Source organism: Phocoena phocoena, chromosome 6, assembly GCF_963924675.1.
Source record: "Phocoena phocoena chromosome 6, mPhoPho1.1, whole genome shotgun sequence".
In the NCBI taxonomy this organism is placed as follows: domain Eukaryota; kingdom Metazoa; phylum Chordata; class Mammalia; order Artiodactyla; family Phocoenidae; genus Phocoena; species Phocoena phocoena.
The window spans coordinates 107174953-107458703 of NC_089224.1; the positions used below are offsets into that span (position 1 = coordinate 107174953).

Below are 283751 nucleotides of genomic sequence, written 5' to 3' on the forward strand. Positions count from 1 at the left end.
TAGTGGGTTCAAATGTAATTGGTAATATCTTTCAAGAGGTTCAGATGGCTCTTAAGATATACTTTTCCTTCTCTCCTTCAGCTTTTCCTCAGATTAGGCCACCCCTTCTTGTTAAAAAGCTGGGGCAGTGACACACAAAGAACAAACAGCTTCTGCCCCAGTGCTGCCCATGCTTCCAGGCCTCAGCCCTCCAGATCGGGCACTGTCGGCCTTTAGGACATTCTTGCCCATTTCCCTCACGTTATATAAACTAGATAGACCTTGATGTTCGCTTTCAGTCTGTCCACGATTAAATGTATACAGCAGATCTTCAGAATTATAGCATGGAGTTTGGTCATTCTCTTGTTTCAGTGAGTTTTCTTCTATGTATTGGGCTATTTTTTCTTATTTCCATGGGTTCCAAGGAGTTATGCAAATGAGCACTTCCTCTGCCATTCTCCAAGAAGTTCTTCCTCTGCTGAATATTTTAAATAGTGAGACAAGAAAGATAAAATATGTCAGAAGATTAAGAGGAATGTACATTTTTTAAATTAGAAAGTTAAGACTAGAAAAGATAATAGAAATGAGGAAAATGATTAAAATTAACGGTGATGAGACAGCATCTGAACAGTTAGAAAATGAAGCTAAAGAATTAGATGAAAGTATAAAAAAAGAACTCAGAAACTCTAAGGGTAGAGATATGGCAAAAAGACAAAATTAAATGGTGGGAAAGGTTTAAAGGAACTAGCATTTAAGTGTTTCTAAACAAATTTTAAAGATGAAAGGGCTAGACAGTAACACACTAAAACAATGAAATAATCTTAGTATTTAAAGATTAAAAAAATGTAAGCAGCATATGAAGTTATCCCATTCTGTAATGTTCCATGTTAAGATGTACCTTATTTACTGATTTACAGAGATGTCTAAGACTGTGCTTTAGGGAGAATTGCATGTCACAGAGCGTTATATATTCTCCTTATGTGTGTCACATAAAGGTTGCAAATACGTAGAGAGAGGAGTGATGGGAATAATACCAAACCGTTAACTGGGAGAGGAAAGGGACTGGAGATGGGGATGTCGTGCCTGCCATCGGGTCCCCTCACCATTTCTGGAATCTTCTCCCCTCCCCTCTTCAGTGCACTTTTTCTCCAATACCCACACCTGGGTGGTGACTCTTCCTAGGTGGGCTGACCTTGCTCACCGCAGCTGCTTTGCCCACCTGTGCAGAGAGTGCCAAGTACCCGGGGACTTTACAGCCCTCACCCTGACCCGGGGCTCTCAGTTCCTCTTCGCAGGTGGGACAGCTCTGAGGTGTAACCAACCTCGAGCAGATTGTAAAGCAAGCTATGTATGTGATTTTACGTTTTCTAGTAGCCACATTAAAATCAATTCTAATACACTTTATCTTCAACATGTAATCAACATAAAAATTATTGAGACGTTCTGCATCCTTTGTTATTTGTACTAAGTCTTCCAAGTCCAGTGTGTGTTTTACACATGCACGTCTTGCTTTGCCTGCCCCCATTTCCTTGCTCAGTAGTCACAGGTGGCGCATGGCTGCCGTGTGGGACAGCCCAGCTCCACTCAAGTTGAAGCTGGACCTTCACAGGACTTTGCCTGAAAATGAAACCTCACCTCCCTGTCCTGCTTATTGGTTTCTTTTAGGAGCAGTTTCTTTCCTTTTCTTTTAACTTGCATGATTAAGAAAGGAACATTTTCTTAATAAATGTTTTGCATACAAGTGTTATTTTTGTAATTTAAAAACAATCTAGAGGGTTCAAAGAAAAAAATATGTCTTTCATCCAGAAGCCCTGCTTTGTTATTTATTTGTTTGTTTGTTGCTAAGGCAGCCATAAACTCTAGTGACACTGGGTTGCAGAAGACTTGAGGTTCCAGTGAGTAGAGAACAACTGACATCATAGCAGAACCTTCCCTTCTTGCCATTTGTCGTACGTGGAAGGCTTGAGCCTTTCATGTCTATAGAGTTTCTGCCAAGATAAGTGGCCTGAAGCCAGCTTAGAGTAAGATTATCCAGCAGTCTGGGCCAGATATGCAGCCTGTGGCTTCTCAGGCCCAGGTAAGGTGATGGGGGAGGATGGGTCATCACTTATAAAGGAGGAATACCAGGGGGACCTGGCAAGAGTGGCCTTTTTTTCTTTTGCAACATGCCTGCAGCCTATAATTGGTACTACTGTAGCAGCTTGGGAGTGGGCAGTGCCCATCTGGCTCCAAATACCCAGGCTGTATGGAGTCACTTCTCTTGGCATCCAAACCCTGCAGCAGGCTGGTGGCTCCCTGTGCAGATGCCTCTTCCTCACTAATAAGACCACTAGGTCTTTTGTCTTTTGCCTTGTCACAGCGTTTTATTAAGAAGACAATATAAAGAGTCCCTTTTGACATAAGTGTTATCTAAGATTGCTTTTTATTTTTATTTTCCCATTTCCAAGTATTTGGATTTTCTTTGTTATTTGTGTGTCACCTGAGGTAGAGGTGGGGGAAGAACACTCCTGATTGGCTCAGAAAGTAATTCCAATCAGAAAAAGCAGGGATGCCTACATTTCCCTAACAAAGCCACCCTTCTTCATCCCAGAATCACCTTACCTCCTTCCTCGCTGTGTCATCAGAGAAAGAAGCAGGCATGTTTCAGCAGTGCATTTCCCAATTTATTCCCATTTGGTAATTCAGCAAGCGTTTACTGCTTACCTCCTCTATGCTATTACTCTTTTTTTTTTTTTTTTTTTTTATGCTATTACTCTTGAACGTGGGTTTGGTCCTTCTGTCTACAGTGTTGTTGCCGGTGTAGGTTCTTTTTACGGCTTTTCTTGGCTATTTTAAATGGAAATTGGGTGATAAACCAGGCACTCCTGGAGCAAACACCAGTGGCTGTGAGGTCCATCTTCTGAAAGTACTCCAGACAGAGCTTCCCTTCCGCAGGGAATGTTGCCTTTTTCTAAACAAGTTTGTGATGGTTCACATGCTCACTTTCCTCCTTTTACCTTCGACCCCGCTGACTTGAGAGTGTGGAGGACTCCACTCATTGCTGAGGGATGGGATAGGATTTGGACGGTTCCAGGGCCACGAGGCCACAGTGTGCAGGAAGGGCGTGATGCTGTCTTAGTGGGGCACCTGGGTCTTGGGAGGGCCTTGGCTTTACCCCCTCCTCATTACTGATGGGCTGGCCCCTGTGGAGGAGTGGCCAGAATGGGCCAGCGATGGGCCCTTGTTCTTCTCTGTTCTCAGTGCCTTTCCCAACTCTTTCTGTTTCAGTACAGCACTGCAGCCTCCAGGCCCACTGATGGATCCGCTGACAAAAGGGTCCAGTGGGAGTCAGATGGCACAGACCCTTCTATGGAAAGCCAAGTCGTCTCTCTCCTTTGGCATCCAGCCCCTGCAGACGTGGACAACAAAAGACCCTGAAGTAGAGGCCCAGGTCAACCTGTAAGTAAGTAAGAGAAGCATCATCTCAGTTGGGGCTCACGCTCACTCTAACTTGAAATCCCTTAATGCTCAGGAAGAAAATTATCTTTGTGGGGAAGAATAATGAGAGAGAGAGGAATGGATATTTGGTTGGGAGATTTCATTTCTGTTCTTAATGGTGCCTTATGTGTATTTATTTATTTACTTAGCAATGTTCATTGAGCACCTGCTCTGACCAGGCCTTGTCTCAGGCACGGCAGGCAAAAGAGATTCAGTTCCTGTCCTCAGGGGATTTACAGCTCATGGAACAGATAGCCGTTAATCAAATAATCATACAAATAAATACGAATTGTGACAAGTACGAAATAATCATACAAATCATACAAATAAATACGAATCATACAAATAAATACAAATTGTGACAAGTGCTATGAAATGTGGTACCTTGATTCAGTAAACATTTACAGAATGCCCTCAATGTGCCAGTAACATACTGGGGATATAAGAGAATATGACATCTCCTCACCCGTGAATATCAAATAGTATCTAGAAGGGGGAAAAATTCCAATTATTATTCAGAAGAAATGATAATAACTATGCTATAACTAATATATTAATAGATTCCAGGTCCCATAGGGTGGTAACTATGTTTTCCTATTTACTCCTGAATCCCCAGGGCTTTGTTATGTTGTACAATATTTGTTGGATGAATGAATAAGTAATGAATGAAGACGATACTACAACACAGGGGTGCTTAGCTTTCCAGGGGAATCAAAGGCAACTAGGTGCAACGATCTAATTGCCTTAAAAGCAAATGAGATGCTTCCTCAGTTCAATGCAACAAATATTACTGATGCTTACTGTACCTAAGGCCAACCCCAGAGATTCTGATTCAGCGGCTCTGGAGTGGGTGAAAGAGGACTCTTCAGGGACAGCCTTTCCAGGGAGGCAGACAAGTAACCAAATAACTCCAGCGCTGTTAGAAAAGAAGCATGTATAATGTGCTATAGGAGGAGGGGATCTGTGGGAGGGCCGGGAGGAAAACGGGGAGCAGTTGCTTTTAGCCAGGCAGGATGACCATCGCGCCAGGCAGGAAAGGGGAAGAAAGCCACTTTAAACAGAGGAAAGTGCAGAGCAAAGGCTCAGATCCATGAAAGTGGGTCCCAGCAGTGCTGACAGGCATTAAAGCAGTGATTCTCAACCCTGGCTGCACAGGAGAATCCTCCCGGGAGCTTTAACACATATGAAAGCCTGCACCATCCGCCCGAGAGTCCCAGGTCTAGGGTGGGACACAAATACCAATATTTTATAACGCTCCCCAGTGGATTCTCTTGTGCAGCAAATGAGAAATGCTGCTTTTAAAAATGTAACCACACAAAAATAAATACAAAATAGTTCTGAAGTACCTTATACGCCTAGCTAAGGGGTAAGAATTTTTATATCTCGAGCAATGAGGAGCCATTGATAGCTTGCCTGATTTTAAACGATAATACAATTTGAAATAGACAAGGTTCACAGGGTCTGGATAAATTCACGACTGCTGGTTCTGCAGTGGGTTCTTCTGGGAAGCTAGAGAAGTCTGGAGCCACCGCTGCCTTTTCAGAGCTGCCACCATACCCCCCACCGTGGCGCGGTAGGTCCACTTATGAGAATATGGGAATTGAATGTCTCCTTGATCTGAAACTGAAATCTAAAATTTCAGTGAATGCTGAATTATCTGGGCGAAATGCTCCTGTTTCTTGGGGGCCGCTGGTAACCCGCGTGTGGGCAGCTCCAGCTCTTTAGAAAGGAGGGCAGGGAAGCCTGGGCTTTATCTACCAAAGGTGGAGCGGGGGTGGAGGGTGGGGTGTGGGGGGGTGGGGAGTGGAGGTAGGTGGGGGTGGGGTGGGGGGAAGGGCCACTCTTCCTTCCTCTGAAGCTCCAGGCGGGACTCTCAGCGCTGCTTCTTTCTAGACTACAAGCCCCACAGTGCGCCGCGCGGATGACGTAGTCAAAGGGGCGGGCAGGACTGCCGGGAAGCCTATGAGACGCAGCGGAAGCAGCCCGAGGTGGCGCCTTCCGGGTCCTATTGGTGAATCTGGTTAGGAGTGGGACCAGGCCCTGGTGATTGGCGGCCGCAGGGCTAGCGAAGCTGCCGTGAGAACAGGGCGGGCGGCGTCCGGCCAAGCGCTGCACCCCAGACTCAGGGCCGGACTTGAAACTGATTCCACCGGGAACCAGATGTTGGGTTTTCTGGAAAACAGACTAGAAAGATGCGTCTTTTAAGAACCAATGCCATTCTGCGGGCTGCTCATTCATTAACTCATTCATTCAGCAAACTTAATTGATTACCTGTGTACCAGGCACTTGTGCAAACATCCCAAATGCGTTTTCTCTTTTAGTCCTCACAAAAAAACAGATAACTACTGCAGGCTCCATCTTACAGATGACGAGGCTGAGGTCCAGAAGAGTTAAGAGACTTGTTCAGGTCACACAGCTTGTAAGTGACAGAGCAGGGATTTGAACCTACATCAGTCTAGCGCCAGTGCGCATCTCCTAATCTCAATGTGCTCAGCGGTGCCATCAGGAGCAAAGTGTTTATGGGATGTCAGTGTCCACAGGGTGACTTGGTATTGTCGGGTGAAGATTATAGCAGGACCGGAGTGGACACCAATAAAGTTGACCAAGCCCAAAGTTGGACCTTGTGCGAGGTCCCTTGGTCATACAAGGCCTGCTCTCACCAGAAAAGGTTTTTGGTATCTATGAAAGAACCTACTGAGCACCTGTGTGCTGTGCTGGGCCCTGTGCTAAGCACTGGTATGCAAACGAAGCATCTCCTTCCAGATTAAGCGAGGCTTATGGAGGTGCCGTTACCTAGGGCAATCCAAGGAGATTCCTCAGCGGAGAGACTACTTGAAGTGTGGGAACTTTATCAGGCAGATGTGAAGGAGGCCTCCCCAGACAGAGGAGACTGTCTGTGCAAAGGTCAGCAGCGTTAAAGCATTCTGGATTTGAGGGGAACCACAAACAGTCTGGTCCAGCTGGAGCTTCTTGGGGAGTGGTGAGCCTGGGATGGCAGACAGAAGCCAAGTCACTGGGGAGTGGGAGGGCTTAACCTGCCTGCTAGGAAGTTTGGTCTTAACTCTCTCAGCCAGAGCACAGCATGATCAGATTTGCATACTGGAAAGATAACTGGTGTCAGTGGGCAGCTAGATTGCAGGAGGATAAGGCTGGTGGCAGGGAGACCTATCAGAGTGGCCAGATAGGAGATATTAAGTGTTCTGATGAGTGGCAGGAGCAATGGGATTGAGTTAAGAAATATTTAAGAGGAAGGTTAGAGTGGACCTGGTAAATGCATGGGTGGTGGGGTGAGGAATAGGACAGAGATCATTAGATACTGCTGTGGGGGCTGAAGAGGGGTACAGTTACATCTTTGGAGGAAGGAAGTTCTTAGAAAAGTCTTCTTAGAGAGAGTAATGTGAAGTGGATCTTGAAAAAGGAGGAAGAACGTTCGTTCCTTCTTTTCTTTTTCTTGAGTAGATTTTAATTTGCAGAGGTGGGGAGGACGGTATTCTGGATGGCCGGATCCTGGTTTGCCACTTGTATGGTGAAGTAGGAGGAAGTTTGGAAGGTCAAATTGGGGGACATATCATGAAATGTGTTGTACTTAATGCCAGGACATTGGGAGTCTGAGTGGCTTTTGAGACAGACAAGTGATGGTTTGAGCTCTGAGTTTTAAGAGTTAATTTCACTGATATGTACAGTGAGGAGGCCAGGAAGCCAATTAAGAGATGGACTAGGGAAGGGCTCTTGGGTTGTAAGTAACAGCAACCCAACTCAAAATAGTTTAGGCGAAAAAGGAGAGTGTATAGGTTAATGTAACCAAACTACAGGAAGGGACAGATCTCGCTCGCTTCAGGGAGTGACTGGATCCAGGGACTCTACTGCCAACAGTCAGTCCATTCTTCTCTTACACCCTCAACCTCCACCCCTTAGCCCTGCTTCTCTCTGCCTGCTGACCTCACTGTCTCCTACCATCCATGAGTTTTCACCATGCAGCTGTGGGTGTGATCTCAGGCAGCATGGGGTATGTTCTCACAGACTTGCAAGTTGAGAGGAAAAATCTTCCCCATCAGTTAGAAGAACCCTGGGGAAGGACTATAGTTGCCCAGCCTGGGTCACATGTCCATTCCTGGTTCTGTGGGGGAGTGTCTGTTACCAGGGGGAGAGGGGGTAATTCTGCTTGCCCTGGCAAACAGAGCAGGGGTGGTCAGGAGGTAGGAGAACAGAATTCAAAGGGGTCAGAGAAGCCAGTGGAGGAGTTTCAAGAAGGGCAGTGCTCTCTGACCGGTCACAAAAATAACTTAGGAAGTTTGTTCAAAAATATAGATCATGGAACCTATTTAATTAGAACCCTTAGTGGTGGGACCCAGGGATCTGGCTGAAGGTGTCAAATATAACAGAAAGTTTGAAGATCGAAACTAAAATCTTCCATTGAATTTGATGATTCGGAAGCCACGGGGCTCCTCTGAAAACGCCGTTTCACTTGGGAAGGGAGGGCAGAAGGCAGATGGCGAGTCTCTCTGCATCCTCACGTCTCCTCATTCATAACCTCCTTTCAGGGCCATGTCCGACCCTACAAGAGGCAAAGTTTCCTCATTAGTTCAGTACATTAGGAAAAGACAAAGGAAAGCTACTGGAAAGATGGTTATTTGAGGGGTGTTCTGCCTTAAACGGATGTCAGCCAGGAACAGAAGGAAGAAAGTTTGAAAAGTTTTTATTTCCATCTGAATTACCTGCCCATTCTTTTTTCCCATCAGTCCTTCCTGTGATTAATTACAATATACTACCAATAAGTTGGATTTCTTAAAAAGTATAATTCAGACTTAATTTCCCTCACTCGGCTGAATTAGCAGTGGTTTGCTTTTTAATCTTTTGGAGAAAGTTGCCACGTATTTGAAAGAGTTTATCATCAAGGTGTGATACAAATATCAGGCAATTTCGTATTTAGACATTTTAAAGTAGCTTCCAAAAGCCTCAAAAGACCTAGTTTGCTCCTGAGTAAAGAACTATTTGATTTTAAAACACAAAGCTGGAGAGAAAGCCTTTGGGTTTACTGTTGGGGAAATTCTATTGTTTCCAGGAAGAAACTTCTCCTCCAGTTCCATGGAGGAAAGAGGCTGGACAGCTAACTTGCCCCTTCCTCTTTTCCTCTCTTACCTTTGCGATCTGGTTGCCCACTGAGCTTGTGCGTTAGCTCTTCTCCTGTTTCCACATGGAAAAACACACCTGCGTCTTCTAGAGACAGGTGTGGAGGCCCACCTGCCTCGGTATCCCCTGTTGGAGCTCGACAGTCATGAGACAGTGATTCCTCGGCAACCATTCAGGCGAGTAGCTGCCTCTCTGCAGACCAGGCTCTCCCCCAAGTGGGCTGCTCCAGGTCTAAACTTGGGGGAAGTAGTAGGAAGTCTATGTGGCTGTCGGGCTCAGCCACATTTGTCAATGAAACTCTGACAGTGAGGAAACTGATGTCTTGATTTCCATTTGCCTGACTCCTGTCTCTAATTCTCAACCGGTTCCAAACACAGAGAAGAGAGCAGCTTGATTTATTAAAAAGCTCCCAAAGCTCAGATAATTGTGAGACAGGCTAGGATCTGTGTGGGTCTGGTTAGGAGGGGGTTTGTTTTGTTCTGTTTGTTTTTAGTCTCTTGTTCTTCCCTGTCGTAGCAGAGTATGTGGCACATAGAAAGTGCTCACTAAATACTTGTTGGGTAAGTTAAAGATAATAGAGCAGAGATGCCTGTTAGGGAGGCTCCTGCAACGATGCAGGTCTGAGCTAAAGCAGAGAACGTGAAAATGGAAAGGGGAGAAGTGGCGAGGGACTAAAAGACATGGTGGAATTCTAGAAATATCCTGACATGCAAAATGGCGTATACAAGGTTATGCATTTTAGTTTATTAGTAGTAGCGAAAGGTTGAAAACCATTTCCCTAGGAAACTGGTTAAATAAAATACAGTACATCTACTCAGTGGAATAGTATGTAGCCATAAGAAAGAATATGGAGGTCTTTTGGTACTGATTTGGAAAGATCTCCAAGATACATTAAATAGAAAAACAACAAAAACAAGGAGTGGAGTTGTGTATGGTATGCTACCATTTACCAAAGGCAAAAGGGAATATGTATTTCTCTTTCTTTGTAAATGCATACAGCATCTCTGGCAGACACACAATAAACAATAGAGGCTGCTGGTGAAGAGAGGAAATGAGGGGCCGAGGAGGGAGGAGAGGACAGACTTACCCCTGTATGGCCTTTTGGACTCTTGTGAGTTTTGAAGCAAGTGAGTTTTACCTCTTCAAAGAGTGAAATACAGATACAAACATACAACAATCAAAAGCAACACTGTGTGGGGCCTGTACCGGGGCCTGAAGACTGATTAAGATGTTGTATGTGAGAGAAGACCTGGGCGATGACTCTGAACTTGCACCTCGAGTGACTGGGAAGAAGATGGCAGCTCTGCTGACTGAGATGTGAGTGAGGAGTGGGAGTGAGGGTGACTCAGGGCATGTTATGTTTTAGCGGCCCCCGAGGGTGTCTGCAGAACCATGTCCGACAGCTGTAAGTCTGAACTTGCAGTTGGAGAGAAAGATTGAGTTGGAGATTTGGTCTGGGGAGTTGTTAGCATAGAGGTAGTATTTGAAGGTGCCGGAGCAGTGAGGTCCCCAGGGAGGTGAGTGGCCTGAATGGAAGGGAGAGGAATGTGGATCTTCACTGCTCAAGGGTGGCGTAGGGTTCAACACTGAGTTGCTGCTCTGTGTGGTCTAAGTCAGGGAGGAGTATGGCATCACTCTGCCAGGACATCCTGGTCCTTTTCTGGGAACAGAAGCTGCACCACTGACCTGCACATCCCCTGGAGGAATAATCACTAACAGCAATCATTCTTCCTCAAGGAGGTTATGCCATTACTAAGAACTCTATTCCTTTGACTATTCGCGTTGTCTATGGTTCCAAATTTTATAGTCCTCAAGGGCCAGTAACCCATTTTTGGTGCTCACCTCATCTCAAAGTACCGTGCAGAACACCATAAGGACACACTATAAATAGTGACTACAGAGTATGACTCTTTTTTTTTTTTTGCGGTACGCGGACCGCTCACTGTTGTGGTCTCTCCCGTTGCGGAGCACAGGCTCCGGACGTGCAGGCTCAGCGGCCATTGCTCACGGGCCCAGCCGCTCCACGGCATGTGGGATCTTCCCGGATCGAGGCACGAACCCGTGTCCCCTGCATCGGCAGGCGGACTCTCAACCACTGTGCCACCAGGGAAGCCCCAAGAGTATGACTCTTTTTAGTCATTGCTTTTAGGAGGCAAAAGGAAATAGTTTAGGCTGCCCTGCCCTAAATTCACCGAAGCCAACACTCATTTTTATAAATCGCATTTGGCTTTGAATGCAGGCTGGTTGCTTTCCTGTCATCTTCTATAGTAAGAAGTGTTCTTAGTTAAAATGCTTTTGCCTCCTATACTTCTGTGAGTTTGGTTGATCTAGTCTTTTGCTTTCTTTGAAGAATGTTCTCCACCTCCCTCAACACTCTCCCTCATCCTTGGTCTCAAAGCCTCATTTTTGTAGACTGTCTCAGGATCAGACTACCTTGGTGAAATAAACATTTTAGAAAATCTTTCACAAATATACTTTGACCTTAAAAGCACAGAGTAAGCTGCTTTTCTTCCACTACGTGGTCTGAATGTACCTGGAGAAAAACAGGACACAGAGAAGTGGATCTAAATTGGTCCAGAAAATTAGAATATAATACAGAGGCCATTTAAAAAGCAGCCAGGGCCTTCCCCCCGCTCCTAGGTTACCTCAAGACATAATTCATTCAGTTCCACAGCATTTATATACTTTTATGCTTAAGACTAAGAATTTTTCACATACTGGTATTGGCTATAAAGGGGATCAAAATATACCACCCCAAAATATGCCACTTTGACATAAGGATTATTTTGAGCTGAAGGCAATTGAGGAAAAGCAGACACAGGAAGAACTCTCTGCCCTCCCCGATCTGCCTAAAAGCAGGGCATAAACTTCTCTTTGTAAAAGTGCCCCCTCCCCTCTCTCTACCAAGAGGAGGAGAACAGTCCTTATCACCAGAGACAGAGAAGGCACCAAGATGAGTCTACATAAAAAAACCTTACTAAGTAACCCTATCTACCATTGCTTTCCCCCATATATCTACCTTCCCGTGATTTACCACTCCTAGAAGCCCCAAATCCCTTTTCTTTTGTCTTGTGACTTCTCCACAATTTATTGCCCTTTGTTAAAATAGTATATAAACCTCTGAGTCTAACTGCTACTTTGGGTTTTCTTTTTTGTGCAGGCCTTGTGCATGTAAAGTTAGAAATAAAATTTGTATGCCTTTTCTCCTGTTAATCTGTCTTTTGTCAGCTTAATTCACAGGTACCAGTTACAGAACATAAGAGGGTAAAGGGAAAGTTTTTCCTCCCTAACAGCTACTTCCTAAAGTGAGTGCATTTTAGATTACAGGAGAATCTAGCTTATCTCTAGATTTCCACAAAGAGACTTTTTCTTCTTTGTGGTGTTCTCCACGTGCACACACCTTCCCAATGATGCATAACCTCTGTTTCTTCAAATAGTAACTGTGCTCAGACTTCACCTGCCAAGTGCTTCATATGTATTTTCTCACTAAATGCAACAGCCCTATGAGGATTGTCCCGTGGTTATCAGTATTGGTCATTAATCAAGCCCCATTTTACAGTTGTAGAACTGAGAGCCCACGAAAGGCTGTTTCTTGCCTAAAATCAGGCCGTGAATTAGTGCTGGGTTAGACAGAGTTGAGTAAATATCAGGCAACACTTATGTACGTGTAATTTCTCTATACATATAGATGTTAGTTTATTTAAGTTTAGGATCAGAGTTTGTTTTTTTCTGTATGACATTCTAAAGTAAATTTTTATTGTACTATAATTTATAGGCAATAAAATGCAGGAATCTTAAGTTCACAGTTGGATGAGTTTGACACTTGCAGATGGTTCACTTTTTAATGTTACAGTGTTGGTCCATTGCACTTAATTGTATTGCCTATTTATTGAAAGGTGCCAATCTCTAGACATAGGGAATGCCAGCCTCATCATGAGCTAATGGCTGGTGAATGGTGTCACAATGTGTTTCATTGTGATGGCCCCCACAGCATTTTCTTTGTTTGCTCACGTTAGTGGCATTGTATTAACCTCTGAAGTGAATGTTTTGAGATTAACCTGATGCAACATTTATAGTATTTTCATGTCTGACTCAAAAACAAATTTCATGAATATGCTGTGTAATGCAGTTCACTTCCAGCAGCAGCTGACAGTGGACTTGTGAGCACCTGGGGGTGTCTCTCCAGGCCTGATCCTAGAGAAAGTTATGAAGTGGTCCCTGTGTTTGCCCTGCCCCTTCTCTAGGTACCCATCTAGTATGGCTGGCCTCACCCTCCTGTGTCACTCCTGGCCCCTGGTAAAGAAGAAAAGCCCTAGGGGACATGGTGGCTCTCCTCAGACATTTGAAGGGCTTTCCTATAGAGGTGATCTTGTTTTATATGGTCCCAAAGAGTTGGCTGGCTTGCTTTCATCCATTCATTCATTCACTCATTATTAAATAAAACCCCACTAAGAGCTAACTCTGTACCAGGTATTATGTTACAAGCTAAGGATTTTGCATTAAACAAAACCAACAGAGAACCTGCCACTGTGAAGCTTATATTTTAGTAGGGGAGGCAGATGTTAATCCAATACCCTCTTTGTAATTTCTAATCTGGGGGTGGAGGTGGGGTCAGGAAGAAGGAGTTTGGAGAGCTCATTCCAGGTCCTAAGACGAGAAGATGCTCAGCAAGTTGAAGGAAATGAAGAAGGGCACTGTGGCTGGAGTGCTGAGACAGGGCGAGTGGGCCAGACAGGACAGCTGGCTGGGGGTGTGGAAGTGATGGTAAGGAAATTCAGAAGAAGTGAAACGGTGAAGATGTAGGACCAGCTGGTGGAAATTAAAGTGTGATGGATTTCAGTTCAATGTAGAAAAAAACTGTTTGACAGGAAGAATGGAGTGCTCTGCGGCATACTGTTTCTTTATCACTAATAGTTTGTAAGTAGAGACTTGCTGGCTATATTTCAAGTATCTGGTAAAGAATACACTATCACAGGGCTTCCCTGGTGGCGCAGTGGTTGAGAGTCCGCCTGCCGATGCAGGGGACGCGGGTTCGTGCCCCGGTCCGGGAGGATCCCACATGCCGCGGAGCGGCTGGGCCCGTGAGCCATGGCCTCTGAGCCTGCGCGTCCGGAGCCTGTGCTCCGCAACGGGAGAGGCCACAACAGTGAGAGGCCCGCGTACCGCAAAAAAAAAAAAAAAGAATACACTATCACAGATACCAGATTGGACACCAAATGACCCTTAAGTCTCTGGACCTGGAAGTCTCTGGACATCTCTGGAAGTCTCTTCTACCCTAAGATCCTATGCTGAGCTGGCAGGAAGACTGACCAGGCTATTGTAGGGATCTGGGTATCAAATAGTGAGGACCCGTGAGATGAAGGACTAAGCTGGCTAAGTATGGGAGATGATCACTGAGGAAATGTCCAACCATGGGGGAATGGAGAAGCAGTGGGATAGTGATATAGCAGGGGACACACAGCACTGTCAGTGATACAGGTATCAATGTGTACAAGTCTCAAACGCCAATTGTTCAGAGAAGCTAGTTGCAGGGAGATAGTCACGGTATGGTATACATTTGTGTAAAATTTAAGATCATGCTAAACAGTACTGCATATGGTTTATGACTACATAGTACAAATATAAAAAATAAGCAGGGAGTGTGAACCAAATTATTTAGTGATTGTTTCAAGGGAGAGAGAGATGAAAATGAGATCAAGGAGAGGTACACAGGGGTTTCAACTGTATCTGTAATGTTCATTATATTATTCTTTATTTTTCTGCATCTTGAAGAAATAAGACAAATTAGAGAAGAAATCCAGGTGATTCTTACATATAGCTAGGTTTTGAGAACCAGAGTCAGTGCTTCTCAAAGTTCAGTGTGCGTTTGAATCCTCAGGGGATCTTGTTAAAATGCTGATTCTGTCTCATTAGGTCTGGGGTGGGGCCTGAGGGTCTGCATTTCTAATCAGCTCAGGGAAAAGGACCACTCTGAGTAGCGAGGGTCGGAATGACCTTGGTGTTCTCTAGGATTCTCCCTGCCGACAGGACTGTTCGGAAGTGCCCACTCTGGACAGCATGCCTCCCTTCAGGGTCTGGGTACAGTTGGGGGCAGTCTGGGAATCTCAGGAGAGAAGCTTTGAGAACTTGGGAAGGCACACTTTGGAGAGATTTCTCCAAAGAAGTTAAATCGACAGGCGATCCAGGGAGGTACGCAGCAACATATGTTGTCTGCTGATTTTTTTCCTTAAATACGTTTCTGTTTAACACTTTGTGGTCATGCATGTGCAGGTATCCTGTGGAGCAGTGTTTCCCAAACCAAATGTACTCTGAGCCAGAAATCCCTTCAGTCTTGACATTATAGGAAAGGAGAGGCCAAGGTCGCTAAAGATTAGGGAGGGAGGGAGCAGATGTGCTGACAGTACACTTTGTAGGAATCATTTTCTAGGTAGCAGCTCCCAGGTTTCTGGATGGTGGGTCTTGAACTGAGCAGAGTGACAGCCCTCTCATATCCCAAGATGGCATCTGCTACTCAAGAAGGAGACAAAAGAGGCTGTTGTACAGTTTACCAAATTTGCTATACACAGGTGTGATGTGCTTGCACAAAGTTTTTGTTCCTGTGAAGTCCGATGTCCTTTATATTTTCCCACCGCGCCATAAGTGCTATGACAGCAGGGAGCACACGTCTCAGGTTTAGCACCTGGCCCAGCACCTGGGACCTCACAGGTGCTCAGGAACTGTTTATGGAATGAGTGAATGAATTTCAACTCAGATACAGGTTTTTTTTTAAATTAACCTTTTTGTTTTGAGAGCATAATAGATTCATATGCAGTTAGAAGAAGTAACACAGAGAGATCCCAGGTACCCTTTACCCAGTTTCCCCCAATGGTAACATCTGGCATAACTATAGTAAAGTATCAGTCACAGCCAGGAAATTGTCAGTGATACAATCCATTGGCCTTAGATTTCCCCAGCGTCACATGCAACCTTATCATATGTGTAGGTTCATTTCTCCACCACCACAGATAAGACACAGACATGGCTCCATCACCACAGAGTCCCTTATGCTGCCCTTTTATAACCACACCTACCTCGCTCTGTAATTTTGTCATTTCAAGAATGTTGTGTAATAGAATCACACAGTAAGTAATCTTTTATGGTTGGCCTTTTCCACTCCACACGATTCCCTGGACATTCATCCAAGTTGTTGTATCTGTCAGTAGTGTGTTCCTTTTCCTGGCTGAGGGATATTCCGTGGTGGGCATGCACCACAGTTCGTTTATCCATTCACCCTTCCAAAGACTTCTAGGCTTTTTCTAGCTTGGGGCTATTATTAATAAAGCTGATATGAACATTTGTGTATAGGTATTTGTGAATATATCTTTTCATTTTTCTGGGATAAATGCCCAAGAGTGCAATGCTGGGTCATATGGTAACTGCATATTTAATTTTATAAGAAACTGCCAACTGGTTTCCAAAGAGGCTTGGCTTACCTTGCACATTCCCACCCACAGTCTATATATATATATATATTTTTTAAAATAAATTTATTTATTTTATTTATTTTTATTTTTGGCTGTATTGGGTCTTCGTTGCTGCGCGCAGGCTTTCTCTAGTTGTGGCGAGCGGGGGCTACTCTTCGTTGTGGTGCGCAGGCTTCTCATTGCAGTGGCTTCTCTTGTTGCAGAGCACGGGCTCTGGGCGCGCGGGCTTCAGTAGTTGTGGCGCGTGGGCTCAGTAGTTGTGGCTCGCGGGCTCTAGAGCACAGGCTCAGTAGTTGTGGCGCATGGGCTTAGTTGCTCCGTGGCATGTGGGATCTTCCTGGACCAGGGCTCGAACCCGTGTCCCCTGCATTGGCAGGCGGATTCTTAACCACGGCACCACTGGGGAAGCCCCCACCCACAGTCTATAAGTGGTCCAGTTGCTCCGTGTCTTCGCCAAAGTTTGGTATGGTTGCTGTTTTTTATTTAGAGATAGAATTCCAAGGGCACTGGTACAGATCATTATTGAAAGGAGCCTTGCAATGAATTACCACAAGACTTTAGTAATAGCAGAGAACCTGGTAAGTTCCAGGGACACCTGTCTTTGTCCAGAAACTTAGTAGATACATAAGTACTGTAGGAGGAATGCATTCTAGAATGTTAGAGAAGTGAGGATTAGAATGAGAAAGATGACTGACTAATGGTGGGAGGTAACATCAAATATACCCAAAGATATGTCAGAATATCTAACGGCAGATAGGGGGTGGAGGAGGGAAAGGAGAAAAGGGGGCAGGAACCCACCTGCGTTCAAGTAGAGCAAAGGCCAGCAGAGGTTATCATTAATTCATGACTCATTAATTCAACAAATATTCATGGAGCAGCCTGCTATGAGCCAGGCATTCTGAGACACATGGGACATGGTCATGACCGAGGTCAGTAAGGTCCCTGACAGAATAACCAGCATTTATTTGTGTCAGGTGTTGTGTTAAGCGCCTATGATATCTTTTAATCCTCCCACAGAGACAGATGTTATTTTAAGCCCATGTTACAGATGAGGAAACAAGCTCAGAGAGGATAAGTAACTTGCCTGGGGCCACAGAGCTAGAGTGCCATGGAGCTGACATTCAAATCCAGGCATGTCTGACCACCTTATGGTTGGTGGAACTTGCTAAGGGATGGTAAACTTAAGATCCTGGTACAGGGGCACCTGGTACTGTGACCCCAGAAGCACAGTTGGGGAACAAGATGCTGTCTGGAGCCAGAATCCAGGGGCTCGGATTTCCTGGGACCCTTACACTCTAGAAATCCTCTTGCTTACTTCCTACTTCCTAGTGTCTGAAATCTCTTCAAAAGAGGACAGGATTCTTCCATTTCGTCATTAGAAGTTAATGTATAATTGCAGCTCTGCTTTTTTGTGTCACTTATCTTCAGAAGGAGAGACAACTGCTCCCTTATGTGCAATAAGCTATTCTCGTACCTGTTGTTAGGAGGCCCGGGGCTACTTCCAAGCCTAAATCTGTAGTCTGGCACATTTTTCAGCTTCTCTGTCCCTCAAATAGGGGGATCCCTTCCATCTGTCTATTACAAACTGCTTATCAAGGGGGCGGAGGTGTTGTCCTGGCGCTCCTGACATTGAGCTCTGCTGTCGGTAAGCCTGTTGCTTTGCACAAATTCTCTCTGCTGATCCAGGAGGAGTCCCGTTCTTCCATTGGCTTTAACTCTTCCAGCAGGGCTGGAGTTGACTGAGGCCTGGAATAGTGGGGTCTGGCCAGTAGTTAGGGTCAGTCACTAATCTCTGGGCCACTTGAGTAAGGACCTGTATCACTGAGTTTCAGCTTCCTTTTTTTCCCCTTTTTCAGTTTCCATAACTTCGACTCTTTGGAGGGGGTTGTCCTGCTTTCCGGGTCCCTGACTTACATAATGGTAATTTATCTAGCCTGTGTGTGGAGCTGGAAATCTTTGCTCTCATCCAGGCCTTCTTTAGAGATTTACCATGATGGTCCTCAGCTCTGTTCATGCTCGCAAAGCGTGATCCAGCATCCTCTCACGTTAATTTACTAAAACAGAAAGAGTTTCTATTTAGAGCCTAGACCACACTCCCTGTGAGGAACTTGAACCCTCTGATTCTTTTTTGCACCTGCCTTGTTCTGGTGACATGCTGTTGGGTCCCAAGTATTTTCTAGGTGAGGTCACACCGCCAACACTTTTAGGGAGGGGATGTCGTGCTGAGCTGTGATGCTGCCCTCAGCCCCGCCCTGGGAGGCTGCTTGGCCCCAGGTCTCCCTTTCCACCACAGGGGAAAAAAAGGCATCTTACATTTGGTAGTCTATATGAGTCCATGCCACTCTCTCACTTTGTCCCAGCTTACCCTTCCCCCTCCCCATGTCCTCAAGTCCATTCTCTATGTCTGCATTGTAAAGCAATTATACTCCAATAAAGATGTTTTTTTTTTAAAAAAGGCATCTTATTTAAAATTCTTTAAAAAGTTGGTAATCATGTATGCTGCACGCCCCTTCCCAGGGCTCTAACAACCGGAGAGGAATTCATACTAATAAAAAGAGCGATAATGATAGCTAACATTTATTGAGTAGTTTTCATGTAATAGATGTTATGCTTAGAATAAATTTTTATCTGCTCTTTTTAGTTTATTCTATATAACCCTATTAAGTAGGTGATACTATCAACCACATTTTATACATGTGGGAACTAATGCCCAGGGAGATTAAGAACCCACATCTGTGACTGAAGCACTTGCCCTTAGGGACTATATGACACCTCCTCCTATTCATGGAAAACTTGATCAAGGCCTTGTCCCTCCTTATAAAAGTGCCGCAGAATGGCTAACAGGTTTCCCAGGGATTCCAGAGTCATCTGGAAGAGCACTATTTTTCAAAACATTGTCTGTGAACCCCGTGCATCAGAATTCCCACCACTGCTTATTAAAATCGCAGTCAGGCTGAATCACAACCTCTGCGAATAGGGCCAGGGAATCTGCATTTTTAGAAAGCTCCCCCACCCCCCACCCCCGGGGATTCTGATGGACTCTAATAAACACTGCTATTTTCATTGGCATACTAATAATCACAGCTTACGGGTAGGCCTGAAACCAGAAAAAAGGATTGGTGAGGCTCTAGGGCAGGGGTTAGGCAGTCTTTTTATAAAGGGCCAGAGAGTATATAGTTTGGGCTTTGCAGGCCCTACAGGTCTCTGTTGCAACTCCTTGACTCTACCATTGAAACCCAAAAGCAGCCACAGACAGCCTATCACCAAAGCGCGTGGCTGTATCCCAATAAAACTTAGTATTCAAAAACAGGCAGTGAGAGGCCAGAGCTTGCTGACCCCCATAGTCATCCTGGCCCACCAGCCCTCTGACAGCCCCTTTTTTGTGGGGCTTATTCTTACACTACTTTCTGTTACCTACAGAGAGCTGTACCCATGAAATTAAAATCACCTGTTGTAACAGGTAAACCTTGAATCTTAGTGGCTTCAAGCAATAAAAGTTCTTTCTCATCTCACAGTCCAGTGAGGGTGTGCCTACTTAGGGTATTCTCTGTGGTCATTTAGGGACCAGGACTCCTTCGTGGTGCGGCTTCACCCCTCTTGGTCCTCACAGCCAGCGGATGAGGAAAGAGAGCAAGGATTATTCATGGGAAATTTGTATGGGCGTCGTCTGGAAGAGGTACCCATCATTTCTACCCACATTTCACTGGCCAGAATTCTTATTGTTTGGGGTCCAGAAACAGTGATTTCTCAAGCCTGTGAGGCCCTTGGTCTCGAGACTCTCTCTAGTCCCTTCTGTCTTTGCTTGAAATCCATCCAGTTCTAGCCCGGGCTCATCTCTTCCTTGAAAAAACCTTGCTAAGGTCAGCCAGTAGGAGCCAGCCCACGGGTTCACTCTGACCTGTCCAGCCACGTTCCTTGGAGCTGCAGGCTCAGAAGGCACAGGTCCACCTCCTCAGTTACTGTAGGTGCAAGTTTTATCACCAGTTTGCTCCTCTACAACCTAGATCTCTGTCTCTCCAGCCTCTGAGATGCATTTCCTCCCTGGCTGCTGCCTGCCTGTGAAGCCTGTGCCACGTATTTTAGGTTGTTGCCATGGTAGTAGCACCCCACTGCAAGATACCGACTTCTGTGCTAGTTCAGGTAGCACAGCGGCTTTCACAGGTAAACCGAAACTACGTGATTAACACAACTAAATGTTTATTTCTTGCTCACAGCATATTCTAATACAGATGTTCTTAAAGGTATGACCTTCCACTTGGGTTTTTCCTTCTTGGAGCTCTGCCTTCCTCTGGGTCCTCATGGTCCTCTCCACCCTGCTGGCCGCAGGGAAGGAGGGCAGGCACTTCCCATGGCATCCCACAGGCACATCACTTTGGTCTGTATTCTCTTGGCCAGAAATCAGTCATATGGTCACAGTCACTGCAAGAGGGGCTAGGAAATGTAGTCTAGTGACAAGCCCCAGAGGAACAGGAAGTAGGTTTTGGTGTGCACGTAGGCATATCTGCCTCTAGGGCCAGGACTGTCTGGACTGATGGAGTACCGTCCGGGGGCTTATCAGGAAGAAGGTCAACAGGTGGCCTGCCTAGGTGCTCACGAGGGACGTTATCAGGCAGCAGCTAGTGAGATCTGAAAGATGTGTAAATATCTTCACAGACGCAACAAACGTTCACTGCATGTCCACCCTGTGCCCAGCAGTGGGCCAGACTCTGGGGACCTGGAGGAGAACAAAACTCCCCTTGGAGCTCGGGGTGACCCCGCTAAACACGACCCTTGTGCTGCTGGGTGCCAAGGGGCCAGAGAGCCTGGGGACAGGAGGGGAGTGGGGCAGGTTTTTTAACATGGCTGGTTTGAGTGCCTCCTGCCACCCTAGAAATGCATCCTGTATAGTTCAGCCTGCCAGTCACCATTAGCAAATGCTGTCTCTGCAGTGTATTGGATGAAATGTAATTAGGGGGGAAGAGGGCAGCCGATGGCTGATGTTCTGTTTATCTCTCTCTTGGTTGTTTTCCTAGGACATGGTTTCCCCTCTATGAGGCTTCTAAGGAGGTGGCTGCTCCAGGATGTAGGGTCGTCACCTTTTTTTGTGTTTGTTTCTGGCTGTTGGCAAAGTTAGGGAGCTGGCACTGTGTCTTGGACCCCCCTCTGTGGTGCTGAGGACGGCACAGGGAGGGACCCAGAGCCCGGCATCCTTGCTTTTTTCATGTTGTTGGCCATTTGGGTTAGAAGCCAGTGCTGCTGCGGTTGGTGACTGTGTCATGGGCCTGGCTTAACTGATGAGGTGGGCTGAGGCCTGGGCAGACAGCGCTCAGTCAACAGCCATTGAGCATCGGCTCTGTGCCCGACCTCTGTCCAAGCCCGTGGACACTTCCCTCCCCGGAGCCCACTCCCTCTCGGTAACTCAGGGCGCTGGGGAAGGATCTTGAAACTGTTATGTAAGGCAATGGAAGTATTCTCCAGGAGCGTTTTCAAAAAGGGCTAAGAAAATGGACATAGAGGACATAGCTAACACTGGAGCAGGCCACGGAGGGAAGTTTTTACATCTCTTTCAGAGATTTTTCGGTAGAAAATCATGTCACTAGAAGCAGGAAGGTAGCCTGGGTAAATATCTAGGACACCCTTCCAAGCTGCATTCATTAATTTGTCACATGGTTTCAGCTAAGGCAGTGAGGACTACAAAAGGTTAAATCTCTCCAATACGATGAACTCAGCCATCCCTGTGAAATGGAGGAAGCGGAATACCATTAGACTCTCTAATCTCATTTCTCCCTTGCTGTCCTTCTTGGAGCCTATCAAATAGTGACCTGGCAGAGAGTCAGTTCTGTGGACGTGAAACATCAGAATCAGTCTCTTTCTGAACGTGCCAACAGGGCTGTAATTTAGAAAATGTAGCCTACCTTTTAAGGAAGGATGAAAAGGTACTAAATGCACCTTTCTTTGCATGTTAGATCCCAAATATTTGGGATATATTAAACATGTAATTCCTGGGGAATTTTATTTTCTGTTTTATTAGAGTATTTGCATGACATATTAGAACGAACTTATTAAAACTGTTTGTATTTGTGGATCTCCGGTGGTTTCATGAGTACTGCTTGAGGTCCTATATATGCCAACTATTCAATAAGATGTGTCTTTTGAGTGTGTAACTATGCATTCAAGATGCAAATGCAGTAACAATTTTGCCCTTGTTTTAATTACTCTTCCTCAACAATGCATGTGATTTTTCTTATCTGATTTAAGCCTTTTCTGAGGGGAGGGGGCAGGAAAGTATTAGCTACTTCCATGTAAAAAAAACTAAATATACTTGGAAGTTGGAATTTTACATTTTTCTGTTAGTCCTAGTCTGTTTCCATATTGTCATGTTGTCATAAATTAAAGGGGAGGGCGTGGGGCCTACCAGGATTTTGAAGTTTTTTTTTTCCTCCTATTTAAAGTTTATGTCTCCTGTATAGCATCCCATAATGCTGGTTATTTTTATGCTGAATATTTGGGACAAAGAGCCTCTCTTAAATGAAAGATAATTGCAAGCTTTGTCCCTTGCCTCAAGTTTACTGCAGGTTTTCTCTCCTCGTTGGTTATACAAAATGAAATTATAAACCACCAGTAGCCTGGGAGATGTCAATCGATTCCAAATGACTAAGTATTTAATTCAATCATTGCCTATACTTCCAGGGATGACTCGGGTGTTTTTCTTCTTACTGAGGGCTCCATGAACGCCCGGCTCTGCAATGGCTGCTGAGGACTGTGTCTGTTGCAAGGAGGCTCCCCTGCAGTGAGGAGCTGGGCAAGCCTGTTCCATAGCAGCCCTTTTTGCAAATGGTAGTGGATTTTTGCAGAAGGTTTGTGGCCAGATCGCTATGTATAATACTGATGAAGCATTTTTGTTCCAGCTCTGTCTCGGAAGACCTAGGCTGTAGACGTGGGGATTTCAGTAGGAAACATTATGGATCTGTGGAGCTGGTAAGTTTACACTGTCTGTTCAGTGGTAGAACATTGATTTTGATTTAGAGAGGATCGCCAAGCTCTTCAGATCTTTTGTTGTATATTTACTGTTAGACCATGTGAGTACAGTATAAGGACTGGATGGGAATGAATGACTATTGAAGGGCTATAATAATTTGATCATCTTTATCTGTGTGTTTTTACTGTTACGTACTTTTAATCTGTGTCTTTCAGTGTGTTAAAACATGTGGCTTGGTATTTTTCTCTGTTAATGGTGTTATATAATTAAATAAAATCATTTATGAATTAAGAAAGGTAGCATCTGTTTTTATGTTATCTTGTTCCTAAAAGTTTCTAAATCTAGTTTTTGTGGTTTAAATATTATTGTAATACATATTCTGATTTTTCTGTACCTTTGCTCTCTGGGTATGTGATAGGATTTAGAATATTTATGAGCTCTTTTTTTTCCTGTTAAAAGTATATGTGTTGGGCTAGATAAATGACTGTGATAGGTAATAGATATCTGGAATGAAAATATCCATATTTTCTTTAATGAGAGAGATTGGGGATTGTGTTATGATTTTTTTAAATTGTATGCTTTCATTTTAAAAGAGGCATAATGAAGGCATATCATAGCCTCAGTTTTTTAAAAGACAGAATTGTGAGTTCTTTTCCCACAAGAAAAGAACAAACTGCATGGAAATTTGAACAGATTTTCAGGAAAATGTGCTTATAAGATTCTCTTGGCTATTAAAACATTAAATTTATTATTTCTGTCTATTTACAAAAACTGAGTTGATGGGATCCATTTGTATAGTACCCAGTTATCCCCGATTAATATAAGCTGCATTCTTGCAGGGTTTAAAAAGTAAAAAAAAATATGCCAGAATCATGTACCAGTAGCATTCTACTTGAATTCAAGCATATATTACAGGTTTGACTGTGTACCTGCCCCACGTATATTCTTGAAAATATGCATTAAGTAAAAGATTTGGTCCTTGTTCTTAGGGAGCTTACTGTCCTCCAGCTGGGCAGATAAGATATACATAATATATCTAAAGAATGAATTTGGTCACGTAAAAGATGCACTGGTTGATTCAATCAATGCCTGTTCTGTGTGAGTCACTGGTGACACCGTGCCAACTCAGACCACCACCTCTCCTGAAAGAGCGTGTGCATAACTGTAATTCAGAGTGGGAATTGGTAAATATTGTGAGAAGCACACAGATAGGGCCTGGTGGGGGTTGGGAAAAGGAGGGAGCAACCCATTCTAGCCAGGCATCTCGGGGAAGCAGCCTGGAAGGCCTTATGGGGGCTGTGGGATGTGGGTTGGTGGCAAGGAAGACAGACAGTAGATATTTGCACACAGCAAGATTCTTGGCAGTGATGATTCGAAGGGCAGCAAGCAAATGGTCCTGCCCAGCAGAGAGTGTAGGGCAGCAGAGCATAGTGGTTACACAACAGCTAGGCTTTGGACTCAGGCAGGCCTGCATTCACATACCAGTTCCATCAGTTAGTATCTTTGTAAACATCTCGGAACCCCAGGGGTGCCTAAGAGCTTGTGCTCTGAATTCATTCTTGTTTCATCATTTACTAGTTGTATGATCTGGAACTTCTTTGAGCCTCAGTTTTCTCATCTATGAAATGGGGTTTATTCATATTATCTACCTTATAGGGTTACCGGGAGGATTAAATGAGATGATGCACGTAAGCACAGTCCCTGTTAACTAGCTATAGCAGCAAAGATGAAATTTGGTAGCAAAAGTAGGACCTTGACTCTTAGGTAAAGACTTGAACGTGATCTAATGAGTATGGAGCTCTGTAAACAATGAGAGTGGTGTCTGGGGGAGACAACGTAGGTGTGTAGGATGAACCCTTTATAGACTTACGGAAATCACAGAATATCAGACTGGGAACGTACTTCAGAGCAGCAATTTCAAGCTTGAACAGGCATCAGAATCACCTGGAGAGTTTATTAAAACAAATTGCTGGATCCCACCCCCAGAGTTTCAAGTTCAGTAGGTCGGGGTTAACCCAGATTTTGCACGTTCTAACAAGCTCCCAGATGATGTTGATGCTGCTGGTGGCAGGACCACCCTTGAAGAAACCCTGCCTTACTGAATCCTAGACTAGGCATCAGTTATCCCCAGCCTCATGAGGCAGCTCATTGAGCAAAAGTTCTTCAATCCATCTGTTCAGGTTTTTACTCTAGAGCCATGATCTTGTGTGTGTGTGTGTGTGGGTGGGTGTATGTGTGTTTATAACTTTTTAAATATTATAAAGTAACTTTTAAATACATTTTAAAATTCCATGTGTAATTTCACCACCTTGAATCAAGTATTTTCATCTCCTTTGGTACCTTCCAATTTTTATAGCTCCAAAGCCATTTCTACATGGCTGTAATCAAATTATACATTTACTTTCGCATTCCTCTTTTTTCATTTAACTGTATTTTGTAACTGTCTTCTTGTCATGTAGTCTTTGAAGTTACCATTTTAATCGGTGCATGATAGCCCAACAAGGTGATAAACAATTATCTGTGGAACAGTTTCCTTCCTTTTGTAAAATTAGGTTGTTTCTAGTTTCCCCGCGTTAGAAATGACATGCGCTAGAGGCTGCAATGGTTGGGAAAGATGCAATGAGCAAGTTCCAGTTTTGCCATCAGAGGATCTCTTGAAATTCTGACTCCAGTGTTTTAGAGAGGAGACATTTTCTCTCGCCTATGAACAGCAGAGTATTATTAAATTAAAAACCATTTTATCGGGGCTTCCCTGGTGGCGCAGTGGTGGAGGGTCCGCCTGCCGTTGTGGGGTACGTGGGTTCGTGCCCTGGTCCGGGAGGATCCCGCATGCCGCGGGGCGGCTGGGCCCGTGAGCCATGGCCGCTGAGCCTGCGCGTCCGGAGCCTGTGCTCTGCAGCGGGAGAGGCCGCAGCGGTGAGAGGCCCGCGTACCGCAAAAAAAAAAAAAAAAAATTTTATGCGTCCTAAGTTCATGAGAAAGCGAGTTTAATTTTTCTTACACCTGGTTTGATGGATATTGTTGGGAACCCAATCGATCTTGGGTGTCCTGGAACTCAGACTTTGTAGAGAGGTCCTTAGGATTCTGTAAAATTGAAATTTTAGCATAAACTTCTTCTGACCTTCAGGAAATTAGGTAGAAGTCCTTGTGAAGAAGGATATCGGCCATTCAAATCAGCAATGAGGGCAGATGCAGGGGCTTGGTTCCTAGGTTTCAATTGGGTATACATTTGGTGGGAGACTGTGGAGCTCAGATCTCTACTGACTCACAGGAGAGTTTCTCAGCCCTGATTCAACAGCTGTGTGTTGAAGTCTCCCGCCATGGGGCAGGCACGGTGCCGGGCACTGCGGGAGAAGGAAAAAACCAGTTGTTCTGCTCTCCTGGAGCTGGAGATAGTCTACCTTTAGAAACCAACGGCCTCAAACTTTGAGTCTCCAGGCCATGTGTGTCTTAGCTGCCCCAGCTGTGTTCCCTGCCTTAATCAGGGATGGTTTCCTTGCAAAGAAGGGAGATCCACTGGGTCCAGCTCAGGTATAAAGTAATGCATGGAAAGGGTGTGGGTGAATCTCCCCAGAATGCAGTGCAGGAAGCACAGCTGGGCCCCATGTGACTGGGAAGCCATCAAGCAGCTATTCTCATTTCTCTCCAGTCCCTGTGATTTCTCAGCTTCACTCTTCTCTGCGTGTCGTTACCAATCTCCTCTCTGCACGCCAGCTTCCCCGAAAACACAGTTGCCTCTCTCCAGTCCATTTTTCCCCAGCAGCGGTGGGTTTTTTTTAATACTTCTTTTTATCATGGTAAAAATATACACAACATAAAATTTACCATTTTTAAGTGTACAATTCAGGGCCATTATGTACATCCACAGGGTTATGCAACCATCACCACTATCCACTTTCAGAACATTTTTCATCATCCCAGATAGACACCGTACCCATTAAACAATGACTCCCATTCCCCCCGCTCCCCAGCCCCTCGCAACCTCTGTTCTATCTTCTGTCTCTCTGAATTTGCCTGTTCTACATATACATGTAAGTGGAATTATGCAATTTTTGTCCTTTTGTGTATGATTTATTTCACTTGGTGTCAGATTTTCAAGGTTCATCCATGTTGTAGCATGTATCAGAATTTCGTTCCTTTTTATGGCTGAATAATGTTTCATCATGTGTATATACCGCATTTTGTTTATTCACCTATTGACGGATGCTTGGGTTGTTTCTACTTTTTAGCTATCGTGGATAATGTTATTGTGAACATTGTTACACAAGTATGTGCTTGAGTCCCTGCTTTTAATTCTTTTGGGTATGTTAACTAGGAGTGGAATTGCTGGATCTTATGGTGATTCTATTTTTAACTTTCTGAGGCACTCTCAAACTAGTCTCAGAGCGGCTGCACCACTTTACATCATTCCCACAGCAGTGCCCCAGGGCTTCAGTTCCTCCACGTTCTCACCAACACTTGTTATTTTCCTTTTTTTTTTTTTTTTAATAGCCATCCTAACAGGTATGAAGTAGTATCTCATTGTTGTTCTGATTTGCCTTTCACTAATGATTAATAATGTTGAGCATCTTTTCATGTGCTTATTGGCCATTTGTATATCTTCTTTGGAGAAATGGTATTCAAGTCCTTTGCCCATTTTTAAATTGGGTTGTTTGTTTTGTTGTTGTCGCGTTTCAGGAGTTCTTAATATATTCTGGATATTAATCCTTTATCAGATATATATGATTTGCAAATATTTTCACCTATTATGTGGGCTGTACTTTTATTCTGTTGACAATGCCCTTGGATGCACAAAAGTTTTTAAATTTTCATGAAGTCCAGTTTATCTGTTTGTTTCTCTTGTGGCCTGTGCTTTTGGTGTTTGTATCCAAGAAATCATTGCCAAATCCAATGTCATGAAGATTCCCCCTATGTTTTTTTCTAGGAGTTTTATAGTTGCAACTTTTACATTTATGTCTTTGATCCACTTTGAGTTAATTTTTGTATATGGTATAAGGTAAGGGTCCAACTTCATTCTTTTGCATGTGGATGTTCAGTTTTCCCGGCATTATTTGTTGAAAGGACTGTCCTTTTCCCAGTGAATGGTCTTGGCATCCTTGTCGAAAATCAATTGATTATGTATGCAAGGGTTAATTTCTAGGATTTCTCTTCTGTTTCATTGATTTATATGTCTGTCCTTATGCCAGAGTGATGTTTTAAAATGTTGACAATACAATGTCTTTTCTTTCTTAAATCCCTTCTGTGGCCCATTGCACTGCAAGCCCAGACCTTTTACAAAGCCCTACAAGATCCTGCGTGATCCCTGTTCTACCTTCCTCTCCCACCGTCTCTCATGCTACTCACTGTGCTTCAGTGGCCTGATTTTGGTCTCTAGAACAATTTGAGTTCCTCCCTGTCCTTTGCACTTACTATTCTCTCTTCGAGCTGTTCTCTAACTCAGCATCCTCTTTATTTTCTCAATGGTGTTTATCACAATTGATTTTTAAAAAATATTTATTTGGCTGTACCGGGTCTCAGTTGTGCCACGCGGAATCTTTGTTGCGGCATGTGGGATTTTTTTTAGTTACGGCATGTGGGACCTTTAGTTACTGCCTGTGGGATCTAGTTCCCTGACCAGGGATCAAACCTGGGCCCCCTGCATTGGAAGAGCGGAGTCTTAACCACTGGACCACCAGGGAATTCCCACAATTGATATTTATTTGTTTACTAACTACTCTCTCATCCACTAGAGGTGAGGGTGAACCTTGTTCATTGTTGGATTTCTAGGCCCTGGCACATACAAAGTTCTCATTCACTGTTTTTTATTACTAAATTGATTTCTAGTCCCCCAATCCCCTGGTCTTGCAGCCCTTTCGCCCCTTATAGTCATAGGGTGAAGGGTTCATTCTTGGACCCTAATTTCTTGGATTCAGGTATCTATCCCTGATTCAAACAGTTGAGTTCAGGGTAGTGGGATCATGTGGTATAAATGCGGCCTCCTAGACCCTCAGCAGAGTTTGTGGATAGGGCAGATTCTCTCTGAAAAGGATATAGAGAAAAATCAGTTTCAAAGAGCATAAGCTGGGAAGGAGGCCTCACATGTATCTGCAATATTTCCTCTTCTAGTAGATGATTTAAAAGCTCAAACTAAAAGCACCTGGCTAAAATGTCATCCTCTGCCAGTGGACTATTATCCCTGACACTTTTTTTAATCCCATAAACAATGATATGGATTATAAACTCTCTAAAAATAGGAATCATGGCTCTTTATTTACCACTGTGTCCCTCATACCAACAACAATGCTTAGCATTAGTAACTTAGTAAATATTAATTGAATGAATGAATGGTTCAATTTGGTTGGAATTAGAGAGTAGCCTAACCCGTCAAAAATAAAGAGGGAAAAACGAGCTTCTTTGATTCCCCCTCCCCAGTATAGACTCATCAGCTTGCAGTGCATTCCATCTGAAACATACGCCGTTTTTTCTTCTTGATGAATTGAAAGTCTGGTCTGTCGTGGCAGCATTCTAAGCAAGGCACAGCTATTACCCCATCGACCACTCTTCTTTACTTTATATCGAAATCTGTCAGGATAAGATTGTTTGTAGTTTTTACTGATCTTTCCTTGGCCTTTGACTCATTGGGTAAGAAACTGCTATGGGCGCCATATGGACCTCTCCGCTGCCCAGCCCAGCTGCTGAGAGCCTTATATAACCCCACATCTGGATACTTCTGGGGAAGGTCTGGATGAAACAGGGTGGTATATTGTCCATTCCTTTTAAAACTTGTACCCTAATGACTCAAGCCTGCATTTGGATCAGCTGCATGTTCCCCTGGTATATCAGGGAGACACATATAAATGCGACTCTGTGAGGATAGCATGGGTTTGTTGTTATGAACTCGGGGTGGCCTCAAAGGACGTCTGGCTGTACTGAGCACAGCCAAAAGAGAGATTTATCATGAACTTGGTTGGCATCTGCAGATTTTAACATTTGAGGTTTTGACTATGTGAAGATCTTTGAAGTCTGATACGTAGTAATTTGTATTTTTGCTCAGGCACAAACTTGAATTACGCCTGTGGGACTATTGTGCAGAAACACGACTCTTGGCTAATGAGTGATTTAGCTAGCTGCCTGCCCAGCATCCCTAATACTCTACAGGGTTGAGTAGGCTTTTTGTTTTCAGAGGCATTTTATGGCAGAATTATATTCTATGTAGTATCACTAAATTGAGAGATGAGTGAAGGTACCAGCATACTTCCCTTAGGAACATCAAAACATCAAGACTTCTACATTCTACAACTAGAATCATAATTTTGGCAGATGTTCTCTGATATTTAACTGTCTTATATTTAAGGCTTTGATAGCTGGTTGACTCATGTAGGTACTGCAAGGTATAACATTCATCTGGAGTTATCGGTGAGTTAACGTGGTTAAAAACTCTGGTGCTCTTTTTAACATTTTTGATGCCTTTGTGGATGATCAGTAATGCCGGCATGGAACATTTTCCAGGCTAAAATTATTGCAACCATTTTCCGTAATGTAGAACTTTAAGACCTCACTCAGATAATTATTTATGCATGCGAATGGAACCAGAAATCTTTTATTATGATTATTATTTTATTATTATTATTAGTTTTGCTGTTTACTGAATGCTTACTGTGTACCAGTGACTGGGCTAAATACTTTAGACGCATTTACCTATGTAATCCTCCCAAACGACTATGGGCAGTAGATGTTATTTGATTGCACCACACACTGTGGATGCTCAGAAGACATTTGTGGACATTGAATGGATTCCCGTTTATCAGACGATCTCAGAGAGATCCCACAGCTAGTGAGTGTAGAGGTGACACTTAAGCCCAGGTCTGTCTGACTCCAAGAGCCCCTGTGCTTAATCTCTCAGTCTACGAGCCTGTGCTGTCATAGCTCTGCCATGTATAGGCTGTTTCCTAAGGCAATTGGATTGATTGTTAGAGCAAACATCTCTGCCCTTAATCAACAGCATAGAGTAGCTCTGCTTGAGGTTTTAGCTCAAATACATAATTTCGAACTCTCTTAGGTCCAAATCTTAACAAAAGCTTGATTTTAAGAAGAATGTTCATAAAGAATTATCTAAGAGATGTCCATGCCATAAATGGTTTAAATTTAATTTCTGGATTAGGCCCAACCATAAGGTAGCTGCAAACACTTGGCGTGCCTTTCTTGGCCCCTCTTAGTCTTGCTTTTCTTGATCTGTGCCTTGGTGTTACGCCTTTAACTTGCACTGATGGACAGAGCAGGAAAGAGCCATATGGATCTGGATGGTGCGTCTCTTGCAGGAAGGTCTTAAGGATTTTTCTCAAGGATTTTTCACTGTCTGTCACACAGTGTCTCCTTTAAGAGGGCCTATGAGAAAAGTTTTCCCGGGACCAAAAAGCAGCTTTGTTGTTAACCTTATAGGCAGTAGGAATCCTCTAAATGGCTGGCTGGGTTTTTTCCTCTTTGCATTGGCCTCTAGGAAGCTCAGGACCCTATTTATGGCTTGCTTCTAACAGCCTTAAAGGACTTTATAACATGCAGCCTAAACTTATTCTCTTGTTTTCAGGTTATTTACCCACACCTAATTTTCCCTTGTTCTGAATTTGTTCTGTATCTAATTTTCCCCTTTGAGTGAGATACATTTCAGTAAGCTGCTTTAAACCTCTTCTAAAGAATAAGGTAGAGCATAAATTAAAAAAAAAAAATCTGTATTCAGCTTCTAGCCCTTAACAGCATATCCTCTGTCCCCCATTGATGGTAGCTTAGTTTATAGAATGGTTTTGACCCTTGTCTCCTCCCTACCCTACTTTTTGATTAGTGCTTTCATGAACTATTTTCCTAGGATCAACAACACCTGGGGAGAATTAGCATCACCTGCCCAGCCGTTTGGTGACCACCTAGAGCACTGAGCCCTGTGTTAATGGTCTGGATAATTGGGGTCCAAAAGTCTTCCAAATCAACTAGCTAAACACACACTGTAATCAGAATACCAGACAAGTCCTCCAACTTTTCCAGGCAAAATCAACCCTGGAAACAGCCATTTCAACGATATTTGGCACCAGCATGCTCTCTAGTTTCAAAACTAGGACTGCAGACGCTCCACTTCCTCCTGGGTAGCGGCGGGCCTGGGTAGCTCACGCTGGGTTCCTCGTGGCCGCACAAGTCTCCCGTTCCTGTGTGGCCCCACGTCCTCCTCCGGGTGACCCTCTCTGCTGCCGCGGCGCCCTCAGCTCAGCTCATGACCACTGGCTCCTACACCTGCTGCTGGAACCCTGGGGTCTTTGTTCTGTGACTCCAGTGGTCTTCACCTGGTGGGATATAGTACTCTGCTGGACTATAAAAATACTTTCAAATTTTGGGCTTCCCTGGTGGCGCAGTGGTTGACAGTCCGCCTGCCGATGCAGGGACACGGGTTCGTGCCCCGGTCCGGGAAAATCCCACGTGCCGCGGAGCGGCTGGGCCCGTGAGCAATGGCCGCTGAGCCTGCACGTCCGGAGCCTGTGCTCCACAATGGGAGAGGCCACAACAGTGAGAGGCCCGCGTACGACAAAACAAACAAATATATATATATATATATATATATATATATATATATATATATATATATATATATATATATATATATATATATATATATATATATATATATATATATATATATATATATATATATATATATATATAGTGTTGGGACTTCCCTAGTGGCACAGTGGTTAAGAATCCGCCTGCCAATGCTGGGGACACGGGTTCGAGCCCTCGTCCGGGAAGATCCCACGCGCCGCGGAGCAACTAAGCCCGTGTGCCACAGCTACTGAGCCTGCATGCCACAACTACCAAAGCCCGCATGCCTAGAGCCCATGCTCTGCAACAAGAGAAGCCATCACAACGAGAAGCCTGCACACCACCATGAAGAGTAGCCCCCGCTCTCCGCAACTAGAGGAAGCCTGCGTGCAGCAACAAAGACCCAATGCAGCCATAAATAAATAAATAAATTTATTTATTTTTAACATTATATATATATATAATGTTATATACCCTTGTATACTGCTCTTATGAATACAAAATATTTTCAGTTTTCTGAAAGGTATTTTTAAGAACCTGTGTTTACTTCTGAATTCAGGCAGGCCTACCATCAAAAATGTAGTACTTGACAGCCATGAACACAGACCCAAGAATTTGAAAAACACCCTTTTAGTGCTGTTACCTTGAAAATGAATCTTACTTTTTTGCCAACCTTTCACCATATGGGCCCTGAACAGTCATAGCTCTTTGTTAGACCCTCAGAACCAAGTCTAATGCTTTTAACTTATTAGCTGCCCTCTGGTAGGCAACTTGGGACAAATTTCCCCGGGGGTATGGGACCCAGAGCATTTGAGGCTTCTTTCGGGTCTGTCTCAGCACCCCTAAGCTGAGACCCTTGTCTTCGGCTTTCTCCTGTCTTGGGGCAAGTCCCTATTTTGTTGGGGTACACATCCATTCCTTGGGTTGGAGCAGCTTCACTCTCTTTGTAGGAGAGGAGAATATCTGTGGTTTTAAAATTTGCTCCCCTTTTTTCCCCCACTGGGTGAAGTTAGGGAAAGTCATGCCCAAATCCAGTGTAGCCTCTGCCATGACTGACTTACCAAAAAGGGCTCCCAGTTTCATGCTACAACGAATATTCTTATTTTTATATTGAACTATTTTACATATTTAATTAAAGCAGTTACTTTGGGTTCCTTTATGTGTAAGAAAAGGATTGTATGCTTTTTGGCCTCAGCTTTTTAATTGGTCTTTCGCGGTTTTCACTGTGTTGCAGTCTTTTAAAATACAATCTCAGGCTGTGTTTGCTTAATAGATGTGAAGACTTTTTAATTACGTTGGGAGTACATTTCAGCCACTCTAAATTCTCCTTTTGATCCCCGCGATAGTTCCACAAATTCCCTTGCAAATTCGCCTTTGGATGCTTCCCCTTCTTGTTCCCACTGAGCCTGCTCTTGCCAAAGTCACCAGAGACCTTTCTGCTACCAAATCCAGGTGACGCGTTTAGTCTTTAGCTCACAGGCCCACTCTGCACATGTGCCCTCTTAAAACTTTCCCCTCCCTTGGCGTCTGCGCCTCTGCTCTCCCGTACTTCTCTTTCTACCTCCCTACGGCACCGTCTCAGCTTCTTTTAGGGAGCTCTTCTCGTCTGCCTGGCCCTTGAATTTGGTTGCTCCTCAGGGTTCTCTTCTCACTCTGTCTGCTCTCCCTCATCATCTTTCCTATCCCCATGGCTTCAGGTACTGTCTTTAGGCTGGTGACCCACAGATCCATATATTCTTCCCAGGTCTCTGTCCACAGCATATAGGACCACCTGCCCAAATGTCCACTGGACATTGCCATGGGCAGTTGAACCTTAAAACGCCCACTACAGAACTCACCGTCGTTGCTCTTTGCCCACCCACACCACTGGGTAAATGGCTCTACCTTTCCTTCCGTTGCTAATATCAGAAACCAGGAGCTCACCCATAGCCCACATCCAGTCTCTTACCAAATCCTGTTGGTTATATGTTCTCAACAGATTTCATGGGTAAGTTGCTTTTATTCACATGGATGTGCACTCACAATGCCAGACAGTCTTTTGAGGAGATGATAGATAGATAGATAGGTAGATAGACATATATACGTATATATATGTATGCATGGAAATATATATTATGTATATGTACTAATATAAATTTCACAACTACCTGATGGGGTATAGATACTTTTGTTACCCTCATTTTATAGATGAGGTAACTGAAGTTCAAAGAGATTAACTTGTCCAAAGTCACACAACTAGTAAGTTGCAGAGCTTGTTCCCCTGTCTTATGCACAGAAGGTTGTAGTTATTTAAAAGTTCTGTGATCTCCCCATTGTTATAGGCTGCACTCCAATGCCCCTCATACCTTACGGCACATAAAAATCACTTGAGGAATTTGTTTAACATTCAGGCTCTGATTTGACATGTCTGGAGTGAACCAAATAGTGTGCATTTTTTTTACAAGCTTCCATTGTGAAAGTGACTTTTAATTCCTTATATGTTTCTCATTTGATCTCTTAAGGAGATAGGAATAGGAAAAGGACAGGCGTGTTTGCTTCTATGAACTCCCTTTTTGGAGTGACATTTGTGTCATTTCCTCCTTCTCTGAGCTTCCGGCAGTTTTTCTTGGTCTCCCTGACTTCTCAAAGATTCCATTCAACAAGTTTTGATAAGAACATCCAGTTTGTCAGAATTCTCAGCTGTAGTTAACCTGATTCTGGGGGATGATTTCCTTAATGCTACAAAGAGTACTTTCCCAAATGTCCCACTCTGTCAGCATCATACTTATGCTTTCAAACAAATAACAACAACAACAAAACAACAGCAAAAAGCCAAAGCCTTCACATCTCTCCTTTGCTTATGGAATAGAGCTTTTAGCTTTCCAAAAATGCCTCCAACCAATCTTTGGAGCCTTCACGCCTCTGGCCCATGATCCAGCCAAATAGGCCTTTACTCACCGTCACCCAGGCCTCTGGGGCTTTTTTATGCCTCTCAGTCCTTCTAAAATGCCTTCTTGAAATACGCCTCTACCAGGGCTGTTTTCCATGTAGCCTTACCTGATTCCCCTATGGGAAAATCATCTTTCACTCTTTAGAACCCTGCAATTCTTTGCATTTCTCTATGGCACCTGTCATATTTTACACTGAAATTATTTGTGTGCATTTCTTATACCTTTTCAGTGGGCAGAACTCATGGTTCTTTTTAGTTGTATCCCCAGTGGCATCTAGCTCACTGCCAAATGTCTATGTATTAGCTAAAAGGTCAATTTTGCTAGACATCTGGTGTCTGATCAATTTTTTTCTTTTCTTAAATTTTTATATTACTTTCCAGCCTCTGTGTGTGTATGTGCACATGCATGCCGATATACTTTTAAACAGACTTTTCTGATTATAAAAGGAATACATGCTCATTATAGAAAATTTGAAATATAGTGAAAAAGCACTGGAAAATTAAATTAGTCTGTAATCCTACCACCTATGGATAATCACTATTAAGATTTAGTGTGTCCCTTTAGTAATTAAATTTATATACAAAACAGTTTTATATTTTTTTTTTCAGTTTTATATTTTCTTTGTGCTTCTTTACTTAAAAACAAAGTAGTCTCTTTTTGAAGACATAGATACTCTTCCGCAAACAACTTTGTCTTCTTCCATCTAAATCTCTTATTTCTTCTGTATGTCTGATTGGCTACGCACTGGCTAGGACTCCAGAACCATAGTAAATATCATGGTTGCAGGCATCCTTCTCCTGCAATTCCAGGTAAGTTTTTTAGGCAGTATGTGAGGGTTATCTTTTCCCAATCATTGTGTGTCTGAGAACGTCTTGAGCTATGCCTTCCATAAGAGCAGCTTGGTTGGTTTTTAAATTTCTGAGTCATCACCTTTCTCTCTTAAAAATTCACATGTTGGGGACTTCCCTGGTGGCACAGTGGTTACGAATCCACCTGCCAATGCAGGGGGCACAGGTTCGATCCCTGGTCCGGGAAGATCCCACATGCCGTGGAGCAACTAAACCCACGTCCCACAATTACTGAGCCTGTGCTGTAGAGCCTGAAAGCCACATCTACTGAGCCTGCGTGCCACAACTACTGAAGCCCATGCGCCTAGAGCCCGTGCTCCGCAACAAGAGAAGCCAGTGCAATGAGAAGCCCGCGCACCACGACGAAGAGTAGCCCCCACTCGCCACAACTAGAGAAAGCCCGTGTGCAGCAACGAAGACCCAATGCAGCCGAAAATAAATAAATAAATTTATTTTTCAAAAAAATTCACAAATTTTGATCTGTTACTGTATTGTTTTCCTAGGCCTGCCGTAACAAATTACCACAAACTGAATGGCTTAAAGCAACAGAAATTATTCTCTCGTAGTTCTGGAGGCTAGAAGTCTGAAGTCAAGATGTTGGCAGGGCCACACTCCCTCTGAAGGTTCGAGGGAGAAATCCTCCCTTGCCTCTTCCAGCTTCCATGGTTACCAGCAATCCCTGACATCCTTTGGCTTGTAGCTGCATCACTCCAATCTCTGCTTCCCATGGCCTCCTGACCTGCATTTCTGTAACTGTGTCTCCCTCTTTTCTCTTATAAAGACACCAGCCATTGGACTTAGGTCCCACCCTAATTAGTGACCTCATCTTAACTTATTTAATTACATCTACAAAGGCCCTCTTTGCAAATAAGAGCGCATTCTGAGGTTCCAGGTGGATGTAAAGTGGCAGCAGGGGGCGGGGAACACCATTCAAGACAGTACAGTTACTTTCTGCCCTTTAGTGTTCAGAAAGAAGCCTGAGACAGTTTAGTTTATTTTCTTTCTCGGAAACCTTTTCTGCCTGAATCTGTCTCAAACCTTCTTCTTTATTCTTTTATTTTAAAAATGTTTCCCATAGTTTCTCTGTGTCTTTCTCTTCTCACCAATTTTTCCCAAAATATTGCATCTTTGCAAATCTTGGACCCAGGTCTTACGTCACAGATGAATATTTTCTTCAGATATATCTTTGATTATTGCTCATTTTTTCCCCTTGAAACGATAAGGAAGATCTTTTTTCTGTCCTCTGTAGCTGTCTTTTCTTTCTCATTATTTTCATTTTGTTTTGTGCCTTTTCATTTTGGAAAGGCATCTCAAATGATAAACATCCTACTGTCTCTGTTTTCTACAGTAAATGTTTTGCTTTCCTCCTCCAATGAGGATTTTAATCCTACATTTGCATATTTTGTCCTCTTTTATCTTGCCCGCTTCCACAAGCTTTATACGCTTGTTGCAAAAATTGTCTTCTGTCTTATTGAGGACAACAACTGCTTTTCTAAACTTTTATTTTGGTTTCATAGTAAAAAACGATGAGCTTCCTTTTTTAGTTTTCAGGATCATATGTAGCTTTTTTTTTTTTCATAACTCCCATGTTGGTGATTTTTTTTTTCCTTTTTACAGAATCTTCAAACAAAAACAAAGAGCTATTCAGACCTTGTATTTTCAACAGACAGAATGTACAATGGCCTGAGCCCTCATTGTCCTTTTGGGTACTGCAGCTTCTCTGAACCAAACATCTGGATGGCCAGTGGTTGTGCAAAGCTCCCTGATCAATATCCAGAATCTAGCTGGCATTTATCTTGTAAAGCTCTGCTGGAATGAGCTAGGACGTTCTCTGTGCTTGGCTTTTTGCTGCTCTGAATGAGTAGCTCTAGAATTTATACATATAGTCAGGACTTAGGGGGCTCCAGGTAGCAGTCTGCTTGGAAGAGGAGTATTAAAATAATGTTTGCTTAGCTCTTTACATAAGCTTGAGAAAATACCATCTGTGTAGATTAAAGAACAGGATGGAGATTAAGAAGGTTATATCTCCCCCCATCCCAACCACACTTTGGTGTGCCCGGCAGCTTGGCATATTGACAAAACCATGTTCCCCAGGGTGCTCTGCTACCAGGACCCTTCCGGTCTGTCTCCCTACCTATGGCACATTGTTTATGAAGACTGCATTTTCTAACGTGGACTTTGTCTCCCTCCCTCCCCACATCTTGCCCAATGTGTTCCTGGAGAGAAGAAAAGGTGCTGGAATGGTTGGGACTACCTTAAAATGCAGTACCTGTGCAGTAAAAGGATGATGCCCGATGTTTTATTGTTATTCTTCATATAGACCCAGTGTTTCTTAGCCCAAAGGAGGTGGTGAAGAGAAAAATAAACTGCCATCCAGCTTTCTGTAATGACCACAGATTTGCTCTGTTTTGGGCAACAAAGTCAGTGACCAAATATGTTTCCCAGTTCTTTTCTCCATTGGCCATACAGTAGGTAGAAAATGTCCTGATATTTTGGCCATTGGGTGGACAGTCAGTCTTCAGACTCATGAATTGTCATCTTTTGTGCTGAATCTTCACAAATATTTTACTGGGAATTTGAGTATCAGGGACTAGTCAGATATTATTTTAATGAAGAAACCAAGATGGATAGCATTTGAGATGGAGGGTTAGATGTCAGTACTCATCCTGACTTGCCTCAGATCTCTCAGTAGAATAGGTGGAGAAGTCATTGCTTGGAAGAAAAGGTGTTTCCGGAGTGGCGATTTGGTGATTGACAAGTCAGGGCCAAGATGGGAGATGTAATGGGAAGTGAAAAAGGAATGGATAAAAGAACTGGGGAGTGGTAGTGAAGATCTAGCCATGGTCAAGAAGCATGAGCTTGGCGTAGGCCTAGTCATATGGAAACATGTCTCTTTGAACACAGAAGGGAAGCATGAGAGTTTACTTGGTAGGAGGTGATTGAAAACTGGGACTTGACTTGGTGGGCTTGAGTAGAACTCAGCAGTACGAAGGTCTATGTGTTAGTAAATGCAGTGTTGGTGTGATTAACCACAGATCCCCAGCTAGAATGTGTACCGGAAAGATCCAGAGTGGATTATAAGTCAGGTACTGTGATGACAAATCTATACCAGTGTGGGTGAGAGCAGGTTTGGGGTCTTAGTAGTGGATGACAAAGCCATGGAGTTAAGTGAGGTCATTAGATTTGAGACAGCTGAAGGACGTGAGCTCAAGACATCAGATAAATCATTGTGATGGACGTTGAGTTTGCTGAGGATGTTGGCCAGAGATGTGGATGATAAGTCTGAGCCCAGATCCGAGGCCTTGGTTGTTCTTCAGCCAACAATTATCTTCCTAGCTGGAGAATCTTCTAACCAATTCAGGTTCTCTGACATGTGCCCTGGCGCTCAGCACTCCAGCTGCCCAACCTCCCAAATCTTTGCTCCACCCCATGGCACAGGGAGAAGAGGATGTAGGTGAAGAGTGGGAGGAAGAAAACATCTCCTCTGGTCCCCGTCTCCACTCCCTTGCCTCTCGCTGCAGACAGCGGAAGTGAACCAGACTGACCGGGAGAAGTGAACCAGGGGCCCGGGAGCAGTACTTGCCAGTCAGGGGATGGCTTATTCCACCCATGTTCAGGCCTTATCTCCCCACCTTTTTTTGATGGAAACATTTTAACTTTCTTTCTTCCTTTCTGAGCCATACTTTCTAAGTCAGGGGTATGGATGTGTGTCAGGGTGTCTACATGTCTGTGATTTGCATATGCAAATGGTCTCCTTGACCAGTATTTGTAGTTTTAAAAATCTACTTATGTTGGAAATCATTTCTCAAAGGTCCTGTACATCTTCCAGAATAAATTGCATTATAGCGACAAAAGCTTCGCTCCCCAAGGCAGAGTTGTCCCTCCAGCCTCTGACCGCCCCCAGTGCCCCATCCTTACTTCTGTGCTGTGGCATTTAACCAGGTTATGTGTGATTTATCTGTTTACATGTGTGTGTCTCTCTCTCCCAGTAGGCTCTGTGCTCCTCCAGGGTAGGGATCATGTTGCATTTGTCTTTTTAATTCCAGCAGTTAGTACAGACCCTGAGAAATTAGTTCTCAATAATATCGGAAGAGTGACAAATGTTTAAACAGACCTTCCAAGAGTGTAAATGCAGCACTGAAATGGTTTAATCATACTAACAATAGTCATGGCATTTTATATTAATCATTATCATATTATTATTAAAATACATATTGTTATAACATGATTGAGCACTTCCTATGTCCAGAAACTATTCTAGGCTCATTCCATGTTTTATATTATTTTATCACTTTTTTTTTTTTGCGGTACGCGGGCCTCTCACTGCTGTGGCCTCTCCCGTTGCGGAGCACAGGCTCTGGACGCGCAGGCTCAGCGGCCATGGCTCATGGGCCCAGCCGCTCCGCGGCATGTGGGATCTTCCCGGACCGGGGCACGAACCCGTGTCCCCTGCATCGGCAGGCGGACTCTCAACCACTGCGCCACCAGGGAAGCCCTTGTTTTATATTACTGAATCCTCTCCACAAGGCTAAAAGTGGCTACAATCATTTTCCTCATTTTAGAGATAGGGAAAATGAAATTTAGAGAGGAAAAATTAAGTGATTTGCCCAAGGTCACATAGCTAGTAAGTGTGGAACTGAGATTTGAACCTGATCAGTTGAGTGCCAAAACCCACACTTGTAACCACTCATTTTAAAGAGAGGAGACAGGGGCGGAGGATGGAAATCTGAAATATTATTTTTAAAGATATAATTTACACAAATTTTAAAAGATTTTTTTCCTAAGTTAAAATACTGTTTCTGTGACTTATATATACCTGAATGCCAAGTACCCAGTGCATGATAAGCAGAGATCGCAGGGATCCTAGTGCTGCTTAAGGTGTGGAAACAGACACCAGCCCAAAGAAACAAAGCAATTCAGCAGAGAGGAAAGAGCCTTTTGTTTTTGAAATTTTATGTATTTGTATTAATTTAGGAAATATTCTCATCTAATTGCCTCTAATATTAAACTAATAATACTTTTATTTACAGTAGTTAATGAATAACACTTTATTCTTCCTTTTTAAATTTTTTCTTTTACATTAATTTGTTAAATCATACAGATGGATATTGTTGCTTAGATATTACTTTTTCCCAGAAATAAAACATCTAAGGCATTGAACACTGTTTAGTGTTAAACGAATCAGTTACAGTTTGGCTGAAATTAGAAAGCCTCTACTCCAGATATTAAATTACATGAATTTCCACCGTTTTTAGTGTATTTAACTAACTGAAGGTGTTTCAGCCTGAGAAACTTAATGGATCTTGGTCACACAGAGTTGCATCAAGGTCCAGCATGTGACAGTCCTGTCCAGTAGAACTTTCCGTGACTGTGGAAATTCGTCATTTGCTCTGTCCAGTGTAGCCATCACCTGTGGCTACTGAACACTTACAATACAGACAGCGCAACAGAGGAACTGAGTGTTTTTTATTTTATCTCAATTAATTTAAAATTATATTTAAATGGGGCTAGTGGCTCCAGTATTGACCAATGCAGGAACTCTAAAGGAATTCCTCACAGGACCAGGCAGATCCTAACCAAGTGATGATTTGATTTGCTTTTTCCCTTTTCTCTCTTGGGCGCAGTCCTCCTCAGTACCGATCCTTTGGCGTATGACCAGGTTAGAAACGTTAGACAAAATAAAATGACGTAAAAATCATGTCCTTTTTTCTTAGCATTACTGATGTTAAATATATGTTAATTCCCTTCCCCTGAACTTCTGCACCAAAACAAACTCAGAAGAATTCTGCTATTTGTATCTTCTGTAGGGAAACTCTCCCCTGTGTTCCTGGTGAGTGAGGGTGTGGCTGGCAGGTGGAAATGGGGCCCTTCCCCTCCTTGAAGACCCTCTGAGCCAGGACTGCCTCTGTGGGGTGTTGTTCTGACAACCTCTCCAGTTCTACAGTTATTGGTGTATTCAGGTTTCTTCTTCTCCTTAAAATAATCTTCATTATGTATATTTTCCTAGAAAATTTCCATTTCACTGAAGTTTTTGGTAATAGTCGCATCGTCTCACATGGTGTTCTCTCACACTTTTAAAAATCTCTTTTCTTCTTAGCAACTATATTTTCTTTATTATCACTCTGTGTATTTGCGTTTGTCTTTGATTTTTATTTATTTCTTTATTTTATAGAAATATAGTTTATTTACATTATTGTGTTAGTTTCAGGTGTACAGCAAAGTGATTCAGTTATATATATGTGTATATGTACACATTTATGTATATACAGGTATATATATATTTTTTCAGATTCTTTTTCATTATAAGTTACTACGAGATATTGAATATAGTTCCCTGTGCTATACAGTAAGTCCTTGTTGTTTATCTGTTTTATACATGGTAGTGTGTATCTGTTAATCCCAAACTCCTAATTTATAAAAATATGGAATGCTTCACAAATTTGCATGTCATCCTTGCTTAGGGGCCACGCTAATCTTCTCTGAATCGTTCTAATTTTAGTATACATGCTGCCAAAGCGAGCACTCTTTGCTTTTTAGAATCAGACTTGCTGGCCATCTCTTGGATGTCAATTCTACTGCCTTTCTAAATCTGTAATTTCTGCTCTGATCTTTTATTGATTCCTCCCCGCTGCTTTCCTTGGGTGTATTTCATTGTTCTTTTTGTACCTTCTAGCAGTTAATGCTTTAGTTCATTGTTTTTATTCTTTCTTATTTAATGACGAAATCATTTAAGGATATGAATTTTCCTGTAAATACAGCATCTATTGCATTATCTGTTTTGATAGGTACTGTTCTTGTTGATGTCTGGATAGTGTCCAATTTTAGTTTTCCTACTTGACCCAAGAGTTTTTTCAGATGTATATTTTAAAATTTCCCACTTTTTTACCCTTTTGACCCTAATTTCTCATTCAGTTGCACTATACTAAAAAAATCATCTGTACAGTTTCTGTTTTGCAGAATTTATTCATGCTTGCTTTTATCCGATATTTGATCAGCTTTTTAAACTTTAATAGATTTTCTTAAAAGGTATGTATTCTCTGTTTGTACCTTGATAAATTCAGTGTATGTCTATTAAATCATGCTTATTAATTTTATTATTTGATTCCTCTATAATTCCTTACTATTTCTTGCCTTGACCTATCAGAGAAAAATATACTAAAATCCCCCATTATAATTATAATTTTAGAAACTCCATCTATTTATAAGAGTTTTGTTTTATAATGAGTGCCTATAATTATTATATTTTGGGAGTGAGTAGATCTATCTATCCATGTACCATAACTTTTTTTTTTTTTTTTTTTTTTGGTGGTATGCGGGCCTCTCACTGTTGTGGCCTCTCCCGTTGCGGAGCACAGGCTCCGGATGCGCAGGGTCAGTGGCCATGGCTCACGGGCCCAGCCGCTCCGTGGCATGTGGGATCCTCCCGAACCGGGGCACGAACCCGTGTCCCCTGCATCGGCAGGCGGACTCTCAACCACTGCGCCACCAGGGAAGCCCCTGTAACTTTTTTAGTGATATTTTTTTCCTAAGTTCTACATCTGATTTTATTATTCCCTCACCATTTTCTCCCCAACTTACCATGAATATTTTTTACTTTGCCTTTCTTTTTCAGGATTATCTTATTGTATTGTTTATTTTATTATCTCTTGCAGCTAGTTGGATTTCATTTGTATTTCCAATCCTTGAGTCTTTCTTCCTTTAATAGAGGAGTGTAGCCCATTGATATTTATTGTAATTATCTGTGCTGTTCTCTCCAATGACCTCTAGGAGGTGTTCCAGACTCCCCATTATCCACTTCCTCATTTTACCCCTCTCCCTCACTCCATCCTTTAGGAGTACAGATCTGGACTGATCAGATAAAAAATATCTTACTGATCACTGAACTCCTGGGTAGGCAGAGCACTTGCAAAGTTCAGAGCACATGTGGGAATGTCCTTTTTGGACATTTCTCCTGAAGAATAACAAAGGGCCAGGTATACTCCTGTGTGAGTAGACTGCCTGACTCCCTCCTCTCTGCTGGCTTTGGAGGGGTGAGATCTCAGATTGCCTTGCTCTCTACTTTGTTTCTAAACCTTTCGGGCTGGTCTGCAGTAAATAAAGGCATTCTCTAGTTGTGGTCTAGCTCATTAGTAGGGGACTTTACCAGAGGGTAGTTGGTCTATGGAATGATTTGGTTGGCCTTGGGTTCTCTGCCCAATGACCATCTTAACACCCTAGTCCATTATTCCTTGCATTTTTCTCAGGTAAGTTCTCTGTGTTTTAGATAATCATTTTCCTTATTTATCTCAAACTGATATTCTAATCTACTCTTTTGGGGGTATTTTCTTCTCACTGTCTAATTTTGAATTCATTATGGTCACTGTGAAATGTAGTCTACATTTCAAAATTCAGAAACCATGCTTTTACATCAGAAAGCTGATCACAGATTGTTCCATATTCATAGATCAAGTATCCTCCCAAATTATTACAATTAATGATGGCCTAAAATTTCCTTGTGCTTTTTGTAGTAAATTATATTTCCTAGAACATTTGCTCATATACCTCAAGTCAGTTTCCACATTTTAAATTATGGACTTGTCATAGGTTTAATGATTTTTTCTTTGTTCTTCCTCGTAGGGTATGTTATAGGGTATATAGTTGGCTTAGAACATCAAAATGCAGTTAAAAACAAGTGTATTTCTCTGTCACATTGAGCCAAGCATTTTAAGTTGTTGGGTGGCTGTGCCCCACACATTCAGGCTTGGGATGAACCCACTGTCTTCAATATGGACTTCGAGGTCTCTCTGGTCATTGAGGTTTAACCAGTGGAGGGAAAGAGCACGTGTGGGGGCACCTCCCCTCTCTAAAGGGCTGGGATCCCTGCATGCCCCTGGGACTTTGACCCACCTGCAAGTGGCGAGATGAAGTCAAATGGCCACCTTGAGGGAACTGTGGTCTAGCCATGTGTCCGGCTACAATTCCATTACCGTGGAAGATGGTGAGGATGGATTTTGGCGGCAACCAGAACTCTGTACCACATGGAAAGAGTCGGAGGAGAGGGCTTCTTGGTTGTGCAGTACTGGACATTTAGATGGGTTCTGGTAGACATTGTGTCATTCCTGAGTCAAATCTCCTTCCAACAAAGGGAAGAGTTTATAGATTTTTAATAGTTTTAATTAGCCAGATCAAAGGCTTATGAGGAATAATAGAAAGAAAACTACTGATAGAAACAGCTTCTCTGCTGTGTTAAAAGGATATTTTCTTCCTGGAGTGTTATTTTTTTCAGCCCCTCATTCGCTGGAGCACTGTCCCCTTTCACATCAGGTGGTGAACCAGTCCTCATCAGCACCAGCCTCCACGGCACCCTCTGGTTTATTTAGCCAGCTGCCCGAGCCAGCTGGGGGTTGGGGGGGTGCGGGGCAGGGGAGCTCTGGGGCTGCCATTCCACTTGCCAGCGAGAGTCACTTCCCCAGTGTGACTGGTAGGTCTCTTTCCCACCTACTGCCCGAATACCCACCTTCACCTCAGACAGGCCCTGCCAGCATGAGCTCAGCAGTGTTAGTTTGACCTTAGTTGGACTAAGTTACTACTCAGGCTGCCTTTCCCTTGCAAATGGTGATTCAAGTGATTTGGTCCGTCCTTTACCTTGGTCTTTCTTTCATCATAGACCTGGTAGAATCTCTTTGAAATTTCTTGGGTGAGTAATGAACCTTCTTGGTTTCTGGAGCTAGAGTAGATCTTTCCCCCAGTCTTGTATCCCTTTGGTCATTTCCACAGGGATTTGGCATTCATCTGTTCATGGATTTCTTGTGTAATAAATATTTAGTGAGTATCAATACTATGTCAGGCAGTGAGCATAGCTCTGGGGATGCAGTGGTGAGAAAACCATTATCTTCCTGGAGCTTCTCAGTGAGAGTGGAGGGGGTGCATGAGGAGAGACAGGCATGAATCAGGTGATGGCACAAAGGAATGGCAATCAGGACACTGAGGCCCTCTCTGAGACTTGCAGTGGGAGCTTTTCCCAGGCAGTGAGGTCAAGGAAGGTGTCTGAGCAATGGCGGCTGTGGTGAAATTGAATGATAAGGAGTTCACGAGGGGAAGCGGGGAGAGGAAGACCTTCCAGGTGAGGGGGTCCCGTGCGTGCATGTCCTCTGGTGGGAAGGAGAGGGATGCCAGGATAGAGATGGGATCGTGGGACAATCAGATTCGCAGTTGCCAAAATCCCGTGCGCTTTGATGTGAAGAGTGGTTTGGAGAGAAGCGATGGTGGGTGGATGCACAGGCCAGTTAAGAGATGGTTGCAGTCACCCAGGGGAGAGATGACAGTGACTTGATGGAGATGGTGGTGGTGGCGATGGTGATGGTGATAGAGTCAAACATGTTAGACTAAGGCAGGAGGTCAGGGTCTTCATGGATTTTGTGATTATAGTTCAGAGGGAGCTAGATTCTTTCTAACCATCAAATCATTAAACATGTCCTTCCTTTCTTCTTCTTGAACCTTTCAATCAAGATAAGCGATAAGCTTCTTGTTCTAATCTCAGCAAAGGAAAATGGAATCATAGCCGGTGCCTAGCAGTGTCTGGAATATAGTCCACCACTATTTGTACTTGTTATGTGAATGAATGACTGAATCAGTGAATGATGGTCAGCTCTTCTCCCGAGCCTTTAAGTCCTGGATGAGACTGGCTATAGTGAGGACTATATTTACCAACCTCTAATACAGGGATGTGTGTGTCACCCTCTCTCTTTATACGCCTATGGCAGACATTAGTAATTGATTGCGGCTCCTGGCAACAACGTGTGACAGTACACACGGAGTATTGCCAACCAGGGAAACCCTTCTCAGTCTTGGTGTCCAGAGGTAGATCTGATACCGTGTGACCCAGAGCACCCACCATACTCTGCTATGTGGCTCAAAGTCCCCAAGCAAACAGACACTCATGCAGGACATTCCCGGGGCTTAGAGATCACCTAGCAGGAGCTGAGAGCAAAGGTCAGACCTCTCTTTGGGCAAATTAAATTCTTTGCTCTGTAGCCTCTATTGCCCATCTTCAGTCTATCAACAGTGTAATGATCTGATGATATAAAAGCTAAACACATACATAAAAATCTTCTTCGTAATTGTTTTTAGAAATTATTTTGCAGGATATAGGTTAGGTATACATATAAGTTAGGACCTTATCATGGACATTCCATGGAGGAGGGTTAAGTAGGGTAGTGGTCAGATGAGGATAACAGGCTTCTGGAGCCTGACTGCCTGTGTTCACATCCCAGGCCCACCACTGACTTAGATGTAACCTTGCCTAGTTATTTTAACCTTTCTCTGCCTCAGTTTCCTCACTCATAAATGAGAATAACGATAGTACCTACTTTGTGTTGTTTTTATGAGAATTAAATGAGATAACACATGTTAAGGCCAGAGGAGTACATGGCATGTAGAAGCTCTCGATAAATATTAGATACTATTATTTTTGTATTTATCACGGGAAAAGTTTATCAATCTTTTTCAAACAATTTTCCTTAGGAAAAGTTGTAGAGTTTTTCCCTGAAATTTTTCCATTTATTTTCACACTTTCATATCTCTGAAACACGAGTAAAAATACGAGATAATCATTCTTAAGTAATTGTGTATCATTTTATTGGGTAAGACTTGAGAAGTGCCCCTGTGGGCAAGTGTGTTCTAATGGGATTTCTGGGATATGGAAATTGTTGGCAGATCTTTGCTGCAAATTTGTGGGCTGAGAAATCTAGAAGATTTAGGAGAAAGTAAGTTAAATCTTGAGTCAGTGATTTTAGGATGCACCAAGCACTGATTTCTTTTTAACTCATCTCTTTTTAGCACCGAGCTCCTTGAATGGAGACTGCCTATTTGCAAGCATCGCATCGCTGGAGCTAAAATACAGTCTGGCAGCCTTGGAAGGGACTAATTGGCCTTTTGGAAACTGTTTGAAACTGAATGAAGTACAGGAGCTTTCTGTGATGTTAGTAGAGCCTTGAGTTTCTGCCAGCCATTAATTGTGTTTTAGGCTTTCCTGTGAAGGCAGCTGAACTTGAGACTCGGCTTTCGGTGTTGCCATCTGTGAGCTACGCTTGTCCGCGTGTGACGTGGGTTAAGCTTGTAGGGAGCATCACCTCAATGCTTCAGTATTGGAATAAGTTCAAATTTAGATTTGATGCTCTTGTTTTCCACTCTTACGGGTTAGGTGTTCCTCACCCTTCAGCTTCCTAAAGACTGTGGGGCCCACCTGTACGAGGGCGTGGCTGATAGAGCTTCCAAGACTGTTAGCTCTAGGCTGGGCCCTCCAGCTCTCACTGGATTTGACTTACTCGTAGGCAGATACGGACAGATGGAAGGGGCGTTGCAAATGGTGACCCAGCTTCCTAACTGAGTGCTCTTTTGTCCCCCAGCTTATCTCTAGTGATGCCGATGGAGCCATCCAAAGGGCTGGAAGGTTCAGAGTGGAAAACGGCTCTTCAGATGAGGTAAGGAAGTCTGTGTCAGCACCAAGCCCACAATCACGGTGCCTGTGATACAGCCGTGAGCAGCTTGTGACCCTCTTTCCCACAGAAGACCTGCCTAAGTGGAGCCCAGGAAGGGGTCAGAGGGGCTCTTCAGAGTTTTGCTTGAAGCAAACAGGAAGGGAAAGTGCCATCATTCTTTGTATGGAAGGTGCTATTAATAGAGTGACACGTACCCTTTGAAAGATCTGTAATAAAGCCAGGTAGACACATGAAGGTGGTCTGCCAGCAATGGGACCGAAGACAAATTCACAGCCACAGCACCCTTTGTGAATGGCCCCTGGAACCCTAGCTCTTACCCTTTGCCAGGCTTGTAGGCTTGGAACTGCCGTGTGAGCAATGTCAGGGTCCAGGAGAGAGATGCAAAAATTTACTTTGATTATAAAATGTCGTCTTTATTCAGAGAAGACACCAAGAAAGGAGGCCATTCCTGTCTGCCACTGCTTGGGCCCAAGCCCTCTTTCTGGGCTCTGCTGGTCATCCTCGCCATAGGCCACAGGGACTCGCCTTGCTGGCCTTTCTTTGTTAAAACTTCCACTGCCCGCTCCATCCCTTGGAGTCTACCCCCAGAACTGCTGAGTGCTATCTAAGCCCCCCCAGTTTTTTCTTCTTTGCTGCTTCTCTGAGAGGCAGCCCATTGCAGTGCTTCAGCACCCCCAGCTTTGGCATCAGGCAAGCCTGGGTTCAAGTTCCAGCTCCCCCACCTCCTAGCTGTGTGACCCTCGGCAAGTAATCAGCCTTTCTGAAGCCCAGGTTCTTCATCTGTAAGGAGGAAACGGTCTTGGGATTATCGAGAGGATTCAGTGAGCTAAGCTTTTAAAGCTATTAGCGCTCTGCCCGGTGTATAGTGAGAGTTCAGTGAGCGAGAGCTGTAATAGTAATAATGGTTGTTGTTGTTCCCATAAGTGGTGCTGTATGGCCAGCCTTGCCCTCCTGACCACTTCCTTCATCACGTTCTTGGTGATGGGCTATGGATTTAACTTGAAAGCCACAGCATTCAGGAAGTTGTTCTTCATCTTCACCTTTGCCTTAACTTAGCAAAGCCCTTCACCCAGACGTGGTACCGTCACCATTGCTGTGAGGCAAAGGGGGCAGTCCCACCTTGGGCTGGGCCCCCGAATAGGTGCCCACATACTTCTTATCCAGAATGATGTCAACTGACCTTCATAGAAGAAAGAACTCCCAGGGAAATTTGCTTCTGAAGCTTAGAAACAGCCCTCCCCAAATGGTCCTGCTCCTGAGACAAGACAGTCTTATCCTCTCAGACTCAAGCAGCCAAGGGTGTCCCAGGAGCTAAGTCAGGAGCAGAAGCATCTAGTCCTCATTCTCCAGTGCTCAGAAAGCTAGCAGCCGCCAGGCCGAGTATCTACTTTGAGCACCTAAGTACCGAAGATACCAGAGGTTGCTGTACCTCAACACATCTTCCTGCTACCAAAATTTTACAGAACTTCAGCCCAGCCCGAAATGAACAAACTGTACTGGCTTTCCCCACCCCACATAAGCACAGCTCTGGCCCCTGCCAAGACCAGTGTCTAGAGGAAATCCACAGCTCCCCAGAAAAACATAAATGGAGCCTTCATGCAGTCCTAGGATCACCACGTACTTTGGTTATCAAACACTCCTGCCTGGCCCTGTCACCTGGCCATACCACGTGCCAGAGGACAAGGTCAGGGACTAGAAATCACCTGTGGCGGATCATGGGCAACAGTGGCTCCAGAGTCAGGCTGCTGGGGTTCAAATCATGGCCCCACAACTCACCAACAGTGTGGCCATGGGCGGTTCCCTTAACACCTTTAGAACCATTTGGTGGAGTTACTGATTTAACAAATCCTTGTGGTCTGTTGCATTCAAAACACAGTCCTGTCTCAGATTGCTTCTGTGGGCTCAAATACTGTTTTAAATTTTGTTTCCACCAAAGCCACCGAGCATGAGTGCTCCATAGGAGCACCTCGGCTGGGTTTTATATCCATGGTCTTCAGTTAAAAGCTCTGGCCAGTGCCAGCGCCCAGCCTGGTGTAAGACGGTGGAGGAACAGGAGACTCAGAGGAAAAAAGCCTGGCTTGCGCTGAGTTTGTTAAAGCAGTTAGTGCATTAGAAGGCTCAACACGCATTTGAAGTTTTTCAAACCCATGAACAAATTGCAAAGCAATTTCATCACTGAGTTATTTTTCCTTTTATCGTTGCATTGATACAGTATGGATACTAGACCCTTATCAGATATATGATTTGCCAAAATTTTCTCCATTCCTTAGGTTGTGTTCTCACTTTCTTGATTGTGTCCCTTGAAGCATAAAAGTGTCTTAATTTGCTAATATCTAGTTCATCTATCTTGTCTTCTGTTACTTGTGCTTCTAGCGTATCTAAGAAAACATTGCCTAACCCAGGGTTGCTTGGTCACTTTTTAGAGTTTACTCTTCCCTTCGGATAATGTCAAATTTGTCTTTTATTTCTTTAAACATAGTCAGTGTAATGGTTTTATTCTCTGTGACTGATAATTCCAATATGTGAGGGTTTTTGTGGCCCTCTCTGTTAGCTTTTTCTCCTGCATATTCTCATGGTGTACTCTGCTCCTCTGTGTGCTTGGCTGCCTGATTGTGTGCTGTTTGTTGTTCTTGAAGATGACTTTTTTAGGAATAATATAAGGCTTAGGATGCGTTGCCTTTTGGTACAGAGTGTGATCCTGTGATTTATAATAAGAAATACATATTTGGTCTTCGTACCTCTTCCTGGCACAGAGCTCCTAAAACCCTCGGAATTTTCTAAGTAATGAGAGTGATCATGGTGTCTTTTGTTATGTTAATAAGTGACTTCTGGAAAGCCCCTAAGTTTCCTAAGGATGGGGGCTGGTCACCAGAGGAACCAACCACGTGATTAGAGGGTTAGCGCTTCAGTCCAGCCCCAGCCTCCTGGGAGGGGAGAGGGGCTGGAGAGTGAGTTCAATCCCCAAAGGCCAATGATTTAATCAGTCGTGCCTATGGGATACAGCCTCCATAAGAACTTGAGAGGGCAGCGTTTAGAGAGCTTACAGACGGGTGAACACCTGGAGATTCCAGAAGAGTGGCCGGCTCGGGAGAGCATGGGCGCTCCACACCCCCTCCCACGTCCACGTACCTTGCCCCATGCATCTCTTCCATCTGGCTGTTCCTGAGTTATATCCTTTTATAATAAACTAGTAATCTAAGTAGTCAAGTGTTTCTCTGAGGTCTGTGCTCTAGCAAATTAATCAAACCCAAGGAGAGGGTGATGGGAACCTTCAATCTATAGCCAGTTGATCAGAAGCACAGGTAATCACCAGGATTTGCAGTTTGCAGCGGAAGTTGCAGACGTCAGAAGCAGGCTTGTAGGACTGAGCCCTTAACCTGTGGGATCCGACACTGTCTCCAGGTAGACAGTGTCAGAATTGAGTTGAATTACAGGACACCCAGCGGGTGTCGGAGAATTGCTTGGTGGTGTGGGGGGAAACCACATATTAGAATTGGTGTCAGAATCAGAGGGAGGGTTTGCATTTGCTTTTGCCAGACACCTTTAAACTAAAGTTCCAGCTTGAAACTTTTTAAACCCTTTAAGCCAAGATACAGGATGGAGCTGCAACTTTACGTGAGACTGGCTTGTGGTCACAGCACCTCAGAGACACTCCTCCACTCAGCACTGTGGCAGGCTTCCTTGGAGTCTTTGGGGTAGAGGTGTTTTCTTCCGGTTCACTCTTTTCTTGAATGTGTAACCCTTTGGGGTCCCAGCTTAATGTGGGATGGGTCTCCTATAGACCTACCTACTTCAGTGGATCCTGGGGGTTTGATTCTTTGCCCTCTTGCCTCTTGAGGTCACCAAAACCCAAGAGTAATTTTGCCAGGATCGATAGATATCTTCAAGCTAAAGAGAATTTCCATGCTCCACTTACCTCTCCGGGTTCCCACTTGCCTTTGTTTTGACTGGTAATTCCTTACTACCTTGTAAGCTCTCCAGTGCTTTTAAGGAGATGACTTTAATATTTGTCTAATGCTTTTAGTTTCTTCAGTGGGAGGTTTGGTCGAATAACCTAGCTCACCATTACCAAAAACATAAGTTATATCAGGAGCGCTATTCCTATAATACATCAAGTCATTCATTCAGCCCACACGCAGGATCACTTCTCGGTGCCAGACAGGCTGAGCGCTGGTGATGCGGGAATGAATAAGACTGCTGACTGCTAAGGTCCCTGCCCCCGTGGGCTCACAGACGGGCAGGAGAGTGGCCAATAAATAACACAGGTACATAGGATGATTGCAAATTCTGGTAACTCCTGTGGAGAAAACACACAGGGGGCGTGTCTTAAGGACGTCACGGTGAGGCCCAGGCTCCGAGCAGTGCTTCTCAGACTGTGTGTGGTGAAGGGCCTGCTTTTTTATTTCCAGTCTGTTGCAGGACTCTCTGTGGTCCTACTATGTATGACCGGTTTGCAGCACCCCCTCATACAACTCACTACCAAAATCAGTAACAACTGGATTGGTCTGGGTTCTGTTTAGGGAAGCTAATCCCCTAAGACTTGCTCTCCACTGCTGTCTACTTCATCACAGACTGTTGGCAGATCAGCACCCATCTGTGGACCACACCTTCCTGCCGTAGAGTTCATCTAGGCCCATCCTCCATCCATGGACCACACCTTCCTGCCGTAGAGTTCATCTAGGCCCATCCTCCACCCAAGGCATGAACCCCTGCAACAACTTTGCCAACAGTTAGCTCCTCTGTCCCTGCCTGAATATATCTCCAGTGAAGGGAAACTTGCTCCCCCCCTTGATAGGTTTTTTCCTCGGGACACCAACCAGTTCCATCACCAACTAAGTCCCCTACAATTCCGTTCAATCCTGACCTTAACCACCTGGAGCTAGCGTCAGACTCCACTGGTTTCAGGCTCAGTTCCACATGCTGCCCTCACTTCAGACACCGGTGGCAAGTGTCAGGTCCCCAGGGTACCCACACATCTGTCTAACTGGGCTACAAAGTTAGGGGTTCCCATAACCCCCCTCCTCGGGTTCAGTAATTCATTGAAATGACTCACAGAACTCTGGAAAGCACTTTACTTACCATACCCATTTATTACAAAGGATACAACTTGGGAACAGCCAAATGGAAGAGATGCAGAGGGCAAGGGATGGGGGATGGGGGCACAGAGCTCCCCTGCTCTCTTTGGGTGTACCACCCTCCCAGCACCTTGATATAGTCGCCAACCCAGAAGCTCACATGGGTATGGTTGATTAATTCATTCAATCTCCAGCCCCTCTCCCCTCCCGAAAGGTTGCAGGGTGGGGTTGAAAGTGCCAAGCTTCTAATCAAGCTTGGTCTTTCTAGCTACCGGCCCCATCCTGAAGCTAGCTAGGGGCCCACCAAGCGTTGCCTCATTGGAGCAAAAGATGTTCCTGTCACCCTTATGTCTCAGGAAATGCCAAGGGTTTTAGGAGTTCTGTGCCAGGAGCCAGGGACAAAGCTGAAATATAAATTTCCCATTATACCACAGCCCTAAAGTTACTTCCATTTTTCGGCATCTCTCATTGCTAGAAAGTTCTTTTTATTGAACAGAACTCATCTGTCTATATTTTCCACTCAGAGTTTCTATTTATGGTTTCTGGAGCCCATAGTGTAAGGCTGAGCCTTCTTCAGCATGGTAGGCCTTTAAGCATTCCAAGACATCTGCTGTTTTTCTCCTAAGACATGGACTCAGTTCCACTTATCATCACACTCCCTGCTGCTCCTTAGACACATGTGAGGTGGTTAATGGACCTTTTAGGTGGAAGTGCTCGGAAGTGAACACCTGGCTCCAGGTGCGCCTCACGGCCACAGAGTGAGGCCGGCTCATCCCCTTCCTTGCTGTGCACACGCTCCTCTTTTCATGAAGCCCGAGGACTCATTACGAACCCACGATGTGCTACCCCCAACTCCAGTCTTTTTCACATGTGCTGTTATTTAGCTGTGAGACAACATCATGGTATAGTGGAGACAGTTTTGGAGTCAAGCAAACCTGGGTTCAGACCTCAGCTCTACCACTTACCAGTTTATGACTCAATGTCACGGAGCCTCAATCTCCTACTGGGTAAAAAAGAGAGAATTCCTACTTTGTAGCACCTGGCCTTCTCCACCCTTTACTTGTACAATTCGTATTTGTACCTAAATGTAGGATTCTGCAGTGTCCACACTAGATTTAATCTCGTTAGAGTGTCCTGTAATTGCTAATTGTCAAGAGGTTTTTTTGACATCTTGATTCTGTCACCTGTCCTATTAGCTAACCCAGTGAGAATCTTTCTATTACCTTCAGATGTGCTTATCCTGCCATCTGTGTGCTCATTCAGATTATTAATTAAAATGACTGTGACCCTCGGGTAGATCCCTGGAAACCTCCCTTACAGCTTACTGGTATGTATCAATTAGTATATGGTGGAGCAGAGGGGACGATCTTTCAGCTTTTTATAGATCTCTTCCTTAGCATGGGGAGGGTTCTCTTACACACTGTTGGGGGACATGTAAATGAGTTTGGGGAAGGCAATTAGCAATCATTAAAAATGTGTATACCATTTGGCCAGCAGTTCTACTGCTGGGATGTGTATTGTAGCGTTATTTTAAAATAAAAAAATAAAAACACTTGGAAACAACATCAGTTTCTATCAGTAGAGGAATGATTTTGAAAATTATGATTTAGACGCTGGAATGCTTAGTAGCTGTTAGGAAGAACGAGGTACAGGTAAATGTAATACCATAGAAAAACATTTACTATACAGTGCTAGACATAAAAGCAAGTTCCAGAATGATTCGTATGACATCATCCCATTTCCTTAAAAACAACAAAAAAGATAAACTTGCTGGTCAATATTAAAGAAAATTTCCAAAAGGTTACCTAAGAATTTAATAGTAATTGCTTCTGGAGTGGAAATGGGAGGTCAGGAAAGAAGTTAGAGGACCTTAACTTTCTACCCTTTTATGTTTACATATTTTACACATCTATACTCAACTGAAGTGCTTAGTTTTTTTAAAAAACTATGTAGTTGTTAAAAGGAACAAGGTAGATCTGTAAGTACTAATAGAAATATTTCTAAGATTTCTTTTTTTAGTGAAAAAATAAGTTTCAGTGTAATACCTATAAAACTATCCCATTTATGAAAACAGATTATGTGTGTATATATACATATGTATGTAAATATACGTATATGTATGTGAATGTGTATACATATGTATAGACACATTTTTGTAAATGCATAAAAAGACCTGGGACTATCCAAACCAATCTAGTAACATGGTTATTATATGGCAAGGAAGTAGATTAGGACATGGGGGTTGGGGGGAAAAAAAGCATTTTAATTTTTATATGATTTAACTTTTTTCAACCAGCTTATATTTATATTTGCAATTCAAAATTTTTTAGTTTTTTTTTTTTTTTTGAATCCATCTTCTTTATTGTCAGTGTTCTTTCAGCAATTTAACCTAGAAAGTGAAGGAAAGTCAGTTTAAAAGCATTCATTCATTCATTAAACTCACTCTGGAAGAGACTCTGAAAAATCACAAGCATTATATAAAACTATGGATCTCGTTTGTAGCCTGAGTGCTTGTGTTGTGTGGACTCCCTGCTTAAAGTCAAATATTAGAGAACATTCAGATAAAATGGGGGTGTTATACATGGATTTTGATTAAATTCTCTTCGCAATATCCTGGCCATACAGTCTTCATCCTTCACATCCCACAAGTATAAATGTGGTTAAACAAAACAAAACAAGGAAAGCAACAAGGAGCTTTTGTGGGCTTTGGAATTTGATGCAGAAATGATTCAGGATTTCTCAGTCTCAAGACTCATTCAACCCTGTGGGCGTGTTCAGGTACATCTGCAGCATAGAAGAATTTGAGTTCATTACTGCATAATACCTTTGAGCAGATGATTACCTAAAAGGGATAAAATTAGTGTGGGTGTCTGCAATGTTAAACTTCGATTGTCTGGAAAATGTGCTCATCAGAATATTTCCTCCTAACATTCTTGCTGATGTCAAGTAAATACTGTGTTCCTGTGTAACTGTCACCTTAAAATGCTATAGGAAGTTTCTGTGTCTTTGAAATCCTCTGTAAAGTAGGCCATACTTAAAATGGTTGGGATTTATGGCGGTTATGTAAGAAGATACTTATTCTTGGGAAATACACATTGAAGTATTTAGGAATAAAGGGCTATTATTTATGCAATTTAGTCTTAAATGATTCGGGAAAAAGTGTGTGTGTGTGTGTGTGTGTGTGTGTGTGTGTAGAGGGATAGAGAGTAGTGAACAAGTGAATAATGGGATAAAATGTTAGCAGTAGGTGAATCTGGTAAAGGGCATACAGATGCTTTTTGCACTCCTCTTATTCTTGCAACTTTTATGTAAGTTTAAAATCACTGCCAAATAAAAATTTATATAAATGGGTGTGGGTGTGTAGGGATATATATATATATATATATATATATATATATCTCGCTGATTTTTTTAAAGTCAAGAAAATTCAATAAAGCCACAATAATACTAAGAATTTTAACCTACTTTTTACCCCTTGATAGATTAAAAAGGCATAACATTAAATAAAAGACTCAGAAGATGATGTAAGGTTAAGATTTTAAAAAAGAAAAAAAACACTCTGACATTGGAACTGATTTGTTTTAGCTCCACTGCTTATTATTTCTGCAACCTTAGGCAACATACTTAAATTATCTAAGCATCAATTTCCTCATCTGAAAGTAAGGGGATAAAATCGACTCTATCTCATGAGTTGGTGGAGATACTATGGAGATAATTCATGTAGAGTGTGCGGCCTAATACTTGGCACTTAGAGCTCTTTCCGTGAACGTCATTATTTCCAGAGCAATGAGAAAGACAGAAAGCATCTTAATTCACTTTATAAAGTAATATAACCCTGAAAGCATGACAGAAATATATACTGAAAAGAAACCTACAGATTCATCTCACCAACAAATATGATACATAAGTCATTTTTTTAAATCCAGCAATACAGTATATCAACAGAATACCTATAAGGGTGTCTTCCAGAAATCTAAGAACCATTCAGTATAAGAAGAGCCAATGGTATAATTTATTACATGACTATGATTTTCACCATTTAACCTATTCGCTAAATAGTTGCCAAAAAAAAGCTTTCAGTAAAATTCAATATTCATTTCTGAGAAAACTGCTTTATAAACTTGGAATTGAAGGGAACTTCTTCAACATGATACAGAAACTGACCACAGGCATCCAGTAAATCACTAGAGGCATGTCAGAATGAGAAAAGAATGTTCCAGCAGTCTGTCTTACACACAGGGCACAATGTAGATGTCAATGGAGTTTCAAACTGTATATTCAGTAAGATTCCATTTTGGTAAGAAAAGTACATATGTACATGTAGGGGAAAATTTTGAGGAAACCATATCAAATCATGAATAATGATTATATCTTTGGATAGAGGATTCGGATTATTCGTTATGTTTATCCACGTTTTCCACATTAATTGAGTTACAGTAAATTTTTAAAATTCTACAAAGAATATGAACTCAAATAAGATGCTGCCGAGATGTGTTCCAGGTGAAATGTGCCTGTTACAGGGTAACAAACAGAAGGGCGTGTCTCTGCGGGCACCAACTCCCAAATGTTGTGGAAGCTTCAGCCCAGAACGGAGAAAAACTTTAAACTCAAGTTACACTCAAGTTAGAAATCGCTTAACTTACTGGTTCACCTGGTGCTTCTTCCTACACCCCAAGGACCTTCAGAATGTTTCTATGATGTGGATTTAGACAGGTATCTTTTCTAATGAGAACATGTGGTTACAGCCCTGTTTGTACACTTTTAACAGTGACATTTCTGGTTCTTTGGCATCCGGTTCATTGCTACCTTGTTTACTTTCTAAATAAGCCTCTTAATGGCATAACTTTGTTCCATTACAGAATGCAACTGCTCTGCCAGGCACTTGGCGAAGGACAGACGTGCACTTAGAGAACCCAGAATACCATACCAGATGGTATTTCAAGTATTTTTTAGGACAAGGTAATTATGTCATTACAGTGGTTGGGAAGAAAGGATATTCAGAATGAAAATTAGTGTTGGTATAATTTCTGGTACCCTATATGTGTGAAACTTATCAGTTTAGGGACACTGAGGTCAGGGCATTTCATTTCAAGGTCAGTTGTAAACTTTGTAGATTTGTAAGCTTTGAAGATTCAGCCCTAGTAGGTTTTCCTCCGTTTTAAATTTGTTATTTATATTTTATTTTTATCTTAAAATTTTTTATTTAGTTAGTTTTTGCTAGTTGTTTTTGTCCCTGGGGAGTTAAAGAGGATTAGATAGTATGAATGAGTGATTTGCAAGATGAGAAGAATTTGCAGGGCACAAAACAATTTTAGACTTAACAAGGCATGTACCCGGTCTGTAGTGGGCCTTGAACACTTAGTTCAAGGCAGTGAGGGGGAGAAACGATTCCCTGAGCTCCAGGGCCAATGCAGAACAGAGAGGCATTACGCTGTAGACTCTGGTGACCAGGATTTGTTTATCACTTACCATGTGCCAGGCAATGTGCTCTTGCAAAGGCAGCTGTGATCCCTGCCCTCGTGGAGACTATAGACTGTTTGGACCCTGGTTCTGCTGTTATCAACATAGGACCTTAACACTAGTCACTCCCACTTCTCTGAGTCTTAATTCCTTATCTGTAAAGTGGGGGCATTACTAGTACATACCTAGGAGGTTTGAACAGAAGTTTCAGTGAGGCACATTAAGCCTGGTGCCTGGTACATACCAAGAGCTCTGTCATGAATCGTGATGTACATTTGAAGTGAAGGGCTCATGTGAAAATATATGGAAAGGCGGGAAACAGGAGCGTGGCTAGCGACAGAAGGCAATGGGAATGGAGATATAATCACTATGGCAGGGTTAGAGACGGGTTAGATAAATTGCTTATCAGGCCAACGCGTTTCTTTATTTGTAGAAGATGCGGTACTTGAGCTATAAAATGAGAGTGAGCAGACCCAAATGTTGTCTTTTTAAATATCGGATACTGTATCATTCCAAGAAGTTCACTTATTTGGCAAGACATATCTCTTTATAAAGAAAGAAATTGGGGGGCTTCCCTGGTGGTGCAGTGGCTGAGAGTCCATCTGCCGATGCAGGGGACACGGGTTCGTGCCCTGATCCGGGAAGATCCCACATGCCGTGGAACGGCTGGGCCCGTGAGCCGTGGCCGCTGAGCCTGAGCGTCCAGAGCCTGTGCTCCGCAACGGGAGAGGCCACAACAGTGAGAGGCCCGCGTACCACAAAAAAAAAAAAAAAAAAATTGGGGGAAAGTTGCTATCTTCCCAAATGCTTGAAAGCATAGTGCCTGGAGTACTTATGACTTCAGAAAAAAGTGGTGCCGTCAGTTTGGATGCCTTCAGCTGCCTCAACGGGCTTAAACAATAAGGGAGACAACAAGAGACCCAGAGGTAGGGCAAGCTCTAGGGTTGGTGGAGTCAGAGGCTTGGTGATATCATCCATGCTGGCCTTCCTCAGGGTCACAAGATGGTTGCAGCAATTCCAGGCATCACTTCTAGACACCACCGTGTCCAGGGGAAAAGAAGGCCATCTTCAGGAATGAGGAGGCCCTTCCAGAAACCCCTTGACACACTTTTCCTCCTGTCTCATTGGCCAGAATTGGGTCACATGTTCATTCCTGAGCCCATCCCTGGCAAGGGGAACAGGAGAGCATGATTAGGATAGAGTCACCAGGTTCTGTCCTGAGCTGGGCTGGAGATTACTGTTCCCTGATCCTGTGGGAAGGGCTGGCTGCCACCTGCCGTGCACACTGCTCCCAGTGCCTGGAGGAGCCGGCTGCATCTTCACTGTTCTGAACCTGCCTCTTTTCCAGTCCATCAGAACTACATTGGAAATGATGCGGAGAAGAGCCCCTTCTTCCTGTCGGTGACCCTCTCTGACCAAAACAATCAGCGTGTCCCTCAATACCGTGCAATCCTTTGGAGGAAAACAGTGAGTATCAGACCTGCACCTGGAGTTTCAGCACCACTCCAGAGTTTAATCAGTGTCATTGTCAGCCTTTTTCTACAAGGGTTTTTGAGTTTGGCCACTGAGGATTATCCTGTTCACAGGGGAAACCTTCACACTCTGAGTTTAAGAGCAATTTTTCCTATATAAGCCACTAAGTAGACATGTTAATTCCCCTCAATCTCTGCCCTCTTGGTATACACGACTATGTTATTATCGCTGTTACTGATACTGAAAGTGATGAGCTGGCACACCTTCAACCAAAAGAAACAAGATTTAGTGGAGGAATATAATACTGTTACATGGGCACGGCCCCTGGGGGCTCCTGTTTCCATGAGTCAGTTGGTCAACTGCTGAATCAGCTGTGCTTCTAGGATTTCTTTGAGGCTTAGCTCCTTTCATCAGTTTCATGGTGTAGAAAAGCAACCCTAGATCTAACAAGTACCTCCTGCCCACAGTGGGCCCTGGACACTGAGCTGGGGACAGCGGGCTGAAAGCAAACCCTTTCAACTCCAGGACGCAGGTCTTTCTTTAGCTCAGGAAAGTTTTTTTATGTTCATTGGTGTTGCTTCTTTTCCTGTTCTGAATTTTTTCTATTAATTCTTATATTCGACCTCTGTCTTTCATCTTTTACCTTTTCTCATTATCTTCTTCTCTTGTTTCTTTTTTACTTTGCTTCTTAGAGAATTTTTTAGAGACCATATCAACACTAGAAAGAGCAAAGGGTTTGGAGTTAAGCAAACTAGGGTCAAATCACCTCAATAACAAGCTCATTTTGTGTGAATTTGAGAAATTTGCTCATGCTGTCTGAGCCTCCATTTTCTTCTTTGTAAAATGGGGAAAGTTCTGGGCTGTGGCTCACAGGGTGATGAGCACTAACAAGACTGCCTGAAGTGAGATCTTGCTTGAAAATTTACCCAGTGTCCCAAATCGTCAAATCTTAAAACTGGTTAGGTGCCTAAAGGATAAAACATCTTATTCTTGAATTGGTGAGTATGGTGTATAATTTAAAAAGCGATAAAATAAACCACACTTAGAAAATGTTAGTTCTATTATTTAGTGGTCCCACCTGATGGGTACATTTGTTGAAATCCAGTATTTAAATAATTGCATGCTGATTTATATATATATATATATATATATATATATATATATATATATATATATACACACACACAGCAGGTTCTTATTAGTCATCAATTTTATACACATCAGTGTATACATGTCAATCCCAATCTCCCAATTCATCACACCACCACCACCACCACCCCTGCCACTTTCCCCACTTGGTGTCCATACGTTTGTTCTCTACATCTGTGTCTCAATTTCTGCCCTGCAAACCGGTTCATCTGTACCATTTTTCTAGGTTCCACCTATATGCGTTAATATATGATAATTGTTTTTCTCTTTCTGACTTACTTCACTCTGTATGACAGTCTCTAGATCCATCCACGTCTAAACAAATGACCCAATTTCGTTCCTTTTTATGGCTGAGTAATATTCCATTGTATATATGTGCCACATCTTCTTTATCCATTCATCTGTCGATGGGCATTTAGGTTGCTTCCGTGACCTGGCTATTGTAAACAGTGCTGCAATGAACATTGGGGTACATGACTCTTTTTGAATTATGGTTTTCTCAGGGTATATGCCCAGTAGTGAGATTGCTGGATCGTATGGTAATTCTATTTCTAGTTTTTTAAGGAACCTCCATACTGTTCTCCATAGTGGCTGTATCAATTTACATTCCCACCAACAGTGCAAGAGGGTTCCCTTTTCTCCACACCCTCTTCAGCATTTGTTGTTTGTAGATTTTCTGATGATGCCCATTCTAACTGGTGTGAGATGATACCTCATTGTAGTATTGATTTGCATTTCTCTAATAATTAGTGATGTTGAGCAGCTTTTCATGTGCTTCTTGGCCATCTGTATGTCTTCTTTGGAGAAATGTCTATTTAAGTCTTCTGCCCATTTTTGGATTGGGTTGTTTATTTTTTTAATATTGAGCTGCATGAGCTGTTTATATATTTTAGAGATTAATCCTTTGTCCGTTGATTCCTTTGCAAATATTTTCTCCCATTCTGAGGGTTGTTTATGGTTTTCTTTGCTGTGCAAAAGCTTTGAAGTTTCATTAGGTCCCATTTTTCATTTTCATTTCATTATTTTTGTTTTTATTTACATTACTCTAGGAGATGGATCAAAAAAGATCTTGCTGTGATTTATGTCAAAGAGTGTTCTTCCTATGTTTTCCTCTAAGAGTTTTATAGTGTCTGGTCTTACATTTAGGTCTGTAATCCATTTTGAGTTTATTTTTGTGTATGGTGTTAGGGAGTGTTCTAATTTCATTCTTTTACATGTAGCTGTCCAGTTTTCCCAGCACCACTTATTGAAGAGACTGTCTTTTCTCCATGGTATATCCTTGCCTCCTTGGTCATAGATTAGTTGACCATAGGTGCGTGGGTTTATCTCTGGGCTTTCTATCTTGTTCCACTGATCTATGTTTCTCTTTTTGTGCCAGTACCATATTGTCTTGATTACTGTAGCTTTGTAATATAGTCTGAAGTCAGGGAGTCTGATTCCTCCAGCTCCGTTTTTTTCCCTCAAGACTGCTTTGGCTATTCGGGGTCTTTTGTTTCTCCATACAAATTTTAAGATTTTCTGTTCTAGTTCCATAAAAAAATGCCATTGGTAATTTGATAGGGATTGCACTGAATCTGTAGATTGCTTTGGGTAGTATAGTCATTTTCACAATATTGATTCTTCCAATCCAAGAACATGGTATATCTCTCCATCTGTTGGTATCATCTTTAATTTCTTTCACCCGTGTCTTATAGTTTTCTTCATACAGGTCTTTTGTCTCCCTAGGTAGGTTTATTCCTAGATATTTTATTCTTTTCATTGCAATGGTAACTGGGAGTGTTTCCTTAATTTCTCTTTCAGATTTTTCATCATTAGTGTATAGGAATGCAAGAGATTTCTGTGCATTAATTCTGTATCCTGCAACTTTACCAAATTCATTGATTAGCTCTAGTAGTTTTCTGGTGGCATCTTTAGTATTCTCTATGTATAGAATCATGTCATCTCCAAACAGTGAGTTTTACTTCTTCTATTTCAATTTGTATTCCTTTTATTTCTTTTTCTTCTCTGATTGCTGTGGCTAGGACTTCCAAAACTATGTTGAATAATAGTGGTGAGAGTGGACACCTTTGTCTTGTTCCTGATCTTAGAGGAAATGCTTTCAGTTTTTCACCATTGAGAATGATGTTTGCTGTGGGTTTGTCATATATGACCTTTATTATGTTGAGGTAGGTTCCCTCTGTGCCCACTTTCTGGAGAGTTTTTATCATAAATCGGTGTTGAATTTTGTCAAAAGCTCTTTCTGCATATATTTAGCTGATCATACGGTTTTTATTCTTCAATTTGTTAATATGGTGCGTCACATTGATTGATTTGCGTATATTGAAGAATCCTTGCATCCCTGGGATAAATCCCACTTGATCATGGTGTATGATCCTTTTAATGTGTTGTTGCATTCTGTTTGCTAGTATTTTGTTGAGGATTTTTGCATCTATATTCATCAGTAATATTGGTCTGTAATTTTGTTTTTTTGTAGTATCTTTGTCTGATTTTGGTATCAGGGTGATGGTGACCTCATAGAATGAGTTTGGTAGTGTTCTTTCCTCCACAATTTTTTGGAAGAGTTTGAGAAGGATGGGTGTTAGCTCTTCTCTAAATGTTTGATAGAATTCACCTGTGAAGCCACCTGGTCCTGGACTTTTGTTTGTTGGAAGATTTTTAATCACAGTTTCAATTTCATTACTTGTGATTGGTCTGTTCATATTTTCTTTTTCTTCCTGGTTCAGTCTTGGAAGGTTATACCTTTCTAAGAATTTGTCCATTTCTTCCAGGTTGTCCATTTTATTGGCATAGAGTTGCTTGTAGTAGTCTCTTAGGATGCTGTGTATTTCTGCGATGTCTGTTGTAACTTCCCCTTTTTCATTTCTAATTTTATTGATCTGAGTGAGTCTTCTCCCTCTTTTTCTTGATGAGTCTGGCTAATGGTTTATCAGTTTTGTTTATCTTCTCAAAGAACCAGCTTTTAATTTTATTGAATTTTGCTTTGTTTTCTTTGTTTCTATTTCATTTATTTCTACTCTGTTTCTTTGATTTCTTTCCTTCTGCTAACTTTGGGTTTTGTTCTTCTTTCTCTAATTCCTTTAGGTGTAAGGTTAAATTGTTTATTTGAGATTTTTCTTGTTTCTTGAGGTAGGCTTGTATAGCTATAAACTTCCCTCTAAGAACTGCTTTTGCTACATCCCATAGGTTTTGGATCGTCGTGTTTTCATTGTCATTTGTCTCCAGGTATTTTTTGATTTCCTCTTTGATTTCTTCGGTGATCTCTTGGTTACTTAGTAACGTATTGTTTAGCCTCCATGTGTTTGTGTTTTTTACGGTCTTTTTCCCTGTAATTCATTTCTAATCTTATAGTGTTGTGGTCAGAAAAGATGCTTGATATAATTTCAATTTTCTTAAATTTACTGAGGCTTGATTTGTGACCCAAGATGTGATCTATCCTGGAGAATGTTCCGTGTGCACTTGAGAAGAAAGTGTAATCTGCTGTTTTTGGATGGAATGTCCTATAAATATCAATTAAATCTACCTGGTCTATTGTGTCATTTAAAGCTTCTGTTTCCTTATTTATTTCCATTTTGGATGATCTGTCCATTGGTGTAAGTGAGGTGTTAAAGTCCCCCACTATTATTGTGTTACTGTCGATTTCCTCTTTTATAGCTGTTAGCAGTTGCCTTATGTATTGAGGTGCTCCTATGTTGGGTGCATATATATTTATAATTGTTATATCTTCTTCTTGGATTGATCCCTTGATCATTATGTAGTGTGTTCCTTGTCTCTTGTAACATTCTTTATTTTAAAGTCTATTTTATCTGATATGAGTATGGCTACTCCAGCTTTCTTTTGATTTCCATTTGCATGGGATATCTTTTTCCATCCCCTCACTTTCAGTCCTTTCAGTTACATACATGCCCCTAGGTCTGAACTGGGTCTCTTGTAAACAGTATATATATGGGTCTTGTTTTTGTATCCATTCAGCAAGCCTGTGTCTTTTGGTTGGAGCATTTAATCCATTCACGTTTAAGGTAGTTATTGATATGTATGTCCCTGTGACCATTTTCTTAATTGTTTTGGGTTTGTTTTTGTAGGTCCTTTTCTTCTCTTGTGTTTCCCACTTAGATAAGTTCCTTTAGCATTCGTTGTAAAGCTGGTTTTGCGGTGCTGAATTCTCTTAGCTTTTGCTTGTCTGTAAAGCTTTTGATTTTTCCGTCAAATCTGAATGAGATCCTTGCCGGGTAGAGTAATCTTGGTTGTAGGTTCTTCCCTTTCAATACTTTAAGTATATCATGCCACTCCCTTCTGGCTTGTAGAGTTTCTGCTGAGAAATCAGCTGTTAACCTTATGGGAGTTCCCTTGTATGTTATTTGTCATTTTTCCCTTGCTGCTTTCATTAATTTTTCTTTGTCTTTAATTTTTGTCATTTTGATTACTTTGTGTCTTGGCATGTTTCTCCTTGGGTTTATCCTGTATGGGATTTGCTGCACTTCCTGGACTTGGGTGGCTATTTCCTTTCCCATGTTAAGGAAGTTTTTGACTATAATCTCTTCAAATATTTTCTCGGGTCCTTTCTCTCTCTCTTCTCCTTCTGGGACCCCTATAATGTGAATGTTGTTCCGTTTAATGTTGTCCCAGAGGTCTCTTAGGCTGTCTTTGTTTATTTTCATTCTTTTTTCTTTATTCTGTTCCACAGCAGTGAATTCCACCATTCTGTCTTCCAGGTCACTTATGCATTCTTCTGCCTCAGTTATTCTGCTACTGATTCCTTCTAGTGTAGTTTTCATTTCAGTTATTGTATTGTTCATCTCTGTTTGTTTGTTCTTTACTTCTGCTAGGTCTTTGTTAAACATTTCTTGCATCTTCTCGACCTTTGCCTCCTTTCTTTTTCCAAGGTCCTGGATCATCTTCACTATCATTATTCTGAATTCTTTTTCTGGAAGGTTGCCTATCTCCACTTCATTTAGTTGTTTTTCTGGGGTTTTATCTTGTTACTTCATCTGGCACATAGCCCTCTGCCTTTTCATCTTGTCTATCTTTCTGTGAATGTGGTTTTTGTTCCACAGCCTGCAGGATTGTAGTTCTTCTTGCTTCTGCTGTCTGCCCTCTCTGTATGCTGTTTTTCTTTTGTTTTTTTTTTTGCGGCACACGGGCCTCTCACTGCTGTGGCCTCTCCTGTTGAGGAGCACAGGCTCCGGATGTGCAGACTCAGAGGCCATGGCCCACGGGCCCTGCCGCTCCGCGGCACGTGGGATCTTCCCGGACCGGGACATGAACCCATGTCCCCTGCATCGGCAGGTGGACTGTCAACCACTGCGCCACCAGGGAAGCCCTGCATACTGATTTTTATCTCAGCTACACAGTGTATCAAAACTGCTATGTAGGGCTTCCCTGGTGGTGCAGTGGTTGAGAGTCCGCCTGCCGACGCAGGGGACGCGGGTTCGTGCCCCGGTCCGGGAAGATCCCACATGCCGTGGAGCAGCTAGCCCGTGGGCCGTGACTGCTGAGCCTGCACATCTGGAGCCTGTGCTCTGCAACGGGAGAGGCCACAGCAGTGAGAGGCTTGCGTACAGTAAAAAAAAAAAAAAAAAAAAAAAAATTGCTATGTAGCTCTTTTTGGAAAAGAAATTAGCAGAAACTTAAAAGAACAATAATTTAAAAAAATTTTTTTTAACTTTTTTAATTTTAAACATCTTTATTGGAGTATAATTACTTTATAATGGTATGTTAGTTTCTGCTTTATAACAAAGTGAATCAGCTATACATATACATATATCCCCATAAGGAACAGTAATTTTTTATACACACACATTTGCATGCATGCATACCTATATAGCAATAAAGTAGCAACTTCAAAAAGCCCAGAAAGAATTTCCAGGAACCACTACAGAATAAACTGTGGCTAGGAACTTTTTGTGATGATTAAAGCTAGTACTAGTAATAACAATAAAATCTAACATTTATTGAGCACTTACTGTATGCCAGGTAAGTCCTCCAAATGCGTAGGTGTTATTATAGTTTAGGGAACTTAAATGACATGACTGAGGGAGGTGGCAGACCAGGCAGAATCCAGGACTGCATTCTGAGCTGTCACCACTGTACGTAACTAATTCTATATGTACTTCTTTGACTCATGCTTTCATTCTCCCTTTCCTGTGAGCTCCATGAAAGGAGGGGACATAACTGCTTTGTCCTCAGTATCCCCACCAGCAAGCCCAGTGCCTGGGACATAGAAGGAGCTTGATAAATATGTGTTGAATGAATTCATGAAATGATTAATAATTAATGAATTGAAGTCCAACTTAACCAGTGTGCTCTGCTACCTCTATTTATATAAACTTCTGTGTTATATTTCAGAAATTTTTCTTTCTTTAAGCAGGTTTAAGGTAAAGATCTGATCTAAAATAGTTAGGTCTTACTCGTGAATTATTTCCTGCAGACAAGTTTTGGCCTTACCCCTCTCCCCATGCCACTGCAGTTGGGGTCAGTCTTGCCATCAGCATGGCTGTCCTTGAAGTAAGTTTAAGCGTCAGTTTTAGAAGATAACGCTGGAGGACGGGTGCCAGTTTTCCCCAAGTGCATGATCATCTCTTCTCCTTAGTCACCTACTGAGAAGGGCTGGTGCCTTCGTCCAAAGCCTCTTACCTTCTGCACCAGGAAGGCTGTTTTCTGGCCCCCTCCATTTTTTTTTTTACTTATTTTTCTTATGGTTGCCTATTACAGTATTCCAGTCCCTTCTGGCTTAAATATTCTCTTCGGATGATTCTGTCTCTTTTGGACAAATAATCAGCCTTTCCGATTTCAGTTCCCTAGCCCTGTTTCTCCTGAAGTAAATGTTTGGGTATGTGAAGAGAGGGTCTCTGAGGCTTCATGTTGGTGGGAGAGGAGGACCTGGGATCCACACAGGGCCCTCTGGGTTCTTTCTGGTTTCTGCTGTGGAGAAGCAACCACTGAGGTGTAACTGGTCTCCTCCGGCTTTTGGGGGGGTCACTGAAGAGCACCTGTCCCTGAAGTCCGTGTCCCAGCCGTTTGCTCCGTGTAGTGAAGTCACTGCACATGTGAACGCTCTCACCTGATCCCAGGTCTCTGCTGGTTGCCGAGCCTCTCGGAAGTGCTGCACTCTCTCAGCCCTGGGTCAGACAGGAGGAGGCGGGAGCGTCGCCTTAGGCTCGGGTCTCTAATCTTGCTGGCCATCCATGCTGGAAGCTACCGAGTTACTGCCCCTCACTGTGTTCAGACAGGCTCTACCTGGACTTCAGGACTCCTCTGGAAGGCCATGCCTGGGAAGTGAGCCTCTAGTCCAGCTGCCTCCAGGTCTTACCTTGACGTGCTTCCCCACCCCTACCCCTATCAAGGCCTGCCCTCGGAACGGAGGCGTCAAGGGCCCCAGCACCTAACCCCGCAGCTTCCCTGTCTTCCTCTTCTTTCCTTCCACCGAGGCAAGGGTCCGTGTCGCACTTCTGCTACCTCCCTCCAGAAGAGATTTTCTCAGTCCTATCTTCTTCCTTCAGAAAACAGTCACTTCACCTCCTCACCTGGGACAGTTGCCAGGTACTGGGGCAGGAAGAGTGAGGCAAAGGCAAGGGGAAGTTTTACTTATTTTAATTTCCAAAGATATTGTCTGTATCGCGTTATAAATTGTGATGAGCACTCTGAAGGAAACGAAGACAGAGAACGAACAATACGGAGGCCTGCCAAAGTGAGATCGTCCAGGGAACGCTTCCTGAGGAGGTGACATTTATAGAGACCCACAGGATGAAGGGGAACCAGCCACATAGAGAGTAGGGGGAGGGGTGGGGGGACGTTCCAGACAGAAGGAACAGGAAATACAAGAGAAACAGGAGCCTTCTGGGGATGACTCTTGGATGGTGAGAGAAGTCAGGGAGGTGGGATTGAGACCCAGGACCACCGTGGAGGCAGCATGAGGTGGGCAGAAGGAGCATTAATCCCCTTCTTTTGAGAAGTGCCAACGCCCAAATCCAGAGCCTCTTCTCTTGGCCCTAAATTATGTGCAGGGCTGGGTAGGTGTTTGCTGCCCACTGAAGGGCAGTGAGGAGATGAACACATCAAAGCAGAACATCGGCATCAGGGTCAGTCATTGAGCCCCTGTTGGCCCAAAGCCAGCGCTGGAGGCTGTGGGGAATCCAACAATGCAGGTGACTCAGCGCTCCCTCCCTCCTCCCGTGAGCTCACATTCTCTCATTAAACAGAAACACAGCTAAACGTATAAACCCTGCTAGAAACTGTCTTGCACATCTCTGGCTGTGTTCCTTCTAAACCCAAAGAGAAAAAATGACTCACACTTGTAAAAATTCCATCCAGACAATACAGCAAGTGAAAAAGAAGAGGATCAAAAAAAAAAAAAATCTAACTACCCAGTGATAATCACTGCAGTGTCCTCGACATCTGTCCGTAAACACACACACACACACACACACACACACACACACACACACGCGCGCGCGTGCGCTAAATGGGGTAATGTGGACATGCACTTCTGTGCCCTGCTCTGCTCACCTAGTGTTGCCTGATATGCACGTGTACTTGACCCTCCCTGTGCATTTTTTGGTTCCACTGAAAACAGAGAACTGGAAGGTGTTTTTTCTAGAACAGCAACCCTGGAAAGCCACAAAAAAAAAATGACGGGGAGGAAGAGCTTTACCCCTTTATAGTGAAGAAAAATACAGATCCACAATCCCAAGAGCCCTGGGTTTCACATCCATTTCAGCAGCTTGTGACGATGATACCAGCACCCAGGCAGGGCTGATCCTCCCTCGCCCATTCCATACATTCCCCCCAAAGCTGCCCCGGTCTTCTCTTAAAAGCTACCTTTGGTGTGTTTGGTGAGAAGAAAAGGTAGACAAGCAAGAAGGTCAGATTCAAGACCCTGTTCTAGATGGGTTGGCATCCCACACAGGTGACCACAGTATGAGGTAAGCTGGGGCTGGTGAAAAAGCAAGGCCACAGGACTAACTCAGGTTTCAGTGGGTGGGTCATGTGGAATTTGAAAATGCATATTCCTATCATAGTGTTTATATGTAGAAATTTTTTTAAATCTACTTAATGCAAACTACAAAAAAGAAGAAAAAGAAAAAGCTCAACCTAATTTCCTTGGCTAGTAGAGAATCCAAAAGAAGGGCTCTACCTAGTGCAACTTCTGACACATAACTGGGAAGACATACTCATTCCCAGCCTGGAGTAGGGGTGAGAATACCCAGTTCTCCAGGGCCCTGGGTGTGAAAGTTTAGTTTGCCAAAAGAGATCATGGGCTTGAAAAGTTTGGGGAACTCCACTCCGTGCCATTGGTCAGGGCTCGGACACATGAGTTTGCAGATGTGTCCCGAAAACACGAACAAACTTGCCTGATTCCTACAAGGAATGTCCTTTCCCTTCTCTAGCTGTTTGTGCTGCCGATGTTATTATTAGTCATAGTTAGAAAGGGAATTTTATACGTGGACTGTATCATAATCTCTTTTGCTAAATAAGTATGTAGTATAAATGCTTTGTGAATTATAAATCTGTATCGTCTCTTTCTTGGAGATTGTAAAAGAGACTAGCCCTCATCTCTCCTGGGTGCTCAGACGTGGGACTGAGCCATCAGGCAATCCTTCCTTCATTACCTTTCGTTCAGCCAGTATTGATTGAGTACTTCCTATGAGTTGGTCACAAGGGGTACTCATGCAGAGAGGAAGAAACAGACTTTAAATAAGTAAACACAGACAAATATAAAAGTACACATTATGAAAACTTCTCTGAAAGAATCGGGTGATTTCTAGTTTAAAAACTCTTTGACCTGGAGGAATCACATTTGGGTCCCGTTGAATGTGTGGAGACAGTTTTCTTCTTCTGATCTTTGAGGCTGATCCAATTCTTGGCTCAGAGACCAAACCCCCTTCTCCTCCGGTTCAGACGGCTCATCTGCTCATCACAGCACCTGAGACAGCGCGGACCCAGCAGTCCAGATGCTGAAGAGTAATGCTTAAAGCGTAAATGCCGGGACTTCCCTGGTGGCGCAGTGGTTAAGAGTCCGCCTGCCAATGCAGGGGACACGGGTTCGATCCCTGGTCCAGGAAGATCCCACATGCCAAGGAGTAACTAAGCCCGTGTGCCACAACTACTGAGCCTGCATGCCACAACTACTGAAGCCCGCACACCTAGAACCTGTGCTCCATAACAAGAGAAGCCACCGCAATGAGAAGTCTGCACACAGCAACGAAGAGTAGCCCCCGCTCACCGCAACTAGAGAAAAGCCCATGCACAGCAACGAAGACCCAATGGGAAAAAAAAAAAGAAAAGAAAAGCGTAAATGCCAGGTAGGGGGGAATGGTGGAAGATGCTGTCGAACCTCAGTAAGAGTTTTTCTAACATAAAATGTATTTATATATATGAAGAAAAATGAGAAAGGCTGGATATGGGTTTCTTTTAAATGACCAGGTAAGACTCTCTCAGAGCTGGAAATTGCCAGACTTCTCACTGGTTTGCTGTTTTGACTTTCCAGGGTACCCAGAAAATATGCCTTCCCTACAGCCCCACAAAAACGCTCTCTGTGAAGTCCATCTTAAGGTGAGTACGAATGAGCAGAAACCCAACACCTGGCACCCCACAAATGGGTTTTTTCCTGTGATCATTCTGACGTCAGCTTGCTATTTCCTTGGACCTTGGCGTTATACTCAACATTTTGCTAAGCTCTTGACATGCATTACCTCACTGAATCTTCACAGCAGCCCTATAGGACAGATAGTGTTATTGTCCCCATTTTATGGATGAGGAAATAGAGGCCCGGAAGGACAAAGCCAAGATCACACTGCTTGTGTATAGTAGGACTGAGGCGCAAGTCCAGGTCCGGCTGGTTCCGAGCTTTGCTCTCAAGCATTTGTGTTCTGCATGCGTCACCTGCTTCTTTTTTCCGGCACGCATGCAAATATTTTGGTTTCGTAAAGAAAATCAAGAAATTTTTTCCTTTCATTTTTCTGGTTTGAAATAGAACTCAGATGTCAGCAAATGCTTCTCTGAGAAGAACGTGCTTATTCTTCACCAACAGAAAGTTAAATGAATGGAAGGAACCGGTCGCTGCTCGGTGCTCAGCTGCCTCTCGTGCTCCCATCTTTCCACCTCCCTCTCATCTCTCCCCCATGTCGGGTGACAGCCTCCCCTCGGGAATGCCACCACGCAGGTCGGTCGGCCTGTTGCTCTGTCACCAGCTAAGATGCTACATCATAGTAACAGTAGCTTCTGTTTGTTAGGTGCTGTGCTAAATGCTTGACAAGCATTCTCTTGGGGAATCTTTAAATCAGCTCCATAAAGTGGATATATTACTACCACCACTCCGCATAGGAGGAATCGGAGCCTCAGAGAGTTGAGATTTGACAAAGATCTCACAGCTGGTAAACCACAGAGCTGGGAATTAAACCTGGGTTCGTGTGATGCCAGGGCTTGGGCTGTCAATCACTAATGCCATCCTGTGTGAGTCTGAGACCTTATCCTGGTGGCCTGGTGATTTAGTCTTTATTTATCTGCAACTAGGTGGTGGCAGGAGGTGGTGTTTTTGATGTTCCCACCCACGACTCGTACTTGCCAGAATGTCTGTTAGAGTGACAAACTTGACTGTCAGTTAGGGATTACAATTGGCTGATGAAATTCAGGGTCCAAAGATTAAGAAGTAAAACATTTCATATCTCACGTTCAAGCTTGACTTCATCTTCAGATTGCAGACCTTCTCCCCAGGCCCCATGATCTTTCTCCTGGCCAGTCTGAAGCCCAAACTAAGAGGGCATCAGTGCAGAGGTTAACCATTTTCTTGAGCGCAGAAGTATCTTGCTGCTTCTAAATCTTAACTTGCTTTGAGAGCAATAGTTTGAATTATATGGGCTTAAATTTCTGTGAATCCTTTTTTCTTCTTCTTCTTCTAAAATGAAGTTTCTCCAGCTCCTTTCTTCTGTATATTTAAAGACCAGGGATTTCACTGAGTTGTAATTTCATTTAATTGTCTGAGTAGGCCTTCACTTTTCAGTCCTCCACTTATAGCCAGAGCAAGCTGCAGCAAGAGAGTATTTTTAAAGATGCGAAGATTAAAACGTCTACAGTTGCTGCCAATAGAAGAAAAAAAAAAAAACACATATATATATATATATATTTTTTTTTTTTTTTTTTTGGTGGTATGCGGGCCTCTCACTGTTGTGGCCTCTCTTGTTGCGGAACACAGGCTCTGGACGCGTAGGCTCAGCGGCCATGGCTCACAGGCCCAGCTGCTCCGTGGCATGTGGGATCTTCCAGGACTGGGGCACGAACCCGTGTCCCCTGCATCGGCAGGTGGATTCTCAACCACTGCGCCACCAGGGAAGCCCAGAAGAAAATATTTTATCTCTGTTTGTTACAATCATGAACTTGGAAACTGAAAAGGAAATTAAAATATAAAGACTATGGAGTCAGATAAGCCTGAGTTCACATCATGGCTCCACTACTTCACAGCGTTGTTATCCTGGACTATTTCTTTAACTTCTGAGCCTCAATTTACTCATCCTTAAAATGGGGATAAAATAGTACTTGCCTCATAGAGATTAAATGAGATAATCCATGTAAAGCATTTAGCAGGATGCCTGGCATATAGTAAATACTCTGTAAATATTAGCTATTATTTTTACCTTTCATTTACAAATATGAGGATTCTTGCTGAAAGGGGCCTTAGCCAACGTCTAGTCCAATTTCCTTGTTTTACCTCTAGAGGAACTTAGCTCAAGGAAATTCACGTTGCTTGTCCAAAGCAAAACATAAAAGAACAATCCTGCTAAGGACAGCCTTTTGCCCCAAATGGGAGAGGAATTGCCAAAGGAAGAAAGACACGTCAGGTCATCTTAGTTACATTTCATCATTAATCGCTATGTAAATGTCAGTGAATCACTTTTTTAGTAAATAAAAGTAAGAATCATGGAGATTAGTCAAGGTTGCCTGAAACAGATGCTCTCAATTCCCCCCTCCCTCTCTTACTCTGTGAGTGTGCTCAGGGTACAGTCACTGCGGTTGGTTACTCGCATATGTTCCTTCATTGATCACTCCTTGTTGGTTTGTACCTCCTGTGGCCCTTCAGGGAATCCAGCTATGATTTTCTAGGAGATAATACTCAGCTTTCCTGAAGACCTGAGACTGGCTCCACATTATTTAAGTTTCCACCACACTGCGGCTCACTCTGTCCATTCTATTTCAGTGCCATGAATCTGGACAAATTCGAGAAAGGCCCCAGGGAAATTTTTCATCCTGAGATACAAAAGGTAACAGAGAATTTTGTGCTTCATAATTGTATAAATTTGACCACAGTGTTAGAACTGACAAATCATCAGTGATTCTTAGCCTAGGATCCCAACCAGAATCACCAGTGGTTCTCATCATGGAGAACCTCCCACCCGACATTCTGATGCAGTCAGTCTAAGATAGAGGCTGGGAGTCTGTCATTTTCAGAAATTCAGAGGATAGAAGATGTCCCGAAAGCCATCCTAGGACTTACTGTTAAGGGAAAGCAGTCGGCCTTGGGAGAAAAAAAATTTAGAGTCATAAACTAGGTAACAGTCCATCAGAAAAATGTCAGCCAAACTTTTGTCTTGCAGTTGCAACCAATTTCGCTTTGAAATCATCCCCTTGAAACGTATAAACCCAGCCATCACTAATGGTGTGACAGTTGTGTGTTAGAGCTGAGCTTCGAGGAGTTGGCATGCCAGGTGGGGTGACGCAGGAAGAGGCTGGAGAGGCAGGTTGGACTCTATCCAGGAGACAGCGGGGAGCCAGTAGAATCTTTAAGCAAAGCAGCGTCATGCTTAAATCTGCTTTTCAGGGAAATAATTCAGGCAGTATGAGAAGGACGGATGGAAGCGTGAGCGATCTTTGTGTACATACCTTCACGATACAGTCAGCTTTTATAATAAGTTCCTGGCTCTCAACTTAGCTTACCAGAAATGTATAGAATTGTGAATTCCCATGTCTTTTGTTCTAATTTAATTTTTAAAATAGTATTTGTACCCTGACTCAACCCCAGAAGGAACTGAGGCAAAAATGGATGTGTTAGGTTAAACTTTAAGCAACTTTAAGCCATAATGTGCTTAATAGTAGTTCCTTATAGCCACCTTAAAGACAAATTAGAATTATAAATTCAGTACCAGTGTGCCCTTATTACTTAATTTGTACCAGTTATCCTACTCAATCCCTTCCTCCTTGGAGCCTGGACCCCCAGACACTGGCGCCAAAACCCACGAGGCTTTTGGATGCTTCCTTCTGCGTCTTGCTGCTGAGCAGATCCCTCTGCCCAGAGAGGTCACCCCTGCCTGGCCATCCTTATCTGCTTTCTCTCTCCCACAAAATGAGACAGGACAAGAGAACGAGACACAGCAACCTTCTGCCTATTTATATCATAACTCTATGCCTGTCTTTCACCAAACAAAAGACACTTTCACACTCTCCCTTCCATTCATGAGCTTTCCCTCCATCCTCTGTGGGTGTGTGTGTGTCTGTGTGTGTGTCTGTAACTTACCAGCAGGAGTTCCCCTGCTGTCATCAGGTGTCTGTAGATTTCCCTTAGGAAGGCTCGAGCAACAGGCTTCCGGTGTAGGGAAAAGAGTTCTTACAAAACACTGGATCCAAAAGGTAGACAGAAAATAAACCACCTGCACTCTAAAGAAGGCATCTTTCCACCAAAAGTGGGAAGGTGGCTGATGCTGTTTTAAAATATTATTTGTCTGTTTCTGCTGCCCTTCTGTGTAACATTTTTCTCGGGCGAAATCTTCCCAGAAGCGGCATGTGATAAGCTAGCTGGAAGTGGTTACAGAAACCTAGGTATCTGTGTGTTTCTTCCCACTGCTATGCATCATCTTTGTTTCCCGACAGTTGTGGTATAATATGCCTTTCCTAAATGACCAGGTATTGTATAAAAATCTGTAGAGCTAAACTGGAATATTTTAAGCACTTTGAAGGGCAGAAAAGTGGTGTCAATGTCAGTAGACTGAAGCTTGGCTTTCACAGAAAGTCAACAGAAAATGACCACCATTCAGCATGGACATAACTTTTCGAACTTCATTTGACAGGACTTGCTGGTTCTTGAAGAACAAGAGGTAAGTAGTCTCGCGAGATGCCTGGTCGTGCCGCTCCGCCTCCATATTTGTAAATGAGCTTCCCCTTCACCAGGAACACAGCCCTTTATCCCAGGCACACCTCTCTGTGGATTTGCACAGCGAGAATCTCTTATCACTGAAAGACTCCACTGACATGTTTTCTCGGGTGTATTTCAGAATTTTCTATGCAGCTAGCCGTAAAGATAGAAAAACAATCAAGTTGCTTAAATCTGCTTGGAAATATTCGAATGTTAACCTCATGATCAGGGTAAGGAATTAGGTTTTTGTTTTCATTCAGTTAAAGCTAGTGTACTTTATTAGCACACTCGACTTACAGAATGCCATATTATTTGCATGTTTCCATTACCTGTTGTCCCACTTTAAAAAAAAATATGTTGGGTTTTCCAAGTCCATAACTAACATAGAGAAATATCCGAAATATCATCAATAGACAGTTGAGTAAATCAGTGGAGTGTGTGTACACTGTGCCTCTCGGTAAATGGCAGTATCATTCGTCCAGTTGCTCAGGCCAAACTTGGGAACATCCTTGACACCTCTCCTTCTGTCACACGCCCCATCTAATCCATCAGCACATTCCATGGACACGTCTCAATGCCTCCACCACCACCGCTCGAAACCCTCGACACCAGCCCCACCGTCTCCTGCCTGGACTCTGCAGCTCTCCAGCTCTTCTCCCTGCTTCCTCTCTTGCCCTCTCTTCTAGTTTTCACAGAGTATCCAAACATGCCAGGCCAGGTCCTCCCTACGAGGGCCTGCGTGATATGGCTGGTGCCACCTCTCCATCCTCTGCTCTGCACTAACCACACTGACTTCCTTCTTCTTCCACCTCCTCAGGAAGCCTGCTCTTCCCACCACAGGGATGCTCCTCCCACCGCAGGGATGCTCCTCCCAGGTGTCTCATGGGCCACACCCTCACTTGATTAGCATCTCTGCTCAGCAAGGCCTTCCCTGGTCACCCGTTTAAGATAGCACACCCTGCCTCTCACCCACTGCCCTTCTTACTGCTTTGCTTATCTTCTTAACACATGGATTTCATTTATTCAGTTTTTATCTGTTGCCCCCATTAGAATGTAAGCACCATGAGAGCAGGGACTTATTCAATTTTGTTCACTGCTGTATCTTCAGAGCCTAGAACTGTGCAGATAGAGGACACAAAGTAAATATTTGTTGGTTGAATAAGTGAATTATGTATTGATTGAATGAATTATGAAATACTATGATGCCATTAAAAAGAATGAGGTAGACCTCATTACTGGCATGGAAACATTTCCACGACATAGTATTTACTGAGGAAAAAGTAATTCACAGGGCAATACTTACAGTATAATCCCAGTTGTTTTTATAAACACAGATTTCTATGTGTATTCATTCATTCACTCCTCTCCTCCATTCATTGATTCAACAAATGTTTACTGAACTCTGACTGTGGGTGAACCGTGTACTACTTGAGGCATTGGGGATTGCTAAACAAGACAAAGTCCCTTCTTCATGGAGTTTACAATTTGGTGAGCTAAGACCAACTAAGCAAGTAAATAAGCAAACATAAACACGGTAGTGTTGACAGCCCCAATAGCTGTGGGGAAAGTAAACAAGGTAGGTGATGTGGGGTCAGGGGTAGGTTTTATACGTTAACCAAACAGGGAGGGTTTCTCTGAGGTAACGACATCTCAGCTGATTCCTGAACATGGTGATGTAAGTGCAAGGAAGGAAGCTGAGAGGTTTCACCGCCGACTGTTGGCAGGAGTTGCTTTGGGCAGGTTCATGGAAGTGTAAGGTGGGATGAGGCAGAGAGTGGGCAGAAGAAGACATCTACATTTTAATCTACATATTCACCATGTATGAATCATGCTTTTTGCTAAAGAATCCATGAACTCCACGTGTAGTTTGTAAAAGGCAAAAAATAAAAGTCATACACATTTCTGACAAACATTTGAAGAATACAGAAATGCACAAAAGGCATAAAGAAAATATCACCTACAATCACAGAGGAAACTAGTATTGGTATAGTATCACATTTTGATATATGTTTGTTATATTTTATATAAAATTAGGATTATACTATATATAGTTTTTATGTCTCAAAATGACTGTACTCGCTAATTCACAAATATTTATTGAGCGCCCAAGAGTGCATGCACCTGCCCGTTGTGACAAACAGTACAGAAATTTATCAATGGAAAACATGAAAGCTCCCCCACTTCGCCACTTCCACCCTCCCTTGAAGAACCACTGTTTGCTGTTTGGTGTATATCCTCTCACACTTTTCTTTGGATCTCCCAAATTTTGAAAAAGGGGTAGCTGATCTCTTTATTTCTCAATTTTATTTCCTTACTAAGGGGATATTTGCTAGAAGCAACAAGAGCACTCATGACAATGTACCTGAAGAGGTGTGAGCAGTGGCCAGCATCCTTCAGAGCTTCTCTGAGAGCTGTGTGGCCAATGCACTCTTCTCTAATCCTGCCAGCTTCTTGACTTTATCTCAATTCCACCCAATTATAGTGATAATCAGCTGCAAAGATGGGCAGGGAAAAAATTAGTAAACAATACTAGTGATGTTTCTGAAAGGTTAGCTATTTGGTGAAGTGTTGTTTGGTGTCCTGAAACCCAAGTTTTATTCGTCCACTGTGTAGAGAGCGCCCCCTGCCCCCGCCAGGAGAGAACATGGCATCCCAAGTAAACACACGTGGAGAGGGTGACAGATGTGTAGGAACATGTGAATCACAGAAATATGGAGACATTGCCTAAATAAGAGTAACAAGGAACCAGGGGCGTCCAGTTTTGAATCAGGACATCATTTCTTGATTCCAAAAGAGTCTTCTGGAATCAATGGGACGTTAGTCTCCCCTGTATACTTCACTTTCTTCAGAAGAAATATAATTCCTAGCATACTATTAATTCCCAAGGATGTGACTATACGTTGGTTATAATCGTGTTGAGTTTTGTCTCAGGAAATTTAGAACTTAAAAATTTAAAGTCCCGTACAAGTAGGCGTTACAGATATGACCTCATCTCCATGGTGAGTGTCTGGGGAGGACTGAAGTTCCAAGAAAACCAGTTCCCACAGATTCCCTCCACCAGTCACCTCTCTCCAGGGGCCCAGGTGTGGTCTTGGGACTTTGAGCACTCCCTCCCATCCCCCAAGTGGCAGCCAGCCTCATGAAGCACTGATGACGTTAGGCTCCACGCTTCGTTAAAATATGACCCGTGGTGGTCAGAGTGCCCCAAATCAAATGATGCCCTTCTCAAATAGCCCCTCCTAAAAACTTTCTCCTCCAAAAATATAATGCATCTGTTCAGCGATGCCTTGATTTCTGGAGATAGGAGAAATCTCTGTTATTCATTGACATCATTTGGGAAGCCCGGAAAACAAAATTACCAAAATCAGACCCCGTAAGGAATTTCAAGTACTTATCAAGGCCTTGCCACACCAGTCTTTCTGGAGCCTCCCCCTGAAGTGGGTGAGTACCCTCAGCAAGGGTACTGATGCCAGACACAGAGCTGCCCCAACAAAGCTTTTTAAAGCTTCAGCCAGTGATGAGGCAGCAGTGGGTCCCATTTCTGCTTGTAACTGTTAGCTTCGCTCAACTCAAAACCATCCTGAGAAGACCCTGCCACTGCGTTGGAAAGAGCACTGGATCGAAAGTCAGGAGACCCGACTTCCAGCCCCAGTCCTGCCATCCACTTAGTACCAGCCTTGGGCAAGTCTCGTCTTCCCTGGGCTTCAGTTGTCCTTTTTGTAAAATGAAAGCTATGGATTCAGTGGACCAGAGGGTCCCTTCTGGTTCTAACAGGCTATTAATTCATGGCTTACGGCTCATCGCTCTGGTCACTGACCCAGTCTTTCTGCCCTTGGCTTGCTAGCTGTCAGCTCAGCTGGACCTGATCCTGGGCCTCCTGACCGTCTGCTGGTTGGTTCCTCTAGTCCTGTGGTTCTCAAAGTGGGGTCCCTGGGCCAGCAGCATAAATGTCACCTGTGGACTTATCGGAAATACAAATTCTTGGACCCTACCCCAGACCTGTGGAATTGGAGACCCTGGGAACGGGGCCAGCAATCTTTAGTTTAACAAGCCTTCCAGGTGATACTGATGCCTGGTCAAGTTTGCGAACCACTGCTTTAGTCTCTGCACTGTTATTCTAAGAGGGTCATCTGTCAGACCCCAAACTACTGTAGGTGCTTGTTAAGGGACCACTGAGAATGGAAGCGGTGTCAGAGTCTTAGAGACATGTGATTGCTGTCACATTCCCAAAGGAGAGAAAGAAGAGCTACAAAAATCATAGAACCCTGAAGTGGACAGAAATCCTTGACAAAATCCCAGGATATTTACCAAAAACGGGTTTGTGATGAAGAGGTGATCATTTGGAAGCAGCTTGTGAAAAATAAGTTGTATCTGACCACTTGTGTTTCTTTTCTCATTTATTACGCATACAATTATGCCATGAATATTTATTAACCCTCTCCAATATACCCAGCACAGTGGCGGGTCCTGGAGATTCCACGGAAAGTAAGATGTATACCTTCCCTCCTTCACAGGACTTAAGTTCTAGTGGGAGAAACGGACAAATATGCAAGCTCAATAAAAAGAATTACAGAGTGTGAATAGTACTATTAAGAAAATAAATAAGCTGCCGGGACGGAGAATAACAATGCGGGAGTGTGTTGGGAGATCAGGGAAGGCTTCTTTCTCTGGAAATTGACGTTTGAGTTGAGACCTGCATGGTGGGCAAGAGCTTCTGTAGAAGGAGCTGTGGAGGAGCCCCGGGTGGAGGGAACAGCCTGGGAGCCGCCTCCCTCTTCCTCACTCCGTAGAGGAAACCACCAGATAGAAAATTACTACTATGATGGGTATGCATCTGTCCGTCAGGTGTATCGGGGGCAGAAGAATGTTTAGAAGTACAGCCGTGGACCTTTGGATTTTCAGTCTTAATTCTCCCAGATCCAGCTGTCCTGAATTCAGGCATTCTGCCTTGATTCCCCGCTCTGACCCACTGGCAATGTTTTAATCACCTTTGTTCTTTGCCCCTTAACTGACCCCTGAGAATTCCCCCATCAAACAGCCTTGCAAGGGTTGATTCTTTTCCAACCTCAGATTTTTTAAAATTATGAGATACTTCAGGCACACAAAAATGTATAGACAACAATATAATGAAGACCTATAACCCTGTTACCCAATTTAAGAAAAAATATATATATTAAAGATACAGTTGAGCTCCCTGATCCCATTCCTCTCTCTTCCCTGTGGAAGCTTATCTTGCATTTGGTATTTATCATTCCCACAGAGTCTGATTTTAACCCAGCATTTAAAGTTGAGGATAGTAGACTGAACATTTGTACTAACTACTTCTTGATTGCCTTTTTCTCCCCACATCTGTTTTATGACTTCTTGAGATTAAATAGCTTTAGGAATTGGGGCAACTGAGCTTTTAGAATACGTTGCCTACAGTTTCCATTTCTATTTCTAAAGGAGTCCTCGAGATATCAGCCTCAGATTGTTGTGTTAAATTTTGAATTACACTGAGCTCTCCAGGTTCCAGACTGCTGCTGCTGGGCTGATCAGAGGATGGTGCCAGTCCTGTGAGTTCCTGTGGCCTATTTATTTTGAGCACTGTTTTGCTGCAGAATGGACCTGGCATCCTGCAGACGCTATTAGTAGTGAAATTTCAAATGAACTCACAGAAAAGCACAGTTTCTTCTGTAAGCTATGAAAATCAAGGAATGATTGTTGTTAATATTGGTCAGAATTGAGGTGGAGGGGAGGAAGTAATCCACCAAGTAGTCATTCAGGTCCCTGTAGTATTCCTGAATAACGACTAGCACATCTCATAACTGTGTATGCTTTGATGAGAAAATTAAATTCAGCACCTTTTGTTGTCTCATTGTAAGGGCTCTGTGAATTTCAAGTTTGGGGTTCTTTTTGCCAAAGATGGGCAGCTCACAGATGATGACATGTTCAGCAATGGTGAGTGTCTCCTTTCTTCTGACACCCGGCCCCAGCCTCATTGCAATTTAGATGATCCCAGCTGAACTTGCCTGTTGCGTTGGAGTTTTTAATGCAAAGAAACAGCCAGTCGTTTTATGAAGTTGAAGGGTGAATTTTCAGGGTAAATTTTATAGGAAAGAAGTTGCCCAGTTTCCTTCATCTGCCAAATACTTATTGGTCACCAAATTACTGGCACCAGGGATACAGTCTAACTGGAAAATTACATGGGGATTTGAAGAATTTCATTCTACATAATCTCAGGAGCAAAGAGGCGACTTTTCTCTGGGATTTTTATGCTTGAGAGAATTACAGAATGGTCCTATTTCCTGTTATTTCACACTTTTCATATTAAGGACCTGTTTCTTATCAGTGGGAGCAGTAATGATGTTTTCATTTTGCAACACTAGACCCTTGTGACCCCAGTCTGGCAGCGCTCAGTTTGGTTAGTCTAATTCTGTGGTTTTCCTTTCCTCGGATTCTGGGAACTGTGACCCTCCTGTACAGTCTCCGAGAAGAGGGAAGCACGATTTCTCATTCTGTTTGCCTGCTGCACATGTCGGCGGAGCCTGGATCATTTTCAAGTGATTTCACTGCATAGTTAGAAAACGGGGACTTGTGGACACTGTACTTTCTTCACATTTGACCTCTTCTTACAGAAATCGGAAGTGACGCTTTTCAAAAATTTTTAAATCTCCTGGGTGACACAATCACTCTCAAGGGCTGGACAGGCTACCGTGGAGGTCTGGACACCAAAAGTAAGGTTGCCTCCTGATCCATTCTGCTGTGATTTGTATAACTTTTGTTAGTCAGCCTCATCTGAATTTGAATTTGTACCCAAGGTGGGGTACGCTATGTCATAACTGTACAGCATTTCTAGTTTTTTTCCTGTACTTTTACCTCTGTCATTTTATTTGCTCTTCACGGCCAGTCCTTGATGTAAGGCAGGCAGGTGACATGAGGCTCATTTAGCCTAAATTTGATAGGCTTCAAATCAGGTACCCTGACCCTCTGGGGGCCCCATCTCGCCCACGTTGGAGTCGTGTCACAGATTCTGAATACAGAAAGGTGAGGCGATTTGTGAGAGCTGCCCTGTGAGTAACTTAACTGGCAGATGCAGAGATGAAGTATTCGGTCCCAGTCGTCAGACCTCATCTCCCCCCTGCTCCTGCCCCGCTGACGAGCTCTGTGTGCCTGTGGTGACTCCTGGAGTACCTGCAAGTCCATCATCCTCACCGCCCTTCCCCAGTGAGATCTGATAGACATCCCTAGCAGTTAGACACTGTTTTCATCCCCATTTTCAAATTAAGAGACTGAGGCTCAGAGAAGGCAAGGTAACGTGTCAAAAGGAACATAGCTAATGAGAACTCGAACCCAAGTCTAACTCCAAAGCGCATGCTTTGAATCACTATACGATGCTGCCAGGGATATAGTTCCTTTTGTTTTATGGACATGATAGCTGTGTGTATGTCATCTTGTGTTCATTTTGTCCTGAGCACCAGCAGTGCTAGAAGGCAAGGAACTGTAACATACTCTCCTCTCGGGCCCAGACTTCTCGTGATCTCCTCTGCTCCAGGGCAAGGCATGAATCAGACAGCAAGCGGGCTTAGAGGCGGGTGAAGAGGTCCCCCCGTGTGGGCAGGAGCCTTGCATCAGTTGGAGGGGGTTCCATACTGTTGCTTCCACTCAGGCGGATAATCATAGGATCTTTGGGGTGCACTAACTGCTGTATTCCTCTAGTCTGCAAATAAAGACTCTCCTTATGGCCTCAGAATTCTCTGTGCTCACTAAATGTATATTGTATTTTACAGATGACACCACAGGGATTCATTCTGTTTATACCATCTACCAAGGGCATGAGATCATGTTTCATGTTTCCACCATGTTGCCATATTCCAAAGAGAACAAACAGCAGGTACGTGTGAACACGCAAACCATTCAATAGTCAGTGACCTCAGTGTGGAGAAAGCATAGCTATGACTTCATAGAATTAGAGACTATGGATGTTACTACATGAGCTGAACTTCAGGCACCAATTTTGGGGATGTTGTTACAGTCTGTTTATTTGAACTTTCAACAAGCCATAGGAAGAACTACCCTCACTGATCAGGAAATAAAGGATCAGAGGCAGTGGTGCGTGTACACGTCTATGTGGATGTGTGTGTGTGTGTGTGTGTGTGTGTGCGCGCCTTTGTGTGAGTGTGGTTTTCTGCACTCCTGAGGGACTATCTTGCATATACGTGACCTTTTCTCTGTGACTTCTGTCCATGTGCCTTGTGTCTTGTCAGAATGAGATTTTTCCAAGATGTAACACTATGTTTCCTGAGGAATGGTTGCCAAGTGTTTTTTCAGGTTAGTGCAGGAGGTTAACACTGAGCATCTACATGGCCTGTGCCCTATCGGGGAAAAAACTACCTGAGAACATTCCTCACCCACCCCAGAGATTAGCCATTTCCAGGAGAAAACTTGCCAGTTTGATGAAATCTAGATATAACAATGATACATGCTGCTGGTTTTTGAAGGATTTGGGGGGTCCCATTTACCTTTTTATTAGATTCTTGTCCCTTTTTTTACACACTGAAGGCATCTGTATAAGTAAATATCACAAACAGGAATGGACAGTTGTTCAGCAAAGATTTGTGAAAAATACGGACCTAGAGAGGGTATGTGATGGGCTAAAAGGGCTTTTTTCTGAACACTTATAATCCATATTTCAGTAAGACTTCAGTGAGGGGGAAAGACAGTGCAGATCATTGGGCTAAAACATGGCGGTGTTGTCTTGAGACATAGCGGTGCTTTGGGGACATGGTGGGGGGTGAGGGGAGGTCAGGAAGAGCTCGTTCTGTCTGGTGGTTTGGGGCCTGGAGTAAGGAGCTGGTGAATTGTCTTATAGGCAGTGGAGACCCATTGGAGGTTTCAAGCTTGATCTGATTTTAGAAGGCTAACTGGTAAAGGACAGGCAGAAGCAGAAAGTGTCTCAGCCCAGGAAACCTGCTTAAGTGGCTAAGAGTTACTTTCTGCAAGGCGTCTTCCCTCGTGTGGTTGAGGTGACCTATGTTAGTGCTACCAGGCTGTCTCTACCTCTTAGGAGCTGAAGCTCTTAGGATCTTGGGATCACGTGGAGAAGAGAAACCAAGCTGGCCTTCCCAATCGTCATGAATTGTGTTGACCTCTTACATCTCAACAATAATAGCGAAAAACTTCCACTGAAGTATTTTACAACCCTCCTCCTCCCCCAACTCTGTCCGACATTTTCAGCCCTGTACATTCACCAACATTGCCCATGTCCTGTGACAGATAAGGGCATTAGCCAGAGACAGGAGGAAGCAATGTGACAGTTCAACCTTCACCCAACCCAAGTCTTTAATCTTTTTTCTTTTAATTTAATTTGGTTTTGGCTGTGTTGGGTCCTCGTTGCTGTGCACGGGCTTTCTCTAGTTGCGGCGAGCCAGGGCTACTCTTCATTGAGGCGTGTGGGCTTCTCGTTGCGGTGGCTTCTCTTGTTGCGGAGCACAGGCTCTCGGCGCACGAACTTCAGTAGTTGTGGCACGCTGGCTCAGTAGTTGTGGCTCGCAAGCTCTAGAGCGCAGGCTCAGTAGTTGTGGCACATGGGCTTTGTTGCTCCGCAGCATGTGGGATCTTCCCGGGCCAGGGCTCAAACCCGTGTCCCCTGCACTGGCAGGCAGATTCTTAAGCATTGCACCACCAGGGAAGTCCTAAGTCATTAATCTTATCTTTTTGAGGGGGCTGTTAGCATATTAAGATGTAACACGTTTACCAGGAGAACTGAAATATTCCCAGATGGACTCTGGTGTGCTCAACATCCTGGCCAGCTCCATGGGTAGTGCTAGTGCCCTCCACTTGCCCAGCATCAGTAGATATGAAGAAAATCACAAGTAGAAGACTTGTCTCTATTACCAGAAAGATCAAGCAGGTGGGAAGAGTCAAAGAAATGCACAGTGACAGTGAACCTTATTGGTGCCTGATTGTGGGAGAGCAGAGAAGGACCACTAACTGCAAGCCTCCTTCTGAACCTGTCGTGGTTTCTTGGGGGCCTAGGGTAATGGTCAAAAGTCAGAGGCCAGGGCTTCCCTGGTGGCGCAGTGGTTGAGGGTCCGCCTGCCGATGCAGGGGACGCGGGTTCGTGCCCCGGTCCGGGAAGATCCCACATGCCGCGGAGCGGCTGGGCCTGTGAGCCATGGCCGCTGAGCCTGCGCATCTGGAGCCTGTGCTCTGCAATGGGAGAGGCCACAACAGTGAGAGGCCTGCGTACTGCAAAAAAAAAAAAAGTCAAAGGCCAACGTGGCTCATAAAATCTTGGTGGCTTTTTGACCTCCTAGCATCTAGAATGCTAGTGGAACAGTCCAAGTCACATTCCCAAATCTGATGTGAAGAAACAAGCTTTCACAAAGATTTTGTAGGTCCTGGTACTACAATTAACTCCTTCATCTCTCTCCTCCATCACCAGACCAAACCACAGTGGGGGCAGGGGAGGGGGTGTAGTTATTTGGCTCTCTGAGACTCATCTTCTCCCTAACGTCCCGTGATGTCTGCACCCCGAACATCCAGTCTCCCAGCATTCCAGACCCCGACAGCAGCACCTAGGACCAATTGAAAGCACAGGCTCTGTGATCAGCCGGATCTGGGCCAAGCCCTAGCTCTGCCACGAGCTAGCTCTGTGATCTTGGACACCCCGTGTGTGCCGCCAGCCCCAGGGCTCGGTTCTCGGCTCCCTTCTCTTTCTACACTCATTCGTCCCTTTATGATCTCATCCAGTCTTATGGTTCTGAATAGCTTTTATATGCCACTGACACTCAAACTTACAGCTCCAGCCAGCCCTCGTGAGAACTCTAGACCAGATATGCAGCGTTCTCGACACCTTCCCTGGGCTCGACATCTCAGACCTAGTCTTTCCAAAGCTGAACTCCGACTCTCCTCCAGACCTGTTCCTCCTGCAGTCTTTCTTATCTCTGTTGATGGCTATTCTGTTCTTCCAGTTTCTGGGGCAAAATGACTCTGGAGTCATTCTTGACCCCTCTCTGTCTCATCCCATTTTCAATTTGTCAGGAAATCCTGTTGGCTCGACCTTCAGATGACACCTAACCTCTCCTCACAATTCTGTTACCACACAGCTCTGAGCCCCATCACCTCTTGTTGGATTATTGCAGTAGCTTCCTCTCTGGCCTCCCTGCTTTTACCCTGGTGCCCTGATAGACTGTTTCTCAGTCCTCCAGCCAGAGTGATCCTTTAAAATGCACGTCAGTCTCTTCCCAAACAGTGGCTCCTGCTTCACTCAGAGTCAAAGCCAGATCCTTAGAGTGGCCTGCAAGGCCCCACGTGACCTCTGTTCCTTCTCTGGTCCCATCGCCCACTACTCTTCTTGTTTCCTCCCTCCCAGTCATATTGGCTTCCTTTCCTGTTCCCCAGAGTCACCAGATACTGTCCCATGTCATGGTCTTGGCGTTGCCCTTCTTTCTGCCTAGAACTCTCCTAGAACTCTCTCCTACCAGGTATACTCTGGCTGCCTCACTCACTGCCCTCAGATCTACCCAAATGTCAGCTGTTAAACTGAACCCCTGGCTGAACTTAAAGCTGCAACCCACCCTCCCCCAGCGCCCCCAGGCCCCTGTGTGGCTCTCTTTCCTCCACTGCACGTATTACCGCCTAACGTTATGTGTATTATTTAGTACACTTGTTTGTTATATTTACTATGTAATTTCTGTGCCCCCTGCTAGAGTGTACGCCCCATGAGGGCAGGGAGATTTGTCTGCTTTGTTCCTGGCATATACTAGGAGCTCAATAATTACTTTTAAAAAATACATAAAAGCCATGGAAGCAACCTAAATGCCCATTGACAGACTAATGGATAAAGAAGATGTGGTACGTATATTCAATGGAATATTACTCAGCCATGAAAAGGAATGAAATTGGATCATTTGTAGAGATGTGGATGGACCTAGAGACTGTCATACACAGTGAAGTAAGTGAGAAAGAAAAACAAATATTGTATATTAATGCTTATATGTGGAATCTAGAAAAATGGTACAGATGAACCAGTTTGCAAGGCAGAAATAGAGACACAGATGTAGAAAACAAACGCACGGACACCATGGGGAGAAAGCGGGGAAGGCGGGGGGGCGGTGGTGGGATGAATTGCGAGATTGGGATTGACATATATACACTAATATGTATAAAATAGATAACTAATGAGAACCTGCTGTATAAAAATTAATTAATCTAAAAAAAGAAAATATATATGTATAAAAGCTTTATTGAGATATTATTCATATACCATACAATTTGCCCACTTCAGTATGTTCACAAGGTTATTCACCTATCACCAAGATCAATTCTAGAATGTTTTCTTACCCCAAAGAGAAACCCCTCTCTTAGCCAATACTCCCCACTCCACCACTGCCCGGTCTCTGGTAACTACCAGTCTGCTTTCTCTCTTGATTTGCTTATTCTGGACACTTCGTATAAATGAAATAACATAATATGTGGTCTTTTGTAACTAGCATCTTGCACTTAGCATGTTTTCAAGTTTCATCCATGCTGTAGCCTATATCTCATCTCTTTTTATTGCTGAATAATTTCCCATTTTTTAGATACCTACCACATTTTGTTTATCCACTCATCAGTTGATACATCAAAAATTACTTATTTTTATTTTAACGTAAAATTTACAAGTTTAACCGCTTTTAAGTGTACAGTTCAGTACAGTGTTGTGCAGTCATCACCACCGTCCATCTCCAGAACTTTATCATCTTCCCAAACTGAAACTCTGTACCCATTAATCAATAAATCTGCATTTCTCCCTCCCCCAGCCCCTGGCTCCTCTCTGTCTTTATGAATTTGACCATTCTAGGAATCTCATATAAGTGGAATCAAACAACATTTCCCTTTGTGTTTGGCTTATTTCACTGAGCACAATGTCCTCAAGGCTCATCCATGTTGTACTATGTGTCAGAATTTCCTTCCTTTTTAAGGTTGAATAATATGCCATTGTATGTTTATACCACATTTTCTTTATCCGTTCATCCACTGGTGGAAGTTTGGGTTGTTTCCACCTTTTGGCTATTATGAATACTTCCACTAAGAACATTGGTGTACAAATATTTGTTTGAGTCCCTGCTTTCAATTTTTGGAGTATATACCCAGAAGTGGAATTGCTGGATCATATGGTAATTCTATGTTTAGTGTTTTTGAGGAACCACCATAACATTTTCCACAGCAGTGGCTATATTTTACTTTCCTACCAGCAATGCATAAGTTCCAATTTTTCCACATTTGTAACAACACTTGTTATTTTCTTTTTTTTAAATAGCTATCCTAATGGGTGTGAAGTGGTATCTAATTGTGCTTTTGATTTGCACTTCCCTAATAATTGATATACTGAGCATCTTTTTGTATGTTTATTATCCATCTGTATATCTTCTTTAAAGAATTGTGTATTCAAGTACTGTGCCTATTTTTTAATCACATTATTTGTATTTTTGTTGTTGAGTTGTAGGAGCTCTTTATATATGTTATTGGATATATGATTTGCAAATATTTCTCCCATTCTTTGGGCTGCCTTTTCACTTTGTTAATAGCATCCTTTAGTGTACAAAAGTTTTAAATTTTGATGTAGTCGAATTTGTGTATTTTTTTCTTTCATTGGCTGTGCTTTTTGTGTCATATCCAAGAAACAATTGCCAAAAATCTTTTTGAACTGAATTGAATTGAAATTATTAGAACATCTCTAAACCTTAGTTTCCTTATTTGCAAAATGAGAATAATATCTAATATGAATCAGATAGGGATCCTGTTCCTGGGAGCTTACTGTATAGAATAGGGGACACACAAGGGATCCATGGAGCACAGTGAATCATTCTGTTTGGCCGGTTAGGCAAAGGTCTTGGACAGGGGTTGGCAAACTATGGCCCGTGGGCCAGATGCTGTGTACTGCTTGTTAAATAAAGTGTTACTGGAACACAGCCATGCCCACTGATTTATGTATTGTCTATAGCTGCTTTTCTGTCACGACAGCACAGCTACATGGTTGTAAAGAGACAGTATGATCTGCAAACCCAAAAATATTTACTGTCTGGGCCTGTACAGAAAAGATTCACTGACCACAGGTCTAGGAGATCATTTTGGAAAGGTCAGCTGGGATCAGATTAGGTAGGGCCATTGTTCTCGCCAAGTATATGCTTCAGAACTAGCGAAGGCATTTATTTATATTTTTAAATATACATGTTTGAGCCCCATCCCTAGGGAATTCTGATGCAATGCCTCTGGTCTGGGGGCCTTGAATGTCAGACTAAGGAGATGAAGCAGGAGTGAAGGTGAACCCAATCAGAGCAGTAAAGTGGGAGAGAACGGAGGCAAGGAGGCTGTTAAGGAGGCTCCTGAAGGAGGGTAGTCAAGAGGAAATGCAGGCCTGAATTGGGAGAGGAGGGGAGGAGATGACTAGGGAAGCCAGGAGATGGGCTGGTGAAATTTGGGAGGCAAGGAGACAAAGATACTGAAGCTCCGGGCTCTGTGAGCGTTGGGGTTTGTCGTGCCGAGTTAGTGTTTTAACTCTGTGAATGTACCGTGTGTGAGCAAACTTCTCAAGGGACGTGTTGTATGTTTGCGTCCAGGTAGAAAGGAAGCGCCACATTGGAAATGACATCGTCACCATCGTGTTCCAGGAAGGGGAGGAGCCTTCTCCTGCCTTCAAGCCTTCCATGATCCGCTCCCACTTTACACGTATCCTGAGCCTGTGTGAACCCTCCCACTAGCAAGCTGTTGGTCAGCCTCACTGGACTTAAAATGACCCTCAAACCAAATGTTACGGTTGACTGGCATGTTGTGGTTGTTTTGCGTTGCTAGATTCTTAGACCCACTGTGTTGTATTTTTCCCTCTTCTCTCTCCATCCATTGCAGTAATGGATGGATGCATTCTCAGAGAATTCTTGACTTTGGAACTATCTTCCCTTTCCTCAGGCAGTCTATGAAACGAGGGAAACTTCCTACCACCCATTGATAATAAAGGAATTAGAAGAATTATAGTTAGTGAATCCTCTGAGAAATTTGCTTTAGGTATAAAAACTCGCAAGTTAAGATAAAAAGCCAAAATAATGTGTCTTTGTTGACTCTAAGCCCTAGGAATGGCTGCTACATTACCATCTCTTGACATCTGAGATATGATAGAATTAATCCTAGTTTTATTTGCTTTCCCTCTGCTTCCTCTCATCCCTCTTTAGCTCATATTGCTGCCAAAGCCCTGCTGAAGTTCTCGGTAATGTCCAAGCTCAGCTCAGTCACACAGGCCTGGCACATGAGCATGGTCAGCCCAACACATCCCCAGCCTTGGCCCCGTTGTCCTGGGCCGCTGGCCGTGACAGTGAGACCCAGCAGTAGTGCCTACAGGTTGTACATAATAAGTAAAAGGCAACTAATAGGCGTTTTTCAGAATAAATTCTGGTCTAGTTGTTCATGTTCCTTGGAAACTCCAGTGAAAGTGTTGGGAGATAGAACCGTGGTGACTCATTGCATCTGCAAGTAGATTGCTCTGCATCCTTTGACTTGTTCACTGTAGCCTCACAAAACTGCCATGAGGGCAGGGAAGAAAACAGATATGCACGTACACATTAATAATAAGTGATATCTTGCTCTGTTCACTGATGTAGGACTAATATTTCCCTCTTCCTGCAGCGGTTCTTCTTGTAGAACAGAAAGAAAACTTCTCCGGGAGGGGGAGGGAAGTGATCAGAGTGACAGAGAGATCATCATTATTTTTAGAATTTCCTTTTGTTATGAGTTTTAGATTTGAGGCTTGGCATATTTGTTTCTGGAAAGGGACAAGCCGATAATTAATGCAAATTCTTTCCACTAAGTCTAGGAGTGGAAACGCTTTGAGGGACTGAGGATGGTTTTTAGCCCTAGCTAAGGAAAGCCGGGGCTGGGAGATGGTGGGGGAGGAGGAGGAATGGAAGAAGGAAAGAAAAGCTGGTGGAGGTGGTACTATTTCAGACTCAACTCGCCCGATACAAGCAAAGCAGATTCTACTGAGAGGCTGCCGCCAGCTACACTGGTTTGTTTTGGTTTGTTTTGTCTACCAAAGCCAGAAGGAGAGAGAAGGAAGGTATACAGTGGAAACATTTAAATTTCTTTTCTTTTCAAAATGTGTGAGATGAAATATATGACTCATTTCATTTTGGGACTTTGTTTATACTTTCAGGCAAGGGAACTGATCTTTTTGCTTTGTTTTAGTTGCTTAATAGCCTTATTTATATTGCTTTTCTGAAGGATTTGGAGAAGTAGCCCTTTCCCGAAAGGATGAGCACGCAGCGGTTGAACCTGTGTCTTCCCAGGCTGTGTCTTTAACAGAAGTCAAGGTTCCATCTCAGCCTATGGGTGACAGGAGCCCTGACGCCAGGAGTGCAGGTCCAGGATGATTCTGCACACAGGGTTTGCAAAGCACAAGCCGTTGACTGTGTGAATTGGGGTCGTTGCTTAATTTCCTTAACCATCACCACAGATATTTTTGCCTTAGTGAGGTATGATCAGCAAAAGGACAATTACAGGTTGGTAACAACTTTATCTCGATTACTTGTTCTAATTCTCATGTTTACATGTTAATTTGGCATTCATTTTAAGACTTTTTTTTTTTTGGTCACGCCGGGTCTCAGTTGCAGCAAGCGGGCTCCTTAGTTGTGGCTCGCCGGCTCCTTAGTTGTGGCATGTGAACTCTCAGTTGCAGCATGCATGTGAGACCTACTTCCCTGATCAGGGATCGAACCCAGGCCCCCTGCATTGGGAGCTCGGAGTCTTAACCACTGCGCCACCAGGGAAGTCCTGAGACTCTTGACGTACATATTTTTTGATTGATTTGAAAGCCACCGTATCTTCAGGAAAAGCTTGTTGCATATAGTGTTGCTCCATGCAGTAGACCCAAGGGTCAGGGTCAGGCATGTTACTGTGCTCCACAGAGGGCACAAGTGTGATATGTTTGATCTTGACCAGAGTACCCTCCTTCCTAGGCTACATTCTTGCCCGTTTATCCTTCTCAAAAATTAATCCCGTTCTCAAAAATTAATCTGTTAAAAGGTATCGTGATGTTGTGAAAAGAGCATGAACTTTGAGCCAAATAGATCTGGGTTAGAATCCCAGCTCTTATCACTTATTAACTTTGAGGCTTTGAAAAAAAAAGTGTTTATCTTCTTGGAGCCTCAAGCCTCGTCTGTGGAGTGAAGGTAATGATTCTACCCGGACAGGTTGGTGAGAATCAGCTGATGCTATGTCTTAAAATACCAAGTATGCTGCCTGGTGTGCAGTGCGGGCTCAGTGGTGGTCTTTGCTATTGTTCCTGGGGTGCCTGACCTTGCCTGCGGCTTGGTGGGTTGGACCACGAAGGATCCAGTAAGACTTGGTCTTTGCCCTAAAGCACATAGGATTGCTGCATGGTGGCCAAGGCTCTGGCAGCCCAGAGAAGGCCCTCCTCCTATGGAAGGAGCATTCCTAACAAATCACATAGGCAACTGAACAAATTTAAGATCCAAATATCGGTGATCTTCGAAGAAAAACCAAGTAATTCTGCAATGTTCTCTACACAGGCTGAAAATATTTTCAGAGGAAAGCGTACCACTCTTTGGCCCACCCTTGCCCTCCCCACCAGTGTTTACAGACCACCAGGAATTCAGGGACTTTTTGCTAGTGAAATGTAAGTTTCTATTTTGAAATGTTTTTGCAACTTGTTCTACATCAGAATACATTTCTTCCAGTTCTCCCAGGATGCTGTAAAGAAGACATCATTGTTTAAGCATTGATTGCATTCCGTGTTCTGTTAATTCTTCACGAGAAGCGTATTTAGTTTTCTGACAGGGTTGTGAAGGTCTCTCCTGGGTTCTCATCTGTACCTACCATCCTACCCACCAAATAGCTAATATTTATTCAGTTTGATATGCCTAGCTCTGTGTTCTTTTATACGTATTATATGACTTACATTTTACAACAACCCTATAAGGAAATATGGTTATATCCATTTTACAAGCTAGAAAATTGAGACCCCAAGAATCTAAATAATTTGCTTAAAAATGCACAGATAACAGCATAGCTGGGATTCAAACCCATAACTATCTTGACCTCAAGCTCCTAACTGTACTGCACACGTCCTATTCTGTGCTCTTCCACTTTATTGACTCTCGGTGTCTGTTGTCCACTAAACCACCGGCTTTTTCTTCCAGAAGAAACTTTCATTGAGCTAAGAATCCCAGTACTCTGCTTAGGCAATTGTTATTTTTTCTAACAAAATGCAGCAAATATATATTTAATCCCATTGAACGGCATCCTGGTGTTTTGGCCCATGTGTTGGATGGGTGGGTGGGATAGACAGATGGATGGATGGATGGATGGGTGGGTGGGTGGGTGGAATTGTGGATGAGGGCACGTTGGGTGTGTGCTAGGTCTTCAAGTAATTAGATGTACCCTCTGCTCAGGAAGCTTGTAATCCAACAAGAAGGGTAAGATAGACATACCTATGGACTATGGGTTTGTACAGAGAAAATTATAGAGTTTTTAAGCATTCTTCCATGAAAGAAGAGTTATACCAGTATTAGGAAAGTGGGTGGCATTTACTGTGAGGAGTTTCCTTGAGAAGGGCATTCTTCAATAGCCTGTTAATATTTGTAACTCCCTTTATAACTTGATTTATTTTAGTAATTAATGGTGAAAAAGCCACTCTAGAAACCCCAACGTTCGCCCAGAAACGTCGACGAACTCTGGATATGTTGATTCGATCTTTATACCAGGATTTGATGCCAGATTTGCATAAGGTAACCCTGGGTCTGTGGTGTTCTTTCCTTCTCACGGGGTCTGAGTTGAGAACACAAGTCCTAGCGATGAGTCCTGGTTAGAAAAGCATAGAGTCGCCTGATCCAGCTGTCAACACTGGACTGTGGCCTCCAGGGCCTCATGTTCTCTCATGGTTGTCACGGGAAGAAGGGATGTTGAATGTCCATATACAGGGGCGTGATTTTCATAAAGCCAAGGCCTGTGGAAGTCGAGATGCAGGCTGAGGGCATGAATGTCAGTCAGCAATCCCTGGAGCATTTGAGAGTACTTTTGGGGTATCTGTCTTTGGGTGTACTGCTCAGCATTTCCCGTGCCATGGAGCTGATAGACAGGCAAAGTGAGGATTTGGGGGAGAGACTGGGGCCTCTATAAGGTTTTCTGGAGATTTACTGGTGAGCCCCATATTCAGGCACTGAAATAAGCATGTACATTTACTGAAAATCCACTTTGTGCCAGATACGTCCTAGGCTGAAGGTGTATCCACACTGATGGGACCCAGTACCTCCCTGAGGAACCCAGCGCCTCGAGGGGCACCCATGCTTTTTGGAGGCCTCTAGACTCAGTGCGAGATCGCCACATGTCACAGTGGTTAACGAGTGTTAATGCAAAATGAAATCATCGTTGTTTAGAAGCATTTCCCAAACTTAACAAGGAAGCACAGAACAAGGGGGGGGGACTTCCCTAGAATCGGTACAACTACAAACTCCAGCAAAAGGAGTTGCTACTGATGTGTGAACATAAATGCAGTGTCCGGTCTCAGGTGGCTGCCCAGAGAGATGACGAACATCAAAACGAGCTGGTGCTCGTGCAGTCCTTTCCCTTCAGCACAGTGACCACCACCATCTTACAGGTGCCCTTGACTTCTGGCTGGTCGATACACCCTAACTACTCACAGGGATTGGTCCAGACCAACCCCAGGGCCCTAAAGAGCCAGCCATAATTGGCAATCTGTCCATTCCCTTTTTTCCTTAAAGTCAGGAAACAGTGAAGAGAGGGTACCAAGAGGAATATGTGATGTCCTTCAGGTCTCACCGGAAACATCACTGCCTTAGCAGCCTTCCCCAGCCCCCAGCTGAAGCCATGTGCCCCTGTTAAGTGCCTCCACATGCTTTACGGACCTCCCCTTCATAGACATTATCCCATGTGCCAGTCATGTAATCAGCTACTTAATCTGTCTCCCCCGCAGACTCTGCTCCACCAGGACACAGACCATGTGCATCGCATCCCCCAGATCCGGCAGAGCAGTGGATGCTCAGCCAATACTTGCTAATTGCATGCGTGCACCCAGTTCTCGGCAGTTTGGAAGAAAACTAACATTTACTGAGTACGTGCCCAAGCACCTTCCATGCATTTCCTCACTTAGTCCTCGTAACACACCTCAGAGACTGGTATTAGCCACACAGAGACACGGAGACTCAGAAACTAACTCCCTTGCCCGAAGTTACCCAGAAGGCCACAGAGCTGCGCAACTCCAGGGAGTACCGTTCACACAGAATTTTGTATGTCGTGTTCCAGGGGTGCCCCTCTCTGAGAATGGCATCCTTGGAGCTGTGCAGCGTGGTGGCCGACCACGCTGTTAGGCGGTTAGTAGGAGGGGGGATGCTGGTTTGCTTGATTCCAGAGCCCGTGCTCTCAGCCTCCACGGGGTGGGCTCTCCCCCTGTTGCTCCTTAATCCCTCGCGTCTAGCACAGACCTGGCGGGCACTTAAGTGGTGCCTCATCTCATAGATGCTTATTGAGAAAATGAATAGAGAAGGCAGAAGTAGGACCTTTTGGACAAATAGGTTTGTGCACTAAGAGAAGCCAAAGGATGAGATTTGACAACCGTCTTTGGAATTCATAACTTGTCTTTCTTTTTCAGAACATGCTTAATAGACGATCTTTCAGTGATGTCTTACCAGAGTCGCCCAAGTCAGCACGGAAGAAAGAGGAGGCCCGCCAGGCAGAGTTCGTTAGAATAGGGCAGGTGGGTTTTATTCTGACACCTGTTTTATTCTGACATCCAAACCAGATGGCCCGCCTGCAAAGAATGTTATGTTTGCATACTCCTGGAAGAGCTCTGTCACTTCTCTTAGGATTATTGTGGAACCACGAGTGAGAATTTTTTTTAATTTTATTGAAGTATAACTGATTTACAATGTGTTCATTTCTGCTGTACAGCAACGTGATTCAGTTATACATATATATTCTTTTTCATATTCTTTTTCATTATGGTTTATCACAGGATATTGAATGTAGTTCCTTGTGCTATACAGTAGGGCCTTGTTTATACAAAGTTTTTTTTTTTTTTTTTTGGCTGTGTTGGGTCTTCGTTGCTGCACACAGGCTTTCTCTAGTTGTGGCGAGCGGGGGCTACTCTTTGTTGCAGAGCATGGGCTCTAGACGCACAGGCTCAGTAGTTGTGGCTCTCAGGCTCTAGAGCGCAGGCTCAGTAGTTGTGGCGCACAGGCTTAGTTGCTCCGTGGCCTGTGGGATCTTCCCAGACCAGGGCTCGAATCCGTGTCCTCTGCATTGGCAGGCAGATTCTTAACCACCAGGGAAGTCCCTAGACAAAGGAGATTTTTGATAACCATGTAGGCGTAGCTCTCTGCAGGTGTGAGTGAGAGGAAAGCCCTCTGCTGAAGCGGGGTGACACTGGCTGGGAGCAAGAGGCCACAGGGCCCAGGCTGGGCTCCCTCTTGATAAGGGAGCACGTATCATTTGCCTGCCTCCCGGGAATTTTCTGAAGTGTGGGGAGCCAATTTAGGGAAAGCACCTTGAACTCCTCCCTGGCAGGAGTCAGCACATAGGGGGTGTCCTCGCAGGAGACCTGGATTCCCCCTACCGCTTGGAAGTAGTCGTCACAGTGAGGCGGCTCCCAGGCATCACCTTATTCCAGATTTTGGAGGAAGCCATTCCCCCTTTGCCTTGCTCCTACGTGACATTAGTATTTCTCAGTTCTGGAGGTGACACAGCTTTCTGCCTTGGTCCCATGTCACAAGAGGGAGGAGGAGAGCTGCCAGCTGCAGACAAGGTTCTGACCCAAAAGTCGAAGCCAATAGTAAGGCGATCAGGAAAGCTTAACGGCAAAGATAACCTTTTCCCAAAGCAGGTGCACTGTTACTGGGGCCCTCCAACTTTGGTCCATGTTTAAAGATACCCCGACTCGGGACTTCCCTGGTGGTCCAGTGGTTAAGACTCCACGCTCCCAATGCAGGGGGCTCGGGTTCGATCCCTGGTCAGGGAACTAGATCCCACATGCCACAACTAAGACCCGGCACAGCCAAATAAAGAAATATTAAAAAAAACAAAACAAAAGATACCCTGACTCTACTTTCAGAGATTCTGATTCATCAAGTTTGAGGAGGGACCTGGGGATTTTTTCCAATACCATCATTTCCAATGATGGTTTGGAAATCACTGTACTGATATACTGATTAGTTGAAATGACAGAAAACATTTGGAGTCATGAGGACTTCACCAGGTCCAGCTGACTGTGTTCCTTATCTTCAATGATAGGGCAGCATGGGAACCTGAAACTTCAGCCTGAAATTACTCCTGTTTCATTAAAAAAATTTTTTCCAATCATACTTGTTGATCCTGCTGTTGTTTTCCTGCCCGATAAACTGAAAGAGATCTCTGTTCTGTCAGGCGCTAAAACTGAAATCCATCGTGAGAGGGGACGCTCCATCAAGCCTGGTGGCAGCGGGGATCTGTAAAAAAGAGGTGAGTCGATGATGCTTTCAAGTTCAACTGTGAATGTCCTTTGTCCTCAGTGAAGTTATTGAGATTCTTAGAAGGAGGTTTGTGGGGCAGGAGAGGAACAGCTTGTCTACAGCAGAGCCCGCAGGGGAAGCCCCAGTTGAAGCTGGGCAGCATGTAGTGAGAGCCTCCCTGTTTCCGTATCGTGCCTTTGCCTTTGCTTAAAGGAGCAGAGCTGCTAGACTGGACTCAGCAGTGCTCCTCAAGCCCTGTGTGCCTACAGACCACCCGGACTTCCTGACCAAGTGCACGTTCTCATCAACAGCTCTGCGTGGCAGGGCCAAGATGCTACAGTTCTAACAGGATCTCAAGTGGTGCCTGTGCTGCTGACCATGGACACACTAAATGGCAAGGCTCTAGGGCGGTATTTCTCAAGCCTTAGTGTGTGTTAGAATCACCCCCAGAGTTTCTGATTCCATCGGTCTGAGTGGGCCCTGAGAATGTGCATTTCTAACAAGTTGATGCTGATGGTGTTGGTCAGAGGACCACAGCTGAGCAACCACTGCTTCATCTACAGTTCATTCAGCCAAACCAATAATTCTGTGGCCAGAGTATCTACTTCTCATTTCCACTTTCTGTGGAAAAAGAACTAGGTGGTCATCAAGCATACAAGAGAAAACAATGAAAACAAGTCACAGTACAAACTTACTATTTGCATGATTTTGTACTGTAAAGCCCATACGCTACATACTGAAATATGTCTATGTTCAGAATAGGTAACAGGTAGTTAAATGGAACAAATCCACAGACATTGCCTCACTGGAGAAATGGCCATCGTAAAAGCAAAAGAATTACGAATACCTCTACTTTCGCAATAAAGGTATGGATGATCTGTATCTGAACTGCAGAACCTACAAACTTTAAAGTCTGGTTTCAAGAAAATGATGAGCTCAAAATACAACTGATGCGGGAAAACCACAGCCAATTTCAGACAAGACCAATGGCAAAGCATCGTTTCCAAAGGTTCCAAAGATTGCAAAAATTCCCACTATCTGCTTGTTCCTATGAATAGTAGAATTTGCAGTGTTGTCAAGCCCTTTATAGATAACAACTTCCAGTAAGACTTAGTAACCTTCTTAATAAGAAGTTCTTAGGTGTACATAAAAATGAAAGTAACTTGTTCACCGGTAAACGACAAAGTAAGAGCTTCCATGTTTTGGATCAGTGCATGACCTACCAGTGGGCCACGGGCCATCCTTGAAGAAGCACTGCTCGACAGGCCCTCATGGACTGTTGTGCAGTTGGCTCCGCAGAGGCCAGAGTCCCACATACTGTTCCCGAGAGTGCTCTACTTGCAGAGCATGGGCATTGCCAGCCTCCTAGGCATCCATCATTTTGTGAGCTGTGTTAATGTCCTTAGCAGGGAGCCGGTAAAGAGTTCTGGGCTTGGGCAGGAAGGCCCGAAGACCACATCATTGCCCTCAGAATCAGCACCAAGCCCGTCACGTGGCAGTGGGGAGTCCAGCGCAATGATAAATGCCATCAGGCCTCAGACCAGAGCGTCTGTGGGTCTGGGGCTGAGTTCTCATCGCTGACACCTCCTACGTGGTGGCCTCAGACTCTTGCAGTCCCCAGCCACTTTGAGGGCCCGTGAAGCCAGTGGACCCCCATGCCCCCAACACACACACTCCAGCCCATTAAAATTACGAATGGCACCTATACAGCACATTGAACACAGTTTCAGGGCTTCACGGACCTCCCTAAGCCCCCCTGGATCCTTCAGGGCCCCTAGATCTTCTGGGTTAAAAACCCCAGTTCTGCATAAGTGTTCTGATCTTGTGTCCTGCACGCAGAGAACATTCTGTTATTTGGAGTTGGCTTTCCACCTTGGTGTCTAATGCTCTAGCGTCTGTCTGTCACCCAGTTGGCATTTACATTGGCTTTGCTTTTGAATATCCTCCTGCTCTAAGTCACAAACTCAGAATTTCCAGAAATCTTAGGGAACTGCCATTGCAAGTGATGACCTGCACTTGTGCAGCCCTCTTTCAGTTTATAAAATATCTTCACATTCTTTCTGTGATCTTTTCACAACAGCCTGAGCCTCATCTTAGCAATTAGAATACTCATTTTGCGGCTGTTGGGTTTTATAAAGGGAAAGCGTACATCTCTAAGACAGCAATAATGCACACAGTGTTTACACTCATCCCAAATGACACCCTTGCAGGTAACCTCTGAGCCATCGCTTCTACTTTGAGTGTGCAAGCGAGTGCTCACCCGGCCCATGCAAACACACCTACGCATGCACACGGGCTCTTGTACAGCCCCAGGTAAAAGTGAAGACGTGGGACTTCAATTTGTCCCTGAGAATCTCCACAGACTTCCTTGTCCCTTGAGGGCAAGCCACATGCTTTGGAGGGAAATTAATGGTTCGGTTGAGAATGTCCCTGATTCTGGTGTGGCTCAGAAGCCACGAACAGCGCCTGCAGACTCCAGGCATCGGCCACAGCTCCGAGGCAGCAGTGAGGGGGAGCTGACTCTTCCTGCCCGACATGGAATGAAACTAAGCATGCGAGTTCCATGACGTGAATGTGTCACATGGGGGAACACGAGTGGGTTTCATCAACAGCCCTCGCCATATTCCTACAAACAGGTGTTATTTTTTTCTTGAAGATTTGTAGCCTTAAATGGGTCAGTAAGCATTTTCATGTTAAGACGATATCAACTTCTTGCATTGTGTACAGTTTAATAATTTTGCCGAATCAGCAACACAGGAATCTGACTTTGTTTAGAGAGTTGGGTGGGACTTCCTCTTATAATAAAGAGAAACGTTTGCTTAGAAAACGTTACCAATGTTCCGATTGGCCCTGTGGGGTGTCATTACGATATAGACGCTGGTCACGGTGCCAGAAACATGTGACTCCAGCCTTTTCCTATTGCGTGCGTTTCTGGAAAGAGACTTTTCTTCCTAAGGAAGGTAACTGAGTCAGAGCCCTTCTAGCTCCCAGGGTTTGAGGGCATCTGTGTTGCTGTTTTGGGTGGTGGTGTGCTGTGCATTTCCACCTGATGGGCCGGTGTGTTCTTTCTGGTGCACTTACCTTCTGATGCTTGGTTGCCTCGCAGCCTTGGGAGCCCCAGTGTTTCTGCAGTAATTTCCCTCACGAAGCCGTGTGTGCAGATCCCTGGGGCCAGGCCTTGCTGGTTTCCACTGATGCTGGCGTCTTGCTAGTGGATGGTTAGTGAGTAGCTGCTCCTTCAAATGTCTCTCTTTGTATAACTTGTAGTGCTTCTAAGATGGGTGACCACCGATCAGCTCCCTTTAGATAAATGGGTCCTCAGCAGTGTCCTTAGCAGAGCTTTGTTTCCTTAAAAATTACTCCCTTGTTTTCAACAGGCAAGCCAGGGCCATGGGGGGTGGGGGGTGGGCACGGGCATGCATGACAGTTTCATCACTTCCGATTAGTCTGTGGATATCAAATAACCTGCAAGGAAAATCTCCTTTGCGGCAAATACTTATCATGATTCCAAAATTTTACTTTAAATTGACAAGCGCAGGGCTTCCCTGGTGGCGCAGTAATTGAGAGTCCGCCTGCCGATGCAGGGGACATGGGTTCGTGCCCCGGTCCGGGAGGATCCCACATGCTGAGGAGCAGCTGGGCCCGTGAGCCATGGCCGCTGAGCCTGCGCGTCCGGAGCCTGTGCTCCGCAACGGGAGAGGCCACAACAGTGAGAGTCCCACGTACCACAAAAAAAAAAAAAAAAAAAAAAAAAAAATTGACAAGGGCAGGTTGTTATTTAGAGCCGCTGTCTCAGGGATATGCTCTCTCTCTCTCTTTTTTTTTTTTTTTTTTTTTTGCTGTAATTTTTTGCTGTAAGCGGGCCTCTCACTGTTGTGGCCTCTCCCGTTGTGGAGCACAGGCTCCGGACGCGCAGGCTCAGCGGCCATGGCTCACGGGCCCAGCCACTCCGCGGCATGTGGGATCCTCCCGGACCGGGGCACGAACCCATGTCCCCTGCATCGGCAGGCGGACTCTCAACCAGTGCGCCACCAGGGAAGCCCGATATGCTCTCTCTTGAAGCGCTTTCTTTTTTTTCTTTTAAGATTTCTAATTCAAAAAGTATTCAGTATCCAAAACAAACAATAAGAATCTTAGATAACCTGTATTTGGTGGATAGAGAAACAAAGATTTTGACAGGAAGACAGATCTCATCTCAATATAAAACCAAACTTTACACAGCCGGGTGGGTCAGCCTGCCCCCAGGGAGGCGGTCAGCTCCCTGTCACCACAGATCAGTCACCAATCAGACATGACCTTGGCAAGGATGCCGGAGAGGGCATTCAACTTCGAGTGGGGATTTAATTTAGCCTCAAGGACTGTGTGGTCCTTTCCAGCAGGAGGCCCCTTGGATTCTTCCAGACTCCTAATGAATGATAAAGGAGCTAAACACTAGTAGCAAGTCATGTCCTGGGGCTTCAGAGGGAGCTGTAGGTGTAGAGACAGCATCTTCCAAGGGCACATCCTCCGTGCCCAGGAGCAGGCTGCCCGGTCTCTGGTTACCATAGTGATGCTTTATGAGCATCCTGAAGGCCACCTCCTGTGAGAGTAACATAACGGCCTAAAACTGCAGCATCTTCCCATCCTTGGCCTCAACCTTTACTCCCTCCTCAGTCCCTGACTCAGCACTTGTTCCGGCCCCGTGCTAGGTGCCTCCTGTAGGACGATGAGAGGTGGACAAGACTTTATAATGGACTTATTTCTGACCTTATCTGTTATTTGTGCTATATCTTTAAATGTTGTATCCATAACATAATTTTTAAAATTCACATATATACACATATATAATTGTGTATATAACTAATTTACTAAAAGCCAGATAACTTTAAAATTCATAAATTCAGAATTTAAATTAAATTTTTCATTTTAGAAACTTTTATAAAACAATTAGAAAATCTTTGTGATCTTGAAGAAAACCTCTCTGAGCTTCAGGTTTCTCTAAAGTGGGGGTAATTTTTTAAGTAGCTAAAGAATAGTTTATAATAATGGGAAATGATGAACTAAACAAAATAAGGATGATGATCCTAACCGCAAGGGAGGAGATGCGGACGTTACACGAAGTTACTTACTTACCTGTAAGTGCTTAAAGCAGCGTCTGGCACACAGCAGTAACTTACCAAACAGTCGCTATCATCATTACTCTCTCCCTATGAACTTGCCAAAAGGTAACAAAATCTATAGATTTTGCTCAAAGTGCAACCAGATAAAAGAATTTATTAAAAAAAACAAACTTTAGGGGTTTAGTCTAGTCTCTTAGTTTTACAGATGAAGAAACGGAGGCCTAAAGAAATGATGTGACTTGCCCAAGACCATACAGCTGGTTAGTGGCACATCTGGAACCAGAACCCAGAGGTGATTCCTTGTCCAGTGCTCTCTCCACTAAACCAACTACATTTTATTAAAATTAAATTAAACTCTACCAATGTTACTGTCTTTACCTTGAAGCAGATTTCCAAGACTATACTCCTGGGCAAATAATTATGAAAATTTTTGTGATGAAAAGAATGTCAAATTCTACCTGTTTGCCTTTTTAGGAAAGAGAAAGTATGTTTCATAGTGACTATTTGTAAGGCTTGACTAAAAACAGAAAAAAAAATTCTGTTTGAGTTGCTTCTATGTAAATGTAAAATCCAAACCAAGATTACCAAGTCCCTTTCTGCAATTTTCACCTTTATGTATCCAAAATGTAATGGAAGTGTCAGATATAAAAGGATTATTGTGACCGCCAGGAAATTCTTTTCTTTCAAACTTGAGGGACATTGTCTTAACACAGGTGGTAGCCATATACACCCACCACCAGCTTAGATGTATTACTCAGATTATTACTGTCATGTCCTAGTTATGCAGTAATGCGTCCCTGTTTGCCTTTGCTAAAAAGAGAATAACCCTTAAGGCTTTCTTTGTATTCCTTGTTGTGCTTTTAAGCCATAATTCTCTTGTTATTTCTTTGTTTACCTTTTTCTTGTCTACACTTAATTGTATTATGAATTATCTCTGTGAGTGAATCTCTCCATTTCGTTTCAAGCCAAGTTCTACTCTATCCCATTAGCCTCTGCTTAATTTCATTAGACTTACCCCCTTGAGAGTCTGCTCTTTTCAAGGTCACTATTAAACATCAAGATTCTTTGCATTCTAAGTGTAGCAAAACCTACTCTGAAGGGAGACTAAATACTGATTAAATATGCTATCACCATTTGTTTTGGTTTTGCAGTAATAGAAAAGCCAGCTCTAAAAGATTGTTTCTTCGTAAAGAGATTACAAGAAGGAAACCATTTTATGAAATAGTCATTGAATCCATGTCACTTTCTCATATCCTTTCCTTCCCTTCCTTCCTGTGCTGTATATAAACCTGTTTAGCCACCTGAGAAAGACTGGAGAATAAATGCTAATTTACTCTGTACATAGTCAGGCAGCCACACGGTATCCCTCTGTTTTAACTGTAAAATGAAGTGCTTCTGTCACATTAATTCCTTACGGCACAGTTTTCCCGTGCTCACCCCATCAATCCACAGGGATGCAGTGCTGTTTTTAGGCTACAACACTGGCTGAGAGCCCAGACTTTGTCCTTGCACAGACTTGGGTTCCACAAGCTCAAGACGTGAGCTTATACAATTTTCTATCACCTCTGACCCTCAGGTTCCTCATTTGTTAAATGGGATTATTAGAAGTTCTTACCTAGTAGGGTCATTGGGAAATCTACATTAAATGACACATAAAACACTTAGCATTAAGACCTGGCATGTAGGAAGCCCTCAGTGTATGTGAACTGTCATTCACAAAATGAAACAAGCATAGTCGCTTAGTCAAACATAGAGATGGGTACTGGAATGATCATCTCATGGTTTGAAAAATTGAGTCTGCCCCCGCAGAAGCACAAAGAGCCTGAGAATCAATCCCCTTGGGAAGGCCTGGGCTAGAGGAGCAGGAAAGTGTTTGATGGGCTGTCACAGAACTTACAGTAGCCCCGATCATGAAGGGCAACTGGAGCCAAGCCCTCTGTCTAGTAAGAGCCTAGCAGGCTCTGTGCTCTGTCAAAGACAGTGCTCTCACAGGCCTGCAGGAGTGGGATGATACAAGCTCTGCTCCCTCCTGGGCACCATCCAGGGAGGGACGAACTCCCAGACAGGTTTCTGGAAGAGCCAAGATCCTCAGGGCCTCTCACACCTAAATTACAATGAAGGAAACACCCACACCCACAGCCGAACACTTGAAGACCTAAGTGTCTTCGAAGTGCAGGTAAAGAGTAAGCTAGACAGTTCTGCCTAATACGTCTACACCATCCTGGGACATCTTTGCCTTGCCCTGACAGCCTGAATTCTTTTAGCCCTCTTTGTCCAAGGGACCCCCAGGAGCAAAGTAATTGCTGGCAATTTAAGATCCCAGTAAGTAAGCATAAAAACAAATCCTATGTATAATTTGCAGTGTCTTTAATCACCTGTTTACCTGACGTCTTCCCAAATGTTTCCACTAAAATTCGTTTTTTCCTGTTATTTGGGAAATGTAATTGATATTTCTCTCTTCTTTTATTTTTGTCTAAAAAGGAGATTTCATATTCCTATATGGAGAAATACTGAAAATTTATAGGTAAATTACTATTGACACGGACATAGGGCATGTTGCAATAGGAAGTTTGTTTTTATTTTATATACGAAAGGAAATTCTAATTTTGCTTTCTTGAGAAATATGCAAAATAACCTAAGATGTGATGTGATTTCAAACATGACAAAAAGTCAGAAAATGCTCAAGAGAAATGGCTAAGCTTATTAGCATTTTAAAAAACTTGGTATTCAGTTCTTTGGAATAATCCCAGCAAAAACTGGAATCGGGAGATGCTGCTTTTTCTTTGATGAACACTGAGGAGAAGAATACAGCTTAGGGGCCCTGTATGGAGTTGTGAATGCCTTTGGGAAAGAAATGCCAGGCCTTCTCCCTGAGCTAAGAGGAGACTAGTGCTTGAACTTTCTGGGTAGCCCTTATGAAAGCTCTAGAAACTGTCCTCCTTCCTCACCTAGGGAGAACCGGGGTCCAAAACTACCCGCAGGCACGTTTTGTAGGTTCTAGAAAGTGTGGGCTGGGTTGCAGCATCGGGTAACCAGGTTTCCTCTTCCAGATGACCTTCCGTCAGTGCCAGTGTTTGACAAAACTCTGCCCGTGAAGCAGATGCATGTGCTGGAGGCTCTGGACCTTCTGATTTTCAGAGCAGACAAAGGTGGTACTCCTCTCCAGGTGACGTTTTCTGGGAGGAAGGGAAGAGTGTAGCCTGCAGCCGACACAGGGGTCGTGGGGCTCTGGCTGCATCAGTGGTGCCAGCTGTCTCTTCTCCTGGTGCCCAGGGCTCAGGGGCCTTGGTGGCCTATATGTCCTCTGAGGAGGGGATGGTGAGGGAGAGTGGGGGTGGGGGGGCGTCCTTGATTGCATCATTACATAAAGGCGATGCCGGGTTGCTCCTGGATTCTGGAGCACCTCAAATTCTGATTCCTCGAGCAGTGGTTTTCCTATACAATCCACCCTTTCAGTTCTTCCAGGTCGTCTTACTTTTCCATCTGTCTCCTCTGTCTGCTTTATGCCACCAGGGAAAGACGCCCGCCTCTTTGTCTTCAGGCTGAGCGCTGTGCAGAGGGGCATTGAGGGCAAGCAGGCCGTGAAGGGCAAATATGACTGCAGAGAAAACAAGCTGGAGAAAACCAAAGGTGACTCGGTTCTTCATATTTTGGTGGTTTCCGTCCAATTAATCTTTTTCTCAGACTGCCCAGATTTTACTGAAAAGAAAAATGAGTGGGAGTTTGATTTTATTTGTTTTCACTTGGAAACATCACAAAGGTAGCGTCACTGCTTCCCTAAGACAGCTTGAGCGATAGAAAAGCAGGTTGAGGACTCGAGGAAATTCTAGGTCTGGTTTGACAAGTTTGGGAATGAGTTAAGCTCTATGAGCAAACCTGTGAAAAGAGACTTTTAGACTTTGATTCCCGGAACTCTGATCACCCTTCACTTTAGTTCATATCATGTAATGGGTGTGAAGCTAAGTCCACAAACTCTAATAGAGAGGGAACATGACTTCCTTAATTGTCCTATAATTCAACCTAATTTTTATTTCAAGTCCCCACTTTGCCTAGTGGCGGGAACGTTTCTTAGTCATTTCACTGGGTTATGCTTAATTTCCGGGGTTCTTAGGTATTACCAAATTGTCAAAGCTTGGGGGCTTCCCACCTCTTGTAGTGTGTTCAGCATCATTGATTTCTCTTCCCAGGCTGCCACTTGTATGCCATGAACACTCACCATAGCAGAGAGCTGAGGATTGTGGTTGCCATTCGGAATAAACTGCTTCTGGTCACGAGGAAACATAGCAAGCCAAGCGGGGTGACCGGCATGTCACTGTTATCTCCCCTGCCCGAGTCACCTGTTGAAGAATTCCAGTACATCAGGGTAGGTTTTCTCCTCAGATCGCTTGGCTCCTGGCCAAGGTGTCACGAGGCGGATTCCCTCCTTCCACCCAGAGTCTGCCATCCACTGGCGTTCAGGAACTGACTGGGGAAGCCCTCGCCTGTTGCCCTGGCTTCCCCAGAAGACTAAGGTGAACAGGGCTTTTCCGACTCCATCCAGCTCATTCGTACCAGTGAGCACCCAAAGATGCTGCCCTAGTGGAGATCATTTTGAAATGTATAGAAATTTAGAGTCATTATGTTGGGCACCAGAAACTAACACAGTTTTAAAGTCAATTATACTTCAAAAACAAACTCATGGAAAAAGAGACCAGATTCATGGTTGCCAGAGGCAGGGGGTGGGGGGAGGGGGAAGTGGAGGAAGGTGGTCAGAAGGTAAAAACTTCCCATTGTAAGACAAATAAGTACAAGGGGGGTAATGTACAACACGAGAAATATAATAACACTGCTGTATGTTATATATGGAAGTTAAGAGTTCTCATCACAAGGAAATATTCTGTTTTCTTTTTCTTTTATTTCGTATTTATATGAGGTGATGAATACTCACTAAACTACTGTGGTGATCATTTTATGGTGTATGTAAAGTCAAATCATTATTGTACACCTTAAATTTATGCAATGCTGTATGTCAATTATATCTCAATAAAACTGGAAGGAGGAAAAAAAGGATGCTGTTCTAGACCCTGGGGATACAGTAATGAACAACAAGAAAAAAGTATCTTTTCTTGTGAAGATTGCTTTCTAGTTGCAGGACAACAGAAATAGGCCAATAAGTCTATGAGTCCTGAGGATAACAGTAAAGTAGGGTAAGGAAACAGGATCATGAATTGGGGAGGTAGGTGATCTCTTTTAGAAAGGGTATCTCAGAAGCCCTCTCAGAAAAGATTACCTTTGAGGGGAGATCCAGATGAAAGACGGGACCGAGTGATGAGGGTCTCTGGGAAAAGGGTCTCCGGGCAGAAGGGGAGTGGCCAGCGAGGGCCCAGTGGCCCGGCTCAAGGCACAGCCAAGAGGCTGGGCGGCTACAGCCGAGGGGACAGACAGGGGTCAGTGTATGGGGACCAGCTTCTCTTGGGCCCTGAAAGCCATTGCAAGGACGTTGGCTTTGACACCGAGCAAAAGGGGGAGCCATGTGAAGGTCTGAAGCAGAGAAGTGGCAGGTTTTAAAAAGGCCATGCTGGCTACTGGACAGAGGAGAGAGTAGGGGGCCAAGAGTGGAATAAGGAGTCCAGCTAAGAGGCTGATGCAGGGCCCTGGCAGGAGACGAGGTCAGCTTTGGTCCTTGGCAGGTGGAAAGGTGTGGTGGACAAAGCTGCCCCTTTGCCTGAGTCAGTAGGATTTGCTATTGGACTGAGCGTGGAGCCTGTGAGAGAAGCCTCCTGGAGCATCAAGGCCCTTCCCGATCTTACCATTCTAGCTTTTTTAAAAGCTATGGTACAGGGACTTCCCTGGTGGTCCAGTGGTTAAGACTCCATGCTCCCAATGGAGGGGGCCTGGGTTCGATTCCCAGTCAGGGAACTAGATGCCACATGCCACAACTAAAGATCCCGCATGCCGCAATGAAGATCCCGCGTGCCACAACTAAGACCCAGAGCAGCCAAATAAGTAAAACATATTTAAAAAAAATAATAAAAACCATGGTACATTAAGGTGTCAAATATGTCAACCATTGGCCACTAAGGCGGAGTAGGCCCATAAGTGAGCTGAGAAGTTATTTCTGCCTAGAGTTAAAGCTGCCTGAATTATGCGTTTCAGTTTCTGCTGATATGCAATTCCAGGGGGCAGAATAGCAAAACAGTTAAAGCAAGTTACAGCCTTGCTTAAACAGGTGTTAGTCTTCTCATACAATGCTTAGCCGTCTTAATGAGCATTTGTGCCGAGCATGTGCATTTATATGGAGTACAAGCTCTGAAGTCAGGTTTCTTGAGTTCAAATCTTGGCTCTGCCACGTATAAACTATGTGACCGTAGGCAAGTCATGTGACCTTTGAGCCTCAGTCTCCTCACCTGTAACACAGAATAACAGCCTTACCTACTTCATTAGGTTGTTATGAGGATTCAGTGAGAGCAGTGCCTGGAGCTGTTAACATTAGCTGTTATTATTATTATTATTAAATGACAGGACGGGACCAGACAGTCTGAAGGCTGACACAGGCCACACTGTTGAATTGCTTTTGTAAAATTGTTTCCTGGCCTCTCCCCTCTGCAGTGGACAGAGGGCTGAGCCTCGAGGACAGGCTGTAGGAGAAGTCTGGCACCATCCCTCCCGTCCTTTCCCACCTCTGCCTCCCCTGCAGGGGCCTGGCGGGGGGGACTCTTCTGCACGGGGCCGGGCAGTGGGGGGTTGATACGAAGGTTGCTGCTCTGTCCTCACCCCTTTCTCCTCCATCATTGTCCACCACACAGGAGATCTGTCTGTCCGACTCTCCCTCGGTGATGACCTTGGTAGATGGGCCATCGGAAGAGAGTGACAACCTCATCTGCGTGGCTTACCGGCACCAATTCGACGTGGTGAACGAGAGCACGGGGGAGGCCTTCAGGCTGCACCATGTGGAGGCCAACAGGGTCAGTTGACAGATATGGGGGCAAGTGGGAACCTAGAAGGCTGGGAGCTGTGTCTTCTAACTTTGTCATGCCGTATGAGGATTTCTTTAAAATTGTGTATTATTTATCGTATCATGCGATGTACTGTTTAGGCTGTACCACCTGAAGCTGCCATCTTTGTAGGTCCAAATGGTTCAGTATAATGTAACTGCCCATTGCCCTGTGCAGCTTTCCCAGGCCTCCCCCTGCCATTCCATCCTTCCCAATAAAAGAGGAATGAAGAGTCAAAAAGCTAAATGTAAATAACTGAGTAAATGAGAACATGTGTTTGGTAATTCGTACTGGAAGGGCCTCTGGAGAGTAAGGTTGCTCTCAGAGGACCTGCAGACCCACAGCGTGGGGCCTGGGTGGCGGGGGAGGGTACAGCCCACGTCTCCATCCCCTTAGAGGCTGCTAGGAAAAGAAGAAGGGATGAAACACCATTAGGAGAGAGAGAAAAAGCAGATCAGCACTGGGGGTCCTTACCTCCTGGCCCTAGCTGCACAGAGAATAACCATGTCCCGGATTTGGACAAAGTCTAGGGCCCACCCGAAACTGCACTGAAGCACGAAAGAGGACCTCAGGGGTTCCGAGTATCAGCACCCGGGAGTGCCGGTCACTGAGCTGCTCCACACAGACAAGCAGGTCACAGAGCTCTTCAGCCCACGTATCTCTGTGAAGCAGCCACTTGAGGACTGCATGGTGCAGGGCCAGCGCTCTGGCTTAGGTTCGAGGACACAGCAGAACAAGGACGTTGTCTCCAGGGAGAACGTTGTTCCTGATGAGAGTTTCCAAACCCACAGGCTTCCCCCAGTCCTGTTCAGATGCGTCATAGAGACAGGGATTTAATTATGCTCTATCAGAAATTAAAAAATACAATTTATATTTGGACAAGCCCTACCTAAATATGCACTAAAATTGCTAAATACTGTACGAAGAAGACTTAACACCTAATGAAAGGAAGATCTTAAAAAATAGAAAAGTCAGAAAAAGAAGCATCTAGATAGTTAGGGCTCCTTATCTTCAGCTGTTGTCAATTACAGCTTAGTCTGTCCTTTCACGTATATATACTGGTGGCACACAAACTAGTCTGCAGTTGGAGTCATCGGGGAGCTTCAAATGCTACCGATGCCCGTGTCCCACCCACAGAGATTTCATTGGCCTTGGGTGTGGCGTGGGCTTTAGAATTTTCAGATGAGCCCCAGGTGATGTGGGAAAGTTTGGGAACCACTGGTACACGCTGCTTCTCAACTCTGGCTATAATTACCTAGAAAGCTTTAAACACATCAGTGCTCTGATACACCCAGATCAGTTAAACAAGAATTCCCAGGTGTATGCTATGGGAATCAATTGGTCTTGAGTCTCCCCCAGGTGATCCTAATATAGACCGAGGAGAAGTAATCTATCCTGAAACTCTCCCTAACTTAAAGCCAGGACTCCCGTCCATCCCAGCAGCCGGGAACCTATAATCTCTTCCAGCTGCTGACTTCTGAGGAGGAAGGGTCCAATCTGGCCTTTGAAAGTTCTTGTTCCTTCTTGCTTTTCAAAACTCTGTACAACCAGACAAAAGAGACAGAAAAAGGCGGGTCTAGCAGGTCTTTATTGAATCAATCCTTCCCTGGCAACTAGTCTCTTAAGATTCATGAAGGCCCAGGAAAAAATGTGTTAAAGTTTTCTTTGATGACTTCTGTGTTTGTTTCTCTGAAAGCTGTGAGAAACAGTCCTAAATTTTTCTGTCCTTTCTTCGATATGCTTTTTAAAGCAAAGATACAAAACTTTTCTCTAAGAGAAAACGTTTAAAAACATATTTTTGTTGTTAAGCATGTCCCCTGGATCTGAGTGGGTCAGTGTGCATAGTCCCTCCCAGTACAGTGGTCCCAACCTTTTTGGCACCAGGGACCAGTGTCCTGGAAGACAGTTTTTCCACGGACTAGGGCTGGGGGGAGGGACGGTTCAGGCGGCAGTGCGAGCGATGGGCAGCGGCAGATGAAGCTTCACACACTCGCCCTCTGCTCACCTCCTACCGTGCTGCCCGCTTCCTAACAGGCCGCGGACAGGGGGTTGGGGACCCCTGTCCTAGTAAATCAGCAGCTGCTGTGTTTGCTGAGCAGGCAGAGGTGCTGAGACAGTGGCTTGTCTTTGTGAGGAATTTACTGTCCAGTTGGGAAGAAAAGCCCTAGAGAAATGAGGAGAGTAATGAGCCTGCTTTCTAATAGCTGGTCAGAAGTGGCCTGCGGGAACAGGGTTACTTCCCACCAAGACGTTCCTGCAGGACAAGCCCCGAGTGCAGTGGAGCAGGAGAGAGGCCGACCCTCCTTGAGTCCTGGAGATTTAGTGCCTCAAGTTGCCCTCACTGCCTGCCTGCTCCATGTGCCGCCATCCGGGCCGGCCTGGTTTCCTGTCCCTGTTCCTCCTCTCTTCTCATCCAAGACCCCTTGATTCCCACTGTAGGCTTCAAACCCACCTTAGGGTCTAAGACAATCCTAGCTTGAGAGAGGAGCTGTTTAAGAAGCACCAGAGCAGCCTCCTGAAAGTCAATGTCAAGTTCGTTCTTCCAACAGGCCGACTGTGACCTACTGCCCCAGCTCCAACAGTCAGCACTGGCCTCCTTCCCAAAACAGAGGACTCCTCTGGAGGGAACTGCAGACCTGGTAACAGGATTTGGGTCTCTGGCTTATTTGCTGGGCCCAACCTGTCTGCCCAGACCCCAGCTGGGCTTCATTGAGAGCTCACCCCGGAATCACTTGGGAAGGCTGGACTCTGACCTCACAGTGGTGACCTCTTTCACTTGTTACAAGTGTGTGTTTTGAAGTTTCCCAACCACCACATATGACTTTTATTATTTTTAAATGCCAGTAAAATGAACTTTTTTTTTTTTTTTTTGCAGTACGTGGGCCTCTCACTGTTTTGGCCTCTCCCGTTGTGGAGCACAGGCTCCAGACGTGCAGGCTCAGTGGCCATGGCTCATGGGCCTAGCCGCTCCGCGGCATGTGGGATCTTCCCGGACCGGGGCACGAACCCGTGTCCCCTGCATCGGCAGTCGGACTCGCAACCACTGCGCCACCAGGGAAGCCCAAATGAACTATTTTTAATCAAGGAAAAAATAAAAAGCCAGTGCCTATGTCCTACCCTAGACCTACTATATCTAGATGTCTAGGAGCGAGAACCCAGAATATGTATCTTTTAAAAGCTCCCTAATTCTCAGGTCCTCGCCTGGTCAAGAAACTGCTGCAGGAATGACTCCTGCCAGCGCCCACCCCCCGCCCCCCTGTCCTGGGAGCCGACACCTGTATCAACATCTGTATGTATATGGAACATGCACACACGAACCTGGCCTCACCTTGCTAAGTGTTAATAAAGTCTGACGAAATGCAATGGGGGACCTGAGGAAGGAGTGGTTGAGTCTATGCTGTGGTCTCTGTCCCTGAATTTTGGCCCCGTAGCCTTGACAGGAATGTGCTGTTCACTTCCCCGTTTCTGCAGAAAAGGAAACTGAGGCTCCGAAAGGAGGAGCCACATTAACCCCAAAGCACACAGCTAGTAAGTAGCAGGGGTAGGACTTGAACCCAGGCTGCCTGCTCCCAGGGCCATGCCCTTAAACCCAGCCTGTGGCATCCACAGCCTCGTCACAGAGCGTGATGGGGAGAGCAGGTCCAGGCTGCAAAGCTGGCAGCCCTTGGCCACTCCCCTCAGGAAGTGCACAGCCTGGCAGAGCAGACAGCCACACCCTCTAGGGCTCGAAGCCTCTAGCTGAGATAAGTGTCATCTAACTGACAAGTACGGGGACACCTGAGGAGGAAGTGACTCTTAAGTCAAAGTGCTGGGGATGGGAAGGTTCCCTCCAGGGCCGAGGGGGCTCAAGGGCTGTTCCCTCCCGTGATATACCCCACTGGTGCTGGTTCCATAGCTAAATAGTGCCACCAGCTGACATTATAGAGCGTTTACCAGGTACCAGGCCCTGCATGACCTCGCGGAATCCTCAGCCCCTACAGGAGTGGATGTTCTAGTATCTCCCATTTTACACATGAAGACGCTGAGGTTCCGAGAAGTTCAACCACTGACCTAGGTACCCACTCCTCTCAAGTGGCAGAGTTGGGATTTCATTGACCTGGTTGTGCGTTCGAGAAGTACGTACTCTGCTCCTGCCACTCGACAGGCCCTGATCCAGGTGCTGAGGATGTCACGTGAGCGGGTCGGCAAGGCCTCTGCTTCATGGAGCTGAGATCCGGTGGGGAGGAGAGTGCCAGCAAACGAACAAACAAGCAGGGGAACACCGGGCAGCAGCGCACGTCATGCAGATAATTAAAAACGAGGGCTGTGACCTACAGCAGCAGAGGAAGTATTTGGGATTTGACCCCCAGGTCTCTCTGATCCCAGAATCAGCACCCTTGACCTCGGAGCCTCGCCGTCTCCCACCCCCACAGAGCTCCACAACTCTTGGTTCTGGCCTTGGCCCCATTATACCATGCTTTACGTGCCTGTATGCTTTTCTGACTTTTTCTTAAGGGGTGAGACCCTGCCCTTTCATTTCTGTGTGCTTGATGGCACCTAGTACAATGCCAGGTAATACTGGGTGGGAGATGGGCCGGGGTTCCATTGCAGGGACTTGCCAGACACAAGGCAGAGGCCCTGGCTGAGGGTGGCCAGCGGAGCTTCAGCACAGTCGTGAGACCGTTTAGAGGAGAAGGCTGCATTTGGGAGAGAGCAGTGAGGAGGAGGGCCTGGGGTGCGCAGGGGCCCCAGTGCAGTGCTGGGCAGCTCAGAGACTGGAAGGGGCTGGAGAGAGCTGGGCCAGAGGGAGACAAGGACACGCGCCCCTGCTGGAGAGGTCAGGCCTAGCCTGGGGTGCAGCAGTGGGTGAGACACAGAAGAGGATGCTGCTGGACTTGGGTGAGAAGGGGAGCCACCAAGGCTTTGGGGCTAGCTCTGCTAACAGCAAGGAGGAGGCTTAGAAGGCAGCTAGTCATGTGTGACATAAAGATAGCAGCCTCCATGGAGTGCTGGTTATGTATCAGGCCCTGTGCAAAAACGTGTGCCTTGTTTCATGGAATTCTCATGATGATCCAGCAGTCAGGATTACCGTTACAGCGGTTCACAGGTAAAGACCTGGGGCCAGAAGTTAAGTCACTTGCGACAAGCCGCAGAGGCAGCGAGTGGTACAGGCAGGATTGCAGCTCGGGGCTGTATGACCAGCGTCGTGCTCCCATCTGTTCCCCTACGCTGCCTCCTGCGTTCCCGGGTATGGAACCTGTTGCGTTTGAGAGAAAAGACTTAGGAATATGGGCTGGAGCTCTGAGGAGAATGTGTGCCTGAGGTTGTAGATCTAGAGATTTTGAGCAGAGTAAAATCTGAAGCTGTAAATGTGGGGATTTTTCTAAATGAGAGGAGAGCCAAGAAGTGGAAGAATAATCTGAAGTGGGAGAGAGGGCGGGAGGGAGGAGACGTCCCATGTCAGAGGCTGCGGATCTCTGGATGGAGAGATGAGCTATGGCCAAAGACCTCCAGGCTGGGGAGAAGGAAATCTTCATGGTGCTCAGAGAGGGCAGTGTCCCTGGTGGTGTAGGAGGACAGACTACAAGGGCTGAGAAGACAAGTGAGGCAATGAAAGAAGCAGGAGATTTTTACAGGGTCAGAGTTTTGAAGCTCAAGAGGGGCCAAGGACACTAACAGGTTGAGAACGGTCTTCTCAAAAGCAGAAACGGAGGCCGGAGAAGAAGAGCTCGCCCAGGCCACGGAGCTAAGGCTTCCGACACTCTCTGCATCGTGTCATGCCGCCTCCCTGGAAGTGAAGGAGAGAGAAGAGAAGTGCAGACACGGTGATCCTGAGATTCAGAGACTGTGTTTGAAGCAGAAGTTTGTGGCCGAAGTGCAGGGGTATTAAGCTTGGAAAAGAACCGGGGACCCGGTTCAGATCTTGGCTGGGGCACCCTTCTACCTGAGGCACTAGAGCGACTGCACCTCTCTGAGCCTCACTTTCCTCATCTGTAAAATGGGAGCAATGCCACGTACTTTAGGGGTTGATGTGAGAGTGAAACAAATAACCCATGTGAAAAGCTTTTGTAGACTGAGCCCACTGTATAAATAAGAGGCCTGTCAATAGAGAGTGGAGATGTCCGCCTACAGAGCTTCTCAAAGCGTGGGAAAAGAGGGTGCAAAAGTCCCCGTGGACTGCAGTCGTGGCCACCCATGTGGCATTGTGGGTGCTGGTGAGGTGGGAACGCCCCCCAGTGCCTGAGTTTACAGAAAGCCGTAACTTGAGAAAGTCTTTTCATAGTGTCAGTGTCCAGCCTGCCCACTACCATTGCCCATTCTCATTGCAGGTTAATTTCGTTGCAGCTATTGATGTGTACGAAGACGGGGAAGCCGGTCTGCTCCTGTGTTACAACTGTAAGTAAAGGATGTGTTTTGATCTCTATTTGCTAAAATCAACTGTTTTTTTTTTTTTTTCTGGACAATTTAAAGGGACTTAGCTTTAGATTTACCTGATGTATCGTTCCTGGGTCCTTAATTCCACTCCAGGGCATATCTAAAAATTGCCTTCCTGCCTGGATCTCCCAATACGCCAGACCTCCTGGTAAGACGGTGCAGGGGCCGCCTGGGGGTGTCTCCAGGACGTGGGAGTGATAGCAGTGGCTTCCATCTAGGCAGCCCTTACTGTGTGCCACGCGCTGTGCTTCACCCACCTCGGTCACCGTTCCATTGACTTTTTCTGTTACTATCTGTCATCTGGAGGGAGGTAAGGCTCCTGAGGCCTGGAGCAGTGAACAGACTTTCTCAAGATTGCACAGCTACAAATGGCAGAGCCCAGGTTCACATTTGGGGCCCTCTTGACTCCAGTGCCCCAAATTTTAACCACAGTTACTCTTACCCTTTTTGTTATTTCTCGGGTGTTAATGAAATCAGCCTCAACCTGGCGTACCCGGCCTCAGCTGGGTTAGTTTGGGTCAGGTGGCAGGTGGGTTTCAGGCAGACCAAAGATATCAAATAGGGTCTTCAAGGATTTTCAGCATTTCAAAAGCTAATGTGATACTACAATAAAAAGGATCTTTTTTGTTTCCTTTTTTTAGATGTTGGGGGTAGGAGTTTATTAATTAATTTATTTATTTTTGCTGTGTTGGGTCTTTGTTTCTGTGCGAGGGCCTTCTCTAGTTGTGGCAAGTGGGGGCCACTCTTCATTGCGGTGCGCAGGCCTCTCACTATCACAGCCTCTCTTGTCGCAGAGTACAGGCTCCAGACGCGCAGGCTCAGTAGTTGTAGCTCACGGGCCTAGTTGCTCTGCGGCATGTGGGATCTTCCCAGACCAGGGCTCGAACCCGTGTTCCCTGCATTAGCAGGCAGATTCTCAACCACTGTGCCACTAGGGAAGCCCCAAAGGATCTTTTTAACGCAAAGGTAGTAAGATATTTTCCGGATAAGCCTGCCCAGTCTAACTAAAACAATAAAATATATTTTTTTCAGCCTAGAATTGTATCGATTTAGAGTGGTCATGCTGGTTATATCACATGGGGCAGATATTTTGATTAATTAATCTTTGATTAGTAAGTATGGTAATTTTCAGTAGAGAAATTTGTTTGATAAACATTCTCTTTCAAAATTCGAGATTTATGGGGAATCAGGAGAAGGTAGTCACAAGGAAAGAACTTCAATAAATCGCTCTTTTAGGATATTTTATCCACAGATCTGTCTAAACCCTTCTCAAATTTGAAGCTGATTTTTATCATATGTCTGCTCCTTTCTAAAATATAACTTCCAGAAACCCAGAGTTTTCTATAGAGAAATTTTTATCTCAGATAAGTTAAAAACTTTTCTACATGCAGAAAGGGGCTTTTCTTCAGAGAAATTTGTTTTAAAATTAGAACCTATACACTGTTCCCCACCAGCTGGATGGGGAAAGTCAAAGGAGGGAAGTCATAGATTCTGAGCTGCTTCCCAGGCAGTGACTTTCTTAGCATCCTGCCCCCGCACCAGCCCCCGTTCAGGCGGCTCTTTTTAACCACAAGGGACGGCCCTCTCTGTGCCAGGCCCGTGTCGGGCTCTCGAGACACAACAGTGAAAGGCCCTGCCAGGGACACAGTGAGCTCACGCTTCAGGGAACAGCAGGCATGGGCGCCAGTTCATGGGTGTGAATAGACTGCACAGCTCTGGGGTTCGAGAAACAGCTTCGCTTCCTTTTCTGAATCAGTTCAGTCTAATTTGGAGGCCCCTCCCCTCGGGTGCAGAGACCACCAGCACTGGTTATTGGAAGGGAGCGCCCTCTGCTTCCCTGGGGCTTATCCATTGGAAAGCATGGGGGGCCGGTGGGGAGCGCCTATGGACTGCAGTCCGGTCGCCTCCTCCAGGCCTGCGTGATCCCCTCTGAGGCAGGTGGAGGCCGGGTCTGGCCTCCCAGGCACAACACGGCCACCCGACCCGTCCAGGAGGCTCTGTGCTCAGGGGCCAGGGTCTCCTCCAGCCCAGCCCCTCAAAGCCCCCAGCAGGTTGCTCTCCCCTAGTGGGAGTTGAGGTGGGACAGGGGAGAGGAGAGGGGATGTGTGTAAGGGACCTGGGCCTTTAGAAACACAAGGCTGCTGTGTCCTTCCTGAGTCGTTCATTCATTCAGCAAATCTTTACCCAGCACTTCCCATATCTAGGGGTTTCAGCAGTGAATATAAACACAAATCCAGCCATCAGGTGGAGTTTACATTTTAAAGAGAACAGGTAGACAATTAACAAGATAAATAAGAAACACATGCAGTTTGTTCAATGGTTCTGAGTGCTGAGGGGAAATGAAGGGGGAAGAGGGGCCGGAAGAGGGGCCGGACTGGGCAGGAGTGGGGTGTGCAGGTCACCGGTCACCAGTTACAGGGGGTGAGGAAGGCAGGCCTCGCTGGGAGAGGGGCGAGGACCGAAGACCCAAACGGAGTCCAGGTATCAGGACTGAGTGTTGAGCATGAAGGTATCAGGGTGAGTGTTTCAGGCAGGGACGAGGGCAGGTGTAAAGACCTTGAGGAGGAACACTCCAGTATAGTCAAGGTGACCCCAAGATGACCCGTAATGACCTCAAGATGACTCATAACAGAGTGAGCGAGGGTGCGAGTGGATAAAAATGACATCGGCAAAGAGGACCAGACTCCAGCAGGGCCCGGTAGGTGAAAGGTCTTTGCGTTGCACCCTGGTGAGCAACTGGAGGCTTTTGAGCAGAGGGGCGACAGGGTCTGTAAGAGGAAAGCGGCTCCACCCCCGCCATGGTGTGGAAGCGGGAAGGGCGGGGACTGCGCTCATCTGACGAGCACCCCAGGGGCTTGGACCATGACCGCCGCAGGGGAGGCGCTGAGCAGTGGTCAGGTCCTAGATGTGCTTTGCACGTGAGAACCAAGGTAACGTGCTGGTGAATAAAGTGTGGCTGTGAGGGGAAGAGAAAAGGAGGACTGCAGTCTGGGGACGTGAGCAGCTGGGAGAACAGAGAATGCCATTTACGGAGATGAGGGAGGCTTTTAGAAGAGCGAGTCTGGGGAGAAAGATCAAAAGTCCAGTTATGACCCATCAGCACCTCTGAGATATCCCAGTGCAGACAGTGAGCGATCATCTGGTTCAAGTGCGGGCTCCGGAGAGGGTTCCCTGGGGGTCATTAGCAGGCAAGTGACCGTTAGGGTTCTGAGACTAAAGAGATCACCCGCCGGGAAGCAGGGAGAGACAGGAGGAACCAGCAAAGTAGACTGAGGAGTGGCTGGAAGGACAGGAGAAAGTGGGATGAGGCCCTGAGAGGCAGTGTTGAAGGGATGGTGACCCGCTGTGCCGTCTGCCTCTGGCAGATCGGGTCTGAGGTGGCGCTTGGCTTTACAAGGCCACTAGGAAACTTGACAAGAGCAGGTGTCTCTGGGGAAGAAGTGGGGACAAAAGCCTGATTGCACAGGTCAGGAGAGATTGGGAAAGAGGAAGTAGAGCCAGGGAGTCCAGACAAGTCTTCCAAAGAATTTTGCTTTAAGGGAAGAAGAATAAGGAAGGGTGTAACAGCTAGAGGAGGAAGAGAGGCCAAGGGTTTTGTTTACTAAAAGGTGGAATAAGCAGCATGGGTAAGGCTGTCGGGAAGGATCCGACGGAGAAGGGGAAACTGCGGTGCAGGACAGAGGGGAGAAGTCCCTGAGGGGGCGAAAGCCGCGGGCCAGAGTGGAGAGGGGGTGAGCTGCACCCCACGGCATCCAGAGTTGTGGGCAGGACACAGCGGCTGGGGGAGCCGCCGCGGGGAGATCCGGGCGCTCATTCTCTCGGGGAGCGAGGTCTTCGGCTGAGCATCAGGGTGCTTTTTCTCCCCTAGTGAGTCCGCCGTAGCAGAGACAGAACTGACTCTGGTGAGCTTTTCTGTCCCGATAACTCACTCTGTTAGAAGAACAGTGATGAGACAGGATAAGTTAACTGCTTGACAAGGCACGGTGGTCACATCAAAGGAGACCCGACGCTTCAGGTGGGCCAGCGGTGGTCATCCCCAGCCTAGCCCCACATCGCAGCGGGCAGCAGCAGCTCTGGCTCCATGACCTCTGCCCTCTCACAGAGGGGCCACAGCTGTCGATTCTCACACTAGGAATGGCAAGAGACTGCTTCATGGGTGTGATGTCTCTTATTAGGGTGATGAAAATGTTATAAAATCAGATTGTGATGTTGTACACCTCTATAAACACACTACAGTTCATTGACTTGAATGCTTAAAATGGATGAATTTTATGGTATATAAATTACATCTCAGTAAGGCTGTTTTTAAAAATAAGATTGTATGGCTAAAACGTGATGGGCTTCTGGAATAAAAGGGGCCTTTGTTTCTACGTGACCTTTCTCACTCGAAGAGGGTCTGAACCACCTGGACTTGTGTTTAGAGCTCGGAGCAAGCCAGGAACTGGGTAACTGAATTAACCTGGCCTTAATTTAATGCTGGCTCAGATTCATCAAGGTGATACAGGCACATGGCTTCAAATGTTCATAATAAAATGTTGGGGGAGTGGTGTACAGCTCCCATCACGCATGTCCTGCTGAGTGAGGCTCAGAGCGTGACCCCTTGTAGGAGGCCTTCCTCCATCCAGGGGCTGCCTTCAAGTGCCCCTTCTCTTCTGCAATCAAGCCAACCTGGTTCTCTCCCAAGTAGAACTTGTGAGGCTGTGGACAAGCTACTTCACTGCTCTTTGCCTCAATTTTCTCATCTGTAAAATGAGTGTAATAATAGCATCTACTTCATAAGTTTGTACAGATTAAACGGAAGAATGTTTTGAAGCTCGGTGCCTGGCTGATAGTAAATTCTCCAAAAACGGCAGCTACGATGACTTGTAGCAGAAACATCTCTCTGGCTCAGACTGCCTCCCGCGCCTGAGAATCTCACATCATGGCGATATTCGTCCTGGCTTTCATAAAGAACGAGCAGATAGGATGCTATTCTTGCGGCCTGTCTCTCATTTATCGAATTATGGCTACCTGAGTGTTGTCTCTAACAAAAAGGAGTCGCTCTTGTTTCGTTGCAGACAGTTGCATCTATAAAAAGGTTTGCCCGTTTAATGGTGGCTCTTTTTTGGTTCAACCCTCTGCGTCAGATTTCCAGTTCTGTTGGAACCAGGCTCCCTGTGCGATTGGTAAGGAAACCCTTTATCATCATGTTCTTTCCCGCTCAATAGACATATCTGAACTGTTCCATCCTATGTAGGCAAACTCACTGGCTTACTGCCAAATTGCTATGAATTATGTGAGTATAGTGAGTACTCAAAGCCTTTTCTCCTTTAATTGTGTTTCATTTTGTTCCCCTTTGGGGACTGTTGTCTTCCACTGTTCCTCCCAGGTCTTCTCAGTGCCTGAGCATGTGAGCATTCGAGAGCAATTAAATATCAGTTTCAGTAGATCTTGAACAAGATCTCCAGCCTTAAAACTCTGACAGACCTGGGGGAGGAGCACAGTGCACTTGGCGTCCTTTTTGTACATTTTGAAGCTTGAAAGTCTAGAGTTACAGAAACTCGGGCACTTTGCCTGCCACTGAAAACTCAGGACGTGAGTGGTGGTGCTTCGTTTCTGTGATTCAAGATCCACAGCTGGGCATCTGCCTGGGGAGAGTCAGATCAGAGCCAAGAATCTTAGCACTGTTTTCCTCAAAGTAGAAGGCTTTGTTGATAGGTAAACATGATAGAGTTTTGAGAGGAGAGCAGAGGAATGGATCCAGACACTCGGAGGATGGGGTCGGCTCAGATGCAGATTAGTTATGGTAAAAAAGGGAGGAAAGGGTTGGAAACGGCTCTCAGGTCTGAGCCACGGCACTGCACCAGGGGCCCCCTTGAGAGATCAAGGCTAGAGGCGTGGGTGTGGTAGGAAGAGTCAAGGTGAAGCCAAGAGAACGGATGAGTCGCCAAGGAGAGAGGGCAGAGGGAGTGGGCCAGCGTGAAGGAGAGAGTGCGAAGTGGCCGGTAAAAAAGACAAAGGTGGGGCAGCTATGGCACCTGGAAGTCATCAAAAAGATCTCAAGAAGAGGGACCAACGTTTAACAAATAACTCAGCAGTCCCTGCCCAGGCACACAGACAGGAGGAGCATAGGGGAGGGTGACCCAGAGACAGGGAATGAAGAAGGAGTAAAGGCTAGTTTCCCGGGTGGAAGGCACGTGCGAAGCCCATGTCAACCTGCAGTCTGGACCATAGGGGGAAGGTCTCCAGGACCTGGGTGGGCAGTGCGCCCCCGGAAGATCGGGTACAGGACTGCAGCAGGAGAAGGGCACAGGGAGAAGCTGGGACAGTGCACACGTCACTGGGCAGAAGCCTGGCAGCTAAGGCAGGCTTTCCTGGAATTGGGGGACATGCACCCGTGAACGAAGAAGAGAAGCAGCCAGAGGAAGGGGAGAGATGGGAGTTGCCGGAGGAGCAAGGGGGTTGTGAGAGGGTCCTTGCAGCTCCACAGCCGCAGGCACAGGCTGGGAGCTGACGCCCCATTGCCTTGCAGTCTGTGCATTCCCCTACCTGCTGGCCTTCACCACCGACTCTATGGAAATCCGCCTGGTGGTGAACGGGAACCTGGTCCACACGGCCGTCGTGCCTCAGCTGCAGCTCGTGGCCTCCAGGGTGAGTAGAACTGGGCTTTTATTTCTGTGTGAGGGGCTTTGGGCACCCCCGGCACCATGAGGTTTCAGGCGGGCGCAGACATGTTCAGGTGAGGCTGACAATGCCAACACCTCGTGAGTGTTGAGATGAGAAAGCTGAAAACAGGCTCATGGGTTGGGTTTTCCTGTGCGAGTCCCCTTGGGCTTCAAAACGGCCTCCTTAGTGTTAAGAGACTCGTCGGTGCTGGTGGCAGTCGGGGAGCACCCAGCTGAAAAGAGAGACACCCCATCAAAGCCTGGGTCGCTATTGCCCTGAAGAAGAGGCCAAGTCTAGAAAAGTAAGAGCTTGCAATGTTCCTTTCTTCCTTTGCCGCTGTCTGTCCTCAGTTTGAATTTGTGTCCCACAAACTATGGCTGACAGACTAATTCACGTCTGGTAACAGAATGTGACCAAAACCGAAGGATGCAGGAACGACGATCTTCCAAGCTGTCTTCTACTCCTGGCGCATAATCCAACAGGTCTTGTTCTAGTCCCCTCCCCCAAGTCAGCCCCACACCCTCTCCCTGGCTCGCCAGGCCAGGCTGGTGCCTGCTGCACGCCTGGAGCACTTTTCCATCCTGACCTGCATCACATTTGGTGGTGGGTGACTGCGTACTTTCCCCACTGCACGGACAGTTCTGTGAGAGCAGAGACTGAGCATCTTATTCACTAACGTAGCGCCAGTGGGGTGCTGGTAAGTGTGTAACCACCACCAGCCCTCTGGAAAATGGGTGTGTGTATGTATACACACACATATATGGACATCAGTTGATTACAAATTTTACTGATTATAAAATACAAATAGCTTACAATTTACAAATAATAAAATATACAATGCTTTTATCTTAAAAGTCCATTTAGCCAACTGGCTCTCACAAAATGCTTTTGTTAATTTTGGCTGAATTCCTTTCTCCGTAGCCAAACTAATGCTGCATGCAGATCAACCACAATTTTATGGTTGGAATTATATCTCCATCCGTTCCTCTTTTTCCAAGTTTGTTGTCATTAAATCTGATGTGTGGGGCTTCCCTGGTGGCGCAGTGGTTAAGAATCTGCCTGCCAATGCAGGGGACATGGGTTCGAGCCCTGGCCCGGGAAGATCCCACATGCCGCAGAGCAGTTAAGCCTGTGCACCACAACTACTGAGCCTGCGCTCTAGAGCCCGCGAGCCATAACTACTGAGCCCACGTGCCACAACTACTGAAGCCCGTGCACCTAGAGCCCTGCTCCACAACAAGAGAAGCCACCGCAATGAGAAGCCTGTGCGCTGCAACGAAGAGTAGCCCCCGCTCACTGCAACTAGAGAAAAGCCCACGCACAGCAACGAAGACCCAACACAGCCAAAAATAAATAAATAAATAAATTTATTTTTTAAAAATCTGATATGTGATCTATTAAACTATTTTTCACCCTCGTACAAATCATTAAACCAAAACTTCTCTCAATTTTAGCATTAGATTCAACACACTTTTAATTTTAATCTTCATTATTTTTTCTTCATCACTGTAAGTCTAGACAATCAACAAAACAACAAATCAAGCTCTGATTTGTAGCATTTGCCGATTTCCATGGTGTAAACAGTCCCACCATGACTGATCTCAGGCTTCCCATGTGACACGATGGAACACAGCATCACCCCACCCGCCCAAGACAGTGTTCATGTAAATTACCTCAAGAGCTTGGAGAATACTCAAGGTAGTAAAATAATTAGGAATGGCTGAATTTTGATATTTAGTTCCTTTGTTTTTTAATATAATTTAAGTTTAATAATGGCTGTGTTTAGCAACCAGCTTGCAAAATCCCTGAAACTCAGTGTCCCTGAGTCCACATACCACCGCCGTTACCCCAAAACCAGCTCATCGAGGGTGTGCTTGAGTATTTGCTAAATCATGAGAACCCATTTCCCCACCTGTGACATGGTCTGACTGAATCCCAAACCCTCTCCAGTTCTAACCTCCAGGTGCCCGAGATCCGTGTCGGGGAAGTGTGTTGTGTCTGTGTTTGCAGCAGGTGTGTGGGAAATGGACTCTTTTCTATTGTGTATCAGCAAACAGATAAGCGGGTGAGGTTAGCGCTCAGGAAACGTCTGAGTGCAGAGCTGGAAGCCGCTTCCCCGGCTCGTTCCTGCACCACAGTCCCCAAGTGGGGGTGGGGGCAGTTGGGGGCCCTGCAGTGATGACAGAAGGGCCGGTGGGTGCAGGGCCTGTAACAGCAGGTGGCTCAGTAACGCCTTCTCTTTCTCTCTAGTCGGATATATACTTCACAGCAACCGCATCTGTGAATGAGGTCTCATCCGGAGGCAGCTCCAAGGGGGCCAGTGCCCACAATTCTCCTCAGACACCCCCGGGCAGAGATACTCCAGTGTTTCCTTCTTCCCTGGGGGAAGGTGAAGTCCAATTTTCACTGTCTTATGATAGATAGTTTTGATCCATTCTGATTTCTCTAGTTCATTGTCAAATACTGACATGTGACTACTGCCGAAGGAACTCACTATTTGAAGCCATAAAAAAACTTGCAGTGTGGTTGCATTCTTAAGAAACCTTGTGATAATGCCCCCCCCGCAAAAAATCCCATTATGAAAACAGTTGTTGCAATGGGGAGAAGGGAGCTGAGGGCTAGAGAGATTCCAACTTGCCCCAGCAAGTTACCTTTCCTCCAGGGATGTTAACAATATAGTAGGTTTTTATAGCTTAAAGGACATAGTCATACACACACATTACTCAGCACCCAACTTTCACTCTGCCTGGCTTCACCCTTGAACCCTGCCCACAGGCCTTTGTTGTGGTTACTGCCTCGTGCTTTTCCTAACTTCTCACCACATAAGTCGTCACTGTGGCTCGTTGTCACGAGAGCTTGAAGCTCCCGAGCAGGACAGCTGTGCTTTTCTTGTCGACTCCTTTCTCCTGTAACCAGGAGTGGGTGCGTTTTCCCCCTTTTACCCATGAACACGATGCCCTTAGAACACAGAGCCGTCGGGCACCCTCACTTTATTGCCCCCAATGAGACTTGGGAGGTCAGCCTGCAACATAAACTCTTCCTTCATGCTAACTATGTTGAGGAACCAGGAATTATCCTCTTGTGAATAACATGAACTCTTCTTAAAGTTCTGATGTTCTTTTCGAACTCTTATTTCAGGTGAGATTCAGTCCAAAAATCTGTACAAGATTCCACTCAGAAACCTGGTGGGCAGAAGCATCGAGCGGCCTCTGAAATCACCCTTAGTCTCCAAGGTCATCACCCCGCCCACCTCCATCGGCATCGGCATCGCGGCCATTCCTGTCACTCACTCCTTGTCCCTGTCCCGCATGGAGATCAAAGAGATAGCAAGCAGGACCCGCAGGGAGCTGCTGGGTAATGGCTCTCGATTCTCGTGTTTGCACTGTTTGTAAAGATACCCGCTGGTTTTATCTGTGGATATTAACTGTCCTCAAAAACAATGAGCGCTTTCATAAGGGATTTATGAAGAAATTATAGCACACCTACACCGAGGAACACTATACATCATTTACCCAATGACAATGATGTGTCAATCTGTATTTATTGATGTGGAAAGTGCCCAAACCATGTTCAGGGGGGAAAGGGCAGTTTGTAAAACAGTAGGTCTAGTCTGATATGACTTTTTTAAACATCAGTATCTACATATGTCTAATTTCCTAGGAAAGTGTCCAGAAGGGTTTATATCCTGAAGTCCTCAGATAACATTTCACATTCGTATATCCAAAATTTTAATTTACTTGGGTTTTTTATTTTTTTCCATATGCTTTGTTTTCTTGCCCGTCTGTGGTACAGTTCAGTTATCCTTCTCAAAGCCCCTGGACTGTGGGGCAGTTCTATGGGGATGGTAGAGATGTAAGATCTTTGCTGTGCCCTCCTCTCTCAGTTTACAGGTGGGAGACCAGACCAGAGAGCATAAAGCACCATGATGATTGTGAAAATGCTAGACTGTTATAAAGATTTTTGTTCAGAATTTTGAAAACAAAATGAGGAAAAATGGAAATGTTATGTCAAACCAGTAAGAACTGGTTTGAAAACTTGAATTGGCATCTGCGCGGCATAAAACTGCAAGGACAGCTGGCCTCGGCACATGTTTCCTGACCAACTGGAGAAGGGGATTCGGACCACCTGACAGGGCAGGCCTTGACACTGGCAAAGGCAGTTGGTTTTAGAAGCTGGTGCCTTCCACGGCACTTTTTAAACATATGCATTGCTATTTTTAACCCACTATACCCTCAGAAAGCTTGATCTGCCAACTACTATTATATAAACCACTGTGCTTTTCAGAAATTGAATCTCTGAGCTGGAGAATTACAGTTTCCAGTGGTAGGACTGTAGATTTTCTCTCCTTCATTAAACTCCTCTGACTCTTTTTCCCAATACATATATTCGTTCTAATCAGAAGAAAAAAGACCTTCTACCAACAAGACAACCAGAAAACCATTTAAAAATATAGACTTTATCATCATTCTTCCTGCCTCGATCCCAATAACGTACCAATACCCAACCAAGAGGAAAAGGGCATTTTCTGTCTCTGTGGCAGCCCTGTGGTAATGACCCTCTGACCTGTGATTCTCCCCTGCAATCCAGGCCTCTCCGATGAAGGTGGACCCAGGGCAGAAGGAGCACCAAAGCCCAAGTCAAAAGCCCGGAAGCGGGTGGAAGAAAACCAAGGAGGCCCTAAACCAGGGACAGTGAGGTCAACTAGCAGCGAAAGGTAAAGAGGGACGCAGCCCCCAGCAGCCCCTTCTCAGGGTGGTGGCCCCTGAAGTCACAGGACAGCCACAGGGCCCTTCCTGCTGACTGAGGATGCCATGTGCTGGCCCCTTCGGCCAGCCACAGCAGAGGGTTAGCAGCCAGCTCCTCCCTGAGGATCCCCAGAGAACACTGCCTGCCAGGTAGGGGCCCAGACAAACAGGTGACCTCACTAGCAATCCAACAAATGCACATTAAAGTACACTGAGACTTTTTTTGCTCGCCAGATTGACAGGGATTTTTTAAAACAAGAATGCTCAGTAGGAGTGACAGGCGCTCTCCAGTACTTGTGGTGGGCGTGGAAACAGGTACAGCCTTTCTGGATGGCCGTTCAGTATCACGTGTCCATGAATATTTGTTGAATCCCACTGATTTGTCCCCTGAGGTTCTCTGTGTCCCTTGATAACATCTTGCCTGCTCCTGTGTGGAGGGCAAGGGGGCACGTGTCCAGGCTCCATTGAGTCATTCAACACACATTCTTGGAGCACCTGGCACTGAGCTGGGGATATGGAGCTGAACTTCAGGGGTTCACAGGCTGGTGGGAAAGGCCAACAAAGACATTCTAGGAATTACAGCATTCCAGGGTGGCAGGTGGTGCAGAAGAATGAGGGATGCCATCACACCACACCTGGGCCGGGGGTGGCGGGTCCCAAACATCAGGAAAGGCTGAGCCGGGTCTCATAAATCAAGCAAGCATTAGCCTGGCCCAGAGAGGGGCAGTACTCACTCACGCTTTAATCCAATGCACTTTCATTGAGCCCCTACTGTGTGACCAGGCCCCTGCACTCGTGGACTTTACATTCTAGTGTGGAGAAACAGATAATAAACCTGTGAACAAATAAGCAAATGCTATCATTTCCATTAGTGACAAGCACTGCAAGGAAATCTATAAGAAGGTAGTGATGGGGGTGGGGCAGATAGAAGGTCTACTTGAGGTGGGGGCTGGGAGTCAAGGAAGGCTTCTTGGAAGAAGGGGCATTGAGCTGAGCTTTGAATGAGAAGGAGCTGGGGGAACAGCCCCTCCGACGGCAGGAATAGCAGGGGTAAAGGCCCCGAAGAGAGAGAGAGAGAGAGAGAGAAGAGAGTGGGTCAGCTTGAGCACAGACAAGGATGCAAGGTCAAAAGCAGCCAGAGGCTGGGCCGGGGCTTTTACAGGCTCCATGAGTACCTGTTGAATGAATGAACTCCCTGAATTTGGTCAGGTTGGTTTTGCAGGTATCAAGAGAATGAGTGTCCTGAATGCAGGAGAAAATAGAGAGGGCGGGGGTGGGCTGGGACGAGGCTGGAGGGGTCAGGCCGTGGGGAGCCAGGGGAGGGTTTTAGACAGAGTGACATTATCCCGACATTATCCCGATTTTCCACACAAACACCTGTGTGTCACCGCTGGCCTTTAAAACCCATAACCACCCGTGAGATCGGGCTGTCTGCCTGCAGAACACCAGCTCTGCTGGGGTGGGGGTCACTCCTGCACTCCCCCACCTCTCCCCCATAATGGCAGGGGGAGGGGGAGAAGGGCTCCCGAGTTTAGGGGAACAGGAAACAGAGCAGCCAGCTCAGCGGTGCCCCAGGATCCGTTCACAGTGACTCTTCTCCTCTAGGATCACGTCGAGCTCCTTGGAAAGTCCTTCCACTTCTGAAGCCAATCCCGAGGGGCGTTACCAGTCGACAAGCTCCGACCCGGACCCTGTGGCTGAGAGAGAAGGCAGCCCTGTCTGGGGCAGCAGCCCCTTTCAGCTCACAGCTTCCTCGGACGAAGACATTATTGACTTGAAGTAAACAGAGTCCCAGTCGAGTTTGCCATCTTTAATTTTCTTACGGAGGTTTATACTCTTTAACCAGTTCCGACATCAGTTCTCAACAAAATGTGGCTTTTAGCCTGTCCGTGGTCTATTGGACCAAACCTTCTGCACCCTCGGCCAGTTTGGGTCACTCTCCAATGTCCGGTGCCATCTTAACCTTTGTTTCTTTCTGTTCAGGAACCATCAGTACCCTTGTAATTAAAGGTGGTAGATTTCATTGAGGTTTTAGATTGAAACTTTGAATAAATCAAAAATGTTCATTCTTATTTACTGCAACCTTCTCTTATATTTTATATACTTAGATGGAAAAGTTATTTTTTCATTACGGTTTTGTTTTGTCACATACTGTGTTTCTTTTATAAAGAAAAGCCATTGCTTTGAAAATTTATTATAAATAAGTTTTCTTTCTGCACCTTTGGCCCCTGTTGCTGTTTCAGTTCACTGTGATTGGAACCAGCTGCGTTTTTGCCTACAGACTTTTGAGAAAAGCTGAATTTTTAGATCTTCGAAACTCCTGCTTCTTTCTCTTTGTGTCTCACAAAAAATAATAAGGTATAGGAGCCTGTTAAAGAGTCTTAAGATTTTGGGGGGGGGGTATTGTTATTGTGAAATCATATAACCAAGAAACAGTTACTCTCCATCATCAGAATTATCATTCTCAAACTCCCTCCTCTTGTTCCAGTCTGCTTTGCTCTCTCACATGAACCAAATGAGTATCCTTCCTCTTATCATGTATCTGCCTTCCGTTGCTCCCTCCTTAAAGTGAGAAGAAAATGTGAGTTTGGCCAGGTGGGAATGAAACAGTGAGATGTCAGCCTCTAGCCAGGGGAAATCAAAGGAGGGAAACCTAGTTTCGCTGATATTGTACCAATTTTAAGCGGTATGAAGAAGATAATTTACTTTTGGCTTTAGTCTGATGGATTCCATTTTATTGTCTCGTCTTGCCTATATTACCCATCAAAAGAAACCTGAGATCATTTGCCTGTTAAAGTGGCTCTGAGGAGCTCTTCTGCAGGTCTTCTCACTAGGTGCAGAGGCCTGCGCTTGACATGACCTTGATCTGATAGATTTCACACAAGTTCTGGACCCTATCTCCTTCTGGGCCTTGCACACTGTGGGGAGATCTCCCCTCTCTGCCTGTGGCACAGACGGTCCAACATGAAGCATCCGAGCTGAAGGCTGCCTGGTCCCCTTCAGCAGAAGGCAACAAGATCAACTACATACTGTATCTCAACCTCACCTAAAGTTTTGTGAATTAGATTTTATTATTCTTGCTTTTCAGGTAAGGAAACTGAGGCTCAGAAAGGGGCAGTGATTTGAACCTGTGAGTTCTCTGATCCCAGAGCTGTGCTCTCTCTCTCTCCCTGTCCACCATACAGAGCCAGGCTGAGAGCCTTGTATCAGTTGAATCTGGCTGGTGTTTTTCGTGTAAAAATACTCTGTAAGCTTCATGAGCTTGTATGTGTGTCTTTCCTGTCATTTTTTGTTTTTTCTGAAGTTTCTTACTTCTCAGCCTGGAATAGAAAAACCAAGGGCTATTTAGACCATTCTTTCAAAGAGATTGGCAGCAAGTGGCACCCCATGATTTGACAAGAGTCACAGATCTGAGGAGTGGATGTAGAAACGGCAAGAGGTGGGCCCTACTAAACAGACTGATGGAGCTTAGCTTACAAAGGGGGCGCGGAAGGCAGACCTGGCAGCAGGGTCTGCTTACAAAGGCCGAGAAGTGAACACTGCACACTCACGGGGAGGGAGATGACCAGCCAGAGGGCAGGAGCAGCTTTGTAGGGATCCGTGGCTCAGAGGACTGGCTGGCCTTAGCTGGGCTGGCGGATCACCCTGTTTACAGAAGCCTCTCTGCATATCCCCCAGGCTGAATTGCAAAGTAAACCGTCTAAGTGCAGCGTTTGCCCTTGAAGTCTGAGGCATCCCTCCTCTCTGCAAACATCAAGTACCCACTGTCTAGAGCAAGAGATCATGTCCATTGGGGGAGGGAGAGAAGTAAACAGGTGATCACAAGCAATGATAAATACTAAACATTTATGACTGGAGCACAGATGCTGAGGAAGCACAGAAGGGCGGTTGCCTGTCTTGAAAGACAGTACTATCAGGTGACTGCACTATTCGTACAGGCTAGCATTTGAGTACCTGGCATGTGCTTGGTCTTTTTATATATTGCCCCTACTCAAAACCCTCCTGCAAGATAGTTAACTGTCATCTCCACTTAGAGATGAGGAAACAGAGGGCCAGAGAGGGATTAGAAGCTAAGCCTATCACTCTCTTAGCCCTGGTTCTTGCCGGAAACACACAGCACTCCACCGCAGTTGCCTGCACCCAGAGAGTGCGGCATACAAACGGTGAGATTCTACAGCGCACTGACTTCATCGCACTCACCTCCAGCAGTGACCTGGGTGCACGCACATAGGCTGGCTATTAACATCCGCAGGGGACTCAAAATTGGGAGATATTAAGATGAAGATTCCAAAGTCAGGGTTACCTATGAAGTGAGTGGAATTTAACAAGGAGCGTAGAGCTCACTGATTTAAGCCAAGATCAGTCATAGCTATGAGGCATGAGGGACCCCGCCCAACACAGGACCTCAGCACCCGAAGGTCCTGGTCATCGTCGGCAACCTGGGCCTCCCCCCGCCCCACCCCAACCCCGAGTCGTGATGAGCACGGAGGTGGGCTGTGGCGCCAAGGGCCACGCCTCTGCCCCGGCAACGAAGCTGGAGCGCCAGGCTCGGCATCCGAGAGAGTGGGCCAGAACCGTTGTTTGGAGACTTTCCGCCCTGCGGCTCTAGGTGGGCAGAAATGCCCAGGCCCCAGGGCAGCGGTTAACGCCGAACAGGAACCGCAGACCCGACCACGGAGGGGAGTTGCTGCTGCCCAGAGTTGGGACGGGAAGTTCTGGGCGCGGCCCACGTGCTCCGCCTTCGTCCAGCTCCTAGCCCCATTGGTTGAAGCTAGATTGAGAGGCGGATCCAGGCACAAGTGCAATCCCCGCCCTCTACCCTCATTGGCCGGCTCTGTGTAAGGCATCTATATGACCCCGCCTCCGAGCTCGCATCACACTCCTATTGGGTGGCTGTGTGCTCCGACCCAGCTACAAACTCCTATACACTGGATAGGATACACTGGATAGCCCCACCTATACACTGGATAGCTCTGTCCTAGGGGTGGTTCCAGTGCTCGTCGCCTACCGGCTCTTTGCTTCCATTGGTCCGCTTTGACTTCAAGGGCGGCTCCTAGCGCAGAGGCGAACACCGCCTTGCGTTCCCATTGGTTGCTCCCATACCCGCTGCCGTTCCGACCCCGCCCCAGAGCCACCACTCACCGTTCATTGGCTGGCTCTGGCCTGACAGGCCGGTGCAGGCCACACTCGCGGGACCCGCAGCAGTTCGGGCGTCGGAGCGGACCGGGCAAGCGTTGGCGGCGGACATGACGCCTGGGGACCAGGAGGAGACCCAGCCGCTCCTGCGGCCGCCGGGCGGCAGGTGAGCGGACAGGGGAACCCGAGCCCCGGGGGCGCTGCCTCGCCCCTCCCGCTGCGCCAGGCCCCGCTCACCGACCTCCCCGTCCCAGCAGCGCTCCCCGCGGCCGCCGCGTCTTCCTCGCCGCCTTCGCCGCTGCTCTGGGCCCACTCAGCTTCGGCTTCGCGCTCGGCTACAGCTCCCCGGCCATCCCGAGCCTGCGGCGCGCCGCGCCCCCGGCCCTGCGCCTCGACGATGCCGCCGCCTCCTGGTTCGGGGTGAGACCTTGGGCTCACCCTCCAGCCCTCCTGGGACCCTCCTTCGCCCACCCTTAAGATGGGCGCCAGGACCCTCCCCCTGCCTGGCTTCGGGCGGGCACTGAGACCCTCCGCCGAGTACGTCCCGGCTCCCCTGCCAGGGGTCGCCCATCCCCTTCCCCCAAGGCCGCTGAGGGTGGGGTAGAGGGCGAGGTTGGGCCGCGGCACCACCGGCGCCCCCTCCTCAGCCGGCGGTCGCCCCGCCCCCAGGCCATCGTGACCCTGGGCGCCGCGGCGGGGGGCGTGCTGGGCGGCTGGCTCGTGGACCGCGCTGGGCGCAAGCTGAGCCTCCTGCTCTGCGCCGTGCCCTTCGTGGCCGGCTTCACCGTCATCACAGCGGCTCAGAACGTGTGGATGCTGCTCGGAGGCCGCCTCCTCACCGGCCTGGCCTGCGGCATTGCCTCGCTAGTGGCCCCGGTGAGTGTGTCCCCCAGCCTGGCGCCCTGGGACCGGGGAGAAGGAGCAGACCTGGGGGCCTTGTTTCTCCCTGGCTGCGGCCTCCTGCCTGCCTGGCACCATGCCCCTTCCCTGCTTCGTCTTCCTTACACTCCAACGGGCCTTGGAAATAGCCGCTGTTATTGTCCTTGGTTACAGATGAAGTGAGCTTAAGAAACCTGAAGTCCTTTGTTTAAGCTAGTCAGTGGTGAAGCTATTTCTGGAGCCCAGGATGGTGTCACTTAACAGGCTCTCTCTTTTGCTCCACAAATAAGATGGCACCTGTAGATGGTCAACAGAAGCCTCACAGTATGGCTCAAATCCCCGCCCCACCTTGTCATTCAGACCACTGACTACAGTTAAGCAGGAAAATCCTGTTCTGGTTTGTCCCCAGGGGCAAAGGCTGCTGGGACCTGCCGCTCCCCTTCATTGCTCAGGAACGGGTCCTCCAGCCACTTCCCCTGCTTCTCTCTCACCACCTCCTGACCCAGCACTTCCCAGGCTGCCTTTGGAGCTGGACATCTGGGTGAAATCCCGGCTCTGCCAGTTACCAGGGCAGAGCGCCTCTCTGCGCCTATAAAATGGGAATAATGGCATTACCTTGTGCTGTGGTTGTGAGGCTTCAGTGAGACCCTGCACATACAGCCCTGGCCCTCGCATGGCCTGTGGAAGGACTTTGGACCCTGGCAGCTGGGGTTGTGGGGTCAACCCAGCTGGGTTTGGATGATCAACCACCCACACCCTAACCTGGTCAAGATTGAGAGCAGTAGCTCAGAATCCATCCCTTTGCACCTACCACTCATTTCAGCTGCATTTGCTGGGTAACAGGCAGCAGCTAGGTTGGATTTTATATTTTGGAGGGTTTTTTTTACTGGGCAAAAGCACACTTGTCTTAGACATGGGCATAAGGTATGGAATAACCTAGAAGCATAGGCAAGGGCTTTCTGGCTCCCGAGCCCAGAGGATGCCGTGGCAGTCACTGGTAGCAACTGAGGTGAAGAGTTCCTGCTTTCACTCCAGGGGCACCACTCAAAGTATGGTCCTTGGGGGGCTTCCCTGGTGGCGCACTGGTTGAGAGTCCGCCTGCCGATGCAGGGGACACGGGTTCGTGCCCCGGTCCGGGAGGATCCCGCGTGCCGCGGAGTGGCTGGGCCCGTGAGCCATGGCCGCTGAGCCTGCGTGTCCGGAGACTGTGCCCCGCAACGGGAGAGGCCGCAACAGTGAGAGGCCCGCGTACCACAAAAAAAAAAAAAAAAAAAAAAAAAAGTATGGTCCTTGGACCAGCAGCCTGGGTGTCACCTGGAGTTGGTTAGAAAGGCAGAATCTTGGACCTGGACCACCGCACACCTATTGCATCAAAATTTGCATTTTTTCAAGGGTATACATACAATAAATGAAAGGTTGAAAAGCCCTTCTCGCCCCCGCCCCACACACATAGCAGCCACTTCTATACCCTTTAAACACCTGCTGCAGGTCACTTGGTGGGGGCAGGGAGGTATGCGGAGGGCTCTGCTGACCAGGACCTGCAGTTAGGAGCCCACTGGGCCTGTAGCTGCCCCAGCCAAGGCTCTCCTGAGCTCTGAATGGTTGAGACTTTTCAGTTTTAAGAACTCTTCGACCCCAAGTAAAATCCCATCTTAATTACCAACAGGTATATATCTCCGAAATTGCCTACCCCGAAGTACGGGGGCTGCTCGGCTCCTGGGCGCAGCTCATGGTCGTCATAGGCATCCTCCTAGCCTATCTGGCAGGTAGAGTTTTCGTGTTATCTCTCTTGGTAACTGTTAATGGCTCCGTGGCTATTTTACAGATATAGAAACTGAAGTTCAGAAAGGTCAAGGGATTTGCCTGAGGTCACACAGCCACTGCCCAAGATGCCAGGTTCCCAGACCACCTCCCTGAGACCCTGGGTCACGTGGGTCTTGGGACAAAGTTCTGGGGAGAGCTGGAGAAGGTGATGTCCTCATCTTCCCAGAGCAGAAGCCCATTCCAGGAGTGGGGGGAGGGCTGACTGGTTAGGTCAGTACCCCGCTGTGTGGTGACAAACTAGGGTCCTGGGGGTGGAGGGGGCACTCCAGAGTCTTTAGCCTAAGAGCTCGGAGGACCCAAGCCTGTCTCCCTCAGAATCAGTACTGGATTTGCAGCCTGAAGGAGGCAGGTTCCAGGGGACCCGAGGGTCAGAGCTGGGGCCAGCGTGAGGAAGCTTCCAGAGGCAGACTGGAACTGAGCTGGGATAGAAGGAGGGCAGGCTTCGTATCTGACAGTGCCAGGTTAGGGGAATCTGCCAGTTACTAGCTGTGTGACCTTGACCTAGTCACACCGCCCCTGGGAGCCTCAATTTCCCTGTCTTTAAGTGGAGATAATCCTACCTAGTCCGAGGCTGTTGAGGGATTAAGTGACACTGTGAAAAGAGCCTGGCAGCAGGCCCCAAATGAGAATTGTCAAGGAATGGCCTGAGAACCGCTGGGGGGGTGGGGGTTTCGGGCCTGACTGGCCGTGGCAGGGCCTGGGGCACGTGCCCTCTGGTTCTTCAGAGTAGCTGACCTGAGGGTCCGTGGTCTTTCATTTTGACCCCCTTAACCATCCTGAGTCTCATTCAGAGTCCTGCCAGCAGTCTAGCTGCCTTGCGGGGCCAGCAGTATGCCAGAGCCCCTGCACAGACACTGACGTTCGGGACAGACGTGGGTCACACCCGTAAAATTTCCTCCAGGTCATCATAATCTGCACTTTCATTGATCAGTTTCTGTGAGTTTTGATTGACTGGTTTTCAGTGAAAAGTCTCCCCCGACTCTGTCGCTCTTCCTCTCCGGAGGCGCCAGCCTTGCCTGCTTCTCGGCAGCCTTCCTGAGAGTCTGCATGTAGGAGGACTATGCATATTTATTCTCCTGCTCCTACCTTTTAGACAAATGGTGCCATATACCACGTCAATACATAGCGAGCGCCTTTGTTTAATGGCTACATAGTCACTGATATACCCCCCATCGTTTCCACAACATTTAGCAATAATAATGACGATATCAACAACAAACCTGAGGGTAGCCATGCAAAGGTAGTGAGGTCCCCACCCCTTAAGCTGAGTCCCTGGGGTCGGCGAGGGGGCAGGCACTCCCAGAGAAGGTCCAGGCTGGCTCACCCCAGCTCTGATGTCTGACCCACCCCGCCCCACCCAGGCTGGGTCCTCAAGTGGCGCTGGCTGGCTGTGCTGGGCTGTGCGCCCCCCTCCTTCATGCTGCTGCTCATGTGCTGCATGCCTGAGACCCCTCGCTACTTGCTGACCCAGCACAAGCGCCAGGAAGCCGTGGCTGCCATGCAGTTCCTGTGGGGCTCCGAGCAGGGCTGGGAAGAGCCCCCGGTCGGGGCCGAGCACGAGGTGAGGGGCTGGGAGCCAGAGCTGGGGGGAGGGGGCCATGAGGTATCACCCCTTTGCAGCCAGGGGAGGTCAGCACAGTCTGCTGCAAAGGCTGTACACACACAGTGGCGGGTGGGATCAGGGGTGTTGTCCTGCTCGAGCCCCGCTGCTTGGCTGGGCCCCATGGACATCCCTGGGAAAGCCTGAGCCTTGACCTTCCTGTCCCAGGAAGAGAAAGGCCGGGCCACATCAGAGGAAAATGCAGGTGCAGATTTGAGGACTTAGGTTTTTTAAACAGGGAGTTGTCAGGCAGGGGAGAAGACTGAGTCTCTGCCCCTTACCTGCTGTGTGACCTTCCCATCTTTAGCCCTAGTTTCTTCATCTGTAAACTGGGAGTCACAGCACGTGTCTGGCAGTGGTGGTGAGAATCAGTGGGGCGTGGGGAGGCGCTTGGCCCAGGCCCAGACCCCAGGCTAGTGGGATTCGGGAACCCTGGGCTCTTTGCTCATAGAACATCTTTGTGGATCCCCCAACAAATCAGGAATGGACGTGGGGAGGTGAAGATCTTGTTACCTTACAAATCGGAGGCTAAAGTGATGCAGGGACCTGAAGTAGAGGCTTCAGGTGGGGCCGGGACAAGGAGCAGAGGCTTCCTTACTCCACCAGGCCTCAGGACGGTGGGCTCAAAGCTGGGGCGCCCTCGGGACAGGGTAGGGAGAAGCACTGATGCCCGGTCTCCGTCTGAGCAGGGCTTCCACTTGGCCCAGCTGCGGCGTCCTGGCGTCTACAAGCCCTTCATCATCGGCATTTCACTGATGGCCTTCCAGCAGCTGTCGGGCATCAACGCTGTCATGTTCTACGCAGAGACCATCTTTGAGGAGGCCAAGTTCAAGGTAAAGAGGCCTCTGCCCAGGCCTGCCTCACTTGGATGCCATATGGGTGGGACCTAGTTCCGGGGTCTTCGCCTGATCCACCTCGGCCCGTCTCCTCAGGACAGCAGCCTGGCCTCGGTCATCGTGGGGATCATCCAGGTGCTGTTCACGGCCATAGCGGCCCTCGTCATGGACAGAGCCGGGCGCAGGCTGCTCCTGGCCTTGTCAGGTGAGGCCCAAGGGTGACGGCTCAGCCCTCTGCAGGTGGGTGGCCCAGTCCAGCCTCCCACCACAGGCTGGAGGGTCTTTGCTGAGGTCACCACGTTGAGGGAGGAGGACGATGGCTGAGTGTCCCTGAGAACAAGGCCAGACTTCAGGAGAGCTCTCACTGAGCACGTGTTTGAGACCAGGCCCGTGCTAACCACATCGCTGCATCACACCTTAACCTTCACAGTGAACCTACAAGAAGGTGCCTTCAGGGCCCAGTGTACGATGAGGAAACTGAGGGCCGGGCTGAAGCGGCTCAGAAGCTTGTGGTCTTTCTGGGCAAGTGACTTTACCTGAGCCTGTCTTCCCTCTGTGAAACGGGGTAGCTGTGGGCCATTGTGAGGGTCAGGAGATGATCCGAGTGAGGCGCCTCGTGTTCTGAGCCCTACCGAGCACCTGGTGCTGCTGGGAAAGCAGGTCTGGCCTCTGGCTGCTCCTGCTTCCTCAGGCTGGGGAGGATCCGCTTCCAGGAGCTTCTTGGAGTTTGCTGAGGTACAAGGTCCAAGCCGGGGCTGGCAGGGCCGGGCTGGGGTGAGTGCAGCCAGGCAGGGCTCTGCTCACTGCCCGTCTCAGAGGCATCTGGGCCACGTTGCTGTGGCCCACAGTGCACTGAGACTCCCGCCCCCCAGTGCCACGTGCCCGGGCCGTGGGCCGCCTCCCCCTGCCCTGTCCCGCCCACTGCCGCGCTCCACCTGCAGGTGTGGTCATGGTGTTCAGCACCAGCGCCTTTGGCGCCTACTTCAAGCTGACCCAGGGCGGCCCTAGCAACTCCTCGCACGTGGACCTCTTGGCGCCCGTCTCCATGGAGCCCGCCGGTGTGGGGCTGGCCTGGCTGGCGGTGGGCAGCATGTGCCTCTTCATCGCTGGTGAGTGGGGGGGGCTGGGGGGGGTGAGGGAGCCGGGTTCCTGTGGCTCCCAGCGAGGCCAGGGCTACCCGCCCTCACCTCTGCGTCTGCAGCTCTGACCGTGTACCAGGCACCAAGCTGAGCCCGTCTCTGCTCCTCTCACACGACTACCACGACAGCCCTCCAAGCAGGCCCTTCCTTGTCCCGTTCCGTAGCAAAGGCCTGATGCATAAGAAGTGAGGACAGTGGCCTAAGACTCCAGGGTGGCATCCAGGCCCCCTCAGGCCACAGCTGGGCAGCCCCGCAAGGCTTCAGCCCAGGTGGTCTGCGGCGAGCCGAGGGTCCAGCCCTGTGGGCCCTGACGCCTGTCTTGCTCCCGCAGGCTTTGCTATGGGCTGGGGACCCATCCCCTGGCTCCTCATGTCTGAGATCTTCCCTCTGCACGTCAAGGGTGTGGCCACAGGCGTCTGCGTCCTCACCAACTGGTTCATGGCATTTCTCGTGACAAAAGAGTTCAGCAGCCTCATGGTGAGTGCGGACCCCGGCAGCCTCCCCCTCACTCAGTAGTCGGCAGAGAAGCGCTTTTCAGAATTGCTCTTGTTGCGAGAGACTTGGGGTCCGTGGCTCTGCACGCAGGCTGAGGCCCCAGCATCTTGCGACACCATCTTGGTCAGGGGTGAGGGGGAGCAGACAGGCCGGGCCGGCGAGAAACCCAGGCTGTGGCCACTCAGGAACCTCCGGGCTGTCCAGGTGGAAGGACAGCAGAGCTGACCTTGTCCTCCACTGGACTCTGGGGACACGGGCTGGGAAGCAGGGCTGTGAGAGAAACTCCGGCTTTGGAGTCAACAGGCCTGGGCTCCGTCCCCATCTTGGCTGCCTCCCTGCTGGGTGGCGTTGGGTGTGCTGTTCACCTTTCTCTGAACCAGCTTCCCGGACTAGAAATGGAGAAGGGTAGCATACCTTCCTCTTAGGGTTGATGGGAGTGTCAGTTCAGTTCAACATTTTGCCACCTTCTCATGGATGGACTGACACAGACATGGTCCCTGCCTCAGGGCCTCCCATCCAATAGTGGGGACCACTCTGGTGCAGACAGTCAAGCCATTTGTTCAGTCATTCGTCTCCCCCCAGGTCTCCTGGTACCTACCACGTCCTGGCCTGTTCAGGGTGCCAGAACAGCAGTGAATGGGATGGACAGGGTCCCCTTTATGACAAGGACTGGCATGAAGTGGACAGTGGTGGGAGGGTGAAGCACCGGGAGGCCGGGCTGGGGCAAGGGGAGGCAGATCATGAGAGGAATGGATGCTTGGGGCTGGACCGGACTCTGTAGAGCCTGCGCTGCCCTGGGGAGCATGTCAGGAAGACCAGAGCAGAGGCCTGGGGGCGGAAATTACTTGCTGGGAGCTTGGAGGGGACAGACAGTAAAGGAGGGGTATGGCACCAAAGGACCTAAGAGGACCTGGGGGTGTACAGTGCTGAGAGGCCAAGAGAAAGGCTTCAAGGAGCAGGGGGTGGGGTCACCATGTCCCAGAGGAAGAGGAGCTGAAAGGGAGCGGCCTTTGGTTCTGGCACCTGGGAGGTCACTGGGGCTGGGCTGGGAGAGTGGACTGACTCTGACCGAAAGTCACCGCTCCCTCCCCGCTCCACACATGGGCCCTGAGTGTCCCCGTGTGTGCACACGCCCCCATCGCCACCTGCCGATAGCTCCCCCATTTCCTCCCGCACCAAGAAGAGACTCCTAAGGCGGCAGGGACCACAGAGGGCGGGGCCAAAGCTGAGTGTAGAGCGGAGGTCTGTGGGCCGTGAGGTCAGGCGCTGGGGGAGGAAACCCAGCTCTCACTTGATAGCAGGTCTCTGACCTGGGGGCAGTCACTTCGTCACAGTGAGCCTCAGTGTCCCCGCCACACAACTTCACACCTTGGACGGTGCTCGGCTCAGGCTTCTGGATGGTGGACCGCAGAGCCCCCTCCACTCCCCTGAGCCTGGGCGGGGTGGGCCCCGACTGGGGCCTAGGCTTCTCGGCTGGGGCATGAGGGCTCCTGACCTGCCGCGTCCATGCATGGCCTCTCCACTCTCTTTGCAGGAGGTGCTCAGGCCCTACGGTGCCTTCTGGCTGGCCGCTGCCTTCTGCATCTTCAGTGTCCTTTTCACTCTGGCCTGTGTCCCTGAAACCAAAGGAAAGACTTTGGAGCAAATCACAGCCCATTTTGAGGGGCGATGACAGCCCCTTCCTGTGAGTGGCTGCCCCTCCTAGCTGGACCAGCTTTGGGCCTCGGAGGGGATGGTGCCTGCCTGTGACTCCAAACTGAGCCTCAGCTGGAGTCTGGACGCCCCGCCTGCCCCCAGGGAGTCAGAAGCCAGGACTGTAGCCCCTTGGAGCTTTGTCCTCTGGGGCCCCACCTTCCTGCCCAGCTCTCTACAGCCCAGTGAAGCACGGGGACAAGGTTCCCAGCCCCTGGGTCCAGTTTCCACTGCTGCCCTGTGACTCGTGTGGAGGGAACATCTCGGAGACGCTTTGTTGTGCTGTGGTCAGTCCTCCACGTGCCATCTCCATCACGACACAAAAGTGACAGCGGAGAAGGGGGACTCTTGGTTCCTCGTTTTCTGGAGAAGATGCTTTTGGAGGCTGGGTGATGGCCATGGTTACTCCTCTCACATGGCTGCATTATCAGGAAGGAACTTTGCCAAATAAATATTTGACTCAGAAAATCAGGTCGTGACCTCTTTGTGTGGGCTGCAGTCCAGAAGGGCATTTTCCTGTCCCTTCCATAAAACTAGGCCTCCCACAGACTGTCTTGCCAAGAACATCTATGGATCTGCTTTCTCATGGTCAGCTAGGCTTGCCTTTGGCACTTGGAGGTCATTTCTGACTCTTTCCTTGGGTTCAGTCCCCTGAATCATTAGTCATCAAATCTTGAGTTCCTCCTGCAAAAAAGAAGCCTCTCTTCATATTAACTTTAATGGAGCCAGAAGTCTTTTACAAATTACTTTTATTGTCTACTGTATAAGTAATACGTGTTTATTGCAGGAAAACTGGAAAACACAGATTTATGTAATGTAATTATTTCTTATGGCAGTTAACATCTGCTAGGCACTATCCTAAGTACTTTACAAGTATTAACTTTATTTAGATAAATAATAAAATATTCACACCTGCACCTTACCGGAGAATCTCGTTCTGTCTTAAAAGATCTCTCCCCCAACATACATGCTTCCCAGCGTCACTACACAGAAGTGGGACGCCCTACTTGCCATTCTGTAACCTGTTTTTATTCACTTCTCAGGCTGTACAGCCCAGCATGTGCCCACCTTGACATCTTGTATTAAGCTTTGGAATGAGACCGAATGAGACCGGAGACAAGGGGAATGGAAGTGTGGAGTGGTCCAGGGCAGAGCGGTGGGGGACAGAGCAGGACAAGTCGCTTAACTTCCCTAAGCCTCGGTTCATTCATCTGTAAAATGGGCATAATGATGTTATCTCCCTCGTGGGGTTGTTATGAGGATGAAAGGAGATGATCATGTAAAGCACTTAGATCTGAGGATGGCACTGTGTAAGTGCTCCATCAGTTTAGCTGCTGGTGGTGGTAAGGCTGTGCAGGTGAGGGTGGGAGGCTGTGGTGGAGACGGGGAGCTGCATGCAAGGCTGGTTGTGAGGCTGCATGTGAGGCTCTAGGGGTGCTTCATAAGGGGATATTTGCAATCTTTACAAGTGTTTCTCTTTATCTCCTACCCTACTGCCTCAGCCACCTGTGATTGCTACCAGCACCTACTTATAGGTACCAAGGACCGTGGACACACACACTTTTCAGAGGTCCCCGTACACTCCTTTAAGGCCTTCCCATCAGAGCACAAGGTGCTTCAGGGACTAAGAGCCAGCCCCAGCTGACACCCCTGTATCTACCCCAGGAGCCCAGTCCAGCACCATCAGGCACAGGTCCATGAAGAAGTGGGGCAGGATGAAACATCTCCAGAAGACAGGTGCAGCAGAAGCTGCGCTTTACCCAGCCTAGGATAGAAATGTGCGTTGCCAGCCGACATCCACCCCATTTCCCACTCCCACCCCGAGAACAACTTCCAGGAGAATCCTGGCTTCTGAGAACGAGGCAAGAAATTCCCTAACACCACCCAGTGGACACGGGCGGAATCAACTGTGGCGTGAACCACTCTGCTACCCCCCAGTGGCCATAGGTGGGTTCGCAAGACTAAGGCAAGAAAACCCTTGCCTACCTCCTAGTGGCTATTATGGGTTTAGCACCTGCTGGGCCTGTGGCACAGGCAGAACACACCAGCTGGAAGAGCCCACTAGCCAAGGAATGCAGGCAGCCTCTGGAAGCTAGAAAAAGCAAGGAAAGAGATTCTCCCCCTAGAGCCTCCAGAAGGAAAGTAGCCCTGAAGACACCTTGACTTTAGCCCAGTGAGGTCCACTTCAGACTTCTGACCTCCGAAGTTGTAAGCCTAAAAATTACACAAGCCCAAGGTAGAGAAGAGCTTATCTCAAAGAGATCTGTGGGTGTGACTTGCTTAACGGAGTGAATCCCAATGAGATTCTTAGAAGACCCACAAATGTAGAATCATATTGGGGAAAAACACTACCAGCTATGATTGAAAGAGAGAGAGACAGTACAAAATGAAAAGAGGCTTAGGACCCCCAAACTCATTTCTGCTTCCCAGGTAACACATTCTCATCTCCTTAACGTCAAAATGCCTCTGAAAGTAAATTGCTCATCAGAAAATTGCTTGATTAGTGAAGATCAACAGGCTTGTGGGGAAATTCCATCAACGCTCTGAGGAAGCCCAATGAAATATCCCCTGGGGCAGCACGGAAGCCCCCAAGGACAGAATATTCAGGAATCTCCTCTCCCAACACTTCTAACTGAACACTGTTAAAGTGTGCTTCTGGCCCTGAGATTACTGAAGACGTCTTCCTGCTGATAAACTTTTATACTTTGACCGTTCCAGGCCAACCTGCGGCTGCCCCGTTCACACTGAGGGGCCCTCACTTCCTTTACCCCTCCCAAACTATCAGAAGGGCGCAAGAGGACCGTGAAGGTGGCTGGGGTTGGGCCCTGAGCTGACTGACGAGGGAGAGGACCCCGTGGAGCCGGGCCCCGGGCACGTCAAATCCCTGAACAGAAACCAGGCGCCTAGCCCTAGTGCAGATCTGCGCCTGCGCTAAAAGCACTGCTCCCGTGAGCCTTCGCGGCCAAGTCTCTTCCTGTCCAAGAGGCCCCCAGTCATTGTATTCAGTGGACCTGAAAGGCATGTGCAACAAAGCGTGATGGGAAATAGATTCTGGAAGCAAGAACAGGCGGAAGCCTCGCTAGGAAATACGGTCCACGAGGGTGTGCCGGTCACAACCCGGCACCGAGAGACAAGAAAAGGCTTTGGCCAGTAACGAGCCCGGAGATTTCTGGGAAATGGAGTCCGGTGGGGCAGGGAGGCATGTGCGCATGACCGGAAGTGGCGCTATTCAGGCGCCGTCCCTTTTGGAGCGAGAGGCGGGTCTGCGGCCGCAGTTTCTGAGCTCACGCTTGGTGGCGGGAGCCGGGAGCTTTCTCGCGTAGCTGACAGCGGCTTTTTCACGTGGTGTTCTGCCTGAGACCGAGGCAGGTGCACCACGGGCTCCCCAGCCGAGGCCTGGCTGTGGCTGGGGAGACAGTGAAAGACCCGGCTGGACAGGCCGGACCGGGCTCAGCACCGCAGGCTCAGACCCGGCCTTTAAGGGGACAGGCCTGAGAGAAGAGCCCAGAGCGGGGCTGGCGCTGCAGTGAAGCGACGCTGACGCTCAGAAAACTGCTGGGAGGCGGTGGCGCGAGGCGGGACCCAAATGCTGGAGGAAGGAGGTGAGACGGAGTGGTGGAGCGGTTTGTGGCTTCTAGCTTGTCCGCTAACAGTGCTGTGTGACCCAGATCAGAATTCGGCGGTCATCCTTTCCACAAGTGGTTGGGGGACGATCCTTTTTGTGGAATAAAGAATTCCGGGGTCAGAAAAGTTTGAGGAGCTCAGCCCTGGATCATTTCTGAGTGTCCTGTCCCTTACTCCGATCTGTTGATGGACCCATGGCATTAGAAAGTAGAGAGAAATGGGCCTTGGGAAGGAAAATGGGACTTACTCAGGGCCTCCCCTATTGCTTCTGATCTTCCAGCCCTCTTGAAGCATCAGAGATGTTCGGAATGGGAGCCCGTTGGCTTCACCTCATATTGAGGATGGGTTCAACCCAGTTGGATTGTGAAATCGTGGAGAATACTGGAGATTTAGAATCAGAAGGCTAGGATTCCTGTTTAAGCTCTGGGGTACCAGCCAGCTTTCTTAGCCTGTGTTTCTTCATGGAGGAAAAGGTAAAATAACGTTAACTACCTCGTTCACCTCTAAGAACTGTAAAGCATCAACTAAAACGACGCTTTTGAAAGCACCTTTTTAAACTGAGATATCATTTACATGCATTCACTTTTAAAGTGTACAATTCAGTAGCTTTTAGTATATTCACAAAGTTATGCAACCATCACCTTTTTTTTTTTTGGCTGCGGCATGCAGGATCTTAGTTCCCCAACCAGGGATCCAACCCATGCCCCCTGCACGGGTCTTAACCACTCGACCACCGGGGAAGTCCATCACCATTATTTAATTCCAGAACATTTTCATCACCCCAGAAAGAAACTGGTATTACTCCACATTTTCCCTTCCTCCTAGTTCCTGGCAACCATTAATCTATTCAATACTTTCTGTCCTCATGAATTTGCCTATTCTGGACATTTCATGAAAATAGAATCATACAATATATGCGTCTGGCTTCTTTCACTTAGCATAACGTTTCAAGGTTCATCCATGTTGTAACATGAAGGAATCTACGTTTTATGGCTGAATAATATTCCATTACATGGATTATACCATGTTACATTTACCTCTTCCTCAGTTGTTGGACATTTGGGTGGTTTCCAGTTTGGGCTATTGTGAATAATCCCATAAACATGCATGCACAAGTTTTTGTGTGGATGTGTTTTCATTTTTCTAGGGTTTATATATACTTAGGGGAGGAATTATTGTATAACTCTAGTAACTTTGGTAACTCTGTTTAACTTTCTCAGGAACTGCCAGACTTGTTTTCCACAGTGGCTGCACCATTTTACATTCCCAGTAGTAATGTATGAGGATTTCAGTTTCTCTACATACTCATCAACACTTGTTTTTCTTCCATCTTTTTAATTTTAGCCATCTTGGTGTGAAGTGATATCTCATAATGGTTTGATATGCATTTCTCCAATGACTGATGATGTTGAGCATCTTTTCATATACTTAATAGCTGTTTGTATCTTACTTAGAGAAATACCTATTCAAATCCATTGCCCATTTTTAAGTTGGGTTATTTGTCTTTCTTTGTTGAGTTTTTAATATAAAGAATTCTTTTTATATTTTGGATACTAGACCCTTAGAAGATATATGATTTGCAGATCTTTTCACTTTCTTGACAGTGTCCTTTAAAGCACAGAGTTTTTAATTTTTATGAAATCCAGTTCAGCTTTTCTTTTGTTGCATGTGCTTTTGGTATCATGTCTAAGAAACCCATTGCCTAATCAGAGGTCATAAAGATTTATATATGTATTTTCTTCTAGAAGTTTTAGCTTTTACATTTAGGTCTTTGATCCATTTTGGGTTTTTATATATGGTGTGAGGTAGGAGTCCAGCTTCATTCTTTTGCATGTAGATATCCAGTTGTCCCATCTCTATTTTTTTGAAAAGAAATTTAATTTCTTGGCACTCTTGATGAAAATCAGTTGTCCATAAATGTATGGATTTATTTCTGGACTCTCAGTTCTTCTCCATTGATCTATATGTCTATCCTTATATCAGTTCCACACTATTTTAATTACTGTTGCTTTGTAGAAAGTTTAGATCTTCTGTAATTTCCTTGAACAATGTTTGGTAATTTTCAATGTAATGTCTTTCACTTTTTTTTTTTTTGAGATTTGATGATTTTTTATTAAAGAAAAGTATCCAAATGGAAGCAAAAGTAACAGTATCCATAAAACTATTTGTTCTGAAATATTTACACATTAAAAAAACAAAGAATTAGGATTGAGAATAACATCCATTTATGAGAAATTGCTCTCAGCTTAACAGATACCTCAGTGTCTGTAGGGAATGATTTTCTCAGTTAAAGACTTTATGGTCTACAGAGAAAGGTCAACTAGAGGTGTCAACAGTTTTAAATCTATTACATATAAAATGCAGTGTTGAGGATGATGTGTGAAATTTAATTTTAAAAATTAAAAAATAACATTTTGAAAAAACAACTTTAAGAAGAATACTAGTGACAAGAGATTAGAGGTAGATATGGCTAAGACAGTAAAGTAAATTAATCCATACCAAAATAAGTATCCTACCTATGTTATTTATACTTTTTTGCTCATAACATCAGTAATCAAACTCTTGCACTTCTTTTGTTCAGTTTATTCCTAGGTGTTTTGTTCTTTTAATGCTCTTGTAAATGGAATTTAAAATTTCATTTTTGGATTGTTCATTACTAGTGTATAGAGATACAGTTGGAGAACTGTTTATTCAATCCTTTGCCCATTTTTAATTGAGTCGTTTTTTTATTGTATATTCATGTTGTATCTTGCAACCTTGCTGAACTTGTTTAGCTGTGATAGTTTTCTGTGGATTCCTTAGGATTTTCTGTATACAAAATCATGCCATTCACAAATACAGGTAGCTTAAATTCTTCCTTTCCAATCTGTATGCCTTTGGTTTGCTTGTTTGCTTGTTTTTGCCTAATTGCTCTGGCTAGAACTTCCAGTATAATACTGGTTAGAAGTGGCAAGAGCAGACATCCTTGTCTTGTTCCTGATCTTAGGGGAAAAGCATCAGTCTTTAGCTCTGGTTTTTTGTAAATGCCTCTTATCAAGTTGAGGAAGTTCCCTTCTGTTCCTAGTTTATTGGATGTGTTTTATCATGAAAGGTGTCAGATTCTGTAAAATGGCCTTCTTGGTGTTCACTGAGATGATCATATGGGGTTTTTTTTCCGCTTTGTATTAATATAGTGTGTTATACAGATTGATTTTCATTTGTTGAACCAACCTTGCATTCCTGGGATGAATCCCACTTGGTCATTACCTCTTTTCTTGTTTAAGCAAATGTCTTAAATTTGCAGAGCCACTTTCTCCAAGGAACTTAATTGGTAATAGTTGTAAGCTGTATATTTACATGCTAAGCATTGTGTCAACTGCTTTGTCTGCATTTAAATCTTCACAGCAACTTTACACGGGATATTATCCTTATTTTACAGATGAGAAAAATGAGACTTAGAGAGGTTACATGATTTGTACACTGCTGGTAAGTGGTAGATCTGGAATACTTGAGAGTCTGTTACACTCTAATGCCTCCCTATGTTTGAGTCAATTGATGGAACTTATGAGGTAGGAAGGGAAATTGGAAAATTTCTGTCCCATTGCAGGTCTGCAAATTCAGCCTCAGTGAGCCCTGAGACCTATAATGTCATTTGAACACTCTCTTCAGAGTGAAAATTTGAGACTTTCTAGCTTGGTGAGATGTAAATTTTATGCCTCATTGCTTTCTTTCTCTTCCTCCAGAGCCACCTTCTCCAGATCCTGCCCTTCCCCAAGAGGAAGGCACAGAAGGCACAGAACAGGAAGGAATGGCAGGTGGTCTCCTCACAGCTGGGCCCCAAGTAAGTTGGAAATTTATTCTGAAAGGCAGCCTCTTTTTTTTTTTTTTTTTTTTTAATATTAAGGGTGTTTTTGGTTTTTAATTACAAAAGGAATTCATGTTCTTTGTAGAAAACCTGAAAAGTGTAGACAGCATACCCCCCCAAAATTACATTTAATCCTACAAAGAAATAACACTTAACATTTTGATTTGTGTCCTTTTAGTCATATTCTTTTTTTTCTGTTTTCCCCAAATGGGTTTGTCCTGATTTGTAACCTTCTTTTTATTTACACTTAGTAGAATTTGATTAATATTTCCCCAATTTCATTAAGAGTATTCTACAGAATTATTTCTAATAAATTCCATTTCATAGTCCTTCTATGAGAGTAAGAACTGTCTTCTCCCTTTCTTTTTCTTGACTAGACTAGGAATTGGTCTGTTTTCATTTTTAGAATGCCTGCTCTTGGATTTCCTCATCAGTTCTACTCTTTTTTTTTTTTTTTTTGTGGTACGCGGGCCTCTCACTGTCATGGCCTCTCCCGTTGCGGAGCACAGGCTCTGGACGCGCAGGCTCAGCAGCCATGGCTCACGGGCCCAGCCGCTCCGCGGTATGTGGGATCTTCCCAGACCGGGGCACGAACCCGTGTCCCCTGCATCGGCAGGCGGACTCTCAACCACTGCACCACCAGGGAAGCCCAGTTCTACTCTTTATTAACAAAATTTTCTGTTAGTTTTTTTTGCTTCTGCTTTCCTTAGATTTATTTTAAAATTCACTTTTCAAAATCTCTTGAGTTGAATCCCCTAATTCATTTTCTTCCTGTTTTGTTCATATATATTGAATATTTTTGGTGGTGGGTCTTTATTTTTTTAGATATGCCAAAATTGTGACTTTGGTTTCTTGTCTGCACATTTAGCTGGGCTGTGCTCCATGCAGGCAAAGTTTGTGTCTCTTCTCCACACAAAACATCCAGGTATAGTGTGATTGCAGCTGTAGGATTTATGGCTCAACCTTATTAAATTACTCATTTCTTCCATACCTTTATTTTTTGGTTTATTTTGTATTAACTCTGTTAACAACTAAGTTGTTTAACATTTCTTGTAGCTATATTTTAAATTTCTCCTTGTACTTCCTACAGTTTTTTCTTTATGAATTATATATTTGTTATTTGGTTCATGACCCTTATATCTTCATAATGGATTTTACTCTCTTGATTATTATAAAATGACCCAAATGTTTTAAATATTCCATCGTTTTTTAAAATGACCCTCTTTGTCCTGTTTAGTGCATTTCTCAGTGTGAAGGATGTATTGGAAGGACAGGTAAAATTAGAAATCAGGAAACTAGTTATGAATTGGGAAACGATGGTGGCTTAAAGCAAGGCAGTGGCAGGGGCATGGAGAGAAATGCATGAATTCTCATGATATTGAGGAGGAAGAATGAATATGCAGTTGACATGTGGGGAGCTGCAAGAAAGGGGAAGATAGCACCCAGTTGTCTGACATGGCCAACTAGGTGACTGGAGGTACCATTTCCTAAGCTGAAAACAGGCCAAGACCCCCTTGCCTCCGTGCCTTTGCTCCTGATGCTTCCGTTGCCTTGGACATCCTTCTCTTTCTCCATCTGAGGAACCTGCTCCTTGAAGGCCAGGTTGCCCTCCACCTATGATTCCTCTTCTGTTATCCTAGCAACTAATCTGTCCATCTCTTTGATACATTATTACAGGTGGTTGCATACGTGCTGGCTCTCCTGCTGTACTGTGTGATGTCTGAGTAAGCAGGAATATTTATTAAATGTTCTGAAAACATTAATCATTCACATTTCTTTGCTAATTTGCAGCTGATTCCTTGTTGCATAAACTCACACATTCTAATTTTGTTTTTTCTATATTGGCGCTTTTAATTCCCAAGCACCTGTTAGTTCTGCCCAATTACTGCTCATATATATACATAGTTTCTTCTATTTATGTATAAAGCCTACTAGAGTTATAGAACATGTGAAGACAAGAGAGACTGTATTTTATTTATTTTTGTGCATCAATATCCAATATAGTGTTAGGCACATAAGAAGTGATCAATAAACGCTTTTCTGGAACTACCCTGAGTCTTTTCAAAGACCCTTTGTAGGCCTGCTAACCAACACACCCAAAGCTGCCAACCTCCCCACCCCCTCACATTCTAAGGCCACTGGGCAAGAAGGAATATGCTTGTTGTTTCAGGGATCCACACCTTTCAACAGTGTGACTGTAGCTTTTACCCAGAAGGGATGGAGGCAGTTGGCCCCTACTCCGAGGGACAGGTTCAAGAAAGGGATGCCAGAAAAGTCCAGAAACCTGGTCCTACTGGGTAAGGAAACCATTTAAAATGCAGAATTTGTTCAGTTCTGAAAATGTTTTACTTCCAGCGTCGAGTGATCCTGAGTGGCTCTGCTGCATGGGAGGGATAGTGTTTATTCCTCCTCATTCCCTAGTGAAAGATCTCTGCATTCTGGTTTGGGAAGTAGGCAGTTTCATTTTGTTCCCCCCGAGGCTGCACCTCCCCGTTTTCTTATTTGCCAGGAAGGGTGGGGTAGCCTTCAGGCCAGTTCCTCCATAGTCACTAAGTTCCCGACTTCTTAAGTATCTGGCTTTATGGGCTTGCTTAGCTCCCTGGCTTGACCCCTCCTTGAGTCTGTTACTTTAGCTCTTTTCAGAAATGCTCTACTAAGACCTTAGCACCGTATCTATCTTATTTACTGCTGTGTCCCCTAGTGCCTGGTACCAAGTCAGTGCTCAATAAATATTTGTTGAATGAATGAAATGAATGACCTGTTTCCACTCCCCTCAGTTCTGGGAGGCTATTGATACTTAGTACCGATCTCTAAACCCCACTTTTTTCCCCCTTAAATAGGACTTCCAGTCTCCCAGCCTGGTATGAACTCCCAGTTGGAACAAAGGGAAGGTTCATGGATGCTAGAGAGAGAAGGCCTAAGGAGTACCTGTCCAGGTATGTGAGCAAGCACTAAGCCGGTCATAGTCTCGGGAGCAAAAGCCCCTTTGAAACATGCGTTAGTGCATTTGAGTATTTTAACAACTGGTGAGGTAGATATTATTATCCCTGTTTTATAGATGAGGAAAATAAAGCTGAGAAAGGCTAACTCACTGGTTCAGAGCCTCACAGCTAGAAAGCGGCGAGGCTGGGGTTTGAAGCAACAACAGTCAGACTCCAAAGCCCTCTATTCCACGCTGTCTACTCAGTCTCCCAGGCTGGGAGGCCTTTGGGAGCACTGGTGGTATTGCTGGCCTCTGGGAAATGAGAGTCATCTTTGCTGGCCTAGCACATTCCCTGCTTCGGGTTCACCTCACTGAGGATCTCAAGTACCCACCTTTAGCCATGCTTCAGCTGTGACACCTACTGCTTCTCCCCTCTCTGACTAACCCTTTATTGGATTGTGCACCCACACCCTTTCTCTCCTTCATGGCCATGCTGGAATGTTCTGATACTAAGAAACTTAGGGAAAGCGAGCAAGAGAAGCCATAGTCTCTGCCTTTATCTCTTGCTGCTCATCTAAGGCTGCTCACTCCACCCCACCTTCATATTTCAGCCCTTGCAAATGTCTGGCCTCTGGCAGGGCCTGTGGTTCCAGCCACTTCTGATATTTCGAAACTTAAAGCATCAGAGGTACAATGAACTTAACAACTTTAAAGCGACAAAATTTTTAATTTTTCTAAAAATGCAGTCTAATGCTTTATATCTTTTATGGTCGCTGTAGGACAATGAAAACAAAGCCTCTGGCTTACTTTGTGCACGGTTCATCTGAACTCTCTTCACATTTTATCCTCTTTCTAAGCAGCCTATCACATGTCACCTCAGCCATTGTAACTCTGGGCACCACTCACACTTGCTGAAATACTCCCCTTTACCGGGCACCTCACTGCCTGCTGCTTCCTTCTCCCAAACCCCCTGCTTCCCAGCACAGCGTACTTGTTATGCAGGACCTTTAACCTGAATCCAGAGAACCCTGTGTGGAACTTTGGGAATTGAATAGAGTGTTCTGTGGCAATAACTGCATCTTTCTGGGAAAAGATTTCATCACAGTCTTAGAGGGGTTCAGGATCCTATAAAGGTTACTGAAAAAGATTCAAATCACCATGTCACTAGAAACAGAAGTTGGGAAAAGGTGTTACCACAAAGGATCTGTGCCCTGAGGTATTAGTGTAGAGTATTAGTGTGGAAGCAGCTTCGGATGTGGACCCATGAAAGACGCATCCAAGTCCTGGCTTGCTACATATTAACTACATGGATTCAGAGTAAACCACTAAATTGTGGTCGTCTGTTTCTATATCTGAAAAAATGTAGATAACAAAACCTGTCTCACTCTTTGACACACTTATTTGAAAAAAAGTTGTCGACAATGTAGGGTGGTATTAATTCTGTAATAGTGAAGTAGCTGGAGGAGAGTTTTAAATCTGGCTATTAGAGTAACTAAAACACTGCTCCTGTGATGTCGCACCTCTGCTCTGAGACCCACCGAGCATCCTGGGCATCGCTGTGCCTCCTGGGCTGGTTTCAGAGTTATTATTCCATCCCACCCCTCCCACCGTGACAGACCCAGGTCTTCGACCTGCCTTTGCCTCACTGCGTGGTACATGCCTGGCGTTGTTTTAGCTACTGGAGGTGCAACAGAGAACAAGATGCAGGCCCTGCTTACATCCTAGTGAGGAACGTAGATAAAGCAAGTAAACAAAATAACCGATACAATATTGGATGGTGATGAGTACTGTAAGAAAGGGGAATACGGGTGGGGTGGGGACTCTCCTAGATCGGATGGACAGGGAAGACCACTTTGAGGAGGTGACACTGGAGCTGAGATATGAAGGAAAAGAATGAGCCAGCCGTGTAAGTATCCGGAGGAGGAACATTCTGGGCCACACCACGTGTTGAGGCTTTGAGTTGGGAATAAGTTAGACTTGTGTTAGGATGAGAAGAGCCTAGGACTCAGTAAACAAGAGGGAAGGTGCTGGGCAGGGGTCAGATCATGTAAGGCTTAGAGGCCATGGGAGGCGTTCAGGTTTTATTCAAATAGGAAGATAGGAAGCCATTGAGGGTTTTGAGCAGGGAAGGGATATTTGTGTTTGAAAAGATAATATGTGTGGAGACTAGCCTTTCAGTGTTCAAGACTAGAAGCAGGGAGATCAGTTAGGACATTCCAGTGAGAGGATGGTGGCGGCTGAGGAGGAGGATTCAGGACATACTTGGGTGTTAAAGCCAACACGACTTGCTAGTGGACTGGATGTGAGGGAAAGAGACATTAAGGATGACCCTGGCCTGAGCAGTTGGGTAAATGGGAAGACTGACAAAGACACTGGCTTGAAAGGGAAAATCAGCGGTTCTGTTTTGGGTATATTCAGTTTCGAACATAATTAGACCGTCTTATACAGGAGCCAGCACCCATGCCCCCTGTAGTGGAAGCGTAGAGTCCTAACCGCTGGACCACCAGGGAATTCCCCGCATAGTCTTCTTAATTGCTTTTTTCTCCCACTGCTTCTTCTGTTGTCGCTTTTCTTCTTCTTTCCATCTTTTACTCAGATAGATGGTCAGTTTTTGAGAGCTGTAAGACCAAATACCAAGTAACATAGAGATACCCTCAACCCGAAACAGGGACTTCGGTGCTCTTAGTAGACTGGGGCTTTGAATGCATGTGCAACTTAATGGGAAACCAGTTAATATGATTTACAAGGAAAAGGTCCAAGATAATAACAAGCACTCATATAACACTTGCTATTCCTCAGGTATCATTCTGGGTCCTTTGTGTTTTAGCTCATTTAGTCCTCTTAATAATTCTGGAAGAGAGCTACATTCACAAATAATAAATCCAAGGCATAGTAATTTGCCCAGAGTCACACAGCTAGTAAGAGGTTGAACCCAGATTTGAACCCAGGCAGTCTGCAGAGGTCAAGATTCTGTATAGAAATTCAAATAAAGCATACCTAAAACTAACCTGCTGTTTTCCTAAATAAGGTAGAAACAGGAAGAATCTTTTCAGGAAAATTGACCCTTGTGAAAAGAAGCTCCATAGACTTCCCTAAAACTTCACTCCCTTAGCTATAAGCCTCTATGAAGGAGACAGAGAGAGATGTCTGGGACCATTGGGTTCACTTAGTTTTAATACTTTGCAAATATTATACATTAATTCACACTTTAAGGTTTTCTCTTAAAATGAATGAGGTCCCAAAGGGGATTAAGAATCAGTAACTCTTTTTAAAAATACCACCCACCCCCATCCATATTATAAAAGCAATGTTATTCTTTTAAAAATAACTTTTTTTCTAATAAAAATAAGTTCATTTGAAGTTTAGAAAAGAAAAAAGAAAATCAAGATCTCCTGTCATCCCACCACACAGAGGTATTACCTTCAATCTTTGTATTACAAAAAGCAGCATTTTCTAAAATTAAGGTAACAGTATGTAATTTTACATATTTTTTCTTTCACCTAACAGCATGTTGTTTATTTTTATCACTGCTTAGTCCTTGAAAGCAAGGTTTTTATAACTTTTATTATAAAAATAATAGTCACTGGAGAACATTAGAAAATACAGATAAGCATTGAAGAAAATAAAAACTACCCCTGCCTAATCCCACAAGCCAAAGACAACACAGCTTATCTTCACATTGTATAACTTGCCAATGTTTTTTCAATAAATACCTTTCTACAAAAGGAATTATAATGTACAATTTCAAACATGACATAACTGCTGAACAGTGTCCCTTGATTGGCTATACTATAGTCATTCGTCGTTATTAAACATTTAGGTATTTGCTTTTCATTTGACAAATGATGCAGTGTTGACGACTGATGTTAATGCAGGTGAAGTGGAATTCTGTGTCAGCATTTTAAGGACTCTTCACACATGCAGCCAGATTACTCTCCAAAAAGCCTGTCCATTTATGCAGCCGCACCAGTGTGTGAGATATCCCAAATGCTGCACTCTTAACACTCTAGAATTAACCTTTTTTTTTTGAAATCTTGCTGATATGATAGGTGAAAACATTCACCCTGCTGGCATCAGTCATCAGCTTTTTTAAGTGAATTGTTCAAACCTGGTAATAGCAGGTTGCCCAAAACCACACCAGGAAGCTTAAGACAACCCAGTACTTGGCAAAAGCACAGGAGAGGAGTGTCAGAAAGAAAGGAGAGGAGTGCATCTGAGACAGGTTCAGGATAAACTTCTGCTGTTTTGGAAAGGGAGCAAAGAGTGCTCATGTCTCTGAAAAGCTTTCTGATCATTGTGGTTATAACAGAAACATCCTGGGTGGAAGCGGGTGGAAGCATTGAACCTGTCCCACATAAGAGCTCAGCCAGACTCCTTCAGCCTTTTGTCTTTCGGTATCTTTTCTTCCACCAAAAGAATCTTTTAAATTGCTTTTGTAAATATTCTTCAGATTGGAAGATTGTATCTGAATCACCACCTGAACAAGACATTTCTGAAGAATCATTCCAAGACCCAAGTGTAGAGATGCCCTCTGGGGAGTCAGATCACAGGAACAGTGAACTGGGGAAGAGCTTCAATCTGAGACCAGTTCTTTCTCCACAGCAGAGAGTTCCTACAGAAGTGAGACCCCGTAAATGTGAAACACACACAGAGAGCTTCAGGAAGAATTCAGATATAATTAAACCTCACAGAGCGAAGCCGTACATATGTAATGAATGTGGCAAAGCCTTCAGTTACTGTTCTTCCCTTTCTCAGCACCAGAAGAGCCACACTGGGGAGAAGCCATATGAGTGCAATGAATGCAGGAAGGCCTTCAGCCAGAGCTCATCTCTTACTCAGCACCAGAGGATTCACACCGGAGAGAAACCTTATAAATGCAGTGAATGTGGAAGAGCCTTCAGCCAGAATGCAAACCTTACAAAACACCAGCGAACTCATACCGGAGAAAAGCCTTACAAATGTAGTGAGTGTGAGAAAGCCTTCAGTGACTGTTCAGCCCTTGTTCAGCATCAGAGAATTCACACTGGAGAAAAGCCTTATGAATGCAGTGACTGTGGGAAGGCCTTCCGCCACAGTGCAAATCTTACAAACCACCAGCGGACTCATACAGGGGAGAAGCCCTACAAGTGCAGCGAATGTGGGAAAGCCTTCAGCTACTGTGCAGCATTTATTCAGCACCAGAGAATCCATACAGGGGAGAAACCCTACAAATGTAATGCATGTGGGAAGGCCTTCAGCCAGAGTGCAAACCTCACAAACCACCAGAGGACTCACACTGGAGAGAAACCCTACAAGTGCAGTGAGTGCGGGAAGGCCTTCAGCCAAAGCACAAACCTTATAATCCACCAAAAGACCCACACTGGGGAGAAGCCTTATAAATGTAATGAATGTGGGAAATTCTTCAGTGAGAGCTCAGCCCTTATTCGACATCATATAATTCACACAGGAGAAAAACCCTATGAGTGCAATGAGTGTGGAAAGGCATTTAACCAGAGCTCATCCCTTAGTCAGCATCAGAAAATTCACACTGGTGTGAAACCTTATGAATGTAGTGAGTGTGGGAAGGCCTTCAGGTGTAGTTCAGCTTTCATTAGACATCAGAGACTCCATGCTGGAGAGTAACTGGGAACATAACCAAAGTGGATGGGGACCTGACAGGTAATTTGAAGGCATCTGGGGATATCTGACTTTAAGTCTAGCTCAGAGCCACGTGCAAAAGCACCTTTAATAAATAGTCACTATTTTACATGTTGCTTCTGGAAGGTCTCGGGTGCTCTCTTCTTTCTCAACATCTTTTTAGACAACCCAACCCCAATTACACTGTTTTAAAGATTTACCTTTAATTCAGTGGTAAAAGCACTCCAGAAACGTTGATTTATAAAGAATGCGTGAAAGAATTCATTCCTACTTAAAAGGCCAGGTATTTTGGCAGCGGTCTGGTCGTCGCAGTCTCTGCTTGAATGAGGGCTGTTGCAACAGGAGAATCAAGAACATTAGGCGGGAACAAGTATTCCCCATAGTGGGGCCACTGAGGTTTAAGATTTGGGGGAGTGAATTCAAGTGAGGAAGGAGATTCTAGAGCCAGCTGTTACTAGAACGGGGCTGGGGGAGGGATGCTGAATCTAGACACAGCTGCACACAACCTGCACTTTCTGAGCTGCTCAAGTGCTCTATTCTAGTTACTGCTGTCAAGAAAAGACCGAGGAAGGACAGTGAGGTTGAGGGTGCAGGAAGAAGCTAATGAAATCCCTCAGCAAGGTACATACCTTTAAACGGAGTTCCTAAGGGAGGGAAGGCTAACAAACCTGGGGCAATGTGACGGCAGCCGTGCTTTCCCTGGATCAGAGGCAGGCGAGTCATTTTTACTTTCCCCTCTTCCTGACAGCTGAGTATCTTTTAAATCAAGCTCTTTAGCCTGTTGGCCTGCTTTCTCCCTTGCACCCAACTGGTGTAGATCTCATCTCAGCACTTATAAACTGCTGTGAGCTTACTTGGTTTTTGGTTAGGTAAGCCCGATCTGAGACTCCCCATTACTGGTCTACTGTAAGGTAAGCTGGTTATACCCTCAGCCATCACCCAAGGCCTCTAGCTTTGATTCCTTGATGACTTGCCACGTGCCCTGGAATGTTCCTCACTCCAGCAATCTCAGGCAGTCCTTTCCACTAAAGCAGTTTTCCACCCCTGCTTGCACCTGTGATTAAAAACCACCTAAACCACCATGACCAAATGGGACAGCCAAGTGGCTAATGGCAGGGAAACGAAGTTCTTGGTGCCGTCATTCCCAACTCCCTTTAGGCTAGTGCCCAGAAGCCCCCTTCCAGGTGGTACTTCAGGCTGCTCAGGTAGCTTTGTCTCAGTGTCCAGGTGTTTGAGGTTCATTCATTGCATATCAAATAAGGTGAAAGTTGAGTGACGAGCTCTAGAAACTCAAAAGGAACAGAACTAAGAAAAAGACAAGGGAGAGGCTTAGGAAAGGTGAAAGCATTCATTAGAAAATAGCCTGTGACTGGTTTAAAACAAACCAGGATAGGTCTAGGAGCTGCTAATTAACTACAGAAGAGGACTCATAAAGGTCAGGTTCTTTGGTTGTCCCATCAGTGGTTCTGAACCACAGCTGTACACTGGAATGGAGAGCAAAGCCTTGAATCATGGGCCCTGGGCCCAGAACCCACCAAATGATTAAACTGGTTTGGGATGAAGAGCTCCTTCCCTGAGTGTTTATTATGTTTAATTCCCCAAGTTTTCTTTCTGACCAAGAACTTTTTCTTGAGGAGCTCCATGAATGTGTCTCCAAAAAGCAGACTTCCTTTCTAGGTATCTTCTGAGCTAGTCCCATACAGGACAGAAATGTGTTGTCCACAGATTGCTGCTTCATCCCCAGATTCTGTCACCCTGGCCTCAATGACCACCATTTGACCACAAAGCCTAGGCTCCCCCAAGGAAGAGGCCACATCAGAAAGTCCACTGCTTGTCAAATAACCCTTTATTTTTCTTTGCAGTTCTTAACTCTGTGGAAAAGAAAAAAAAAACCCTCTCAGTAATAGGACAAAAAAACCTTATCTCCCAACCCCACTATTGAGCACTTATAGAATTTTCCACCTTTTCCCCAAGGATACATTAGCTTCCCCTCCAGGTTTCACCCTAATTTTAAGCAAATCAATGCATAAGTCACTTACAGCTGGACATTCCACTGCACCACTGTTGATGTCATCTATGATGTCGTGAGGGTGGCGGCCATCAACATTGCAGCCCACAGACTGGGCGGTCCCCAAGATCTCTTTAATGGTTCCTATAAGAAAAGGTAGAATCAGAGGGCCTGTCCTTCCTCACAATCCTCAGATACCAGTGGGGAAATACAGGCAAGGAGAGGGAAAACTTTTATGGAATACAGGAATAATCATCACTGCTCCCCTAATCCAAAATTTATAGCTCCATATATTTAAAAGCTCTGAATGCAAAAATGTCCACAGGTCCTATGATACCCAGATTCTTTCAAACCCAGAAAGACACCACACCCCAATTTCAGGTCTTACAGAATAAAGTCCCCTCTAAGTGGGAAAATGCCACTAAGTGAATACATCTTGCGTGACAAGGTGACCCGTACTGTTCTGTTCTTACCAGAGAGTTCTCTAGCTAAAGATCGATGCCGCATCTGTCGGGCAATGCTGACAATCTCATCAAAAGTGATGTTTCCACTGTGCTTAACTGCAGAAAATAAAAAACAGCAAAAGCTTTTTACCACCTGAGGCCAGAGCAGAGCAGACCAGTCAGTCCTCCCTCATCCATTTCTAACCTGTTCCCATGCTTTCGGCACAGAGTCATCCACATGAAGAACAACACTGTTTCCTAAGCTGGGGTTAGTATCAGCTCACCACTGGATTGCACCAGCCAACAGAAAACTGGTCAGGTGCAGTGGCGGGTGGCTAGGGACAAAGTCAAGTCTTTGCTAACCTTAAGTGGAAGGGACTGTTTTGAAGAGGAGAAAAAACATGCTGAAGTGACTGAGGTTGATTAAAGCTGTCCATAGGGGCTGTCATCCAGCTAAGCAGCTGGTCTTTCTTGATTACTGGTTATCTTTCTCAATTTCTTCACCCTGCCTGAACATGTCCCTCCTGCAAGTATTGAATGGGATCTGTTCCACACCAGAGATTGGGGAGAGCCACATGGCACTTCTTGGCAGTGCCTAGCTCTGTAACAGCTTAACAAATACCTGTGCCATCCCTAGGTTTCATTAAAGGGAGCACGTGCAGCTGTGTATCAAACACTGGGCACACAATACCACTCACATACTACCAAGGAAAAAGCCACTCACTGTTTTTCTGCTTCTTTCTGTCTCTTGGCGGTTCCTTGAGGGCTTTGATGATCAGGGCAGAGGCAGAAGGTACCACCTCAATCTGCAGAAGAGATTCTCAATGGGAATAACATACCCTACCCCACCCTCCAATGAGAACAACTAATACTACCACGCACCTTGGCTCTCAGAATCCATGGGGCCAGATGCCACATTTACTGTACATTCAGGTTAATTTTCACAACCTGAAACACGTCCTACCCCAGCAAACGTAAGTGATTTACCCAGTGTCTCAAAGTGAGAAGAGTTAATATCTGACCCATGCTCTCAAAAGCCTTCCCCACAGATAATATTGCTCTTACCTCACCACTGGTGGCAGGTGACCATGTCAGCAAAAAACCTTCCTCCCAGCAATCCCTACCTCTGCCCTCCCTCAAACCAAGTACCTGGGCCTGTCGGTTCTGAATGGTCAGTTTCACTGTAATCCTCAGACCCTTCCAATCACCGGTTGCCTTGGCGATGTCATCACCAACTTTTTTTGGAGACTGCAGAAATAAAAGGTATATGATCACACCAGGCCCCACATGGAAGCAGTCTGGAAATCTGCCTGGTCCTCCTGACTTGGCAGCACAAGCAAGCTGTTTGAAACACGTTTAACTGCCTGCCCAATCGAGGCACGGCTATCACCATACTCAACTGGAAAACTGAGGCTGCAGGTTTAGTTGGTCCAGGGCTGTAAACTGCAGGTTCAAGGCCACAATGGGACAAGGGCCCTAATCTACCTCCCCTCTCCTAAGGACCTATGTGGTAATTTTCAACTCTCTTATATCTGAATCACCGGGGGTCTCTTTAAAGACACCAGGTCCTTGTGTCTGACCAACCCTAGTCAATCTGTGGGGATGAGGTCTGGGCATTTGCCCCTTTACAATTCCCTAAACAGGAGAGATGTCCAGTGAGTGCCGGCTGAGCTAAGGGACAAGGAAGAGTAATGAGGACACTGCTTAAGCAAAACCATGGTGGGAGAGCTTTTCCGACAGGAGACCACTGCTCAAGGAATAAAGGCCTGATTATATTCAAGAAAAAGGAAGTTCAGTAAAGAGTATAAAATGGAGGAAAAAGCAGGTAAATAAGTCTGATCCTAGGTAAAGCTAATTATATTAACCAGTAGGTTCAGAGCAGAGTTTATACAAGCTACTGTAACATTCACCAAGATCTTCATGTGACACCCCATTTTATCTTCCCAGCAGGCATATGCCAAGTAGGCAATGCGGTGTCACTAAGCCACTCTTGACTTCAAAAACCTCCTCTATCCCGTCTCTCAGGGACACAAAGAGCAGCAGCTAAGAGGCACTGGAAAGTTACAGGTTCAGGGTACCAGGTTCCATCTTTACCTACAACCTTTCTGTGATGGCTAGTGCCAGTTCAGGCCTAGCTGGGGATGGCAATCGCTCACTGTCAGGGGCACCTCAGACACAATCGTGTTTGCACAAGCCAGAGTCGAACTCTGCTCTCCGCATACAAAAAGCGCCCCTCCACAAGGATGACTTACCAGACCCAGGGGGCCGATCTTGGGGGCCAGGGCAGACGTGGCACCGACTTCCCCACCGGTGCACCTCAGGTACACTGGGAGAAAGAAAGGATCAGTGCCTCCGCAAGGGGAGCCCCCAAGTCACAGCCCTCCCAACGCATCTTTCCGGGCCTGGCCACACCACCTTCTGCCTCTTCTCAAAACAGCCCCAAGAGGGCTTCCCTGGTGGCGCAGTGGTTGAGAGTCCGCCTGCCGATGCAGGGGACATGGGTTCGTGCCCCGGTCCGGGAAGATCCCACATGCCGCAGAGCGGCTGGGCTCGTGAATCATAGCTGCTGAGCCTGCGCGTCTGGAGCCTGTTCTCCGCAACGAGAGAGGCCACAACAGTGGGAGGCCCGCGTACGGCAAAAAAAAAAAAACACACAGCCCCAAGAACCTCGGGGGGAGCGAGGCAGGACACCCCTCCCCGCAGGGCGCGGACCGCTCCAAGCGCCACGTGGGACAGCGGCCTTCCGCTTGGCTACCGCTGCAGAGGCCCACACCGCGCCGGCGTGGAGGAAGCCCCGGACGCCGTCCAACGCAGCCTAGGGGGACGCGCCCGGAGACAAACCTTACCCTAAGGGTGGGGGCTGCAAAGCCGCCACAGGTCGTTCGGTCCTGCCCCCCCAACTACACGTGGGGAAGCTGAGGCCCAGAAAGCGGGTCGACCAGGACCACACAGCGCCCCGAACGCAGCACCAGAGGGCCAGCCTCTAGGGGGCAGCGGCTCTAAATCCCGCCGTGGGAAAGGCAATTGCGGCGGAGGCCGCAAGCCGGACAGAACGCGGGGAGGGATGCACCATCCCGAAGCCCCGGCCACATCTAAAGCACGCACCGACTTTGATCTCGTTGGGGTCGAACTTAGGCGGCATGGTGGAGGCGGCTGGTGTCGGATGAACCCGGATTCGGGACGACCGAAGAAAGTTGCACCTTAGCCTCCTCCGAACCGAAAACCGAAAGACCGGAAGATGGGGCACTTGCGCCGGTTAAAGTCCTGAAAGCGCGGCTCTCGCGAGAACTGCCGTCTCCGCCCCATCTTGCAGCGACGCCCTTGGTGCCATATTGCTTGTGGGCAGGCACCTAAGGCTGAAGGCTGGAGAAGGAAGGAGGCACCGCGGTGAGCTGCAGCTAGGCGTTCTGAAGCGGGGTTCGGGGCAGTTCTCCCGGGGTAGGCAGACAACAGAGCGCTGCTCCCGAGATCTCAGGCTCCGTTGCTGCCCATTCTCCCTGAGGGTCACGCCATAGTCTCTGTCACTCTATCCCAGAACCCCGCCCCTCTCCTGCGGGTCCGCACCAGCGTTCCCAGACCCCACGGCCACGGCAATCCCCTACCCCCTTCTAATTCCCTCGTGATGTGGGCATTTTAGCTATTAAAACAATTTTATTAGAGTCTAAATCCGGTCCAACTCTTAATTCTAAGATTCTGCGGTCTTCGGTCTCAGACTTCGTCATCCTGGTCTGCATGACTTTCGGAGATTCTGAGTTTTGGTCCCCAGTTCCTGCGTTTGAAGGAGAGCAGACTGTGGCTCCGCCGGGCCCGTGCCGGGTGGTCTGTCACCCGGCGTCCATGACCAAGACCTGCGAGTGATCGGCCTGCCTTGAGGTCCACCAGAGGGAACGAACGTCGGAGACCTGTGTATCCGCAAAGCAAGGTTGGGCACTGCCCACCCCAGCCAGGGGAGGAGGGTGTGGCTCTTCCTATCTGGGCTGGACGTCGGGGAAGGGGATGGATGAGGCGTGGACATCCGGGAGCAGGTCGGGAAGAGTTGATCTTCTAGGAGGTATGGAGGAGAGGTGGCCGTTGGGGAGGAGGTGAGGGAAAGTTAGTCATTGGGGAGCAGGCGGATAAGAGCTGGTCATCAGGGAGAGATGGGGAGGGATGTTTTTAGATCATTCCCCATCCCTGCAGACAGGTGGGGTGACAAGAGGAGCCTGAGCGAGCTCTGCAGGCTTGGCCAGCTCCCCAGACAGCCTTCACCTCCATAGGCAGGGACCTGTGATCTCTACGCCTCCCCTTGAGGAATGGGTGTGTGTCTTCTTCAACTGCATCTTCTCCCTGGCCCTTTTCTCCCTAGATCCTTCAGCTGTAGTAGACCCTGAATAAATGTTTGTTAGATGTGTGGTGCTATGTGGTTAACATTTATTGGGCACTCATCATGTGCTAGGTACTGTGCTATGGGCTTTGCAAATATGGAAATCACTGGATCCAAATAGAACCAAGTGTTGGTAACATTATTACTCACACTTTACAGATGAGGAGACTGAGGCTCAGAGAGGTGAACCAAGGGGACATGGTTGATGGGTGACAGATCTGGGATTCAAAACCAGTTAAACAAAGAAAAAACAAAAAAAGAAAAAAAATTCTATTTCATCCCAGAGCCCATGCTGTTAACCATAAGCTTCCCTGTATGGTTACTTCCTGGCCCATCGCTGTCCCATATCAAATCTGATATTTTCTGGTACCAGGCAGGCAGTGAGCACCTGGCTTCTGAGTTCAGGATGGTATACTTAATGTGTGCTAAGTTACTGAAGCACCAAGGAGTTGGGCAGACGCCACAGGATCGGGACTTGAAAGAGCAGAGTTCCAGGCTGGTTTTGCTGCGATCCAGGCTGTATAACCAGATCGCTGAACTTGATGAGCATCCGTTTTGTTACTAGAAAGAGAGAGGGCTGTGGTGAGAATCAAATGGAATAAAAACTGTGAGAGTGGCAAGATGCCTGAGGATTGCTGTTGAGCTTTTATTTAGCTCAGAAATCTCTTTGGTTATGATGTAGTTGAGTTCCCCAGGGTCAAGGTCAGGGCTGGCTAAAGCCATGCAGTGTTTGGTTTGCTGATGCCACTCTGATAGTCTTTCAGGGCCTACAAGGGATTCATCAGCCAAGTCTGTTAGAGTCCTCAAGGAGCATCCTTGGGAAGGCCCTGAGGAAACTTCTCCAAGTCAACCCCTCTGTCTAACGTGGAGGAGAGATGGGGGCCCAGAATGGGGAAAGGGTATGCCAGGGTCTCACAGTGGGTCAGGGGCAAATGTGGGCTCAAACCCAGGTCATCTGGCTTGCTGTTGTGCTCTTTCCACATACTGCTGCTTATTTTTAGTCAACAAAGAACAGAGAGTGTTGAGCACCTGCTGTGCCAGGCTCAGGGCATGGACTGATGGTCAAGATGGACACAGCCCCTGCGCACAAGGAACTTATAGTCCAGCAGATCAGCTACACGCTCTGTGTTACTGTGCTACCTGTCCTGGGTGTCGGGGACCTGTGACAGAGTCCCCAGGCCCTAACTTCTCTCCTGTGCCCTAGTGTTGTGAAGATCGCTCTAGGAAAAAGGAAGGATGCCACTCTTCTTCCGGAAGCGGAAACCCAGTGAGGAGGCTCGGAAACGGCTGGAGTACCAGATGTGTCTGGTGAGGGAAAATGGATTTCCTCTGAGCCCATCCCCATCACCACCTCTGCCCCATGCAACAGGGCTCCACACTGCGCTTGCCCTCCATAAGCCGATCCCACTTCTCATTACTTGCTCACGCTCTTCCCTGCTGGACCTCAAGCCCCATTAAAGCAGAGATCATTGGTCCACCTTCAGAATGGACTAGTTAAACTGGATGGTGTCTGTGATCTCTTGAAGCCCCTTAATCCTATGTCTCTTTGCCTGATTTGTCCACTCTGGAAGGATGGACCCTCTTTTTTTAACTGTTTTTATCCCTAGGCAAAAGAAGCTGGGGCAGATGACATTCTTGACATCTCTAAATGTGAGCTCTCAGAGGTAAACTGGGGTGGTGGTTTGCCTGTGAATTTTTGTCTGCCCTTTTTCTTAGATCACGTGTCCCTAGGAAAGCTAGATGTGGACTGAGGCTTTTAAAAGGCCAGAAGCTCCTGTCAAGAGGTGATTCCTTAGGTTTTGTTCTTGTCCGAGAGAATTGAGATGATCTTCTGGCTTCAGCATAGTCTTTAAGAGTCACAGAGTCTAGAAAATGTACTCACGGATTCCTAGGGCACTGGGAGAGCCTGGGATTCTCTCAAGCACCAGAGATCTTTCTTTTGCCTTTCATAGCGTTCCTGTTGGGGGTGAGGTGGGTGGGTGGGCAGGTAGTCACCCGATAGCTGATTGGAAGGGAGGGCTGACCACCCGAGCAGCGTTCCTCCCAGCTTTCCCCAGGCTTAGACTTATTCACCTCCTGCCCCGTCTCTCCCCAACGCGTGTGCCACTCAGAACACAAGTTAAAAACTGGCAGGAGGAGAGGCACTGATCCTTCTTTATCTTATCTTAGATTCCATTTGGGGCTTTTGCAACATGCAAAGTTCTGCAGAAGAAGGTGAGACAGATCTTCATTTTCAGAGAATTATTTATTGCTTGTTTGCTTGTTTGAAATCAGGTGGGAATTCTAGGAGTTGTCTTCCTTGCACAGACATCCCCCTTCTCTCTGAATCGCACCCTTTCAGTCTGCAGCAGGTGTGTTCACAGGAGAGCAGGCTTTGGCATCAGGCAGCTCTGGCTTTGCAGTCCTGGCTTTGCCCCTCCTGAATTGGGCAACTTCCTTAGGCTCTTACATCTCAGTTTCTTCATCTGAGAAGACATCTGCAATGAAGACATTCGTAGTTCTACTCTCGCAGAGCTTTTATTAGAATTACAAGTGAGGTATGTAGGCAGGTAGAAAGAGAGACAAATGCCCCAAGTATAATGCCTGCCACGTAGTAGACACTGAGTAACCGTATTGTTATTAATAATAAAAACTACGGGACTTCCCTGGTGGCGCAGTGGTTAAGAATCCACCTGCCAGTGCAGGGGACACGGGTTCAGGCCCTGGTCCGGGAAGATCCCACATGCCGCAGAGCACCTAAGCCCGTGCACCACAACTACTGTGCCTGCGCTCTAGAGCCCGAGAGCCATAACTACTGAGTCCGCGAGCCACAACTACTGAAGACCACGTGCCTAGAGCCCATGCTCTGTAGCAAGAGAAGCCACCGCAATGAGAAGCCTACGCACCGCAACGAAGAGTAGCCCCCGCTTGACACAACTAGAGAAAGCCCACGTGTAGCAACGAAGACCCAATGCGGCCAAAAATAAATAAGTAAATAAACTTATTTATTTATTTATTTATTTATTTGAATAATAAAAATAAAAACTACACTCATTTCATTCTGGTCACCCAGGGGAGATTAAGAGTAGAATGAATGATTTTTCAGAAAGGCATTGCAGACTTGAATGCAGATAGGTAAGAGTATTCTAAATGAAGTACCTAAATGAAGGTAGGTAAAATGTGTTCCATACCAACAGAGCAGTGAGCTCCTCGACACTGGCAGTATCCACGCAGGGGTTGCCGCCTAACAAAAACAGCAATAGATGACTCGGACTGGACCACGTGCCAGCCCGGGGCTAAGTGGTGTTTGTCTGTTAGCTTGTTAACCATCAATGGCAGCCCTCAGACAGGAATTTATTATTCTCTGTTTTCCACAAGAAGGTACTGAAGCTGAGGGAGGTTAAGATCAGGTCAGCTGCGCGGGGATCCCTTCTCAGGATGGAAGGTAGAATTAGACCTCTAAGGTCCCTTTCACCCTGGAAACTCCAGATTTTAAGGTCATCTGGTTCCACATTTGGAGACATCCCTTGTGACATCTGCAAGAGCAGAGAACCGGGCAGGGCGGGGCCACTGGCAGCCTGAGCTGAGCTGCCCCACCTCCAGCCTTCCCCCACTGCTGCTCTTCTTCAGCCTAACATGTCAAAAATCTTTTCCACACAGGTGTTGATCGTCCACACGAATCACCTCACTTCCCTGCTTCCTAAATCCTGCAGCCTCCTGAGTCTCGCCACCATCAAGGTACTGGGGCCCTTCTCCCAGGCATCAGGGACTCTGCGTGGTGTTCCAGGTGGTAGCCAGCATCCCCGCTCCCTTCACGCGTCCTCTGTCAGAGTTTATGCCAGACATGCCTAGTGTCACGGTGACTCTGGGGTTTAGTCAGCATGGTTTATCGGACACCTTGTCTGTGCTTTGTGTGGGGTGCACTTGCAAAGAGAAGCAGCCCCAGGCCCTGCCCTTAGGGAGCTAGGTGGAAAGGCAAACCATAAGCTCATAGCAAGTGAGCTGGCAGAGAGCAGGGAGACCAGTGGGCCCAAACAGGAAGGAATAGGAGGGACGCCAGGTGTTGTGTGGTCAGTGCGTGAAAGCTTGGTGAGCTGGGGCACCTCCCTCCTGACCGTCAGCTCCCGCAGGACAAGGACTGGGATATAGCCACAGTATATGTGAGGTGAGCCCCCAGGGTGGTTCCACAGGAGCATAAGCTGTGGCAGTGGGTATACACACTGGGAAAAGATTGGCAGCATAGGCATCGAAGTGGTTTTTATGGCTCTTGATGGTGTGCAGGGATTTTACTTCTCTTCATTTTTCTGGTCCAACGTGCATTATTTTTATAATCAGGAAAAAGATAACATTAAAAAAGTTTATGTATATATTTCATATATATGCATTTTATAGTACGTATGTGCTCACACACACACATATATATATATCCTATTTTTTGCTCATTTTCATTGTTAAAAACATTAGGGAATACAGTTAAGCATAAGGAAAAACATACAGTTTCACACTCTAGGGAACTACTATCAATATTTTATTGCATATTTGGTAGTATTTTACTATGCAAATATGTATTTATACCATGAGGTGTTTTTAACGTGAATATCTATGCATACTCTTTCATAGCTAGCTTTTTTCACTCAACGGTAAAAATAAACATTTGATAAATAAGAGAATGAAGTGGTATGATACTTTTAGAAAGGAAATGAGATGGAATGATCGTTTAGTTGGGGAGGAAGGGTCGGTGCTCCTGCTTTCAACACCAGAGGCGTGGGGCACCCCTGCCCAAGCTCACCCTTGTCTCTCCGGAGCCTGAAATCAGAGGGCCTTTCTCAGCTGGTGACTTCTAGGTGTTAAACTTGTTCCCCTTCCGCAGGTTCTGGATCTTCATGATAATCAGCTGACAGCCCTTCCTGATGATATAGGGCAGCTGACGGCCCTCCAGGTATGGCTTCAGGAAACAGAAAACCCACCTCTGACCACCTAAGTAAGAAATGGCAGCCACACAGACCTGGAATGTTCTGGTCGTGCTCTTTCTAGCCAGGGCCGCACTTGGTGCCACCGGCTCCTCCCCCTTTGTTCTTGAGATGCCCAGTGATGGCGTCAACATAGCGGTCTGGGCTGTGGGCATCTCTCCACCATATATTTGGCATGTGCTTTTGGGATTTCATCGTGAGCTTCCGCAACTTGAAAAGAGCGCCCGGAGAGTCTACCTCTTCCTGATGATGAGTTCAGCACTCTGACTCACCGCCTCACTTCTGCTCCTTGTCAGCGGCAGCCCCTGCATTTACGGAGCGTTCCCTGCATGCCAGCACCAAGCTAAGCGTTGCGCTTGCGCTGTCGGCTGATTGATTCTTCACAGCCTCTCTGCGAGGCAGGTGTTAGCATCATCCCCGGTTCACAGAGGAAGCCGCGCCGTCCTTCACACTTAGATTAAAATCCCTTCTCTTCACTGTGCCCCATCAGACCCTGTACGCTGGACCCTCCTGTCTTCCCAGCCTCCTTTCATTCTCTCTCCCCTCCACTGTCTGCACTCAACTCCTAAAACCCTCCGGCCCTCTGCGCCCCACCCCCGGCAGGGCGTCTCCACAAGCCTCTTCCTTCTGCCCGAGTAGCTCTTCCTCCGTCTCAACCCAAATGTCCCTGTGAATCCTCCCCGACCCCTGCATCTAGGTGGATCCATCTTGTTCGCCTGTCTCAGCCCGCGTATTTCCCTGAGAGCACTGATTGCAGTCTGTAATTACTATTTATGCTCAGCTGGCTCCCCTCCTGAACTGTCATCTCTGTGCGGGCAGCGTCCTCACCTAGCGCACTGCCTCCCACGTGGAGGAAACTCAAGATGACTTGAATGAACTACCCTGCGAGGTGGGTGCTGTTATCACATTTACAGAAGAGAGAACAGGTCCATAGGGATGACTGTACCTTGCCCAGGGTCACATGGAGAACGTGTGGCTCAATAGTAGTTACTGCCCCCACTGAGAGATCCACAATGAATACCAGGGTGTAGGATCTTTGGGGAATTGTTTATATATTTCTGTAGAATTGCTGCATTCACTGTTTTGTAACCTTTGGATACCTGATAATAACTCGTAACCATCCTTTGGTTCATCAAATATTCATCTGCCACATTATTTTTAATGTGCTTCCCTTTCCATCATATCTATTTTTAATGGCTTCCTCGTGTGTCATCCTGTCAGCCTTGTTCATCTCATGATGCCACATCCTGGAGGGAGTGTGGCCTTCGGGATCCAGCGAGCCCAGGTTTCAATCCTGGCACCACCAGCTGCCGGCCTTGAAGCCTTGGCCAGATCCCATTGCCTTTATGCAGCTCAGCTTCCTTCTGCTAACACTGGGATAACTAGGCCTCAACACATGCTGCCTCACCTGGATCCCTGAATCTGCTCGTCCCCTTCTTCCTCCCGCCCTGATTGTGGGACCATTGTTGGCTATTTTCTGGTCAATATAAATGATACAACCTCAGCAAGAACTAGGTTCAAAGTCTGGCTTTGCCCTCCTGGACACATGACTTTACCACTCTGAGCCTCAGTTTTCCCATCTCTCAAATGTGATCATAACAATCTTTATCGTCCTCACAGGGCTGTCAGGAGATAAAGAGGTGTGTGTGGTGCCCAGATGATGCCTGGCCTGAAGCAGGGTAGACACTGTTGTCTGTGTGTGCGCGTTCTCACGCCATTTCCCCTCTTTCTTAGGTCTTGAACGTGGAAAGGAATCAACTGACGTATCTCCCGCGTTCCATTGGGAACCTGATCCAGCTCCAGACCCTCAACGTGAAAGGTAAGGGCCAGGAAGCCCTGTCCGTGTGACCCTTGGTCAGCTCTGGGCTGACCCAACCGGCATCCACAGGGTGCTCCTCCTGAGAACCATTGAGCACGAGGGCAGCCGGCCCCCAGGTGTCACTCTAAACTGTCTAACTTCCTGTCTAGTCCATCTGTCTTCATGGTAACCAGAGACAGGGCATCTGGAGGGTTCCTGTGACTCCTCCAAGCCAGGGCCTCACAGGGAGGAGGGCAGACGATGTTGACAGCTAGGCCCCCGAGGCTCAGTCACTGGTGTTTAGAATGTGGTGGACTGACTGGGCGAGAGTGATTCTGAATAGCGCTTCCCGCCACTGAAGAGCACCTCCATATTCAGCGGTGCCATGAGCCTCATGACAAGTCCCTGAGGTAGGGAGAGGAAGATCTTATCCCCAATTTACACATGAGGAAAACGAAGCTCAGAGAGCAGTGGCTTGCTCCAGACCACCCAGTGCAATAGTGACACAGCCGAGATTCTAATGTGTGCCTCCCCCAACTCTTTCATTTCTTTTTGGCCTTAAGCACTTCCTGTACAGAATGCCCCAGTTTACCTGTTTGTAACATATAATGATAAAAAGAACGGTACCCAGCTTACTAATCACTTACTATGTGACAGGCACTGCACTGAGCACCTCATATGCATAATCGCATCGAATCCCTCAATGTTCCTGTGAGGCCAAATAGTAGTATCATCGCATTTTACAGATGAGGAAACTGTGGTCCAGGGAGGTCGTCAGTTTTCCAAAGTCACTCAGCTAATAAAGTGGTGGAATGGGAACTTGAACCCAGGTCACTGAAACTCCACTGCCATGTTTTTCCTTATGGAGCCTCAGATTCCAGGCCCTGGCACATGCCCCAGGCTCAGAGGGGGGCACCCTCCTCCCTGGGTCCTCGCGGGAGTCAGGCAGGAAGATGGTGAAGGGGTTTTGGGGTGCTGAGCTGTGCCATTGGGATCCCTCCAGACAACAGGCTGAAGGAGCTTCCAGACACCTTGGGGGAGCTTCGGAGCCTGCGTACTCTCGACATCAGTGAAAGCGAGATTCAGAGGTTGCCGCAGATGCTGGCACACGTTCGAACCCTGGAGGTAGGTGGGGAGATGTTCTCACCTGGGGTCCTACCTGGCCTTCCCACCACTCCCTTCCCACATTCCTGGAGGCCTGCCCTGGTCACAGGGTGCTGGGGTCACAGAGGTCTCAACGTCCTCAGGGCCTCACAGAGCCTGAAGTGTGAACCGTCGTAATTATGTGACTTTTGCTGCCATGATGGAGGCAGGAAAACAGATTTCTGGAGTGAAGAGATAATGCCAAGTCCTGATGGGGTTAATTAACATTCTATGAAAGACATGGTATTTGAGCCAGACCTTGAAAGAGGAAAAAGCTTTGGAGAAGTAGACACAGGTAACGGGAGCATTCCAGGTGGAGGAAACAGTTCGGGAAAAGGCAGGAGGTAGGAAAGCCCAGGACACGTTAAGGGAAGAGTGGGGAAGCTGATGTGGTTGGAAGTTGCTGTGCCTGGAGGGTCCAGGGCATAAAGAGCCCAGGCGCCGTCAGGGAGGGAGTGGCCTCAGCTTGGAGCTGCAGAAACTGAGATTCATCAGAGCAGGGGTAGTGGGCAGGGGAAGGTGAGCACCGAGCACACTGTGTTAGTCTCCCAGGGCCACCCTAACGAAGCACCCCAGGCTGGGGAGCTTAAATAATAGACTTTTCTTCTCTCACGTTCCTGGAGGTTGGAAGTCCAAGATCAAGGTCTCAGCAGGGTTGGTTTCTTCTGAGGCCTCTCTCCTTGGCTGTGGACGGCTGTCTTCTCCCTGTGTCCTCACATCATCCTCCCTCAGTATGTGTCTGTGTCCTAATTTCATCTTTTAAGGACACCAGTTGATACTGGATTAGGGCCCAGACAGGTGACTTTGTTTCAAACTTGATTACCTCTTTAAAGACCTTACATCTTGATCGCGTTGAGCAGTGAAGTGAATGACATATAAAGAGGGGTCCCCTTGTGTCTGCAGACTCTGAGCCTGGACGCGTCATCCATGGTCTACCCCCCACAGGAGGTGTGCGGCGCCGGCACCGAGGCCATTCAGCAGTTCCTCTGCAAAGGTAAAGCCAGGCAGCCTGCCTCCTTCACTCAGTGAGCACCAGATGTGACCCCTGGGACTGCTCTGCGCCAACCAGGTGGCTGGGGGAGGCCACGGTCCCTGCCTGCTCAGAGCTCCCCAGATCTGGCAGGAGAAACAGGCAAAGCAGATTGTCACACAAGGAAGTACGATTACCGATTGTGGCTACAAGAGAGTAGAATCGGGCATCTGGTTTAGGCTGGACCCTCAGGGAAGGTCTTTCCAAGAAAGTGGCTCAACTGAAACCTGGGGGATGATTAGAAAAGAGAGAAGGATGTTCCTGGCAGAAGGAGGTGCATGTTGAAGGGCCTGGAGGGGCGGGGCAGTGGGAAGCATGATGGAGAGAAGGCCAAGTGGCTGGGTACAAAAGTAGAGGCGAGAGGAACAGACGAGGCTGGAGAGGGTACCCGGCCGGTATCAAACAGGAGAGGGATTCGATCAGATTTGCTTTTTACAAAGACCACTCCAGCTGCAGTAAAGAGGAGGGATTGGAGGAAGCAAGGACGGGGACCAGTTAGGAAGTCACTGGGGTCGTCCAGGAGAGAGGCCACCATGGGTTGGACTTGGAGGAGTGGCTAGAACCCAGGGCCACCCCTGGACTGGGTGCCAGGAGGGGAAAGCAGTACACCCAGTTACCTCCTGTCAGCCTGGATGTTCTTAATTAGGGGCTCTTGTCCACCTGTGGAAATTTTAGAACATGGCCAAGACTTGCATACATATGGTCATCTGATTTACGACAGAGGTGCCATTGCAAAGCAATGAGAAAGAAAAGCAAAGGTCTTTTCAATAAACAATTCTGAATCAATTGGATATTCATGTGGGGAAAAAAAAGAACATTAACCTAACCTCTTCCTTAGACAGGCAGCACTAACCATAAAAGACTGATAGATTAGATTTCATTAAATCAAAAACTTCTCCTCTTCAAAAAACACCATATGGGGAAAGAAAAGGCAAGCCATAAAGTTGAAGTTGATATCTGCAATGCATACATATCCAACAAAGGACTTACTCCTAGGAGATAAAAAGAACTCCTACAGATCAATAAGGAAAAGCTGTTGTCAAAAGACTTGAATCGGAATTTTATAGAAGAGAATATCCAGAGGGCCAATAGTATCTGAAAAAAGTGCTCAACATCGTTTTAGTCAATGTAAAAAATGCAAATTAACCCAGGGATGCAAGGATTCTTCAGTATACTCAGATCAATCAATGTGATACACCACATTAACAAATTAAGGAATAAAAACCATATGATCATCTCAATAGATACAGAAAAAGCTTTTGACAAAATTCAACACCATTTATGATAAAAACTCTCCAGAAAATGGGCATAGAGGGAACCTATCTCAACATAATAAAGGCCATAGACGACAAACCCACAGCAAACATCATTCTCAATGGTGAAAAACTGAAAGCATTTCCTCTAAGATCAGGAACGAGACAAGGATGTCCACTCTCACCACTATGATTCAACATAGTTTTGGAAGTCCTAGCCACAGCAGTCATAGAAGGAAAAGAAATAAAAGGAATCCAAATTGGAAAAGAAGAAGTAAAACTGTTACTGTTTGCAGATGACATGGTATTATACATAGAGAATCCTAAAAATGCCACCAAAAAACTACTAGAACTAATCAATGAGTTTGGTAAGGTTGCAGGATACAAAATTAATGCACAGAAATCTGTGGCATCCCTATACACCAACAACGAAAAATCAGAAAGAGAAATTAAGGAAACACTCCCATTTACCATTGCAACAAAAAGAATAAAATACCTAGGAATAAACCTGCCTAAGGAGGAGAAAGACTTGTACTCAGAAAACTATAAAACACTGATGAAAGAAGTCAAAGATGACATGAACAAATGGAGAAATATACCATGTTCTTGGATTGGAAGAATCAACATTGTGAAAATGACTATACTACCCAAAGCAATCTACAGATTCAGTGAAATCCCTATCAAACTACCAATGGCATTCTTCACAGAATTAGAACAAAAAATCTTACAACTCGTATGGAAACACAAAAGGCTCCGAATAGCCAAAGCAATCTTGAGAAAGAAAAACGGAGTTGGAGGAATCACGCCCCCAACTTCAAACTATACCACAAAGCTACAGTAATCAAGACAGTATGGTACTGGCACAAAAACAGAAATATAGATCAATGGTACAGGATAGAATGCCCAGAGATAAACCCACACACATATGGGCACCTAATTTATGACAAAGTAGGCAAGAACATACAATGGAGAAAAGACAGCCTCTTCAATAAGTGGTGCTGGGAGAACTGGACAGCTTACATGTAAAAGAATGAAATTAGAACACTACCTAACACTGTACACAAAAATAAACTCCAAATGGATTAAAGACTTAAATATAAGACCAGACACTATAAAACTCTTAGAGGAAAACATAGGAAAAACACTCTTTACATAAACCACAGCAAGGTCTTTTTTGACCCACCTCCTAGAGTAACAGAAATAAAAAACAAACAAATTGGACTTAATTAAAAGCTTTTGCACAGCAAAGGAAACCATAAACAAGACAAAAAGACAACCCTCGGAATGGGAGAAAATATTTGCCAATGAAACAACAGACAAAGGATTAATCTCCAAAATATACAAACAGCTTGTGGAGCTCAATATCAAGAAAGCAAACAATCCAGTTAAAAAATGGGCAGAACAAGAGGGAGGGGATATGGGGATGGATGTATACGTATAGCTGATTCACTTTGTTATACAGCAGAAACTAACACACCACTGTAAAGCAATTATACTCCAATAAAGATGTTTTAAAAAAAAATGGGTGGAAGACCTAAATAGACATTTCACCAAGGAAGACATACAGATGGCCAAGAGGCACATGAAAAGATGCTCAGCATCACTAATTGTTAGAGAAATGCAAGTCAAAACTGCAATGAGGTATCACCTCATGCCGGTCAGAATGGCCATTATCAAAAAAGCTAGAATCAATAAATGTTGGAAAGGATGTGGTGAAAAGGGAACCCTCCTACACTGTTGGTGGGAATGTAAACTGATACAACCACTATGGAAAACAGTATGGAGTTTCCTTAAAAATCTAAAAGTAGAACTACCATACGACCCAGCAATCCCACTACTGGGCATATACCCTGAGAAAACCATAATTCAAAAAGAGACATGCAGGCTTCCCTGGTGGTGCAGTGGTTAAGAGTCTGCCTGCCGATGCAGGAGCCAAGGGTTCGTGCCCCGGTCCAGGAAGATCCCACATGCCGTGGAGTGGCTAGGCCCGTGAGCCATGGCTGCTGAGCCTGCGCATCTCCATAATGGGAGAGGCCACAACAGTGAGAGGTATGCACCACAATGTTCATTGCAGCACTATTTACAATATCCAGGACATGGAACCAACCTAAATGTCCATCAACAGATGAATGGATAAGGAAGATGTGGCACATATCTACAATGGAATATTTCTCAGCCATAAAAAGAAACAAAATTGAGTTATTTGTAGTGAGGTGGATGGAGTAGAGTCTGTCATACAGCGTGAAGTAAGTCAGAAAGAGAAAAACAAATACCGTATGCTAACGCATATATATGGAATCTAAAAAAAAAAAAATGGTACTGATGAACCTAGTTGTTGCAGGGCAGGAATAAAGAGGTAGACATAGAAAATGGACTTGATGACATGGGGTGGGAGGGAGAAGCTGGGACAAAGTGAGAGTAGCATCAACATATATACACTACCGAATGTAAAATAGTTGGCTGGTGGGAAGCAGCAGCATAGCACAGGGAGATCGGCTTGGTGCTTTGTGATGGCCTAGAGGGGTGGGATCGGAAGGATGGGAAGGAGGCTCAAGAGGGAGGGGATATGGGGACATGTGTATGCATATGGCTGATTCACTTTGTTGTAAAACAGAAACTAACACAGTACTGTGAAGCAATTACACTCCAATAAAGATCTATTTTTAAAAATGCAAATTAAGACTGCAAAGAAGGACTTCCCTGGTGGTACAGTGGTTAAGAATCCACCTGCCGAAGCAGGGGACAGGGGTTCGAGCCCTGGTCCGGGAAGATCCCACATGCCATGGAGCAACTAAGCCCGTGCACCACAACTACAGAGCCCAGACGCCACAGCTACTAAAGCCCCTGTGCCTAGAACCCATGCTCCGCAACAAGAGAAGCCACTGCAATGAGAAGCCCACGTACCACAACAAAGAGTAGCCCCCACTCACCGCAACAAGAGAAAGCCCACATGCAACAATGAAGACCCAATGCAGCCAAAAATAAATAAATAAATATTTTTTAAAAAGACTGCAAAGAAATACTTAAGCCCTAAGACACCCGCTAACATGGCCAAAGTTAATCTGTCAATACCAAGAATTGGGAAGATGCGGAGCAGCTGGAGCTTCCATGCTCTGCCGGTGGGAGCATGAACCCGAAAAGACTTCAGAAAGTTATTGTCAGTATCTACTCAAGCTGAACCTTCAAATACCCTGTGACCCGTTGGCTCCACACCTCGGTAGGTGCCCGAGAAATGTGTGTGAACAAATGCCCAAAGCTACGTCTGGAAACACTCATAGCAGGACTATTCGTAACGTAGCAGAGTGGTAAGCTGTTTTATACTCACAAATGAGCACCACACAGCAACCAGAAGGAACAAGCTGCGGCTGTGCGCAACAAGCTGGCTGCGCTCACGGACACACGGGGAGTGAGAGACGCCAGACGCAAAGGAACGTGCACTTTTATCAGCACCTGAGCTCTGAACCAACCCTGATTCCTGCTTCTGCGAGTGTGTTCACTTTTAAACATTCATCAAGCTGTTCATGAAGATGTTGTGTTCTTTTCCGTGTGTATGTTATACTGCAGTTAAAAAGCAAAGAGAAGTTACACATGCATCCCACTACAGCTAATCAGGCCACGTATCTACCAAAGTAATCTTTGAGCAGCAGGTGATTGTAATGGGTACCCCGGCCAATGGTCGAGCTAGACCAAACCATTTATTTTAAAAGATTTTAAAGTTACGCAATAGTAGGTGTACAAAAGACGTAAGGAATAAAGCAGTGAACATATGTATACCTACTATACAGTTTAAAAAATAACCCGGGGACTTCCCTGGCGGTCCAGTGGTTAGGACTTGGCGCTTTCACTGCTGGGGCCTGGGTTCATTCCCTGCTCGGGGAACCAAGATCCCACAAGCCAAGCAGTGCAACCGAAAAAAAAAAATCCTTCAACTTATTTAAACTGTGTAGCAGGTATATGTATGTACGTAAAATTGTTGGTTTCACTCTTTTAAAAACATAAAAGAAAAAACCCCACAGAAGATGTCATACTAGGTGATTCTATGCCCTGCTTTTTTCACTCAAGAATAGGTCTTGGGCCTTTTCCCATCCCAGAATGTGTGGATCAGCCTTGTTGTAAACTGCTGTAGAGTATTTCACATGGCGGAGCCCCATCACTTATGTATGGAAGTTATTTCGAGTTTTCCCCTGGAATGAATGTTTTACCCCACACCTCCCTGGCAGGCAATAGTAGGGTTGGTAGGTGAAGGCGGGACAAGGGTACCTGGGAAGGTACCCTAGGGCCCTGCTGCGTTACAATCACAACTCTGTTTGCCTCTGAAGAGGTTACATCAGTTTACATTCCATGAGGAGTATCCCAGACGACTCTTCTTCCCCACAACCTGGCTAATGCTTGGTGAGATCTTTAAAAGTCTTCTAATCTGATGGGTAAACAAGAGAGCCTATTACTATTTTAATGTAATTTCCTTGATTATTTGAATTTTTTTCATATGTCTACTGCCCATTTTTTGTATTTCTTGTGAATTGCCTATTTATATCCTTTGGTAGGGGAAAAAAGGTGACTTTGACTACATTAAAATCTAAACAACTTTACCTCAAAAGGATACTATCATCAAAGTTAAAAAGACAAGTTACCAACTGGAAGAAGATAGTTGCAACATATATTATAGACCCAAGGTTATTAACTACAGTATGTAAAGAGCACCTACAAATCAGCAGGATTTAGGCAGAATGGGCAAAGATTATGAATCCTTTCAGATGATGCAGGAGGACACTACACAGGGCCAGAGAAGGCAAGCATCTTGCCCATACACGAGAAATTGTGGGTGAAGCTGGGTCTCGGACCCAGGCTTCTTTATTGAGTTCAGGCTTTTTCCATCACCTCATTCTCACTTGGATGGTAAAGAGGCAGGTGGGGGGAGGGGCGGTATTTATTCACTCAGCTGATGCTTATTGAGCTCTTGCCACATTTAAGGCCCAAGCGTTAGGCCCGTGAGCAGCATTGGAGGGCTCAGCGTCTAGCAGAGAGGTGCAGTGGACTGAGGTAGGAATGGGACAGGATGCTGGCAGGGGTCGGGTGGTGGGTGAGAGCGGCAGGAGTGGACTGTCCTGGGTTCCGAGGTTGTCTCCTCCCTCCTGGTCATCTGGTGTCCGTCTCTTGCAGCGTCCGGGCTGGAATACTACCCCCCTTCTCAGTACCTGCTGCCAGTCCTGGAGCAAGATGGAGCCGAGAACTCCCGGGACAGCCCCAGTGGGCCCACGGACAGGTTCTCTAGCGAGGAGGTAGACTGGCAGGTAAGGCGCACCTAAGTGCTGGCGTGTGGCGTTGGGGCAAGGAGTACGCAGCCCCTCTGGGCACAGGGGAGATGTTCAGAGCATCAGCCCCCAGAGTCTTCTATCAAATTAGAACTCACCTCCCTTCAAGCCCGTGTGCTTAGAAGCTTTTACAAGGCTTCCTAGGTGGCCTCAGCCCACTAGCTCACCAGCGACAGCCTTGCTGTGCTCCTCTCTGTCCCTGAACCCTTCGGGGCCGTGGAACCCCTCTGCTGGAATTCTCCCCACTCACTTTCTCCCAATAACTCAGTCTCCTCCTTCAGTTCCTAGTTGAAACCTCACGTCCTCTGAGTAAGCCTTCCCTGACACAGCAGCCCAGTTCAGGTCTGTGCATGTTCTCAGAATGCCCCGTGCATTTTCTTGGGGGCATGTGTTGCTGAACTCAGGTTCAGCTGCTCGTTGTTCAGGAATCCAATACTGAGAGACAGGCGTTGGGTAAAAGGAAAGATAGCTGTATTGGGGAAGCTGGAAATCCTGGGAAGATGGTGGATTCGTGTCCCAAGGAACCAACTCTCCACTGTCGGGGCAAGAGCTTTTAAAGGGGAGTTTCAGGGGTATATAGGCAGAAGGAGGGGGCTAAGTGCAGAACAGCATTGTCAGCTCTGACAGTCATCTTTCTTTTTTTTTTTTTTTTTTTGCGGGCCTCTCACCGTTGCGGCCTCTCCCATTGCGGAGCACGGGCTCCGGACGCGCAGGCTCAGCGGCCATGGCTCACGGGCCCAGCTGCTCTGCGGCATGTGGGATCCTCCCAGACCGGGGCACGAACCTGCGTCCCCTGCATCAGCAGGCGGACTCTCAACCACTGCGCCACCAGGGAAGCCCCTGATAGTCATCTTGAAGTTGGTTAGGTGGTGACCTGAACCGCATCAAAGAGATTGTTTTAGGTACAGTTAATCTTTAACTCCAGGGTCAGTTTGTTTCCATTTCCTTGAGATTAATTCTTGGAATTGTGTGAGATGGAGCAGTTTGTCATGGCTACAGTCTGGTCATCATGTAGTTAATTTCTTCCACCTGTGGCGGTTTCAGTATCTGCAAAACAGCTCAAAGGCGGTGGCTCAGAATGTTATCTATCGCCCTTGAGGAGGAGCTAAAGGTCCTTGACTTTGTTTAATGGCTAAACTATTATTTTGCCTTGCTGACTGTTTTCCTTTGCTTCTGTAATTTCTCATTTCTCTGGTTAAGTTTCTTCTTTGGCTAAAGTTTCTCTACAGACAAGTGGCAGGTGGAGGACATTATGGGCCAGGAGGGGCAGAATCTGTCCTAGGAAGGTAGCCTAGGGCCCTGCTACGTTACAATCACAGCTCTAAATTACAAGGAGAATTACATGGAAGAGGATTTGTTTACTGTGTGTCTTCCTGCTGGATGGAGCTTCGGGACAGTGGCCCTCCCGGGTCCCTGGGGGTGAACTAGGTCAGGAATGGAGGAGGAAGCTCAGAAACTGCCTCTGCCCCCCACCTGTCTGCTCCCCCACCCCCACCCCTGGAGGACCACAAACCTGGGCCTCCGATGGCTGGGAAGGGGAGCACCAGCTGTAGCCAGTTTGGCTTCATTACTTCCACTGATTTTTTTTTTGATTATTCTCTGGTTCCCTGGTGCCCCCCCCCCCCCCCCCCCCCCCCCCCGTATTCCAGAACTGCTGTGAAGGCTTTCATAGGGTTACGTTTCCTCTGACAGTTCAGTGAGAATTCGAGAGGGAGGAGATTACTGTCCAGGAAAATTGTGTCAATTTATGCTCTCAAAGTATTTACAACATATATTTCTGATGAAGGATTAGCAGACTGAACGTACAAAGAACTCTGGAATCAATATGAAACAGAAAACCATCCTAAGAGAAAAAATAGACCGAAGATATATCAATAGGTACTTTACAGAATAAAATAGTACAAATGATCAATAAGTATGAAAAAATGCCCAGCTTCACTAGTAGTTAGGAACAGGTAAATTAAAACAATGAAATGCCGTTTTCCTCCCCAGATTGGCACAGATTTCACTATGATAATTTCTGTTAGCCAGAGTGTGGGGAAGCAGTGACCCCATAAATTGGTGTTGGGAATGGAAATCAGTCTCCCCACTGTTGACGATAACTTGACAAAATATGTCAACACTTCAGATGGGCACAGCCTACAATCCAAAGTTCCATTTCTCAGTATATACCCCAGAGAAACACTTGCACAAAGAGACACTCAGAGGAATGTTTGTTGCAGCCTTACTTATGGTGGTGAAGTATTGGCCGCCCCCGAGATGTCCATCAGTGGGAAGAGACTGAACTGACATGTCCTATTTGTACGGTGAGAAGGATCTGTTCAGGCTTGGGTCACAGGACAGGTGGACAAGTGAAAAGGACAACTTGAACACAATGAAAATATTCAATAATATATTTCCATTTTTATGTTTTAAAAGGAGGTTCAAATACATAAGAAAACAGATCAGTAATTGCCGGTGACTGGGAATAAGAGGAGGGTTTGATGATAGGGGCACAAGGGAATTTAGGGGGTTATGGGACTGGTCTACATCTTGATGGTAGTGACGATTACGACACTGTATGCAGTTGTCAAAACTCATAGGACTACATTTCTTCCAAAGGATGGGTTTTACAGTATGTAAATTATATCTTCATTAAAAAATGTTTATATATATATATATGCACACACATACAAATATATGTATTTTTCCAAAGGCACAAGTTGTACGTAAGTAGCTGCATGGGGTTGGGTCTGATAATGATGTTTACATAGGGGCGGGGGATGGGGAGCATGGAGGGGGGGTTGGGCGGGAATCAGGATTAGGCCCAGGAGTGGTCAATGGGTCCTTCTTATTTTTTTATTTTTTATAAATTTATTTATTTATTTTGGCTGCGTTGGGTCTTCGTTGCTGCGCGCGGGCTTTCCCTAGTTGACACGAGTGGGGGCTACTCTTCGTTGCAGTGTGCAGGCTTCTCATTGCAGGGGCTTCTCTTGTTGTGGAGCACGGGCTCTAGGTGTGCGGGCTTCAGTAGCTGTGGCTTGCGGGCTGTAGAGCGCAGGCTCAGTAGTTGTGGCTCACGGGCTTAGTTGCTCTGTGGCCTGTGGGATCTTCCTGGACCAGGACTCAAACCCGTGTCCCCTGCCTTGGCAGGCTGATTCTTTTTTTTTTTTTTTTTAAATTTAATAGTGTTTATTTATTTTTACTTGTTGACAGTTTGCTTTATTTATTTACTTATGGCTGTGTTGGGTCTTCGTTTCCGTGCGAGGGCTTCCTCTAGTTGCGGCAAGTGGAGGCCACTCTTCATCGCGGTGCGTGGGCCTCTCACTATCGCGGCCTCTTGTTGCGGAGCACAGGCTCCAGATGCGCAGGCTCAGTAATTGTGGCTCACGGGCCCAGCTGCTCCGCGGCATGTGGGATCTTCCCAGACCAGGGCTCGAACCCGTGTCCCCTGCATTGGCAGGCAGATTCTCAACCACTGCGCCACCAGGGAAGCCCGGCAGACTGATTCTTAACCACTGCACCACCAGGGAAGTCACAATGGGTACTTTTATATGCATGGGCTTTTTACAAGGAGAATATATTCAGATGTTATTTGTATAATTAAAGATTAACTTAAGATTTTTCCTGTGCTGAGGTAGGAGGAAATTTTTTTATTTCTTTATAGGATGCTGCTTTTACAGTTCAGACAGACACTGATCCTGGTCTCAGAGCCAGATGGCTAAATAGAAGGCCTGCTAAAAAAAAAAAAAAAAAAGTGTGCACGTGCTGACGTTTGATTACAAAACTAGTTCACGCTCCTTGTTGTAAATCTAAACAATACAGAAATAGATGAAGTGAATGTCACCCCTCCTACCCTGCAGTCCCACCCACTGGAGGAATCGCCATGAGCTGATTAATGAACCTCCTTTGTAGCTTTTGTCTCAACAACCACAAAGCTCAGACTAGAGCCTTGATGGTGGTGTTTTTACAGGAACCGTGCTGCCCACACAGTGAAAGCTGGCAGACATCCTTCTCTAGCTACACCCTCATTCGCCCTATCGTTTGACAGTTGTGTATTCATTGTGTGGATGAACCACGACTTACTGAAGTAATCGCATTTTGATGGACATTTGAGTTACTTTCAGTGCTTTCACTCTTTTGAACAATTCCTCAGGAACTTGAGCACATGCCTCTGGGCATTTGTAAGTGTTTTGGTGGCTGGAGCTGGGTACTTGCAGGTGTGTTGTGCAGACATACAAGGGAATCAGATACCCATTCTTGGTCTCTTTTTCGGAGCACTGTGCCTTCTCAGTGCTGCATCAACAGAACTGCCTTGAAGACCTTCCTACAGTGGGCCAAGTCCAGTGATTCTCAACCCTCGTGTCCACCAAAACCATCTGGAACCCTTTATCGAACAATCATCCCCCTCATCCCACCCACCCCAGCCCTCTGATGCAGTCGTCTGGATGTGCCTGCAAATCTGAGTGGTGTCAGGCTGCCCCGGGGACTCTGTCCAGCGAGAACCGCTGCTGCCCACCTTCTCTTGACCCCACTCTCTTTTTTTTCCTCCCAGAATAGGTTCTCAGACTATGAGAAGAGGAAGGTAAGAAAATGCCTTTTGTCCTCTGTCACTTTTATTCTCATTAAGCATCTCAACTGTTATAAAAGATTTGAGGAAACAAGTTCTTCCTGGCTCTAAATTAGAGAGTAAAGTAACTGTTACCCCTTACATACGTTGCCTCACCACAGTCTCACGCAGCCTTGGTGGCTGGGAGGGTGTCTCCACTTGACAGATGAGAAGACTGAGGCTTGGAGAGGTTGAGCCCAACCCCAGGCTCTAAACCACTAGCCCGTGCCAGTGAAGAGACCGTTTTATTACAGTCGGGCCCTGCAGGGGCGAGGTTCAGTGTTCAGACCTGTCGCCTGTACCGTTCAGAGTTGGGGGGTGGATTCCCCCTGCTGTCATGTCCTAACACCCACAGAGCCTGTGCCAGTACTCACCAGGATCTACGTTCTTCCAGGAACAAAAGCTGCTGGAGAAACTCGAGTTCGAACGGCGCCTGGAACTCGGGCAGCGAGAGCACGCCCAGCTGCTTCAGCAGAGCAACAGCCAGAAGGACGAGATCCTTCAGACGGTCAAGGAGGTTTGTGAGCGGCTAAGTGGAGTCAGGCCCGTCTGCTCCCTCTGCCAGGGGCCTCCTGACTCAGGCTGAGGTCCCTCTGCTGTGGGAAGGCGGTGGGAGTGAGCTCTCTCACTTCCCCCTCCAGGACATGGCGGGGGGGGGGGTTTGTCCATACAGATCATCTCATCCAGCCCCTCCGGTGCCTGGACACCCTGAGGCCTAGCGACACACCTGGTCCAAGGTCATGTGGAAAGGGCTGGCGGGACAGAGACAGGAAACCTAGTCTCCGCATCCCAGGCCAGGGCCCCTGGCTGCCCTGTGGCGTCTGGGGGTGGGTAGGTGGTCCCCCCACTGACTCGGGACCTCTGCCTGTCCTGCCGCAGGAGCAGTCCCGGCTGGAGCAGGGCCTGAGCGAGCGCCAGCGCTACCTGGATGCAGAGCGGCAGCGGCTGCAGGAGCAGCTGAAGCAGACAGAGCAGAACATCTCCAACCGGATCCAGAAGCTCCTGCAGGAGAATCAGAGGTCAGGCTCCCATCCACCCGGCCCCCAGACCCAGAGACCTTCCCCCACCTGATACCCTTTGAGGAGCTCAGGATAGAGGTGCATTTCTCCCTCACGGTCTCTGATTCTGCCCAAGGTCTCGGTGCTGCAATTCACACCAGCTTAAAAAGAAGGTGATCTGGGCATGACCAGGTTTGCCTCTTGTTTTGGGGCTGCTACTGATTGGAGCTTTGCCTCCCAAGTTTCCCATCTGTAAAATAGGTAGTTTTAACAAGTCAAAATCACGTCCCGTGCCAACGTTTTGGGTTCCAAGTCACCAGTCACACTGAGGACAGCCATTTGCCTTATAGTGAGATTGGCTTTAACACAGATCCTGCCCAAGGCAAGAGCTGCAGGGAGCAGATCAGATAGAGGTCGCACGGAGCCCGAGAAGGGTTAGTTGGGGGTCTCTTGGGGAAAGACTTCAGAAACAGGCTTCCACCACCACCACCCCCCATTGCTTCCAGCCTCCCTTTCCACTATCCTCTGAGTCTCTTTCTCCTCCCTCACCCGCAGTTATGCAGAGCCGGAGGGAGCCGGCTAGCCTGCCGTGCACAGTGCGCTCACCACCAAGGGCGCCCGTGAAAGCTGCCATCTGTTGAGGGCTTGTTACATGCCAGGCACTTTTTATTTTCTCATTCACTCATTACCAACAGTCCATGAAGTTTTAAAAAATTATTATTCCCATTTCACAGATGAGGAGCTGGGGTTTGGAGTGGTTGAGGAATTAGCCTGAGAACACAGAGGCCCTAAGTGGTCGGTGCCTAAGCCCCCCTGAGCCATTCTTTTGGAAATGGGCCCGCTGGTGACTACAGGCTTTTCTTGGTTTCCTCCACAGGCAAAAGAAAAGTTCTGAGATTCTGAAGTCGCTGGAAAATGAAAGGTAAGTGTTCTGCTCTAGTGGGTTTTTTTGGGCGCTGCCTTCCTTCCTGGGGATGCATGGCTCTGGGGAGAGAAGGTCTTGTGATTCTCAAGGATTATGCCAGAAAGTTTCCCTAAAGCTATGAGGAGATTCACCTCCTCAGGAAGTATTGAATTAGAAAGAATCGCTGCCTTCAAGTTTGTTAAAACACATAGACACTCCTGAGAAAAATTCAGAGACGTGAATAAGAATGTATATATAATGTCCTACTATATTTTTAGAATAAAAAAATAGAAAAAAGTCCACATCTCTGGGAAGAAAAACTTGGTTACGTAAATTATGTACAGAGGAATAATCTGTAGCCATTAAATATTTTATAGAAGAACATTCCTTATTAAGGGAAATACACCATATTGCTAAGTGGAAAAGTGGTGTCTACACTATATCATTTCTTAAAGACACTCTGCCTATATCTGCTCAGAAAGCAAAAGGACGTTGAACATTTTTGAGAGGCAGGAATTGGAGGTGGTGATCTTGTTTTTTCCCCTTTGTGTTTTCTGCATGTTTCAAATCGACTGCACTGAGGTGCCCACCTTAGTGATTAGAAATGGAGGGACAGCCCCTACCCCCCATTCCCTGGGTATTAATGTGAATCCCTCCTGGTTCTCAGGGACCCTAGACTATCAGTGTGGACCTGGCTGCTGTGCTTTGCGGGAGCCTCCCCTCCCCGTGGGCCCAGCCTTCCTGGCTCCTGGCTGCTGTGCAGGCCTCCTGCAAGGGGCTCCCATGGGGTTGCAGTGTAACCCCACCACCCTGTCCACTTCAGCCGGGAGCGGTGGCAGCCAGGCTGGTCTAGGCCGAGCTGAGCTGTGGCCGGAGGCATCGCTTATTCAGCACGCTGACTGAGTGCCCTCTCTGGGCTAGGCCTGGGCTATGCCTAGGGTCCAGGGATGCGCACCAGATACGGCCTTCCCCTGAGCAGCCTGTGGGCCTGGGCAGGAGGCAGGAGTGCTCAGACGATACATGCTGCTTCCAATGAAGTCAGACCCTGCGAGAAACATTAAAGGATGCTGTCCCCCTCCCAGCCACTGTGCCAGTGTGGTGTGGGGGGCAAAAAGTGTACACACAAGTGACATGCACATACATACATGCCATTACTTTTTAAATTTTCACTTATTATATCACAGATGTATTTCCATGCCCAAAACCTCATCATTTGTACTAGCTGTAGCGAATTCCACTACATCATTATATCATAACTTACGTAATTAGCCCTCTGAACATTTAAGTGGTTTCTGGCGTTTCATAATTACAAACAATATATATTACTGTAAACATCTAGGTATACCCTTACGCACTTATGTGAATGTTTTTGAAGGAACTATTCGAAGAACACTTTGATAGTATTGTCAGACTGCCTTCCAAGAACATTTTACCAGTTTACACTCCTCTCAGCAGTATATGAAGTACCCACTTCTCCACCTTCACTGCCATCACCAGTGGTTATCGGTTTTTTTAATCTCAGCCAACCCGATAGGTGAAAAGATTTTGCTTCTTTCATTATCAGTGGTGTTAAGAATCTTTCCATATGTTCTTTGGTCACTTTTATTTAAGCATCAGTGAATTGGCTGTTTGTATCCTTGGCCCATTTTTCTAAGGGAATGTTTATCTTTTTATGCAAGAAACTCTTAAAGTTAACAGGGCCCCAGTGGAGGCACATGGTGCTGTGGGCATTCAGAGTATGCCTAAGTTCTCACATCTGGGAGGACTTCTTGAAGGAGGTGGTGTTCATCTGATGGGATTCCCTGTTGGAAATGTTACTGATACATTTGCTGAATAAATGGATTGATCTTTTTCTAGAATAAGAATGGAACAGTTGATGTCCATAACCCAGGAGGAGACAGAGAACCTACGGCGCCGTGAGATTGCCTGTGAGTCTCAGGGTGGGGTAGGGCAGGGCAGGGTCCTGGGAGCAGAGTATGGCCAACTGAGGGGCAGGAGGGGGCAGCCATCCCCCTTTTGGTCACATATAGAGGGCGCTGAGTGTTACCCCTCAAGAGGAGCGGTCAAGTCCCGTCATGGAGCGTGGGCTCTGAGGTCAGCTGAACTTGGATTCAGAATCCCAGCTCAGGCACAAGCCGTATGACCTAAGGGGCATTACTGGTCCCTCTCAGTTTTCATGTCTATAAAATGGGGAGAAAGGTAATTATCTGCCTCGTGGGGTCATTACGAGGGTCAATAAGATCATGCTGGTGCAAAGTGAGCTGTTCGCAAAGCGTGGCTGTTAGGACTACTCTCCTCGAGGGCTGTGGTGGCCTCTCGAGCCCCTGGGAACTCGCCTTCCTGTCGCTCCCTGAGTGGTCCTGGGGCACCACACTGTCCACACAAACAAGAGGGAGGTCTCCCCATCTGATCCTGAGAACATCAAGCCATGTGGCAGGGAAGGCAAGGAGGCAGTTCCTCGTTGTTATTTAAAATAAGGAATGATTCTTTTTGGATCACCCCATTCTTCAGAGCCTGAGTGATAGAATGGGATATTGTGTGCACCTTAAGCCGAGGTTCACTGTGTACCAGGCAGTGGCCCAGCACTTTCCATACACCATTTCATCCTACTATCTCCTGATGAGGTATCATATCATTAATATCCCTATTTTATTTCATTTTATTATTTTTTAACATCTTTATTGGAGTATAACTGCTTTACAGTGGTGTTAGTTTCTGCTTTATAACAAAGTGAATCAGCTATACATATATCCCCATATCTCCTCCCTCTTGTGTCTCCCTCCCACCCTCCCTATCCCACCCCTCTAGGTGGACACAAAGCACCGAGCTGATCTCCCTTAAAGGATTAGTGCAGGGGTGGAAAAAAATCAGGATTTAAACATACTTTGAAAAGAAAGCTCCCACATGAGCTAAAACAAAGTTACAGTCCAGGTTATAGGAATCTAGGTTACATGGCAAATTGTTATAAAGTAGCTTCCAGGGCTTCCCTGGTGGCCCAGTGGTTGAGAGTCTGCCTGCCGATGCAGGGGACATGGGTTTGTGCCCTGGTCCGGGAAGATCCCACATGCCGTGGAGCGGCTGGGCCCGTGAGCCATGGCCGCTGAGCCTGCGCGTCCAGAGCCTGTGCTCCGCAACGGGAGAGGCCACAACAGTGAGAGGCCCGCATACCGCAAAAAAAAAAAAAAAAAAAGTAGCTTCCATGTCCTGGCTATTGTAAACAGAGCTGCAGTGAACATTATGGTACGTGACTCTGAATTACGGTTTTCTCAGGGTATATGCCCAGTAGTCGGATTGCTGGGTCGTGTGGTAGTTCTATTATTAGTTTCTTAAGGAACCTCCATACTGTTCTCCATAGTGGCTGTATCAATTTACATTCCCACCAACAGTGCAAGAGGGTTCCCTTTTCTCCACACCCTCTCCAGCGTTTATTGTTTGCAGATTTTTTGGTGATGGCCATTCTGACTGGTGTGAGGTGATACCTCATTGTAGTTTTGATTTGCATTTCTCTAATGATTAGTGATGTTGAGCATCCTTTCATGTGTTTGTTGGCAATCTGTATATCTTCTTGGGAGAAATGTCTATTTAGGTCTTCTGCCCATTTTTGGATTGGGTTGTTTGGTTTTTTGATACTGAGCTGCATGAGCTGCTTGTAAATTTTGGAGATTAATCCTTTGTCAGTTGCTTCATCTGCAAATATTTTCTCCCATTCTGAGGGTTGTCTTTCCATCTTGTTTATGGTTTCCTTTGCTGTGCAAAAGCTTTTAAGTTTTATTAGGTCCCATTTGTTTATTTTTGTTTTTATTTCCATTTCTCTAGGAGGTGGGTCAAAAAGGATCTTGCTGTGATTTATGTTATAGAGTGTTCTACCTATGTTTTCCTCTAAAAGTTTTATAATGTCTGGCCTTACATTTAGGTCTTTAATCCATTTTGAGTTTATTTTTGTGTATGGTGTTAGGGAGTGTTCTAATTTCATTTTTACATGTAGCTGTCTAGTTTTCCCAGCACCACTTATTGAAGAGGCTGTCTTTTCTCCACTGTATAGTCTTGCCTACTTTATCGAATATAAGGTGACCATATGTGCGTTGATTTATCTCTGGGCTTTCTATCCTGTTCCATTGATCTATATTTCTGTTTTTGTTCCAGGACCATACTGTCTTGATTACTGTAGCTTTGTGGTATAGTCTGAAGTCCAGGAGCCTGATTCCTCCAGCTCCATTTTTCTTTCTCAAGATTGCTTTGGCTATTCGGGGTCTCTTGTGTTTCCATACAAATTGTGAAATTTTTTGTTCTAGTTCTGTGAAAAATGCTATTGGTAGTTTGATAGGGATTGCATTGATAGGGATTGCATTGAATCTGTAGGTTGCTTTGGGTAGTATAGTCATTTTCACAATGTTGATTCTTCCAATCCAAGAACATGGTATATCTCTCCATCTGTTTGTATCATCTTTAACTTCTTTCATCAGTGTCTTATAGTTTCTGCATACAGGTCTTTTTTCTCCTTAGGTAGGTTTATTCCTAGGTATTTTATTCTTTTTGTTGCAATGGTAAATGGGAGTGTTTCCTTAATTTCTCTCTCTGATTTTTTTTTTTTTTTGGTGTATAGGAATGCCAGAGATTTCTGTGCATTAATTTTGTATCCTGCAACCTCACCAGACTCATTGATTATCTCTAGTAGTTTTCCTGTAGCATCTTTGGGATTCTCTATGTATAGTGTCATGTCATCTGCAAACAGTGACAGCTTTACCTCTTTTCCAATTTGGATTCCTTTTATTTTTCTTCTCTGACTGCTGTGGCTAAAACTTCCAAAACTATGTTGAATAATAGTGGTGAGAGTGGACAACCTTGTCTTGTTCCTGATCTTAGTGGAAATGGTTTCAGTTTTTTACCATTGAGAATGATGTTGGCTGTGGGTTTGTCATATATGGCCTTTATTATGTTGAGGTAAGTTCCCTCTATGCCTACTTTCTGGAGGGTTTTTATCATAAATGGGTGTTGAATTTTGTCAAAAGCTCTTTCTGCATCTGTTGAGATGATCATATGGTTTTTCTCCTTCAGTTTGTTAATATGGTTTATCACATTGATTGATTTGCATATACTGAAGAATCTTTGCATTTCTGGGATAAACCCCACTTGATCATGGTGTATGATCCTTTTAATGTGCTGTTGGATTCTGTTTGCTAGTATTTTGTTGAGGATTTTTGCATCTATGTTCATCAGTGATATTGGCCTGTAGTTTTCTTTCTTTGTAACATCTGTCTGGTTTTGGTATCAGGGTGATGGTGGCCTTGTAGAATGAGTTTGGAAGTGTTCCTCCCTCTGCTATATTTTGGAAGAGTTTGAGAAGGATAGGTGTTAGCTCCTCTCTAAATGTTTGATAGAATTTGCCTGTGAAGCCATCTGGTCCTGGGCTTTTGTTTGTTGGAAGATTTTTAATCACAGTCTCAATTTCATTACTTGTGATAGGTCTGTTTATATTTTCTGTTTCTTCCTGGTTCAGTCTCAGAAGATTGTGCTTTTCTAAGAATTTGTCCGTTTGTTCCAGGTTGTCCATTTTATTGGCATATAGTTGCTTGTAGTAATCTCTCATGATCCTTTGTATTTCTTCAGTGTCAGTTGTTACTTCTTTTTTTTCTAATTCTATTGATTTGAGTCTTCTCTCTTTTTTTCTTGATGAGTCTGGCTAATGGTTTACCAATTGTGTTTATCTTCTCAAAGAACCAGCTTTTAGTTTTATTGATCTTTGCCATCGTTTCCTTCATTTCTTTTTCATTTATTTCTGAGCTGATCTTTGATTTCTTTCCTCCTGCTAACTTGGGGTTTTTTGGTTCTTTCTCTAATTGCTTTAGGTGTAAGGTTAGGTTGTTTGTTTGAGGTGTTGTTTCTTGAGGTAGGATTGTATTGCTATAAACTTCCCTTTTGGAACTCTTTTGCTGCATCCCATAGGTTTTGGGTCATCGTGTTTTCATTGTCGTTTGTTTCTAGGCAATTTTTGATTTCTTCAGTGATCTCTTGGTTATTAAGTAGTGTATTGTTTAGCCTCCATGTGCTTGTATTTTTTACAGATTCTTAAATGCTGCTTTTAATATTTTTTCTTTGTAGTTAATTTTTGATAGTTTAATTAGTATGTGTCTTGGCGTGTTTCTCCTTGGACTTATCCTGTATGGGACTCTCTGTGCTTCCTGGACTTGATTGACTATTTCCTTCCCCATATTAGGGAAATTTTCAACTATAATCTCTTCGGATATTTTCTCAGTCCCTTTTTCTCTTCTTCTTCTGGGACCCCTATAATTCGAATGTTGTTGCGTTTAATGTTGTCCCAGAGTTCTCTAAGATTGTCCTCAATTCTTTTCATTCTTTTTTCTTTATTCTGCTCTGCAGTAGTTACTTCCACTATTTTATCTTCCAGGTCACTTAGCTGTTCTTCTGCCTCAGTTATTCTGCTGTTGATTCCTTCTAGAGAATTTTTAATTTCATTTATTGTGTTGTTCATCATTGTTTGTTTGCTCTTTGGTTCTTCTAGGTCCTTGTTAAACGTTTCTTGTATTTTCTCCATTCTGTTTCCAAGATTTTGGATCATCTTTACTATCATTACTCTGAATTCTTTTTCAGGTAAACTGCCTATTTCCTCTTCATTTGTTTGGTCTGGTGGGTTTTTACCTTGCTCCTTCATCTACTGTGTGCTTCTCTGTCTTCTCATTTTGCTAAACTTACTGTGTTTGGGGTCTCCTTTTCGCAGGCTGCAGGTTCATAGTTCCCGTTGTTTTTGGTGTCTTCCCCCAGTGGCTAAGGTTGGTTCAGTGGGTTGTGTATAGGCTTCCTGGTAGAGGGGACTAGTGCCTGTGTTCTGGTGGATGAGGCTGGATCTTGTATTTCTGGTGGGCAGGACTGCATCCGGTTGTGTGTTTTGGGGTATGTGTGACCTTATTATGATTTTAGGCAGCCTCTCTGCTAATGGGTGGAGTTGTGTTCCTGTCTTGCTAGTTGTTTGGCATAGAGTGTCCAGCACTGTAGTTTGCTGGTGTTGAATGAAGCTGGGTCTTAGCATTGAGATGGAGATCTCTGGGAGAGCTTTCGCCGTTTGGTATTACGTGGAGCTGGGAGGTCTCTGGTGGACCAATGTCCTGAACTCGGCTCTCCCATCTCAGAGGCACAGGCCTGACACCCAGCAGGAGCACCAAGACCCTGTCAGCCACACGGCCAGGTATGTGGGGAGTTTCTTGCCTTTTGGGAAGTCTGAGGTCTTCTGCCAGCGTTCAGTAGGTGTTCTGTAGGATTTGTTCCACGTGTAGAAGTATGTCTGATGTATGTGTGGGGAGAAAGGTGATCTCCACGTCTTACTCCTCCACCATCTTGAAGGTCTCCAATGTCCCTATTTTAAAGATCACCATCATCCACCATTTATAAAGAGAAAAATTGTGTTTGCATTTCTGGAAGGATGTTTATCAGATTAACTAATTGGAAATAGGCTCAGTGTTAGGGATCTTTTCTTTTCCACCTTTTCAAACTTCCCTATTAGCTGTTTTAGAAACTGAGCATGTATTATTTTTATAACTGAAAAATTTCAATAAAAATAACAAAAAGGCAAGAAAGGGTAGTAACCCAGAGTTGTAGAGGGCGTATGGTATCAGGCTGTCCTGTGTGCTGCTGCCAAAGGGAGTGTGAATCAGCAGGCTCTTCCTGGAGGGCAGAAAGGGTAACTTGCATACATCATCCATGACCTTAAAACTGTGTACTTCTAAGAATTATTCTAGGAACTATAGGAACTAATCAAATAGATGTGCACAAAGATATCTGAGCAAGGATATTTATAGCAGTATCATTTATTAATCGCAGAAAGACTCCGAATGCTCTGAAACAGAGGATTATCTTAAACTTTGGTAATCCAGGCACTGTAGTATTCTGTAGCTATCAACATCACGTCAGCATGTTGCCCCAGGGATGCATTCATAAAAGGTGAGAAAGTGGTATATTTAGTGTGATAACATTTTAATTTTCTTTTATTACGGTGAAGTATACAAAGCATAAAATTTACCATTTTAACCACTTGTAAGTGTACAGTTCTGTGGCATTAAGTACATTCACCTTGTTGTGCAACCATCACCACCATCCGTCTCCAGAACTTCATCATCCCAAAGGGAAACTCTGTACCCGCTGAACAGGAACTGCCCACTGCCCCCTCCCCCAGACCCTGGAAGACCACCATTCTACTTTCTGTCTCTATGAATCTGACTGCTCTAGGTACTTCGTATAAGTGGAATCATACAGTATTTGTCCTTCTGTGACTGGCTTCTTCCACATAGCGTAACGTCTTCAGGGTTCATCCACGTTGTAGCTTATGTCAGAATTTCCTTCCTTTTTAAGACTGATTAATATTCCGTTGCATGGATAGACCACATTCTGTTTACCCATTTGTCCATCAATAGGCACTTGGGTTGTTTCCACCTTTTTTTGCCTATTGTGGATAATGTTGCTACGAACATGGGTATACAAATATCTGTTCAAGTCCCTGATTTTAATTCTTTCAGTGAACTTTTAAAAAAATCCATCAATATGCATTAAAAATTAACCAGAAGAACATATATCAAAATGTAATAATACTTCTGGGTGACGAGATTACAGAAGATTATGGGTATGTTGTTCAGTGTTTTACAACTAATCAGACTTTCAAGCTGAAGTTACTTCTGTAGTTTAAAAAAAGAGAGACTTCTTTGTGAGGTGACTGTCAGGTGGATGCCCAGGTAACGCCCATGAGGCCCCCCAGGAGTGGCTGCTCAGCCCTGTCCCCACCCCACCCCCATGTTTCCACAGCGGCCATGCAGCAGATGCTGACCGAGAGCTGTAACAGCCGGCTCATCCAGATGGCCTACGAGTCTCAGAGGCAGAACCTGGTCCAGCAGGCCTGTTCCAGGTAAGGTAAGGAAGAGGCTTCCCGAGTGAGGGACTTTGGGGAGCTGGCTCAGGGCCCAGGACCGTAGGGTGAGAGCTGGCACTGGAATCTCCTGCCTCGGGCCACCCCACCCTGGGCCATGATGTCAGGAGCAAGTTACCGCTGGTCTAAGTGACTTTTCTAGTCGGACCCTAAGGAAGCACAGCTAGCCGATGACAGAGCTCGGGTTTGAGCCAGGCAGTGTGCTCTTGACTATGGCGTACTTATAAATCTCCGGGGTCATGGGTGGGGTGCACTGGAGGGGGGATGGTGATGGGGTTGCCTTCATGCTGACAGACATTTTGGGTCTGGCCTTCCAAGTTCACCCCAGCACCGTGGCTCTGTTGAAGGGCCTGCAGTGCCGGCAGAGCCAGCTGAGAAAAGCTCCTTCGATGCTTAGCAGCCCCAGACGGGGGCAGACTAACAGCCCTGGCTGCCCTTGTGTTTCTCCTCCCACCTGGGTGGCCCCAGCGCAGGTGCCACCTCCCCACCCCTCCCCCCCCCACCCCCACCCCACCCCCCACCCCCCCGGCACCTGGAGCACGCCAGCCTCCCCGTGTCCCTGCAGATGCAGGGGGTCTCCCTCCTTCCTGCTGGTGTGACCTTGTCTTTAGGAGCGTGGGCACTAGGGCCAGACAGTCGTGGATTCACATCCCACTTCTATAACTAACTGAAGTCTTAGGCAAGTTATTTTCCCTCCCTGAGCCTCAATTTTCTTATCAGAAAAAGGGATAAATCACAGTACCTACTCCTAGAGTTGTTGGAGGATTTAATGGGCATTAATGATCATACTGTCTGCCACATAAGGGTCCAATAAATAACAGCTATTATGAAACAGACAAACTTAAAACCAAGATTGTACCAAAGTGTGGACATATTAGGTTTGCAGAGTTTGGATTTTTGTGCCAAAGTCACTAGACTTGCTCTAGGGCGATGAGAGCAGGTCCACGGCCAGGGTGAGAGACACTGGGGTGGAGGGTGAGACGTTAGTGCCCAGGAAGGACAGCTTTCTCTCAGCCTGAGTGGCTCACCTGGGAGGTCACGAGCTCCCTGTTGGTGGAGGTGGGTGGGCAGAGGCCAGGCAGCCACTTCAGGGTTGGGGGGGCATCGTAGGAAGGATTCCAGTGGAGGGGTGGATGACGGGGCCCGGGAGATCATCTCCCCAGCTCTGGAGACAGAGACTCCGTCACCCTCCATCCAGGACCATGGGATTCAGACAAAGCTCCATGTCCACCCCGCCCCCCCAAGCCCAGGACGTGGCCCCAGCAGGCGCTCCATGAGTATTGTTGAATGAATAAATGGTTTATCTCCATCTCCTCCAAGGTGCCTGGCACATAGCAGGTGCTCAGGAAATGTTCATGAATCTGCTGTGTTTCTGGCAGCATGGCTGAAATGGATGAGCGGTTCCAGCAGATCCTGTCCTGGCAACAGATGGATCAGAACAAAGCCATTAGCCAGATCCTGCAGGAGGTGAGCCCTGGGGGCAGGGGCTCAGGAGGGGGGCAGGAGGGACGCGGGGAGCCCGGAGCAGAGCGGCAGAACTCCACGTGGAGGCGCTGTCCTGGACTCCTGGACAGTGTGCAAGAACCAAGATGCTTAGAGAGCTGAGAAACGTACTGACCGTGAGGATGAGGGGGCAGGGAGAGGCGTCTCTGGGTGGTCGTTTCCACTCACTGAAGTCTAGAGAAGCGCCGTCCCCAGGCAGCCGCTCCCTGTGCTGCGTGGGGCTCCATCATGAGGACATAATGGGCAGAAGGCGGTGGTACCCACCCCGTGGAGTGAGCCCCCAGACTCCTCCCTTCCAATCCCACCGCACCTCCATCTGCTCTCCCTCCGGCTTAGCGGGCGCATAGCAGGTGCTACTGAGTGGACGGGACCAGGAAGGACCCCTGTGATTTCCTCCCTCCTGTGTCCAAATTGTTCAGTCCCAGCTTTCCCCACAGGCCCTATTGGAGTCTCATTTCCCGACCCTCGCATCACCTCCCTCCTTTCTTCCTCTGTGATGTTGTCCTGCCACTCCCTGACTCATCGTTTCCTCTCTCCTTTCTCCCCAACTCCTATCTCTCTCTTCTTCCAAAACGCTTTGACTTAGTATTTGTGAGATTGTCTGAAGAAAGTGCTCTGTTTCTTAGAGGGCATGTCAGGCCTCGTGGTTAAGGTGAGGCTGCGAGCTGGACAGACTTGCATGCTAGTGCCAGCCGGTTCACTTCTCCGAACCTCACTTTCCTCATCTGTGAAATGGGGCAGTGAAGGTATTCTCGTCATCGCCTCTTCCATGTGCATCGCGGGAAGAGCCCTGAGCACGGTGTCCAGCACGTAGTAAGCGCTTAATAAGTATTATTTTAAAAAATTAAACAAGTAACCTGAAAAGTTGTCATCTCTCTAAGAAACAGAAAAGGCATACGTTAAGGTGTCTGACGCAGATTTTGTTTTCCCTGCGGGCCCCCTGAGTGGCCGTGCTCTCTGTTGCAGAGCGCCATGCAGAAGGCGGCCTTCGAGGCTCTCCAGGTGAAGAAGGACCTGATGCATCGGCAGATCCGGAAGCAGGTGAGCGCAGGCTGCGGCCTTCCCCCCAGACCCGCCCTGTGGGCTTTCAGAGGCATGAAGAAGGGGCTCCAGGCCAGCCCGGCAAGAGGTCTCCCCGGCACCTCCCTCCCCTCACTGAGCCTCATGGCACCGACTCAGGGTGTCAGGAGGTGCCGGGGCAGCACTGTGCATGCTAGCAGGTGAGGCCTGTGCCTGCTGCTTCTCGTGATGCCCAGGGCTGAGGGACAGGAGGCCCTGACTGCTTGGCAGCCACAGGCAGGACTCCTCAGCCGGCTCAGACCCCAGTGTCCCCGTTGGCTCAGATTGAGGAGCTGGGACAGGCTGACCCCCACCTGAGCGAGCAGGCAGGGCCTGGTGTCAGCTGAGAAGTGACCTGGGCCTGGAGGGGAGGGGCTGTGCTCTTGTCCAGGCTCTGCTGCTGACCTGCGGGCAGCCTTGGGCAAACGCCACGCTGGGCCTCTTGGCCACCCGCTTCCAGCAGGGCTGTGTGTGGCTCGCTGGGCTCCCTGAGCGCGTGGCCTGGGTGGCAGCAGACAGAGCGAGCTTTCAGGCTACGGGACGCATGTCACCTCGTATTCAGCACACTTTGAATTTCACATTTTGCATGGTTGTTTTTTTCTTTTTCTTTTTTGCCAAAACCAACTTACCTTTTTATTTCCCCCTTTAATTTCAGTCCCACATTGCCAGACATGAATCTCATTCCTCTGACCAGGGGTTGGTGGGGTCATAGGAACATAGGGACAAAAGTCATAGGCACAGGGTAGAGAAGTCACTGGCCATGGGGTCTGACCCCGAGGGCTAAAAGCCCCCAGTCACACCCTGAAGGTATGTGGTGACTCCCAGACATTCTCATCATGGGTAGTTTTGACCCACCAGGCCAGCTCTTCCCCTTCAAACAAGCAGGGATATCCCAAGGAAAGGGCACACTCACCCGCTGTGTGTCCTTGGGCAAGTTACTTAACCTCTCTGAGCCTCTGTTTCCTTGTCTGTAAAATGGAGGCAATAATACCTCCTAACAGGTATTGATGAAATGATGCAAATAAATTGCAGAGCACAGTCCTAGCGTGTGGAATCTCAGTAAATATCAGCTACTACTATTATTGTTATTATTCAGTCCCTTCCATTGCCCTCTGCACTCCTCTGTGACTGCTGTTTAGAGGAAGCAAGAGAATTGGACTGGGAAGAGGCTTATTGAGAATTCCGTGTCTGTTCTTCACTCTGGTCCTCACCTTGAAGGAAAGCCCCTTCATTCCACATACCTTGATCAGCACCCATTCTGGGCTGGCCCTGTGCCCGGCTTTTGATCAGCAGTACTGTCCGGGACAAGAGGGTCCACGCTGCAGAGCATTCAGGGCCATGAAATAACGAATTCTTTTCAAACCCCCGCTGATGAGGTTCCCAAGGTACACAGGTCCCCTTCATTGCAGAGCGCCCCCAGAAAGGATTCTTAGATCCACTTGGCCATCCAAGAGCAGCGGCACAGAATTAAACCGTGGTTAATGTGAATTAAAAAACCCCTGTCTCGTCTTCTGTTTAGATTAAGTTAATAGAAACTGAGTTATTGCAGCTGACACAGCTGGAGTTAAAGAGGAAATCCCTGGACACAGAGGCACTACAGGTATGTAGGGCTCCCTAGCCTGCCCTGTCCCCCACCCCACCCCCAACTAATGCCCCCACTGCCTCTCAACTGCTCTCCAGCAGACAAGGCAGTGATGCTGGAGGATGCCCTGGCCCCAGAAGGCTCGTGGGAGCCCAGTCTGGGGGCCGAGCCCAGCGCAGGCAAAGGTTAGGGCTGGGATCAGCCCCTTGCTAGGCAGGAGGGTCAGAGGAAGGAGGGTTTCATTGCCAAGGCTCACCCAGGCTGCATCTCCATCTCCGTGTTTTCTTTGTTTTGGAGCTGGGTTGCTACTGAGCTCCGTGTCTCTCTAAGTCATGCTTCTGGGGCGCTGGTTCTCACGGGTGACGTCCTCTGGGGAAGGAGCTGTCTTGGTGTTCCAAGGATGTCTGAGGAGAGGGCCCAGCTGTGGCTCTGTGAACTCCAGCCTGGGTGTCCTGCTCACACAGATGTGGAGGCTGCAGAGACTAGCAGACAGCGTTCTGGGCTGCAAATCTGGGACCCGGGTTGTCCTCGCACAGTCTTGCTGTGTGACCTGGCTGGGGAGGCGGGGAGGGGCAGCCCTTTCCCTTCTCTGTACCTTAGTCTCCCCAGCTGTACGCAGAAGGGTTGGATCAATGATGTGTGAGGACATGTGCCCTGTACCAGGCTTTTGAGCAGGGCCTTCTGTCTGTCACCGTCCTTGTGTCTGTCCTCAGTGGAGCAGTCTTCATTTGTCTCATGGGCTTCTCAATGCAGGAGAAGAACGCTGAGGTCTGGAGTCCCACGGGTCTGTCACCGTATGACTTTAGGCAGGTTACTTCCCCTCCCTGGGCCTCCATGTCTCCCCTGCATAAAAGGGAAATAGTCTTCCAGGCCCAGCCTGTGTCTCGGGGCCATCAGAGAGGAGTGGACTAGCAAATGGAAAGGCCTCAGCCTTGCGGGGTTGGTGGAGCTCTGAAAGAAGATGCAACCACCACCGTGCTTGGTGGGTGCCCATGCATCCTGCCCATTAGAGCTGTGGGGCTCCTGTTTTCGGGGTCTCCATGGGGTTTCCAAGAGGAGGAGAAGAGTGGAACGCAGACACAAATGGGGCTTTCTCGGGTTTGCACATCACTCCGTCTGCGTAGAGCCTTCCTGGTTGGCGTGGGTCCCTCGCCCACCCTCCCTCCCGCTGTTTGCTTCTGCCCACGTGCTCCGCAGTCAGTGAGACTGGAGTCAGGTACCTGCTGCTCGTCATTCCCTTTGTTTGATGTTTCTTACCACTGCACTGTCTTCGGTCACTAGATCCCGTGCCTGGCCTTACCCCCTGGGGAAGGGACGTACAGGCTGGTGAGAAGGTGGGGAGGGGATGCTTGGGCAGAGAGGCCCCTCTGCTCTGTTCCCCAACTCTCAGCCTGAGATCAGGGACAGAGCCTTGAATGGAGTCGGACCCACTGTGGCCCCCGGCTGCCAGCTGAGAACTGAGTGAGGGGGGATCCTGCCGCCGCGCTGCAGGGACTTCTTGGGCCGGGGTACTACAAGTTTCCCAGCGCTGGGCATGGTCTTGTGTTGCAGGAGATGATCTCGGAGCAGCGCTGGGTCCTGAGCTCCCTGCTCCAGCAGCTGCTCAAAGAGAAGACACAGCGAGAGGAGGAGCTCCGGGAGATCCTGGTGCGTCTGGCTTCCGCATCCAGAGTCGCTCATGGGTTTGCTTCCCCTAAATGCTCTTGCCGTTCTTAGGAACACTTTCATTAGTCTAGTAATAGTTCATCAAAGAAAAAATGGAAAGTACAAAGGAAAAGAATCTCACTTCTGAGAGTTGTCTGTTGCTAATATTTTGAGGTATGTTTTCCAAACATCGGGATGCATGTTTATTGTGGTGCGTGTACATGCCTGTAACACGGAACTGCGCCCCCGTTTCCAACCAGCTCGTTCGCACCTGCTCTTTCCTGTCTTTCGTGTCCTCTACGTTCCTTCCGTGGCTGCATTGAGATGGGCCCTTGTTTGGCCTATTGTCGAGCATACTTCCCGTTTTTTACTTTTAATAAGCAAGGCTGTCTCGGCAGCTAAGTATTTGAGAGCAGCCACGGGTATTTATTTGCTCAGGACAGATGCCCAGGAGAGTGCTTGGTGTGTCCAGGGCAGACCATTTAGCAAGCCTTCGACAGGAGTTGCCCAACTGCCCCCTGGGCCCAGATGGGTTTGACTCTCTGGCACATCATCAGGGTGGCAGGGCCCCATTTAGGGGGGCAGGTCAGGGTCACTTCCTCCAGAGCCCAAGTGCACCTGAGTGGTCAGGACCCAGTCTTTCCTGTGGCCTTGTTACCGCCCCAGACGTCCTCTGAGCTCCACCGTGGGCCAGGCCCTGTGCCGGGGATGGAAAGGAGCGAGACCAGTTTCTTCCCGAGCCCTGCACGAGCCCAGATGGTGTGTTTGTGCCAGTCAGAAGCTGCCTGTTCCGCACGGTGCCTCACTGCCATCACCTTCAAATTGCATTAATGTGTGACCCGCTCCCTGAGTGCTGTGTAAGGGGCAGCCATGCCGTGGCCGTGTGCTCCCGCCCTCAAGGGGCCTTGGGGACTCACTGTGCACCTCATCAGGACATGACCATCAGGGTCATGGGCTCCCAAAGAGAAGTGTGCCCACAGCCCAGAGAGGGAAAAGGGGAGCCAGCTCGGCAAGGTACAGGAGGGACCACTAGGGGGAGCTGGGGAGATGCCTGCAGTGTAATCCTGCCGCCTGCAGTGTAATCCTGCCGCCTGCAGTGTAATCCTGCCGCCCACATCACATCGACCCCCAGCGGCAGCTGCAGTCCTGGGTGGGTGGCTTGGTGGTTGAGAGCACAGGCTCCGAGCAATACAGACCTGGGTCTGAATCCTGGCCACGACACGGGCAGCTCTTTGACCTTGGGCTGGCTGGTATTCGCTCTGAACTAATCACTCAGTGTCTTCACCTGTGAAGTAGAAACGACTTCACAGAATCGTGAGAATTAAGTACAAGGGCATCTCCCAGTGCACAGAGCGGTCTGGCACGAAGTGCCCTGACGTTGCTGCTGCTGCTGTTAGTATCGTGTGTTCACTGCTGTGTCCTCAGCACCCAGAACAACGCTCAGGAATGTGTGAGTGATGGAGGAATCGGCTTGAATAGCATGTTTAGAATTCTCCGGCTTTGTCAGGTGAAGCCCACTCCAGAAGCCAAAGGTGTCCTTAGCATCTTATTTCTCTCCCTGCCTGGCACCCAGAGGACACACTAAGCCTTCTTGGGGGAAGGAGACGGCTGCCTAGTACTTTGCTCTTCCCATAAGCAGATGAGAAGGTGTCCCCCTCCAAGTCATGATGGCTGGGGAAGGGGGGCGGGCACCAGGTGTCAGCAGCCCAGGTTCCGGTCCCCCCACCAGGTATGCTGTGTCTGAGATGGTTCTCGGCAGTGAAGTGGGGGTAGTGATGCTTCCTGCCTTTCCGGGCTCAGTAGTTTAAAGGGTGAGGCAACAGTGGGTAGGCAGGTCCTTTGTAAAATACCGAGTCATCCACGTGCTCAGGGGAGCAGAGTTCACAGGTGTCGCTCATTGTTTCTACTCACTGACTTGTAACTAACAGTGTCTGCTTCCTTCTTGGCAGACGGAGTTAGAAGCCAAAAGCGAAACTAAGCAGGAGAATTACTGGCTGATTCAGTATCAGCGGCTCTTGAACCAGAAACCCTTGTCCTTGAAGCTGCAGGTGAGGACTGCTGGCGCCCACCCTGCAGGAGCCTCTGGCCTCAGCGGTGCCCGGCTTCCTGACCTGTCCAGTTTATTCCATTCATATTTCTGGTGACTAAGTGTACCAGGTCCCCCCGGCAGGGACAGAAACAAGAGGGAGGAGCATTGGTTCTGGTGACTTTTCAGTCACTTCTGGGCAGAGCAGAGACCCACAGCTGTGCGCTCACCAGCGCAGGGGCTGCGGATGGGACAGACGTGGTCCCCAGTCTCCCCCCCCTCCCCCTCCCCTCTCTCCCCCTCCCCTCTCTCCCCCTCCCCTCTCTCCCCCTCCCCTCTCTCCCCCTCCCCTCTCCCCCTCCCCTCTCCCCCTCCCCTCTCCCCCTCCCCTCTCTCCCCCTCCCCTCTCTCCCCCTCCCCTCTCTCCCCCTCCCCTCTCTCCCCCCCTCTCTCTCCCCCCCCTCCCCCTCCCCTCTCTCCCCCTCCCCTCTCTCCCCCTCCCCTCTCCCCTCCCCCCTCTCTCCCTCCCCTCTCTCCCTCCCCTCTCTCCCTCCCCTCTCCCTCCCCTCTCCCCCCCTCTCTCCCCCCCTCTCTCCCCCCCTCTCTCCCCCCCTCTCTCCCCCCCTCTCTCCCCCCCTCTCTCCCCCCCTCTCTCCCCCCCTCTCCCCCCCTCTCCCCCCCTCTCTCTCCCCCCTCTCTCTCCCCCCTCTCTCTCCCCCCTCTCTCTCCCCCCCTCTCTCCCCCCCTCTCTCCCCCCCTCTCCCCCCTCCCCTCTCCCCCCTCCCCTCTCCCCCCTCCCCTCTCTCCCCCTCCCCTCTCTCCCCCTCCCCTCTCTCCCCCTCCCCTCTCTCCCCCTCCCCTCTCTCCCCCTCCCCTCTCTCCCCCTCCCCTCTCTCCCCCTCCCCTCTCTCCCCCTCCCCTCTCTCCCCCTCCCCTCTCTCCCCCTCCCCTCTCTCCCCCTCCCCTCTCTCCCCTCCCCTCTCCCCTCCCCTCTCTCCCTCCCCTCTCTCCCCCTCTCTCCCCCCCCTCTCCCCCTCTCTCCCCCCCTCTCTCCCCCCCTCTCCCCCCTCTCTCTCCCCCCCTCTCCCCCCTCCCCTCTCCCCCCTCCCCTCTCCCCCCTCCCCTCTCCCCCCTCCCCTCTCCCCCCCTCCCCTCTCCCCCCTCCCCTCTCCCCCCCTCCCCTCTCTCCCCCTCCCCTCTCTCCCCCTCTCCCCTCCCCTCCCTTTCCCCCTCTCACACACATGCACACACACACACCCTTTTTTTTTTTTTTTTTTTTAAATAAAATGGAGTCTTTCTTGGGACTTCCCTGGAGGTCCAGTGGTTGAGACTCTGCGCTTCCACTGCAGGGGGCACAGGTTCGATCCCTGGTCGGGGAGCTAAGATCCCACAAGCCACGTGGCACGACCAAAAACAAACAGGAGCCCTTCTATAAGGCTATTCTGGCAACTTCCTTCCCCCTCCACAGTAGTGACAGGCTGTTGTCCAGGCCCGTGTGCGTAGATCTCCTCGTTGTTCCCAGACGACTGCACAGCGTTTAGGATCTGCGTGAGCCCTCACTTGTTTAAACAGGCCCCTCTTGATGGGTGCTTAAGCTGCTTACGTTGTCAAGTTTACCGAGTGGCAGTGAACTGACTTCCTCGTACGTCTATCTCTATGCCCTTACCTGTCCATTTTTGTAGGAAAAGTTCCAAGAATACGTTTTACACATTATGTTGTATGTATTTGAACTCTTTGTTTGCTGTTGTGAGTAAGTAATGGCTTCTTGGTTTTCTTCCCCATCCGTGGTGCGCTTGGCTTCTCCCTTGGGTCTGTCCTGCAGGAAGAAGGCCTGGAGCGCCAGCTGGTGGCCCTCCTGGGGGAGCTGTCGGCCGAGCACTACCTTCCCATCTTCGCCCACCACCGCATCTCACTGGACATGCTGAGCCGGATGGGCCCTGGGGACCTGGCCAAGGTGGGCAGCAGCTGCCCCTCGGGGGGAGGCGAGGGCAGCGGGCAGGGCCCTGGCCCAACCCAAGCCAGGAGGCCACTTGACCTTCACGCAGTTCTTGGTGAGGCCCACGTCATCAGCTGTCAGAGGGCCACCTTGCTCCCAGAAGGCCAGAACATGTGCCCCATCTGCCCCCAGTCATGTGGCTACAAAGCCAGGGCTATGGGTGCTGCTGACCCCAGATTGTTGCCCCCCGTGCCCCCTCCCCGTTCAGATTGGATCTTCACCACGTAGGGCTGGACAGCCAGGACCTTGGAGCTCACCTGGACCGGCCCCCTCCCCACCCCATGGATTTACAGTTATCACAGCAGCAGTGCTGCCCGAGCCTGGTACATGCCGCACTAATTCATTTACCCTTCAAAAGAGACAAATACCGATGCCGGCAAATACTTGACAGTGCCAGGCGCTGTTCTAAGCGTGTTTTACATACGAATTCATTGAATCTTCCCAACAACCTGGGCAGGCACGTGCTGACATTGTCATCATCTTTCGGATGAGGAGGCTGAGACACGGCAAGGTAGCAGTTGGCCCGAGGTCGCACAGCAGAGCCAGGACTCCAGCCCAGGTGGCTGGCCTGGTGCCGGGGTCCATGCTGTTGACCACTCTGCTGTACTGCCCGGCCCTCGGCAGACGCAGGCACCGGGGCTCAGAAGGGTGACACGACTGTGTCACCCACGCTCAGGAGCAGTCTCTCTGGAGGCTGAGGGACCGTGTGATTCTGGCACGGCCACGTCTCAGCAGCTCAGTCTCAGTGTGAACCACCTGACCGTGCAAACTGACAGACGGTCCCGACTTCCTGGTCGTCACGGGGGTGATGGGAAGTCATGTGGCTGAAGCTGTCAGCACAGCCCCTGTGAGGGCTTCGCACTTGCTAAACTGTAGCTGTTACTGGTGTTGGCTTCCCTCTGGGCCTCAGTGTCTCCCTCTGCTGTATGGATTGTCGGGCCCTTGTAGGCCTCCACCTTTCTAGCTGAGGGTGCTAGAAGCCAGGGAGGAGGTAGTGGCTCTGACCGTGCTGCATAGTAGGTCCCTTGCCCAGCCCAGGCCATGACCTGCCCTCCTTGGTCCAAGCAGGTGGGCGTCTCGGAAGCCGGCCTGCGGCACCAGATCCTGCGCAGAGCCCAGGAGCTGCTGGACGCGACCAGGGCCCGGCCAGGTACTGATGCTGAGCCCTCTCCTGGGCAGAGCCCTTACGTGTGGGCTGCGGTTGGGGGTGTCACCTGTTTACAGTTCAGGATGAGTCCTGAGGGCCACTTCTAACCCTGGCCAGTCCTTAAGCTTCCCTCCTAAAGGAACAATTTATAAACGGGAAAAGCAGCCTCCAAAAATGGACAAAAAGAACTTTTCCTACGGCAGTTTCAGGACCCTTCTGGCTTCCCTAAGCCCACCCTACTAGACGTCAGGAACCACACACTCAGGATCCCTGGAGTAGAGGGAGAGATCAGCCAGACCCAGCGCCCACCCCGTGCCCAGCCTGCGCCCCAGGACAGGCCTGTGGTTTGGACGTAGAAGGGTGTTTGTGATGGTTGTGAAGGAGGTGCCCTGTCCTCATCCGGAGGCCCGGGAGAGGGCAGGTGCTGTGGCTGACCCAGGGGAAGGTCTCCTGTGTGCCGAGCAGGATGGGTATCAGGCATTTGACGACCACCATGTCAGGTCACCTTTGCTGCAGCCCCGTGAGGTGGGCACCATTGTTACCCGCATCTGAGGGATGAGGAAACTGAGGCAGAGACAGGTTAACCCTAACCCTAACCCTTAGGGCTTCTTCCTGATTGTGGCCACCCTGCAGGGAGGGGCTGGGCTGGAAGGCTTCTGAGCTCCAGAGGGCAGGAGAGCCTCAGGAGTTTTCCCAACAGTTCTCTTTCTGATCCCAGGACTCAATATGTGTTATTATTAAATATAGAAGTGCCCCCTTACAGTGATGGTTTGGGGGGAACACCGTGATACCCCTAGAGGGTCTAGAGTGGTTGTGATAGGCTTTTTTTAAAAAAACCAGTTTTTTTACAATTATAAAAAATACTACTTGTAATTTAACCCGTAGAATAAATGAAAAACATGAACTGAGGGGATGGGGTTCAGGGATGGAGAGAGACTTGGGGGTGTCGCTGGTGCACGTGGTGTGATAATGAGAGAGACCGATTCTGATGTCCTCGTTCGCGGCGGTTGGGACCCAGGCAGGGGACATGCTGGGGCCTCTGCCAGGGGACAGGGGGAGCAGCATTGAGAGCTGCTCACTCCTCTCCCTGCCCCTCTGGGCCACCTGCGCCTGGGCCCCTGGGTGGAGAATCTGCGAGCGAGGTCCGTTCCTAGCCAGGGCTGCTGCGGGGCAGCTCTACCACTAGATGGCCCTGTGGCCTCGGGCAAGTGGCTTCCCCCTCTGAGCCTCCGATTTCTCATCTCTGACAGTGATGAGCCCTACCTGCAGGGTGGCTGTGAAGGATTCAGAGAGTGTTAGGGGTAAGAGGCCCCAATTAACCGGCGCCCCAGCTGTCCCGTTTCACAGGTGGGGGAATCAGGCTCAGCAAAGAGAAATAAGAGGGTGTGTAGGAAGGCAGGGTCCTGGTCGGATCCCATCCCGCTCCAGCTGCCTGCCACTTGGGGTAGGCGGGGCCAGGGGAGGCCCCAGGGATCGGGTCAGGTGGGCGTGACCCTGCCTCAGCGTCTCTGTCCCCACAGAGCTGCCGAAACCACCCCAGGGCGAGGTCCTCCCTACGGCCCCTGAGGAGCTTCCCGAGGCAGTAAGACCATCGGCCCCCTGCGCGGAGCTGGAGGCCCAGACCTCAGAATGTGTTGTGTGCCTGGAACGGGAGGTAAGTCTGGGGCAACAGGCCCAGTGCCTGCCGTCCGGAGCCTCCCGGGCAAAAAACAGGAAATTAAAATGGCCCATGATCCCATTACCCAAACATGAGTAATGCTAACATCATTTTCTGGGCCTTTTTTTCAAGAGTTTTTTCTCCCACTTAGGAAGTTTCCCTTCGTATATGTATTAAGTCATTAAATATCAACAACACAATTTTCTCTGAAGAGGCTTTTTAAAACCTGTTTTAAAAACTGTAACAAAATTGACGCCTATTATAAAAATTCAGCAGTGTAGCACGTAAAATACTCCCCCTCCCCGCAGAGCGTGATCCTGCTCAGGAAAGGTTGCCACGTTAGCAGTTTGATTACCCTGTGGTTTTTTTGTTTGTTTGTTTTGCGGTACGCGGGCCTCTCACTGTTGTGGCCTCTCCCGTTGCGGAGCACAGGCTCCGGACGCGCAGGCTCAGCGGCCATGGCTCACGGGCCCAGCCGCTCCGCGGCATGTGGGATCTTCCCGGACCTGGGCACGAACCCGTGTCCCCTGCATCGGCAGGCGGACTCTCAACCACTGCGCCACCAGGGAAGCCCTACCCTGTGGTTTTTGCTGGGCTCAGGGAATGCGGTGATACAGGGGGCCTTGGTGGTTATAAATTTAACCAAACCCCTGCTCTGGGCCCTGGAGGTGGCTTCCTAGCTCTTGTTATTACAAACAGTGCTCTACTGAACAGCCTTGAACAGAATTTGGAGCACATCCTTGGTTATTTACTTAGGATAACTTACTAAAAAGAGGAAATGCTAAAGCAAAGAATAGACACACTTCCATGGCTTTTAATCCATAATGCTGGGGTGGTTTTGAGACCGAGGGGCCGGGCAAAGTGCATAGAAAAACCACAAATTGGGAACAACGCACATCCGACAGCCAGGCTGGTGAGATAGGGTGGGGCTGTCAAACGTGCACGGCTGTTACAGAGAGGGGCAGACAGTGACCAAGATGGGCCGTGGAGCGTGACGACCGTGCTGTCAGATCTCTGGGGGCCGGGGGCCTCACTTGCCCCATTCCCGGGGAATCAGGCCGGGCTGGTTCCCAGACGCTCCCGCACTCTCTCCTCAGGCCCAGATGATCTTCCTCAACTGCGGCCACGTCTGCTGCTGCCAGCAGTGCTGCCAGCCGCTGCATACTTGCCCGCTGTGCCGCCAGGACATCGCCCAGCGCCTCCGCATCTACCACAGCCGCTGAGCGCCGGCTGCCGGCCCGGGCCTGACACCTCCAGCCCCGCCTCTGCCACCTGCGGGCCCAGGGCTCCAGCTCCCGCTCTGTTCTCCATGGACTAGTACGGGCCCCTCTGTCCTGGCCCAGGCGGAGACAGGAGTGTTCCTGACCAAGGACAGAGCCAGCGTGAATACTGTGGAGGAGCAGAGGACCCCTCGCCGCACGAGGACAGGGTCTGGGGTGTGGGGCGCCAGCGTGCCTCCATCTGAGCACAGGCCTGAGTGTCTCAGCTGCCTCTGGCAGTCACGGCCCCCCACTCAGGAGCCTCAGCAGGGGAGCCCGGGCAGTGCTGTCCCACGGGGCAGGGTGGTGGGAGTGCAGGAGGGCCCTGGCCGAGGGGAGAGGTGGGGAGGCCACCGTGTCCTCGGACTGACTGGTCAGAATGTGTTCAGGGCGGGCCTGGTGCCGCAGCGACGTCGGCCCCTCCTCTCTCCAGATCCGCACCTCCTCACCCCACGCAGCTCCGGAGCAGGTACTGAGCTTTGCAGACCCAAAGCAGTAACGTCAATAAACCCATCTCCAGCCTGCTCCTCCAGAGTCATCACTGGGTCCTGATGGAGCCCGGGGAGGGGGAGGGGGTCGCAGCTGCGTCAGAAGGGAAGGGGGGAGGTGCGGTGTTCCCAAAGGTGAAGTTATCCAAACCTCCCTTGTTGCAGGTGGAGAGACCAGGGCTCTAAGAGAAGGGCTCAGAAAGTCTGCGGAGCTCGTGGTGCCGTGTGGGCTGTGCTCTGTGCTCTGTTATCGTTACCCCAGACCAGGGGGCTGGATGTCCCGGGCCCTGCGACAGGAACGTGGTGCTGCTGGCTCTGGAGCCTAGAAGCATCTTGACCCCTGAACCCTTGCAGCCACGCAGGTTGTTCAGCGCACAATTGCAGGAGGAGCCATGCTCCTGGTACTCGCTGTAGAGCTGCACCTTTATCGTGCACCTTCTGGCAGATAGTTTTGAGCCAGGGGCAGCTTTTCCTTTGGGCTAGAGGCAGGCCTGCTCGGGGCGCCTGGGCTCTGCCTCCAGCTAACTCTGACTCTGGCCAACCTTCCACATCCTAGTTCCCCATCTGGTCAGCAAGGAACACGATGGAGCCCTGACGTAGGCCGGCGGCCACCAGGGAGCCCCGACTGCTCATCGCAGGCACAGCGTAAGAGCCGGCGGGATGCAGGGGACAGGCCCTCACTCTCCCTGCCTTGTTGTGACAGTCCTGCGGGCTGAAACAGGACGGATGAAGGGCCCATGTGGTGTGAGTCCTGCTTTCCAGGTACCCAGGGGACCTCTGATGGTTTCCCTCCCCACACACCCTGCTGGGCTCTGCTTAGCTAAGAGGGGAGACTGAGGCCTGAGGTGGGCAGGGCCACCTCGCAGAGCACAGTGTTTGGCGGGTCTCCTTGAACCCTCAATAGGCCCCCCCCTTTTATAGACGGGGAGCCTGAGGCTGAGTTCAGTGCCTTGCCAAGGTCAACAGCGAGACTGCAGCTGAGCCCCTGCTTCCTCACCTCAGCCCTTAACAAGCCTTCAGCCACTGGCCACCATCCCTCAAGGTGCTGGGGGCCCCATAGCCTCAGCCCAGGTTCCCCACCTTCCTGGACCTCAGTTTACACATCGGTGAAATGTGACAATGGTGCCCGCCGCCTGGAGCTGCCGTGAGGCTCCTAGTCTTGCAAGTAATGTGCACGGCCCACAGTAAGTACTAGCTGTGTGAGCAAGAGTCTTAAACACTGGCATCACTGTTTGGATCTAGTGTGAGCCTCGGGCCCACCCGCCATGGGCACCCCAGGGCCACGTGGCCGTAAAGTAGCTGCCCTCCTGCCCTCACCATTGCCCAAGAAAGACTGCCAGAGGTGCACCCTGCATGGATCTGGCTGAGGAAACCGTCTGAGCTGCCAGCAGGCTGGTCACCTACCTGCTGTGTCCCTTCTCTCCAAGCCTCAGTTTTCTCCTCTGTAAAATGGGATGATAGAAGAACTCTGGCCATGCACCTGTAAGCACTCGGTCAAGCGGCTATCCCAGAAAGTCAAGGTACACAGATGCTCCTAGTCAGTCTCCAGCAAAGGTCTCCCCCTGCTGGCACCACACATGGGCCACTGGCTTTAAATAAAGCATTTATTAGTAGAAGCTTAAACATTTTGCATAATATTTTCAATACAAGATTTGAGGATGATTGGAAAACCACAAAAGAAGGCACCAGAGGAGAGCATCTTCAGACGGAACGTGTTGGTAAAAGAGGTTAGTGAGGCGTTGAGTTTAGGGCTTGGGGGGCGGGGGCGGGGTCCCTGAGCACCAGCCAGTGCTTCACGTCCTGTGGGTCCCAGGGCCCGGTCCAGGAAGGAGATCGAGGGGATGGAGGATGCAGGGCTGGGATGGCGTTGAGAACCCTGAAGGACTCGGTTTCTGCCCTGCCCACCCTCCCCTCAAAGCAGCAGGGGAGGGGGTCTGGGAAGGCCAGGAGGCCCCAGTCCCTGGGGATGGTCTCGGCTTGACCCTCACCCCAGGAAGGGGGATGGCTGGGCCCCCACGTGACTCATGAGGACATTTGAAGAGTCCTGGGGTTTTCAGGATGGGGTGACTGGAAACTCAGAGCAGCAGGGGCCAAGCCCCAGCCTGACCCAAGAGCTCAGTGGTGCCCTGGGGTGCCTCGGCCCATCCCCCTGCCCCTCAAGAGCCCCGCAGCTCCCTGGGAGGACAATGCGTACCTTGGAAGTGGCCTGCAGAGTCCACACCCACCCGGCCCTGCCACTGAGCAACATGCCACCGCCCCCCACCCCCCGAGCCCAGCACGGGGACAGAGGAACTCCGGAGACTGGACCCCAGCAAGTGGAGGGGAGGCAACGGCCCAGCTTCCAGCAGCCCTCCATCTGCCACCCCGCCCACCCTCCCAGCAGTACCTCTGCAGAGGTCACGCCCTCCTTCCCTCAGACACGCCCTCTCCCTCCTCTCCCCAGACCGGCCCGTTCCAGGCCTTTCTTTTTCTCTCCTCAGGCCCACGGCCCCATCCCCCTCGGCGAGGCAGCTCTCCCCGAGCCTGAAGGCCCCTCCTTGCACCTCCCCTCACCCGGGGCAGGACAGCAAGGCCAGTATCCACTCCAAAACTGGCCTCTGGGGCCCAGCCGGAGGAGGGAGGAGCGGGGCCGAGACGGGCCTCAGCGCTCCGTCTTCCTGGTTCCAGCGAGCCCCTTGGTGAGAGCTGAGGATCCATGGGCTCTGTGTCACAGCAGATGCTACTCTTACCGCCCTCTTCCCAAGGATGGCAAGACCCACGAGGGAAACAGGCCACGGAGGCAGGGCAGGGACGCAGGACTCAGGGACCCAGGGCCATCGCGTGCTCCCAGCCCCCTCCGCTGTGCTCTGCCCCCGGCAGGAGGAGGAAAGCCGAGATCATCCCACATAAGAGAAAACAGACCGACCAAGTGTGACCAAACCCAATAAAGTGACTCAGGTGGGCCCGTCCCCGCCCCAGAGGTGCCGCACCAGCCCGGCCCCATCCCCACCTGGAAGGCATAGATCCAGCGCTCCCCGCCCAGAGCCGCAGGGGCTGGCCCGTGTGCCATGTCCGACAGAAGCTCGGGGGCGACTGGCCTAGAACTCAGTCTGCACCCCTGCACCGTCCTCGGTGGTGGTATGGATTGGGGGGCGGCCGCCAGGGCCGGACACCTGCTCCCCGGTCTCCTGGTCACTGGGCTTGGGAGGCTCGAGGTCCGAGGCCTTTCCAGGCGGGAGCTGCCGGAGGGGTGAGGCAGGTGGTGAGGCGGCCTCAGGGGCTGCCCCGGGCTGGGGGCTCTCCTGGGCGGGGGCCCCATTGAGCAGGGGGCCGGCCAGCGGGGGGCTCTCAGCCTGCAGCTCCCGGGCCAGCAGACCACGGAGCTCGGTGATGCTGTCTGCGGACGCAGGTGTCAGGGGCTCAGGGACAGCCTCGAAGGGCAGCCCCACCTCCTCGTCCTGGACCACGGACACCACCTGCTTGGCGCGCCGGCGCTTTTCCGAGAGGGTGGCTGCTTCCGGGATCCCAGGGCTGCTGGGGTCCCCAGCGCTGTCACGGCTGCCACGGCACTCCTCGCCCCAGGCGATGGGCAAGCCCTCGGCCAGCAGGTGCAGGTTGGGGTCGCTGTTGTGCATGACCACGCTGTCCCGGTACAGGTTGTGCTTCCTCTGCACGGCGGCCTCCTTCACCGCTGCGGGACCAGAGGGCGGCGTCGGGGCATGTACCGCGGGCTGCCGGCCGCCAGCACAGCCTCCACGGCCCAGCGGGGACCTGCACCGGCCCCAGAGGCCCCCTCGGCCTAAGCGGGTGCTGTGACTGGGACGAGGCTTACTTCGGGCCTCAATGCCGGGAAGCAGGGGCTGTGACCCTACACCCTGTCACTCACCTGATGCTCCCCAAAATGTCAAGGCCCACAAACAAAGGCACAGGGATGCGATGCTACCCTCCTGGGGCCACACCGCTAGTGGTGGGCCCACCCCAGCCCACGGCATAAGTCCTCTTTTCTTTGTAGCTTAGCTAACCCCCCCAGGAAGACCTCTGGGTGGCCACCTCCACCACCCTCCAGGCAGTAAGGGTCCCAACAGCAGCACCCGCCCCTCCTCCGCGCCCCCCCCCCAGCTCTGCAGTCAGCCCCCGGGGGCCGGGAGGCACGCACCCTGCAGAATGTCCTTCATGACCGTCTGCAACACCACCTCCTCATACGTGTTCTCCACCAGGATGAACCTGGCAAAGTCCTCGAATATCAGCTCCTGGAACCGGGACAGCTCCTGGGGGGGGGGGGGGCGCGGGCAGAGAGAGGGGAGGCCAGGGCTATTGGTCAGGCCCAGGGCTGGGACTAGTGGGGGGGGGGAGGAAGGAGGCTCGGAGAGGGAGGGGAGGAAGGAGGGAGGGGAGGAGGGAGGGGAGAGGGAGGGGAGGAGGGAGGGGAGAGGGAGGGGAGAGGGAGGGGAGGGGAGAGGGAGGGGAGGGGAGAGGGAGGGGAGGGGAGAGGGAGGGGAGGGGAGAGGGAGGGGAGGGGAGAGGGAGGGGAGGGGAGAGGGGAGAGGGAGGAGGGAGGGGAGAGGGAGGAGGGAGGGGAGAGGGAGGGGGGAGGGGGGAGGGGAGAGGGAGGGAAGGAGGGAGGGGAGAGGGAGGGGGGAGGGGGGAGGGGAGAGGGAGGGGGGAGGGGAGAGGGAGGGGGGAGAGGAGGGGAGGGGGGAGGAGGGAGCGCAGTGGGGGGGGAGGGGGGAGGAGGGAGCGCAGTGGGGGAGGGGAGGGCGCACTCACCGACTTGCAGGTGGGCGCCAGCTTCTTGAGCAGGAACGGGATGGTGATCTGCAGCAGACCCTCCCGGAAAAAGCGCTTCCGCACGGTGCTGCTGTCATAGTCGTATTTCTGCCAGGAAGAGCGGCCAGGGCACAGGAGGCTCTGGGTCAGGGAGCTCCACCGGTTCCTGGTCTGACCCGAGCCCCAGCGTCCCCCTGGGTGGAGGGGTGGGGCCTGGCCGGGCGGCTCACCTTAAGCACCCGCTCCAGGATGCGCTGGATGGACTTGCACAGCTCCTCCTTGGTGGGCCCCTTCCCCAGCTCCTGGTGCAGGAGGGTCTCGAAGGTGTACACGGCGTTGTCCATTTGCTGCCGGCAGGGCACACCACGGGGCGCGTGAAGGGGTGCCCACCGGGAGGAGGGGGCGCCTGTGTGCTCAGCGGCCCGGTCACTCACTCGCTCCTGTACTGTCTAGTGTGCTGGCTCAGGGCCGGGCACCGGGGCCACTCCCTGCCTCAGGGAGACAGAGGCCCTGGGCCCTGTGGGAAGGGGCTTAGGGAGCAAGAAGGGCCTCCCGGAGGAAGGGGTCTCTGAGACCCAAAAGATGAGTCAGAATTAGCCAGGGGGGGCAGAGGGACAGGGTCCAAACAGACCAGAGAGCAGAGCAGCGGAGAGCACGCGGGGGCCGAGTGTGGCTGCAGCGAGGCCCGTGGGGACGACGAGGAGGGGGCTGGGGAGGAAGGCCACAGAGGCAGCCTCTTCCCCAGGAGATGGGGACCTGGGGACGGCGGGGGCAGCTGGGGTAGCACCCTGGGCTCACCTCACGCATGAGGATCTGGGCTCGCTGCTTGAACACAGACGTGCTGGACACATCAAAACGCTGCTGCAGCCCATCGAGCCGCAGCGGCTCCATCTTCTCATAGCAGCTCTGCATCTTGAGGGGGTGGTACGCCAGCTGGGACAGCTTCTCCATGTACTGCAGGGAGGCAGAGGCACGCGGGACCTGAGCTGGGGCCGCCAGAGGAGCCAGGCAGCCCCCCAGCCCCTGGGCCCGGCCCCCAGGAAGGCCATCCAGGGGTGGCGGCCACAAGGGCAAGCGCTGGAGGACCCGGGACAGGAAGCATGAGGAGGATCTGAAGGCAGCACAGCGTGTGGGGAGAGGCCAGCCCGGGCGCTGGGTGACCTGGGGCAAATCGCTCACCTTCTCTCAGCCTCCAAACCAGGAGCTGGTTTTCATGATCTCTAAGGTCTTCTATAGCTCTCAAATTCTATGATTATTATTGTCAATAGACCCCTCAGTTTGGGGTGTAGAAGACGCTAAGATTACAGGACCAATTCTATCTATACCTGACAATTATGTGGGGTTCCAGGCAGCCGACTACCCCAACATGGGGTCTGTGGAAGACCGTTCACCCCGAGAACCAGAGAACTCAGAAGTGAGAGAGGCTGGCTCCAATTGTGGGGCGCACGCAGACCCTCCGTTCACAGGTTATGCCCCGGAGGGGAGCGGCCAGCCCTGATCACAGTGAGGGCCTGACGGGGGCCAGACCAAACCCAAACCCGGGGCCATGCCTGGCTCACCTCGCCCAGCTTGTCGATGCCGCCCTCATTGATGACGTTCAGGTTCATGTCGGTGACCTCCTTGAAGAAGACGTCCCGCACTTCGGTGAAGCCCTGGCTGGTGGGCACCATCAGGGCCTCCAGGATGGACGGGATATAGGGCTGGACGTGATTCCGGACACACACCTCCGCCTTGGGGAGGATGGAGGCTGCACCGAGGGAGCTGGTTAGCGGATGGCACCCCCGGTAGCAACTCCCACCATCCCAGACCCCCAGGCTAGAGGCTAGAGGCAGGCTGTCGTATTATATTCTTGAAAGAAAATTGCAAACTGAAGGATTCTTGAGGAACAGCTGACAATGCAGCACAAGTAACAGGGAGTTCTGAGACTGGCCCCTGATGTTCCTGACACTGTGACGGCAAGAAACTAAGAAAACCGCTAGTGTGAAGGTCTCTAGGTTGGCAGTTTTTCTGCTTAGCTAGAGGAAGAGAACTCACCTTTGGGGGTCTTGCTCCTTCGTTTAAAAAAAAAATGGAAAACACTTCCGTGGCTTCAATGAGACTCTGGGTTTTGCAAACCCCGATTCTGCCCCGAAATGGTGTGGCCTGACTCAGCCCAACTATGGAAAAGGCTGCTTCCCTGTGGGCAGGGACCGTCTCCAAGACATTCTGACCAAGGCATTTTTTAGCCTGGGGATGTTTTGACGTCCCTCTTTCTCCCCTGCCCAGCTAACATTATTTGTTCCACACAATAAATGTCAACTCTCGGTGTCCTCCCCAGCTCACAGTGAGTACAGCCGTTAGAGAATAACCCTCAGGCAACTGACAACAGTCACAACTGTGGCCAGCGTGTGATGGATGACAAGTGAGTGAAAAGATCCCATCAGGCTCGGAACAGAAAGGAGCATCAGCTGACCAGGGAAAGGCTGGCTAAACGTGAATCACCAAAGTCAAGCGGATGTCGCTAAAATGACACATGGTAGATCTGATGACCAAAGATGAACAGAAGGCTTGAACCTCCTCAACGTCATTTAGGTCACCAAGATCTGAGTCTATAGAAATAACAGCTGGCAAACAACTCACAGGGGTTGGAAGAACAACGCCTCAGATTTGATTCTGGTGTTTTAAAGATAATCAATGAATCAAGTCCCTCCTGTGAAATGCAAACGGATCCCTGAAACAGGCAGGAGGGACCCCCTGACCCCGGAGGGCGGGTGGTCCCAGCACGTCCACCAGGTGACGACAGCCATAGCAGGTGGCCCTCCTACCTCGGATCTTGCTGGCCAGATGCTCCTTGGAGGTGATGATCTGGTCCATGTCGGTGCGGATGACCGCCTCCATGGCCGGCCGGGCCAGCTGCAGCTTGGACAGCACGGCCTCAAAGCGTGCCTTGGCCTGTTCATACACCATGCGGTACACGGTGTCTGAGATCTGTGGGCAGGGCGGAGGTGTCAGCGCCAGGCCGAGGGTGCCAGGCGGCTGCAGGCCCCCCACCCCTGCTCCCAAGCCCAGGCCTGCCCACCTGGATCCACTGCCGCTGTCGCTCCTGCGGTTTCCCCTTCAGCCGGGGGGCGAGCTCTGCCTTCAGCTCAGGGCCCAGCTCCTCCATCACCAGGTTGCTCAGGATCTAGGACCAGGAGGCACAGGCCGGGGCAGGGGTTGGAGCATGCCCAGCCCCCTCCATATTCCGGCAAGCCCGGCCACTCAAACCCCCCCTCAAAAAGCTGCTCTGGGCTTCCCTGGTGGCGCAGTGCTTGAGAGTCTGCCTGCCGATGCAGGGGACACGGGTTCGTGCCCCAGTCCGGGAAGATCCCACATGCCGCGGAGCGGCTGGGCCCGTGAGCCATGGCCGCTGAGCCTGCGCGTACGGAGCCTGTGCTCTGCAACGGGAGAGGCCACAACAGTGAGAGGCCTGCGTACCGCAAAAAAAAAAAAGCTGCTCTTTGCTCCACGTCTCCATTGCCCTCCCTCCTAAGCATCATTCCCACAGGTCCCAGCTTACCTGCTTGGGTGTCCTGTAGGATCCTGTAGGGGCCCCACCTCAGGACCATTGCACATGCTGCCACCCTGTCTGGAATACCACACCCTTCCCCCCCCTTGCCCGCACATGCAAGTGTGTGCGTTTACTTGTCAAACGTGTGTTTCTCCTTCTAGGCAGCTCCCTGAGGGCCAGGACTGCGTCCCTCCTACAGTGCACCCCAGCACCTAGTCCAGGGTCGGTGCTCAGTTAATGACTGAACAAAATAACAAGCCGCTCCCCCTGCGGGATCACCTCAGCCTCCACCCGTCCGAACCTGCAGCCAGGCTCCAGAGCCCTCGCCTGTGGCCCCGCGCTGACTTGCGCAGCCTCCCCGCCAGCCTCCATGGCCTCACCTGCACCTCGTTCCCACACAGCATCTCCCAGGTGCCGTACAGCTCCTTGGACTGGCGGTACATGCGGATGGCGTCAGTGAACGCGGGGCCCTCCACCTTGGAGTCCTCGGGGATCCCTGCCCGGGAGAGGGATGTAGAGAGGAGGTCGGTAGGATGGCCCGTGCCCTCCACCGAGACCAATGGGTTGACTGCCCAAACTCCCCCCACCTCTGACCCCCACGGCTCTTGTAGTAACAGCATCAGTAGTTGTTGCAGCGACAGTAACGATAAGAACCCACCAGCAGCTGTGGACAGTAAGACAGCCCTGGCTCTGTATCCTCATCTCCTTCACTCCTCCCAACCAGCCCGAGCTGTGGGCACTGTCGTTTCCTCTGCTTTTCCAGATGAAGAAACAGGCTCCGAGGTCAGGCCGCTGCCGAGGGTCCACGGCCAGTGAGCAGGAGAGCCAGGACCAGAAGCCACCACCACCGCCAAGGAGAGGCCACCCAGCATGGCGGACGGCATACCAGAGGCACCCAGAGACCCTCCCTCCACCAGGGGCCTGCCAACTTCCCCCGCAAAGGGCAGGACAGTAAACAGTCTCAGCTTTGTGGGCCAGACGATCTCCGTCCCAGCCATTCAACCTGCCGTTGTAGCAGGAAAGCAGCCGCAGGCAGTGTGTGAACAAACGAGCCGATAAAACTGGATTTATTAAAATAGGCGATGAGCCCAATTGGCCTCATAGCCTCGCTGCAGGTCATTGAACCCTAAGGGACCTCAGTTCTCCCTTCTGAAGAGTGGGAACAATGACCAGCCTGGCCTCACACACCCACTGTGGGGCTGCAGGGACCACAGTGTGGACTGTGGAGGCAGGGCCCGGGGGCGGGCCCAGCGGGCACCACGTCACACGTTATTAGTGATGCAGCCACGAATGGCTCCGGCTGCCCTGGGTCCACCTTGCTCACCGCCGCGCATCCAGGGGGCTGGAAGTACCACTTCTCACTCTTGTCAGTGATGGTGGCGGTGGTGGCCCAGATGAGTTTGCCCACCTCCCCCGTGCTGGCGAGGGGGTCAGTGAACAAGGCATGGGCCTCAGACTGGGCGCTGGGGAGGCAGGCTGCAGGAAGTCGCAACATCTGACTTTGGGACGAACGTGGTGAAACACCTCGCAGCCAGCGAGCTGGCGGCTACCCTGGCCACGAGCCTCTGACCGCTGTGTCCCCAGAGCCAAGGGAAGGGGAAATGGCAGCCAGTGCCTCCAAAACCCCGACCTCCACTGCAGTGACTACGGGCTGAGTCACCCCCCCAGAGAAGAAGCCCCTCTCTGGCGTGGGGAGAACCCCTCCCCCTCCACATCCGCTGACCCAGGAATCACACTGCCTGGTGGGGCTGGAAGAGAGCTCAGAGGTGGGGAAACTGAGGCCCAGCCCCAGCCCTGCAGTGGCAGCTCCGTGGACCGGGATGGGGGCGTGAGGGGCGTCTCACCCTGAATTTCAGGGACCTGAGATGAGGAGGGAGTGACAGGGGCAGAGCAGGGGTGTCCCAGCTGGGGTGCCGCGCAGAGCCCTGGGGTGGGTGCTGCCCAGCTGGGCCAGGGGAGGAAGCCCCTCAGGCTTAAGGAGGTGCACCGTCTCCCAGAGACCAGGTTTTGCCTAGAACAATCCAGCCATGCGCTATATGCAGCCTTTCTCACACTGGGGCATTTACAGTCTGCAGACGGCAAGCCGGGTGTACCCGGCAGGGTCGCTCTCCAGGCGGCAGGACGCTGAGCCAGAGGGCTGGGCAGCAGGAAGGAGGCCACCGATACCGCCTCAGACCCTCAGGACGTCCCTACTCTGCTCGCCCAGTGGCTGAATCAAAAGGGCAGGTGACCCCTCCCGAGCTCTTCCCCTGAGCCTGGCTGTGAGGGGCTGAACTGTGTCCCTTCAAAGTCCTATGTTGAAGTCCTGACCCCCAGCGCCCTCAGAATGTGACTGACTGCAGACAGGGACTAGAGAGGAAATTAAGTTAAAACAAAGGGCTCAGGCTCGGCCCTGATCCCCTATGTATGGCTGGTGTCCTCAGAAGAAGAAATCTGGACAAACTACGCACACAGAGCGGGGACTGTGTGAGGACACAGGGAGAAGGCAGCTGCCTGCTGGTCAGGAAGAGACACCTCGGAAGAAAACAGACCTGCTGACACCTGGATCTCGGGCTTCCAGCCTCCAGAACTGTGCAAAAATAAATTTCTGTTGTTTAAGCCGCCCAGTCTCTGGTCCCGTGTTACGGCAGACTAAGGCTGAGACCGCACACGCATTCCCTCACCTAATTCCCCAAACAGCTCCCAGAGGGACAGCTGTTCTCAGCCCCACTCTCCCCGATGAGGAAACGGGCTCAGGGAGGCAAAGTCACTGGCTCGAGGCCACACCGCTAGGGAACGGCAGCCCCAGGGCCTGAACCCAGACTGGCTGACTCTAGCGAGACCTGGAGACTTCCTGCCTGTGGGGTCCTCAGGGTCAGGCTGAGAAAGGAAGCTACATTCCTCAGGCCTGGGCAGCAGGCAGACAGACAGGAAGAGGCCTTGACCTCTGCACCCCAGGCCCAGCCCGAGGGGGCAGCTCCCTGCCCCGCTGCCTCTAGCTGCCCCAGCTGCTCCGGGAATGCAGGATGTGGGCGGGGGCCAGACGAACTGTGTCCACCCAGCTCGGCCTCCTTCCCCAGCCACCCCCCACTTCCTGGCAGCCCCTGGAGTGAGCAATTCCAGGCCCTGCAAATTCCAGGCCCAGCCCCCGAGGAAGCCGAGAACTTTCCCACAGTCCTCAGGGTGGAGGAAAGGCTCCTCTAAAACCACCCTGTCGGCTCCCAACACCTTGCGGCCACAGGACGCCTCTCCCCCCGCCCCAGCAGCTGTCCCGGGCCTCCCCTCCTGCCCACAGGACCCACACCCGTACCCCTCAGCCTCCTGGCTGAGCGCTCGCTATGTGCTAGGCACGGGGCCAAGAGCTCTACCCAGCCCAGCTCATGTATTCCTCCCCGCGATCCAGCAAAGCTTATCACAACTGCCACTGTGCGCACGGGAACCGAACAGCGGCTCTTCCCCACCCGGTCTGTCCCCACCCGGCCTGGCCTGGGGTCACCTGGCCAGGTCTGCCATTAGCCTTGGAAACCTTCAGAGGGAGGAGCTGGGCCAGGGAGGGGGAAGGAGGAGGGACGGTGCCCCAGGCCAGGCAGCCAGAGCCCAGATCGCCTCGGCCCGGTCCTGGCCCCTCAGCCCCCGGGGACCTGGGAACAGGAGGCTCTTTGTCGGCGGCAGGGGCTGGCCTGACTAAAGACCTGGTTCCTGCCGCCCGGCAGATTCCAGCTGGGGCAGAGGCAGCCCTGGAGAGCGGAGAGGACAGGGGACAGGTGGGGTGAGCCGAGTCACCGCACAGCCGCCTCCAGGCGTGGGTGCCCACTGTCCATCCAGCGGGTGGAGCTGCGCCCCAGGCATGCCAGGCGGGGAGAGTAGGGCAGAGGCAAGGGCAGGGCGGGAGCAGCGGCCTCCCTCTGCTGCCCAGAGGCCAGGTCACCGGGAAGGAATTTCAGGGTCCAGGATGGGGTTGCTCCTCCCATAAGGGCAGAAAGCCCCTCATGCCCCACCCCTCCGGCTGAGAGACAATCACAAGCCCCTTAAAGCCCTACAAGGCCCTCCAGACCTGACCCCAGTGCCCCCTCCAGGCCCATTTCCAGGCACCCCCTCCCCACTTCAGGGTCTTGTGTATCCTCCTCTATACTGCCCACACCCCTGGGCCTCTCTTCATGCTTGCTGCGACCTCTGTCTGGAACTCACCTCCCTCTGCTCTAGAACTATGCATCCTCCAGGTCTCAGCTGAACCCCGGCCTCCTCAAGGAAGCCCCCCGATCTACCCCTCCCCACACACAGGATCAGCACCCCCCAGTACATACACACACTCCAGGTTCCCCAGGTGGCTCCCACCCGGCACCCAGCACAGCTGTGACTCATCACCCCCTGGTGTCCTCATCTGTTTACCATCTGTCTCCCCACCAGGCTGCCGGCAGCACGGCGACAGGGGCCATGTCTTGCTTCCCTGCTGCATCCTCAGTGCCCAGCCCTGGGTCTGGCTCAGAGACATTAAAAGGTTTGTTAAGTGAATGAGTGACCTGGGAGAGACCTTGTAACTTTGCAGATGGGGACAATGAGACCCTGAGGGAGGAAGGGAACTTCCCAGACCCGGGTCCAGGTCCCTGAGAAGAAAGCAACGGTAGCATAAAAAGATCTTTACCAAGCGTTGAGTGGACGCTCACTGTTCACAAACCCTCTGAGACACAGGAGAGATTATTATCCCCATTTTACAGAGGCTTCAAAAGGTAAGTTGGTCTCCTAAGGTCCTGTTGCTGGAAAGTGGCAGAATCAGGGTTTTTATCTTGTGACCCAAGGGCTCAACAACTGCATCCCTCTGAGAACAATGTCCCAAATTCTGTTTAAGAGCATCACAGAACTGTTTTCATCAAGGAAGAAGGTGAGGGGCAGCATGACAGTGGTTTCGAACAACCCCGGAAGGAAACGCAGAACAGCTCATAGAGCAGGGTGGCCACACCGCACTCAGCCACTAGGTGTCACCACACAGCACATAATCCACGTAACCCCGCTCCCAGCTCCTGGTGCCTAAAGGCGGCTCACCATTGTTGCAGTGCCGGACGCAGTCCTGCAGGACAGCCTGCCACTTGTCCTGCTCAGCTTCCGTCATCATGCAGAAGTAGTAGTGACGCGCAGAAGGATGCCAGAGGATGAGCGGGAACTGCGTGGGGCACTTGAGGACGGGGGCAGTGCCCGATTTTGATGTGGTCCCTGTGGAGACAGTGCCCTCTGAACAGCTGCCCTCTGTGGCTTCCCTTGGCCAGAGGACGCCAGCAGCTGACCCCTCGCCCTACCATGAGGGGCAGGCTCAGGTCCAGAGAGAGCTGGCCTGTCCCGGGGTGACCAGAGAGTCAGTGGGGAGGCCACTTCCTTCTCTCTTGCTCCACAGCCTGGCTAAAGGAATGCCAGACTCCCCCAGCACCACTTCTCAGAGCTGGTAATGCAGCCACCTCCCTGGGGTCAGGTTCTAAACTCTGTGCATGAGGTACAAATAACACAGGGTCAGAGCCCTCAGGGTCAAAGGCCAAGCATTACCTTCTTGGGTTTCCCTTCAAATTTCAGCAGCAGAGGCCAAAGTGTGGCTTAAATGTCCAAGGGGGGAGGGAGGTATGGATGTGGGAGATAGAGAATAAATAAAAGGGGATTTTTCTCTCTGTTTGGTCCGCATGGATATTCGAGATCCAGCGAGATAAGTGGTCCTGGGCTGTGACCTTGCCACTCCGGTTAATAACAGGACAATGGCAGCTCTTCTCTGGGCCCTGGCTCCGGGTCCCTGTACTCAGCTCAGCACACACAGCACCTCGTGGGGTCGACATAACACCCCAAGGTCAGCCCTCTCAGTGCAGGGGCTGGAATCCAGGAAAGCCAGACTCCAGCTGAGCCCTCAACCACCAAGTCCCACACAAGGGTAAAAGCTGCCCCCACGAGGCCAGCACCTCCCTTACCCCTTGGTCTCCCTGGGATCATCTAAGAGGCAGATGTCATCCCACAAGTTTTCTGGGTGTCTCTGATGGGGTGGGGTCGCCTAGGATAGCTCCTTACAAATGCGGTATTGACCCAGCAGTTTACAAATTGGGGCACCTGGATCACCTTCTCCTGGAAGCCTCTCAGGGACCCAGGGAAGAGGCAGGGTAGAGAGAGGTCTCCCTGCACAGCTGTGACTGCCTGGCTCAGGAAGCAGGGGCTCGGGTGGGGCAACCCCAACGTACTATGTGGCCACAGGAAAACCCCTCTCAGGCCTCCCTTTGAGGCTCAGGTTGTGCCGGGCGCCTGCGGCTAGCTCTAGGCCCAGCTGGTTTTCCTGCAGGTGTGGAGCCTGGAGCTCCAGGAGTAGGGGCGCCCTCTCCCCTGGACAAATCCCTGGGTGCTTCGCCTGGGATGGGTGGTCCTTTACCTGGTAAGGAGTTACCAACAAGCTCCAAGTACTGGTCCAAGGAGGTGAGAATTTTGTAGCCCGCACTGTTGATGACGGCTCGGGGTGGGACCTGCCGCTCATAAGCCTGAGGAGGGGGCAAGAGAGATGGTCCCTGGGGGTTACGTGTATGGCCAAGCCCAAACCCCGTCTCCATCCCTGGCTCCAGGGCCCCACTCAGTGTTGCCTGCCCCAGTCAGGGAAGAGGAGGAGGAGAAGGAAGAAGGGGAGGAGGGGGAGAGAGGACTTTGACCACCACCATGACTCGAGGCAACATGGTGTAGTAACCCGGACCCAGGGTCTGGGCTCAAATCCTGACCCCACTGAGTTCCGTCTGTGTGAGGCCGAGGATAAGCACCTCCTTTGCTTTAGTTTCCTCATCTATAAAACCAGTGTAATAACAGTTCCTACCTCACAGGGCTGCATGAGGGCCCAGTGAGATAATCCACATAACGCACAGCACACTGCCTGGCACAGCAAGGGTCAGGGAGCACTGCTGAGGTGACTGTTATTATCACCACTGCACCTACGGTCTCTACGAGCAGCAGCTACCACTAGCCGAGGGCTCATTACACGTCAGGCACTGTGCTACGGTCTCTGCATGCTTCATTTCACAGAATTCTCACAAGCCAGAGGTGGGTACCATTATTAACCCCAAGTTCACACCGCTGGTAAGGTAGCCGCGCGAACCTGGTCTGTCAGCCCCTAGAGCCCAGGGTCTTTGACCATTTCCCTGAACTGTCCACTAACTTCCTAAGTCCCCTTGGGAGGAGAATGAGGATTGGCCGCTGCTTTCTTACACCCCTGGGGAGAAAAAATAGTCCTGATGTAGGAGCTCATACAGCAGGGGTGCCATGCTGCACTCAGCCACTAGGTGTCACCACTCAACACATTCCTTAAGAGTGGCTGGAACCTCCAGGGCAATGATTTTCAAAGCGTGGTCCCTGATTACCAGCATCAGTGTCACCCTGGAACTTGTCAGAAATGCATATTCTTGGGCCCCCTCCAGACCTGAATCAAACTCAGGGTAGGCCCAGCAACCTGTTTTTTAACAAGCCCTCCCAGTGAGTCTGGTGCATCCCTCAAAACAGAGGGCACTCAAGCCTGTCCTTCGGCTGTTCGGCAGAAACGTCTGGTAGAAGAAGGGTCTGTGGCTCAACCAGGTGGGGCTTCCCTAAGGGCCCAAAGCAAAGGAACAATCGAAGGACACCCATCCCCCCACTGCAGGGCACAGAGTTGCAAGGGGGGGCATCAGGAAGGAAACAGATAGGACCACCACCCAGGGGTCCTCTGAGGCAGGGAACGGCCAGTTAGCTGCCACTGTTGAGGAGCAAGGAAGGGAGGGGCTGGGGAGCAGCAGGAAGCCCAGGCGGGAAGGTGGCTGAGGGCGAGGAGGGCGCTGGAAATGGAGAGATTCGGAGGGCCTCGGGGGTGGGCAGGAGCCAGCAACGCGTGGTGGGCGGAGAGGCAGAGTGAAAGGGGACCCCAGAGAGCTGGGCGCCTGGATGGATGAAATGCCGCTTAGAGAGGGCAGGCAGCACAGCAAGGTATGGGGAGGCCGGAAGGGGTGGGGGGAGGCTGCTGAGGTTCTGCTGTGGCCCTGGCAACAGCCAGCGCGGGGAGGAGGGGAGGGATGCGGGTGGAGGTACGGAGTCTCAGGCTTAGGAATGGGGGCCGTGCAGCATCAACTAGTGTAGAAGACAGCAGGCCAGGGGAGGCTGTGGAGAAGGGGAAGAAGCGGCCTGGCCAGGCCTGGGAGAAGCTGGGATGGGCTGGGGGCCTCACCACTTTGTTCTCGTAGAGCACCAGCCCATAGTTGTGTGGCACGAGGCTGAAGCGGTTCCTCCACTTCTTGCTGTCCTCCTGGTACTGGAAGAGGTTCCCCGAGAAGATGATGCGCTCATCCAAGGGCACCTATGGGAGGGGAAGGACAGGGAGTGAGACCCAGCATGGGAATGGGGTCCTCCAAGAAGGTGAGCACGTCCTCCATCCTGACCTCACCAAGGCCCCCGAGGGCAGGGCTGCATGACACGCACTTGGCAGATGAGGAAAGTGAGGCTCAGGGCAGTGAAGGGGGCCCCACTGGGGTCCAGGAGGATCAGAGGTGATGCCAGTACTTGAACCCAGGCCAGGCACCACAATACCGGACCCAGACAGAATCCCACCCCATCCTGGCCTCGGGCAGACACAGCTGCCTCGGGACAGGTCTCTAGAGCACGAGGCAGGCTGCTTCCCCATCCACCCCCACTGCAGCGTGGGTGTGCGACAGTCACTCCAGCCGGAGGGGACGTGCCCACCGGCCAGCACTGGTAAGGCCCCAGCACCTGGGCAAATCTCTTTCCAGCTCTGGGCCTGTTTCCCCTTGGGGCAACAAAAACCTGACCACGGTGGCTCCATCGAGCCTCCCCAGTTCCGACGGCTGACAAGATGGTCTCCACGAATCTGGGTGGGAGAGGAGGGGACCTCAGCCTGGAGGGTTCCCGTCTGACCAGCATCCTGGCAGACTAGTGGCCAGTGTGGGCAGCAGAAACGCCCAGACCCTCCTGCAAAGCCCTAGCTTTGACTCGACCGCTGACTCAGTGTGACTTCAGCCCTGTCACACCACTTCCCTGAGCCTCAGTTTCCTCATCTGTCAAATGGGACAGTGACAGCACTGACTTCACCAAGGTATCTCGAGGATTCTGTGCAAAGATCACGCAGGCAGTCGGCACCTGGCAGGCAGTACGATACGCGGAGCCACCGTGACCACTACTGGGGTTACTGTCAGTGTCATTCTCCAGCTCCCCAGGCTGACTTATTTGGGGAGGGGGAGGGGTGACTTGTTTCAGGAGGGGGAGGGGTGACCGTCCCAGAGCGAGTGCTTCCTGAGCAGACCCACACTGGGAAGCTTCAGGAAAGGAGAGACAGAGGCCACAAGGGAGCAGCCCTCCTCCTGGATGGGAGGAGCTCGGGGAGTCAAGTGTTCCTGTCTCTCAGCAGCTTCTAGCTGTTCTACAACAAATACGGTGCCTTCTGCAAAAAGAAACATGCATCGTGTGTAATAAAGGGAGAGAGTATTGATATTGTCCTAATGGTGCCTAACCCTTCCTAGCTTCCTCGCTCTGCTTCTGAGTCTGACCCGCAGCTGGAGTCAGAGGTGAGCGGCCCCTCCCCAGGCATCCTCACCCCCCAGGCATCCTCACCCCCCAGCCCTCTCCCTTCACACGCAGCCTCCTCTCCCCAGCAACTCCTCAAGGGGAAATGCCAAAACATTCTTGGAAAATGAGGGCCTATTGTGCTCAAACAATAGGGCCCCGAAGACTGCTTCCTACCCAGGGATAAAAATATTTACAGGAAAAGAAAATGGTTCCCCCTACCATGCACCGCCCCCCCCCCACACACACACAAAGTGGGCTTTGCCCAAGTCACAAAGCTGGGCTCAGTGGTCTATATTTAGACTGGGGCCTACTCTCAACCCAGCTCTTGAATCCTCATCTCTCCTAGAAAGGAAAGTCCTCCTCTCTGCTTGGAGCCGGAGCCCAGGCTTGGGCAGTGGGAGGCTGAGGTCACATGCTCACCACCCAGGCGGGCCTGCCCGGGCGAGTGGGGCTCAGCAGCGCCCCCAAGTCCACCCCTAGATCCTGGGACAGCCCGTAATGGGTAGGTGGTGTGGGTTTGGGTTTTATTTTTAAGACTTTCAAATGGCAGAGTCACGCGTCCACAGGGAGGTCTGCAGGAAACGAAACGTAAACCCGACAGCCCAGGCCAAATATTTTGGACTCTGCAAAGCTCTCTGATGGCAAGATGGGCATCTTCGGTAAAGGGTGAATGGTTAGAGCACAGTCCCCAGGCTCCGACAGCCCGAGTTCCAGTCCCAGCTCCACGGCCTACAGCACGGGAGCCCAGACAGGTGACTCCACCTGTCCAAGCCTCAGTGCCCACATCTGGGATGGGGATGGGACTAAATCTCAATCCCTCCGAGCAGTGTCGTACTGGCTGTATGAGCAGTGCCCCCACAAAAGGTCTGCTGTTTTTATTGCTACCATCACTTGTATTGTTGTTTATTGTATTATTCTTCCTTTTTTTAAGAGGAGATGTCATTTACTTACTCACTTACTGATTGATTTATTTACCACATCTTGCAGCATGTGGGATCTTACTTCCCCGGCCAGGGATCGAACCCATGTCCCCTGCATCGGGAGCACAGAGTCTTAACTACTGGACCGCCAGGGAAGTATCCCTGTATTATTATTTCTACCAAAAACAATTTATGTGATGATGGTGATGATTTCCAGTATTATATTGTTATCATGACTTAGCCTCACTTTACTGAATGACAAAATGGGACCAAAGACGACTCCTTTTCAGGGATTGTGGGTGATTTCATCTTACTCTTCCTGCTTACATGTTACTTCTGTTTTCTTACCACAAATACTCAACCTTGTGGGTGTCAGAGGCGTTTCTCATGCAGAGTAAATGCTTAGCGCGTCAGGGAACCCCATTTCTGTCTTAGGTTATTGGGACCCAGGTTGCCTGTGACATTTCCTTCCAAATAGGGGAGCCATTCCAGTTCTGCCCACTGGAAGCCGCGCACCTGGGCTGGGTCCAAGGCCATCTTTCCTATTACACAGGTGTGCTCCTGCCAGATACCCAGGCCAGGCCACATCTGCTGCCACAGGGTCAGGAGGTTGCCATGACATCAGGAGACCAGACAGTCTTTTCTGGGCCCCAAATCAAAGGGAGGTGTGATGCTCTGAGAGGCTCTGACACACAGCCCTGACCTCCCCTCCACCCCAGGCAGGCTGGGGGTCAAGACAGAAAGAGACTTTGGTCAGGAATCTGGAACCTGGCATGAATCCTGCTTCCACCACCCTGGGCCAGCCATTTAAAGGTTCAGCTTCGGGCCTCTGCACCTGCCATTCCCGTGGTCTGATATTCCTTCTCCCATCAGGTCTTCCACTGAGATGGCCCTTCTTCCAGGAAGCCCTCTTGGGCCACCCAGACAAGTCAGGCCCCACTGTCTGAGTCCACCCTGTCATTTCCTTCACAGCGCCCACTTTATATCGTGTAAAGGGCTGTTTACTGTCTCCCTGAGTGTCTGGGGGCAGCAAGGGCAGTGTGGCCCCAGCACCTGACCCGTCACAGTCAGTGTGTGTCCCGAGTAGGGGGCTTGTCTCTCGGCGGAATCCTTTAGTCTCAGTGGCAGCTCTCCCACTCCACTGACTTGACGCCTCCAGCCGTTCCTGCTGCTGAGATGATACCAAAGGGTCACAAATCCTCAAAGCCTGGTCAAGTGATGCCAGCCCCCACCCCTTTGGTCTCATGATAAACAGGCACATCTTTAGGCACTTGGTTTTGGGGGAGGGCAGGGAGTGGAATGAAACAACTTTCAGTGCGGGGCCTTTGCAGGCTCTTCCTTCTGCTCTGCCCCCTCCTGTCGCCCCCTGCACACCCCGCTATGCCCACGCCCCTGCCCACACCGTGCCCCCTTCCAGAGATGCCTTCCCAATAATCCGAATCCCACCTAGCCTTCAGAGCGCCATGCGATGCCCACCCCCTCCACAAAGCTGCTCTCTCCTCTGGCCCATGACTCTTCCCTCTGGGCACCATTTCACAGACGGAAGAACAGGCTCAGCAAGGTTCCCCAGCAAGTGGGGACTCCCACCCCCATTTGTTCTCTCACTGAATCCGCACCCTCCTCTATGCAGGAGGCACCCATCTGGCAGATGAGGACACAGCCCTGAAGCTTACATCAGTGGCCCCGGCCACCAGTTAATAAAAGGATTTGAACCCAAGGCCCCCCTGAGTTCTTTCCCACCAGACCACAGGGTTCCAGCCTCCATCCCTCAGCTACAGCACTGCCCCCGGCCCCTCGAAGCCTGAGCACAGAATGACCCGGGCAGCCCCGAAGAAGGTGACAGGACTGGGGGCGGAAGCTGAGGCGAGGCAAGCAAGGGCGACTTCACAGCCCGCCAACCATGGAAATCAGCCACGAATGCCCCGAGCCCCAGGCACTGGGGTTGGCTGGTTGACCAGTCTGATCCCCAGAGAGAAGCCACTGGGCGCTCTGCCAGGGGCCACCAGCCAGGAATAAGTAGCCTCTGGGCTGCCACTCAGCCACTCCAGGGCCGGTACACCTACAGAGGAGGGGGGCTGGCACCCTTCCTTCTCATCACCCCTCCCTCTGCCACCTGCCCGGCCATCCAGTGGGCAGAGGGTGAAGGTCACTGAAAGGGAATGACCCAAGTAATGGGACATGCAGTGCCCTCAAACAGGACTTCCCTGGGCTGACACAGGGCCCCTGCATCACCCCCAGAGGAACAAGGGTTGGCCTCTCACCCCACGTGCTCAGACCCAGGTCTGGCGACTTCCAGCCGGGAACCCAGAGCCCCACCAGTGCCCCGGCTATCCCCTCACTTCCTCGGCGCCATTCCCATCCCCGGCCCCATGCCAGGGCCGACCACAGGATCCCCTCCCCAGGAGGCTCTCCACCTCATCCAGCCCATGCTGACCCCCAGGCTGGAGCCAGGCAGCTTCCAGTCCCCACTGGACAAATATTTACTGTGCAAACATAATCCTACCACTGATAATGGGATAATGACAAGGCCAGGGATGATGACAGTGTCAGCCAGCACCCGCCCAGCCCCAGGCGCCCAGCCGACAAATCTCTAATCCTCACAGCCACCAGGTTCGGGAGGTGTGCTCATCTGGGTTTACAGATGAGTACATGAGGCTCCACAGGTGAGGTAATAGCTCGTGGGCACACAGAGTGTAAGAGAAGGAGCTGGGCTTGGACCAGGCCTGTCAAGATGACTCAGAGCCCCAGCTCTGCTGACGAAGGGGCTGGCCCGGGGGAGTCGCCCACGGTGCTAAAAGGACCTCGACACCACCACCAGGTCACTTGCCTATTCAGAAGCCGGGTGCGGCCCTTAGAGACCATCCAGCAACAATGGGAAACAGAGGCCATGGAGGCCGCCCTGCCCCTGGCCCAGCACCTCTCACCTTGCGCCAGAGCAGCTGGGCCTGTGGCGCCCCGGTGCCCTCGATCTCGTGTCGCATGCTGTTGAAGAGAGCCACACCATACTGGTCCTCGTAGAAGCGGAGGAACTCCGTCAGGATCTTCCCAGTTTTCTCTGCAAGGGAGGGACAAAGGGGCCATGAGGTTGGTGCAGTTGTTTCCGGGCAGCAACCCTGCCCCAGGGAGGGGCACCCGCCTTGCCCCAAATCCCAGTTCATAGAATTGTCCGCAGGAGCTCCGTGTTTGCATCTGCGCTGCATTCCTGGTAGGGGTGGTGCGTTTCCCACACACACGTGGGTGAGCCTTTGAGCGCGGAAAAGGGCAATGACCCTGACAGAGAAACCACCAAAGACACGAGAAACCAACAGACATGTGAAAAGACGCTCGGCCTCACCAGCCAGTGAACAAACGCAAGCGGAACCAAGATTCCGTTTTCCCGTCAGACCAGCCAGGACCAGCCAGGACGAGAAGAGGCACCTTAACCAGAACTGGGGGAGTGGGAAGTTGGGACGGCCTTTTTGGAGGGGGACCACAGCTGCATGCAGTTCCAAGGGTACATGGGTGCCCTTTGATGCTGTACTTGCTCCTATAGGAATCCAGCCCACAGAACTCACACAACGACAGCAGGCATCTATGCACCAGAAATCACCAGAAACAAGCCAATTGTGCACCTGGGGAATGATTCAATACCTAGCAGTTCACCCAGGACGGTCGGAAGATTAAGGGGACCTGGGTACAGGTACCAACAGAGGGAAGGTGTCCGTCCTCGGCCACGTAAAGAAAACAGTGCTACGGGATCCCACACTGCATATCATCTCATTAAAAGTTATTCCTGCATGTGCCTATGAGCTATTTATGCTTGGAGACCTCCAGAAAGAGGTCCGGAAGGCAGCACTCCAGGCTGTTAAGGGCGGCGCACCTGGGTGTGGGAATGAGAAGCAGAGAGCAAATTTCAGCTTCTGCTTTATTCACTTGTACAGCATCTGAACTATTTTATGAGCATGATTCTTTCCACAATAAAAAAATAAACATTCTAAAATCAACTCATCTACCAAGTTAACAACCCCTTTGCTTTCACTGGCTCTTTGCTTCTCTCTTCGGCTAAAGCAGAGAAGGAGAGTACTGGGGCACCAGAGCAAGCCCAGCACATGCCGCCTGGGTGTCCCCATTCACAGACAAAGAAACTGAGGTCCAGAGAGGGCTGTAACCCATGCCGAGGGCGCCTTCTCCTTGGCCAAGGCTTCCCGGTCCTGAGTAGCTGCAGCTCGAGTCCTGCCCCGGGGTTCGTGCTGACCCACTATGCGGCGCCCCTCTCTGGGCCTGTTTCCCCCTGCACACCGTGAGGACCAGACTCAATAATGGACAGGCCCTACCACCTCGGACAGTCTTGGATTCCAGGTTCCAAAGACCTGTTCCTTTCTCAGAGGAGAAGGGGCTGAAGTGACGCCGTCCCCTCCCATGGCTGGCCTCTGGATACCGAGGGCACCCAGCTAGGACAGCATTTCCTTTAATCCTCTCAATAGCTCTACGGGGTACGGCTGGTGTTATCCCAGTTACAGAGGACACCGAGACTCAGAGAGGTTAAGTCACTGGCACAAGGTCACACAGCTAGTGAGTGGCATAACTGGAATGCAGTCCTGAGGCCCAGCCAGGAGGTGGTAGCTGGGGAGGAAGGCTGAGGGCAGGTGCCACATCCCACACCTAGGGTCTCGGGCAGGCCCACTCCCTCCACTCCTTCCAGAGGCGGCTCAGCCCATGGGTCCCTCTCCACAGGCCTGTGCTCCCCTTTCCTGGAATGAGCTCATGTCTGTTCAGATTCTGTTTGGGGGGGAGGAAGGGGAGAACAAATGAGGAATTTGCTTTGAATGCCTATTTTTTCAAAACTATAAACAACCAGAACTCTCTCAAACACCACGGGAATTGTTTTGGAAAATGATGAGGCGGGCTGGGGGTGGGGGAAGACGAGGTAACGCACTGGAGCCAAACAGAGAAAACAGGACCGTAGACAACAACAATACTGATAAAACATGTAATCGTCATCATAATCGCTCCCTTTTATTGAGTGCTAACCCAAGCCAGTGGGTGGGCAAGTTTCACATGCAGGATCTCAAAGAATCTTCACAAAAACCCTAGGGAGTCAGTGTTATTGTTTTCCCATGTTAAGGATGAGGAGGCTTGCAGACCCAGCATTGGAGAGCCAGGTTCTCAGCCTCCAGCCCAGGGTTTTGCCCCAGCTCTGCCTCAAACAGCCGGACAGCCAATGGGCACCGTCCCAGCACGCAGCATGGGTAGGCCTGGCCCTCGGATCTCAAGGGTCCTTCAGCAACAGCTCTAGGATGCCTGACTCAGCCCTGATGCACCCAGCCTCAGACACAGCATTACTTCCAGAAGGGTGAGAATATGCCCTGATGCGAGGGAAGCCAGGCCCAGGAGGAAGCCGCCATCCTGTGTTGGGACTCAAACCCAGGTCTGTCTGACTCCCAGCATGTTCTCAGCTGCCCGGTCAGCTAAGCCCAGGCATCACGTCCTGCCAGGGAAGGGCCCAGCCAGAAGGCCCAGGCATCGCCCCATCGAGGGGCACACCGAGGCCCACGTTGGGCGGGACCGTGGGTTGAAGAGGAAGCCAGGGGAGGCCGAGGAAGCGAAAGAGAACGAGGTGACCCAGATGGAGACAGAAAACGAAGGTGAGACTGACGGGCCTGATGCATCCAGGCTGACAGGGGCAGAGTAGGAGGCGAGAAGGAAATTCATTCTTGGTCTCTCACGTCGGGACGCGGAAGAGTTTATCCAAGTGATGCTGCGGGACCAGGGTCCAGGAGTAGAGGGCACGAGGAGTGGGAGAGGAGAAGTCAGCCGGCAGAGGGTGGAGAGGGGACAGGGTACAGAAATATGGGTTGCCTCGCTCAAAGGAGTAGGAAACGAGAAGACAGCCCCATGGGCGCTGCGTCCCCAAACAGGCTACAGCAGCCCTGATCTCACCCAAGCGCCACCACAGGCATGCCTTGCTACCCAAACTCGAGAACCGTCTAGACCTGGACCTGCTTTCAGATAAACTTTTTGCTACCAGAGATTCCAGAACCAAACAGATCAGACAGTGTGGGGTCTCTCAGTACCCCAATCTGCTCTCCAAGCTGGGAGCCGAATGGATTGGGATAGGGAGGGAGGCTGGTCTCTAAGGACTGCGTGCCCACCCCACGCCACGCCCCAGGAGCTGCGGACGCTGCCACCCGCCCGCTGGGTGAGAGGTTGGGGGCCACAGGAGGAGGGTCCGGCAGCGCCAGGGAACTGGGGAGCTCAGCTTGGGTTTGGCAGCAGAGGGAGCACTGGAAAGGGAAGACCGTGACGGAAGAGGGCTGCGGGATGGCTTCTTGGCAGCCAGGACACATTCTTGAGAGATGTCCTAAGACAACTTGGGAGGAAATGCCACGTGCTGGTACAGAGGAGGTGCCACAGGAAGGCAGAGGATGAGGACTCGGGGGGCTGCGCAGGGGGGCCTAGGTGTCAGGGCTGGAAAGACCTCGGAGAGGCAGGGAGGGGAGGGGGTCCAGTCCCCTCCAGGAACAAAGGGCTCCCAGAGGAGGAGCCCCAAACAGTCCCCCAGCAGCCTCTCTGGCCGGACGCTGCGGAGGAGGGCGCAGGCGGCACTGCAGCCCTGGAGAGGCACTGCCTGCCTGCTGAGCTCGGGGGCCACGGTCCAGGCAGCCCCCTCCCTGCAAGCCCTGCTCAGCACCCCACTCTCTCCCTCCTTGCCGCCCTGCAGCGGCGATCTCCCTGGAGCTGCCGGAGGGGTTTAATGACTCGAATCCCACCACGCGTCCCTGCCTGGGTGTCCACGGGTGGTCCCCGAGGCCTCAGGCGCCCCTCTCTCCTCCACACCTACCTGTACCAGCTCTTCCTGCCTCTTCCCAAGGCTTCGGGAGACACCACGTGCCAGGGATTCGGGGCCTCATCAGCCCAAAGGGGACTGTGAGCCAGAGAGGGTGAGGGGCTCACCTGAGGCCGCAGAGCCAGACCGAGGCAGTCAGGGTTCCAGCCACAGCCTGCTGACCCCCTCCTGGTCCCGGCTCTGACCACTGTCCACAGGGCCCCACAGGGCATCCCTCCTCGCAGCGGGCAGAGGAGAAGTAGGTTGTGGCCCCTCTCCAGAGGCAGGGCCGACTGCAGGGGTCCCTGGCCCGGGAACTGGGAGGCCCTGGCTAGTTGTAGCGACGCAGTTGCTGCTGGGAGCTACGGAGAGGGGCTGGGCTGGAGCAGTCTGAGGATGAGTGCCGGCCTCACCCACCCTCCACACTTTCTCACACATCCTCCCTCCTTTCCTGCACTCAGACCCAGATGCTCTAGGATAAGAAGGTAGGGGGGTACTGATGGAGCTTGCCCTCCAGCCCCAGGCCCTGTGAGTTCAGAATCCCAGTTCTGAAGACCCAGCCCCACAAGCTGCCTAGCTCTCTCAGAACCTCAAGTTCCCCATCTGTAAAATGGGCATAACAGATGGGTCCAGTTCAGGACCTCCATAAATGTTACCTACCAATCACAACCATCGTGCTCAGCTCGTAACAACGGTAAGGACTGTTTGAAAGTTTTATTAGCAGGCATAACTTTCATAGTTTCAAAAAATCCAATAAAGACTTTTTAAAAAAAGAAGCAGGAAGAGAATCGCAAAATAATAATAATGATAAGGATCGGCAGGTCTTCAACAAAGACCCGAAAAAGGGAGCGCTCCCTAGGAGGAAGAGAACTGCACAGGCAAGGGTAAGGGGGTGGGAACACCTGGACAGGTGCAAGGACCATGCAGGAACCCAGGTTCCCACCTGACCCTGGTGGGCTCCCTTGGCATAATCTTCCGCCTCTGCGAGAGCCCAGAACCAGTCGCTGGGCCCTCTTGTGCCCCTTTGCCAGCGTATCCTGCAGAATTAGGAGGTAAGCTCATCCCACTCAGACGCAGGGCCCGACACACAGACACATGCAGAGTCTTCAAATGGCCCCGAGGTGAATACAGGTAAATAAACCCTCCATTTACAGGTGTATAAACCAAGGTCCAGAAAGATTAATGGCTCACGAAAGGTCATCTCGCTCATCAGTCAACAAAAGCGCCTGAGCACCTACGTGGGGCTGTCATGGGACTGCCTGCGGGGGTCCTGACACCCTTAGGAAACCAAGAGGACGGCACGTGAATTCTGGGAGTCTGGGTGCAGCCACCACTGTGCTCTGCGACCTCAGGGAGCCACTGCCCACCCAGGCCTCCACCTCCACGCAACATCCACAGCACGAAGGCAGTGGCTCCACTCAGATTTGAAGAGGCCACTGCCCAGGACACGGAGGCCAGGGAGACAGACACGCACACACACGCCCAGGACACGGAGGCCAGGGAGACATACACGCACACACGCACACACACACCCAGGACATGGAGGCCAGGGAGCAATACACGCAGGCAGACACACACACACACACGTCCAGGACACGGAGGCCAGGGAGACATACACGCAGACACACACACACACACACACACACACACACGCCCAGGACATGGAAGCCAGGGAGACATACACGCAGGCACACACACACACACACACACACACACGCCCAGGACACGGAGGCCAGGGAGACATACACACACACACGCACACACACACACACGCCCAGGACATGGAGGCCAGGGAGAAATACACACAGACACACACACACACACACAAACGCCCAGGACACGGAGAAATACACGTAGGCACACACACACACACACACGCACACACACACTCATTCTCTCTCACTCTCTCTGGCTCTCTCAACCTCTCTCCCCCTGCCCGCCGCCCCAGGGGCTCTTTTGGAGTCTTTTGGCGAGCTGGTTGAATAAGGGATCTTGCATCTGTATCTCTGGTTCTTAGGATGGCTCTGCCCCCCAGATGACTGGAGCCACGTCTCCAAAGCCTGTACCCTTTGGGACCATCGAGGGTGACTCAGAGGGGCCTCCTTACCAGCCAGTCTTCCTGACTCTGCCCCCAGAACTGACTCCCAGAGTTGACTGGGGTGCCTTTCCACTGAGGACTTGTGTCTGTTCAAGAGCTCAGGTAATGCTGATAGATTGTCACCCCCACTTTATAGATAAGGAAGCTGAGGCTCAGGGTGACTTGGAGACCTTCTGAAAGACACTTAGCCTAGGGAATTCCCTGGCAGTCCAGTGGTTAGGACTCCACACTGTCTGCTGAGAGCCCCGCTTCAATCCCTAGTTGGGGAACTAAAATCCCATCAGTGCAGCACAGCCAAAAAAAAGACACTTGGCCTAAAAGGGGAAACAGGTGGGTTTCAAACCTAGTCTCACATCAAAGCCTACACATTCCCCCACCTCTTGAAGCCTCTTCATTCCCAACACAATTTCCAAGGCTCTGCCCTACACTTTCTTGCTGGATCTCTGCCTGTTCCCTAGAGGCAGGCAACACAGGCTTTACAATCCCCATTCTACAGATGAGGAAACCGAGGTTCAGAAAGGCAAAGTGACTTTCCCAAGGTCACACAGCTGGTGACTAAGAGCCTAGACTGAAGTCTGGGCTCTCCAGCCCCTACCTGGTCAGAGCTGGCAGGGAAACTTCACTCCTACTGGGTCCTCATTTGTCAATCTTCTGTGGACCTCAATCTTCCTACTTGCAAAATGTGTGGGTGGGTCCCTATTGGCTCAGCTGATCTAAAATCTCAAAGATTATCTAATCAGTGCTGGGCTTACCCCAGGAGCTGACTGGGATGCTGGCCTCAGCACCATTTCTTTTTTTTATAAATTTATTTATTTTTGGCCATGTTGGGTCTTTGTTGCTGCATGCGGGCTTTCTCTAGTTGTGGCGAGCGGGCGCTACCCTTCGTTGCAGTGTGCAGGCTTCTCATTGCGGTGGTTTCTCTCGTTGTGGAGCATGGGCTCTAGGCGCGCGGGCTTCAGTAGTTGCGGCACGCGGGCTCAGTAGTTGTAGGGCATGGGCTTACTTGCTCCGCATCATGTGGGATCTTCCCGGACCAGGGCTCGAACCCATGTCCTCTGCATTGGCAGGCGGATTCTCAACCACTGTGCCACCAGGGAAGCCCTCAGCACCATTTCTGAGCTGCTGGTGAGTCAGCTCTGAGTGGAAGCTGACCACAGCCCCCCTCGGGCTGGACAGAAGAACTGGGGGCGGGCGGTGTAGCAAGACCCAGCATCATCCCCACTTGCAAACACGGCACCATCTCCACTGGGCATTCAGGCTCTGGGCTCAAGTTCCAGCTCTGCTACCAACTAGCTGTGTGACCTTGGCCAAGGTACCTCCCCTCTCTGAGCCTCTGTTTCCCCCTCTGCAAAACAGCACAACAGTATCTGCCTGATCAGGTTATAAGATCAATGGGCTAACAAGCATAATGCACTTCACCCTGGCGAGGAGGAGGCATGCTGCTAATGGGGGCTCCTGTATAGTGCCTCTTGTCTAAGGTTCCTCTAACCCAGGGAGAGGCCCCTGAAACAGGCGGAGCAAACCCTGGCCTGTCCCGGCCCAACCCCAGGACCAGCACCACCAGCAGGCAAGGCAGCCAGAAGAATGTTAATCTCTGATCTTCCAAACTGACAAGTTACGGATCACACTACTTCCTGCACTCAGAGAGCGGGGGCTGGGCCAGAACTGGGGAGGCCCCAAGGTGGCCTGAAGTTCCCTGGTTACTCTGGGGGCCACTGTGCTCAGAGAGAAGGGGCTTGCTGAGCGCAGGATGGGAGGAAGGAGTACAGAGGTCCTCGGAGAAAGGGCCCAGAGAGGTACATTCCGAGAGCCTCCAGTGCCAAGCTAAGGAGATGCTCTGCCTTCTCATGGCCCTCCCAAGCCCAGCACACGCCATACCTGTGCTAAGCCTCTTACCTCGATCATCCCCCTCAATCCTCGACTCAGCCCTGGGGCAGGTGGTGTCTGAATTGGAGGAATGTTTAAGGCGAGGGGACGGGAGCCCCAGAGAACTGCCAAGTCCCTCAGCCGGGAAGCGGCAGAGGCAGGACCTGAGCCCAGGTCTGGGACCCCCTCTACACTGACAAGGCACCAAGACGAAGAGGACGCTCTCCAGCCAAGATCACATCAGCCCTGTGCCAACCATGGGGGCTTCACGCCAGTCCCAGCCCTGGATTGGCCTGAGCTGAGGGCACTGTGCCAGACCCATCCCTGGCTCATCCGGTCCCTCCAGTGGGCTCCAGGAACACACCTCACCCAAGAGCCCAGCCCCGTATCAGGGCTGAGAGATTTGCCGACTGAAACCAGGAGGGCAGCACCCTGTAGGGTGGGGCAGGGCCACAACCTGCCTGCCTGGTTCCCAGAGCCCAGGGGATCAGGCCCGGGGCGGGAAGGTGGGGGAGGCAACTGGGGATACCAACCCCACCCACCCCAGAGCCAAAGGGACAGCAGAGGCAGAGTGGGGGCAGGGACTGAGCTTCCCTGTGTCACAGAGTTGTCCAAAGTACCACCATCTCCATCATCTGCCTGGCACAGCCAGGGAAGCCTGAGGTCCAGAGCAGTGGAGACACTCTCCCAGCGTCACACAGCATGTCCTGACAGAGCTGGGTCGGCATGCCAGCCCTCAGTGCCCGGCCCAGGGCCTTTCTGCTCAACGTCCCGTATTATTATTACTAACACATAACAGCAACAGCCGCTCGCTCAGCAGCTCCTCTGGACCCAGGACGGCTGCACGTTACACGAGTTACTCTATGTGTTGTCCCCACTTTACATAGTAGAAAACTGAAATTCAGAGAGTTTAAGTGACTCCTCCAAGGACACACAGCTTATAAATTATACGGACCCAGAACAGTCTGAGTGTTAACAGGGGACAAAAGTTTGGGCAAATGCATCTCACCCCCACCTTCCAGACTGCCAGCCCCTGGGGCGCCCCACAGCACTGGCCCTGTGGGTGGCCGACGGGGCTCCTGTAATCAGGGGACGAAGCTGGTGGAAGGCGGGTAATGACAGGTTCCATCGGCCAGCAGGAGAGGAGGGCTGGCAGCCCACCCGTGAGAAGAGCCTGAACCAGCAGCTGGAAGCCTGCAGAGCCAGGAGGGGACAGGACAGCTGGGTGCCCCCGGCCAGGCCAGTCCTTGTCCATAAGGGCGACAGCACCGGGCGAGGGACTGATCCAGGGTCACCCGACTTCTGGAGCCAAGAGGATTCCCACCCCAGCCGTGTCCTGCTCCCCACAGCAAGGCCATCAGGGTGAGGTGGGCGTCCCAGCTGCCCACGGGCTGGTCGAGAGGCCAGTATAGCTCAGTCCACCTCCACACCAGGCCCCTCCCATCGTACCCCTGCCACGGCCCCAAAATTTCTACCCCCTCGGCTTCCCGTTTCCCTCTGATCCTTCCCACACACAGGAACCACGGGGATCTTTTTGTTACAGCTCTCACCCTGAATCTCCCCTGCTCAAAAATTTCCACAGTTCCCACTGCCTTTATGACAAAGATCAAGCTCCTCGGCGTGCCCACAGACCCCTGGGTGCCCTTCCTCCCCACGGGGTCCCTCCGGGTCAGGGACACCCCTCCCTTCTCACTCTCCACCGCACCATCCCTTCCCCCGGGATGTCCCCAGGCTGGGTGGGACCTCCCCCTTCTCCCCTGATTGCACAGTGGGTAAGGCCTGTGCCCTGTCTCATACCCCCAGGCAGTACCCACCACATCTGGGACAGGACCTGGCACAAAGGAGGAACAGGAAGGAAGCCCCGAGTGAGAGGCCAGAGGCAGAGGTCCTGAGCCGGGGCCCCGGCCCTGCCCCGCCCCGGTGGGGAGCCACCGCCCACACTGAGCAGCGCAGCTCCACACCCGCCCCAGAGATTCCTCAGCACAGAAAGGGATGCCCGACCCGGGGCCATGAGAATGTGCACCATGCTGTCCTTCCTCCTGGGGAAGGTGGCTGCCACCCTCGAGGCTTCCTCCCTGCTGGCCTCAGGTGCCCCGCAGGGACCCTCTGCTGGGTCACCCCTTCCCTGGGGCCAGTTATGAACAAGGAAAAGCCTCACTCTGTAATCCAGCAGCCCCCAGCACGCCAAGGCCCGGCAACAATGGACACCTGACAGTGCGCCGGCTCCGTGCTTCACGTGGGACATCAAGACAGCCCCGAGAAGGAGGGTCCTCATCACCCCCGAGGACAGAGCGGGAAACGGAAGCATGGGGCAGCCAAGGAGCCTACCCGGCCTCACACAGCTGGTGAAGCAAAATGCCGGCTGGTGACGCCCAGCGCCCTGCGGGGGGATCTGCCACACTTTGAGCCCTGGCAACAGCCCCAGCAAGTGGGTACAGGTATCACCCCCACTGAGGACACAGAGGCTGTAAGGCCCAGTGGCTTGTCCAAGGCCAGCCAGCTGTCAAGTGGAGAACCCCAAATCCAAGCTGGGACTCGAACCCAGGCTCTCTGGGCGGTGGAAACGTACCGGAGACAGTCACGCGAAGCACTTTGTAAAGGCTCTCGCCGGACCCCAGAGACCAGGGCTCATCCATCACCGAATTCTCAGCACCTGCCATGGGGCCTGGCACACTGCCGCCCGCAAACATCACGCCAACCGCCCGCAAACATCACGCCAAATCAGTTTCTGGATCTCAATCCTCCCTCCCTCCCCAATGTCCCACCTTCCCACCTCCACGCTTTCACTTGTGCTGTGCCCTCTGCCTGAAGCTCCCTTCCCCCTCTTTTCCACAGTTCAGACTCCTAGCCACACTTCAGGGCCCTACTCAGACATCATCTCCTCCATCACAATGCTTTGCGGTTTCCCATTTGCACGGAATTATAATAATAAGTGGGGCATGAGCTAATGCATGTAACATTTAGCCCAATGCCAGCCACGAAGGCAGCTCCCATCTACGTTAGCAATTATCGTCAACATTATTTCATTCAACCCTCACCCAGATTTACTGTTAAACCCATTTATAGATGAGGAAACGGAGGCTCAGAAACGTGATTTCCCCAACCTCACACAGGCAAGAGCAAAACCGGGACGTGAAGCCGAGCCAGCCTCTGTTCACCACTCCACCCCAGTACCTAGAACTGTGCAAGTCAGGAGTCCCTGTTGACTCTCTGGCAACATTTCCCCACTCGCCTGGCAGCTCCCCAGGTCAGGGTGGCATCTCGGTCACATCTGTATCCCAGGAGCTCAGCGCGGCACCAGCCTTGGGAGAGGAGAGTGGGTTTCTCACAGAGGCAGGTGTGTTCTGGGGCCAAGCTCGAGGCAAGAAGCAAACGCGGAGCTCAGAATGGCCTCTCTGGGCCTTATTTTCCTCGTCTGTAAAACGGGCATAAGGTGATAGTTTCCCCCTCCCTCCTCACTCAGTGACTAGGGGTCCTCGGGAGATGTTAGCTTCTGTCGTTAACAGTCAAAGCGCCCTCAGGAGACGTTGGTTTTGCTGCTAACAAAGGGCCACGTGAGCCTTATAAAGGTTCGTGGCTGTGATCTTAACCTTCAGCACCTGTGGAACCCCTGCTCTAGCGTGTTCCCTCATTAATGGGCCAGGCACATACGCTGAAAACAGGCCACCGGACCTGGGAAGGGCCCTCTGAGATCAAGTCCAAGCTCTCCATTGGACAGATGGGGAAACCAAGGCTGGGGGAGTGGGGAAGAGGCAGCCAAGGCCCCCTTGCCTTGTCAGTGGCCCAGCTCCTCCTGAGAGCAGCCTGGGGAGAGGAGTCTGGGGCTTCAGCACCCAGTGAGAAAAACTGCCTCTGGTCTTGGGGTCTCTGGCCTGGAACCCTCTCCCTGAGCCCACCCTCTCCGCCTAGCCATCTCCTCCCCCCGCTTGGACGTCACCTCCTCAGGACCACCCCCGGCAGGACAGGTCCAGTGCCCCGAAGTCTCCACCACCACAGCCTTGATGGGTTTTGCAACCACCGTGACCGTCTGTGGGGGGCAGGGGGCGGTGGTGACACAGAGACCCAGCGCCAGGCTCACGTCTGGCCCAGACGGGTGCTCGACAAACGAGTGCTGAATGAACAACCCGCGGTGGAAGGCCACCCAGTTTCAGATGCCAAAATGGTGGCCCCGGAGGCCTGGGAGGGAGGCTGAGCCGGGTAGAGGCTGAGCCGGGTCTCCCGGCACGAAGGCAGCTTTGGGGCAAGGCAGCGGGACCAGGAGGGGCCGGCCAGGATCCCTTACAAAGCTGCCTTTAAAGCTCTTCTCGGTTAGCAAATATTTAACCACGGCTCAGTGACCCAGGTCTGGTGGGAGAGCATGCTCAGAGGAAGGAGGGGGATGGAAGGGGGAGCGAAGTGGAGGCCCAGGGAAATGCCCCACCCTCCAAAGGCAGACCGCAGACCCGCACCCGCCAGAGGCTGCCCTTCCCTTACACCTCGAGGAGGCTGCCTTAGTGGGAGGAAGTCGATTCCCATCTTGACACAAACAGAAGGAAACAAAGGCCCTCTCATCCCCTCCAGCCCCTCCCTCCCCGCCTGGCAGAGCCCAGAGTCGGCTGTGGGCACCCGGGCACCCGACAGTCGGTGGCTTGTTCTGGGAGCCCAGACCCAGGAGTGCCTGCTCTCTGGGAACACAGACCCAAGCTGGGGCAGGTGGAGAAGGGGTGCCAAGGCCCCCCTGCAGGGGGACCGGCCCACCCACACCTGCCCTGCGCCACTTCCACTCTCATTGGTCTCCAGAGGCTGGTGTCCTGCACCAGGCCCTGCTACGGCCAAGGCCACATCCCAGGCCAACAGAGCCATGCAGGATGGAAAGGAAGGACCAGCCTCCTTAGACTGCTCACCCGCTCCACTTTGCCCATCCTCCTGCCCCAGAGAGCCCTGGCTTGGGAGCCAGACAGACATGGAACAAACCCCAGCTCCGTGGCCCGGTGCCTCACTCCGTATTCTCCTCCGTGCACTGGGGATAATCAGCTTCTCCCTCACGCCGGGCACAGAGGCGGCTGACCTGTGACAGTGATATTGTAAACACCGACCTCCATCCCGCTCACACCCAACCCCCGTGCCTACTGACTTCTCAGCAACAACCCTCACCTGCGTGCTCTTCTTTTCTTCCTTGCCACGCCCACTGGAGCTTGAGTCCTCTAAGCCTGGGCCCTGGCCATCTGTCAAAACTGCCCCCAGGCCGTGGCGCCCCTCAACACACGCCTGCTCTCCGCCCACAGTGCAGAGCGCTGAGGCTGGACCGGGCGCCCAGGGCACTCTGCCACGGCACCCTCACGCTGGCGGGTGCCCACCACAGGCCCGGACCCCTGTTTGAGAACCCACCGCCAACTTTCCCCGTAGCGCCCAGACTAGAGTTAGACCCTGAGATCCCGGGCAGAGCTACTCGCTGCCTGAGCCCCTCCTCCACGACCAGCCTGACAGCCAGCATCACCACCCAGCCCCTCCCACCAGCCACCAAGAGGCAGGGCGCTGGGGACAGCCTGAAATCTACGTCCTCCGTCAGTCAGCTCAGGATCAACCAAAATGGGAGCTGGGGGCAGCACCAAGGACAAGTGAGGGTCTCCAGGGCTCCACCGTGCTGGCCGAGAAAGGTTTTGTGTTGCCCTCATTCATCAACCACGGGGCACTGGGCATTCAGGAGTGAGTTAGACAAACCCACTCCCTGTTGTCTAATGAGGGAGACAGACTGTCAACAAAACCTACAATGGGGCTGGGAGCAGCAGAAGAACCCAGAGGAGGGGCAGCTAACCCAGCCTGCAGCGTCGGGGAGGGCCTCCAGAAGGAGGCGGCACCCGAGACATGAAGCGGTGCTGGCAAGGTGAAGGAGGAGGTTTGGGCAGGGAGAGCATGCCAAGCAGAAGACACAGGAAATGCACAGATTCAGACAGGCGAGAAAATATTCATCTGTTCCACAAACATCTCTGAGTACCTTCCTGTGTCGAGAAGGCACTTCCACAGAACAGTGTGGTGTCAAGGTTCTAGAATTTGATCTCAGTTCAAATACTAACCCCACTGCTCACTGACTGTAGGGCTTTGGACATGTGGCTTAATTCTCTCTGAACTTCAGTTTCCTGGGCCGTAAAAATGGGAGTAACAGTGGTACCCGCCCCACCGCATCGGGTTGTCATAAGGATTCAATGAAACGAGTAAAGCCACAGAGCCCGAGCAGATGGGGGCTCGTATCGTCAATGATGATGCCTGAGTAGCTGAAAGCAGTTCCACCTGCCCGAGTGTCGGTGGCCGGGGGATGAGTTGTCAGGTGGGCAGTGGGGTCTTTCACAAGCTCAGGGTCCCACAGTGTGTCCACCCGTGCCACTGGCAATTTTCTGTGATGTGTTTCGTGCCATGAAATGGGGACCAGAAAAGTGGAATCAAAGCAGCAGCTACCCGGTCGCTCTGCAGGCCATGCAGAGGATGGGAAGGTAACACGCTTGGGGTCCGGTCTTCCTGGGCCCTTGTCCCTCAGAGGTTAACTATTCAGAAAGGAGAAGTGGACGGAGAAACATCAACGAAGATTCAGAAAGCAAACACCCAACAAACCATAAGCCACCAGACCTCGGTGGACCACAGCTCCCTCCGCTCCACGGCACTGCAGCTGGGCAAACTCCTTGTCTCTCTGAACCTGCACTTCCCACAGGTAGCCTCACAGAGTGGACAAGGCCAAGGGCGAGGCTAGATGGGAAAGTGCTTTGAACTCCACCAGGGCGGGACCACAGTGTCTTGCTTTCCTGGTATCTTGTGTTTATACCTCTCTCTCTTTTTTTTCTTGTCTTACTGAATTGACTAAGACGTCCAGATCAGTGCTAATGAAAATACCTCCATGGTTTCAACATCAAGTTTGCTCAGGCTTGCTCAGTATGTGACAAATGATGCTGTAAAGGGCTGAGCACCAGGTAAGGACTGTTAAGGGGAAAAAGGGAGGACGTAGCTCAACTCCCAAAACAAAAGAGTTGGATAATTCTCAGGAAAAGAGATGCCGTGGAAAGCCAGCCATAGCCAGGCCCCGGCCGAAATGGAGCCTGTTCTCGAGTGACCCACCCACGGCAGACAGGACTCCAGAAGGGGCTTTCCATCTCAGGTGCCCAGTGGTGGGACAGGTGGCCCCTAAAGAGTAGGGAGCTCCCCGTCACTGGAGGTATACAAGCAGAAGCTGGATGGCCAATCGGCAAGGAGGCTATGGAGAAGATTCTGTCCCAGGAGAGAGGTTAGCAGTAACTACACAAACAGACAGGGACTTCCCTGGAGGTCCAGTGATGGGAGACTCCACACTTCCACTGAAGGGGACACAGGTTTGATCCCTGGTCGGGGAACCAAGATCCCGCGTGCCACGAGGCTGGGCCAAAAAAAACCAAAAAAGATAAAACACAGACAGACCCAGCTCTGCTACTGACCATGAACTTCCCAAGCCTCAGTTTCTTTATACATAAAATGGGGGTAAAAATAGCACACACCTCAAAGAGTTGTTGTGAGGACCAAATAAGAGAATGTGTGAGTAGCGTGTGGCACTCGGCCTGACTGTTGGTAAGAGCCCGATAAATGTCAGCTGCCATTCTAACAATCAATCACTAGTAAGTGCCAGTTACTCTGGCCAAAGCCTAATGGAAAAAAGGCTGGGGACCTCCCTGGTGGCGCAGTGGCTAGGAATCTGCCTGCCAATGCAGGGGACATAGGTTCGAGCCCTCGTCTGGGAAGATCCCACGTGCCGCGGAGCAAATAAGCCCGTGCTCCACAACTACTGAGCCGGAGCACCTAGAGCCCGTGCTCCACAGCGGGAGAAGCCACCGCAACGAGAAGCCCGCGCCACGCAATGAGGAGTGGCCCGCGCTCACCCAACTGGAGAAAGCCCGTGCTCAGCAACAAGACCCAACGCAGCCAAAAATAAATAAAATAAAATAAATTAAAAAAAAAAGAAAAAAGGCTAAACACAGACACACAAATCCCGCACATTTCATTAGCCGAATGTCCTCTGACACCATCCTTTTCACTAAGTCCAAGTCAGCCTCCTTCCCAAGCTGCTGCCTCCCCCTGTCCATCCCCCTGCCCATCTATCTGTCTATCTTCCTATCTATCGCTCTATCCCTCCCTCCCTCCCTCTCCCTCCCTCCCTCTCCCTCCCTCTCTCCCTCTCTCCCTCTCTCTCTCTCTCTCTCTCTCTCTCTCTCTCTCACACACACACACACACACACAGCTGGCTCCCTGGGTCCAGAGGGAAGTGGGGTGGGAGCAGGGAGAGGGCTCAAGGCAGGGAGGGAGCAGCAAAAGGAGACCAGCCCAGGAAGGGAGGGAGAAGGAAGATGAGCCACGATGAAAATCCACTCATGTGCTCGCTGCTGGGCCAAAAGGAAACCCAATCCCAGGCTGGAATGCCAGGGATCCTCGGCACGGAGAGGCTTCATGCAGATAGAAGATGGAAAGTTTATCCAAATAACAAGACTCCAGCGGGCTGCCCTCCTGAGCCAGCAAAGGACACAGGCCCTGCCCCACCCCGGGGTCACCAGCTGCATGTCTCCTCGGGCTCCAGCAGGCCCAGAAGGGAGGGTACAAGGGCAAACCCCCTGGGAGGCCCTGCCAGCTTCACATTCCTTGTTCCAGGTGCCTGCATGCCCCCCACCTGTGCATCATGGGAAACTCTGCTCTCGGCCAACAGGCCCACGTTCTGTGTCTGCTTCTCCGGGGGTCAGTTGAGGGTGAGTGGGGACGGGCTCACTGTCTCCCCTGGCAGTGATAACAGATTCCAAGCCCCAATTTCCAGGCGGTGATGCAGGGTTAAGAGTGCTGGGGCCTGGGATTTCCCTGGCGGTCCAGTGGTTAAGGCACTGCGCTGCCAACGCAGGGGGCGTGGGTTCAATCCCTGGTTGGGGAACTAAGATCCCACATGCCACGTGGTGCGGCCAAAAGATTTAAAAAAAAAAAAAAAGCCCTGGGGCCTGAGTCCGGGCACCTGACCGTGACTGGGTGACCCTGGCCAAGTTCCTCACCCTCCCAGGCTCTCCAGCACGTCTGTCCAGTGAAGGGGCTGGACTCCATTGGGCTGGACCCTCAAGCCCTTCCTCAGACTGTGACTGTCCCTGACAGCCACACACCCCCATTCAGGGCAGAAGCCCGTTAGTCATCAGCATAACTCTGCTTTCCCAATGAACTGGTGTCTGTTTCCCCCACGAGGACAGGGACCCCGTCTGTCTCACTCATGACCTATCCCCAGCACCAAGCACAGCACCGAGCACATAAAACCTGTCCCCGGCTGTGAGATTACACCAGAGCCCTCGATTCGGTCTCCCAGGCATCTTACGACACAGGAAAAGGTTGGGGTTTTCCAGAAAAGCCAGCTCAGGCCTGGGGACAGACCCTTCCCAGCCCCGGAGGCAGTGTTTGCCAGGGGCTCCTCTCCAATCCCAGTAGAGCGCTTCCTATACAGGTGGGGCCTCGCACCTGGAGCCGGCCAGGCCAGCCCAAGGTCACACCTCAGCAGCAGAAAAGGTCACCACCCCGTCAGGCAAACCGAGCTGTCACCTAAGCTCGGATCCTCAGTTTCCTCTTCTGGCAGCTTCTGTCAAATGATACAGCACCTGCAAAGGGCCTGGGAAACTGGAGCTGAGCAGGCCCTGCACTTGAGCCTGGGGTGAGGTGAAGGGACGGAGGCGGGTGTGTCTGCGGGACTCTCACCTGGGGCCGGCAGGTCACCCTGCTTCTGTGTCCCCCATGAGAGGAAGACCCCAGCCCCACGGCGGGGTGGGGGACAGATGTACCAGCACTTTGAAAATCAACCACCGAGGTAGTGCACACGAGGGGCACTGCGGCCATGGCCAGCAAGAACCACGGCAAAACCAATTTCTGGGCAATTCTGGTTCCCCCAGATACCTGCACTCTCTCGGCTCTGGGGCTCTGCAGAGCTGCCCCTCTACCTATGACTCTTCTTTCTTCATGCCTTGGGTCTCACCTAGACATCCCCTTCCCCAACAAGCCTTCCCTGACCCTCCAAGTCTGGGTCACTGCCGCTCCCTTGGCTCCCAGAGATGCCCTCGCTCCCCACCTCGGCAGGGGTTCCATGCTGGGTCCTTCCTCCCAGAAAGGGGTCCTTGGGAGGATGAGGACCATGGTTGCCTCCCCATCCGGCACCCCCAGCCCCACACACGACCTGGCACCGAGCAGGCTCTCAAACAATGCTGGGATCGATGGATTAATCCCATGGAAATGATTAAGGCTGTCCCACAGAGCACTGCCTGCAACAACGAAAAACAGAAACCACCCAAGTGCCCAGAGATACGCGTTTGGCTGAGCAAGGTAAAAGGCAGGCTATTGCGGCCATGATGGAATATTCTGTAGCCATTCTACGTGCCTCCGGGGGATGACCAGGGTGCAGATGCCCACAGCCCACTGCAGATTTTCATCTTCTTCCTGTTACTTCTCTTTATTTTCTAATTTTTCTTTGATATTAGATATTGCTTATGTAATGACAACAACAATAAAAGGGGGGGCTCTGAGGAAGCTCAGAGTTGAAAGGTGCAGCCTCCAGGACCTTTGTTGGATGCTGGCAGGTGGGAGCCATTGTGGGTCTGAGCGGGAGGTCAGAGCTCACTACCAAGACCTGACTTAATAGCATCCTGTCGCTCGAGTCCAGTCTGCCAGGGCTCCTCTGGTAGGGAAGCCCTGACCTTGGTGGGGGCGCCGGACCCCAAGGGCAGAAACTCTCAGCTCTGAGGGTTCACCTCGTGTCAGGCGCCAGGCATGGCTTCCGTCATAAAGCTCACAACACTGCGAGGCGGTTACGCCATCCCCACTTGACACGTGGGGAAACAGAGACACAGAGAGCTGAGGCCACAAGGCAGAGGGGGAGCCCTGAGCACTGCAGAAAGGGGGCCCCGAGCCCAGCCTTCCGCCTCACACACCTTCAGCAGCCGACGTCCAGCTCTAAGCACCCAGCGGGCCTGCGCATCACACGGGGGCCTGGGCCACGTCCTGGCTGGAGCAGTGAGTGGGGTGTCTAAGGGCTGGAGGACTGGTGGGTCACAGACCCGCCCAGCTGGATGAGAACAGCACGCTCCTCTCGCCCCACTGTTCCCACCACGCCCACCTGCACTGCCTGGCACAGAGAGACTCCACGCTGGAGAAGCAATCCACCACTTCCCGGTGTGAACCCCCCGAGTCTCATCCATCCACCCACCCCCGGCAAAATCTCTATTGACATGTTGATCAATTTCCTTCTATGTTTTTTCTACACCTGCACAAACATACATACTTGCCGACGTACAGCACCTCTTCACTTTCAATGGCTATGCAGTCCCCAAGGCTGGTGGTCACTGTCCTAAAAGCCAGATGACATCCCAAGCCCTGGGAGGGCCCAGCAACAGGACCCTGGCCTGTCACAGCACGCCTCCTGGACAGACCCGTTTTCCTGACCAGGAACTGAGACACCAAGAGGGGAAGGGACTTGGGCCACTTTGGAGGACTCTGGGAGAGTCCCTGGGCCACCAGGAGCCTGTTTCCTCATGTGACAGGAGGGCAAATAACAGGCATCGCTGAGAGATTGGGCGGCCGAGCTCCTCCCGGGCCTGGTGCAGGGCCCACGTAGGCGAGCTCTCTCGGAGCGTGGTCATTTCATCACGATGTGCCCTCTGATAATTAGTTAATTAATGGTTGGCCAGAACCACTTGTTCAGCGCATCCCTCCAGCCAAACCTTGAGCTCTACATGGGCAGGGCCTGGGCCAGCTTGGTTTGGGTGCCACGCTCACAGTGGGCCCTCAGTCAAGGTGTGCCCCTGCACCTGATGCACAGTGAGTCAGTCGGGGTGCCAGGACCCAGGCGTCCCATCCCCAGCCTGTCACACCAGGGCTTAGTCCCAGAGGCCCAGCGCCCAGAGAGGTCGGGAGCCAGGGGGAGGGTCGGCCCACCCAAGATCAAGTCCCTGGGCCCTGCCTCTCCCAGCCTCACCCTTGGGGCTCAAGGACAAGAACAAAAGACTCAAAGCCAGTGAGTCAGACTGAGAGGAATACACGCCAGGAGAGAGGAAGCAGCGTGTGTGCGGCTGCAGGCACGCCAGGCCTGTGGTCTCAGACCAAGGTGGGGGGCAAACACTCCTTCCAGACGGGCAGAGGGGAAGTCAGAACCAGCCAGGGCCGTGCCCCTGCCCACGTCTGCCCCGCCCCTCCATACCCCCCAGCACACTCTCTGCACCCACCAGACCCTTCATCCAAATAGCTTCAGGTCCCTGTGCTGCGAGATGGAAACCTTGCAGGACATTTACTCATTCATTCACTGCTAAGGAATTAAAGTAACAAATTTTAATTATAGCTATTGATTACTGAGCATTTACTATGCCCGGCACTGTGTTAAATGAGCATAAATGTAACTGATAAATGCACATAATGCAATTTAACCTTTACATTAAAAGCATATCCCATATAATAAGGGAAGCAGTATTATCATACCCATTTTACAGCTGGTGAAACCAAGGCATCGAGAACCACAGTAACTGTCCTAGGGGCACCTGGCTAGTAGCCAGTGGAGCCAGCTCTGTCCCTCGAGGCCACACTGCCTGCCTCGTACTGCTCATATCACAGACAAGAACCGAGGACCACAGCCACATGAGGCACCTGGAGGAGGCCCCCACCCAGCCTGCCACGAGTGGGTCCAGGGAACAGCACTCCTGGCTGCAGGCTTAGTCCGTGGGTCCTGCAAGGCCTCTCAGGGCCTAGAACTTGGCCCAGAGGACCCCCAAGAGGCTCTCGCCCAAATCTTTCATTGAACCCCGGTGGAAAATGAGGCCCAGCGTGGAGGCTAGGCCGAGCTCCCCTCCACGGCGCTGGACTCTCAGAAGCCACAAGGGGGACTCAGGAAGAGGGGAGGGGAGTCGCGGGGCTCTGCCCCTAATCACACAGGAAGTCTGCTGAGCCCCACCCTGGGGGGCTCCAGGCCTGACTGCGGCCCGGCCCCCAGCCTGCAGGGCAGGCCCCAGAAGCACCTCCTCTCAGATTCTGCCACAATTTCAACAGGGAAACAGGAAAGCTGAGCTGGGTGGCCTGCTACAGCCCAACTCGGAGTGGAGGTTTGTCTCCCAGGAGCAGGCAGGCCTGAGAAAGTAACACTTCTGCCCTGAGAAGGGGGCCTCACCTCTGGCCACAAAGACTCAGGTCAGGGTGAGAGAAAGGGCTCGCTGTGTTCAGCCACTCAGCCCAAATCGTGTCCCACCCCGTGCCCCCCGGCCACCCTCCTTGAGAGATGGAATCGCCCCCATTTTCCAGACGGGGGAACTGAGGCCCAGAGAGGGGAAGCCCCCTGCCCAAAGCCCCACAGTGAGCCGTGACTGTACTGAGCAGAGCCCGGAGGGCTGCCCTCGGCCGGGCTGAGCAGTGGTCGTCCTGGTGGATCAGGCCTCTCCCCGCTCCTTTTCCTGGCAGCCTGAAATATGGCAGTGGGGGTGGAGGGGAAGGTAGCTTGGCTTTTTTTTTAATCCTCCACAACACCTAGCTGTCTGCATGTGGACAGGCCTGGGCTGTCTCCTCAGACACAGGCCTATCTGTGAGGCCAGCACAGGGCCGCTTCTCTCATAGAGGGCTTGTTTGTTTACTCCGTTTTCAAAATTATAACCTTTACAGCCTCACCCGGGCCCATCCCTCCTTCCTGACCAGCCTTTGCTGTCTGGGGTGTCCAGGAATGGAAAGGGCCCCAGGTTCCCGTCCCAGGTCTGCAGCCTCTGAGACCCTGGGAATGTCCTTTCCTCTTTCTGGGCCTCAGTTTACTCACTTATGAAATGGAGGAAGGGATTGGTCAGATGACTGCAGAGGGTCCTTCCTGGCGAGCAGGGAGGTGTGGGCCAGAAAAGGAAAGCAGCCACGGCCCATCAGCAAGCTCCAAACTCAGGGCAAGGGGGGAATCTGCAGCCTGAGCAGGCCAGGCCGCGAGCGAACCTTCCACGCTAACCGGAGCTCCGCAGCCCAGCAGGGCCCAGACTCCCCAAAGCTTCAGCCCTGTTCTCTTTCCTCCCCTTCCCACTCCTCTCCAGCGAACACCTCCAAAAAAACAAACAAAAAACAAAAACGGAAACAGAACTGCAATTGTCAGCCCACTCCCCTCTGGAGGTCCCATCACTCCTAAAATCCCTGGCGGGCAAATGACACTGCTCCCCCAAGGACTCAGCTAAATGGAACTGCCACTTACCCAGCGGGTTCCATGTGCCAGGAGCAACTGCCTCCCAGAATCTTCACACGCCCCAGAGGCAGGGATCACCTTCCCGTTTTACTGAAGGTGGACAGTAACTTGCCCAAGGCCACGGGGCCTTTGCTGGCAGAAGCCAGTTGCCTCCTGGTCAAGGCCAGACATGCTGCCCCTTGAGTTGGGCTGACCAGATTTAAAACCAATATGCACTTTAGAAAACATAAAGATCCACTGTCTTTGTAACACAAACCACATTGCGTTCAGCTTCATGGAAGCGTCTTGGATGGCATGAGTCCCATGAGATCAGGGCTCGCGTCACTGCTTCATCCCCACCACCCAGCTCAGGCCCAGCACAAGACAGTTTTCAGAGTGGGCTCTTTCCCTCCACAGCAAGATGGCATCACACAATAAATAATTGCTGGGGCTTCCCTGGTGGTGCAGTGATTGAGAGTCCGCCTGCCGATGCAGGGGACACGGGTTCGTGCCTCGGTCCGGGAGGATCCCACATGCCGCGGAGCGGCTGGGCCCGTGAGCCATGGCCGCTGAGCCTGCGCGTCCGGAGCCTGTGCTCCGCAACGGGAGTGGCCACAGCAGTGGGAGGCCCGCGTACCGCAAAAATAAATAAATAAATAATTGCTGGGCACCTGCTCTGTGCTTTCAACACAGCCCAAGGCCTACAGGCTCCCAAGGGGTCAGAGCCAGGAGGGTACTAGAGGTTGTGCTAGTGCCCCATTGCACAGATTGGCAAAACAGGGCCAGAGAGGAAGAAGGGCTTGCCAGAGGTCACCTGGCACCAGCCCTGAGACTCTTGCCTCCCAGGCTGCACCCATAAATGGCTCCCGGCAGGTGGGAAGGATTAGAGGCAGGTAAATAAAGCACAAGAGGGTGAGTAGCTTCCTGCCCAAGGGACTCCTCTTCTAGAAGATTCTGGCTTCACAAACTTGGCTGGACACAAACAGCTCTGTCAGGCGTCGGGAGGAAGGACAGCAGCTGTGGCTGGCTTGGCCACAGATGTGTGGGTGGGAAAGTGGGGTTCACAGTTTCCAAACCACAATTCATTTTTCCTCTGCCCCTCCTGGGTGCCTGGTTACCCACTGGAGCCCCTGGCCCTGCAGGTGGACCCTGCACCCTGGCCCATGCCCTGCACTTTTGTTTCCCTGAGAGGAAGGACTCCCTCGGCCAGTGTCCTATCGAGGATGATGTGCAACAGTAATGACTGGTCATAACAGGAGCCAGCACTTCCCACATCAGCTCGTTGATCCCTCACAATAACCGAGCACATCTGGGCTACCTTAGGCCCACTTTACAGATGAGGAACCTGAGGCCAGGGGAAGGGAAGGCACCTGCCAAACGACGGGGCAGTTGAGACAAGGTCTCGAAGCCGGGTCCCCAGAATCCAGGCCCGCCCTCCTTCCACTCTGCCCCTGGAAGCAAAGGTTCTCACACTCAGAGCTGCTGCGGAAGGGAGTGAGTCTCCTGTCATCAAAGGAATGGGAGCAGGGGGAGCTAGGACCCCTGGCTACCTCAATAAAACAGTCTATGGGGGGTCCATCAATCCCGCAGGGCCAAGAACAGGCACCAGATCTTCCCAACCTCACACATCACCATCACCAAGGCCTGGTTGCTCCATCACCCCTACACACACGCACACGCACACACACACACACACACACACACACACACACACGTCCCCTGACTGTACCCCATCCGTACTGGTTTGGGCCCCTCTCACCCACCCTCCTAGGCCTCCCCAGGACACTCAGGACAAAGTCCCCTCTTCTCTAGGGCCAGCCTATGTGGCTCTCTCCTCTTCACCCCATTCCCCCCCCCTCACCCACTGGGCCAGTTCCCCTCTCACACTTTCCTGCTGAAGATCTCCCCCCCGCCCCCCTGCCTCGAGAACACTCCTCACCCTGAAGAGGGACAGCCAGCCAGGCAGCGCCACATGGACAGGGGCTGCATCAGAGTTCGGGTATCAGTGTGTCCCTGGTGTCTAGCACAGTGCCTGGCACACAGTAGGAGCTCAGTAACTATTGACTGAATGAATAAAAGAATGACCAAGTGTGTCTGGGGCAAGAGCTCATCACATGCCTGTGGGCTCTCACAGGCAGGCAGACGGCGACCCTCTCCCTCAACTTCTTACATCCAAACCCACCCAGCCCTGCCTTTAGAAGGTACCTAAGACCACTAGGAAAAGGTTTTCAGAGACAGAGAACTCCCATAAGTAGATACTGGTCTTAGGGGGTCACAGATGGGAAGAAAAGGCACAGAGAGGCATAGCCATTGGTTCAGAGTCACACAGCAAAAAGTCAACAGGACCAGGCTCGAGACCCAGATCAAGCAAATAATTCTGGACACGTGGCCAGGCATGGGGGAGTGAGTTCCTATCTGTCTTTTGCCCCTTCATTCCTGGGCCCTGCCCAACATCGGACACAGAGTAAGTAATGCCGTTGACTGACTCTCCTGTGTGACCACAGCCCGTCTCACCACCCTCCAGGTGCCTGCTGACCGCTGCAGATATCCAGGGCCACAGGCTGGTGCTCCTCAACCTGGGGCATGCCAACTTCCTGGAACACATGGCAGGGGTCTGGGTGCCTGAGGCTACAGGACAGACCTGGCCCATCTCCCTCCAGGTAGTGTCCTGGAGCTACCATGCACTGTGTTCTCACCACTCACCAGCCCCATGCTGCACTGTGCAGGGGCTGTCACTCTTGACTCTACGCCCTGAGAAGCCAGCACTCTCATCCTCTTTAACGGAAGTAAGACACTGAGGCTCAGAGAGGGTGGCCAACCTGTCCTCAAACACCATTGAGTGGCAAAGCTTGGACTCGCACCCAAGCAGTCTGAGCGCTCAGCCTTGCCCAGACCTCTGGACTGCCTGCTTCCTTCTAACTTACCATCCACTGTGTCACCAGGCTGGTCCCTTCACCTCTGTGGGCCAGAGGTAGCACATCTCCAAACCGAGATGGTTCCCAGGGGTGGAACCAGCTGCCCTGGAGAGATGGGCACTTCCTGTTCTTCCAGTTTTAAAATCTGGGAGATCAGAAGATTGCAGTGTTCCATGACTCAGGCCTTAAGATTCTATCAGAAGAGGGGCATGGCTCTGCTCCACCCTCGAGGGTTTTAAAAGGCATCTGCCTTCATGTTTCCTTCAAACTCTGCCCAGCACCTTCGACAGAAAACCCTTCTTCCTCAGGCAGGGAAGTCGGTGGGGGTGGGGCAGGGGAAGGAAAAGCAGCTCAGGAATTTCTGTGACCGACCGCAGGAGGATGCTACGAGGAGACCAGGGCTGGAGTGAGTCACGAGCTCTGCCTGCCTGCGGAGGAGGAGGGGGCGCCGGCAGGAGGGCAGGACTGGCCAAAGGCAGACTTGAGTCCAGCCGAGTAAAGACGGGAGGACAGATGTGTGCAACCCAGTCTCTGACACATGCCGCTCTTCCCACTCGGCCCCTGCCACTAACCTGCTCGGCCCCGCACCCCTAACCACTGGCCGGTAAAATGCTGGGGAGGGAGGTGGAGGGTGCAGGTGCAAAGAAACAAAGGAAGGCTTGGCACAGAGTAAGTGCTCCGTTAAGCGATGGCTAATCTTACAGGTTCAGAGCCGGGGGCAGTGCACTCCATCACCTACCATCCTCAGGAAGGAGACAAATCAGTGGACTCCCTGCAGGCTGCAGGCTGGGGAAGCGGCAGGACCTACGTGGTCACACCCAGACGCCATGGGCATCAGTCCGTGTCCCCAGCTCACCGGCAGCTCCTTTGAGCAGGCTCCCAAAGAAAGATGCTCAGAGGTGTCCGGGCCTCCCAGGAACGGGCCTTCCTTGAAATGCCCAGGTTGGTGGAAGCAGGCTGGGGGGTGGGGAGGGGGCGTAGGGCAAGAGGATGAGTCTGTCTTCAGCAGGGAAGATGACCAGAGCGGGAAAGGAAACAAACACAGTGACTCAGTTTGCCCCTGAAAACCACCTATTTGGTCACAGCGGAACATGGCAATGTCCTACATTAGGGGAAAGGCTAAGAAAAACGTCTGCATGGATGGCCTCAGGTGGAACAGATGTAGCTTTGGAGGACGCTTCCAGGGATGGTCTAATGACCTGGGAGCGATGTTTACTATGAATCGTTTAGTGCAAGGAGCGAGGCACAAACTGAGTCATGGCCTCAGCAACGTGTAATAAACACAGAAGGGAAATACCACGAAAGAATAAAGTTACTGCAGGATGGTGGTGAGTGACTCCTAATTTTGTCTCTAACCCTCGTTCCTCAGGTGGCAGGAAGGGAGGCCCATGGCCCAGTTTGGGTTTAGAAAGGTCTCTTTGGCAGCGTGTGTGGGAAGGATGGAGGGGTGAGATGGGAGGCAGCTCTGAGCAGGTGAGTCCGGAGCTCAGGCCCCAGCAGTGGGAAAGGAACAGACAAGTGGAGGCTGGATGGAGGGGGAGGGCAGGGTCAACGCCAACAAAAGCACGTTATGTAAGACGACACAAGAGGAGGGCAGAATCCCCAGACGCTTTACCCCCAGGGGCTGACCCAGACCTTGGCTAAGGGCAGCAGCGAAGGGGGGGGTGGTGGAGCACTGCTTCCGGCCAGCCTGGGCTCCCTGAAAAGCCCACAGCTGCATCCAGGAAGCCACGCACCTGGGTGGGGGGGTGGCCAAATGCAGACCCCTCCACCCCTAAACTCCTGGGACCTTCAACCACTGCCCGAATGAGGAAAGGCAGTTTTTTAAAATCAACTTGGAGGAAAGATATTAATTATTCTGTTCAATAAATTAAAAAGATACCCCCTTTTTCATATCTGATTGTCAAAAGGGGTGATAATACTTGGTACTGAAGTACCACATGCTGTCAAATGTTTACAGCCTTTTCAGAGGCTCTGTGTCAACACATCAAAACATGACCCAGCAGTTCCATTTTGAGGCCGCTCTGACACCGGAACCTGGCGCAGGATATGAGCAAGGAGGTTCGGGCAGCACCGTGATTACTAGCAAAACACTGGAAACAACCCAACGTCGGTTAACAGGGATCTGGGTAAATAAACCTTGCCACGCACAGAAAGAAACCCACCCACAGAAGAAGGCAGACTCACGTGTTCTGACATGGAAGGGTATCCACAATATACTGAGTGAAACAAGTCAAACCACAGAAACATATAATTGGACCTCTTTCTATAAACAGAGTTAAATGTATATGTACACAGATGGGCGTTTGGAAACAGTGACACACCAATCTTGAGGGATTTCTTCTGGGCAGTGGGATTGAAGGGAGGGAAGATGGAAGAGCTCTGCTTTTTTCATTTTCCACTCCCACATTGCTTGCGTGTGTGTTACTTTTGCAATCAGACGACATTAGCAGTGCCGCCTAGAGTTGGGAAGGACTGAGGGGGAAGTGGGGGTGACTACTAATGGGTGGAGAGTTTCTCTGATGGGTGACGTAATGTTCTAAAATCGATTGTGGGGAAGGTTGCACGACTGTGTGAATATACAAAAAAACCATTGAATGGTACACTTTAAGTGGGTGAATTGGCTGGCAGGTGAATTGCATTTCAATAAAGCTATTTAAAATAAGAATTAGCAAGGGGAAAGGTGAGGCCTGCAGAAGGGAGGAGCACAGGCCCTAGCAAACTTCTGTACTAGCGCTCTCCGGTAATAAACCTTAAGGGCACTGTGTGTACGTGTGTGTGCTGGGGGGAGCGGTTTCTTGGCCCCCACAATTCCATCTTGATCAACAGAATTTCTGGAGCAATGATTGAGTCTTTCAAGTCCGTCCTTGAGGCAGAGCCCCCATCCCCCGATCCACACCAAGCAGGGCCAGGTTTCCTGCTAAGGGCATGGCACCCAGCCCCTACCTGCATACCTCGAGCAACAGTGAGCTCACTCCCTCACCTGCTCCATCTTGGTTTACGTGGCTCAGACCATATGCAAAGAACCCCTCTTACAGCACTGATAGAAGCCAGTGGGCACTTCCACTCTTGTTCTTGTCCTGGCCTCTGTGCCAGGTAGAAGGTGTGAGTTGGCCTAACCCTACCCCCCACCTCTCCACGTCTTAGTTCTTTCCTTGTCATATGGGTCCTCCCCTCACTGCTCTCTGGACCCACTCCAGATAGCCCACAGCCATCTCACACATATGCCAACACAGAAGGTAATCAAGGTTTCTAAAAACCCAGGTGGATTCTTGCATCCCAGAAACCAGCATCAACCCTGACCCCAGGGACTGGACAAACCTCAGAGAAACAGGACCTAAACCACAGCTACAGTTGCATGCTTCAAACTCCAAACACCTGGCCACTCTCAAGAACAGAGGGTAAAGAACAATCTCAATAATAATGGCAGTTGTTTGCTAAGTACTTACTATGCCCCAAGCACTGGGCCAAGTTTCATTATTCCCATTCTACAGATAAGAACACTGAGATTCAGATGCTGGCCCAAGGTCATGCCAGCTAACATGCTATGGAGTCAATGTTGGGACAAATCAGCTGGCTCACATCTGAGGAGATTTGTGGGGAAACTTTAGGATGGTTAGGCCCTCAGAGCTGGAAGGGACTATGGCCCACAGGGAAGACACCCTTTCAGTCACAGTGAGAAACAGACTGAAGAGAGTTAAGTAAGCGGCTGCCTGAGGTTACGCAGGTCTCCTGGCTCCCAGGCCAGGGTTCTTCCTCCACACAAACTCCCTCATGAAAGAAGGAAGAGAATCATCCTGCCACTAGCCCCACGGGGCCGCTGGTGTGAGAACAAGCCCCTGCTTGCCAGGAGCTTTGAAATCTCAGGATGAAAGACGCCGTGATGGCAAAACAGCTCCATGGGCAGGAGCGCGCCTGACCCCTGCCAGGACTTGCAGGCTGGAACTCACCTGCTCACCTCCTCAAGGCGGGTGCAAATCCCGGGAAGCCACTGGCCAAGCCACAGAACCCAACCAGGAACAGGCCTCGGAGCTCAGAGCACAGCTGACTTCTCTATGGCGGCCGGCCCTGCGTCCCCGGGTCGGAAGGGCTCTGGAATTTTAATTGTCCTGCGGGAAAGTGCTAGCTGCTCTAGCTGCTTCGTGGGTGGGGTGAGGACGATGCGAGGATCACTGGAGGTGGCAAAGCACACCCCCATTCCCCACAACAGAGATTTCCAAGGCAGCTCCCTCCTGTGGGAGGGGGCTGGAGGCTCGCTGGTTTCCTCCCCTCCCACTCGGTACTGCAGGAGCCCCCTCAGGTGAGTCTGGACCAGGAATGTGAGGCATTTAAGGAGGGTTATTAATAGCACTGAAGTGTTGAGAAGAAAGAGGCCAGCAGGCTCTGAGTGCGCACAGCCCTCTTCCACCAAGCTTGGCATCCACAAAACAAACCCAGCCCTGTCCGGGAGAGGACACTTCACCTTCTGTGGCCTCAGTCTCCTCTCCTGTGAAGTGGCAGTTCTCAGCCCAGGAGGCGGGAAGAGGGGGAGAGCCAGAGCTGGGTGTGGAGGGAGGAAAAATCCCACCAAAGAAGGCGCAGCACACCCCAACCAGGCCGGGTGAGGGGCCCCAACAGGAGGTCGTGAATGGATGGACTGTTACAGAGGCCCAGAAGGCTGCCACCAACAGGGAGGGGACAGGAAGACTCCGCCCAGGCCTTCCTCCTCCCAAAGTCCAGGCCTGTCCTACAAGCAAGTATTCCAGGACTTAACCCCCTGCTGGTCTGACGCTGGAGAGAGTCTGACTCATTTCTTCATCACCCTCACCACTGGGCCCCGGCCCAGGCCTGGCACAAAGGGGGATTTCAGGTCATGAGCCCAGAACCACAGTCACAGGACAAACCTTTGTGCCCAGCTGGGGTGGGAACCCGGCGTTAAGGGACCCCTGGTTTCTGTTCTCCAGGGGTCTGAGTGGCAGAACTCAGCTTCTCCAACTCTAGAGAACTGCAGGACACATCATGATAAGTGTAGGCGGACACTGTGCTCTGGGTCCACCAGACAGAGAAAGGCAGATTCAGCCAAGAGGAACGGGCTCCTCTTTCCATAGACTTCCCCCTCCATCCTACATGGACCAGCACCCCATGCACCGGGGTCTCCTCTGTGCCAGGCTCTGCTCAGCAAATTATGTGAATTAGCTCACTTTAGTCTATTAATAAGGAAGAAATCATGCACCCCATTTCGAAGAGAAGAAAACTGTGAGGGGCCAGGACATTAGGAGACTTGTCCAAGATCTCATGGCTGTGAAACAGATGCTGGGGTTCCACCCAGGCAGCCTCACGCAGAACTGAGTTTCCCAGGCAGCCAGAGGGTCTCACCCTCTCTCTCCACTCTCTGAGTTTTGGGGAGGAGGAACCCAGGACCCTGCTGCAGTCCCTGGGCTTCCCCAGGGAGGGGGGAGGGGGCAGCTGCCCTTCTGAGAAGTGGCCACCGTGCAAAGAGGGCTGAAGGAGGGGGCGGAGGGGGCTGAGGAGGCTGGGCTCCGGCCCTGACCAGCCCCCTAAACAAGCTGGCAGCAGGAGCACCCCGCTGTGCCGAGTCCAAGGACAGGGATTCTGACCCACCGCTCCTGTGTATCCCTCCTATCCTAAGCCCACTCCCCAGGCTCAGTCTCAGGCCTTGATGGGCCAATCCCCTGGAAGCCTCGGCCACGTGTACTGGGGCTGGGGCCAGGGCGAGTGGGGGACTGGGACAGCTAGGGAAGGTCAGGACACGCTGGCCGAGTGGGCCTGGACCGCTTCCAGGCGGGGATACCCAAGGTTAAGAGGAGGCTGCGACCCCTCCCATAGCTCGACTGCGGTAGTGTGTTGGGGGATCCGACGAGCCCCGGCTCCAAGGGGTGGGTGGGAGTTCGAGTCCCCCCAGGAGGGGGAAGGGCGGCCTCAGAAGGGGCCGAGAAGGGACGCTCAGACGTAGAAGAAACACGCTTGGACAACAGTCTTGGTCCCCCAGCCACTCCCGCCCTGCCCGGGGCCTGACTCTCCCGAGACCCCAGCAGGCTGGCCGGGATGGGGGCGTGGCCGGGGGCTCCCCGCCGGACCCCCTGCGCGCGCTGCGCTGCGCGGGACTCACCTGCGATGTGCTGGCGCCTGGCGTCGTCCAGGTGCGTGGACAGCACGTCCCCCATGGTGAGTAAAAGCCGCGGCCCGATCCGGCCGCCGCCTGCCGCTGCCCGCGCTGCTCAGACGGGCGCCACTGGCGCCATGGAGCCGACCAGCCCTGCTCCCGCCGCTCCTGCCGCCCCTGGCTGCGGCCTCGTCCGGCTCGCGCTTCGGCTCTAGCAGCGTCAGTCCGCGGACCGCCTCCGCCTCGAGCCCCAGCCCGTGGCCCAGCAACCCTACCGCGCCCGCCCCGCCCCGCCAGGCCACGCCCCCGGTGCTGAGCCCCGCCCCCTCGTCGGTGGCTGGCGGGCTGGCGGGCTGGCTGGCGGGCGGGGCAGGGGGCCGGGGATGCCGGGACCGCCCGCAAGACGGAAACAAAGAGAAGGTCGGAGAAAGGGAGACCGAGGAGAGACGGAGAGGGAGGTGCACCGGACCGTGATCAAAAGGAAGAAAGAGATGGGGCTGGTGGGGGCATCGGAAAGAACGGGAGTGCCTGGGGGGCTCCAGCCTGAGTGTCACCCCCTCCCCGACCCGCTTGGGAAGAGAATCACGCCGAGGAGGACGTAGGGGACCGGTAGGCGACGCCTAGGCGCACTCCTCCCGCCCCTGCTCCCCTTCCCCCAGCCCCGCCCGCCGCCGCCAGCCCTCAGGAAGTTCCCTGGCCTTGATCCGACCTGCCCCAGAAGGTGTGCCCTCCTGTCTTGCCCAATAGTGCAGGGAAAAGGGAGGTGGCAGGCAAGGCTCCGGCCCAAAGGCACCCCTGGTCCCAGTGCCAGGCGGACATTCCTCAGGCTCGGCATATGGGTGCTTCAGTTGGGAAGTGGTTTGTAAGACAGGGCAAGCCAGAAATAGAAAAAAAAAAAGTACTTTACAGTTTGTAAAAGACTCAGATTCAAAACCCACCGACCAGCATGGACTTTGGGTACCGGGCCTGCGGGGCTGGGCATTGATTGGGTCACATGTAGCAGGGGAATGTGTTTCAATTCTACCCACACTATCCCCCAAGCCGGTAGGGGAAACAGGTTAACCCCTGGGATCCCCAAATCATGGACTGGGGTAGCAGAGGTCATCCTTTGGCCGCTGATGCTCAGACCTCCTGTACTGCATAGCAAGAGTCACCCAGTTTCTGCTTGCTTACTCCAGTGACTGAGTACTTAACTTGTCAGCGTGCCCCACCCTGTAATTGGACAGCTCTTATTGTAAGTGTGACATAGGCAGAAAATGATGGTAATAAAAATTAACTTTAGGGCTTCCCTGGTGGCGCAGTGGTTGAGAGTCCGCCTGCCGATGCAGGGGACAGGGGTTCGTGCCCCGGTCCGGGAGGATCCCACATGCTGCGGAGCGGCTGGGCCCGTGAGCCGTGGCCGCTGGGCCTGCGCGTCCGGAGCCTGTGCTCCGCAACGGGAGAGGCCTCAACAGTGAGAGGCCCGCGTACCGCAAAAAAAAAAAAAAAAAAAAAAAAATTAACTTTACTGAGCACGGGTGCTTCAGTCCTGTCAACGCCACAGAAGGTAAGTTTGAAGTTGACTAATGTAATCTAGGCCAGTGGCCTGTTAGGAACCGGGCCACACAGCAGGAGGTAAGCGGCGGGGGAGCGAACAAAGCTTCATCAGCTGCTCCGCGTCACTCACATTACTTCCTGAACCATCACTGCCATTACCACCTGAACCATCGCACCGCCCTGCCAAGTCCATGGAAAAATTGTCTTCCACGAAACCGGTCCCTGGTGCCAAAAATGTTGGGGACCGCTGATCTAGGCACTCTTCATGCGTTCAGTGATACATGCCTGCTCGCTAGGCCTTCTGCAAGACGCTGGGGATGAAAAGAGAGGATGCAAGTTGTTCTACCTGCTCTGGGACCCAGGACAAGTGGCATTATTGTGAACCTCAGTTTCCTCATCCGTCAACTGAGGATAATGATGCTTTGTTGTGAGGATTAAATGAGATAGCAGAGTGATTAGCACAGCACCTGGCACACGATGGGTCATCTCAGTAGACAGAACCCACCATTCTACTATTCATTACAGTCCCTGCCCTCGAGAGCATAGAGAAACTGGAGGAAGGAACAGAACATTCTGTCTTGAGGAAAATCACAGAAGGAGTAGTGCCAGAACTACAAGTTGGAAAAACCAGAATTTTGACAGCAGATACTGAGGAACAGCATTCCAGGGAGTGGGGAAAGCACAGGCAGAGGCACAGGCTTTGAAGAGCAGAATGTGTTCACGCAACAGAGAATTATCAGGTGGAGTTGAAGTCCAGCTGGCAGACATTATTAGTTTCCTTCTACAGACAGAAACTGAGGCCCAGAGAGGGAAAGTGACTTTCCAAGGTCACACAGCAAGGTGGAGGCAGAACCCAGCCAGAGGCCAAGTCAGCTGACACCCAGTGTCTGGTTCTCTTTGAGCCACCAGTGGTGCCGCTAGCCTTATTTCCTTTTTCCCATGGCCCAAACTATAGGGACTGGAAAGGCCTGCTCTGCTCTGGGAGGTGGGTAGATGGAGGTAGCTGACATCTGAACACCGCAAGGCATCTCCTCAGCTGGCCTGGAGGCCTGGGCCATTTGGGGTAGAGGTGGGGCCACAAGCCAGCCTTTTGCCAGGCTCCATGGTGCACACAGGCCTGGGAGCCCGGAGCACCCACACACTTCCCAGCGTGCCAGGCCCCTAGCCCAGAGGGCTCTCCCTCTTGGCTTTGAAGACCCTCTGTCACATGTCACCACCTAGCCCTTCTGAGCACCCATGGCCTCACATGTGAGACAAACAAGATCGTAGTAGTGGAAAGGCATTGTAAACATGTAAATAGCTCTCCCCAGACCTTAGGGCCAGTCCTCTCTAATTCAAGATTAGTTCAATTCACACACATAAAAATGTAGCAGGGTAGAGGGGAATTGACCGCAAAAAAACTCAGGGCCAAAATTTTGAGATGAATGGAAATGGTCTTTGCCTTGACGGTTACACAGCTGTACATATTTGTCAAAACTCATCAAACTATACAACTTAAAGGGGGTGCATTTGATTGTATGTAAATTCTACTTCAATAAAGTTGATTTAAAAATGAAAAACGGGGGATTCCCTGGTGGCACAATGGTTGAGAATCTGCCTGCCAATGCAGGGGACATGGGTTCGAGCCCTGGTCTGGGAAGATCCCACATGCCGTGGAGCAACTAGGCCCGTGAGCCACAATTACTGAGCCTGCGCGTCTGGAGCCTGTACTCCACAAGAGAGGCCGCGAGGCCGCGATAGTGAGAGGCCCACGCACGGCGATGAAGAGTGGCCCCCGCTTGCCACAACTAGAGAAAGCCCTCGCACAAAAACGAAGACCCAACACAGCCAAAAATAAATTAATTAATTAATAAACTCCTACCCCCAACATCTTCTTTAAGAAAAAAAAGAAAAGAAAAACAGGGACTTCCCTGGTGATGCAGTGGTTGGGAGTCCGCCTGCCAATGCAGGGGACAGGGGTACAAGCCCTGGTCCGGGAAGGTCCCACATGCCACAGAGCAACTAAGCCCGTGTACCACAACTACTGAAGCCCGCGCGCCTAGAGCCAGTGCTCCACAACAAGAGAAGCCTGCGCACCGCACCGAAGAGTAGCCCCCGCTCGCCGCAACTAGAGAAAGCCCGCACACAGCAACAGAGACCCAACGCAGCCAAAACATAAATAAATAAAATTTTTAAAAAATAATAAAAATGAAAAACGGAGTTCCCTGGTGCCCTAGTGGTTAGGATTCCGGGCTTTCACTGCCCGTGGCCCTGGTCGAGGAACTGAGACCCCGCAAGCCGCACAGCAGGGCCAAAAAAATTAAATAAATTTTAAAAATAAAAATGAAAAACAAATATATGGAGCACCTGCTACGTCAGGCGCTATTGTAGGTGTTGGGGGTACATCAGTAAACAAGATAGTTAAGATCCCTGTGCTCACAGAGCTGGAGGGAGAAAGATAATAAACAAATAAGATGGCTTCGGGGAGTGCTAAGCATTAAGATGATATAATAGGACCAGGGGATGGAGTGACAGGTGTGGGGGGGTGCCACCTAGGAAGGTGATCTGGGAGGGTCTCTCGGAGGAGGTGACACTTTGAGACCTGATTGGCAAGAAGTTTGCTCCGTGAAGACCCAGGTATAGCTACCATTTATGGAGTGGGTACCACATCCAGGTATCACACCAGACGTTCCCCGCCTCATCTCACAGGGTCCTCGCAACTACTTTGTTGGAAGAATCACCAATTGTGAGGATTTTTAAAAGATGGTATTCCGTTGTATGCACTTAGCAATCCTTATTTAAACACCAGATAGATAGGTGGGCATGGAGAGGTCATGCCAGGTAAAGGTGACAGTGTAAGAAAAGGCAAGGGCGACGAGTCCTTATGGGCCCCAGGGCCTGAGGGCTATTCCCAGACTCCTGCGGGGAAGAAAAGAGAGGGTCCCCTGCCATGGATGGGTGGGACGAGATGGGAGGCTTCCCAAGCATCCAGAACATGGGGTTTTTAACTTTATTCTGGGAAGATCGTAAAATTCTTTAAAAGTTCTCAACTTGGGGCTTCCCTGGTGGTGCAGTGGTTGAGAGTCCGCCTGCCTATGCAGGGGACACGGGTTCGTGCCCCGGTCCGGGAAGATCCCACATGCCGCGGAGCAGCTGGGCTCGTGAGCCATGGCTGCTGAGCCTGCACGTCCGGAGCCTGTGCTCCACAACGGGAGAGGCCACAACAGTGAGAGGCCAGCATACCGCAAAAAAAAAAAAAAAAAGTTCTCAACTCTCCACTATAAGGTAATAAATCAGGCCAGGCCAGTTATGATCTTTGGGTGGGGGAAGAATTATTTCTTTTTTAAAGGAAAGAAAAATGATTATAGTCATCAGCACCATATGAGGAAGAGGAAAGGGTCCCAGGAAGTTAGACATCAGGAGAGTTTCTCAACTCTAAAAGGTTGGGAACCCCCGCCCTTATACTTGAGGCTGTTTCAGTGTTCAGTTTTTAGTTTTGAATAAAGAATCTTTTCGTACATTCATTGGCTACTTGTGGGTGGTTATTATTATTCATATCCTCTGCTTTTCTATTGGAAGGTCTTTTTTCTTATTAACTTTTAAGAGCTCTTTCTATAGGAAGGATTTCTCAACTCTGCAAGGCAGGGGCAGGTTGTGTGTGGGGGGGCAGTGTCTCTGCTCTTTTTCTAGGGCTCTGGGTGCCATCTCTATCCACCAGGCTCTCCCACACCCTTTCTTTGGCCCAGGCCCCAGAGCCTGGTGGAAGATAACAGGCATGTGGACAAAGGATAGGAATGGTCCAGATCTGGAGCAGAGAGGGAAAGTTCACCCCCACCCCCACCCCGGCCAACATGCTGGGCCTGCCTTCCCCCCCCCACGCCGCCCCCACCCCCCACCCCCCCGCCAGGCCAAGGATGCCACCTACAGACCCTGATTCATCACTCCTTCAGGAAGTGGCTTCTGCCAAGCTGCCTCCCTGCAGGGCTGCCCCACCCCATCCCACCCTAAAGCACATTTAGAAACAAGAACCCAAAGGTGAAGAAGAATAATACTTTACTTTGAAAGGGAGAGTCCAGAAGATCAGAGCCAGAGTTTGGACAAAGGCCTGGAGAAGGGAAGGGATTTGCCCCAGAATATATAGCTGGGCCCAGGCCAGGCTCCTTCCTGGTCTTGTAAGAAGGGGGAGGTCCCTTCCTTGCCCTGTTAGTCCCTCTCCCTCCCAGTTGGCTCTGAGCCCCAACTCTTCCCTCCCCACAAACCTGTCGGACCTGAAATAGCCCAGGAGAAAAAAAACAAACACCTCTGGTAAACAACAGGGAGTGTGAGTGAATCAGGATCTTGTTTTTAAGGAGTATCACGTGTCCACCACTGTTTATCCAGTTGGCATGGCCCGTTGTTCGTTGTTCGGAAGGGACCCTGGCACCCCGCCCAGACCTCCCCTCTTTATTAACTGTTGGGTGATGGAAGGAGATGCAGCTCGCAGTCCGTTCCATCTGTCACCTGGCCTCCGGCAGCTAAAGTCCTTTCTTGCTCCTCTGGTGGCCAGCTCCCCCGCCACACCCAAGTCCAGGCCCCCATGACTACCAACCTGGTTGAATGCCCAGCCCTTTTGGCCTCCTTGCCTCCAGCCTCCCATTTGTTTCTTGCTGGGAAGCCAGCTGGATTCGAAAACACAAAGATGACCATGCCATTCCCCTGCTTCAGACCTTTTGTGCCTGGGACTTCCCTGGCGGTCCAGTGGCTAAGACTCCACGCTTCCACTGCAAGGGGCGCAGGTTCGATCCCCGTTCGGGGAACTAAGAGCCCACTCCTGCAAGCCGCGCGGCCAAAAATAAAACCTGTGGCTCCCACTGTCCTGGAGATAAAGTCAGACCCTAACCATGGCATTTAGGGCTCCTGCCAGCATCTCTTCTGTCCCTCTGCCCTCCTCTTGTTGTACTGACTTTTCACATCCTCAAACTAGCCATGGTCTATCCTACGTCACAGCTTCCACACACACTGATTCCCTTTCCCTGTTTTGCCCCACCCTGCACCGTTCATCCTTCAGACCTCAGCTAAAACGACCCTTCAGCTCCCCACCTCTCCCGCTGCCGCATACTCCCTCCATCACAGTCATAGTCAGCACATTCATGATTATTTTGTGTGTGATTACTCATTTAAATAGCTCTTCCTCTTTGAGGACAGGGAATGTCCTCGTTCAACACAACATCCCTAGTGTCAGACATGATGGTAGCTTGGGTGAGTCGTGGGCACTGGAGGGGAATGTGACGGTGGGCACCCACCTGGTCCCTGGGACTCAGCAGGCTTGTTCATAGACTTGCCTATGCGCATGCCTGCCGTGGCCACACCCACTTCACTCCCCATTTGATAGCATGGTTCTCTCTACAGAGTCTCTGCTTGCCTTCCTCCAGAAACGGGTGCTTACCACCTCCACCGGTCATGACTCCCAGTTGGACCCAACAGCACCAAAGGCAGATAAGGGGGTGTTGAAGTGCCAGCAAATAGGCAGGGAGTGAGAAATAATAACTGGATGATGAAGACCACAAAAGCTCCCATTCATTGCAGGCTAATGCTGCACCCAGCTCTGGGCTTTATACCCTCTGCCTCATTGAACCTTCACTACAGTTCTGTGAAGGAGGCCCTTTGAGGGGACGCTCATCTTAAAGGAAAGAGAATTCAGTCTCAGTGAGGTGAAGTGACCTATCCAAGGTCACACAACAAGTAAGAGGTAAAGATAGGGCCCACACACGGCTCTGCCAGTGTCAGAACGATCATACACCGTGCCAAACCCTACCATCCCTCCAAACCCATTCCTATGTGTTCATCTAGTTCTCAGACACTATGCCCACTATTTACTCACCCACTTGTTTTTCGCTTAAGAATGTCACGTGAGGGACTTCCCTGGTGGCGCAGTAGTTAAGAATCCACCTGCCAATGCAGGGGATGTGGGTTCGAGGCCTGGTCCGGGAAGATCCCACATGCTGCGGAGCAACTAGGCCCGTGCGCCATAACTACTGAGCCTGCACTCTAGAGCCCGTGAGCCACAACTACTGAGCCCACGTGCCACAACTACTGAAGCCCGCGTGCCTAGAGCCCGTGCTCTGTAACAAGAGAAGCCACTGCAATAAGCCTGCGCACCGCAACGAAGAGGAGCCCTCGCTAGCTGCAACTAGAGAAAGCCCGTGTGCAGCAACGAAGACCCAATGCAGCCAAAAAATAATAATAATAAATTAATTAATTTAAAAAGAATTGAATAAATTGAAGAATAAATTGTTTATTCTAATTTTAATGGCCGTATAATTAATATTCCATTGTATGACTCAAAAAACTATTTACCTATGACTGGACACATTTTCTTGATCATCTTTTGAGGATATATTTCTAGAAGTGAAATGGCTGGTATAAACCTCCTTTTGAGGCTTTTGACACATGGTGACAAATTGCCCTGATGAAATGATCGTAGCAGCCAGCATCCCCCTGACACTCACCACGTGCCTGTCATGTGTCCCTTGTCAGGAACCCCTTGTGTCATGGTGACTTGTGCACAAATCTACACTCCCATCTCACCCTACCCTCCAGAGTGAGAGCCTCCAAGCGCAGGGACCCCGAGCCTGGCCAGCTCCTGACTTCCTGGCAGGCCCTGGAGAGATGTTGGCTGCTGAGCCAGCATTGACAGTCACCCCCAGTTCCTCCAGGATCAGCCAGGAGGGGTTTCAGCCTCCACCAGCCTCCGCCCAACCCCCTCCATGTCAAGCTTGGTTTCCTGCTGGGCCAAAGCTGCCTCTCACCAACTGGTGACTCAGAGCCTGGCCTGGATGGCAGTGTTGGCCGTGCCTCCCCGGTCCTCTGAGGGATTAAGCTCGTGGTGAGGCTGGGCGGGGCTTCTCGGGGTGGGGCCACCTCCACCCCAGTCTGGCCTTCCTTCCCTTCTCCCTTAAGTCTTGCTGATTTTTGTCTTCTGGGTCTTCTAGATAGAATGAGAATAATCCTGGGCTCTGAGTGCCTGAATATTTCAGGGCTGACTGAGATGTCCTCATGCGGGGCACAGCCTGGAGGACAGAAGCCATTGCACAGGGAGGAACAGAGGAGGCCCAAGAGGAGGGTGGGTGGAGGAGGGGGAGAGAACTTTAATGGGGAGAGGCCAGAGCTGGGCTTTGGTGTGGGCCCCGCCAATGCACGCATGAGTAAGGACTGGTCAGGGACCCAGGGGCAGGGAGCTTTCAGGACTGTGCCATCCTACCCCATTCGGCACCTCTGTGAGAATTAGCAAAGTCCAGTGACAACAGGCCGGGGCAGTCTCGTGCCAGGGCCCTAGCCGGCTTGGCAAGTGCAGCATGGGCTGGATACAGGATGCGTCACCCCATCCATCAGACACCTTTATAAAAGCTTTGACCTGCGCACTCGTGCAGGGAGCTCTGGGCGAGGAGGCAGCGGCAGGGGTGGTACCTCCTCCCAGGGGGCATTTGGAAATATGTGTAAGGGGGTATTGTTCATTATTACTATGTCTGGTGTCCGTGGAGGTGTGGGAGGAGGTCTACTGACATTTAGTACCTGAAGGTCAGGGATGCCAAGCATTCCACCGAGATGGCCAGTCCTACACAGGAGCAAAATCCTCCCCTGCCCCCAAATCCGGGGCTGAGACCCCTCTGCTGCCCAGATGGTTGTGGAGAGGATCCTGCTGACTGCAGAAGTACCGACCAGTTTTCGAGGTGGTTTTAAGATACATTGTCTCACTAACTAGGCTCGAACCTTCCCTGGCGAGGGAGTGAAGCTGACGTTAGCACTGATACCTAGTAATAATGATGGTAATGACATCGGCATGACACCAAGTGACCCCTACGTGCCAGGCAAGGGGCCAGGACTTTGGATGTGTTATCTTCTTGACAGTCCCACGAGGGCTGCACTAATATTATCCCCATTTTGCAGTTGAAGAAACGCAGGCTCAAAGAGGTGAGGTCAGTCACAAGGGTGAGAAGTCGGGAAGCCAGCTTTCCAGTTCAGGTCTCCTTCACCCCAAAGCCCTACTCCCCACTGGTAGGACAAAACTGGGTCCATTTGACAGATGGGTAAGCTGACACACAGAAATTTTCACTGATCCCCAACTAGCCACTGGCAAAGCCAGGCAGAACCAAGGTGTCTGAGCCCCTTAATCAGGAGCCTTCCTGCTCCAGCCCTCCGCCAAAGGCCCATGACTATAAATGTGAGGCAGTTTAATAAGAATACAAAGCCCCTAGAAAAGGCCTTCCTGTGCCTGCTCTCTACCCATGCTGCCTACTTTTTCCAAGGATTTCCTGCTCTGGAAAACTTTAAGGTAAAAGGCCTAAAGTAACCTGCAGGGAAATTAAATAAATAAATAAATAAATAATAAATAAATAAATAAAATTAAAAATAAAGAAAAATTTAAAAAAAATTTTTTTTCTTTTTTTTTTTTTGCGGTATGCGGGCCTCTCGCTGTTGTGGCCTCTCCCGTTGCGGAGCACAGGCTCTGGACGCGCAGGCTCAGCGGCCATGGCTCACGGGCCCAGCCGCTCCGCGGCCTGTGGGATCTTTCTGGACCGGGGCACGAACCCATGTCCCCCGCAGCGGCAGGCGGACTCTCAACCATTGCGCCACCAGGGAAGCCCCTCTTTTTTATTTCTTGAAGCCTAATTTACATATGTCAGATGCACAATTCCCAATGAGTTTGCATACATCTGTATAACCATCACTAAAATAAAGATAAGAAACATACCCATCAACCGCAAAAGTTTCCTTCTGGCCCTTTGTAATTCCTCCCTCCCTCTCCCACCTGCCAGGCATCCAGACAACCACCGATCTGATTTCCATCACTATAGATTAGTTTGCATTTTCTAGAATTTTATATATAAATGGAATCATACAGTTTACTCTTTTCTGTCTGACTTTTTAAAAAACTCAGCTTCATTGTTTTGAGATTCATCCATGGTGTTGTGTGTATCAATAGTCATTCCTTTTTATTGCTGTCTTGTATTACACTGTGTGGATGTACCATAGTTTTTCATCCATTTACCTATTGATGGCCATTTGAGTTGTTTCCAGTTAAAGCTGCTGTGAACATCTGTGCACAGCTTGAAGAATTTTTATTCATGTATACATGGGTATAACCATCACCCAGATCAATGTACAAAATATTTCCGGTACCCCAGAATGTTCCCTTGTGCCGGTCCACATTCCTCCAAAGGTAACCACTATTTTGACTTCTATCACCGTAAGTCAGTTTTGTTTATCCTAGAACTTCACATAAACGGAATTAAACAACAATGCAACACATCTTCTTTTGTGTCTGGCTTCTTTTGCTCAACATCATGTTTCCGAGATTAATCCATGTTGTTATTTCTATCAGTAGTTCATTCCTTTATTGCTGTGTGGTATTCCCCTGTATGGATACACCACAAAGTGTTTACCCATCCTCCTGTTGATGGACATTTGGGTTGCTTCCAGGTTTTGGCTATTATCAATAAAAATGCCGTGAACACTTGCATACAAGTCTTTTTGTGGACATATATTTTTCTCCTGCTGACTGGGTCATAGCCAGGAGTCGAATTTCTGGTTTATAGGGTAAGTATGCCTATTACTAGAAACTGTCAAACATTTTTTCAGAATGGCTGTACCATTTACACCGCTACCAACAATGTATGAGAGTTCCAGTTGCTCCACATTCTTGCCAACATTTGGTGTGGTCAAGCCTTTTAATTTAGCCTTTCTGGTAGTCAGTAGGGTTAGCTCATGGTGGTTTTGTTTTGCAACTCCCTTATGACTAATAAGTAATGATGTTGAGTATTCTTTCATATGTTTATTGGATTTTATTTTTCATTTAAATTCTGTAACATGTTTAATGTAACACTCAACTACAGAAACATATTAAGTACAAAATGAAAAAATTTTACCTTGTTCTCCCATTTTCACCCCTGGCATTAGCTCACAATTTATGATATAGCCTTCTCAAACAGATATAATTAAATACACACGTGTGCGTGTACTTACATTTTTAAACCACACACACAAAAATCGTCTTGTTTTTATTAGTGTATACTATGTGCAGATTTTAAGTTAAGGGACTGACATACCTCCTATCACTGAATCTGTCCAATAACTGTGATAACTGGGTGAGGAGACTAGAGCCCAGGGAGTTTAAGATGGTTGCCAAGGTCACACAGCTTGTAAGTGGCAGTGTCCATACTTGAATCCACATTTAAAACACCAGATGGATTAATGGAGATGCTATTGTCTTACCACCTTAGATTCACCCACTCATTCGTTCTTTCATTCATCCAACGTATACTCTGGAAGCCCGTTCCAGGCCCTGCCCTGCTTTCGAGCCACAGATGAGCTGAGGAGTCAGGCAGGTAGATTGACTAATAAAATCTAGGGAGAAAGGGGTATGATGGGAGAAGTAGAGGGGGCAAGCCAAACCCAGATTTTGGGTCAGAAAAGACTCCTGGAGGAAATGATCCCTGAGGGATGTGTAGGATGCCCAGAGGAGAGAGGGTGCAGAAACAGCATGTGTGTGAGCGGGTGCACTGCAGGAAGCCCCTCTCTTCCCCGAGGTGGGGCTGGGGTTGAGTCGAGGCAGGCGAGATGGAGGGGCAGCATGGGCAGCAAGACCTTGTGACCGTCTTAAGGAGCCTGGCTCCACTGATACATGAGGACCACGGAAGGGCTGGCGTCACAGTTTTCAGATTCTAGGGTTTTAGGATTTAATTTCCTTCCCTCCCCATCCTTCAAGATTCTTTTGCAAGGGGCACAGTGTCCTGGTGGCTTAGAGGCCATCCGGGCACCATGCTCCACAGCTGCTCCTAGGGGCAGACAGTTCTTCTCCAGGATTCAGGCTGCCGTGCCGGTCACAAAGGAACCCATTGCCCCCTGGTGGTGACCAGGATGCCACTGTGAAGGGAAATCCAACTTCTGCAGGACCCCAGGAAATGCGGATTGGGCAGGGCTCCAGCAGTCCCGTCCCCTCCCAGACCTCTCATCTCTGTCACTGATGCCACCGCCCAGTCGGTCCACCAGAGCTCACCCTCAAGAGCCCTCTTTCTCTCATTTCAATCCACCTGTGGCTCCCCCAGGCTGATCCTCCCTCTCCGTCACCCCCGTCTTTGACACAGCCTCCCAAATAGTTTCTCTGCTGTCTGGACCACTATGGTAGTCTCTACACAGGAGCTAGAGTGATCTTTTATTATTACTATTTATATATTTATTTAAGTAAAAGTTATAGACAGTAAATTGCACCATCTTAAATGTATAGCTTGATACTTTTTTTTTTTTTTAATAAAAACAATCCCACAGCATTTATTGTCATCTGGTAATAACATAAAGGTGAGCAAAACAATATGAATAAATGCTTTAGAACTACACTTCTAACAAAGCACACCTAAAAAAACTGTATTGCCTTCTCAACAATTCCTCACTTCATTGATCATTTCTAGTTGGAGACACTTTGGAGCAGAGTAATGTTATCTCCTTTTAGCATGATCCGACCCAGTTGTTTTCTTGACTTTGTTTTAGAATGAATCTCTTCTGCATCATCTAATACGAGGTTCATATACTCATCAAAACCAATAATACAGCCCTCTATCCGCATATTCACTTGCTCATAAAGCCACACCTGAATCCGAGATCTATTTTGCAAGTATCTGAAGATGAGACTGATTGGCTGCACCATCACCTTCTGCACCTTCTGGCCCTGGCCCCGGTACGCCATGGTGGAAGCGCACCGATACTTTTTATATATGTAGTCACCCACATGACACCCACCCAGATCAAGATACAGAACATTTCCAGACCGAGAAACCCACCTAGTTCCCCCTCCCCCCAAAGGTAAGCATTATTCTAATCTCTGTCACCAAAGATCCTTGTGGCCTGTTGTTAAGCTGCAAAGAAATGGAGTTGTCATATAATGTGCACTCTTGCATCCCGCCTATCACACTCAGCACACACTCCGAGATGTTGTGTGTATATACATGTTTCCTTTCTATGGTGGGCAGTATTCCACCGTGTTTATGAACAATTTTTGAAACCTTTTATCTGGAAATAATTTCAAACGTACAGAAAGTTTGCAAGAATAAAAATAGTACAGGGCTTCCCTGGTGACACAGTGGTTGAGAGTCTGCCTGCCGATGCAGGGGACACGGGTTCGTGCCCCGGTCCAGGAAGATCCCACATGCCGCGGAGCGGCTGGGCCCGTGAGCCATGGCCGCGGAGCCTGCGCGTCCGGAGCCTGTGCTCCGCAACGGGAGAGGCCACAACAGTGAGAGGCCCGCGTACCGCAAAAAAAAAAAAAAAAAAAGTACAAAGAGGACACCTGTATATCCTTTACACAGATTAAACTGTATTTCATATCATAGGAATCTATCTATATACACATACATAATAAGAATATATAGATATATACACATAGTATGGGATTTTAGACACACACACACACACACACACACATGTATGTATATAGATGTAAAACATTTACACATGCATATGTATGTGTGTATATAATTTCTTCTGAATCATTTGAGTGTAGATTTTATACATCATGGTTCTTTACCCTTAAACATTTCAGTGTGTATTTCCTAAGCAGAGGGATAGTCCCTTACATAACTACAGTTCAGGGGTTTTTTTGTTTTTTTTTCTTTTGCGGTATGGGGGCTTTACTTCTCTGAGCCTCAGTTTCCTCATTTGGACATGAAGGTAAAAGTGGCACCTCTATCACAGGGGTGTCTATTGATCCAATAAACCAATGCTTGTAGAATATTGCTGGGCACATAGCACTTGATAACTTGTTATTTGTGGTTCAGACATAGGTGAGGCAGCAGGTATGGATGGGAACTGGCACAGAACCGTCCAGATTCTTTTCCTCCCATGAGCCCCGACACAATCCTTCTTCTCTTGGCCATTTAAAGCTCTTGTAACACTTTATTCTATTTTCTGGATGCCTCCTTACCTGACAACTGCCTAAGAGCAAAGATACCCCCTGTCAACTTAGCACCTGGCATAAAGGAACTAAGAAGGAAGGAAGGAAGGAAGAGGGAGGGAGGGAGGAAGAGGGAGGGAGAGAGGAAGGAAAGAAGGGAGAGAGGAAGGAAGGAAGGAAGGAAGGGAGAGAGGGAGGGAGGGTGTTCTTATCTGTGGTCTTACAGAAGAGGTGAGGTCCCCTGGTGAGATGCCAGTGCTGGGTTGGGGGGGTTGGAAATGAGGATGAGGTTGAAGATTCCCAGTTTTAGGAGTATAAGGTGAGGGGAACAGGAGGCAAATGAGGTACTAGTCTAGGGTGCACAGTATAAGAGGTGGGTGCCAAAACTTCAGTCACCAAGACAAATAATAGTTCAATGCAATATATTTTAAAAATCAAAATTAGGGCCAAAAATTCCATAGTGAGCAAAATATCAAAATTCTAAACAAAACCAGGATTCATAACAGTGCCTGCTGAGCCACGTTGGAGCCTGGGGCAAAAGGAAAAATACAGATGTCATCGCCCTCGTCCTGGCCCGCAGGGTCCTGTGGTTCTTGCTGGTTACCTGCAGGTGGTGAGGTCAGCCTGGTTTTAGAAAATAGTCTCTGCTAGTCCTTTGCTTTTCGGATCTGTGGAATTAAAGTAGATGCTGACCTGGCGGGATGGGCAATCTATGATCTTGAATAAGTCTCTTCTCCTCTCTGGGCCTCAGTTTTCCTGTCTGTAAAGGGGTAGGAGCTCAAATTTCATTTCTAAGCTCAAGTGTCTCAGCCCTGAGTCCTCGTTTGCCCTCATCAGGCCACACCATTTGGAATGTAACTGTTTTCACTTTAGCACCCAATTTCAGCTTCTACAACCTCTGATTGGTTGAACACTCAATTACAAGAAACCTGTGAGTTTCTGAAGGGCAGAACCTCTACTGTACAAACCATTACAGCGTTCTTAATGTGCATAGCATGGTATAGGCACTCACTCAATGCTTAAATAATGTTTTTTCTGGTTAAAAATTATCCATGGGGCTTCCCTGGTGGCGCAGTGGTTGAGAGTCCGCCTGCCGACGCAGGGGACACAGGTTCGTGCCCTGGTCCGGGAGGATCCCACATGCTGCGGAGCGGCTGGGCCTGTGAGCCATGGCTGCTGAGCCTGCGCGTCCGGAGCCTGTACTCCGCGACGGGAGAGGCCACAACAGTGAGAGGCCCGCGTACCGCAAAGAAAAAAAAAAAAAAAAATTATCCATGCCTTTTCTCCTTTAATGTGTTTATGTAATGAATTAAGTTAACTGTATTCCTAGTGACAAAATCTCTTATTTCTGGAGGTTGGGGGGAGACCCAAAAGTGAAAATGGTCTATAGTTTTCCTTTTTTTTAAAAAAATTATGTTTTAGTACTAAGGATATGCCAGTAAAATGGATTGGGAGTTTTCTACATTTTCCTATGATAAAACTCAGCTGTGAAACCATCTGGGCCTGGTGCCTTTTTCCACTTCCAATTTTTTATTTAAAATTTCAAATCTACAAAAAAACGTCAGCACTCTTTACCTAGATTCACCAATTGTTAATATTTTATCACGTTTTCTCCCTCTCTCTCTCTCTCTCTCTCTCTCACACACACACACACACACACACACACACTCTACTTGGTAATGTGTCATCTTAACTTAGCTGGAACCAAGTTTCCTAGAATTCTCTCCCCTGAGTGGTTCCAAGTTAGGTTGGCAATAAAGTTAATTCGCTCAAGATTTGGAGGGAGCAGGCATTTTCTTATGCTTTGCAGTTTGATGAAAGGCCTCAAGCTCTTCTATAGCTGGCATGTGGTTGTCACTGACCTGCTAACTTGCCTTGTTGGTTTGGGGGCAGCACCCGGACCCGTAGCCTCCCTGGTTCCTGCTAGGTCGCCTCCTTTTGTTTCTCTGAGTCCCAGGCCAAGTATGTGTACAGCTCTGTGGTAAGGACACCAGTTCTCCTGCAGGTCACCTGCGTCATTGAAGTTGGAGAGTGTGGGAGACAGATGTGAGCTTCAGTTTGTTCTTGTTCTCCCCAACTTCACATCCATCTCTCCTTTCCAACTACTGGCAGGTTTAGAGGGCTTGCACAGTCTGTTCCACCAGCACCCACAATTGCATGAGATCTAGTCCCTATTACCAACCCCTTATTCTATATCATTCATAGTGGCCCCGATTCTCTGGATCAAACACACACACACACACACACACACACACACACACACACTTAAAAATTTTTTGTTCAACTATTTGAAAGGTGAAATGCAAACATTAAACACTTCAGTCCTGACTACATTTTTAAAAAAAGTATCTCCTAAGATTTAGGACATTTACCTACATAAACAAAATTCCATTATCCTAACCAAGAAAATTCCATTTTCCCACCCAACAGGAACTAGATATAATAATATTATCTAGTACACTTCCTATATTCAGATTTCTGAAACTGCCCAAATAGTGTTCTTTTAACTGGCTTTTTTTAAACTCCAGGATCTAATCAAAGACCCCCCCAGTGCATTTGGTTGTCATATCTCTTTTATCTTTTAGCCTAGAACAGTTTTGCCTTTTATTTTTCCCTTTCATGACTTTGATTTTTTTTTAAGAGTCCAGATCAATTTTCTTGCAGAATGTCCCACCATCTCGATTTGTCTGTCTGTTTCTTCACGACTGGATTTAGGTTGAACATTTGGGGCTATAACACTACATAGCTGATGTTGTCTATTTCCCATTGCATCTTCTTAGGAGGCACTAATATTAGTTTGTCCTCTACTGACCTGGAGTCTTTTGCAATTGTCAATGGAAATAATCAATAATCAATAATAAAGAAAAGAGTTTGAGTTGAGCCAAGCTGAGGACAAATAACCCAGGAGGAGCCTCTCAGTAGCTCTGAGGACTGCTCCATCGAAGCATGGTTTCCAGCACAGTCTCCTGCCTCACCAGAAAAAAAGAACATACATCAAATTGACAGGACATTCCTTCAGGTTTTCAAAAGAGAAAGGTTTAGTATGTATACAGTGAGACAGTAGGACCCGGATGTCTGGGAAGGGAACTTTATCTTCAAGGGAATGTTAACATGCATGCCATAGAAAGGGAGTTATTTATCCTTATCTTTGAAAGGGACATTCTTTGCCTTAATTGTTGAAGTAGATGTGCTGTTTGCATTTGACAGGCCATGAGTCAAGCTGTTTTAGTTCACACAAAGTTCAGGGTGAACCATGTATAAGCCAAAATGACTTCCCTATACCTCAATATGTGAAAAATTTCCCCATCATTTCCCATTTTGATCACAAATCTTTTGATAGAAAGCATTAATGATTAAAATATTTGTCCCTTGATTCCAGGTGATTTGCTGCCTGCTCTGGATCCCTCATGTGCCTCAGTGCTAGGTCTCTTTTTTTTTATGTATATAGATTTTCCTAGTTATCTACACTGTGGTGGTTAATGAGATATAGTGAAAAGGCAGAGAGATATATGCTGATTGGGAGACACAGGTTATACGTATTATCAATTATATCAAATTGTCACATAAGCATTTTACCTGTGCTATTAGCAGTAGACTTAAAGCAAGCAGATACATGTCATGAGTAGCTTGATAGCCAGAAAAAGATTAATAATACATATTATGACAATGACAATTGTCTGGAAAGCAGAGTGAAAAAAACTGCCTAAAAAAAAAAAACCTGCCTATTTCTGAGGGAAGCCAGCTAAAAATAGTACAAAAACTAAAATTAAGAACTCTGGGCACGGGCTTCCCTGGTGGTGCAGTGGCTGGGAGTCTGCCTGCCAGTGCAGGGGACACGGGTTCAAGCCCTGGTCCAGGGGGATCCCACATGCCGTGGAGCAGCTAGGCCCGTGTGCCACAACTACCGAAGCCCGCACGCCTAGAGCCCGTGCTCCACAGCAAAAGAAGCCACTGCAATGAGAAGTCCCTGCTTGCCACAACTAGAGAAAACCCACACGCAGCAACGAAGATCCAACACAGCCAAAAATAAAATAAATTAAAAAAAAAAAAAAAGGAACTCTGGGCACAAATTTAGAGGGCCCTTTAAGGATTTTTGCAAGGTTACAGTTTACTAATTTCAAGCTCTCCTTGAGAGAAGGTATTGATCCAAGTACACCAAGCAGTATTAACAACAGCACAGACACCTCCTTGGGCAGCAAGGAGATAATCTAAAGTAATACATTTGTCAAGTACCACATAAGCAGGAGTCTAGAGATCTTTGTTGGTCCCTAATAGCTCTTGCAGAGGCTCTGGCAATCTTACTGATGGTTTGGGTAAGATTTCTCATCATCGCTTCTAGGTCAGTGGTACCAACTCCTAGCCAAGAGCCCCAAACCCTGAGGCGGTGGTTATATTGGCTTCTGAATCCTGCAGGGAGGTCACATCCCTGAGAATGGACACAGCTGTTACCTTCCTATTCAGAGGGATCCTCATCAGGGTAGTCTTCCACTAATGAGAGGGTTTTATGGATTGTTTGGTTTTTGTTTTTTGCTGTGATCATCAGGGCTAGAGTTTGAGCCAGTGAGCAATTTCAAGATAGTAATTAGAGTAGTCAAATATCCCAGGAGGCAGGGTACTCCCATTCTCCAACTGTCTAAACATTCATGTGCCCAGGGCCAGTTATCACACCCACAAACAAATATAAATCCTTTAGAGGCACATAGTACTCCAGGTGTTGAGTCTTTTTTGGAAGGTATGTAACCAAAATTTTCTAACCATGGGTTAGTATATGGGAGTTTCCAATCAGTCAAATTGACCTTACAAGTAGGAAGAGGAGTGATCCCTCCGTTAATCCAAGTATGTCAAGTTCTAATCCCATTGCATAAAGGAGAATTATATTTGCTATCAGCCTTATTATAACAGGTTGTCAGTAAGTATAGAGGATGGGAAAGAGAAATAAGTGGCACTGACCTTGCAAATTGTAATGTTTTGTGAAGACATTTTGACTAATATCATGGCCATAAGCATAAGATTGGTTACATGTGGGCCCCCCAGTGTCCTTTGGGATTGTTTCTAGTGGGGTCAGGAAGAAGCAAGGGACAGGAGAAGACTGGGTAAAGATGTGAACGTGGTAAGTGATCTGAGAGTTCTTTTCTGTGAGTCACAGTAAAGTTAAGCATAGTGGTAAAATTGGTTATGGGCACAACTACGGGGTCATTATGTTTTACAAAGGACCCAGTAGGGGAATGGTGACATATCCAGCATATCCAGCCAGAGGAGGCAAGAGACTGTGACATTTGTACAATAACATTGTCTTTCCAAGGATGACAGTGAACTATACACATGCAAGACAACAGAGAAATTAGGAGAAGCTTTTCTTTTTCATTCATAAGATATTTATTAAAATAACACATTTAGGGGAAAAAAATCAATACAACTGTATACATCATTATGGAAAACTGTATACCATCATACAAAAAAGGATTTCATTTTGGGAAATTGAT

General features: G+C 49.0%; 7 protein-coding genes and 2 non-coding genes across 11 annotated transcripts; 4 read left to right on the forward strand and 5 right to left on the reverse strand.

The window, feature by feature from the left end:
- Positions 1–22862: 22862 nt before the first annotated feature.
- GARNL3 (GTPase activating Rap/RanGAP domain like 3) lies at positions 22863–131229 on the forward strand. The gene is made up of 28 exons (XM_065878825.1): positions 22863–23006; positions 48730–48804; positions 58757–58856; positions 60706–60824; positions 72463–72527; positions 75166–75229; positions 77030–77056; positions 82959–83034; positions 83712–83810; positions 84864–84967; positions 91680–91788; positions 93563–93608; positions 94638–94744; positions 95740–95855; positions 97736–97840; positions 99505–99579; positions 102676–102787; positions 107719–107817; positions 108182–108298; positions 108856–109031; positions 111454–111612; positions 117951–118017; positions 123114–123221; positions 124568–124686; positions 126952–127090; positions 127840–128055; positions 129289–129415; positions 131052–131229. Exons 1-28 carry the CDS (start codon positions 22863–22865, stop codon positions 131227–131229), a joined length of 3048 nt encoding a protein of 1015 aa, XP_065734897.1.
- LOC136125255 (U6 spliceosomal RNA) lies at positions 42760–42866 on the reverse strand. The gene has a single exon (XR_010656022.1). It is a non-coding gene; the product is annotated as a U6 spliceosomal RNA (small nuclear RNA).
- A 3373-nt stretch (positions 131230–134602) lies between the features above and the next one.
- Positions 134603–143515, forward strand: SLC2A8 (solute carrier family 2 member 8). 3 transcript variants are annotated; one of them, XM_065878614.1, is made up of 10 exons: positions 134603–134748; positions 134840–135002; positions 135252–135458; positions 137128–137227; positions 138647–138846; positions 139575–139718; positions 139818–139926; positions 140663–140830; positions 141192–141337; positions 142890–143515. In XM_065878614.1, the coding sequence occupies exons 1-10, from the start codon at positions 134693–134695 to the stop codon at positions 143025–143027; spliced, it is 1431 nt and encodes a 476-aa protein (XP_065734686.1). In that variant the 5' UTR covers positions 134603–134692; the 3' UTR covers positions 143028–143515. The 3 variants fall into 3 exon arrangements, with proteins under 3 accessions (XP_065734686.1, XP_065734685.1, XP_065734688.1); XM_065878613.1 differs by having other exon boundaries at positions 134693–134748; positions 139572–139718; positions 142890–143027; XM_065878616.1 differs by lacking the exon at positions 141192–141337 and having other exon boundaries at positions 134693–134748; positions 139572–139718; positions 142890–142975.
- Positions 143516–146460: 2945 nt separating this feature from the next.
- On the forward strand, positions 146461–159197 carry ZNF79 (zinc finger protein 79). Its single transcript, XM_065879429.1, has 5 exons — positions 146461–146649; positions 150394–150491; positions 152686–152812; positions 153356–153451; positions 157889–159197. Exons 1-5 carry the CDS (start codon positions 146634–146636, stop codon positions 159058–159060), a joined length of 1509 nt encoding a protein of 502 aa, XP_065735501.1. The 5' UTR covers positions 146461–146633; the 3' UTR covers positions 159061–159197.
- Positions 159198–160906: 1709 nt separating this feature from the next.
- On the reverse strand, positions 160907–164755 carry RPL12 (ribosomal protein L12). The gene is made up of 7 exons (XM_065878754.1): positions 164632–164755; positions 163779–163852; positions 162676–162774; positions 162251–162332; positions 161557–161643; positions 161115–161227; positions 160907–160946 (listed from the first exon to the last, which is right to left on the reverse strand). Exons 1-7 carry the CDS (start codon positions 164666–164668, stop codon positions 160941–160943), a joined length of 498 nt encoding a protein of 165 aa, XP_065734826.1. The 5' UTR covers positions 164669–164755; the 3' UTR covers positions 160907–160940.
- On the reverse strand, positions 161730–161858 carry LOC136125218 (small nucleolar RNA SNORA65). Its single transcript, XR_010655987.1, has one exon. It is a non-coding gene; the product is annotated as a small nucleolar RNA SNORA65 (small nucleolar RNA).
- A 2370-nt stretch (positions 164756–167125) lies between the features above and the next one.
- Positions 167126–210630, forward strand: LRSAM1 (leucine rich repeat and sterile alpha motif containing 1). The gene is made up of 24 exons (XM_065879952.1): positions 167126–167197; positions 167497–167553; positions 168059–168103; positions 169529–169606; positions 170739–170807; positions 172573–172657; positions 173640–173761; positions 174683–174773; positions 181223–181353; positions 185909–185938; positions 186357–186479; positions 186842–186981; positions 187838–187882; positions 189722–189792; positions 196673–196772; positions 198173–198260; positions 199263–199337; positions 200875–200955; positions 202489–202584; positions 204531–204629; positions 206430–206561; positions 207672–207753; positions 209271–209404; positions 210505–210630. The coding sequence occupies exons 1-24, from the start codon at positions 167126–167128 to the stop codon at positions 210628–210630; spliced, it is 2172 nt and encodes a 723-aa protein (XP_065736024.1).
- A 3601-nt stretch (positions 210631–214231) lies between these two features.
- NIBAN2 (niban apoptosis regulator 2) lies at positions 214232–234274 on the reverse strand. The gene is made up of 14 exons (XM_065879953.1): positions 234188–234274; positions 232799–232987; positions 227603–227731; positions 225800–225905; positions 224449–224616; positions 219810–219925; positions 218959–219063; positions 218705–218867; positions 217460–217647; positions 216699–216854; positions 216131–216247; positions 215901–216008; positions 215290–215401; positions 214232–214824 (listed from the first exon to the last, which is right to left on the reverse strand). Exons 1-14 carry the CDS (start codon positions 234272–234274, stop codon positions 214232–214234), a joined length of 2337 nt encoding a protein of 778 aa, XP_065736025.1.
- Positions 234275–276632: 42358 nt separating this feature from the next.
- On the reverse strand, positions 276633–277072 carry LOC136124744 (small nuclear ribonucleoprotein E-like). Its single transcript, XM_065879538.1, has one exon. The coding sequence runs from the start codon at positions 277063–277065 to the stop codon at positions 276787–276789; it is 279 nt and encodes a 92-aa protein (XP_065735610.1). The 5' UTR covers positions 277066–277072; the 3' UTR covers positions 276633–276786.
- Positions 277073–283751: the final 6679 nt, after the last annotated feature.

What these genes read in the sequence shown, in the direction of transcription:
- RPL12 (XM_065878754.1), bottom strand. Translation starts at nt 164,668, where the DNA reads ATGCCGCCTAAGTTCGACCCCAACGAGATCAAAGTCG. An exon ending in CCCCAACGAGATCAAAGTCG is followed by an intron (nt 163,853 to 164,631) that starts GTGCGTGCTTTA and finishes TCTTTCTCCCAG; the next exon opens with TGTACCTGAGGTGCACCGGT. An exon ending in TTTAGCTAGAGAACTCTCTG is followed by an intron (nt 161,228 to 161,556) that starts GTAAGAACAGAA and finishes CTTTTCTTATAG; the next exon opens with GAACCATTAAAGAGATCTTG.
- NIBAN2 (XM_065879953.1), bottom strand. Translation starts at nt 234,274, where the DNA reads ATGGGAGGGGACGGCGTCACTTCAGCCCCTTCTCCTCTGAGAAAGGAA. An exon ending in TGTTGGTAACTCCTTACCAG is followed by an intron (nt 224,617 to 225,799) that starts GTAAAGGACCAC and finishes CTGTCTCCACAG; the next exon opens with GGACCACATCAAAATCGGGC. An exon ending in CGTCCGGCACTGCAACAATG is followed by an intron (nt 219,926 to 224,448) that starts GTGAGCCGCCTT and finishes TCTCCCGGGCAG; the next exon opens with GGATCCCCGAGGACTCCAAG.
- LRSAM1 (XM_065879952.1), top strand. Translation starts at nt 167,126, where the DNA reads ATGCCACTCTTCTTCCGGAAGCGGAAACCCAGTGAGGAGGCTCGGAAA. An exon ending in TCCTTCAGACGGTCAAGGAG is followed by an intron (nt 186,480 to 186,841) that starts GTTTGTGAGCGG and finishes GTCCTGCCGCAG; the next exon opens with GAGCAGTCCCGGCTGGAGCA. An exon ending in GCCCTGGGGACCTGGCCAAG is followed by an intron (nt 206,562 to 207,671) that starts GTGGGCAGCAGC and finishes TGGTCCAAGCAG; the next exon opens with GTGGGCGTCTCGGAAGCCGG.
- ZNF79 (XM_065879429.1), top strand. An exon ending in TCCTCACAGCTGGGCCCCAA is followed by an intron (nt 150,492 to 152,685) that starts GTAAGTTGGAAA and finishes TTGTTGTTTCAG; the next exon opens with GGATCCACACCTTTCAACAG. An exon ending in CAGAAACCTGGTCCTACTGG is followed by an intron (nt 152,813 to 153,355) that starts GTAAGGAAACCA and finishes CCCCTTAAATAG; the next exon opens with GACTTCCAGTCTCCCAGCCT.
- LOC136124744 (XM_065879538.1), bottom strand. Translation starts at nt 277,065, where the DNA reads ATGGCGTACCGGGGCCAGGGCCAGAAGGTGCAGAAGGTGATGGTGCAG.
- GARNL3 (XM_065878825.1), top strand. Translation starts at nt 22,863, where the DNA reads ATGGTAGTGGATTTTTGCAGAAGGTTTGTGGCCAGATCGCTATGTATA. An exon ending in TTCATCCTGAGATACAAAAG is followed by an intron (nt 75,230 to 77,029) that starts GTAACAGAGAAT and finishes TTCATTTGACAG; the next exon opens with GACTTGCTGGTTCTTGAAGA. An exon ending in CAGCAAAAGGACAATTACAG is followed by an intron (nt 93,609 to 94,637) that starts GTTGGTAACAAC and finishes TTCTCTACACAG; the next exon opens with GCTGAAAATATTTTCAGAGG.
- SLC2A8 (XM_065878613.1), top strand. Translation starts at nt 134,693, where the DNA reads ATGACGCCTGGGGACCAGGAGGAGACCCAGCCGCTCCTGCGGCCGCCG. An exon ending in TTGAGGAGGCCAAGTTCAAG is followed by an intron (nt 139,719 to 139,817) that starts GTAAAGAGGCCT and finishes CCGTCTCCTCAG; the next exon opens with GACAGCAGCCTGGCCTCGGT. An exon ending in CATGTGCCTCTTCATCGCTG is followed by an intron (nt 140,831 to 141,191) that starts GTGAGTGGGGGG and finishes TTGCTCCCGCAG; the next exon opens with GCTTTGCTATGGGCTGGGGA.